The sequence below is a fragment of the Acinonyx jubatus genome, chromosome B2 (genome assembly GCF_027475565.1).
Source record: "Acinonyx jubatus isolate Ajub_Pintada_27869175 chromosome B2, VMU_Ajub_asm_v1.0, whole genome shotgun sequence".
Lineage (NCBI taxonomy): Eukaryota > Metazoa > Chordata > Mammalia > Carnivora > Felidae > Acinonyx > Acinonyx jubatus.
In genome coordinates, this window is record NC_069385.1 from 96,941,092 (window position 1) to 97,212,892 (window position 271,801).

General features: G+C 36.8%; 1 protein-coding gene across 4 annotated transcripts; it reads left to right on the forward strand.

Moving 5' to 3' along the window:
* The first annotated feature begins 12,439 nt into the window (after window positions 1-12,439).
* COL21A1 (collagen type XXI alpha 1 chain) lies at window positions 12,440-211,493 on the forward strand. Of its 4 annotated transcripts, XM_053222659.1 has the most exons (30): window positions 40,941-41,401; window positions 87,934-88,054; window positions 89,152-89,277; window positions 92,607-93,158; window positions 109,163-109,331; window positions 109,443-109,659; window positions 112,239-112,412; window positions 113,462-113,539; window positions 115,672-115,755; window positions 123,038-123,100; window positions 137,599-137,652; window positions 137,743-137,796; window positions 152,205-152,258; window positions 153,369-153,420; window positions 154,448-154,503; window positions 154,620-154,673; window positions 171,004-171,057; window positions 190,272-190,316; window positions 192,350-192,403; window positions 193,609-193,662; window positions 196,567-196,620; window positions 198,224-198,295; window positions 200,193-200,228; window positions 203,094-203,138; window positions 206,006-206,038; window positions 206,614-206,760; window positions 206,851-206,905; window positions 207,402-207,602; window positions 208,815-208,892; window positions 210,219-211,493. In XM_053222659.1, exons 3-30 carry the CDS (start codon window positions 89,190-89,192, stop codon window positions 210,404-210,406), a joined length of 2,865 nt encoding a protein of 954 aa, XP_053078634.1. In that variant the 5' UTR covers window positions 40,941-41,401; window positions 87,934-88,054; window positions 89,152-89,189; the 3' UTR covers window positions 210,407-211,493. The 4 variants fall into 4 exon arrangements, with proteins under 4 accessions (XP_053078635.1, XP_053078634.1, XP_053078633.1 ...); XM_053222660.1 differs by lacking the exons at window positions 40,941-41,401; window positions 87,934-88,054 and adding an exon at window positions 12,440-12,570; XM_053222658.1 differs by lacking the exon at window positions 87,934-88,054 and having other exon boundaries at window positions 40,942-41,396.
* The last annotated feature ends 60,308 nt before the right edge of the window (window positions 211,494-271,801 follow it).

The following is a 271,801-nucleotide window of genomic DNA, read 5'->3' on the forward strand; positions in this document are numbered from 1 at the left end:
AGCTCTCACACATTGCAGCGAACTCATAAAGGAAGCAGAAAATTGCTACTTAATTTAATCTTGCCTTTTTGTATGATTCAACATCAAAATGCAATTGTAATGATAGCCTTATTTAGTTTAATAAAGTGAAGATACGAGTTTGGAATGATTTTGATTGGTAGAGTAACAAAATAATTTGGGTCCAATTCTGGTTCAACTAAATTGCCATTTCAAATCAATTTTCTGGTCTTATTTTAATTGAGTTTGACTCACCACATGCAGTTTTTGCCATATGCACTTTGCAATGAACCAGGATAAATTCCAAAAGGAGCTGGTGCATCTCAGCTGTTATAGTTCAAGTTCAGTTGAAACATAACACGATAAAAACCTTTCTCCCTTTTCATGCTAGTTTCTAATGCCTGAAATCATTTTTGCATAATTAGCTAACTGCTTGGAAATTGTCATGTAACTTTTTATTTATTTTAATGAAATTTAAAAATCAAATAGCTTTCATGTGTTTTCTCTATCTCCTTAAACTTTTCTTAATGTTTCTTAAATTTCTGTGATTTTTTTTTTTTTTTTTTACTCAAGAGCAGGATTTCTATAATATGTTTGCTAGCAATGGAGTCAGAGTTGCCTAAGGATATGAAATTTTCAGAAGGGTCTTTATCTATAATCTCATATTTTATTTCATTAATTATCAAAAATCATTAATAAATTCATAAGATGATTTAAAACTGGGGTTTCCCCCCCTTTTAATGTAAGACATCTGGCCTTCTAGTTTCTACATAGTAAATACATGATTATTAGGAATTACAATTTTTTGTTGTTCTTTGAAGAATGTCATATAATATTTTATCAGCATATTTACTCATCAATTTACCCATCCACATTCAGAATAATCCCTAAATTTCACATGGATTGTCTTAAAGAACTTAAAAATCTCAGAATCCATGGTTGATAAAATATGTGAGAAAAATAACCCTATACACAAACAAAACAATCTCATAAAATAAAATATTTTGGCAAGACTGCAACAAATGTGAACGTTTGAATCAAAATACTTGACACTTTTTGTGTTACTTGATTTTTTTACTTCATGCGAAAGTTGAAAGAGAATTTATAATGTTTGAACGTAAAAACTGAACATGTACCTATATATGGAACTCTGATCTTAGTGTATTTTGGAACTATGAAGAATCTTCCCACATTTGAAAAAAAAGTCATTTTGTTTTCATTCACACTTTCATATGAGCTGTGTTCTCACTATAAAAGCATACTATAAATTTCCATTTATGTAAAATTGAATATGTGTGCATATGTTGTTTACACTTGCCCACATGTGTGAATATATTCCATTTAAAATAACTTTCTAATGCATTTATTAAAAAGATTGGCAGTTTTTAGGAACGATTATACTTCAGCTTTAAATAAATTCAAAACGCTAGACTTCACACTTGAAGTCCAAGCATAAGAGTTAAGGATGTCCACTGGGTGGCAGAAGCGTACCAGGAACGTTCACAAATAAACCCCCTGTCCTGGGACCGTGCTGGCTATGCCAAGGTGATGCTATGGAGAACATGCTGATGCTCTGGAGGAGGACGTTTGCGGACCAGTTATGTTCTTCAGCTGCGTCCGTATGTGGGCACTGAGCCGCCATGCTTTCCCACCTGGTATCTCTTGTGGTGAATAAGGCACATTTGCCAGATGCCTGGTGGAGTGAGACACTCCAGCCTCTTTCCCGGAGAGAAGCTGAGGCGCTGTGTGGTAAAGAAATACTCAGTTCTCAGACTTACTGGTCCCCTGGTGAGTTAAAGGACCCAGAATCTTCTTGAGGGCTCTTGTTGTGTTGATATTAATTGCACACTTGAAGTTTTTGGATTTTACTTAGCCATTTAAGGAAGTACTAAGAAACAAAAGAATGCCGACTTGCTTTTGCTTGTAATACTTTGAACTAGAAGGGGAAAAAACAGAGAGGGAAATACTGAGTTTTTAAGAGAACACAGAGCCTGAATTCATTTCTTTCTCCCTTGACATATGAGACAATAAGACGTATAAAACCACAATAATACACCATTGGCATTGTGATTATTTGCAAGTAGGGGGTTGCCGCCAAGCTACTGACTAACTTGTAACTTGTTTAAGGTAACTTGTTTAAAAGTCAGGATTGATAAAAGAAGTGACAGACTCTGCAGCAGGATTTCCTACACCTTGATGTGCATGGGAACCCCCTGGGGATCTTGCTAAAATGCAGATTCTGAATCAGTGGATGTGCCTTTGTTAAACTATTGTCTCTCAACTCCAAACCCACACTTTCAAGCTCCCCTTGGTGTTGCAAGGGCTGGACTCTGCAAACCACATGGATGCTTTGCCAGCTGGCTCCATGCTAGATAGACTTTTCCAGTTGGGGCACTAGAGGGAGACTGCAGAGCTGGAGGAGGGAGAAAGGATCTGTCTACTTGCTGCCCCTGTGAACATCACCTCAGCAGTGCTTCTCCCATCTGGGAGCAGCGCGTCCTTACTGTGGCAATTTTCAGTTTTTCCAGCCTTCTCAAGATGAACTTCATTGTGCCCTTCAGAGACCCCAGCACTGGCCATGCAACTCCCCTGTCAGAGGTTTCAACCTCTTTCCTGTATTTCCCTAAGCTTAAAGGCGGTCACTGCTTTCTGCAGTTGTTATCTCCCTAATATAGTTGACCTTTATTTTTACTCTTTCAATTACCTACTTAACAACTTTAATAATTTAATGAACAATTAAAAACTTTTTTTTGATTTAAGTGTAGACGCCATACACTATTATATTAGTTTCAGGTATACAACACAGTGCTTCAATGTTTATATACATTATGAAGTGATCACCACTAAATCTAGCTAAATCATACACAGTTGCCACAATATTAACTAAATTTCCTACGCTTTACATTACATCCCTGTAATTTAATTATTTTATAACTGGAAGTTTCTACCTTTTCATCTTCCCTTATTTTGCCTGTTCCCACACTCTCCGACCCTCTGGTAGTCTCCAGATTGTTCTCTGTATCTATAGGTCTGTTTCTATTTTGTTTGTTCATTTGTTTTGTTTTTTAGATTCTGCATTTGAGTGAAATCATATGGTATTTTTCTGTCTGATTTATTTCACTTAGTATAATATCCCCTAGATCCACCCATGTTGTTGCAAATGGCAAGATTTTATTCTTTTTTATGGCTGAGTGATATTCCATTGTGTGTGTGTGTGTGTGTGTGTATGTGTGTATGTGTGTGTATACTACCCTTTATCTATCCACTCATCTATTGATAGGTACTTCGATAGGTTGGCATGTAAATAATGCGATGAACAAAGGGGTGCAAATATCTTTTCAAATTAGTGTTTTCTTTTTGTTCTTACACCATATAAAAAAATAAACTCAAAAATCATTTTGGTGTAAGAAAGTGGTTCAATTTCATTGTTTTGCACGTAGTTGTCCAGGTTTCCCAGCATCATTCACTAAAGAGACTGTCTTTTCCCCCTTGTATATTCTTGCCTCCTTTGTCAAAAATTAGTTGACCATGTAAGCATGGGTTTCTCTCTAGGCTCTCTCTACTCCATGCTATTGATCCATGTGTCTGTTTTTGTGCCAGTACCATACTGTTTTGATCGCTGTAGTTTTGTAGTATAGCTTGAAATCAGGGAGTATCATACCTCCAGCTTTTATTCTCCCTTTTCAGGATCGCTTTTGCTATTCAGGTTTTTTGTGTTTCCATACAAAGTTTTGGGTTACTTGTTCTACCTCTGTGAAAAATGCCACTGATCTTTTGATAGGGATTGTATTGATTCCGTGGATTGCTTTGGGTAATATGGACATTTTAACAATATTAATTCTTCCAAACCATGAGCATGGCATATCTTTTCATTTATTTGTGTCATCTTCAATTTCTTTCATTATTATCTTCTAGCTTTCAGAGCATAGGTCTTTCACTTCCTTGGTTAAATTGATCCTTAGATATTTTATTCTTTGATAAGTTGTAAATGGGATTGTTTTCTTAGTTTCTCTTTCCGGTAGTTCATTATTAGTACATAGAAATACAAATCTATTATATATAATCTATATTTTAATTTTATATTGTGTGATTTTACTGAATTCATTTATTAGTTCAAGTAGTTTTTTTGGTGGGGGGTTTTTCTATACATGGTATCATGCCATCTGCAAATAGTGACAGTTTTACTTCTTTTCCAATTTGGATGCCTATATTTCTTTTTCTTATCTGCTTGCTGGTGGCTTGGACGTCCAACACTATGTTGAATAAAAATGGCGAGAGTGGGAATCTTTGTTTTATTCATGATTTTAGAGGAAAAGCGTTTAGCTTTTCACTGTTGAATATGATTTTAGCTGTGGGTTTATCATATCTGACATTTATTGAGTTTTTATCTATCACAAATATTGAATTTTATCAAATGCTTTTTCTGCATCTATTGAGATGATCATATGATTTATGATATTCACCATTCTTTTTGTGAATGTGGTGGATCATGTTGATTGATTTGCAGATACTGAACCATCCATCCTTGTATCCCTGGAATACAAGGGATTCCTTGTATTGACTGTGGTATATGATCCTTTCTTAATGTGGTTTGAATTCAGTTTGCTAATATTTTGTTGAGGATTTTTGCATCTGTGTTCGTCAGGGATATTGGCCTGTAATTTTCTTTTGTGTGTGTGTGTGGTGTTTTTGTCTGGTTTTGGTATCAGAGCAATGCTAGCCTCATAGAATGAGTTTGGGAGCCTTCCTTTCTTTATCCATTTTTTGAAATAGTTTGAGAAGGATAGGTATTAACTCTTTAAATGTTTGGTAGAATTCACCTGTGAAGCCATCTGGTTCTGAACTTCTGTTTGTCGGTAATTTTTGAATACTGATTCAATTTTATTAATAGGGATAAATCCATTCAGATTTCCTATTCCTGATTCAGTCTTAGTAGATTGCATGTTTCTGGGAATTTATACATTTCTTTGGGGTTGTCTTATTTGTTGGTATATAATTATTTGTAGTAGTCTTTTATGATCCTTTGTATTTCTGTGGTATCGGTGTAATCTCTCTTTGATTTCTGATTTTGTTTATTTGGGCCCTCTCTCTCTTTTTCTTTTTTCTTTTTATTTATTTATTTTTGAGAGAGAGACAGAAAAGAATGAGTGGGAGAGGGGCGGGGTGGGGCGGAGAGAGAGAGAATCCCAAGTAGGCTCTGCACTGTCAGCACGGTACCTGATGCAGGGCTCGAGCTCATGAAGCGTGAAATCATGACCTGAGCTGAAATCAAGAGTCAGACACTTAACTGACTGAGTCATCCAGGCCCCCGCCTTTTTTTCTTAATGAATCTTCCTGAAGATTTATCAATTTTCCTTGTCTTCTCAAAGAACTACCTCTTAGTTTCCTTGATCTTTTTACTTATTTATCTAGACTTTATTTCCTCTGGGTGTGATGGGGCAGGGAAGTGCTCGAGAAGTGCCCTGGCCGGGGTAGGCAGGTTGGGCAGGGTGAGTGTGCAGGGGAACCCCAGGGCAGAGCCAGTGGTGCTGGCACAGCACATGGACAGTATCAGAAATGGCTCCCACCAGTGCCAGGCCAGGTGGGTGGAAGGGGAGTAAAAAAAAGAGATGGCTGCCAGTCCTTCCATCAGACAATATTCTAACAGATCCCTGCCCCTTTGGCATATGCCCTAAAATTTGTCAGTGATTCGCCTTCAAGTGTAACCACGGTACTTTTCAAACTGCTGCCTCTGCACTGGGACTTAGAGTGAGTAAGATTGTACTTGTGCCCTTGGAGAGCAAAGTCTTGGTTTCCTGCTGCTCTCCAGCTCTCCTGGACAAAAGACCTGCTCATTTAAGTCAGACCTTAGCGGGTCTCTACTTCCTGGTACAGGTCCCCTGGGCTGGAGAACCCAATGCTGGGCTCAGACCCCTCATTTGTCAGGGAGGGTCTCTATGATTGTGATAGCCCTCTCATTTGCAGGTTGCTGCTCCAGCGATGTGCATCCTGATTAGACTGTGTCTCTGCCTCTCCTGCCCATCTCAGTGTGAGTTTTCTTTATGTCCTTAGTTGTGTGTGAAGTCTTTTCTGTTAATCTCCAGTTATCAGAGATACTCGTTCTGCAAGTAGTTGTAGTTCTGGTTTGTCTGCGGGAGGAGATGAGCTCGGCGTCTTCCCACTCTGCCATCCTCATCTAGTTTCCAGTTAACAATTCTTTATATGAAATTCTCACTGTTTAAATAATTGGTGTGGTTTCTGTCTCCTGCCTGGACTCTGTCTTGAGTCTGAGTCTCAGGTAGGGCCTGAGATTCTCCATTTCTCCCAAGGTAATGCCCAGCTGCTGGTCCAAAGACCACAGTGTTAATAGTGAGCAGCTAGAGAAGTGATTCTCAACATTTGGCTGCATATGGGAATCACTTGAGTGCTTTTGGAAACTACTGATGACTAGATGCCACCCTGAATGAGTCTGACTTGATTAATTTGAAGTGTGCTCTAAGCCTTGGGTGTTTGAAAGTCTTTCTAAGTTATTCTCACATGCAACCATAGCTGAGGACCTTTGTTCTAAAGTGGAGGTTCTTAACCAGGGGCAATTTTGCACCCCCGATTGGGACATTTTTGATTCTCACAATTGGTGGGGGATGCTAATGGCATCTTGTGGGGAGAGGTCAGGGATGCTACTAAGCATCCTATAATGCACAGACAGTCCCCTACAACAAAGGATTGTTTCGCTCAAGATATCAATAGTACCGAGGTTGAAAAATCCTGATCTAAAAGATGTGCTAAGGTCAACCAAATTCATCTCTTCATCTATTTGCTCATTTATTTGCTCATTCAGATATATTTACTGAGCATCTACTGTGGGCTTATCTAGGTGTCAGAGACTATTAAAAGATTTGTGAGCCACATATTTTCAGATAACCTTAGGAGAGAAAAGATAGTCCTATAAGGTGCTTGCTGGGTAAAGATGCCTGCTTTGTCACTTATTTTAGGTCCTGAATTTAGCCTCATATATTCAAGGTCTGAATATTAGAGTGTAGACTTGTAGGAGGGCATTATTCTTCCCACTGCCTGGCCACAATGTAAAAGAGTTTGAAAAACACAGCTTTATGATAAAACATTCTGCTTCAAGTATATCAAGTAGCCTTGAAGGGCTTAGATGTAGTTGTGGATCAGGTTTAATGTCATGTCTCATGTGTATTTGAGCCTCAATCCGAGGATCGTGTTTGGTTTCTCTTAACATGCAAATCCATTCACAGGCCTGAAATGTACTCAATAATTCTGCCACTTTCTATTCCTTCTTTCCCTAAGAACAATTAGTATGATACTGTAACATGGAACACTAAAGTCAAATCAGCATTATCTTTAAACACGTAAAAGCCAAAAAGCAAACAAAACAAGGCTGCTCTTTTCAGAAAAGAAAATCTAAACTTCCTGCTCCTCAGATTATTCCATCTCTCTCTATGAACATTCCTTTCATCTCCAGTCTTATTTTATATAGAACTTGATGAGATTATGAACCTTATCAAATTTGCATTCCCCTTTACAAAAGTGCATGTGCTCCAGGATCATGAGCTTTGAGCATCCCTATAATTTTATGAGAAAAGTAGGGGTTTTTCAGTTTTCAGTTGGAAAAAACAAGATATGAAGTTATATAAAGAAGGTCAAATGATTAGTAAATTTAGACATACCAATGTAGAAAATTATGTAAACGTTTTGAGTTAACTTGTATTTGTTGAGTACTTCATGTGGGCTCAGCTCAGTGCCAAGTGCTGTGGAAATTTACAAGTAGAGGACATGGTACCAGCCTCATGGAACTTAGACTTTTGTTTGGGAGGTAAAATAAGAGTGTGCATACATGTGGATTTGTGTACATGTGCATATGTGTGGATATGGATATGTGCAGCTATGTATGAGTAGTATATGTGTGGTTTTTTCCAAGTATGTTAGTATGTATCTGCGTGTATATGTACACAGACGTGCAAGTATGTGTTTGTGTCTCTCTGTGTGTATGGACATGTGCATGTATGTGTGCACTTGTACTTGTGTGTACATATGTTTGTGCGTGTGCGTGTGTATGTGTAACTGAACTTCAGTGGCAGCAGAGTGCTCAAATGCATGCACTTTTGAATCAAACTGACCTCCCTTCAACCCGTCTTTTATGGATATCCTCTTCTCTAACTTGTTTTGAGTATGTGCTATTTAAACTTTGCATGAAATCATACCTGGGCACAATTATTAGCCTAAACACTAGGATGATTTCTGATTGGCCAGTTAATTAGGACTTATCAAGGGAGACTTTAAGTCCTTTGCTCTTTTTGACTTTTCTGTTTCCTGAAACAGATTGAGCTAGTGGAAATCCACATTTAATTAACTGCCGGTATGAAAGCCTGAGGGGAAAGGCAAAAAAAAAAAAAAAATTAGTATTGCCATTCCCTTTTCATGTGAGAGCCCAGAAGGGAAGAATGTGTATGGCAGGAAGAAAAGAGTAAGCAAACCATGTTTGGGAGATTAGCAAACTTTATTACAAATAGTGCCTTTAGAAGAAGGTGGGCTGAGGAGGAGAGAGGGGTTGGAAGGGGAGGGAGCACGGCCCTGAAGGAAGGGTTTAAAGAGTGGGAACAGCCTTTGGATTTTACTCAATAGAGAACAGGGAGCCTCAGGAGTTTTCAGTTAAATACCATATCATGTGAGTACTCGAGAAGACTTTACACTAATTTAATAGATGTCACCTTTTTGTCACGTGTTTCCTTCTTATCCTAACCAAAAAGAAATGAGGTTTCTACTTCCCATGTAAATATTCTTTTGTGAAGTCATTGTACTTACATTTTAAATGTATGAATTCCTTGTGTTGTGTGAGAGGGACTGTTCAGAACAAACACTATCCTTAGAGTTGTATCCTAGAGACAGTTGGATTTTAAGATCCTTTCCAGATCTAAAATATACAAAGTTAGTATAATGTTAAAAAGAAGTTAAGTGCCTGACACCTTAGCTAATTGACACTCTTAAAGAAGAGCGATTTAAGACAGTGATTAAGGGCTGGAAATCCCTAGTGATGATTTCAGTGAATTAAAACACAGTTTTATTGAGTTTTTATTCTAAGCCAAGCTATATGCTAGATGTTGAATGGGCAGGAAGGAGACAAAGGAGGTCAGATATGAAAATTAATAATGCCTCGCACATAAAGGCACATAGTAAATACCCATTGAATGAAGGAATGAATGAATGGACAAGTCCCTGTTATTTATTGATTCAATTTGTGGGAGATGGTAAGGGGTGGTGCTAGGGGGACAGACACAAAAATAGAAATGAACAGAGACCAGATAAGTGATTCCCCACATTTGGCTGCACATTCAAATTACCTGGGAACTTTAAAAATTTCTAATGACCAGATGCCTCTCTAAATCTGACTTGGTTTGAAGGCAAAGAGAAGGGGAGAAGGGAAAAACGTGACCATAGACCCAGGAACTTGGAAAAACAAGGCATATTATGGAGCAGGATGAGTGTTTTGGAGTAGGTAAATTGTAGGGTAGACAGATTTTAGCCAGAAGATGGAACTTCTGGGCAGACTATAAACAGGTTGATGGAGTTCAATTCCTGAAACACCTGGCTTGGCACTGAGAGCTAAAGAATTATGGCCACTCTTGTTGCTTTTACTGTTTGAGGTCTCTTTGTCTCTGTCTCTCCTTCTCTCTGTTTCTCTCTCTCTCTAGCTGAGGAGGTTTTGTGTGCATGTGTGCATGTGTGCGTGCGTGTGTGTGTGTGTGTGTGTGTGTGTGTCCCTGCTCTGCCTTCCTGAGACTACATCTCTTTTATTGGAATTTTTGAGTTAAGGCATACTCCTCAGCAAGGCCTCTTTATTTAAAACATTGGTTCCTGCTACAAATGGCTGGTCACATTTTTCTATGGCTTTCACTCATCTTTTGGAGACTGGCCTTCTTTCCTTATTTGTGGTCCCCTCACACACCAACAATCATACCTGTTTTTCTATCACTGAGCAACACTGACAGAAATGGTGTTGGTCTATGTCTTCCTGTAAAAAATTAGTACATTTTCATTGTAAATACTTTTAAAATATAGGAAAGTTAGAGAAGAAAATAAGAATTATTCATAATAGAGCTCTTACACTTTTAGCATCTTGGTATATTCTAAGCATGCATTTGGTTCATGCCTATACTTATTTGTGAAGTTGGAGATGGCTTCCCAGTGAGTTTTTATTCTCCCTCTTTAATTTTTTTTCTTGTAACTTTGAATTATGAGAATTTCTCTACATGATTAAATATTTGTTAAAAAACATTTTAATGACTTATATTGTTCCAACCAATGGGTTCATAATGATTTTTTACTATGGTAAAAATTGGACTTTGTTTTTTTTTCAGTTTTGTGAATAGTATGACACTGAGAACATTGCACATAAATCTTTAGGCACGTTCTGACTTCCCTGGGACATATACTTAAAAGGAGGATTTTATTGGGCGAAGGCTTTTATCTTTGAAGATCTTTTATAAAGATTGCTAAATTATTTTTCAAAAAATTTGAGCATATTCAATAAATGTTAGAGTACATTGTTTATAATGGATTGAAATAGAAGTTTCTCCTGACCTACATGGAAAATTTTCTAAATGAGATTCATCCATAAAACAACATCTTTGCTGAGAAAGCCATGGGAAGAAAGTTCACATGAGTAGGCTATTATGTAGCCTGGTAAGTGGATACAGCATATTCTTATTTTTTTATAGTGATGAAGGGGATTATTGACATAAATAATTTTTAAGAACCGGAGTTCATTAACTCAGTGGCCCTGTAGTAGGTTTGCAACATGGTTTGAGATGGCAAGGAGTCTTATTTACTGTATAAGGAAGGATCATTTTTGTTGGAGGAACATAATCCATCATCTGGGTAACTTGTGTACAGATGATAGCCTTCTTTGCAAGATGGTTAACATCAACGTACACATTTCTGGGGAAACATCAATGTACACATTTCTGGGGAAACCTTCCTATATTGAAACTTGTGAGAGCTAAACAAGTGTCTGGATCTGGTTTACATAATTGAGCATGTAATCAATGCATCTGGAAGAAGTCTACATGCTGCTCAAGGCTCTGCATTCTGGTCTGAGCACAGAGGAGCGTTTCCCATCGTAAGCTGGACACACTGAACCATTTATATCAGGTATCTGGCATCCAGGGGTCTTCTCATGTTTCATAATAATAGAACAATAGAAAAATGGCTCTATTCTTTGTACCTTTGTTTGTGATTTTCTTTTTTTTTCTCTGGGAACATTTGTTCTAAACTTACTTTCTCTTATTATAGAAAGACCATGTGTGTAAGAGATGATAAAATCTTATTTTAAAATGAAACTTACCACCAACCCCCAATAGGAGCTAATGTCTCTCTCTCCAGCTTAAAATTTTCCAGTTTTTTTTTCTTCTTTCTTTCAGGGTTCCATGAAAATCTTCATTGCTACCTATAATTGTAATACAATTTTGATGGCAACCAATACTAAGTCTTTCTGAAGCGCTTCTCTAATCTGGGAACACAGACTTTTTGTGTGTGACCCCAATCAACAGTTGCTTATTTGGCATTCCTGGAACTATAATTTGAAGGCACCAGGGCTTTTAGAATTCCTCCAAAAATACTTAGAATGGAAACTTACCACTTAGAAAACAGCAATTCTAAAAACCCACTCACGTCATCTTCCAAAACAACAGTGAAATTATTCCATTTTAAAGATTTTCTAAGAGTTTCTAGAATTCAATAGTTCTCCTTTTTGAACTCACAGATTATTTTTTTCTCCATACCCACTTATGACACTTGACCTTTTCTTGGAGTATTGGAGTTATTTAATTATAGACTTTATCTGCCAAGTCTGGGTGCCATCTGATTCACACCTGTGCTCAGCCTCCCACATATTCATGATCAATTGATACAAGGAGTGGGTACTTCTTGTATTTCTTAATTTTTCTGTTTGAGATCTGGAGGCAAGCACACTCACCTCATAGGCCTTGGAAGTGCCACTCCAAGTTAGCAGCATGAAGTTAACAGGGATAAAGAAGGAGACAGGTAAGTTAACAGAGCACTGGTAAAGCATTCTCTTGGCCCATGATGAGGAAGAGCATTAGCAGAGCTGGAAATTTTACTTTTATAAAATTCTGAAAGTATTCTTGAAGTCTAGAGCTCACATAGCAAGTGCTTGTTTAGGTCGATGATGATAATGTTGGTGGTGGTTGGGGGTGAAGTTTCTTTTTTCCATATCACACTAATTTTTAAAAAAAACTTTTTTAGTATACTCCCATAGCATTTACCATGTGTGCATTAAATGATAAATTACTTTGTAAACTGTAACTTTGTCATTGTTATTTGATATTGTGACTATCCTTTAAAAGGTCACTCTCTTCAAAGACATATAAAAGCTCCCATTTTCTTTCTTTCTGACAGATTGTGGTCCTGTGTCTGAAGCCTCCCCATCTGGGAGCATCTGGGATATAAAAGCTGCAGGGAATACGGATGGCAGGGCTGTTGAGCTATGACGACTGTGGGAAAGTCTGGTGTAAAGGAATGAACATTCTTGCCTTGTGGGTCAGACAGACTTAGGTAAGTTATTTCACCCTTCTGAGCCTCAGTTTCCTCACACGTAGAATGGTGATCGTAAAATCGTTCATATGCAAGGTCATGTGTATTAAGTTCCTGGCCTGGTCACAGAATGTACAAGCTACACATGTTTCTAGCCTGCTTTCTTTCTTACCTGCAGCCTTTGATTGGGCTTCTCTGACTGCCCTCCGCACAGCATAGTATAGTCACCTGCTGGACTGGGGAGGCTTTGAGGGGCAGGGATAGTGTCTTGTTTGTTTTTCCCCTCCAGTGACTGGTTCAGTGCCTTGGAGACTGGAGGCTCCATGAGGGACAGCTACACTGAGCTGTGTCCAACTGTGCAAAAGAATCCACAGTAATAGCAGGAATTTGGAGAAGAGTTGAGACACTTGGAGGGAAGTAGAATAAAGCAATAATAGCCTGGTTCTGTGCCACCTATTCAAACTTACCTCTTGATGGTTTGGGGCTTAGTCAATACCTGTTGAGTGAATGATATTAATAAGAAAATGTGTAAATGAGCCCCACAGGAAAGGTATGTGGAATTGAGATTAGCTGACCTAGCCAAGGACCTGGCCCATACTAGACACTGGATAAATATTTACCGAATCAATGAAAAAGTAATTAAGCAAATGAAAGACATGCATGGATGGTAACTCATGGATAGTAGTTAAGTAAAATAGATTATTTGGAAGGTAATGGATGTAATGGAAGGTGGTACCCACATTATCTGTGTGTGTTTGTATTCATGTAGGACAAAGGAGGTAAGTGGAGGGACGAGAAGGTGTGTTCAAATGAACATCTGAGGGATTGAATGATTTATCAGGCTTAGTTTCCTTTCATTGCTATTAAACACTAATTTAATTACTGGGGGAGGTTGGTGGTCTTAGAGACAGAGGAGAAATTCTCATCTGATTCATACAGCCAAAATATAAAACTATCTGACCTTGGTGGACAGAAGTCACCTCCATGCTCTTACTAACACCTTTTTCTGGTTCATCTCTTGCTCGTGGACAGTATTGTTCACAGGCATAACCTAACACTCATAAAAGAACCTCCTTTGATATTGTAAAGCAATTAAATGAACACTGCTTTTATTTTGCACCTGAGGTTTGTGAATCACCCTTAAGTATTTCCAGTATTTTTCCTGCACGACCCTGGAGTTATCAAATCTGGCAATAGGAACAGGATGGTTCTCAGGAGGGCTGCCTCAGAGAGGAGTGGCTCTTGCTTGGCTGCCAGGAGACAGGCACTCCCGGCCCCTGCTGTTGCTATCAGAGATTCCAGGAACTGCAGGGGGCCCAAGCAAAGACATGGCAGCCAGCTCTGCGACACACAAGTCCCCAGTCCATGGCAGCCTCCTTCCACGGCCACTGATTCCTAGCCTGGGCTAGGTAACTTCATTCTCGTGCATGAGCATAGTTTATGTAAAGACTAGGAGATTAGAGTTTTTTTTATTACTATTTCAGGAGAGAGGGTGTTCATGGAGGTGGAAGTCTTCAGGTGTTTAGGAAGGTGTTTAAGGAGGTCTGTGGAGGGTCCTAGCGCAGTGGCCATTCTTCACCAGGCATTGGTGTGATGTGGGGAAGCTGCTGCCATTCCTGAGCCTCAGTTTTTTCATTTGGATTATGACCATGCATCTCTTCAGCCACAAGGAATAGGACCTTATTGTCCTAGAGATTAGCGAAAACAGATTTGAACAGGCTTTGTAAAATGTACCATGCTGTATACATACACGAATGTGTAGTTTATATCCTGCATATCTGGAGGAGGGGGAAAAGGGAATGAGGAGAAGGAAGCCTCTCAGGCTATTATTAGGAGTTTGGCTCATTGTAGGGAATGTTGACAGTGCAGTGTTTATAGACTCCTGGGTAGGCAACACATAATGAGAGCACGAGAGGACAAAAATGACATTCTTATAAAAAAAAGGCTTCTTTTCCTTTCCATCTCCAACCCCCTACTGTCATACCTCCTGCTCCCTTTTGGCTTTTACGTAGGGTTGTGTCAGCTGGAATGCTTTTTGAGATCATTAAGTGTAACCCCCAGGCAGTTATTTTACAGTTTTTCAAACATCCCACGGTTATTTTAGCCTATTCACATAAGCTGAATAAGACGGATCTAATGCTCAAGGGAGAGGAGAGTGGTGGTAGGAATTCTTATGGGGAAAGGAAGATGAAAGGTTCTGGTGCTTGTTTAATTCTGTGCTTGCCAAATAGAAAATATACAAAAAGAAAATTGCAATGTAAATAGCACAAAGTGTCCAGAATTGTTTTGAAATAAATCCAGGTTTAAAGGACCTAATTTGCCACTTTGAACATATTATTTCATGCTCCAACAAATAAAAGATGCTCGGAGCTCTTTAATTTTGGCCAGTATTAAAAAAAAACTTACGGAAATTAACCAATGATAATTTGAGTCAGATCTCTGTTGCCTTTGTATAATTAGCACAAATATCATTTATTTGTCAGGAGTGTAAATATAAGTCTTGCCTTATTAGCCACTTCCCATCTCTTCTGAATTCACAAACTAATATTGGCGTTGTTATAGTTCACATGCTTATCTGTAGTTTATTGAGTATTTTCTGGTTTTAACAAAGATAATAATATCTGAAATGACTTATGCACAATGTGATGAAAATGGTATGTGGGTTTCTAAGATCAAGGAGTTTTAGGACATTTTAAGAATCTGCTACACATTAGTGTGGTAATATTAATAAAAATTACTAGTGTATATGGTAGACATTATAAATACATAGCAGTAATAACAAAAATATCTTTTGATTAAATGAGAATACCTGTTGGAGCTATGCTACCTGTGGTAACAAACAAGTCAGCAAAGGTATCATGGAGCAAGAATTAGAGAGGATAATTTCTCACTCACAGAATGTACAAAATGGGGAATCTTGATTGACAGCAGGCTCCCCTCCCAACTGTGGTTGGAGAATGAGGTTTCTTCCATCTTGGAGCTCTCCCCTCTTTAACAGTGGTTTTTCAGGTTGCTGGGATCATCTCCTTTGAATCAATGAGAAGAGAGAGTATGGAGGACCATGCACCAGAGACTTCTGTGGACCAGGAACAATCCATTAGTGGGACCTCCAGCTGTGTCCCTAGAAGAGGAAGAAGCAGATTTGCTGAAGAGTTAGACAGTCTCTGGGGCACTGGCACATTGTTAGCTTTCAATGACATGGCTACTAATATTATTATATTGAATGTCAATGTACAGCTCTTATAACCCCTTTTTATTTTAGGTGATATGAGAGATAATTTGTGTGTGTGTGTGTGTGTGTGTGTGTGTGAATGTGTGCTGTATTGAGACTCATGATTAGTAATTTAGATCTCTATTTGGAAGGGGAATTGAAGAAGGTGTTTATTTTCTGTTCCTTACATTAAAGTCAAGTTTAAATTAACCAGATTTTAAAGTTAATTATGTGCATTCAGCCTGAGCTGTATGCTGTAGAAAATATATTGATGCAACTGAGTCAATACATTCTGTTAATAGTTAACTGAACAAAGGAAAAGAATGGTAAAATTGTTTTCTTTTCTTGAACACAGTTTGAGGTAGCTAATCTTTGTCAAACACATTATCTAAAGAATAAAAATGATTCTTAAAATGAGATTAGTAAAGCACTTTAAATGTCCTTCCCCCCATTTCCTTTAGATGCTATTAATGAAAATATTATGTGTAAGTAGAAACTTCCTTATTCATCTATCATTTATTATCTATCTATCTATCTATCTATCTATCATTCTATCATTCTATCTATTACCTATCTATCTATCTATCTATCTCTAAATGAATCCTACCAGAAAAGATTTAGGTACTCAGTTACTTTTCTTTCAAAGGAGAGCAGCCATTCTAGCATAACTAGAGATAATGCATTGCAACGAGAACAGGAGTTAGCAAGTTTTCTGTAAGATGGCAGGTAGTAAATATTTTAGCCTTTGTATGCCATATAGTCTCTGTCACAACTACTCAACTGTGCTGTTTTTGTGTGAAAGCCCCTGTTGACAATATGTAAACAAATCACTGGGGTTGTCCTTGATAAAATTTTATTCACAAACACAGGCAGTAGCCTGGATTTGGTCCATGCACTGCATTTTTCTGACTCCTGGTCTAGAATGTTCAGTACTTTCTAAAAAGCGTACATTTTCTAATTTTATATTAGATGTTTATGTTATTTATGAAGCTAATTTCTCTCTACAGAGTTGGAAATATTACTGTCAGTTTGATTTTTGATGGCAAGAATAACCATGACCTAAGATAGCATTGACTAAATTCACTGTCCTTTGTCATCGGCATTAATGAAGCTATAAATCATAATTGTGTTGGCAATTTTTGTTAGATAACAGGCCTATAAAAGTGATTGGTTATTCAGAGTAAAATTGCTTTATTAAAAGCACTTGGAGACAGGCTTTAGTAACTGCTAAAAAAGAATTCATAAGGCTTTTGTCTTTCAGGAAAGTTTAGTTGGTGTGTATTTGCTTACTTTTTCTTCTCATTGGTAGATGGAATTTAATTTTTATATCTCACAAACTTTACACTTATAAGACTCCAACTAGCATACAGAATTTTATTTAATGTTTTCAAACTGTCTAGGAGAGGGTTTTTTCCTAAAATGTCATTAGCAAGTAGAGTGAAAATATAAAAAGCAACCCTGTGCACCCTGCAGAAGCACATAAAGAGGTCTAATTAAATGACACAGATGGAAGCAGGCCCCCTGTTCACTGAATTAAGATGACACGATCTGTCACATATGGGAACTATGAGATATAGAGTCTTCTTTAAGTACAGGGATTTGGAATTCTGATACCTCCCACATTTGTTTATGTAACAAGTGTTTTTGAAGTAGAGTCTAGACCCACTTTGCACTGGGGGTGGGGAGTACAATTGTTTGTTCTTGGGTCAGGCTGTTCTGGTAGGTGGAGTAGGGAGGAGAGAATGGAAAAGGACAGTGTCTCTTTCTTGGTTGGCTCTGTTACAGTCCTTGAGCTGTTAGTTCCTGTTTTTTTTTTTTTTTTTCTTTTGGACTAACACTGACTAACCTTTAGTGACACATATGCAAAAAGCATCCAAATTCTGGCTCTTCATGAAGAACTTGCATGCATTCTATTACCTCTTACAACTCCCCACTTAGCATCTGCCCTGGCAGTCCCCTCCAGAGCCTCTTTTGTCTGGGATCCCCATCAAGAGTTGTGGGACATCCACTTGACCCATGGCAAATCCACACATTGCTGATTTTTCCAAGTTGCCTGTGGACTGCTTCAGTGCCAGCCCTGTCTCAGCCTTGGCATCTCACTCCAACTGTCCTCTCCTTTTGCTCAAATAAGCACAATGGGCAAATCCACAAGACCTCTGTGTAAGCAGATATCTGCCATGGACTGGGACGCCAGTCTCCCCTTGTGTAAGCATCTCAGTTCTCTGAGTGATTCTTTTCTAGTTTGTCCCTCACTGGATTGCAACAGGTGCCTTTCCTTCTCTATGTGTAAAGAAGGGAAAAAAACCTCATCAAGAACTACTGATGGCTCCTGGGCAGCAAGAAAGTCCCATTCAACATCCTCCTTCAGTGTCTTGTGCTAGGCAAATGGTGACAGTGAAGGATAAAAGTGGATAGATTAGAAATATTGAGGAGATAATATTTATAGGACTTGGTGCTTAGATTATATTTGATTAGACATAGGGTTAAAGGAGAAGGGGATGAGAAAGGAAAGCATTAGAGTAGGATCAGGTTGAGAGTTCATGTATTGCAAATTCAGTTTTTGATAAGTTGAGTTCTAGGTGCTAGGTGGGCATTCAGATGTCAATGTCACATGGGCAATTAGTTACATGTACAGGGGACCTTTGAACAACATGGATTTGAACTGTGCGAGTCCACTTATATTTTTCTAGTATATTTTTTACTTATATTTTTTCAATAAATACAGTAAAGTACTCTAAATGTATTTTCTCTTCCTTATGATGTTCTTAACATTTTCTTTCCTCTAGCTTACTTTACCATAAGAATATAGTATATAATACATATAACATACACACTATAATCTAATTGGCTATTTATATTATTGGTAAGCTTCTGGCCAACAAGAAGTTTTGGGGGAGCTAAAAGTTACAAACAGATTTTTAAGTGTGTGGGGGTTGGCATCCTGAACCCCACCTCATTCAAGGCTCAGCTGTACATTAGCAGCCAAGTCTTGAGGCAGATATAACTTTGCAAGTCTTATGAAGAAAATCTTCTAGGGAACCGGGATAGGATGAAAAAGAAGAAAGTGTCTAAGATTGGTCCTTGAAGAATTCTGACACTTAATGGTTGGGGGATAGTAATAAGCATTCCAAGGAGACTGAGAAAAAGCAGCCATAGAAGTAGAAGGAAAACCAGGCGATGGCTTCCACGGTACACAAGATATTTAAGTTGAAGGCAAGTGGTGGGATTCGGAGTCAGTGGCAGAAGGGTGACTTGTGGATTATTCTATTTATGTTGCTCCTACTGATGCATGAAGCCATTAACCAAATGGAAATGCAAATGAAAATGGAAGCATTATGAAACTCTTGTGAATTTATTTGGAATGTTCATGCTGCTAAATAAAAATTTATTTCAGCAATTTGCTTCCCATGTGTGTTATAATCAGTTCCAGAGAGACTTCATTTATCACAAAGACAATGCTTTATGTGTCACAAGGAAAACATTATAAACTAAAGAGTTTCCCATAAGGGAATATAATTTCATTCTTTATAGATTTTTTAAGAAGTTTGTGTGTGTGTGTGTGTGCGTGCGCGTTTCTCTTTCTAAAGCCAATGTTATCATTTGTTCTTTCTGCTAAGATTTCCTTTTTTAAAAAAATATTTATTTATTTATTTGAGAGAGAGATAGAGAAAAGTGGGGAAGGAGCAGAGAGAGAAGGAGAGAGAATCCCAAGCAGGCTCTGTGCTTGTCAGCTCAGAGCCCGATGTGGCACTCAACCTCACCAACTGTGAGATCATGACCTGAGCCAAAGAGTCGGATGCTTAACTGAAATCGAGAGTCGGGGATAACGCATTTCTTGCTTTCATGGAGTTTGCCTTCTTGTAGCAGTGTAGTAGTTGAGACCACATGTTCTGGGGTCACTTTTCTTGGTTTTGCATCCAGGCACCCCTTTCTTCTAATATTTCTTATAGTATCTCTTATGCTCTATGCTGAGTGAATGCTCAAATATCAGGAAAATGTTTAAATAACTGCCTAAATTGTATGAAGCATATTATAAAGAGAATGTTAAACAGCTGTTTTCCATTTCTCCTGATAGAAAACAAGAACACAGCTTCATCTTTAGCCATAGAGATGTGGGTAACAACAAAATGGAACCTTTGCCTAGAACAGAGTGAACAATGGTGGGTTCCTGGAGTACAGACTAAAACATGGCTTAAATGAACCATGATTTGGAGATATTATGGGGCACACTTTTGACTTCCTTGGCTGTGGGCATTGTTACAAGTGGAAATGTCTTTTGGAATGTACAGTTTTGAATTTCTCTCTGACTTAAGCATCTTGTGATTGAATATGGTGAGGCTTCCACAATTCAATACCAATGTACTTTTTAAGCCTTATTTCCTACCACTCCCTTATTTCAACCTTCCATTTCAGTATGGAAGCCAAATATGGCTTTTGTGCTACTGGGTCAAACTTTTTTCTAGATCTTTAAAAAATCTAGCACAGATGTCACTTCTGCCATGGAACCTTCCACAGCACCCAATAAAATATAATCTCTCTTTCCTACTGATCTCTTTAACTTTTCCTGAAATACCACTTATTTAAGCCTAAACATATTCATTCACTCAGTAAATATTCACTATGTTTACTATGTGTCAGACTATATTTGTGATGGGTTCTGGGGAGAAAGCATTTCTTGCTTTCGTGGAGTTTGCATTCTTGTAGCAGTGTAGTGGTTGAGACCACATGTTCTGGGGGCCACATTTCCTGGTTTGTATCCCGGTTAGTTTCTAGCTGTGTAATCTTGTTTAATTGTTATATTTCTGTGCATTAATTGCTTTAGCTGAAAGCTGAAATAAATCACAACTACCTGAACCAAATGTTTTTGGCATGGGTTTGTCTACTACCCCAGACCCACATTTTCACCTTGTTTTCTAGCTGGAGCAGTCCTTGTAACCGCTTGTCTTCTTCTCTTGGGCAGGAAGCCAGGCTGCAGCTACTAGGTCTAGTGTCTACGGAAACACTACTTCCAGTCTAATTGGAGACTGGGATGAACTTTTCAGAGAATAGTACTTTTCTGCCTCTCTCAGTATCTCTTGATTTCCTGTGAGCATGTCACAAAACCATGGCCAGCTCTGTATGCCAGTTCCTTATATGTCTTCCCTGTCCTTCCTGCCCCTTTGGCCTCTTCTTAGGCTCCAGTGCTTCTGGGATTGCCCACTGAATAGAAGACTAGCATATACATTTTCATCTTAGGCTCTGTTTTCTAGGGAGCTTGGGCTGCAATACCACCTCATTGGCTTATTGGGAGGATTAAATGGAAAGTGCTCAGAACAGTCCCTGGTGGAGAGTAGAAAATAAATGCTAGCTATTATTGTGACAAAAGCAAATGAGAACACAGTAGAGGGTCTAGGTTGAAAGAAGGAAGGTTATTTAAGGATTCTTGGAAGAAATGCTGTTTAAGCCAAGACCTGAAGGTTGAGCAGCCAAATGTAGGATTTGGCAGTGGGGTGCATTTGTGGTGAATATGCCAGGCAGAAGGAGCCTTATGTTTCAAAGCCTGGGGTTAAGAAAGAGCCTAGGTTTGAGTAACCAGTTACATTAATAACTAAAATTCTTATCTGTTGTATTCATTTGTAGTTATTTATATATGTGTGTCTAGCAGAGACAGTAAGGTTTATCAAATATTCTACTTTTTTCCTTATCTTTCCCAATCCTCTTGCAGTTCTGGATAATGAAATGTGAAGGAAATGACATGAGTCACTCCTGGGCTGAGGCAGGGTAAAGTCTACATTTTTCCTCCACGATAGTGACCAGAGACCACATGTTCCAGAGAGATGGGATACAACATGATAAAGCTGCTATCACTAAGTTTCTTGAGTAATTCCGTAGGTAAAGCAGAGGGTCCTGCTTGTGGTGAGAATAAGAAATAATTCTTTGTTGAATAATGCCACCAGAATTTGGGACTGGTTTGTTATTGCAGCATAACTTAGTTTAACCTGACTAATACAATGATTAATCTTCCCGACTGCAGTGTTAGCTTCTGGATTAGAGCCATGCCTAGGGTGAGGCAAGAGAGATGCCTGTGGTACAAAATTGAAGGAGGCACTTCCTTTCAGGTTTATGCAAGTGGGTGACATTATGACCAAAGCAGATTAAGTGAGAGGGAAAGTGTGGGAGAAGAGGTCTGAGAGGTTGTAACTTCGAAGACCATTGGAAGATCATTGGATTTTTAGTGGAATTATATTCTTTAAAGATCTAATTGGCTTTATTAAATGATTCATGAATCAGGCAGCATCCCATCTTGCAAGAGGAGAGGTGCTCCCTGTAGTGGAATTATGGTTAACTCCTTATTTGCTACAAAATAAGGCAAGAAAACCAAAAGACAAAGGAGTTCATTTAGACAGTGAAAATTTGCTTTTATTATTTAAGGCAAAATTGTACTCCAAAAACAGTCTTCTTTGGGAAGAAAGTTATCTTTCATTTCCACTTTCTAAAGAATCTTCACTCAAGTTACACATTGCCTGTAATGTTTAACAGTACCTCACAACTTTCTTTTGGGTTAAATCCATGGTTATAGAGGAATCACTCCATCAGGTATTGAGTCATTTCTTGAAGGAGGATAAAAAATAATTCAGTTTGAGCCTAGGTTCCTGAATAATATTCTCCTGTGAAACCAGACTCATTATTTGGTTAAAACTTTCTGCCTTTTCCCTGTTGTTGAATTTGAAACATGCTGTGTATGTGCGTGGTGGAGTGGCAGTGGGTCACTCCTGCTGGGTTAGAATCCAAATGTTAACGTGAGAAAGAATGTCATGCTTTTCCCCCTTGATAAAGAGACTTATCTGAAAATTTCCAGAAAAAACCCAGAATACCATAATGTAGCCTGGAAACCAATAAATACTGAACTGGCCATATATTTCTTTAAGCTCTAGTTATATGGGGCACGTATTTACAATCTAAAATAATAGGTTTCATGAAGGCTGTTGTAACCTGAAGCAATATTTTATTCTGTATGCTTTGTAGACTGGCTGTAGAAATTTGCTTTTGGAAAAAGTAGATGTTTTTCTAAGAAGCTATTAATTGAATTAAAGGTTAATGCAGAACTCCCTGGTGATTGGACATTTGAAAGATATTGCCAAAAGAGAAACAATGAGATGCATTCAGAGAAGACTGTATATTGGATGTGCTCAATTCTTAGAAAAATAAATGTGGGAACATCTAATCTCATCACAGTTGGATACATATGTTTTTGCAAATGGAATGTAATTTTCTAAAAATGTCAGCTGTGTATGTCTCATGGATACTGAAAACATATGCTAATTTTTGGCAGAAGCCAAGGAAAGCTATGGTGCTTTTAATTTAAATTTAAATACACAGTTGGTGAGTGAGCACTCAGTAATGATGGGAATGCATTAGAGTGATAGCACATGTGGCGAGGAATCAGAGAGATTGATAGAAAGAGAAGCAGCAAGTGGAGAAGGAGGGAGTTGAAGGCACTCAGTAGTCTAAGTAGAAATGCAAATGGCGGCAGTGCTAGAGCAGCCAGGACAATATAGTGGAACCTGGGCCAGAATGGGCCAGATTTAGTCTGAGACCGTCACCATCCAATGCAGAATGATTTGAGGGATGCTAAGCATATTAGTTTCCCCACCTCCACTTTCCCAATCAGCTCTTCTATTAGCCAGGTCAGGGTATCTCCAAGAGTGTTCCTTGGGAACACTGCTTCTGCTGGATGTTTTTGATATTTATGTGTTTCTATTAAAACAAAGTACAGAGGCAGGGAGGGGGCAATACAGAGGGAAGTCACAAATAAATTTGGGGTACAATGAATTACACAAGTTAAATGGGTTACCTTTACTTTTGGACTTTGCAAAGCCTTTAAAAGCCTTTATATTTATGAATATATATTATGAATCATGAGTCTCAACAATGGAATACTGTAAGCAGCATCTCTCAAAATGATCTGAACATAGATCTTATTTTCCCCCCTGCAATAGCTCCTAAGACAAGTGTTTGTGAAATACACTTGGGAAATGCTGGCTCAGATGCCTGAAATTTGTCCGTCAGCTAATTATTCAATTGAGTTAAGATATTAAGATTCCAACCCCCCTTTTAAAATAAATATAAAGATATTTCTGGAGGTCCTACAGAATGAGTCCTTATCTAGTATGTACACCACAGCACTGACACAGCAGGTGACAGGCTGCTTGTTAACTGACCAGGAGCCAATAGCAGGTGAGCAAGAGATGAGGGAATGGGGTGCGTGCAGGTGGACTTTGAATGGCAAGCCTCGGAGGTTAGAGAAAGTATATTGGAGATGAAGACAGAGGGAAGTAGTTGGAGGATTTTTAATGCCAGGACGGGGAGCTGGGGCAGCATGCACTTACTGAGTAGCTGTGGAGAGCTGAAGGGTGTGCAGGGCTGGGAAGGGAATGAAAAAGTAAGGGAGACACCCTGACTTTGAGGCTAAGATCTAGTATAAATTAAAATAATTTAAAAAATTAATATAATTGAAAAAATGATATGCCCTTAAAAATAAATGAACTGAGAGCTTCTATTTACACAAACGGTGTTGTTTAAATGTTATTGCTGAAAAAGAGTGCAAGCTTTGTCAAGAAATTTCGGAAAGTCCAAAGTTTCTGAGTAATGTTTAAAGAATGAGAAAGAAATGAATCCTTTTAGCCAAAAATGTTGTTCTTAAAATATCATTTTAATCATGGAATTACATATGCTTATTGTGGGAAATCCAAAAAAATACAAACTAAAGAATGAAAGAAAAATTAAACATATCACCCATAATCTCTCAATCTAGAAATAGCTACAATAAATCTTTTAGCATATTATCTTCCAGTCTCTCCTTTGTCTCCTTTTTCCACGCTCTCCACCTCCCTACCAAATTGTATAATTTTGGCTGATAGTAAACATGAACATATAATTTTAATGAGGATACTATAATTTAATCAATCAGTTGGAAAATCTGGCCTGTTACCTGTTTTTGTAAAACCCATGAGCTAAGGATGGTTTTATATTTTTAAATATTTAAGATAATCAAAACAATAATATTTAATGCTATTTGAAAATTACATGAATTCAAATTTCAGTGTCCATTACTAAAGTTTTATTAGAACCCAGCCACACTCACTTACTTACTATTGTCTGTGCTGTTTTCACATCAACGATGCAGAGTGGTAATTGTGACAGAGACAGCATGGTCTGCAAAGCTTAAAATATTTCCTATGTGGTCTTTTATAGAAAATGTTTGCTGACCTTTCATTTAACCAATCCACAATTTGGGGGCATATTTGTTTTTTTTTTAATCTTTTCCCCATTATAAATAATGTTTTAACTGATATCTTTGGGCACAAATCTTTGCCTACTTTTCTGATTATTCTATTTGGGTATTTTCCTAAAAACAAAATTACTGTGTCAAAGGGTATGAATATTTTAAGGCCTCTGATGCATAATGCCAAATTTCTTTCCAGAAAGCTCAAACTAAGTTCTTTTCCCACCAGAAGCATAAGAGAGCTACAAAGATTTTCTTTTTGGCAATACAATCTGTATCCTACCCCACCTTAAACTATTTTAAGTTCAATAATAAAACAGTGTTAATCAAGTCCAACCTTGCTAGTTATGAGGATTTGCTGAGCGGGGGCCGGGGGGGGGGGATAAGTTTCATATGCTCTATATTTTTATCTCTCCTTTCAATACAGCCCTGAATCATGCAGCCTCTGCTCTTGATACATCCTGTTGTGAGACGTCATTGCACTTGCTTACTCCTCAGTCATTGTAAATAGAAGTATGTAATGGAGAAATACCTACCTATAGTATGAGAAATATGATTCATCCAAGTTTGTACCTGATTCTGTATAAATTGGAGATGAGGGTTGCTTTGCCTATCTACATGAATTTACTTGTATTTTGAATGACTGATTTTAGACTTAACATTACAAATTCTTTTTTTTATATGAAATTTATTGTCTAATTGGTTTCCATACAACACCCAGTGCTCATCCCAACAGGTGCCCTCCTCAATGCCCATTACCCACTTTCCCTCCTCTTCTCCCCATGAACCCTCAGTTTATTCTCAGTATTTAAGAGTCTCTTATGGTTTGTCTCCTTCCCTCTCTATAACTTTTCCCCCCCTTCTCCTCCCCCCAGGTCTTCTGTTGAGTTTCTCTGGATCCACATATGAGTGAAAACATATGGTATCTGTCTTTCTCTGCCTGACTTATTTCACTTGGCATAACACTCTCTAGTTCCATCCATGTTGCTACAAATGGCCAGATTTCATTCTTTCTCATTGCCAAGTAGTATTCCATTGTGTATATAAACCACAATTTCTGTATCCATTCGTCAGTTGATGGACATTTAGGCTCTTTCCATAATTTAGCTGTTGTTGAAAGTGCTGCTGTAAACATTGGGGTACAAGTGCCCCTATGCATCAGCATTCCTGTATCCCTTGGGTAAATTCCTAGCAGTGCTATTGCTGGGTCATAGGGTAGATCTATTTTTAATTTTTTGAGGAACCTCCACACTGTTTTCCAGAGCGGCTGCACCAATTTGCATTCCCACCAACAGTGCAAGAGGGTTCCTGTTTCTCCACATCCTCCCCAGCATCTATAGTTTCCTGATTTGTTCATTTTAGCCACTCTGACTGGCGTGAGGTAGTATCTGAGTGTGGTTTTTGATTTGTATTTCCCTGATGAGGAGCAACGTTGAGCATCTTTTCATGTGCCTGTTGGCCATCTGGATGTCTTCTTTAGAGCAGTGTCTATTCATGTTTTCTGTCCATTTCTTCACTGGATTATTTGTTTTTTGGGTGTGGAGTTTGGGGAGCTCTTTATAGATTTTGGATACTAGCCCTCTGTCCGATATGTCATTTGCAAATATCTTTTCCCATTCTGTCAGTTGCCTTTTAGTTTTGTTGATGGTTTCCTTTGCAGTGCAGAAGCTTTTTATCTTTATGAGGTCCTAATAGTTCATTTTTGCTTTTAATTCCCTTGCCTTTGGGGATTTGTCAAGTAAGAAATTGCTGTGGCTGAGGTCAGAGAGGTTTTTTTCCTGCTTTCTCCTCTAGAGTTTTGACGGTTTCCTGTCTCTCATTCAGGTCCTTCATCCATTTTGAGTTTATTTCTGTGAATGGTGTAAGAAAGTGGTCTAGTTTCATTCTTCTGCATGTTGTGTCCAGTTCTCCCAGCACCATTTGTTAAAGAAATTGTCTTTTTTCCATTGGCTATTCTTTCCTGCTTTGTCAAAGATTAGTTGGCCATACTTTTGTGGGTCCAATTCTGGGGTCTCTACTCTATTCCATTGGTCTATGTGTCTGTTTTTGTGCCAATACCATGCTGTCTTGATGATGACAGCTTTGTAGTAGAGGCTAAAATCTGGGATTGTGATGCCTTCCGCTTTGGTTTTCTTGTTCAATACTACTTTGGCTATTCGGGGTCTTTTGTGGTTCCATACAAATTTTAGGATTGCTTGTTCTAGCTTCGAGAAGAATGCTGGTGCAATTTTGATTGGGATTGCCTTGAATGTGTAGATAGCTTTGGGTAGTATTGACACATTTTAACAGTATTTATTTCAGTCCATGAGCACGGAATGTTTTTCCATTTCTTTGTATCTTCTTCAATTTCCTTCATAAGCTTTCTATAGTTTTCAGCATAGAGATCTTTTATATCTTTGGTTAGGTTTATTCCTAGGTATTTTATGATTCTTGGTGCAGTTGTGAATGGGATCAGTTTCTTTATTTGTTTTTCTGTTGCTTCATTAATAGTGGATAAGAATGCAACTGATTTCTGTATATTAATTTTCTGTCGCGACTTTGCTGAATTCATGTATCAGTTCTAGCAGACTTTTGGTGGAGTCTGTCGGGTTTTCCATGTATAATATCATGTCATCTGCAAAAAATGAAAGCTTGACTCATCTTTGCCAATTTTGATGCCTTTGATTTCCTTTTGTTGTCTGATTGCTGATGCTAGCACTTCCAACACTATGTTAAACAACAGTGGTGAGAGTGAACATCCCTGTCATGTTCCTGATCTCAAGGGGGAAATCTCTCAGTTTTCTCCCATTGAGGATGATATTAGCTGTGGGCTTTTCATAAATGGTTTTTATGATGTTTAAGTATGTTCCTTCTATCCTTACTTTCTCGAGCATTTTTATTTAGAAAGAATGCTGAATTTTGTCAAATGTTTTTTCTGCATTGATTGACAGGATCATATGGTTCTTATCTTTTCTTTTATTAATGTGATGTATCACGTTGATTTGTGAATATTGAACCAGCCCTGCAGCCCAGGAATGAATCCCATTTGATCATGGTGGATAATTCTTTTTATATGCTGTTGAATTCGATTTGCTAATATCTTGTTGAGAATTTTTGCATCCATATTCATCAGGGATATTGGCCTGTATTTCTCTTTTTTTGCTGGGTCTCTGTCTGGTTTGGGAATCAAAGTAATGCTGGCTTCATAGAATGAGTCTGGAAGTTTTCCTTCCCTTTCTATTTTTTGGAACAGCTTAAGAAGGATAGGTATTATCTCTGCTTTAAATGTCTGGTAGAATTCCCCAGGGAAGCCATCTGGTCCTGGACTGTTATTTGTTAGGAGATTTTTGATAACTGATTCAATTTCTTCTCTGGTTATGGGTGTGTTCAACTTTTCTATTTCTTCCTATTTGAGTTTTGGAAGTGTGTGGGTGCTTAGGAATTTGTCCATTTCTTCCAGGTTGTCCATTTTGTTGGCATATAATTTTTCATAGTATTCCCTGACAATTGCTTGTATTTCTGAGGTATTGGTTGTAATAATTCCATTTTCATTCATTATTTTATCTATTTGGGCCCTCTCCCTTTCCTTTTTGAGAAGCCTGGCTAAAGGTTTATCAAATTTGTGTATTTTTTCAAAAACCAACTCTTGGTTTCATTGATCTGCTCTACTGTTTTTTTTTATTGTATATTGTTTATTTCTGCTCTGATCTTTATTATTTCTCTTCTTCGGTGGGGTTTAGGGTGTCTTTGCTGTTCTGCTTATATTTCCTTTGAGTGTGCTGTTGGATTTTGTATTTGGGATTTTTCTTGTTTCTTGAGATAGGCCTAGATTGCAATGTATTTTCCTCTCAGGACTGCCTTCGCTGCATCCCAAAGCGTTTGGATTGTTGTGTTTTCATTTTCATTCGTTTCCATGTATTTTTTAATTTCTTCTCTAATTGCCTGGTTGACCCATTCATTCTTTAGTAAGATGTTATTTAACCTCCATGTTTTTGGAGGTTTTCCAGACTTTTTCCTGTGGTTGATTTCAAGTTTCATAGCATTGTGGTCTGAAAGTGTGCAAGGTATGATCTCAATTCTTTTATACTTATGAAGGGCTGTTTTGTGACCCAGTATGTGATCTATCTTGGAGAATGTTCCATGTGCACTCGAGAAGAAAGTATATTCTGTTGCTTTGTGTTGCAGAGTTCTCAATATATCTGTCATGTCCATCTGATCCAATGTATCATTCAGGGCCCTTGTTTATTTATTGATTCTCTGTCTAGATGTTCTATCCATTGCTATAAGTGGAGTACTAAAGTCTCCTGCAATTACCACATTCTTATCAATAAGGTTGCTTATGTTTGTGATTGTTTTATATGTTTGGGGGCCTCCAAATTTGGTGCATAGACATTTATAATTGTTAGCTCTTCCTGATGGATAGACCCTGTAATTATATAATGCCCTTCTTCATCTCTTGTTACGGCCTTTAATTTTAAAGTCTAGTTTGTCTGATATAAGTATGGCTACTCCAGCTTTCTTTTGACTTCCAGTAGCATGATAGATAGTTCTCCATCCCCTCACTTTCAATCTGAAGGTGTCCTCAAGTCTAAAATGAGTCTCTTGTAGACAGCAAATAGATGGGTCTTGTTTTTTTAATCCATTCTGATACCCATTCTGTGTCTTTTGGTTGGAGCATTTAGTCCATTTACATTCAATGTTATTATTGAAAGATATGGGTTTAGAGGCATTGTGATATCTGTAGGTTTCATGCTTGTAGTGGTGTCTCTGGTACTTTGTGGTCCTTGCAACATTTCACTCACAGAGTCCTCCTTAGGATCTGTTGTAGGGCTGGTTTAGTGGTGATGAATTCCTTCAGGTTTTGTTTGTTTGGGAAAACCTTTCTCTCTCCTTCTATTCTGAATGACAGACTTGCTGGATAAAGGATTCTCGGCTGCATATTTTTTCTGTTCATCACATTGAAGATTTCCTGCCATTCATTTCTGGCAAGTTTCAGTAGATAGGTCTGCTACTACCCTTTTGTGTCTACCTTTGTATGTTAAGGCCTGTTTATCCCTAGCTGCTTCAGAATTTTCTCTGTATCCTTGTATTTTGCCAGTTTCACTATGATAATGTCATGCAGAAGATCAATTCAAGTTACGTCTGAAGGGAGTTCTCTGTGCCTCTTGGATTTCAATGCCTGTTTCCTTTTCCAGATCAGGGAAGTTCTCAGCTATGATTTGTTCAAATATACCTTCAGCCCTTTCTCTCTCTTCTTCTTCTGGAATTCCTATGATACGGATATTGTTCTGTTTGATTGCATCACTTAGTTCTCTAATTCTCCCCTCGTACTCCTGGATTTCTTATCTTTCTTTTTCTCAGCTTCCTCTTTTTCCATAATTTTATCTTCTAATTCACCTGTTCTCTCCTCTGCCTCTTCAAACCACGCTGTGGCCACCTCCATTTTTTATGAACCTCATTTATAGCATTTTTAACATTAAAATTCTAACTGAACCTGCCCACACTTATTTCTCTATCAATTGATCAATATATTTACCTCCTGATGGGGAAGCACTATTAATTTCACTCTCATGTGAGACTAAAAAGCATATAGCTTTGCCCTTGAAAAGGGCCATAAAACCCTCATTTTAATGTTATTTGGTTGGTGGAGTGAGAAAATAGATATTTAGGGTTCAAAATCTTAAGTCTAGATTTTACTCATCCTTAGTATGAAACTAATTTATATCATGGAGGATACAGTTTTGAATCTCTTTTTCTTTGAAGCTTTACTTCTGGCACTACATAAAAGTGATGTCTTGATTCTGATTCTGACTATTTACTTGTTACGTTTTCAAGGATCTAATTTGACGCTAAAAATTTTCATTTTTTTCTATTCATAGGGAAAATATATTTCTTTTAAGTAAGAAACTTTTAGGGACACTAGACATGAAAGGGCAGGAAGTAAGATTCATTCTGCTAGTATTTGAAGAGAAAACACAATGGATGCCTATGAAATGAATATTTTCCATCTCTGTCCACATTCCTATATCCACCAGAGATAAAGGGGGTAGATCAGAAGCCCTGGAAGTCATCCTCAGACTAAGCTTTCCAGATCCTTAAAGAAGAGCAGGGCGAGTGTAACTAGGGTGGAAAAGTGATATGAGACCATTGAATTAGCTTTAATTTTAGCCTGGTCTTAGGCTGCTTGGCGTCGAGAGAACTTCATGTTTATTCAGCAACTATTTAATGGGTTAAAGTGCCTCCTAAAAATACTCCAGAGTCCTGTAACTGGTCCTTACGAAAAATAATCAGAAAAACTTATAGGGAGACTCTATAATCCTAATGCCCTTATAATTCATCACTAGATGAGAACCTTGGGTGAGGATCTTTTAGCTGAGCCAAGCAGACCTCTCAGAATTGTCACGGTTCACGTTTGCGGAAAGTGTATAGCGATTGTGATTACCCTGTGTATCACATCTCTCAGAGCCCAGCTATGGTGAGAAATGGACTGGGATTCTCTTTAAACCTTTGTTGTTTTCCTTTTTTTTTTTTTTTTTTTTTTTTTAATCAGGTACATTGTGGCTTTTTCAAATTCAGGCTCAAAGGCTTTATCAAAGTTGAGCTCCTGAAATGCCTGAGGGGAAAGCCACATCTCTCCTGTACACAGATTCTAGCAGATGAATCTGCTACAGAAGAGGGACTGCTCTTTTGAATAACTTGGCATTTCTGCAAGGTGGGCAGACAGCCAAGCCAAGGCATTCATCCCCGCCCTTTGCTGCTTCACTGAGGCTTCCTGAGTATGCTTTTGGCCAGGGAAAAACCTTGGCAGAGTGAGAGGGAGATATTTCTCTCCCTGTTCCTTTACAACAAGATGTCAGGCAGGCAGGTGGCCTAATTTATGATGGCAAGTTCTAGAGATTGCATCTAATGAAAAGAGTCATGTATGTCTTTAAGAAAAGATTAGTTTTACAGGGCTCTGTGCAGTTAGACTGGGGCACAATCTATATAGACACTAAGTACACATACATTCTCCATTTTAAGAACAACAATCAGTCTAGAAGGTTAGAAAAGAAAGATATTATACCCAGAATTGAAAAAGAGAGTAATGAATCTAGAATACAGTTTGTTCAATTAGCTCTGATTTAGAGAACATGAGAAGTAGGAAAACAAAATGCAGGTTATAATGTCTGATTAGGACTATGGCTTGCCTGTCCCACAGAGGTTCAAGCACTTTAGATCTGGGAAGGGACCATAGGTATCATTTCATCAACATCCTAATTTTTCATAAGCATATGATGAAATCTCTCTTAAATCTGGTCAAAGTGACTTATATAAAAACAAAGTATTGGGAATTAAACAGAACTGAAATGTAAGGGAATGAGTGTGAGCCATTTACCTGGGGGAAAATGTAAGTTGGATAATAAATGACTTATTATGACAGAAAAAAATCTAGGATTATTAACATGAATTGGGAAATTAAACAGTATAGGGTTATCTCTCTTTTTTATTTATGTATGTATTTATTTATTTTAACATAGGAAGAGAACACAAGTGGGGGGGGGTGGGCAGAAAGAGAGGGAGAGAGAGAGAATCCCAAGCGGGCCCCACACTGTCAGCACAGAGCCTGCCGTGAGGCTTCAACTCATGAACCGTGAGATCATAACCTGAGCTACAATCAAGAGTCAGAGATGCTTAACTACTGGGCTGAGACACCCAGGTGCCCTGGATTGTCTTTTCTTTTTAAAGCAAGAAGCACACTGTAGGATGTCTTCTCCAAGTGGTTATCACTGATAATTCCCTGTATGAACTATTTATTATTCAGGGTCCTATGCAACCCTTGAAGCAATCTCAGAGTGATGCTAAGCAAACCCTCAGGGGAATAAAATGTGACCTTTAAGAAAAGTTAAAGAACCAGGATTTCTAGAAAATACAAAATTTTTAGAAAAACACATTAAACAACTTCAGTATCTTCAAATATTTCTCATTCTACCCCCCCTCCCCACACACACACATGCACACTCACACATCCATTGGAACTTGAAACACTAATTTGATATATATCACTGCTGACTTCAAAGTTAATGGGAAATGAGTTCTCTCTCTCTCTCTCTCTCTCTCTCTTTTAATCTATCCCAGCCTGTTACTAACCATGTCTATAAGGAATTCAGGGACTTGTGGAATCCTTGTGGACAGGCCTCTATTTCCAATTTTTAAAAAAAGTTTATTTATTTATTTTTGAGAGAGAAAGAAAGGAGAGAGAGAGAGAGAGAGAGCACAGTGGGAGAGGGTCAGAGAGAGAGGGAGACAGAGAATCCAAAGCAGACTCCGTGTGCAGGACTCCAACTCATGAACCATGAGATCATGACCTGAGCCAAAGTCAGATGCTTAATTGGCTGAGCCACCCAGGCACCCCTCTATTTCCAACTTTTAACTGTAACTCAAAGGAACACCAGTACTGAATATGTACTTTCACTTTAGATACAAAATTTCAATCATAAGTAAATTAACCAACAAAGAATTTATCTTCCTTTTACTTTTGATGATGCCTGTATATAAATGACTTCACCACAAAAGCCATTTGCCTCTTCCATCTTGACAGTAACAACCATAATGAAGCATCTTTTGAAGAGTTTCTGTGGAAAGGGGTCTAACAAGAAATCATTGCCGCAGCTGGCTGGAAATAGGGTAGTTACTCATTTCTGTTATGGTTTAAATCTAGGGAAGTTGAATTTGCCTTTTAGCCCTAAAATAAAAATGTAAGAAATGTGACCCAAACCTTGGGGAATGTGAATTCATTCAGTGTTCTCTTGGCTAGAAGAACTTGGGACTCTGAATGAAAAAAAGAGAAGCTATGAAATGGAATAATTAACTCTTTCTGACTGCACTTTTGGTGTATTTGTACTTTTTTGCAACTTTTCCTGCTGATTTAGGTGTCTCACATTTCGATCTGAGAACCTGCCCTCGGAAATAATAACTGTAGGTCACCCAACAAAATTAGAATATGAGTCAAATTATCTTGAGCTTTTGGGCTTTTATGTACATTTGTTACTTTGAAAACATGTTTATTTATTTATTTTGAGAGAGTGGGAGAGGGGCAGAGAGAGAGGGAGACAGAGAATCCCAGGTAGACTCCATGCTGTCAGCTCAGAGCCCAGTGTAGCAATCTCACCAATCCTAGATCTTGACCTGAGCAGAAATCAAGAGTTGGACACTTAACTGCTGAGGCAGGTGCCCTGGGATCTTGGAATTTTAAAGGGAATAAAAATATTCATTTTTGATGTCAATCTCTAATATTAAGCAATGATATTTAGCATCTCAAGCTATAAATTTAAGAAGGATTTAAGATACAAAATGATTTTTTTCATGTATAACAAAACATGGTATTTATTAACTAATTTATATTTTTATTTAAATTCAATTTAGTTAACATATAGTAAGTACTGGTTTCAGAAGTAGAATATAGTAATTCCCCACTTACATACAACATCCGGAGCTCATCCCAACAAGCGACCCCTTTTATGCTCATCACCCATTTAGTCTATCCCCTCACCTACCTTGTCTCCAGCAACCCTCATTTTGTTCTCTATATTTAAGGGTCTCTTATGGTTTGCTTCCCTCTCTATTTTTATCTTATTTTTCCTTCCCTTCCCCCATGTTCATCTGTTGTTTCTTAAATTCCACATGTGAATGAAATCATATATTTGTCTTTCTCTGACTAGCTTATTTCACTTAGCATAATACACTCTAGTTCCATCTACATTGTTGCCAATGGCAAGATTTCATTCTTTTAGATTGCCTAGTAATATTCCATTGTGTGTGTATACACACACACACACACACACACACACACACACACACACATCTACTTTATCCATTCATCAGTCGATGGACTTTTGGGTTCTTTGCTTAATTTCACTATTGTTGATAGTGCTGCTATGAACAGTGGGGTGCATGTGCCTCTTCTAGTCAGCATTTTTGTATTCTTTGGATAAATACCTAGTAATAGACACTAAATGATTTTATATTGACATTCTGTTTTCTTAAGGCTCTTTCAGCTTTGAGTGTTCAGTTTAGGACTCTTCTCACTGAGAGTAACAGAAACCCAATTCAAATTGGTTTAAACAAAAGAGGGATTAATTGACTTAAGGGAAAAAATCTAGAAGTAGGACTAGGTTCAGTAATGGCTGGATGTAGATATTCAACTGGTATCTGTTGATTGTACTTTCTTCCTGTGTTTCTGTTGATGTCTGTGTTGTTTCCATTCTCAGTTTTAATCTTCTAGGAAGATTCAGACTTATATGGTCCCTAAAGTTCAAAATCCAAGAAAAACAACAACAAAAACTCCTCTTTCTGTCCCTTCCACAATTCCAGAGAGATCTCTGCCTGGCCTAATTTGGGTCATTTGTCCATCCCCAAACCAGTCTGTGTGGATGATTTCTTCCGTGGATTGAGTGGTCCAGTAATGTTATCGTGGGGGCCAAAACTAGGGACCATTAGAATCACTACTGAAAAATCATGGACCTTTGGGATGTGAAGTATTTTCCAGTTATTTCCACGGTAGGGCTATTATATGCCATACCTACTTAGAATACAATCAGTGTATATTAACCCTTTGGATTTAACCATCAAAGTGTGTGTATGATACAAGAATGTAGGTGTTGAAAGGAATAGAAAGTAGTCTCTACAGTTGGTTCTGAAAAAGTCCTAAGGAAATAGCATAGCTTTCCTTTCTCCATAGTAGCTGTATTATTTTGTCTTGCACACACAGCACTCATTCCTTCTTTTTATGGTACCAGGCATCCTGATTTCCTTTGTGGATTTCTTCTTTCCCATGGTAGGCAGTTTTAGTAGGCCAGTACAATTATATGCCTTGTTCTTTCCTAATCTGAGGGGTTGACTGATGACCCAACCTAGGCCAATAAAATTCACTATCTTTATACATTGAGTAGATTAATATATGAATGGGAAAAGTAGCTCATTTCTACCACCAGTGGTATCCTTTTAAACATGCTAAATAGTTCTGTTATCTGTGATTTCATCTGGTTCTTCTTTTCCTAATGTAGTTTTCCAGACCTTCTGTGACCTACTCATATATTTCAAAAGGATTCATTTTCTGTGTAGATTGGAAATAGTTTCTGTGCTTGTAACCAGAAAGCCCTAATTGATACAGAAATTGGGGCCAGAAGTAGGGTGATACAAGTCACAATGCTTAAAATGTAAAATTATCTATGCAAGGGAGGATGGAGGGTGGAAAAGATGCTATCCAGGGCTAGGAAGTTGGCCACCATTATTATGCAATAGGAGGAAAGGTTGTTAAGCTGTAGCCTGTAGTAAACTGGGATTCAGACCATTTGAGTCTTTCAGAAACACAGAAGGTAAATGTGAAGGTATTGATGTTTTGGGGATATATTTTAGTAGGACACTAGAAGAAATTGACGCGTGAGCTAAAACTCATTTCAAAAACAGGAAAAGTTGGGTGAAAGAAAGCCTTTTTATAGTCACTGAATGCAGCCTATAAAATGAAATGGCATAAAGCCTGGTGCTCTGGGGACTTGGATAGTTGGAAAAGCCAAGTTCTCTGGCCAATGATAAAGCTTGTAGGATCAACGGTAGGAAGGTAGGAACCACAGAAGGAAATAAGAAGCCTACTCTCCAGGACCCTTGCATGTACCTCTTGTTATCAAGTGTCTGATTGTCAGAGGGGATAATGACATTTATTGCAAAAATGTAGTTGGCTCTTGTTTGGAGTCAAAGGTCAGACTGGACAAGACTCTCCACCCCACATTCCTGTTGATAATTGCTTAAATGGAGGCTAGGAGATGGTCAGAACACTGAAACTACTTTCCGGAAACTGGAATCCTCAGTAGATGTTTAGATTCAAGGACATGACTCGATAAGTTAATGACCTTTAGATTCTAGCCTCGGGAATTGAAAGAAGCCTCCTAGAGTTTAAAGGAAGTTGTCTTCTCAGATAGACCTCAACCTTGGCAACACTGTCCTTTGATCAGTGATCAAAGGAGATGCTCCTGGGAGAGAATTAGCAGCTACTAGTGTGCTGACCAGGACACCTACTTCTCTTCTGTGGAACGGTCTTGGCTGTTCCTGTTTAGCAGGATATATTGACAGTGGTGGTATATATTTTATTCTCTCTCTGTCCCTTTTTTTTTTTTATCCAAATCGGGGGTCTTTATTGAAGTTACTTGTTCTCTCTCTAATATTGATATTGGTTAATTTTATCACTTAGTCATGGTTGTTGGACCATGTAAACCTGACCAAGAAAAATGCACATCTTGGATTTGGAGCTGCATGTCTGATGAGGTTTTGGGTTCTCTTCACTTATTTGGAGCCTGAACAGCAAAAGGTGTAAATGTGGTGAACATTTGTTGCTTTTTAATATCCCTTTCTCTCAGGTTTGTTTCCTCTTTTTTAGTTAACAGAGCCCTGATTCTCTCTGAAGAAATGCCATCTCCCTCTTCCAGTCTGTGGGCCCTGGGTCGGCTCCGCTCCTGACTCCAAGGATGGAGCATGTGACCTAAGCCTCTTCATTTAGCACCCTGGATAGTCCTCACATGGGAACTGCCTCAAGGTTGGCCACCTGGTCAAGCAATTTCCTCATGACTTTGGGAACTACTTAAGTCCACACTGCATTTGAAGGAGTGCTACTGGGTACAGCTGATTTTACGGTCAGGTTGATCAGACAATGCTTAGTTTCTGGTTGTCAGCTGGTGTACTAGGATCAGATGTTTCTCCACCACTGGCTTCGGGTCTGTCAGATTCCCCAGACGAGGGAGTGGGCTTAGAACCCAAGCCAGGCTAACTGGACTCTCTCTCTGGACTTTGGGTCTTAGGCAGAGTGCTCTATGCGCAGGAAAAATAGACACAGTTTGTTTTCTCATGCTGTGTTGCCCTTACTGGACTGTTGGGCAGTAATCGCTGCACAAGTCTTGGCCCGACCAGTCTGTCTTTGTCTGAGCCTGATTCTCCAGGCTTCCTATCATTTCTGTGGCCACTATGTTTCTAATACATTCCTTTGCTGTTGAACTCATCCAGAGTTGCGCTCTGTGATGTGCATCCCCAAGACTGTCAGGTAATTCACCTTTGCCTTTTCAAGCTGCCTCTTGTACTTCTCACTCCCTTCATGCCTGCCTTTGTTTGATTTAAAGGGTAAGGCTGGCTTGGGATGATCCTGCCTGCAATCCGAGAGAGAGTATTGGAGAACTGCCTTTGTGAATGGTGCATTAACTGAGGGTGATTTTAGCTACTTCTGAAGGAAGACAGGGGCTTGTTTGGTTCGCAGCTCTATCCCAAAAGACTAGCCTGATGCTTGGAACAACATCAGTGCACTCAGTGTATACACACTCATGTTATTCTCCCTTGGTCTTGTCACATTAGCCAATTTGTTCATTCAATAAATATTTGTTTATTGTTCACATGGGAATATAATGGTGAGCAATACAGATATGACACTTGCTTCTCAATGGTACTGACTTGTAGTTGTCGCTGTGTGGCTCAGCTGCGGTAGATTGGTTAAATATGTTTTAGCTGTTGCAAATTTGAGATTTTTTTAAAAATGCAATAATATAGGCTTATTCTTCTGGAGAACAGGAAAAATTGTTGGCTTGAGCAGGATTAAGCCCTGAATAGTCAGGGCAGAAGGCATTTCTAAGAGAGCAGTATATCAATTATAGGCAATCTTTTTGTAACACAGTTCCTTCTATATCCGTATTCTGGGTTTGGATGGGGCCAAGATGAGACAAAGGGGACTGTAAAGGAAATGAAGGATTTTTTTTGGTCTCTTCCGTTCTGGTTTTGGGATCTATGACTAAGCTCTCTGTTACCGAGGAGGAAGAGGCTATATTATAGATCTGATACAGTAATGTCCTAAAACAAAAATTGGGAAATTTTATTTGGCAAGCATGTTCTGTTTTCTAAATTTTAAATTTACATGTTTATGGACAAGTCTTAAAGTGTTTAATAGATAATAAATACGTTTATTAAACAAATAAAAATTAAATAATAGATATTTTTTTAAGTTTACTTATTTATTGACAGAGAGTGAGAGAGAGAGAGAGAACGAGCTGGGGAGGGGCAGAAAGAGAGGGAGCCTGAGGATCCGAAGCAGGCTCTGTGCTGTCAGCATGCCAGGCTGGAACTCACGAACTGCAAGATCATGATCTGAGCTGAAGTCGGATGCTTAACTGACTGAGCCACCCGGAGGCCCCAATAAATAAGGTATTTATTGAGGAATACAATAATTTATTTTTAATACCTAATTAATATTATTCGAGAAAATAGCCCAGGGAATTCAGACTTTGCTAGAATATCTGGGTTTATGGTCACCGTATTCGTTTTCTATTGTCACATAACAAATTCTCCAAAACTTAGCAGCTTAAAATGACACAAATGCAGTATTTCAGAGTTTCTGAAGGTCAGAAGTCTGGGCACGGAGGGTTCGAGGCAGCGGAAGTTAAGTATGGCTAGTGTTTCAAGGATAAGGGGGTGAGAAGGTGGAGAGGAAGCGTCAAGTCCTAAGTGTGGAGAAAAGTCGTGGAGACACGTTAAGGAATTCAGAGCTTAAGAGCAAAGGAAAACCATGTTAGTGTTTTAATCAGGAGAGGGTCATATTTACTTTAGAGTGAAGACTGAGACAAAGTCCTAGCTTGAGCAATTGGATGACTGGTGGTGACTTTGAGAAAGGCAAGAAGGCAGAGAGGAGGAGCAGGTTTCTAAAGAGGAAAACAAAGATAATAAACTCAGGCTTGACCACATTTTATTTGAAGTGCTTGTCATTCATACAAATAAAGATGTCCCTCTAAAAGTTGGAGAAAGAGACGTGGGTTGGAGATGTAGACATGGGAATACCTGGAAAGCTTTTAACCATTTAATACATGAAAAGCAGAGGGTCATGCTTTGAGAATCTAAGAAGTCATTGAACATGTCCCCAGATAATTACAGCTATATATATATATGTATATACACACACACACACATATATATATATATATACATATATATATATAGCTGCTATCTATGTCTCCTTATTGGGAAATTGTTATGTTTTCATTGATATGACCTAGGAAGAAACATATTTGCAAACCAATGGACTATAACATGAATGTATAAATGAATGAGTGAAGAAATGCAGAAAATGACAATTCTCCCAAGATGTTTGTATCTGACCTGAATTTAGGATTCAGTTATTGAAGGAAGGCATTTCTTTGTGAACATTCTCCCCTGGAGATAAATTAGTTCACACATTCATTCAGCTGATATTTACTGAGCACCTACTATGTTCCAAGTATTGTTGTAGATGCAGAAAGTGAGGCACAAAACCAATTCTCGCTCATAGAGCTTACCTTGAGATGGATGCAAAACAAAAGAACAAATAATACAATTTCAAAGAGTGGTGAGTAATCTGTTGAAAATAAAGTGGGGTTGGGGAATGTGAATGGTTGTGTGAATTTCATTTGGCTATAGTGTTCAGGAAGGACTTTCTGGAAGAGGCATGTGATACCTGAATGAAGAGAAGCAGGAACTGAAAAACACACTGGTGGCAAGCAGGCCACATGGGGGTGGGGAAGCAGTGTGAGAAGTGGGGAGAGTGACAGGTGAGGGGGGTAAAGGGAGCCAGGGCACAATGGAATTCTAAACACAGGACAGTGAAAGAACTTTCTTGCGCTCTGTGAGTAGTGGACAGAACAAATGAGTATTCCTTTATTGTCACAAAGGCAGTCACCTTGTTCCAGGACTTCCTGTAACTTTTCGGTCCGCAAAGGCAACCGCCTACCTATGTGAAAGTGAACTCCCCTCAAGTGTTCTGGTAGCTGTTACCTTAGGTCAAAGACAGGTACAACAGTCAGCTGCAGGGCGGAGCAGGGTGACTAACCCTGGCGACCCCTGGGGGCCGTTCTCAAGGGCCAAGCGAGGCAGGCCACCTCTGATGAGTGCAGGCGACGCTCCCCAGGTCCTCGCTCCCTTGGTGCTTTTGCCCTCTCACCCTCTGAAAGTCGCCTTTAACCTTCCCGCTTCCCGGGGAGTCCCTCAGTCCGCCCCTCCAGTCGTCTACTTGTCCTGGCAGGATTTTAACTGAGCGTGTTTCTACCAGGGTTCCACTAGTTTGGAGATCGCGATCCAAAACCCACCCTCTGGCCTTGCCCACCGGAAAGGGGGCGGGTGGGGAGCGCGAACCTTATCTCCCGGGCTCCGCCTCCAGGGGGCTGAGAGCAGGCTTCACAGCCGCGGCGCTCGGCACTGGTCGCTGCGGGGAGACGGGGCTCGGGGCGGAGGGCAGCAAGCCCTCTTCGGCCCAGATTCTGCCCCGGTTGGGGCAGGTCACTCCCTGGGACGCCCCCGAACCCTTGGCGCAACACGCAGCTGGTTGCGACGCCACCCCGACCCTGGACGCTGCGCCAGGTAAGGTGACACTGCCTTCTCCCCTCTCCCTGCTGGCCCTCCAGGGGGGCTGCAGCCTGACGATTTGGTTGGCCTGAGAGTACGGTTTCTCCCTGCGCTGAAACGGTTGGTGAACTGAGAGGTAAGTCCCGCACCCAGGCTGGAGGCTGGGATGTCAGGGTTTGTCTTGCAAAGTTACTGAGTGCTAACGGATCACGGGAGGTTCGCTGGGTGCTGATTTCTGCCTCGAGGTGTTTGGCCCCGAGAACGAATGCTGTGCGGTGAGGTACCCCCTAAGCCCAACGTCCCCCTTGGAAGAGGCGGTGGCGTCCACACGTGGCGCGCCGGGAGCGTGGGTGAACGCTCAGGACGCTGCCCAGAGGCTCTTGAAGATTCCTGCGCTGTACGCGCGCGTGGGGGAGCTTCACAAACTTGGTGCTTGAGCAGGACCCCAGGCCAATTAAATCAGAGTCTCTAGGAGTGGGGCTTGGGGCGTCCACATTAAAAAAACAAAAACAAAAAAACAAAGCAAAACAAACAAACCCCAACTGTTTTCAGGTGATTTCCACGTGGAATAGTTTGGAAACCAGTGAGTTAAAGCATTGGTTCCCAAAGTGTAATCTCTGGCCAGCAGCAGGAGCCTCACCTGGGAACTTGAAGGGACACTTTAGGGCGCAGACTGAAACTCTCAAAGTAGGGCCTAGCTCTCTGTGTTATTTGAGTCCTCCAGGTGATGCTAGCATTTGCTTGCTTTTGAGAACTATTGGGTTGGATCTCAGTTAAGGGCAAACACCTGAAGATTCCCCTCCACAGAAGGAGAAGGAAACCATACCTTTCGGAAAATCCGAGGTATGCATTGGTAGGGTTTTACCCATATTGAAAAAAAAAAATCATACTGGGAACTTTGGAGGATCCTATAAAGGGTATAGAGACTTAGCTATCATCTTGAGCAATTTTGACATAGTGGAATTTGCATACTTTAGGGGAGAATAGGACTTTTATGTTCTTAGAGTTGAAATGAAGCCAAAGAAGAAATGTACATAGGAGTTTTCTAGTTGTAATAACATGAATCTTTGGCTCCCAGCGACAAGATTCCAGATCATCCCTGTCATCAGTGTACATTACAGGACTTTTTTTTTTTTTTTTTTTTTTAAAGCAGTTGGAGGTTTAAGGAATTTATGCCAGTTCTCCAGAGTGAAGGGGAATTCAGCATTGCAGGTCTCTGGATTATCTGAAGTGGTTCCTTTTTTCTTTTAATAGAGATCTGAGATTTCAAAATTTTGGCTGAAAAGATTCCAGCTGTTTCTAAGTCATTAGTACAGAAATAGAATGACTTTGCAAATAAGCTTAAATGGATTAGAAAATCTGACATTGGATTAAAAAGCTAGAATAGGCATGACTCCAGCCCCAGCACATGTGTGGTGTGGTGAACACAGTGCTAACTGTAGCAAGACACCTGTACAGAGAACGTTTATTTTCCAAGCTGGTATTTGCTGTGCGAGTTTGTGACTGTAGTATATAGGCTTGCTAAGGGACAGGTACCGAGCTTGTGTTTAGAGAACTGGGGAAAATACAGGTAGTGGTTACGAACAGGAGGCTTTGAGGCTCAAGTCTCAGGTTCAAAATGTGCTCTTCTGCTTCCCTGTGCTCTGGGAGGGTTGCATAACTTTTCTGAACCTCACTTTCCTCATCTGTAAAATGGGGACTGTGGTAGTACAATAATGCATACTTTTAATTTTCACATTGTTGTCAAAGTTAAATAATACTAAAGTGTTTAAAATAGTAAATATTTGTTAGCTTGAAATACACACACCACACTCAAACTAAGCGAAAACCTAACCCCAAATACTTTTTGAAATGAAAAATATGTTGATACTGTATTAGATGTTGTATTCACATGTCAACCTAACCCTTAGAATTTACAGTATTTACTTTTTACCAGAATGTGAACACAGGAATATTTTCAAATTATTTTTGTAATATTATTGCATGTTTTTAATGGAACTTTCTAGAATTTTTTTTTTTACTTGATTAGCTTTAAATCAACTAGTCTTTATTCACTATCTGTGGTGAAGTATTTCAACATCTGGTGGATTTTATAATCTATTAACATTCACATTTAAATAGTCTTGAACTCTGGCCCTCCACAGTATCGTTCCTTACAAAAGAAAATTCAGATGGTAAAAGAGCATCTAAAAGTGGCATGCTGTGGCGTTGAAGAGAACCAGTTGAGAAGTACCATCTGGTGTTTCTTAAGTATTTAAAAAACTTTTTTTTTAATGTTTATTTTTGAGATAGAGCGTGAGTGGGGGAGGGGCAGAGAGAAAGGAAGACCGAATCTGAAGCAGACTCCAGACTCTGAGCTGTCAGCACAGAGCCCAACACGGGGCTTGAACTCAATGACCTGTGAGATCATGACCTGAGCCGAAGTTGGACTCTCAACTGACTGAGCCACCCAGGCGCCCCTGGTGTTTAAGTACTTGTGAGTGAGAATAGAATGAAACCTTATCCAGTTACATCAAGGTTTGTTCAAGACAATATCAGGGAAAGCAAAATGAGGACACAGCAAGGACAGGCCTAAACTGGCAAAAAGGGGAGGTGAGGTAATTTAAGAATCCTTTTCCTCCTGAACTGCAATAACTTCAAAATGCTTCAAACCACATACACAAAAAGCAATTCTTTGCTCGGTATTTGATTGGAACTGATCTGGACCAAAAAGTTCTCATGAAAAAATAGGGTATCAGTTCCAAAAAGGATGCCAGATTATTCTGTACCTGGAAATTAATCTTGATTATCCTTTGATTTCAGGGATAAAGCGAATATTAGATTTTGAACTTAAAGTGCCTTTATCTTGCATCTTTGAATGCAAGAGGTTATACTATTACTGTGTCTAATGAGCTTTCTTTGTGACCTTAAAGGTACTTATGGGCAAGTTGCACCTTTTGCGCTCATTCTCAGCTCTTAGAAGTCCCCTTGTGACTTTTGAGTCAGCTCTGTGGCTAGGCCTTTCCTGTTCTTTTAGCCCTTAGAAGTGGCTCTGAAGGTGTGGATGATAACCCTTGGGGTGGCTCTGAGGGTGTGGCCAGCATCTGCTTTATTACTCCACCCTCACACCTAACTAACAATACCTGCCTATTACGAATCTTATGTTTCTTCTGGAAGACTAAACTGTAATGGAGGTTCCAGCACATAAGCATCTTAGTAACTCCTTCATTTGCGAAATCAGGTCTTTATTAGGATACTTTTGAAATTACAATTGAATGTTATCAAATTGAATATAATTAGAACTTAATGTTGGTAAATGTCATTACAATTTCATAGAAGTACAGTGTTCTGTTTCACTCATTATGAGATGAGAAGTAGCTGTGGGGGTGGGAGGAGCGATCGATCAGAAGCACATCTCTGGATGGGGAAAATGAAGGGCATGTGGAAGAAAATTCAAACTTCCAGTAATCAAATTATGTGTTCTGGATAATTTATCTGAAGAACCAAGAGAGCCTGTGATGTCGCAATTTGCAGTGACAGGATGTGGCAGCAGTGCTTGTGGTAAGTGGCCAATTAGGAATGATCAATGCTGCAATGCCCCCGCGGTGATTTTAGGATTCTCAACTTTTAGGCATAAGGACTGGAGCAGAGATCCTCTTTGAGAGGCTAGCTTAATTGCATTTGATTTACATAACCTGGCTCACTTAGAGAAGGGTTTTGATGAGAGTTACCTGGCATTCATTTACTTGGTTTCAGGGGCCTATTTTGTTCCAAAGTGGTTGGTTTTACTATGAAGGCCAATCTTGAAAGTCTTGTGAGTAAAACACATCACTGGAATGGATCTATGTTTTACTTTGTATTTATTATCTTTGGATTATATTTCTTAGCATGCAGTAGTAATTCTTTAGCTAGATTCATTATCATTCTTGTGAGAAACAAAGGAGGAATGTTTATTCCTGGCACGTGATCCGGTCTCACTCAGAGAATCAGACACGGAGGCCGAGTTCCCTGACTTTCTTCTCCATCTTATGGTTGAGGACACTGTTCGGCCATGCTGCCTAGCCACTTATTAGTTGTTTGAACTTGGATAAGTTATATACCTTTATTTTTTGCATCTGTTTCCTCATTAGTAAAATTGGGGAAACACTACCTCCCTCAGCAGGGTTGTATGGAGTAAATGAGCTAGCATATATAAACCTGACTCTTAGTAAATGCTTAATAAGAATTTACTGTTATTTTGTCTTGGAATTAATGAATGGTTTAAGTGGCAGCTCTCTTTTCTGTTTTTACCTCTGAAAATTGGATCCTAAGAAAAAAAATAGTATAGGTTATGTTCATGTGATGGCTTTTCTGTATTAAATAGTGGGAGAATTTGTTTCATAATAAGTGAAGTACTTCAAGTTTCTCAGAAAATAATACAACATTTTGAATACCATTTCTAAAAGTTCCCAGATGCTTTTGCTGCTGGCCAAAGACCACACTTTGAGAATCCCTGCTTTAACCCACTGGTTCCCAGGCTTGACTGCACGTTGGTATCACCTGAGGAGACTTTTTTAGAATTTTGGTGCCCAAGCTGATTTAAAAAATAATCAGTTGGGTTAATGTACTGTGCAAAAGGAGTAATCATGTTCTTAACATGTTCTGTAACATCACACATTAATATCCGTGGGATTCCCAGGTACTCATAGAATTTTTAGAATGCTAAAGGGTATTATAATTTTTGTAATATAAAATGGAAACGGAGGCTTGGAGGCATCATTCTTGGTGAAAGGCTCATGTATAGCACTGGATAACAAATCAGATTTCCTGTGTTCTACTCAGTACATTTTTCATTCAACTACTTTGCCTTCTGAAAAGTCAGATGATGTGACAAAGGCACATAATCCAAGATCGAGAATGCTTTTGGAATGCTACAGATCTACCCATCCCACTTAACCAGTTTGCGTTCAGAGTTATTTATTCAAAAGATTTTCTTAATGAAAACCACAGAAAACAATGTGTCCACATGCCAAGCTAATAAATTTATAGCTGTCAGTTGGGAAAAGGATTTTTTTCCTACTAGGTTTGTCTTTTCTAATGATTCAATTTAGTTTTTTCTCTTTGTTGTTTCTTTGGCATTTTGGTTTTTCTAATGAAAACACTCAGAGATATCTTTGAAAATTTCAGGAAACGTTGACAATTTTCTCAAGTCCAAGTTTAGTGACCTTCTGGGAATCCTGCCAGTTGCTTGTGTTTGGTTCAGTGTTTAGTTTTTGTTTTGATTTGTGTGTGTTGTTTTGATCTAGGTCAATTCAGCCATGATTGCAAAGTTATGCTATTTGTTAACTGTTTTTAGAGTTATCGGTGACAAGAAGAAAAGATAAAGGACCAACAATTTTTTTTTAAATCCAAAGTAAAAGGAAGTTCTAGTGAAGTTTGAGCTTTTAGAAAGTTGTTCTAAAAATATTCTTTGGAAATTTAGTTTTTAAATGTTTTATTACACTGTTGGGGCAAATATAAACACCAGAATGTAGGTGTCATATTGTTATAACTTTCAAATCCATAGATGATTCAATGATTGAAACAACTTTTGAAATACTTTCAAAAATGCAAAATCCTATTATATATGTATTTTGCTACTTTATTAGGAAGAGAATTTGATTCCACTTTGTGGGATATGTCTAGGCCTGTGTTTTCCAGTAGTATCCAGAATTAAATAGAATATTAAGACAGGAACATTCTTTGTAAGTGTTCAGCCAGTCATCAAATAATGATCAAGTGCTCACCCTGTGCTTGGCTATCCTAGGGGGATTCTTAGAAGTTGCTAAGTTCAGTTTAGTAAGTCTATAAATAGCCAATTGGCAGTTCTCATTCTTTCTTTCTCTTTCTTTCTTTCTTTCTTTTCTTTCTTTCTTTTTTCTTTCGTGGGAAACTCCCTTCAATTTATTATATAACAATAACATTTTGTAAATTTCTATAAGTGAAAAAAATGCATAATACAAAAATAGTTCTGATTTAAATTTAGAATAATCAGTCACTGCCTGATGTGTCGCTTAGTTTCTTCAACCATTTTTGACTGACACTTGACATGCTACCATGTATCAATCTTTAGAAAGGGTTGAATATGATTTGAAGGGTATCTTGGCAAGAAGGGAGAGTTGATTCTAGAGAGAGGCACTGTGGAGAAGATTAACACCTAGGGTCCTGAGAATGTATGCACTTCACCACTTTCTGGAGAAATTTCCCTTTGCCTTGGGCAGTCTGCCTTTTCTCCGTTTTATAGCTCCTTTGACAGTTCTGCTGTTCAAAACACTTGTGAGCTAGCACCTTTGGACTAAGGTTTGAAATGAGAAAGAGTGAAATAAAAACTGGGGGAAGCAGGGATGACACGGTCACTGTCTTCACTAGAATGGTATAGGTAGAGTTCCTACTTGGGTTTCTTTGGAATGAGGAGGGAGCAGGGGTGAAAAGAAGAGGCAGGGTTCATATTCTTGCAGGGAATTGGAGGCACCTGGAACCTAATTCAAAGTCTATCTATTTAATGGAAGCAAGCAGGTGAGTAGTATGTAGTGGGCCAAGTAGGTACCTACTGCCTAAGTTATGTGTCATTTCTATACTGCCATTTAAACAGTAATAGTAATACTTACACGTCAAATACTAAATCAATAAATGCTCTTACTATTCTCAAGAAGGCCCTAGACCAGGAAATGGGAAACCTGGATTCTCATCCCAGCCTGCCACCAACTCCCTGAAAGCTAGTAGCTTGGAAGAGCCTACAGTAAGGGACAGCTGGGCAGGTGTGATTGTAAAGTCTTTCATTTCGCTCTTTGTATGTTTTTACATACCAAAACACCATTTGAGGCCATCATGGGGCATGTAAAGAATTTCAGCGTAGGACATCTATATATAGAGTTTAAGTTAACGTGGGATAGAATCCTTTAGGAAATTAGTCTACTGGGAAATGTAGAATGCATTTCTAAAATTTCTATGAACATGCTTTTTCAGTGTTCACTGAAGATGGACAACAGTGGATGAGGAATAATGAGATAACAGATCTTTTTATTTCAAGAAAATTGTAAATGCCTTTTCATGATGGCTAAACAAAATTTTCTTTGGCCTCCATGTGGGGATTATATTCAAAGAAATTGGTCTTGTCAACACTTGAAAACATTTTTTTTTCCTGATTCTGAATTATGGGTTTGTGGGGGAAATCAGGTTTATATGAGTAATGAAATTATATTTTTGAGCTCTGAATTGTCTGTTTCTCAAAACGTTAACAGTTGCGTTTGGTTGGTAGAATGGTATTTTCTTTCTGCTTTTCTGTGTTTTGTCTATTTTTTAATATACGTGTGTTACTTTTATAATGCAAAAATGAATGCCTAATGACTTATAGATGGAAACACTTGAAATTGTAATTTGGAATTCTCATACAAATGAGAGATGATATTATAGTGTGATTAGTTTATGTTCTTGTAATTCATAAAGTACATATTGTGCCACATATGCTTTTAAAAACAAGACACAGACGGTAAAGCATGGCTTTACTACGAATTACAGATGGTAAATCATGGCTAAAATGACAAAGAATGTTTTTGTAACAGCAGAATATCAGTTTATTACTCCTTGTGAAGGCCCAAAGAATATTCTGTGTTCTAAGATGTTGAGGGCATGTAAGATAATAGCTGAGATCATGGGTGTTGTGTAGTCGTGTCCCTGACACCTAGCACCTGTGTGACCTTGTGCTTGGTATTTAACTTTGTAAAGCTTAATTTGCCCTTCTGTCAAGTCAGGAGCATAGGACCTACTTCCTAGTGTGGTCAGGAGGGTTAAATGGAATAATTCAAATAAACACCTCAGCATAGTGCCTGGCAGATAAAAAGTACTCAAGTTAGCTCAAATTTGTTATACTAAGTATAGTATTCTCCCTGCTTCTCAGCTTTATTACACTTGGGACTTGGATATCTATCTTTTGGAAAACATGTTACTAATTTCGATGAAAATATCCTCTGTACAACCTGGGTCATGAAGAGGCACATGTCGATTTTTGCCATTGTCCATGTTGGGATGGGGGAGAAGAAAGTGTGGACGCAGGGGATGGAGTCTCCTGAAGCTGGCAGTGCACTAGCAGCAGTAACAGAGGCCTTTGAGAGCAACACCTTTTGACTGTGAGTATTGATCTAGAGTCTGCAAGACTGTCCTTCTTTGCTAGATGGCACAGTCCCAGAAGGTCACTATGGTGGTTTCATGGGATTGAGGGTATCCTCAAGTCTTGTTTGCAGCTAGAGGTGGTTTGTGACGAGCTCCTGGATTTAGCAATTACAGAGATCTCTTTGGTCAGGGCCATAGATAGCCCATTATCACAGCTTTGTGAAAATTAGAAGACAGCCATTTCAATGGGCAGGTGTAGCCCTGGATTTGAGTATCCATTTGCTTTGTCAGCCAGGTGCCTTTGTACTGTTGCAGCCTGGATTTCAGTGCATTTGTATAGGAAATGCATTAATCCATCCACACGGAAAATATATTTTTTACTTCTTTCTGTAGTTTAAACTAGATCTTATTGATGTAGCAATAAATGAGACACGATCCCTGTCCTCAAAGACTTGTATTCTCTTAGCAAATTTCCCCATGGATGCTTTGGACATCACATCACAAAGCCCCTCACCCTGTTTTATTGCTGCTTACAGTAGGGTCCTTTAAGAAGGTTGTTTTATTTGCATTCGTGTATTAATTGCCCCCACTAGACCTGTTAGTCTGAATGTTTACTATTAGCATCTGTAGTTGGATCTATGTTCTCAGAACCATGGTGAGTTCTACATATATGATATACATAAGTTTCCACAAAGTATTTGGACTTAATACCTAGTCTATTAAATGAAAAACCAAACCAAAAAAAAAAAGCCCAGAAAACAAAAACAAAAACACCCCCACGATTAATTGAATTCAACCGACTGAGGCCTGACGGAGGAAAGTTAGGGAGGCACTGGGAGATCAGAATCAATTATTTTTAGGCTATACATGTCAGAACCCTGGAAGAAAATGTGAATATTTTTGATCTTTTTTTTCAATATATGAAGTTTATTGTCAAATTTGTTTCCATACAACACCCAGTGCTCATCTCAAAAGGTGCCCTCCTCAATACCCATCACCCACCCTCCCCTCCCTCCCACCCCCCATCAATCCTCAGTTTGTTCTCAGTTTTTAAGAGTCTCTTATGCTTTGGCTCTCTTCCACTCTAACCTCTTTTTTTTGAAAATGTGAATATTTTTGATCTTTAATTCATTTTAAATCAATTAAATGAATGGCCAATTACCGATATAGAATAGTTAAAGCCATTTTGTGCATCTGTGTTTCCTTAACTATACCTCTAAATATTTTTAATTTTTAGCTGGGTAGTGTAATTTCACATTGGACAATTTTTGGCCAGACGTACTACATTATTAAATACTAAGTTTGAGTAATGCAATGAGTTTGTGCATTTAAACATTTTGGATATGGCTGCCAAGCTGAATCTGAAATTTCCCTTCTAGTAACCTGCCATGTTTCTGAACTTTGAGCCTAAAGCAGCCTAAGTAAGACTAGAGAAACAAAGATAATTTTACATTTTCAAACTTAATTTAAGTACTAATGACTTAAAAAATAAATGTGTGTACACTTTCTACTTCATCCTGTCTTCCAGTTTATCTTCAAAGATGAGCGGTTATCATCAAGTGAGCTGTAGGAGAAAGTTTTTACTGTTTATTTCATTGTTTTTGTACTTCGAATTCTTAGAAAGGCTGGTCTAGCCAGTATCCTAAGGAATCCACTTATACACTGTACTGTTTCCAGACCTTAGTGACGAGGACATGTAGCCTTGCTTCTCTTGAGTGCAAGACTTTGCTAATCTTTATTACTCTAGACTCTAAAGAACTGTATGTTTTGATTTTTCTCTCTTAAAAATCTTCTGGGATTTCTGTTCTCTCAGAGCCATCTATCGGTATGTTCTAAGGTAAAAGGAGAAAGGAACAAGGTGTATTTTATTACCTGCAAAATCCACAAGAATGGGTTTCAGTTTCTGTATCCGTGATTCTCACTAGGGAGTTGGGAAGTTTTAAATGCAGCAATTTTGATATATCAGGGGGGAGGGGAGATATAGAAACTCCCAATGAAACCATTCCCGTGTATTTCATTATTTTCACAACAAGGACATGTTGCTGATTATAAAAACATTGACTATGTGCTATATGAAGAGGAAAAAAACCCAACAACAACCCAAAACAAGAGAAGTGATGAGTCAGCAAGTTTAATTTCGGTGGCTACCAGGGCACCTAATAGATTGACGTTGATCATGACCCCAGGTTGCTTATGATACCATTCGGAGATGGACTATTTCAAGTATAATTTTTAGGAGGCAAAATAAAACTGTAATGGAGCTCTAAATGGTCTAATACTGGTGGTAGGCACTGTGGACGGTGTGGTCTGTTTTTGTCATGATGTGCTTCATAGAACCTGCTTCTAGAAGCATGGTGCAGTTTGGATAAATGATTCAGTTTAGATACACACCCCAGTCAACATAAATCATAGGTTTGGAAATTATCTTAAAAATAATTGTTTACACTATAAATGCTGTTGATACCAGTAATGCTTATCCCTGTAGCATACCTACTGAGTATTGTCCAATTCCAGACACGTCTAGTGATGGGAAATTTTCAGTTTGAGGGACATCTCCATTTATTAAAAACTTTTTAAAATTAAACTGAAAACTTCCTTCCTGGAGTTTCCAGGCTCTGGTCCTAATTCCGTACTCTGGGAGTGACAGGGAGAATCTTAATTTCTTTTCCACGTGGCAGCCTTGCCAGTATTTGAAGACAACTTATGAGAAGTAAGGGAGATGATTCATTTTCAGAAATACAAATAAAAGCTGAGCCATCTAGTTAACAGATTTACAACCTATTGGAAATATGTATGAATTGCCCCCCACCCCTTGGCGTCCCAAACCCCTGGATACTGCACTTCTGGTTCTTGTTCCCCTCTCCCTTTTGCGGGCTTATTTTCATGGGCTTTGCAATGAGCATGTGCCAAAGAACTGAAGTGTCTGTGTCACCTCAGGGAATGTACACTTGTTCCAATCAGACTACTTTTTGCCTTATATGGGCACAGGCCATGTCTGGGTAAGGCTGTAACCTCTGTAGTACTCAGTCAATGAGGAATCAGGGGAGGGACTTGCATGCTGGGAGATAAGTTGTCTGCTGTAACTGCCCAGAGTGTGCCTGTCCCTCAGACATCCACTCTTGCAACAATGGTGATAAAAGCCTGGCTTGGCCGTGCTCCAAGTCTCTGTGTCCCTCCTTTGACTGGGTTGACGGGCTTATTTCTAACAAAGTGAAACATCAGATTTCTGACACTGCTGCTTTTTTGTAGTTGTTTGCAGTTACATCTCCAGTCTCAGCCTTCTCTAGACACATTTGAAGCTTGATTCTATCTGACCATTGGTTGCTGAATAGAAAGGGTGTAGCCCAAGAGCAAACTAATTGTTGGCAGCCAGTTTACAATAATGACTTCAGTTTACCATTAGCTAAGACCTTTTAGTCTATTTGGACCTCCAGCTGTGAGGCCAACAGATTCCTACTGAGCCTTCTACACTCCAGATTTTGGAGCCCAGGATTTTTTTGTGTTTCTTTTGAATTTTGTCTTGTGGCAGTTGGTCCATTATTTATCCAGGTGTGATCTTTTTAAATCCAAAGTCTTTATTCATTCATCCAGAGGTCTTTCTTAGCTCTGCTTTGTTTGGAATTTTCATTTGCAGGTCATCAGTGCTCTTACCCAAATTACAGTAACCAATTAACTGGAAGTGGCAGAATTCTAAACACCATCACTAGAAACCTTCTACCATGTTGGCATTAGGTGTTACTCTCCGTTGGGGAGCCATTTTGTTTTATATTAAGCTTAGATTTAATTTGCTTTCATTTTTGTAATCTCTTGAGCACAGTATTCTTCTGATGTCACCTTAGTACTCCCATCAAAGAAGTACAGGTGAGTTTGATTTGAAGTATTCTTGGAACTTAACACATGTTGTAGGTGGGTTTCTTGTAAGCAGCATGTAGGAGGACCTTAAAAAAAAACACCTACAATTTGAAACCTCTAAATGCTAAATACTAAATTTAACCCATTAAACGTTTTGATTGCTAAAATGTTTGGACTCTTTCTTTGCATTTTCCTTTGTTTTCTGTTTTTATCATGCTTTCTTGTTCTTTATTATAATTATTACTGTTATTTTTTCTGTCTTTGTTTGGAATTAAATTTGTTTCCTTTTCTTCCCTTACCAGTTATCTCTGGAAATTATATTCCTGCTTATATAATAATAGTTATCATTCTATTTGTATAAATTAAAGCATATTTTCCTACTAATAGCTAGTTAGTATCTGTTCCCCTCCCTCAGATAACTTATCTTATGTACATGATTTCTATCATCTTGACCACCCTCCATCTCCCACTCCCCACCAGCTACCAGTTTGAGAGCTTGTATTTCTAGCACATTATTAATTTTTTTTCAGTAATAATTTTAGACAGAAGTTTAACTTGGAGGAATGTTAGGGGTAGGGGGCAAATCCTTTTAAGTGAAAAAAAAATTACATCTTACAACTAGCTCTTAATTTTGTTTATCCCCTAGTAATTTTTTTTGGAGAGAGCAAATAAGTATCCTCTCTATTTCCTCTCTTCCCCACCCCATAAAAACACTTAAGATTTTTTTCTTTATCCTTTGAATTATGATATTTCACCAGTATGTGTCTAAAAGAGGTCTTTTTCCCCCCACATTCAAGCAATTTGTAACTTGTGGGACACTTTAAGTCTGAAGATTCAGGTCTTTATTTAGCTCTGAAAGCTTTTCTTCCATTATTTCTTCATATGTCTTTTAATTTTTTTCCTTCTGAAAATTCTTTTTTAATATTTTATAAAATTAGTGTCCTTTTGCATTGTAACTTGGTAGAATTCTTTCACTTGATTTTCTGTTTCACTCCTTTCCTCTTCAGTTATCTCAGGTATCTCTCAATATATTAATGTCCATAGTCAAATATTCTCACATATACTTTTGAATATATTAAGTACATTTAAGCCAGTTGTCTTTTGACTGTATTAACTCTTTCTATGGGTGTTAGTTACTATATTTTCTATTTTTGTGTCTTCCTCTATGATGATGATAGTTTTTATTGAATATTTGTTCATATCTTTGTGTTTGTGATTTTGTATTTACTACCATATGGATTTTTTGTCCCGTTTCCCATAGCTTGCCCCTAATGATTGTGGAGTTGGGCATTCTAATCTCTTCTGGACATGGCTTTTTCCTGTTTCTCTCCGGTTTTGCTAGTGGGGAATTTACCTGAAGTTGCTTTGCCAATTCAGTCTAAGAGCCCATACTCAGGACTTCCTGTGGATACAAATGGAAAAGAGTTGAATAATGTCCAACAGGCCATTTGTTCTTCCTCATTCGTGCAAATCACTTCCTACTCTATCTCTTTCTGGGAACTTTTCCTCCTCCTGCTCTGAGAATACTTTTTCTTTTAGCTCTGAGTAATATGTTTCCTCTGACCTTCGCAGCAGTATAGGGCATGGACTTGTGAAGACATCATGTTCAGTGCTAATCCGACAATATTCTAAAACACCTGTAATTGTTGAAAGGAGAAGAACTCATTTTGGTACCTGCTTTACTACTTCTGCTATGAAATGAATATTTTGGACCAAACAATATGTGGACAGCCATAATTGTTCCTTTGGGACACTGCTTAATATGACTTCAGGGATCTTGTTTGCAATTTCTTCTGAACAACATTTGGATGATGTACGAAAATAAGAGCATCTCCTTTTGGATAAAGTCTGACATACTGTAATTCTGAGACTGCACTTGGCACTTGCTAGAGAAATGTCAGTTTTCCAGCATGAACAAAGTCCAGTGCAGCTGTTTCTGCTTTAGACGATTGAATTTGAAAATCTCTATAAGAGAATGGAACCAACCAAGTTCAGAGTGAGCAGTGAGTTATGAGAGTTTCCCAAGTCATGAGTATCTTGCATTGTAGGGGGAAATTATATAGTAATAATACGATCTTGAGTTTGTGTGTTGTGATCCCTGTTAGGGCTCCTTTCTGCAAGAATTTTTATAAATATTTAATGACGGTGTCACCTCCTATAATTCATTCTCTTTAACACACTAGTCTTATATAGCAGGGATTTAAAAATACTGTTTTAAACAAAGCATACTCTTCTCAATTCCAAGATGTGAACCAAAATATTTACAAACTAAACTGTTTTCTAGTTCTCTTGGGTTGGTTTTTTCCTAGGATAGTTTCATTATTTACTCAGTTTGAAGTACATTATTGCCAATTTCTAGAGTGCCAGGAATTGTTTTATTCAAATAGAAGAATAAAACACATTCCAATGCCCAACTGTATATTTTCCCAAACTCTGGACCATTTAAGAAGATCTGTACTACTTGTTTCTTGCCACCCAGTTGACAGATAATCCAGATTTGATCCAAATTTGACCAGTATGTATTTGCTGTCGTTGTGTGTGTGTTGGGGGAGAACAATGTAAAATAGTTTAAGAAATTATACATTTAGGGTTCAAAACCAAACTATAAGCATTTAGTTGGATTTGTATAGTGCTTTTCATTTGTTTAAAAGGAGGAGGATTTCAAGGAGCTGCTTTTTGTCTGATAACCATAAAAAGAGTAACTATCACAAAAAGAGAATGATCAGAATGATACTGTGCTTGTCTTTGGAGCTCTCTGAATGTAAAAGAAATGCTATGGGTATGGTAATTTTGATTACAAGATGTTAATTTATAGAAAATTCATAATAGTAGATCCAGTTTGGGATAATGGCAAGAGATGACCTTTTGTTTTTTTTTTTTGTTTTTTTTTTTTGGTTTAAAGAAGCTAATTATTAGTCTTGTATTTAATGGAATAAATAATTAGGTTAGTTATTCAAGAGAGTAGGACTGCAGAAAATTTAAAGTGGAAGAGATCCTCACTCGTGTCCTCACCTCCTGGTCTTAAAGAGGAGCTACTGACATCCTGCTGAGCTTGCTTTCTTGCTCAGATTCTTGTAGTGTCTTAGAGGCCTTGCTGGGATGTGGAGGGTCCAGCTGCCAGTACAATCCTCTTTTCCCCACACCTAGCTGCATAAGGCCAGGAAGGAACAGAGTATTATGATTCATCATTTTTAAACAAGTTACTGTTACTAAACTGAATATAATGCTTCCTCAATTAACAAATGCAGGATGTTCATCATTTTTCCATACCAGAGCTTCCTTTTATATGGTAAAAAATTGCACACTAGTTTATTTTTGAGGATGGTCTTTTCATTTTCCATTCTTTTAAATGCACTGAGTCATGTTTTATTTGGTTCTCTTGAATGTCAGGACGGTAGATTGTATTAGCTCCCGTTGACTCTTTTTTTCCCTCAGGAAGCCTCTCTGGCATATCTAATTAAGTGGCAGTGGAGCCATTTGGGAGGTAAAAGAAGCTTGTACTACATGAGGCATTTCGTTATTCTTGGCGGTTTAACCAGTATTTTCTCTGTAGAAACAAAAGGATGGCTTTGGAACTGGTAGTGCTGTGAAGGGGAGGTAGGAAAAAGTATGGCAGGGTATTTGGGGGGAAGGGTTGAAAATAATGACTAGTTGAAGCTCATGCATTTACATAAGCATTTATAAACATTTCCCATGGATGGAAGAAAGAGTAATAGAAGGATTCATTTTGGAAATGAGAAATTTGAAATTAAATTGACAAACATTGTACTTTCCCCAAAAACAAACATATGGAGTATGCATATTTCAAATTTGTATCTCCTTAGTTGAAGGTAAAAAGTGGAATATTGAAAATTGGGAATATTAATTCTGTGACCAGAGTTGCGTACAATAGGTATTTTACCATTTTGAAATGTGGATTCTCCCCTTAAACATCAAAACATAAGTAAGCCTGATAATCATTCATGAAAATGTTTTAGAAGTTAATACCCATACAAAGTAAAAAAGTTTTATTACCATTCTCTTGGTCAAGAATGCCATTTAAATTAATATAAGATTGTGTATATTCCTAACAAACCAATAAAGTGAGGATCTGTATAATTAAGGGAAATGTTTTGAAACTTGAAATTTTTTATTTTAGGAGAAATTAAAAGTAATGAAACTAATACTCTCAGAAGGTGCTAACAACGTAAGTTACTTCATGCTGTTTCTTAATTTATTACTGAGAGAGCATTATACCAAAGAAAAGGTAAAAATTGGACTTCGTTCTTTGAGATGGATACCATGGAGGAAGAACAAGTTTTCCCAATCATTCATGGTAGTCCAAGAATATAGGATTAGAAGAGGCTGGTATGGAAATTGTTATGTTTCTGTCTACGTGGCTATGTTTCTATCTACGTTATGTTTCTGTCTACCCACAGAATGATGACTTAGAAAATGTTTTCACATGACCCACAGGAATATATTTTACATTGTGACATATCTGGCAATGCATTCATTCTCTCTCTCTCTCTCTCTCTCTCTCAAAAAAAAAAAAAATCCATAGGTTTTTTTTGGGGGCTGATGAATTTCTAGTTGTATATGATCATTATTAGCTCTGTTAATAAATAGATTTCAGGTTCATGGTAGGTTTACATCTCCTAGCCCTGTGTTCATTCTGGCCAGTGAGTTTGATGGAAATTGACTAGTGTTTCTGGACTGGCACATATAATTGCCAGTTTGAGACATGTTAGAGCTCTTTACTTCTGCCATGGCAAGTGACCATATGCCTCAGATTGGGTCTTAAAATGAGGAATGTGGAACAGAGCCCCTAGCCAGCCCAGGGTGGACATATCATAGGAGCAAAAAGTAAACTTTTGTTGTTACAAGGCACTACAAGTTTTGGAAATCTTTGCTATTTAGCATGGCCTAACATCTCCTGATTGGTAGGGAATAATTATGTTTCTGCTAGTGGTGGGAGAGAGCCTTTTTAAAAAAAAAACTAACTTTGCCTAAAAACATATACCAGTTTAAAAACAAGTTTATTTCTGGTTTTAAAACAATATGTTCTTTATAAAAAATTTGGAAAACATGAGAAAACAATGCAAAAATTACATATTTGTAATGCCCCTGCCTGGAGGTAACAATTTTTGACAGTTCTATGTGAAAAATATTTTTATAATTAGCTTACTATATAGTTTTGTATTTTGCTTTCTCTCTCTCTTTTTTTTAATGTCCTTAACTATTCTTGGAATGCATGAATATCATGCCTCTGTAATGCTCCATCATATAAATGAACCAGCATTTATTTAGTTAATCTTGTACTGTTACATGTTTAAGTTTAGTTCAATACAAAGAATTTTAATGGATGAAAATCTCAGCCTTTGGCATTCAAAAGCAGATAGTAAGCCAGAGTAGGATCCATATCCATTCACTCTGCTTAGCGTCAGTTTTATCTCCCATTACTCTACTCCTGGGACATGGTGAGTTCATATACTCCGCTGCCAAGTAAACAATTCCATATGTACATACCACATATGAAACTTATACTTAATTTTCCTGAAAACTGATAAGGTTTTAATTTTCTCTCCTATAACCCCAGCAAACAAATTGGGTTTTCCTTCTTGAGTTCTTTCTTTCAGGAAAGAACATTGCAATCTTTTAGATGCATAAGCCAGAGCTGGGGTCATTCTCATTTCTCCTCTCCATACTGATACAATCAGTCAAACTTGGCCTGTTTTTGCTCCTGAATATCTCTCACTTCTATTCTTATTCCCTCTGTTGTGCATCAGGCCCTCACTGCCTCTCTGTGGCCCATCTGATTTCCCATGCGTCATTCTCCCTTTTGAAGCCATAGTGAGCTTTCTAAAATGTGAGACAGAATATGTCACTCCCTGCGTCAAAATCCCTCTAGAATCCTAGAATGAGCTTTACAGATGAAATGGATCCTTCTTTACTTGATACGAAAGGCTCTTCATGATTTGTTTCCTAAGTACCCACCCCATCCTTGTCATTCATTTCCCTCACCACCTGCTATGAACTGAATGTGTCTTAAGGGTGGGGCTCTGATATGATACGAATAGTGTTCTTATAAGAAGAGACACCGGAGAACTCACCCTCCTCCCTCTCCCCTCCACCCCTGCTCCCCACAGATGAGGTCTAGTGAAGACATAGCCAGCAAGATGGCACTCACCTATAGTGAGGTCTCACCAGAATCCAAATATACTGGCATTCTGATCCCAGATTTCCAATATCCAAAACTGTGAGAGAATGAATGCCTGTTGTTTAACCCACCTGGGCTATGGTATTTTGTTTTGGCAGCCCAAGCTGACTAAGATACTGCCTCCCATACATACCCCACAGGTACTTCACTCCGGGCACCTTTACTTAAGAAATATTGTTTTGCTGAGCACATCTCGCTCTTTGATGTTTCCAGGCATAACCAGGTACTGTCTTCTTATCTTCCCAAGAAGATAAAATCCCTGATTCTGCTGAGGGTACAAGTCAAACTCTACCTCATCTTGGAAAACTTTCCTGTCTCCTCTCTGCCAGGCGGATTTAGGTATTGATTTCTCTGAGCTCCTCTTGCACCTTGCCCGCACCTTCATTAACATCTTTGCTTCTCTGTGGTAACTGCATGTTTGATGTCTTTCCACCAAACCCTATGCTTTTTGAGGCCTTTATCTATGCTTTTTCATCTTTGTATCCTCAGTGCTTAGCATATTGCCTGAAGAATAGTAGGTGCTCATAAATATTGTTGAGTGAATAGACAGATAACAGTGGTAATTATTCATTTATTAACTTGTATCTCTTGAAGATTTTTTCCTCTCTCTTACAATCTAAACAACGAAGCTTCATGTATTCTTTTTATCAAAACCAGCTGTGAAGACAGGATTCGAAATTCATTTACACTGAAGTATAAATAACTGATAACAGTTTATGTCTCCCAAGAGAATTTCCATTTTAACAGGGATGGAATTATTTTTTCTTATTTGTAATTTTTTTTTAAAGTTTATTTACTTTGAGAGAGAGAGAGAAAGATTGAGAGAGAGCAAGTGCACATGAGCAGGGGAGGGGCAGAGCGAGAGGGAGAAAGAGAGAATGCCAAGCAGTTTCCACACGGGCAGTAAGAAGCCCAACATTGGGCTCGATTTCACCAACTGTGAGATCATGACCTGAGCTGATATCAAGAGTAGGACGCTTAACAAACTGAGCCACTGAGGCACCTCAGGAATTCTTAATTTAAAGAAATAAATTTTGGTGGGATTTCGGGTTTAACAAGCATATGAGATTGGTTTTAATTGGAGGTGGAGCGGAGTTGAAGAAGTTTTCTCTGCTCAAGTTCAAACTTCATAGCTTTGCTTTAGACCATGCCTATTCCCTGCTGGCTCATAGAATGAACTGGCATGTCAGATTACACAGCAAATTCATTTTTGTTTCTATTGCTCAGCATGGATCATATGAACTTCACATCTGGTAAGCCTTTGCACATAAGATGTGCATCTGCCAAGAATTGTGGTTTCCTAGCGCATCCCACTGACTCTGAGTCAGGGTCACAAACCAGCATCACAGAGTTTTGGTGGTCTGGAACTGCATTCTGCATTTAGTTCTTGAGAAAGAGTTGTTCTCTTAATTTCTTTGAAGAGCCTCCATGTCACCATTATAGGCTTGAAAAAGCACTTGGGTGATTCCAAGTCCATTCAACTGTTGGTGGCCTCCCCCTACTTAAAAAAAAAAAAAATCTCCACAGTATTTTCTCAATGGCCCATTTTCATGTCTGGTAAGTCTCATCAAAAGTTTCCTTCTCAAACTAATTTAAATCTTGCCTAATTTAGTTTTGTCACCTTGTTTGGTTCTTTGTGGAAGTGAGGAGCATCTGATTTTCATATAAACTGCAGTACTGGAGTTACTAAGCAGTACATCGTCCCATAAAAGCAAAGCAAACCAAAGAACACCATCACAAAAACAATTCAAGTTAAATTAAGTTAGGAAAATGGGGTTTCCTGAATACATTGTGACTAAAACCAGATCAGCTAGTTAGCAGGTTTGCTAGTGAGACTGGAAGTCTGACATTTTGGTGTATTTATATGGTCAACATCCCCAGTGAATTCTGTCCTGAAAATCCAGGTAACATTAATATAATTGAAGAACTAGTTCATTTTATATAGTTTTAATTCAGAAAGCATTTAAAAAACATTCGATGGTAGTTTCATTTCCCTCCACTATCATGAACGAGATGGGCAAATGCTTATCTCTCAAAAAGTGTAATCATTTAATTGATCTGTGTAAATTAAATGATAGGGGGCATTTGGTAAGAAGTTACCTTTCTCTAATTCCTAGAAAGATAAATTACATTCCTGTTATTCTAGGTGAGGAAATTAAAGTGACTTACCTTGGTATATATTCTTGATTGTAAAAGCTACCAGGTTAGGGTATCCACTGTCGCTAAGAGTTTCATGAATGCCTTAACCACTGGTAACGTTTCTAATGTAAGGTTTAAAAATGTAAAATTCAAGACCTATGGATTCTTTGAACAATTTTGTTTGGTGTTTGTACTCTATAAACAAATTCTATTTAGTATTTGTACTTTGTTGGTTCTTGGGAATAGTATTTGAAATAAGCTGACAAAATCACAAAATCGCATTGTAACTTCTATAAATACGTTTTAGAGATTTAAGATTAAAAAAGGCAAGATGCTCTCTTAATGATTAATATATTTAAAAAGTAAAGGCCATAAACAGACACATGGAAAGATGCTCAACATCGATTATCATCAGGGAAATACAAATCAAAACCGCAATGAGATCCCACCTTACACCTGTCAGAATGGCTAAAATGAACAACTCAGGAAACAGCAGATGTTGGTGAGGTTGTGGAGAAAGGGGAACCCTGTTGCACTGTTGGTGGGAATGGAACCTGAGTGCAGCCACTTTGGAAAACAGCATGGAGGTTCCTCAAAAAATTAAAAACAGAACTTCCCTACAACCCACCAATTGCACTACCAGGAATTTATCCAAAGGATACAAAATTGATGCTTCAAAGGGGCACATGCATCCCAATGTTTATTAACAATAGCCAGATTATGGAAAGAGTCCAAAAGTCCAGTAAGTGATGAATGGATTAAGAAGATGTGGTTATATATATACAAAGGAATACTACTCATTAATGAAAAAGATGAAATCTTGCCATTTCCAACAACATGGATGGAACTGGAGGGTATTATGCTAAGTGAAATAAGTAAGAGAAGGACAGATCTATAATTTCACTCATATGTGGAATTTGAGAAACTCAACAGATGAACATAGGGGAAGGGAAAGAAGAACCATACAAGACTCTTAAATATGGAGAACAAACTGAGGGTTGATGGAGGGGTAGGTGGATGGAGAGGTGGGTTAAATGGATGATGGGCATTAAGGAGGGCATTTTTGGGGGATGAGCACTGGGTGTCATATGTAAGAGATGAATCCCTGGGTTATACTCCTAAAGCCAAGACTACTGTACATTAACTAACTTGAGAATAAAAAAAAAGAATGTAAAGGCCATAATATATTTAAAAATTTCAAAATTTTGCCTGTGAGTCCTATCAGTGACACATCCTTGCCAGTTGAAGTCCTTTTCTTTAAAATGATATTTTTGTGCCAATATCCTGACCAAATTCTTTTATGGTGTAGGTTATTTTCATTGAGTCCCTCCTTTGTCCAGGAAGAAGCTGAAAATTTACTCAAGTGGCAACCTTTATGCAGTCAAATGCCAGGTCACTGCTGTCAGAGTAGGTGTTGGTTGCTGTCATTCCACCAATTAATGTAGGTTCCCTCTGTACTTGAGCAGAGAAATTAGCTGCTTAAAATTTTCAAGTTTACTTATTATGAACCAGTGGCAACCACTAAAAGCGAAACAAAAGAGTCTCAGAAGTGTTGAGTCACTGCCTCACTCAGCAGCAGGTGTTCTGAATCAGGGATGATCAGTTGGTCTAGTGCTTAGTTTCTTGGTAGCTCAGGGTCTCAAAATGACTTAAAGAAATGGCCATTTCATGCAGAGGAAATTGTTTGCTTTAATGGAAGCCTTATTGTAACTTGCATAATATGAAAGGAAAATGGAACACTTTAAGGGTTTTGTGGGAAGAAAATTTAAATTGTGGCTTCGAAGGAGTCAGTGGTGTTTAGACTAATTTAGTGGTTAGAGTGATTTTATTTTTAGAATTTTGAGAAAAGGGAAATCTCTTCCTGATTTTTTTTCCTGGAGGTTTGGGGATTTTGTCTTTCTTTTCCTGTTTATTGTCTTAAGTGGTTTTTTTTTTTTTTAATGTTACAATTTATATTGCATGGTATCTTACTCAAGAGCCTCGCTGTTCTCCATCATCATCAGTATTGAAAAAGCCAGGAAAAGTGGTTGGTGGGATTTGGTTCACTGGCTGTGATAGTTAAAGCAGTACTTTTTGTTAACTGCGTTTAAATAATGCAGTTACACAGAATCGGATACTGTCCAACTGTAATATTTCAGCATGGTTGTCCAAGTGAAATCTAATACCATTATTTTCATCAAATGGCTCATATTGATTTTTTTTTTTGCAGTAAGGGTAAAATAGAGCAATGTCAGGAAAACAAAAGCCTCATAGTGTTACTGTTTTACTTTTTTTTAAGTTTATTTACTTATTTTGAGAGAGAGAGAGAGAGACAGAGAGAGAGAGAGAATATACCATGCAGGCTGTGTGTTGTCAATGCAGAGCTCTATGCAGGGCTCCACCTCACAAACTAAGATCATGACCTGAGCTGAGATCAAGATTTGGACACTTAACCAACTGAGCCACCTAGACACCCCAAGATTGGGACTTCAGTAGTCACCTATTGAAATGAAGAAGGTAGGTGTCAGAATAGAAAATATTAAAATAATCAGTATTTTTTGTTTTAATTGTGTCTAACATGAAGTATAGACTATAACATATACTTTTGCTAAGGAAAATTGTAAATCTACATGATAAATTATGGAGTTCAGTTATACATGGTGATTTGGCCTCTTCATTTAACGTTTACAATTCCTGTGCCTCTTCTGTGTTTGTTTATATCAAGAACTGTGAAGGTTCTGAGATTTTACCCTACTTGTGATCTAACAAGTTAGTCTGGCACAGTTTTAGGCAGAGTGGAGACTCTTGGGTCAGAGATAAAGGACTTTATTACTCACAACACTGCAGACAGCACGAGCTTCATATCTACATGGGTTCTTCTTGCCCATGAAAGTCCCATGAGAGCAGTGTGGAGGGACCCAGGTGGATACTGGAATACGCAGTGGTTTAGGTCACAGCTGAGGAATTTTGAACTTAAGAAATCCCTGTTATTAAAAGGGTGCTAGTAGACTTGTCCAACATTTGTGCTGGAGGGAGAGATCATCTTTACTGAGTCAGGAAACAAGTCTGGCCTCATCTCAGGAGGGAGACGCTATCCATCTCCCAAGGCTGTTTGGGATTTCTCCTGCAATCTTTGGAAATAGTCCAGGACAACAGCTGATTCAAGAGGGTGCAGAAATACCATGTAGAATTGTCTTGTAACACTTTACAATAGAAAAATCAATTAAAATGCAAAATTTTATATTTATTTACATATCAGCTAATCAAGAGGAGGTGTGGTGCACTTTGTTACTCTGGCAATAGCTAACGGCATTACATTCCCGAGCATCTTTGATTTAAGGGTAGTTTACCATGAGTGCATTGTGCAAATACAGTTTTACACTGTTTAAAATTTTTATATAATTTTTGAACTTAGAATTACTCCTTCACTGGTGTAAGACCAATGTAATAACTTTCTTTATCACCAGAAACCATTTACTGCTGGCCTCCAGGAAATTTTAATGTACTTTATTGGCCACCATATATAGAAAATGACGTAAATCTGATACCTACATTTTTAGAAGAATTCCGTATATTTTTAATTTTTAAAATGTAATGATTTACTTACCTGGAAAAGCAAACAACTCAGTATTTCTGCAAAGCATGGTATAGAGTGAAGAATATTGCTTAGGCATCAAAATAAAGCATGAATAGAAATGTGAGATAAGAGAGTACAGACCTTTTCCTTCATATTGTCTTCATGGAGGACACTTTTACTCTTCCATGGAAAGGAAAAGATATGATCTAGACAATAAAGAATCACAGAATACAGGAAAAAATACGGTATTGTCCTCCATTCTATTGATATTATTGTCAGTCACTAGCAGCCGTTCTTCAGATGAACACAGCTAATACATGGACTGATAATCATAGAAAGTGATATTGGTAGGACTACTGCGTATCTCAGAAGTGAGTGGCCTCGTGTAGTTTGTCCAGGGATTGCAAAAGTTTTTTATTCTGAATAGACCAAGGATATCTCTTCCCTCTTCCCAATATGTACCTTTTCAGCATTTAACAGAACATAAATATATGAACCATTCACATGTGATCTCTTTGGTGTGAGAGCAGAAATGTAAAGGACACAGAATTAATCCACTTGGCTACCATTGCCAAAGTCATCAAGGAGATTTAGTTTTTTGGGATCTGGGTGTTCTGATCTGTGTGATCCACTTTGAAATTCTCTTAACACCTCCTGGGGAGCCCCTGTTTTTGAAGAATATGAGCTTAAACTGAATGAAAATATATCCAATTGACAATCACATGAAAATCCTCTAGGCTGAAAGCCAAAGAATCTTTTTGTACATGATTTTTTCTGAGCCTTAAATGTAACCAGATGAATTTTATTTTTGTACTGTGCTACTCAACTGATTTAAATGAATGATTTGTCTTCTAGTAGGAAATCTGCATTTCATCATAGAGATGGATTACATGCCTTAAACTTTACTCCCCAGAGAAGCGGTACTTCTTTATCTTTGAATGCACTAAAGACTCAAGATTATGTAACAATTTCATTATAGGTATGAGATTTTAGAGCTTTGCAGAGGTATGGATTGATAAACATGAAAAATATAACCACCATTATCATGTGAGTGAGTGGAATATAATAAAAATCCTCATAGAGAACATTATAGTCTTTTACAATTAGTTTTCTGTGAACACAGAGTAAAATAGTAGGAGAATGCTTCCAATTTTAAAAGAATTTTGTTATGACCAAAGAGTAAAAAGCAGGGGTGCCTGGCTCAGTTGATAGAGCATGAGAGTCTCGATCTTGGGGTTGTGAGTTTGAGCCCCATGTTGAGGGTAGAGGTTACTTAAAAAAGTTAAAAGCAAATATAAGCAAGCCATGAATTGTGTGTGGTGAGTTTATTTATTTGCCTGATCATTTTTGGGGGGGGCAGAAATATCTCCTATTATAAGAACATTTGATTCTGAACTAGAAGCAAAATCCCGGAAACACTGATGGTAAAAGAATGGACTTTATGTAACATCTGAAACTGAAGGGCTACCCAATAAGCTTAAATCTTTTTAATATTGTAAACTGATGCTTTTATTTTTATCTTAATGCCTTATTCTTTGGGTGAAGAACCATAAATAAGGTGGTTGATTTCTACTATGAAATCTAAGACTTAACCAAGTTCAAAAGCAGTTTTATTAAGTCTTCTAACTGCCAATCATTGAGGCAAGCCTCTTTTGACTAAATTTGTGATTTTCACTGGAATTGATTTTATTCTCTGGTCATGTCTGGGAACATTTTTGATTGTTACAACTGGAAGAGGGTACTACTGTCATCTTGTGGGGTGGAGCTCTGGGATTCTGCAAACATCCTAAAATGCACAGGATAGACCCCATGATAGTCATCTGGTCCCAAATGTCAACCTAAGTTGAGAAGCCCTGAGCTAAGTACACAGTAGTGCATTTAATGCAAAAAGAAGAACTGGACCTACAGAATATCACTTAACAAGAGAGGTTTTTGCCTCAAGACTAGCACTGAATTGTAATAGGAAGCAGAGGTCATATGACCTCAGAGGGATTTCCTTAAGACTTCCAGCTCTGCCTTTGTGTGACTACTTTCCTTTAAATCTCTCTAAGCCTCACTGCCCTATTGTCAAGTAGAGCTAATGGTATGGTTGCTACTTCAAGGGCTTACAGGGTTAAATGAAATTATGTAATTGTTGAATCTATTGCCTGGTTCGTATAGGATCCCAATAAAAGTTAGCTGTTATTCAGGATACTATCAGGAAGAACCTTGTAGCATTTAAGAGATAGCAAATTTTCTGTTTTTGGATGAGTTCAAGCAGAGTGTGGACAACATTTTGGGTTTCATCTGACTCTAATAAGTGTTCAAATGTTATTCTCTTTCTTAGTTATAAAAACCATTCCTAAATAAAACATAAAATGACTGATGGTCTTCCTTGAGTCTTGAGTAAGTAAGAAATAGATAAGGTTGACATCAGGTAGGCATAGGTAGCACTGATATCATTCAGTGATATTAAATTTGCTTTGTGTTTTGATACTGAGGCATTGACTCTAACTTTTCTTTCATAATGTTCCCTTAGTTCCCTCTGCTAACCAGTATTAGTTAATTGCTTGGATTCAGTTAGGCTATTTTCTGTGTTTCTGTAGCATCAAAATTCTTTGTACATATATTGTGTGCCCTTTTCTTGATAGAAGCCGTAGCTGGCTTGCTATTTATCTCTCCATCTAACATGACATTTATTAAGCACCTCCTGTATGCCAGGTGCCATGCAATGTGCTAGGCATGTATTATATCATTTGAAAGGCATGTAATAAATAATCAGTGAATGAATGAACATATAATTAACCATAAAAACAATATTATTTGAGCTTCTACTATGTATTATGCAGTAATACTGTTATTATTAAAAATAAAAAAAGTGTCTACCCCATAAAAGCTCTTAGTTTTTTGAAGAAGCAAGATGCATTTATCATAAACTTCTTCTACATAGTTAAGTGCTTTGATGACTACATCTTCATAATACCTCAGTGCTTATCAGGCATTCAATAAATCAGGTACTTAGTAAATGCTTAAAAATCACTATTTCAGTGGACCACATTCAGTGAATAGAGAAACAAAATATTCATCACAACAGAAGTCAGCTCTTTGACAAAATACTATTTTAACTGTGTAACTAAATGGAATGTATCTTGATACCACAAAGGATAGATATGGTTCACTAAAGCAATAGATACAGTAGATGTCATTTTTGCTAATTACATTTCTATAAACCAAATCAGGTTTTTAAATTTTAAATCATCTGAATTTGTAAGAGGTTTCACCACTTTGGTTTTACCATTACTCACCCCACATAAATTGGTGAAAATTTTGCAAATTTTCAGTGCAAAATTATAATGGGGACAGCCTCCTTCCTCTACAATAATTTTTCTCCGTGAACCTAATCACCGATTTCGTCATTCAGAGTACTTAACGTACATACTAATCAGTTGAAACTTTTTTTTCCTTCCTGCTTTCTGTGGGCAGAGAGAAATACTAAGATTGTGTCTGAGATAAAGACAGCACCCTTTAGTTTTACTTCCGAATATAAAATGAATCCAAGATTTAAAAAATGTGAAGTAGTAAATACCAGTTCAGAAATCCCAGACAGTTGTGTTCAATATATTATAATATATTCAACACAAAGAGAGGAGACATAAAACCTACTCCAAGAATTAAAAGGCATTTCAAGAATTTATGCAATAGGCCCTCATTTCACACAAGGTAAACAGTTACTATTTTAAAGTGGTGCTCATGTGATGGGAACTACAGAGTACTTACTGTATATTGGGTATTTTCTCCACAGTGGAAATGAATGAGGGACGTGTTTTATTTCCATCTAAGTGGGAGCTGTTCCTTGTAGATGTACTGCAGTGACAAACCACGTAGTGGTCTCATTATGCAGTTAAGGAAAAGCCCATGACTTTAAGAAGTGTTGGGAAGTGTATTAAGAACAAAATAATGATATGGTTAACAACTTCCATGAAGTTACTCATGATGGTTTTCTTACACTTTATTTTTACAAAGTGAACTACTTTTATGCCTTGGAGTAATGTTAGAGACCAGTTAGGAGTAGAAGACCCCTGAATGTTCATATTCATCAAGTATGTTTTCTCTGCTTTGAAAGCAAAGTACTTTAGAAAGGTTTGAGGACCTTCCTGATATTTTATATCAAGCTAGTGTTGTGTTAAGTGTTTTAATGCATTCCTCTTTGAAGAAAAAGGTAGTAAGTTGTGTTCAGATAGTTTTATCATACAGATCAAGGAATGGGTTATCTCCTCAGTTGGGACGTAGAATTTTTAATAGCGTGTTTCACGTGTCACAGTATGTGAAATACTTGAGCCTCCATGATCACATTTAGTCCTCATGACATTGATATTTAATAGAGTGGGCTTCCGATATCTGTAACATGTTGTGGCCTGCAGCTGTCAGAGGGGCCCAGTGATGAGAATTGTGCATCTGCAGCTTTGCAGAGCTGGGGCTGGAGTGGGATTGTGTCTTACTACGTGTTATAGAGCGGGTGGAGCTGTTTTGAGGTTCCTGGGATATCTTCTATCTGTGGATAGAAGCCTTCTTTGTGCTTAAGCCATGGGCTGACAACTGTAGGTTGCTTCTAGAGCAATAACATTAAACCTTCTCCCAGGTAAGGGAGGCAGTATGTTAGATTGGGGAGAACATTGTTTTGGGAACCACTGGACCTTGGTGCTGATATTGGCTCTGTCATTGCATTTGAAATTGGTTAGAATATTTAAGCTCACTGAGCTCCAGCTTTTTTTTTTTTTAATTTTTAAAAATTTTTTAATGTTCATTCATTTTTGAAAGAGGGAGAGAGAGAGAGACAGAGCATCAATGTGGGAGGGGCAGAAAGAGAGAAGGAGACACAGAATCTGAAGCAAGCCCCAGACTCTGAGCTGTCAGCACAGAGCCCAATGCAGGGCTTGAAATCACGAGCCATGGGATCATGACCCGAGCCGAAATTGGACACTTAACACCGACCGAGCCACCCAGGTACCCCACTGAGCTCCAGCTTCTTATCTGTTGGTGAGAACAGACAGTGAAACAGGGTTGGAAGGACTTTCTGGTACCTTTCAGTCAATAAGTCCATTTTTCTTAAGGGCCATTCCCTTTATTTTTCTTTTAGTAGGAAGTGTCTTATTTGTTGATGGCATTTAATGCATGCTATACTGAGTCTCAGAGAAAAGTCAATCCTTAGTTGTCACTGCTATGGAGCCCACAGTTGGGCTGGATTTCTGTTCTAATCTGGTGATTGAGTTAACTGAGATAAAAGCTTGACTTAATTGGTAGTTTGGCTTCAGATGACCAAATAGTGGGATTCTACCAAATTATGTCTTCTGTTTACTGGCCAAATTATTCAGACAGAGGATACCATTCAGCAAAACTCGTAACATGTCCTTTCGTAGAAATCTTATTTTAATTAAAAAGCTAACATCATACTTCTATCACATTTGAGAATATTTTGAAACTTGATATATTTCTTCTTATTTTGAAACTTGATATATTTTATAATTACCACTAAACTCTACACTTAAAAAGTTTCTTAAAAATATGGACTGGCCACATATTTTTTTATAAGAATTCACACATTTGAAGAATATGCATATCACTGAAGTTGCTTTGGAAAATGTAATTAGGACTTACCTTATAAATATACAAATTTATTTTCTCATGTACTTGATTTTCAGAAAGAAATGACTAATTCATCTTGTTATTTAAATATGAAGAATGTTGAGTCAGAGGTCCTCGAATTTTTTCATTGTTTCTTTAAAAAATATAAATGTGTAGAAAAATGCAGCTTAGTCCTCATGTGTTAAGTTTTGCCCTGAGTAAAAAGACACATGTTAAGAAAAGTATAGCTCTAAGACTCTACAGGTGGTTAGGGACAGGAATTCAACTGGAATCTTGCCATGGTCAGAGGCATTGAATAATGCTGACATAGTATTGGCTGTATATAACTATTGAGGCTCTCACATCTGTGTGAGGCTGACTGTAATCAAGAGGTCTGTTGATGATTCCAATGGGTATTACTTGGATAACAGAATAGAGCAGGGGAGAGGACAGGATTCTCAGCATTTCTTTGAGTCATCCTACTGTGGATTGGGCTTTGAATGACATCCTTGGCCAAAAAGAAATTTATGTGTGTGCGAATAGGGGATGGATATCTTTTTGTTGTTTTTCCTTTTGGTTCTATCACCTTTTGGCTCTACTCGGTTCACAATTTCAAAGCTAAAATATGAATTTTCTAAAAATAAGCTCTTCTCCAAAAACAATATTGTTGGTCTTCTGTGTGGGGTTGGATGGTCTCTGGACTGGTTTGGTTAGTTGGTTGGTTGGAACATAGCTACTAGGGTACCAGTAGGTCCTGTGTGCCAGTTGACTTTTAGTGTTCCACAATGGCATTCTGTACACTTCGTTCTAGCCAATCGTTCCACTGTTGTGTGACCCCAAAGGAAGTCATCTCAGAAAATGCAGATGAATTAGCATCACTCTATCGTTGTGAAAAAAAAATACCTTACAGTGGTGGGTGAGCCATCAATGTAATTAACTGATTGCCTATAATATGTAAAGCATAGTGTGGCTTGGGGGAATTGGTGGTTTTAAACTCTGTGTCTGGGAACTCGCTAGTCAGGCAACTAAGAGATACACATTTACACGTGAATGTATATTACCTTTCAGGAAAGTGATGGATGCCTGCTTAAAATTTGCGTGTAATCTATAGTATTTAGGACAGAATGGGGAATTCTTTTCAACTAGAGCAATCAGTTGTTTTTCCACTCATGTATGCGTTGTATTTTATATATATATTATATATATATTATATTATACATATTATATATGTATGTATTTTATATATATGTATTATATATAGTTTTTTTTAATAAATTTAAGGAGGAGTGAAAAAAATTACTGAGTTTTGACTTCTTATAATGTGTGAGAGGCTTTATAAGGTGCTTTTATGCCGTTTCATTTAGCATTCACAATAACCCTTCAAGGTACATAGGATAGACTTCTCACTTTAAAAGAAGAGGACAGTAAGATTCTGAGAGATGAAGAAACTTATTTTAAGTCATACAGTAAGTGTAAGTAAGTAAGTGGTAGATGAAGGATTTAAATCTGTTTAAGTAAAAGCCTATGATCTTTTAGCAGTCTGTGCAGGAAATTACAGAAATGCCTAGATATGGACAAATCTTCAGAAATGTTTCCATCTTGATCTATAGGTAATTGCACTGCCAGGTCAGGATGGTGGACACTTCTGCACATTGAGGTTGTGGAACAGGAATGGGGGGCCCCAAGAGAGTACAGGTGTAGTTTAAGTAGCAGCACCACTCTTTGAAAACTAGAAATCTGGGTTAAGTGAACATGTAGGAGGAGGGATAGTGGCCACCCAAACTCCTAGAATCACTTAATGTCATACAAGTGTTTATGCCCATTTCTTTACTGGCAAAGAACATGTCTCTGTGAACTGAAAGCTGGTAGGAAACAAGGCTGACATTCAGCAATGGATGTCTGTGTATAGGTATCTATCCCCCATTTAATGAGTTCCTAATATATGATCGCACTCTGAAACACCTTTTGGTGGAGGAAGATGGACATGTATATAAGCAGTTGTTACATCAAAGGTTCTCTGAAGTTCTGGTGTGAGGCAGAATCCTACGTCCCTCTGAGAGTGGGAAAGATGTCATTATGGAAGGTAGCACACAGATTGTGATGTTTAGCAGGAGTGGATAATTCTTGAATGTTAGGTGGGGACTAAATCATGAAAGGGCTTATTTGAGGAGGGCTAGAGCTGAGTCCTGAAGGCAATAGGAAACCATTAAGGGATTTTAATATTGTTAAATTTAAACATTTAATTAAATATTAAAAAATTAGAGAATATTTTAAACATAAATAATCTAAACGCCAGTGAACCCATCACTCATGTTTATTTGTTTCAGATATTTCTGTATTAAAAATTTTTAAAAATGTTTGTTTATTTTTGAGATAGGACAGAGTGCAAATGGGCGAGGGGTAGAGAGAGAGAGGGAGACACAGAATCTGAAGCGGGCTCCAGGTTCTAAGCTGTCAGCACAGAGCTTGACATGGCTTGAACCCATGAACCGCGAGATCATGACCTGAGCCACCCAGGTGCCCCAGTCCTGTATTTTTTTAAGTAATACATTTTCAGATAAACAGCTAGAGATCTATCTTCATGCCTTTCATTTCTTCAAGCCCAGAAATGATTGCTGTTTGAAGGTTGCTGTGTTATTCCCAGGTATATGTTTGTACTTTATACTTATGTACCCCCAGACAACATATATTGTTATTGTGTAAAGTTTAACATTTATGTAGATGGCATCATACTGTTTATTTCCTCTGGGAACTTACTGTTTTCACTTATATTGGCACACATAGCCCTAGAACATCCATTTTTACTGTCTTGAAATAAGTGTTCACCCTCTTATTGATGGACAATTAGGCCGTTTCCGTTTTTTTCTGGTTACACATAATGCTGCAGTGATATATATGTCTTCTTGATAAGTCTACTTTTGTACATAGTTATATTTTTCACAGGGTACTCCTTGAAATAAAATCATGAGATTATAGCATATGCTTTTTTCAACTTTACTAAGCATTGTAAATTGCTCTTCAAAATAGCTGTACTAGTGTATTCTCATTCTTAGGAGTATGAATTGCTATTTTCCTATATACTCTTTAACTTTTGTTAACATATTTTTATGGGTGTGAATAGTATTTTGTTCTATTTTGTATTTTTCAATTATGAAGATTGCTCATATTTTCATTATAGACATCTAGGATTCCTCTTGAGTGTCTCATTCACAATCTTTACCTATTGTCTTATTGGATTATTTCTGTTTTTTCTTCTGAATGTAGGCATCAATATCCAAGGCATCAATATTTGGTTGGAAGTGCACCTGGCAGATATTTTATTGCAGGTTAGGTTTGTCTTTTAACTTTATGATGTCATTTGTTATGAAAATATACATTTCCTCCTTATCTGTTGTTAAGACGGTATCCTATATATTCTTCTAAGAGTTTTGAAGTTTTGCTTTATATATTTAGGTCTTTAATCCATCTGTACTTGGCTTTGGTATATGGTGTCACTAGGGATACAATTTTATCTATAATTCCCCTCCCCCATATGATTACTAGTTATCATAGAACATTTATTCAATAGTCCATCTCTTCAGAACTCATTTGTAATGCAACTTCTCTTTTGTAACAATTTCTTATATGTAGGTGGATTTGTTTCTAGGGCCATAATTTATTGATACCCACTGTTTTGGACTAAACTTTTGCCAATACTGAGTCTTTATAAATATTGTAGTTTTAAAATAAAATTTGATATCTGGTAGTATAAATCTATTCCTCCGTATTTTTCTTTCTCAAATTGGCTACTTTTGGCCTGTTTCCCCCTCATTTGATTTTTTTTTTATCAACTTTTCAACTTGTACACCCACAATCAAACACAAAACACCAGGGTTTTGATGAGAATTACATTAAATGTTTAGATTAATTTGAGGGAAAATCTGTTACCTTTTTGATATTAAGTCCTGTCATGAACACATTTATTTTCCCTATATTTAAAACTTTTTGTCCTTCAATTATAGTTTTGTTCTAGTCTCCCTAGACATGCCATTATTTTTACTGCCATTGTGAATGATCTCAGAATGTAATTTTTGAAATTTTTTGCTGCTAGAGTAAATGGAATGGTATTTGATTTTTAAAAGTGTACTTTTATATGCAGCATCTTTCTTAAAATATGTTATTGTTAATTATTTTAATGTAGATTTTTAAATTTAGATATTTTCCCTAAGAATATTGGTAATTTTATTCGTTTCTCAATCTTATACCTTATTTTTGTCATCTTAGATAGTGTTTATTACAGAGCTAAATAAAAGTGGTGATTGCAGCATCCGTGTATTATTTCTGGCTTTATTCAAGGAGAATTCTTCTAACATTTCACCATTAATTATTATGTTTACAAAGATTTTTGGTTTTATCATACTAAAAAACTTTTTACTTTCATATGGTAAATAGTATTGTGTATTTCAAGGTAATGAGTGTGTGTTGAAATTATCAAATATTTCTTCTGCATCTATTTCACTAGTTTGGATGGGTATGGAATCATAAAGCCCCAGCCTCTGAATATGGTGGTGGGTTTAGAGCAAATAGATAGAACCTTGGGGATTTTGTTATTAGTTGTGAGAGGGGATGGTCGGAAAACAGCTTTTGCAAGACACACATGATGCTGATTTAGGATAGCTGGGTAAGTGGTAGGGTCATTTCTTGAATAGGGAATAGAGAAAAGCCGTTTTTTAGGAGTAGATTTTGAGCTCACTTTAAGATTTGTTGAAACGGAGATGTATGTTGGTTGTTTAAAAGTTGATGTTCTGCAGAGTTTTAAATATAATTATTTAAAAGTCGACTTTTGGGGCACCTGGGTGGCTCAGTCGATTAAGCATCTGACTTCTGCTCAGCTTATGATCTCGTGGTTTGTGGGTTCTAGCCCCGCATCGGGCTCTCTGCTGTCAGCACAGAGCCTGCTTTGGATCCTCTGTCTACTTCTTTGTCTGCCCCCACGCTCTCAAAAATAAATAAATTAAAAAAAATAGAAATGGACTCTTGAATGCAAGAGTTAAGTATGCCCTGGAGATAAACATTTGTGATGTGGTGATATCAAAGTGGAAGCTAAAGCTGTAGGGGAGGATGAAGTTCTTCAGTGAGAGTTTGAAGAATTAGAAAAGCAGAGGCTCTGGCTAAACCCCAGGAACCTAGTCACATAAAGGTTAATATAGGGGGGACTCTAAGAGAAGTCTGAGAATAAGTCACTCCTAGGAAACGTGGTGTCAAGGAAGAGTTAGGGGAAAAATTTCAATAAAAAGAAAAAGCCATCTATATAAGCCAAATGCAGGGGAGGTTAAGAGAGATGGTTAGAAAGAGTTGACTTAATTTGGCCCTTAGGAAATCACTGGTGCCTTAAACAGGAGTGCTTGAGTCAGACACTGGATTGTAGTGGGATCACGCTTTAGCAGGAAGTGAGGGATTGGAGGGAAAAAAATGAAGACCTCTCTCTCTCATGAAGCTTGGCAATGAAGGCAAGGAGAGAAAGGAACATGCAAGTAAAAGAATCAAGGGAAGCATAATCTGTTAAGAACTAGTTGTAAGTTTCCCAGTTGCGGAATTGTCATATGAATGATGCATAGGAGGTTAAGCTTTAGTTGAATGTGATTGTGGGATAGTTACTGGATGTTGGGAAAAGCTGATCAAGGTTGTATGACTGGACAGTTTGAATTCAGAGTTGATCAGGTATATGTTTGCTTGCCTTTTGGCTCTTGTTGTGTCTAAAGGGCTTGAGATCACGCAAAAGAAATCCATATGAAACAAATTCAAAGGCTAGAGCTAATCCTTGTATAACAGTGAGGTCCTTAAAGAAGGGTAAAACCTTTAGTAAGTGTAAAACATAATTTAAATGTTTAAATGTAAAATGTTTAAAAATATTTTAAAGATATTACTATAAAACATAAATACTTTGATGCCTTATTTGGCTTAACAGCCATATGCCAATAATCAGCTGGATCTTTAGTTTGGAAAAAAATAATCTAAAAAAAACCCCCAAAACAAACGTAGCCTTGCCTGTTTGGAATCGGATGTTGGGTCTATTTTGGTTATCATGATTCAGTAAATGCTATTAAACCCACAGACTCTGCTAGTCTGTAATAGAGGAAGTTCTTGTCCCTGTTCTTGCTCCAACATTAGAATCAAAAGACAACCATATTCTAGATTCTGTTTATTCTGGCACAACTTAGTTCATTGGATTTGTTTCCAATTTAAATGATATCTTTGCCAGGTGAAGTTGGCAACAATTAAAGAAATTAAAAATACGTGTTTAATCTAATGAGATCCTTTCCGTGTATTTAGCTATCATTTGAAAATTACTTTATGATAGTATGGATAAATTTTTCAAGTTGCCAAATTTATTTTTATAGTTGAAATTACCCAAAATTGCCAACTTAAGTTGGGCTGCAACAAACCAATTCAGGGTTTCCATGGAAACATGATTTCATCCCATCTATGAAAACCCATTTTGTTTTTTCTTCTTTATCATGGAACTTGAATCTCTACAATGTTTTTCCTGTGATTTCCTGCTCCAAGAAAAAGAAAACAGGTTTCCAATTAGACAAATATTCACATTTGCCCATTAAAGTTTAACCCCAAGGGACATTTTCATTTAGGGAGATAAACAATGGTCACAGACTACAATCTTTCCTATTTAGTTATGACAATGACTATGTGTTTTTGTTATTTTTGTTTTGTATTGTTAAATACTTTGGCCAACCTCCAGTCACAATTATTCCAAGTTATGTTAAAATTACTTCATACTTCTAATATTCTTGTTACTGAGTGTGTAGCTGATTTAAAAATCTTCAGCGAAAGAACTGTGACATTCTTCTTCATTTTTATTTTCTCTCCATGCCTACCCCAAAGCCTGACACAAACTGGTTCTCAATAAGTATGTATTGAGTCCATGATGCCACAAATATTTCATTGCCTTCTGTGGGCTTAGAATTATTAAGGGCTCTGTGGAATTCAAAAGACATATATAAGATACTTTCCTGTTTGTGACTGGGCATCTAGTGAGGGTAAAGGATGAAATATAAGTCCTTGCTGCTATTTAACCTCACACAAGCCAGACCTTTGCTATATCATTTAATCTTTATAAGAGTCCTAGAAGGGCTGTGGTATCATACTCATTTTTCAGATGAAAAAACTATGGCTCAGCAAGAGTTGAGAACTTTCCCAGTGATTAGTGACCATGGTTTGAATCCTTGTCTTGCATGGACAAGTACACTTACTCGCTGGGGAGACCATTCTTCTACACATAAATCCATTAGTGAAGTAGTTGATGTGATTGGTTGTGAGGAGTTTAGACAAGGAAGAGTTATGTGGATGAGAACAATCAATAATATAAATGAAAGCTCTCTGCACTACATGATGAACTTCTGTAAATCTCACCAACACTATGTGTTTGTTTCTTATCCAGTGAAATAAAATGTCTTGGCTCTTAAACTTGTTTCTTAAATGTCTGTGATTTGGTTTTTTTAATCATTTTTCTTAAGTTTATTATTATTTTTTTAATAAATTTTTTTTTAACATTTATTTATTTTTGAGACAGAGAGAGACAGAGCATGAACGGGGGAGGGTCAGAGAGAGAGAGGGAGACACAGAATCTGAAACAGGCTCCAGGCTCTGAGCTGTCAGCACAGAGCCCGATGCGGGGCTTGAACTCACGGACCGGGAGATCATGACCTGAGCTAAAGTCGGACGCTCAACTGACTGAGCCACCCAGGCGCCCCTTAAGTTTACTTATTTTGAGAGAGAGACAGAGAGAGTGATGGGAGAGGGGAGAGAGAGAATCCCAAACAGGTTCCAGTGCTCTCAGCGTGGAGCCTCATGTGGGACTTGAACCCAGAAACTGTGAGATCATGACCTGAGCTGAAACCAAGAGTCAGATGCTTAACCAACTAAGCCAACCAGGTGCCCCTATGATTTTTTTTTAAAGCAGGTTACACAATGGTGTAATTATACTTTTGTAAAAAACAAAACAAAACATCAAGACTTCATGTAAATTGATTTTGCTGATTATCACAGACTGACTGGTCAACCTTTTTCTTTTCATGGAAAAGAAAACCAAGTCCCAGGGAGCAGTCCCAGCTGATTTCTCCTTTCTCTCTCGCTTAAATTCATATGATATAGCAGAATCAGGCCTAATACAATCCTGCGAAACCCACTCTAATATTTTCTAAGCCACATAATGCTTGCACTCCTTGATTTTTAGCAGATAGATACACGTCATTAATGGATAAAAATAGTTCTAATAATTTTTGAGAATACAACTTTCTCCTGCTTCGCTAAGCTATTACAGAAACATCTTACTGTGGAAACCATGCATTTCACATCCTGTACAAAATATTCTTAAAGATCACTGAGAACTTTAAGTATATTATTAAATTAGATGATAATGATGCTTTGTATCTATCCTTTGCCTGTTTTTTGGTACCTTTTTCTTGGCGATATTTTGTTTCTTTGTCAATGACTCTAAATTTTACTTTTTACCCAGGTTTTCTCTTGTTAGATAGGTCTAATACATGTGTCCTAATTTCCTGTCTGACCTTTAGCAGCATTAGTGATCCTTGCCTAGATCCATTATTTCATGAGAGATTGCAAAATGTGATTTTCTTTTTTTATTTTTTATTTTGAGAGCGAGAGAGAACGAGAATGCACAAGTTAGGGAGAGGGGTGGGGGGGGAGACAGAGAGGGAGAGGGAAAGGGAAAGAGAATCTTAAGCAGGCTCCATGCTCAGTGCAGAGCTTCGCGTGGGGGTTGATCCCACACCCCTGGGATCACAACTTGAGCCAAAATTAAGAGTCGGTCGCTCAACTGACGGAGCCATCCAGGTGCCTTGCAAAATGTGATTTTCTAATTCTGTTATTCTCCCGGCATTTATTAACTGTTGCTTCATCACCTGTTTTATTACCCTGAAGTATCACAGATGTAGGAAAAGAAAATTCTTGTCTTTCTTTACTTGTATACTAGCAACCTCCAAAGGTGACCCATGGTGTTTTTGGTATTTATCATTGTGAACTCATAGGTTTATCAAATTGTTAGGCTTCAATCCACTGTATTATTATTTTTAACGATCAGATGCTTTCATTGCTACCCAGTAGGAGCCCCTCAATTTAGTTCTCTGGTCCTTTTGATCTAATCCCAGTAGTTTTTGAGACTTCCTTGTTGTGATGACAAGATTTCTGTCGTTATAGATCTGGAATCTGCTGTTTTCCCAAAGAGCCCTGGTTCCTTTTAATGGAAAATGGTATTTAGAAACCATAATTGGGATGAACATAAAATGTTCATTTCCACCTATTTCCTTTACCCTGGCTCCTCTTTTGTTTATACCATATATTTTGTATTTATTATCCCATATTGCTATTTAACTTTGCATATGGTTATGTTTTATTTTCTAAGTAGGCAGACAGGGGACCTGCATGACTAGAACTCACACCTCATGACTTGTTATCCAGCATTCTTTTTGGTGTAACATGGATGAATTGGAAGATTAAGTTGCTGGAGAATAATTTGACCTGAGTTAGATGTTGAAAAATTTTCTTAGCTATCTCTTTGGAAATTGATGTCTTTTCCTTTATAATAATTTGTTTTAAAAACTAGAGGTGAATTAAAAGAATTAAAATTAGGCTAATATATGTTCATATAAGAGGAATTTAGGGATAGAAAAAAGGGCTACATTTTAAGCATAGCTTAAATTACCAACAGAATCCTATGGCCTGATTTCAGTGGATTTGCTGGCATAGGCAAATAAAATATACTTGCTCCATGTTCCTTGGCTGTCTTTTACTGGCCTCAATTTGAATGCCTGCACAGATGTGTGTATTTTGTTGCTTGAGTATTCAGAAGCTCCTATGGCCAGATGGAGTTTTAAACCACTCCACCAAACTACAGACAACCGAGTTACTGCACTTCACTTTGTCTTGTGTGGGTTTAATGGATGCTGTGTAATGTACAAATGAATTGCGAAAGTAGTCACCCACTCTGCAGCAGGAAGGTAAACTCTGCAAGGTATAACATAATATCTTTGAATTTGTTAGTCTGTCTGTGAAATGGGGATTTATAATTACCCATCTGCCCTACCACACTAGATTGTTGTTTAGAGAAATATAACCAATGTCATTTTTTAGATATCCACAAATTGTTACACACAATCCAGTAGCATTGATTAGTGATTTATTTTGGGGGGGCTTGCTTGGATCTGTGAAATGGCAAATGTTATAACCATAGTTCTGTTGTTTTAATGATAACTCAGACTCTAGACCAAACTCTACATACATCCGTATGTATATAGGTGAATTATTTCTTAATTTGTTTTCTGCTTTGCCAGCATTTTGCCCTTTTAAAGTCTATCTGTCCCACTTAATGCTTCTTTCTATAATAATGTCAGAAATCTAGAACACAATAGATGTGTGTGTGTATGTGTGCATGAAAGTGTGAGGACCGCCATTTGTTTCTCCACCTTTTCCTGTTTTACAACGTAGTTTAAAGGCAGAGCCTATAAATAAGCCTGAGTGTTAGTGTCCCAGGAGGGGACTATTTTTAGTCTTCAGTTTTATGTGAAGGTTTTATAGCCGAGCACAGCAACCAGATTTTGAGATGGCATCTTTCCTGACAGTCCCTTATTTTGAAAGCTTGTATTACATTCCTGATGGCTCCTCCTGCTGATTCCCATGCCTTTACCACTGACCCACTGCAAGAAACATTAACTGCAAGGAGACAAGAGACACAGAATTTGCTTTCATTTGTATCCACTGTTCTCACAAATTTACTCACAAGTAGTTACTTTGATTTTAATAAAATGTTAGGGACTGTGACAGTGAAATGTGATACAACACAGAGGTTAAAGAAATGGAAGAGAAGTGAAAAGTAAAAAAGGATAATAATTGATCAGTTGATCTTTGTCTTGCTTTCTCTGAGAATCAAGTGTTAAAATTTATAGAGCTCTTGGGGTGCCTGGGTGGCTCAGTCGGTTAAGCATCCAACTCTTGATTTTTGTCTCAGGTCATGCTCTCAAGGTTTGCGAGTTCAAACCCTGTGTTGGGCTCTGTGCTGACAGTGTGGATCCTGTTTGAGATTCTCTCTCTGCCCCTCTTCCCACTTGTGTGCACACACCTGCATGTGCTCTCTCAATAAATAAGCTTTAAAGCTCTTTGATTTGGGAAGTGGGACGATATACTAAATGTGACAAAAACTTGATCATGATGCACCTATCCTTAAAACCCTCCATTGGATTCACTTGGCATTTAGGGAAGACAGTCCTAAATTTAACATACTGTATGTAGGCCTTGGTACGTCATTTTAGTCCTGCCATTTTTTCTCTTGCTCTTACACGCATGCTTCACTGACCTTTGTTCTGTTCATAGAACAAACCAAACTTCTCCATCTGCAAAAGGGAAGGTTTATCCTCAGTTTTGGGCAAGGATGGCTCCTTAACATTACTCAGCTGTCAGCTCAAATGGCATCTTTCTAGAGGCCTGTTTGGACTTCTAAATCTACAAGAGCCCTTCCTCTCCTGGCCCCAAGTTACATGTTACTATTTGTATTTCTTCATAGCATTTACTGTTATGTGAAATTATCTCACTAAGTTACTTCTTTAGCCTCTGGAACAGGAACTGCATGAAAACAGATCCCTTATCTAGTTTGGTTGCTGCTGAATTCCCAGACCTATCTGTCACATAATAGGCACTTATTAACTGTTTATTGTTGAATGAAAATAGTCAAGAATTCTAGGTGAGAGAACCTGAGATTAAGTGTTGGGTCTGTTGTTGATTAGAGCTCATGTGACAGGCAAGCCATGGTACCTAAGCAAACCTTATTTTCTTCAACACTTGCCAAGATTAAATGAAGTGCTGTAGCCTCAACCATTGTAAACTACACATTTTCATTATCACAAGAATGTGAGGTCAGAGAATATGGATCATTATTTCTGTAGTTGAAAGGAAGATTATGGATCATCGATTTCCTTTTTTTTTTTTTTTTGAACATTATGGGAAAGATATTAAGGAAAAGTTAGTGGCAGTGTTAAATCTATATCCTGGATTACATGGTGTGCATTTAGCCTAATGCATATCCACGTTAACAGGTGAACTCAGTTTAATTCCTACATTCTGCTGGATCAAGAATTATTCCTATAGCATTAAAAGGTTAAATGTTTCCAAGACATTCAGACATTCCAAGACATTCCAAGACATTGTTTCCAGGATTTTCCATGTTTAAGGGTGGCATATGACCACTCTTTGAGTAGCAAATTTTGAGACATTTTTGCTTGAAGAGATTCTCTGAGTAATGCTTTCCACTTTGGGGTTGCTAGCTTACTTCTCTACCAGGGGAATAGGAACTGTAGGAGTTTAAAATTTTCTTACTTATTTATCATTTTTGTATTACCTTACATCAGAATTTCTAGAACTTTGGTATACAGTAGCATATGGATATGGGAAACTTTTTATTTTTAATGTTTGTTCCCTTGCTCTATAGTCTGAAGCTAGTGGGTAGGGCTAGGGCATCCATATGTTTAACAAACTCCCCAGGTGATTGACGTAAATGCTAACAGGGATATGTCTCAGTTTATATGCATTACACTTAAGCATATGTACAATGAAATAGTTATAAAACATATTTATGAAACATTCCAGTTATGTTTGTTATGTTTCAAAGGCTAAATAATATGACTGTAACATGTATTTAATACCCTTTTTATATCATCTACTTTAATAGCTGTCTATTTAGAATTGATAGCTATTTAATAGCTGTCTATCTAGAATTGAATAAAATTAGACAATTAACTTTAGCCCAGGAATTCTGAAGGAATTAGATACTACATAAAAATAGTAAGGATGATTTTGGTAGAGGAGCAGAATAACTTAACTTTGATGCTTTTGGGGTGGAAGCCAGTCAATATTTATTAGCATAACTTATTACCATAAAATAGTACATCCTGGTGATGACTCACCAAAAATGCTTCTCATTGACATTTTTCGACCTTTATAGCTCTTTGTCCAGAGGGGCCAGCCTAATTTGAAAAATGACAGCGATGATGTTGATTCTCACCGAGGTATAATTTATATACAACAAATTATATAATTATCAAGCCACAAGTTTAATGGGCTTAGATAAATTTATACACCAGAATAACGTCACTGCAAGTGTAGATGTTTCTATGACCCAGTCAGTTTACTTATGCCACTTTCCAATTGAATTCTTTTTTTTAAGTGTTTTTATGAATTTATTTTTGAGAGAGAGAGAGAGAGAAAGAGTTCAAGAGAGAAGGAACAAAGAGAATTCCAAGACCACTCAGAGCCCAGTGTGGGTCTTGATCTCATGAACCGTGAGATCATGACCTGAGCCAAAATCAAGAGTCATACACTTACCCGACTGAGCCAACCAGGTGCCCCTCCCGTTGAATTCTTTCATCTAAGTCAAATGTTTCCTGATTTCTAGAACCGTGGGTAGGTTTTGTGATTTAGGACTTCGCATAACTGGAACCATGCTTTATGTATTCTTTTGTGTTTGACTTTTTTCATTACACAGAACAAATCTAAAATTTGTTCATGTGTTGGTTATATAACAGTAGTTCACTTTATTGTCATTGCTGTGTGTTATTTCCTTATGTGAATATACCACACAACTTGTTTGTTTGTTCTCATGTTGATAGCACTTGAGTGACTTTTAGTTTGGGACAGTTATGAATAAAACTACTATAAACATCCTTAAAGTCTTTTTGTAGGCTCATGTTTTCATTTCTTTAGGTTTTATACCTAGCAGAGGAATTGTTGGTCATAGTTTAACTTTTCTAAGAGACTGAACCTAACAGTTCTCTAAAGTGGTTATTTCATTTTCCACTCTCACCAACAATGTATGAGTTCCAATTTTTCCACATAGTCTCAAAGAAACATTTGATACTGTCAATTTTAAATTTTAGCTATTTTAGTGGGTGTGAAATGTTACTTTATTGTTTTTAACATTTATTTCCCTGATGACTAATGATGAGTTCTATTTAATAGGTTTATTGGCCATTTCTGTATCTGTCTATGTAATGTATCTATTCAAGAATTTTACCCGTTATTAAAAAAAATGGATTGTTTTCCTTTTTTTTAAATGTTTATTTTGGAGAGAAAGAGAGAGAGAGAGAGAGACAGGGAATATGCAGGGGAGGGGCAGAAAGTGAGGGAGTGAGGGAGACAGATGATCGATGTGGGGCTTGAACTCAGAACTGTGAGATCATGACCTGAACTGAAGTCAGATGCTTAACTGACTGAGCCACCCAGGCACCCCAGATTATTTTCCCTTTTGTTGTTGATTTTTAGGGTTTTTTTTGCCAGTGAATTATTTTATTTTTAAAAAATATTTTTATTTTTATTTGTTGAACTATGATTGACACAAATATCTTGTTAGTTTTAGGTGTATCACAGTGATTCAATATTATACATTACAAAATGATCCTCACAATAAGTGTAGCTACCATCTGTCACCAGACATGGTTATAACTGTACTACTGACTATATTTCCTGTATTGTTATATCCTCATGGCTTACTCATTTTGTAACTGGAAGTTTGTACCTCTTAATCCTCTTCTCCTGTTACCCCAGCCCTTCAACCCCACCCCTGTATGGCTGTCAGCAGTTTGCTTTCTATGTCTCTCAGTCTATTTCTGTTTTCTTTGTTTATTTGTTTTATTTCTTATATTCCACATAGGAAGGACATAATATGGTATTTATCTTGTTCTGACTGACTCATTTCACCTGGCATAATACCCTGTAGGTCCATCCAAGTCATCACAGATGGCAAGATTTTATTTTATTTTTTTATGGCTGAGTAATACTGTAGAAGTTTAAAAAATATATGTATTCTGGATATGGGTCACTTTTCTTGAGTATTGTGAATATTGTCTTCAGGGTGTTTTTTGAGGAACAGAAGTGTTTATTTTGGCGAAATCGAATGTATCCATGTTTAAAGTTGCTAGTGGTTTTTGTGTCCTAAGAAAATTTGCCTAATCCTGAGATCATGAAAATATTCTCTTAAGTTTTCTTTTAGAAGCTTTATAGTTTTAGCTTTTACATTTAGGTCTATGCTTTATCTAATTTTTGTATGCAGGATGAGATGGTTCATTTTATTGTGTTTGTCCAGTTGATCCAGCACCATTTAGTGAAGAGACGCTTATTCACTTACCTTGACACTTTTATTGAAAATCAATTGACCACGTAAGTGTGGATCTGTTTTTTTTTTAAGTAATTTTTTTAAATGCTTATTTATTTTTGAGAGAGACAGAGTATGAGCGGGAGAGGGCAGAGAGAGAGAGAGAGGTACACAGAATCAGAAGCAGGATCCAGGCTCTGAACTGTCAGCACAAAGCCTGACATGGGGCTTGAACCCATGAACTGTGAGATGACCTGAGCTGAAGTCAGACGCTTAACCAACTGAGACGTGTGGGTCTGTTTTTGAACTCTACTGGGTTCCATTCTGTATGGTTATCCTTATACCAAGAGCACACTTTCTTGATTATTGGAGCTTTATAGTAAGTCCGAATCAAGTAGTATAAATTCTCTTAATTTTGTTCTTCTTAATCAAGATGGTTCTTTGTTGAAAATTGTTCTTCATTTAAGATGGTTTTTCTAATTCAAAATCATTTGAATTTTATATAATTTTAGAATAAGTTCATCACTTTCTTTTAAAAATATGCTGGAATTTTAATTGGGATTGTGTTGAATTTATAGGTCAGTTTAAGAAGGATGGACATGTAACCAAGACTGAGTCTTTTAATTGATGAATATAGATTCTTTATTTGCTTTTTTTAATTGCTCTCAACAATGTATTATATTTTTTAGGGTAGAGGTCTTTCACATTTTTCATTAGGTTTAGGATGCTTCTGATACTATTAAATAGAGTATTACATTTCCCCTTTCCCCCCAATTTTATTGCTAGTATATAAACTTAAAAAAACCCTACTACCCTTGTTTCTTGTGGCCTTGCCAAATTGACATATTCAACTAATGTCTTGGTAGATTTCAAAAAGTTTTCTATGGAAAAATCATATCTATAAATACAGTTTTATTTCTTTATAGGCTTTATATCTTTTATTTTCATTTTGAGTATGACAGTGGCTAGGACTTCCTGTACGGTTTTGAATAGAAGTGCATTCACATTTTGAATAGAAGTGGGAAGAATGTGTATTATGCTGCTGTTAGGTGTTCTGTAAATGTCAGTGAGGTGAAGTTGGTTGATATTTTTGAAACCTGTACAATCATAATTTTTTTGTCTAATTCAATGATTACTGAAATGTGAGCATTAAAATGTCACATTTTTATTTGAATTAAAAAAATTTTTTAATGTTTATTTTTTTTGATAGAGAGAAGGAGAGTGAACAGGGGAGGGGCAGAGAGAGAGAGAGGGAGACACAGAATCTGAAGCAGGTTCCAGTCTCTGAGCTGTCAACCCAGAGCCCGACGCAGGGCTTGAATTCATGGACTGCAAGATCATGACCTGAGCCGAAGTTGGCCGCTTAACTGACTGAGCCACCCAGGCGCCCCTGAATTATTTTTTGACATATTTTTCATGGCAAGCATTTCAGTTTGTATCTTTTTTTACCGTTTCCATCTCTCTTCTGAAATTTCCCATATTTTTGCTCATTGTTGTTTGTCTTACTCATTAGATCCTTTAACATATTTATGATAGCCATTTTACATCATCTGGATGTGCTTATACTATTTTAATCCTGATCAAAAATCAGATTTTTCTTGCTTCTTCTCACATCTTGGGAGACCCTTGGGAAATTTCTTTCAGCTTGTCAGTATGATTTCCAGCCTTTTGTATTTACAAGTTCTGTTTTTCTCTCTTGTCCTTTCTTTGGCTTTCTGCTTTTTTTTTTTAAGCTTATTTATTTTGAGAGAGAGAGAGCGAGCGCGCAGGAGAGCAAGAGAATCCCAAGCAGACTCCGCACTGTCAGCACACAACTCCATGTGGGGCTGGAACCCATGAACTGTGAGATCATGACCTGAGCCTCAGTCAGATACTTAACTGACTGAGTCACCCAGGTGCCCCAGCTTTCTGCTTTTTGAATTCTCTTTCTTTCTCCACTGTAGTTAAGAACTGGCATGTCTCCAAGGGATTTCTGTTGAGTTCTGTTGCTTCTCCCCCCCCTCCCCCCTTCAGCATGCCAAAGATTTGCATTTGAGGAATTCCCTGGATACCTGAACAGGGAGAGGAAGGTAGATCTCTCTTGTTGTTCCGTGTTGTTCTCAATTTTCTCTGTAGTACTTGTCTGTTCCATGTACTCTGTTAAGACTCATGGGCAAGTATTGCTGACTAGGGGCATACTCTTTCTGTGTCTGGGACCCTCCTGAAGAGGATTCCCTTTCTGCTAGGGATGAAATCAGCCCAGAATCTCTTCTATCGTATAAAGGATTGCTAACTTTTGAAATTTTACTCATTTAAGTTTCTTTAAATCCTGTCTTTCCCAGTGGGTATAAAAGACTATAGTTGTGTAGTTTATCTGGCGTTGGTGGGAATGATAGTGTCTTGCAACTTTCCACATTCTAACCAGAAGTGAAGTCCTTGGACTAACTTAGAAGACGTATTAAGGTCATATAACTGAGTGTTTATGAATCAAATAAAATAGCTCTTAATGCTCAAAAAAAATTAAAATCCGCTCGCTTTATTATGTAAATATTTTTACCAGATGCCCTTTAAGTGTTTCTTAAATGCAAATCCATTTTTAAAAGAAAAATGTTTGCTCCCAGTGAGATAATACAAAGAATGTGTTAAGGCTCTACAGGCTATGCTGGAAGGAGGAATTCTAGTAAATATTTTGAGCAAAGCCCAAAGTTTTAGAAAAGTTTATACCTTTTCAAGATAGTTATGAATTAAAAGACTTACAGTTTTCCTCAGCTCCTATTCATTGTCCTCTTGCATAACATATTTAGAATATGGTTATTTCTGGGGCGCCTGGGTGGCTCAGTGAATTAAGCATCAGACTTCAGCTCAGGTCATGATCTAGCAGTTCACGAGTTCAAGCCCCACGTCAGATTCTGTGTTGAGAGTTTGGAACCTGGAGCCTGCTTTGGATTCTGTGTCTCCCTCTCTCTCTGTCTGCCCCTTCCCTGCTCATGTTCTCTCTCTAAAAAATAAATAAACATTAAAAAATATGGCTATTTTGGACATGTAAATTATTCTAAGGTTACTAAAAACTGTACTCCAGCTGGATATTACAATGAAAAAATCTAGACTTATAATAATGACTAGCTATTTGTCTTTATTTTTCTAATATAGTTAACTTTCCTTTTTTCCTCTCTCTCTCTCTTTTTAGGAATCCTAAAACCAAAATATTAGAACGAAAGAAGAAACATGGCTCACCATAATATGTTTCTTTGGATAGTTTCGGTCCTGCTTCTTCAGAATTCTGTATTAGCTGAAGATGGGGAAATAAGATCAAGTAAGAACTATCAGCATTTTTGTTATCAACAAATCGATTGTAGAAATCAAATTAGTGGAGCTCAAGCAATTCTTTTAAGGACCTTATTCTTATTGTCTTTAATGTTGTAATGCCCTAAAATAAAATGAATTGCTGTGTTACGTATTAACTGAGAGGAAAAACTTCTATCAGAGGTAATTTTGAGAAAATTCTGTGGTAATTGTTTATTTTACCCATCAGGCTTTGGAATAAATGGTCTCATATTGAGTTCATGCTCAGCCATTTATGAGGTTAGTGATGTGAAGATGAAGTATCTACCTCATAGGATGATTATCAGGACCATCCTATGAAGTTACCTTATAGAGATAATGAGATAATCCACGTAAACAGGAGAATGCATTTTAATGGCTTAGCACAGTGACATCTGAGTAAATGATTATTATTCTGATTGCCTGTAGGAGAGCTTGCATTAGAGAAGGAGGGTTATATTAATCGCTGTTCTGCTACCCAGGCCATTATTTATAGATATCATGCTTTTAAAAAAAAAAAACTTTGCTTATAATCATATTTGAAAACTCGTAGACACCCTACTGTAAATTAGTTATGGTTTCTCTAACACTTAAATCATATGGTTTGACAACTTGCTAAAAATTTATTAAAACAATAATAAATTTAATGTTTATATAACACTTTTATAGGTTAATCAACCCAAGCACTATAGAAGGTAGATATGCTTTGGTTTTTTGGGTGGGAAAAGAGATTCAGCAAAATTTAAGGGGCTTACCTAATGTCACACAGCTGATTAGTGCCATAACTAGTATTAGAACTATGCCTTTGCTCTTTAGTCCATTTTTTTTCCCCCCGGTGACACTGGTAATTCATCTCTTTAAGGAAGAAGTCTCTTGGAGTGGTATTTTGCCTAGCTTTTATAAACGGCAATACTTGCTTTCGTACCCATGTTCTTGGCTCACCTAGCAGTTGTGAAATATATGCTCCGTGGCTCTGGAAAGGGGTATGAAGGGCCAAGAACAACCTGGTTAGAGTTTATAAATACTGAATCAAGTGGCACACAAACACTAGCAGGTCTAGACAATGAGTCTCATAGCATTGAGGAAGGACAACTCTAAAGAACTCTGTAAACATAACTTGCCTGTCCTTTTGTGTCTCGAATGAAAGCAGATGTCTGTAATCCCAGTCCAGCTTCCAAAAAACCCCAGAAGAATTGCATTCCCTTGGGTTAGAAAATTCGCCTCTGGGGCAGAATTCCATTTCTGCTGTCCCTAACCTGAACCCTGGCTGTGGTTACCATGGCAGAGGATGTTGGAATAGAGTCCCTCAGGCTTTTTTGGACTTCCCCACCACCTTAAGAGTGGCATCATAATCATGGTTACAGTTTTGAGATAAATCTATGTTTTGGCATTGGAAAAAGTTTTTGGGAGGGGGGAAGTAATTTCTTGACTGCATGTTCACCTGACAATAGTGTTTCTTTTTGCTGGTTACTGTGTTGGGTGAGTTAATTTTAAAATTGAGGCATCTTCCTGTGAGCCCTGTCATCATCCTAGATATGGAAGTAGACAAAGATGAGGAAAAGAATGGAAAGGAAAGCAGAGAGAGATTGATTGATTGATTGATTGATTGATTGATTGACTTTACTCCTAAGGAGATATGAAAATGCAAATACTAATTGTCAGTAAACATTGCTTTTTCCTTCACAACTGTCCTTTGCAGTTGTGATATCTCATTTGCAGTGTCTATGGAAAATAAACCATTATAACTTTAAATTGGGCATCTGTTCACTACTTAAGGGAGACCATTGATTTGAGTAAAAACACAAGACTTGCAACAAAATTTGTTGTCATATTACCTTGACTCATCTCCTTCTCTTCCAACTTACCATCTCCAGGGATATGTGACCTTTATCATATGGGCCATAAACAGTAGTATTTTTGTTGCTTTGCAGAAGTGAGAGAAAGAGAAAGCAAGTATGGCTGTTCAGCATGCTCTGTTTCCATTTCAAACTATTGGAATTACTCAAATGAACCAGTTTGTCTTTTGGGCGGTGTTTTACTCTTATCTCTGGGCCTTGGCACTTGCTGTCCCCTCTTACTAGGAGGTCCTCCTCTTCACCTGGCTACAGCTCTCCTTTCAGACCTCAGACTCCCAGTCAGCTTTCCCACAAAATCTACCCTGGTTTTCCACAGTTATGTTGCTACCCCCTCCTAAATGTTCTCAGAATACTTTGTACTTTCCCTAAGCAGCCAGTTGTCTGTCTTACTAGACTTTGATATCTATTCGAGATATCTTATGTATCTTTGAAGCTGGTACCTAGCAGGATATCAAGCACCGAGTAGGTATTTAATATATATAGACTGAAAGAATGAAATAGGGTTGGAGGCATGTTGTGCGGTGTGGAAAAGACCGGTAAGATTTTTTCCCCCACAACTGCTTAGAACTTAGTCTAAGTGTAACTTAAACCAACGGTAGTTTTTTATTTTCCTTAATAGAAATGTAAGGTGTGCTGATCACATGTGTTTCCTGGCATCTTGAAACGAGAATCCTTATCGCTCTGGAGAAATAAATAGCTTTATACTTTTGAACATAGATTCGCTTAGCACAAGTATATTATTGGCTGACAATGAGATATTGGACCTGCATTGGTGATCTCAGTTCATTAAGCTTTTATTAACTATATTAAAGAATATGGATCTTTTTTGACTAGTTGAATCCTGAAGTTGGCAGAAAGTTTCTTTTTAAATTTCTTTCCTTATTCGTTGGTTTATTTTATTATTGTAAATACGTCAGGTTATCAGTAAACGAATCATATTTCATTGATAACTTAATGCTACTAGTGTATAGCTGAAAATAATTTATTTGCTTATTTTTGTGTTTTCATTTATTGGGTGGGGAAATAGAATAAAATGGTGCTTTATGGTAATACCTGCCCCTACAAAGAGATATCTAGATATCATGTCATATACATCATGTCTTTTTTATTCCCTACTTTTAAAGCTCAGTCATTAATCCTTAAATTAAGATAAAAGAATTAAAAATGTCAACAAAAATAATAGCCCTCAGAAAGAATTTTCATGAGCTAGGCGGTATATCTTATTTAATCCCACATAGCTCCAGTGAACTGGTTACTTTAAAAAAATTTTAAGCTTTATTGAGGTATAATGGACATAGGAAATAGTAAGATATTTGAAGTGTACCTCATGGTGATTTGACATACATGTATGTTGTGAAAGGATCTCCCTCCCCCAGTTGGTTACTTAAAAATCATGCAGTAAAAACTGCCTATGCTTTTCTTTTTATACAGCAAATGTGCTCTGATGGTTTTCTTTTTCACTTAGGTTGTCGTACGGCTCCAACAGATTTAGTTTTCATCTTAGATGGCTCTTACAGTGTTGGTCCAGAAAACTTTGAAATAGTGAAAAAATGGCTTGTCAATATCACAAAAAATTTTGACATAGGACCAAAGTTTATTCAGGTTGGAGTGGTCCAGTATAGTGACTATCCTGTATTGGAAATTCCCCTTGGAAGCCACAATTCAGGAGAGAACTTGATGGCCGCAATGGACTCCATACACTACCTGGGTGGAAACACAAGGACCGGAAAGGCCATCCAGTTTGCTCTTGATTACCTTTTTGCCAAGTCCTCACGGTTTCTGACTAAGATAGCAGTGGTACTTACGGATGGTAAATCTCAAGATGAAGTTAAGGATGCAGCAGAAGCAGCAAGAGACAGTAAAATCACTTTATTTGCTATTGGTGTTGGCTCAGAAACAGAGGATGCAGAACTTAGAGCTATCGCCAATAAGCCTTCATCTACTTACGTGTTTTATGTGGAAGACTATATTGCAATATCCAAAATAAGGGAAGTGATGAAGCAGAAACTTTGTGAAGGTAAGCCTTAATAGAATCTGGAAACAATTAATAATTGCATTTTCTAACATTTTAGTATAACCTGTGCTTATTATACCAGTGTAGTTATATTTAATGTCAAATTATCTATGATGTTAGAACTGAAATGAACACTTAGTTTTGTGTTTCATTTATTCTGGATAAAGTTACTTGAAAAAAATCTGCAGTTGGAAAATGTCATACTTTGTTACATTTGTTGCTTTTTCTTTTTGATCACAATATGTGTGTTGTAGAGATGGTAGAAATAAAGACACATAAACAATATGAAGAGGGGTGCCTGGGTAGCTCAGTTGTTAAACATCCATCTCAGGCTCAGGTCATGATCTCACGATTTGTGGGTGCAAGCCCCACATGAGGCTCTGCACTGACAGTGTGGAGCTTGCCTGGGATTCTCGCTCTCTCCTTCTCTCTCTGCCCCTCCCCCAGTTCACGCTCTCTCTCTCTCTCTCTCAAAATAAACTAAAAAAAAAATATGAATCCATGTGGGGTGCCTGGGTGGCTCAGTTGGTTAAGTGTCCGACTCTTGATTTTAGCTCAGGTCATGATCTCATGGTTCATGAGATGGAATCTGCATCTGGCTCTGTGCTGACACTGCAGAGCCTGCTTGGGATTCTCTCCCTTTCTCTCTCTGCTTGTCCCCAGCTCTCTCTCTCAAAGTAAATAAATGAAGCTAAAAAAAAAAAAAAAAAAAATCAAGAATATGTATAAATCACACATGATCATTATTACTCCTGTTAATGAGTTTTTGTCTTTTTCATTCCAGTCTTTCTCTTTTATTTCAGCATGTCTGAGAATTTATTCATGTGCCTAAATGAGAATAATATTGTATATATTATTTCATACTCTATTTTCTTATTATTTTATATTCTATTACTGTGTGTATAATTTTCATCCTCTATTAATGTGAAAGCAGACAATCTCAGTCTCCTAAGATAATTTATTGAATAATTTTTCTATTTTTGCATGTTTAGTTTTTTTTTTTAAGTTTTTATTTAAATTCTAGTTAGCTAACATACAGTGTAATATTAGTTCCAGGTGTAAAATTTAGTGATTCACCACTTACGTACAATACCTAGTGCTTATCACAACAAGTGCCCTCCTTGATACCCATCACCCATTTAGCTCATCTCCCCACCCACCTCCCTCCAGTAACCATCAGTTTATTCTCTACAGTTAAGAGTCTGTTTCTTGGTTTGCCTCTCTGTTCCTCCTGTATTCATCTGTTTTGTTAAATTCCACGTATGAGTGGAATCGTATGGTATTTGTCTTTCTCTGACTTATTTCACTTAGCATATATACTCTAGCTCCATCCGTGTTGTTGCAAATGGCAAGAGTTCATTCTTTTCTGATGGCTGAGTAATGTTCCATTGTATGTATGTATGTGTATATGTCTGTGTGTATGGGTAAAGAAGATACATCTTCTTTACCCACTCGTCAGTTGATGGTGTTTAGTTCATTTCTAAGTTTTTCTACTATAAATAACAGTGAATATTCTTGTACAGAATTCTGAATGCGAATCTCTCATTTCTTCCAAAAACAAAGGTCAAATTACTAATATTATTTAAGCTCTGGAAAAATGTTAAAAATTGCACTTGAGAGAGACTTAAATTTCTATAGTTAGTGACAGAACATTTGAAAATATAGTACTTATCAGTCAGTTATTTTTATATCATTCCGTGAAATCTAACTTTGTGTTTATGATAACTCCGTGGAAATGGAAAAGTTTGTATTTTTAGTAAATATTAATGCTATTAGGATATACACATGCTTCTGTTCATATTACTTAGGGGGAAAGTAATTTGTATCTTTTATTTTTAATATTATAGTCATTTAATATACAATATACCTAAAAATAATATTTGTGTAATATGGAAAGGCTTTTTTGCCCCCAGTTTACCTACAAAATCTTCAAAAATAGGTTGGTTAACATCTCATAGAAATATTTCTAGGGGCGCCTGGGTGGCTTGGTCGGTTAAGCGTCCAACTTCAGCTCAGGTCATGATCTCATGGTCCGTGAGTTCGAGCCCCGCGTCGGGCTCTGTGCTGACAGCTCAGAGCCTGGAGCCTGTTTCAGATTCTGTGTCTCCCTCTCTCTGACCCTCCGCCGTTCATACTCTGTCTCTCTCTGTCTCAAAAATAAATAAACGTTAAAACAAAATTTTAGAAATATTTCTAAATGATTGTGGCTTAGAAAAAGTTTCATTTCTCTTTTTTCTTCAAATTTGTTTTGGGTATATAGTACAGAAAAAACATTTAATCATTTTTTTATATTATTTAAGAAGGTATAGAAATTAAGCATTTTATTTAATCAAACTTTTAAAAAGGTACTGTATCACGTAGAAAAGGTCATCACAGTTAGACTGTGTTGACTTTTGTCATCTTGAACAGAACAGAGGGGTGTAGATTTGTTTCCCAGTTGTATTGAGAAATAATTTGACATACATAGATGTTTAAATGCCTTGTCATATTAGAATTAGAATTCTGTGGTTTTGAAGCTAGGTATATATTAATATTAAAATAGACTTTTCATGGTGATATTTTACTATTTTGTATCCTAAAATAAAATTTGATTAAATATGTATTTGTACTACTTCAGAGATTTTTTGTAGATAGGTATTTTGGTAAATGTATTCTATTTAAAAAATTCTAATTACACATGAAAGAGTAGCTGTGCTTAAAAGGGGTAAAAAATTCTTTTTACAGACTGGAAATGTCCAGTCTGTAAAAAAAAATTAAATTGGAAATCTTGCCAAAAATCTCTTCATGCACACTCAAAGAAAGAATGTAAGTAATGTCTGTGTCTATTCAGTTCACAAACATGCTGTACAATAGCCATCTTTGAAAATGTGGTTTTTTGAAATTGTACTTAGAGCAGTATATGAGCTTCTTTGAACTTGACTTTTTAATAACTGTATTAAAGTATGATTAATGCATTGCTGTAATCATGTAATTTGTATTTGAATCATTTGACAGTTTCCTTTTTTTTGACAAATGGTTAAATTTTACCTTGAGGTGCTTATCATATAGGATTATCATTTCCTAATATTGTTCACCTTTATACTCTTGCTGTGATTTGATCCACATTGAGCAAAATATTATTCACCTCTTTGTTCTCACATGGATTATTTCTTCTTCATAGACTACCATTTCCCTGAAGGTGCATTCTGCAATACATTCCTTATTTCAGATGATCTTTTTATAATGGACAATGATTTCTTTCTTTATCTGAGAGTCTAATTTTTTTCTTTTTTTCCTATTCTTTTTTTATTGTTGTAAAAAACCAATAAGATCTAATCTCTTAAACATTTTAAGTGTATACTACAGTATTGTTAACTACAAGCACAGTGTCATACTGTAGATGTCTAGAACTTTTTCATATTTCGTGACTGAAACTTTGTGCCCATTGAACAGCCACTCCCCATTTCCTTCTTCCTCCCACTCTGGCAGCCCACCATTATACTTTCTGTTGTAAGGAGTTTGACTCCTTTAGATATTTCATAAAGGTGGAATTATTCCATGTTTGTTCTTCTGTGTCTGGCTTTTGGGATTTTGATAGAGATGCATCACTTTGGGTGATAGGGAAATTTTTACAATATTAAGTTTTCCAATCTGTGAACGTGAGATGTTTCTATTGTTGGTGATTTCTTCAATTTCTTGTAGCAGTGTTTTGTCATTTTCAGCATTCAAGTCTTTCACCTCCTTAGTTAAGTTTATTCATTTGTATTTGATTACTTTTGCTTCTCTGCTAGTGCTTTCAATATTAAGTTGAATAGAAGTGGCAAGAGTGGGCATCCTTGTCTTGTTCCTGATCTTTTTTTTTTTCCATTTGAAATTTATTTTATTTTTTTTTCAATATATGAAATTTATTGTCCAGTTGGTTTCCATACAACACCCAGTGCTCATCCCAAAAGGTGTCCTCCTCAATACCCATCACCCACCCTCTCCTCCCTCCCACCCCCCATCAACCCTCAGTTTGTTCTCAGTTTTTAAGAGTCTCTTATGCTTTAGCTCTCTCCCACTCTAACCTCTTTGGTCTTGTTCCTGATCTTAAGGGAAGAACTTTTAGTTTTTCACCATTGATTATGATGTTAACGGTGGGCTTTTCATATATGACCTTTATTATGTTGAGGTAAATTCCTTCTTTTTTTATTTTGTATTTTATTTTTGAGAGAGAGAGAGACAGTGTGAGCACGGGAGGGACAGAGAGAGAGGGAGAGAGAGAGAATCCCAAGCAGACTCTGCTCTGTCAGCACAGAACCGTGATGCAGGGCTCCATCTCACCAAACTGTGAGATCATGACCTGACCAGAAACTAAGAGTCAGATGCATAACTGACTGAGCCACCCAGGCGCCCTGGTAAATTGCTTCTTAATTTGATGAGCGTTTTTGTCACGAAAGAAGGGTGAATTTTGTCAGATGTTTTTTCTGCATATATTGAGATGATCACGTAACTTTTATGCTTTATTAATGCGGTGTATCACATTAATTTCTTAGGTTAAATCATTTTTGCATCTCAAGGATGCTGTTGAATTCATTTTGTTAGTATTTTGTGTAGGATTTTTGCATCTGTATTCATGAGGAATATGGACCTTTAGTTTTCTTGTAGTGTCTTTATCTGACTTTTGTATCAGGGCAATGCTGGCCTCATTAAAAAAAAAAAAAGTTTAGAAGTATTTCCTCCTCTTCAGTTTTTTTAAGAGTTTGAGACGGATTGGCATTAATTCCTTAAGTGTTTGTTTGAATTCACCAGTGAAGACACCTGGTCCTGGGCTTTTCTTTGTTGGGAGATTTTTGATTACTGATTCAATATCCTGACTAGTTACAAGTCTTTTTCTGCTCTAATCTTAATTATTTTAAAGATTATTAAAATAGATTATTTCCTTCCTCCTCTTAATTTTGGGCTTAGTTCTTCTAGTTTTTTGATGAATAAAGTTAGGTTGTTTATTTGAGATCTTTATTCCTTTCTAATGTATATTTTTATCACTATAAATTTCCTTCTTAGTACTGATTTTGCCACATCTCAAAAGTTTTGGTATGTTGTATTTTAGTTATTGTTTGTCTCAAGATATTTTCTAATTTCTTTTTTGATTCGTTTTTTGACTCAGCATGTTGTTTAATTTCCACGTATATGTGAATTTTCCATTTTTCCTCCTATCATTGATTTCTAGTTTTTATTCTGTTGTGATTGGAGGATGTACTTGGTATGATTTCGGTCTTCTTAAATTTGTTAAGACATTTTTTGACCTAACATGTGATCTGTTTTGGAGAATGTTTCATTTGCACTTGAGAAGAATGTGTATTCTGCTGATATGTGGTGGAATGTTCTGTATATGTCTGTTAGCTCCTTTTGGTCTATAGTATTGTTCAAGTCCTGTGTTCCCTTTTCAATCTTCTGTCTGGATGTTGTGTTTATTATTGGAAGTGGCCTATTGAAATCCTCATGACTGTGTTTTCTGTGTCTATTATTTTTTTCTTCAGTTCTGCCAGCGTTTGCTTTAGATACTTGGGTGGCATGATACTGGGTGCCTATATATTTGTAATTGTTATGTCTTGTTGGTGAATTGACTCCTTTATCATTATATCATGTCCTTCTTTGTGTCACTTGAATTTTTGACTTAAAGTCTGTTTTGTCTAAGTATTGCCACCTTTGCTGTATTTTGGTTACTATTTGCACAGAGTATCTTTTTCCATCCCTATACTTTTAGCTTGTGTGTCTCCACAGTCCTAAAGTATATGTCTTATAGACAGTATATAATTGGATCTTGTTTTTTTCCATTCAGCAATTTATTTCGGAATTTAATCCATTTACATCTGAAATAGCAAGAGGGAAAGATTTAAGATCACCATTTTGTTAATTGTTTTCAGTCATATGTTTTTTGGTACCTTCTTTTCTTTCTTTCTGTCTTTGTCTTTCGTTGACTTTTTTTTTTTTTTTTGGTAGTGACATATTTTGATGTTTTTCTTATTTTTTTAATGTATCTTGTATAGGTATTTCCTTTGTGGTTACCATGGGGCTTATGTAAAATATGTAGTTATAGCAATCTATTTTAAGCTGATAACTTATTAACTTAATTTCATTCACATATACTCCACATTTTTGCTTCTCCCTGCCCCCCTCACACTTTGTAATTGGTGTTATAAATTACAATATCTTATATTGATGTATGTGTGTGTGTGTGTGTATGTATACTGTATTAGCATATTTTTACAGTTACGGTTATTGTTTATACTTTTCTTAAACTTCTATTTCAGAGTTAAAAGAGGCTTACATACCACTGTTACAGTATTATGGTATTCTGAATTTGTCTATATATTTACTTTAACCAGTGAGTTTTATATTTTGCAATGCTTTTGTGTTGTTTAATGTTTTTAAATTTCAACTTAAAGGACTTTCTTAATATTTCTTATAATGTCGATCTGGTGGTGATGAACTCCCTCAGGCTTTTTTTAACCTGGGAAGTTGTTTATTTCTCTTGTGTTTTTGAAGAACATTTTTGCCAGATATAGTATTTGCATTTGGCAGTATTTTTCTTTAAGCAAACACTTTGAGTATATCATCCCATTCCTTTGTGGCCGGAAAGTTTTCTACTGACAAATCTGCCGATAGTCATGGGGTGGGGGGGCTACCCTTGTATATAACAAGTTGCTTCTCATGCTGCTTTCTAAATTCTCTCTCTCTCTCTCTTTTGACAATTTGATTATAATATGTCTTGATGTGGATTTCTTTGAGTTCTTAAATTTGGATGTACATTTCATTTCCTATATTTGAGAAGTTTTTGGTTATTACTTTAATTAAATCCTATCTCTTTCTCTCCTGAAACTCCCATAACATGTATTTGGTATATTTAATGGTGTCCCAGAAGTCATTTAGGCTTTCCTCAATCTTTCTCAATCTTTTAAATTTTTGTTCCTCTGCCCCAATAGTTTCAAATGACCCATCCTTAAGTTTTCTGATTCTTTTTGTCTGCTTGGTCAAGTCTGATTTGGAGCCTCTCCAGTTCTTTTTTTTTTTTTTTTCCCCTGTTCAATTACTGCTTTCTTCAGCTTTAAGATTTCTTTTTGGTTCTCCTTTATATTTTATATCTCTGTTGGTATTCTCATTTTGTTTATGCCATCATTTTTGTTGAGCTCATAGGGCATCTTTATGATGATTGTTTTGAATTCTTTGTCAGATAATACACCTCCGTTTCTTTAGGGTTGCTTCTGGAGAGTTATTCTATTCCTTTGATAGGATCATGTTTCCCTGTTTCTTTGTGTATCTTACAGCTTTGTTTTGGGATCCACACATTTAAAAAAAATAGTCATCCCTGTCAATCTTTACCAGTTGTCTTTGTACAGGGGAAGTCCCTCATCAGTTAGTTTGTCTAGAGGTTTGAGGGAATCTCTGAAGCCTTTTTATGGAGGGATGCCATTTCTTTGGGATAGAGTGAGCAATTTCTTAATTAGAGAGGCTTGTTATTTTTTCCCCAGGAGCTCATAATCTCTCACTCCCTTTACTATTTGTTTGTACCTCTTTAAGTTTTCTAGTTCTGTAACTATAAGCTTCCCCACCTTGTTCCCAGTGGGCATTAGGCATCCAAAGTGTTTTGGTTCCCTGTCATCATGCTTAGGCAAGAGCAGTATCATTTCCTCAGGTAGCCCTTGGAAAAGCTAGAGTGCTGGATACATGCTCCACTATTTTCTCTTTCTCCGGAGGGAGAAGATTCCAGTTGTATGTTTCTCTTGATCATGCTGAGCCATGCTAGCCACAAAAAGCTCCCTTCTCCAACCTGCAACTGACTCTTCTTTGTTTTCAGCAGTTTCCAGGCATCTAATTGATTCTGGTTCCGTCAGTGCTCTAAATGAGGTGAGACTAAAACCTGTCTCTTGGGAAGCCCCCTGGAAGCATGCTTCACTCTTCTTTTTTCCACCCAAGGACAATATAAGCTAGGGCTTTCTCTCCTGGCACTTACTTGTACAGGCTTGGGGGAGGGAATGTTGTGGGTACAGTTAATTACTCATATTACTTGTTTCAATGAGGCTGTTCTTAGCTTTGTGTTCACTTGGGATATTTCAGTTTCGCAACCCAAATACGGAGTTTTCATAAAGGTATTTTTGTCTGTATATTATTGTTAAATCAGTGTGTCATTGGGGGAATGTGGGCTGGGACTTCCTATTCTTCCATCTTGCTGACATCACTCTTCTGTTTCTTTGAGTAAATCAGGTTCCTTATGTGTCTTTAAGAGCATCCAGCAGCCTGTGGCTTGAATTACTTGGTTTTAGGACCCATGTTTTAATTTAGGTATGTTGAGCTTGACTATGTACAGGTTCAGGTAAAGAATAGCCTCTCAAAAACTACTTGTGTATTCTTACTGTTCTGTTTCCTGCCATCTTGTCTTTTGGATGATGCAGGAAATTTATTTTTTAAGAGAGTATATTATGTTGACTTGCTCAAATGGGGCCAAAGGCCAGATGTCAGAAGATAATTAACTATGCATCTTCAGCCTTATCTTCTTTGAGTGAGTCAGTGAGAAAGAGAGACAGATAGACAGAAAGAGAGGGCGAGTGCCTGCTTGAGTGGAACTTTGGTATCTTACATGCGATAAAACTTAGAGGCTCTTTTCCTGCCAGTGCTTTCTACCATAATAAAGTTTAACTTGGAATGATGTTTAGGACTTCTGAATTTCTTTTCCTCCCATCAAAAGCTGCTCATACTTTGTATAACTGCTCTTTGCTTAGAGATTGTTGGATCTAATTCAAGCCTTACAGCGCTTTGTAATAGTGGCCTAGTGCATTGCCTTAACCTACTTCTATAATTCTACCTGTATTTCATTAGAAGTCACAAAGGGTAAGGATACATATATCAACAATCATGGCCAGGACAACTGAGATATTTTTGGAGGTGGCCAGTATTTTAGCTTTCACGATTTTATAACATGTATGTGATTAACTTCTCTGCTCTCTTATAAAACTGACTGACTTACATTTTTCCTCTTTACTATTGGTATACATATAGTATGAATTTCTGACCACTGAAGTTGGGCAGGAAGAAATGGGGGATGGGAGGTGGGATAAAGTTTCATGGATAGGAAAGGATTGAGTATAATATTCCATAAAATCTCAACAAACATGAGGGGAATCACTTTGTATTCTATCTGTAGATTGAAAGGATTTGAATCTAATCTGAGTTGAAGGGAATTTACATTGTGAGGGACTTAGGGTATATCCCAAAATAAGAATTTTCCATTTAATTAGAGAGGCAAGAGCTATGTTTGCTACAAATAAAGAAACACAGTAAGCTTATAGTTTACGTGAGAAGTGATATTTGATTATTCATTGGAAAAGTAGAACGATTATGGCATGATTTAGAAAATAGACAAATTATGGCATACAGATCTTGCTGTTAGTGTTTATGATTAGATCTAGATGCAGTTGTATGAGTTAATTATGACTAGGAAAGGAATGAAAGGCAAAATATTCAGAATAATTTTCATTAGGAGTGTTTAAAGCGTGTACAGATAGCCCATTCTCCCCCTCTTTTCTCTCTTTGAAATATCATGTATAATCTCTGTCCCCTAATTATGTATTTCATTTTCATAACACCTCCATCCTTTTAAAGTAGCAGCAGACATGCTGGTAGAGACAAAAAATTGGTACAACAACTTGGGAAAAGCTTGTGGCATCGTCTGCTAGAGTAAAGCATATAGATCCCCTATGAAACAACAGTTCTACTCCCAGATATATGACGACGAGAAATAAGTTCATATATTTACCAAAAAGCATCTGCAAGAATGTCCATAACAGCTTTATTAAAAATAGTCAAAAATTGTAAACAACTCAAATGATTGCCCACATAAAAGTGGATCGATACATCATAATACACTATAATTCATACAGTGGCATACTACACAGCAACAAAAAAAGAACAATTCACCGTTAGGTGCAACAACATGGATAATCCCACAGATGTTTGTTGAGCAAGCAAAGCCAAGTAAAAGAGTATACTCTATGGTTTATTTATATTAAGTTCAAGAATGGACAAAACTAATCAATGATAGAAATCCTAACAGTCGTGGTCTCCGGTCGTGGTGGTTACTGTCTGTGAAGGAACATGAGGTAACTTTCTATGGTGTTAGATGTGTTCTTTGTCTTGTCTGGGTACTAGTTATATAAGCATGTAAATATGTGCGGGTTGATGCGCAGTTGAAATTAGGGCATTTTATTGAATGTAGATTGTACCTTAATAAAAACATTTTTAAAAACTCCATACAGTGTCTGTTAAAGTAAAGCACTGTCTGCTGATTTTTTTTCTATAGACCTGAGGCTGTATGATTATATGGTGCTCCAGCCCAGTCTCTGGAGTCAAACTCAGGTCTAGGTTTTATTCCTAACTTTGTCAACATCACTTTCTTGAAGTGTGATCTTGAGTTAAGTAACGACTCTAACTTTGGTGATAAAGGTCATGTTTTATGAACATTAATATCCATGTATAGGAGGAACATTAGGGACATATTAAGATGGTTAAGGAAAAAAAAGCAATGGTGTGTATGTTAAAATGATACATAACTGCAGTATCTTACAAAAGCTCTGCCAAATTAAAAATGAAACAAGGAGTAAAGAATGAGGTAAAGGAATTATACACATACTATTGTCTGGGTGTGTAAAGGCAAAACACATTACCCTTTCTCCATCTATAGTATTCAAGTAGGAATAACCAAGAAAATTCATTACATTAGATAATCAGTGCTTTTACAATGAAAAATGGCAAAACCAGATGAGTTATTTGTATAATTTTGTAAGACTTTAAAATTGTACTTTCTTAACTATTTATTAAGCCAAAAATGATTTTTACTTTTTGTATTTTTCTTATTGTTAAAAATAATATATTCTATGATCAGTGAGGCTACTTAATGGTGCAAAAGATTCTGACTTGTCTGGTTGGTGCACAAGTTATACTAAAGAGTAATAAGAGTCTCTTGTTCTCATTGATTTACCGCTGAAATCTGTACTTACTGTGTCCCATTGCCTGTCAGCCATGCATCTGGCAGACATCTTCCTTAGATGAGAACTGTTGACTCTAAATTAACCTAGATTTCAAGGCCGTGGGATTACTTGATGGTGAAGGAGAATGAAATTATTCAGTCTGTAATGAGAAAAGAAATTGTGTGATGATGGGGCTACCTTCTTTCTTATTTAATCTTTGGTAAGAGGCTCTGTGCTTCCATAATTTATTTTGATTTTGTGATTTTGTTATATTTATTATTATTTGCTATTATATTACTATGTTATATTAATTAATTATTAATATAATTAATATATTATATTATTATATTTTTAATATGTGATTTAGTACCTTGGTACTAAATTGAAACAATGGTGACTGTACTTTCTTTTAATGAACCTGTGCATGATATTAAAGTACATGATATAATAGACATTCAGAAAGGCAAATGTATTAAATTGCCTCTGAATACCATTGAGGGGTGTGTATCAGTTGGACATATACTCATGTTTGCCTTATCATGAAAACCAAGTTCAATCCGGGAAGTCTTAAGAAGTTGGCTTGCACAGATCTGCACCAGAGGCCCCAAAGGCAACTCTATTTTATTGGACTATCAGGTGTGGATCAGTAAAATTACTTTTGGTTTCTGACCACAGATCTTGATAGAATTCCTTTGTTCTGAATAAAATATTTGACTTCTGGAGAGGGGCAACATATAAATAATGTGGCAATGTGGAATTAGATTAAATAGGCACTTAGAAAGTAGGCCAGATATATTTTGGAATAATGTATTCATTAGTGTTCCTATGATGTTAACTTATAGGTGGAAAAGTATAGCTGGAATTTGTTCTAGTTAGACTCAAGACATAGGTTTTGTGTCCTTGTCTGTGGCAGAATTTTAAATAAAACATGTTTTTATGACCTTGGTAAGACTGTATTATATTACTAAGCCCTGAGATTTAATAGAAAAGCAAATATTTTTTTCTGTGTTCTATGGATCATTTAAAAATTTTTTGATTTGAGTATAATTTTAAGGCCAGGTGTACAACATAGTGTTGGAAAAGTTTATACATTATGTTATGCTCACCACAAGTGTATCTACCATCTGCCATTATATGACACTATTAAAACATGATCAGCTATGTCTCCCACTCCCCTTTACCTGTATTGACCATCTCCCTACCTCCCTCTACTCTGGCAATCATCGATTTGTCCTCTGTAATTACAGGTCTGATTCTGTCTTTTGTCTATTTCTTCATTTTATTTTACTTAATTTTTTTAGATTCCACATGTAAGTGAAATCATATGGCATTTGTCTTTCTTTGACCTAATTCCCTTAGCATACTACTCTTTAGGTCCATCTGTGTTGTTGCAAATGGCATGATCTCATCCTTTCTTATGGCTCTGTAATATTCATGTGTGTGTGTGTGTGTGCGTGTGTGTGTGTCACATTTTCCTTATCCATTCATCTATCAGCAGACATTTAGGTTGCTTTGATATCTTGGCTATTGTAAACAATGCTACAACAATCATAGGGATGCATCTAATCTTTTTGAATTCATATTTTTGTTTTTTGGGGGGGTAACTACCCAGTAGCAGAATTATTGGATCATATGGCATTTTGATTTTTAATTTTTTGAGTCACCTCCATACTGTTTGACATAGTGGCTGTACCAATTTACCTTGTCCTCTACACTGTTCCTTACCAACACTTGTTATTTCTTGTCTTTTTGATTTTAGCCATTCTGACAGGTGTAAGTTGATATCTCATTGTGCTTTTGATTTGTCTTTCCCTGATGATCAGTGATCTTTTCATGTCTTTGTATGTCTTCTTTAGAAAAAAATGTCCATTCATGTCCTTTGTCCGTTTTTTAATTGGTTTGTTTTTTGGTATTGAGTTTTATAAGTTCTGTGTAAATTTTGGATATTAACCCCTTTTATTGTATATATCATTTGCAAATATCTTCTCCCATTCTAAAGTAAAGTGGATTAAAGTTCTAAATGTAAGACTTGAAGCCACAAAATTGCCAGAAGAGAATATAGTCAGTGATATCTCTGATATCAGCTCTAGCAACATTTTTCTAGATAATTATCCCCAAAGGCAAGAGAAAGAAAAGCAAAAATAAGCCATCCAAACTGAAAAGCAGACATTGCTGGACCTTAGTGTTTAAAATAAATAGAGTAATCTTTGCTCATCCCAGAAAGCATTCCTATTCTGAATACTCTGAACATATAAGTATAAAATGAAATTGAAACTGTGTAGTTGGTATAGGAAATCATTTGTGAAGTTAGGTCTTCTGTTTTGTTTACCCTTGTTCCTGAATGCATTCCTTTAAAATAACTTGGTATGTCTAGATTGTTCTAATTACTTATTGTGGGTGTTATAACAGGCTCCCAACCGAGTGTCTCTTAGCATTTGACTTGCCTCGTGTTTAGAATAAGTTCCACGTTTCAGTTCTTATTTCCAGTTTCCATACTTCTCTCTAGATGTGGTTTATATACTTATGCATATATTCCTTTTTTCTACACAATGGGGGAAATTATTTCCCTAGGTTTCCGCTGAAGTTTGTGCAGAACTGTTGGTTGTTCCATACATAAAATAATTGCTCCATCTATAAAACGTAGCATTTTATGTATGGAAGCTTCTTTTACCAGTTTCCTATAACTAGGTATATACAAACATAATACTGGTATCGGAGCATCTCAACTACCTTTTTTTTTCAGTTCCCATGTATTAAGATATCTTACTGTTCTCCTTACAGGTGAGCAAATTGGGAAGAAAAATTACCTTCAAGAAAATATAGTTGGTTAAATACATTTTTCCTAATAAGATGTGCTAGGTAGCAATGAAAACATGGCTGTATGGTACATTCTTGATGTCACAAGCCATGCTACACTGTTCCCCCATGAAATTGTGGGGATTACAATACAGTGCAAAGGACTTTGTTATAGCAAAAGAATGAACACAGTAATTGCTTTATCCCCTGCACTTATGGGCCATTTTGGACTCACAAAGCACTTTCACATACATCACATTCGATCCTCAGACAATCCCTGTGAAGGAGATCATTGTTCCCACTTCACAGATGATAATCCAGAGGTTCAGGAGAGGTTAAGAGAGAGGCTTAAGTCTAAAGCTAAGGTTCTTGTTTGAAGTCTGAGATCTTTATCTAACATCTTAGAATTTCTCATTTGTAAAGCAAATCAAAGGAGTAATTCAGATCTAAATATTCTTATGATGTAATGTTTCACACATTTTCTTTCCAGCTGACCTTCTTTCTTTTGTAGTTTTAAATCAAATGCATCTGAAATGAGGCTTCATATATTGTTCTGCATACCTCCCCCCACCGCCTGCCAAAAAAGAACCCCTGCATCATGACAGGAATTATTTAATTTGATTGATTTATGATTTAAACTCTAGAATATAGTGTTATTAGGAACATTCCCTGCTGTTCATGTTTTCATTGGGAGTAACTTCAACTAGACTGACTCTTCTGACCTCTCTCATCCCTTTCTAGCTCCTTACCGGTGAATGAGAAAATGAGTTTTCAGATTAGTGAGTTTGTTAAACGTCACTGGTCATGGTTGGCAGTGTGCCTTCGGTTTTCTTCTCCTTGAGTCAGTGAGCCTGGGGAGCTAGTGTATTCTGGCTTCCTCTCTAGACCATGTATGAGCTTAATGGGCAGACCCTGCTTCTGAGGTGGGAGAGGGAGTAAGTGAGCCCTGCGTTGCTGGGATGGTGTGGGGGTTAATCATGGTGTGCAGTCTCACGAAGCTCACTGGATCAACGTGTTTGCCTCATTCCTGTATCTCCCCATAAGTTAGCTCCAAGCTTACCAGAGAAAGAAGGTTGTAATTCATTGGGTCACTTCAAAACTTAAGACCCGAAGAGAAAAATATCCCTCCTTTTCCAGGAATACTTTTTATTTTATTTCTATCAAACCTTTATTTTATTTCCAGTATTCTATGGTGTAAGTTATGACTGTATGTGTTAGGCTCATAAAATCCATCTCATTACTTTTTATTGTATTGTAAATATGATACTTTTCCCTCTTCTTAATGTTGTGTAAGAATGATTGTTTTAAAGTATGTTTAGTGGAGTTCTTGTTTTATTTTGTTAGCTGCTCTATAAAATGTAAGCAGTCATGCTCAATATGTATGTTATATGAGGACTTTGGAAGAATCTGAAAATACTGCAACATATCTACAGAACAGCTTAATTGCATTCAACCATGTAAAATTTTCCATGTAATTTTAGGTGCTGGTTTCTCAGCAAAAAGCATGCCATATTTTTATAACATATAGACGATTGTATAATAGAAATCTTAATGATTTTTCTTAAGGAAATAGTCTTTATTTATAAATATGATTAATGTAATAATATAGTTAATAATAGATGAGATAATAGCCTCATTTTGAGTACTTTCATGAACAGAAAAGACCCACAGTTTTTTCCAGAGTAATAGAAACAATGTGCTTTGAACTGTGGAATTATTAACTGCTTAAACTGGAAAGAATATCAAGAACGACACCTTCTTTCTTTTACCCCTCAAATGCTGTGAATGCAAGAATGGAATCTTAGAGTTCATCTCCTAGATCCAAGAAATTTAGAATTCTGCAAGGTCATGTGACAAATTAACACCAAATACTGGATGAGAATCGTGAATGCCATTCCAGTCTTCTCCTACCCCACTGGTATCAGGTTGCTTCGTGTTCAAAATAGTGAAGTAAAAACATCAACATGGTGTTGTTCTTAAAATAGTACATTAGCAAGTGTTTCTTTTACATTTCTGTTTTACTTTTATCCCTTTTTAGGGGGAAAAAGACTTTTGACACTTCAAATGCCAAAATCACTCCTGCATATATTTTCAGACAATGCATTTACATCCATTTGTGTGCATATGCAGATTTTATTATTTTCTCTAATATTTCTCCTTTGACATTTTTTCTTTGTCGAAGTAATCTGTGACTAATTAACGTTTACTGCTTTTGCTTTGGATTTGTAGAATCTGTTTGTCCAACACGAATTCCAGTGGCAGCTCGCGATGAGAAAGGGTTTGATATTCTTTTAGGCTTGGGAGTAAAGAAAAAGGTTAAGAAAAGAATCCCGCTTTCACCAACAAAGATAAAAGGATATGAAGTAACATCTAAAGTTGACTTATCAGAATTCACAAGGTAAACATTATGACATTATGTGTTGATCTGACTTCTTTTTTTTTTTTTTTTTGGTATGTCTGTAGATATGTTGAGAATTCTTTAAGCTTATGCATATTCTTCCTTTTCTAGCAATGTTTTCCCAGAAGGTCTTCCTCCATCATATGTATTTGTCTCCACTCAGAGATTTAAGGTCAAGAAAATGTGGGATTTATGGAGAATTTTAACCATTGATGGAAGGCCACAAATAGCAGTTACCTTAAATGGTGTGGATAAAACATTACTGTTTACAACAACCAGCATAATTAATGGCTCACAGGTGGTCACCTTTGCTGACTCCCAAGTTAAGGTAAATATGCCTGGGTATGAGTATGGTGATATTCATGGTGGTATTAGCAGGTTTGTGTGTGTTTGGAGGAAGGGAGCCATAATTTTAACACGGCTGAAGTGTTAAAGATACTGACTTCATAATTTAATGTTGCTTTACTGAATAAAAGCAACAGATGAAGGAAATTTGTTTCTTTTTTTTTAATTTTTCAATATTTATTTATATTTGAGAGAGAGAGAGAGAGAGAGAGAGAGAGAGAGACAGAGTGCGAGCAGGGAAGGGGCAGAGAGATGGAGACAGAATCCGAAGCAGGCTCTAGGGCTCTGAGCTGTGAGACATCAGGACTGGAACTCATGAGGAGTGAGATCATGACTTGAGCCGAGGTTGGACTCTCAACCTACTGAGCCACCCAGGTGCCCTGAAGGCAAATTATTTCTTAAATGGGATTAAGGGGTGGGGCTAATTCACATTTTTTGAGTGCCTACTACTAGATGCCCTGAACGCGCGTAATTATAATATCCACCCAAGGAAGAAGGTATTGCTCTCATTGTACAGACAGAAAAAAAAAATGCAGGGATATTAAATCCCACCTCAAAATAACACAGCTAGTAAGTGGTGACATCAGGAATTGAAGTTAAGTCTTGTCAGTTTCAAAGTCTGGTTGGTTGTTCTTACATTACCATGTCCTACAAAATGCTGAGATCAAGACATTTGTTAGAACATCAAATACAGGTAGATAATGGGTAAAGAATTCACAATTATTGGGAGGACATTTTGTTTCCCCAGAAGGAAGCTGTATTTAATAAAATTGATAAACTAAAAATAAAAGTTTATTTTCCAAGTCAAATATGTTCGGAATACAGATGTAGTGATAAAGACAGTTATGTTTTGGTCATTATTATAATTATGGTAGTCTAACACTATATTGTATAACTTAGGAAGTGTACAAGGTTATATATGAAATTATGCATCTATGCAATTTCATATGGTAAGCAGATTAAATTTTTAAAAACTTTATTTTTATTAAAGGCAAATTGCTAGGTTCTGTAAGAAATCACAAATGAATAAGGCCTATTTCATACCTCGAAGGAACTTATATATAATGGAAGATTGAAGGTCTCTGATATCTAATAGGAGTACTAAGTATTAGTGGAGTGTAGAGGGAAAGGTAGATTCTAATACAAAATGTGGACAAGACTTATTAATGAGCTGCTTTTTGGATGGGACTTTGAAGAACGAATAGGATTTTGATGAAGAGAGCTAAGGATATGTAAGTCAGTGGTTCAGTATTGAGTAATCATGTATAATAAAATGCAGGGTTTTTATTTAAAGGGTAGAAAGTGGTGACCCCTGCATTTGGAATATAAGATACATGAAAGAAAGAGCTAACAAGGTGTGAACTCAATTTATGGGGACCTGGAAACCATACACAGGGTTTTAGACTTCATTCAGTGGATGACAGGATTCCATCTAAAAGTCTTTAATAGGTGTGCCCTAGTCAAAGCAGCTCGCTCTCCTCCTTTTGCTTTCACAAAGAATACTTGCATTTCTTTCCTGGAATTGGCATAGGTCCTGGGAATCCGGAAATTAATAAGATGTGGTATCTTCTCTTGATGAAATTCTAGTGAGAGAGATTAATGGTAGTAGAGGTATGAAGAATGGCCTAGAGAGAGCAGGATTAGAGATGTGTTTGAAAATTATTTAGATAAAGCAAGATATCCATGAACCTAAATGATGGTAATGAGAATGGAAAGGGAGAAGTGAATTTGAGTCAAAAGACATATTTGGTAGAACTTTGCGTCTGGTTATTATTAGAACTGAGGGGAGGGCAAGAGGTAAAGACACTTGTTGCAGTTTAGAAACTGAAGATATTATTATCTGAGGGAAACTGAAAGGAAGAAAGTTTTGGGGATAGTTCAAGTTCATTTTGCTTACACATTCTCTCAGTCTGATTGTGAAATATCCTGGTAAAATTATACTAGCCAGTATTAGAATTGTAGGTCCCATATGTAGGAATGAGGTCCAGGCTGTTGATGTAGATATGGGAGTTATTCCATCAAAGTAATAATTGTCCTGTAGAAGTGGGTAAGATAATCAAAGGGGAGAATGAAAAAGGTCAATGACAAACCTGTGGAGAATGACCTCATCAAAGGGCAGGTGAGGAAGAGGAGCCTTTGAAGAAACAGAATAAGCAAAGGGAGAAAAAGAAACGAAGATGATCAAGATGGTTTGAATCATGGAAGTTGAATGAGGGTATCAAGGAAGATGGACTCGTTAAGGGTGCAAAGTTGCAATGAAGTAAATAGGATGAAGAATGGGAGAAGCCATTTGGATTCAGACATAAGGAACTTTTTTTGTGACCTGGAAGGAATTGCTTCAGGAAATTGATACATCTACTAATATGTAATGAATATGTAATGGAAAATGGGGATTAATTAATTAGTAGCATTTAAGGTCCCGCTTGGGTCAAGGTGAATTAGTATATGGTACAGACCGTCTGTGTGGTATGGATTTATGGTTGGCAGCGAAGGAATGGGAACAAAGAAAATGAAAGATGGTTAGCATTTTGTTCATGAATGTTCCATACTTTCTTCCTATAGACATTATTTGATGAAGGCTGGCATCAAATTCGTCTCTTAGTAACAGAACAAGATGTAACTCTGTATATCGATGATCAACAGATTGAAAACAAGCCCTTACATCCAGTTTTAGGGATCTTCATCAGCGGGCAAACTCAAATTGGAAAGTATTCTGGGAAAGAAGAAACCGTTCAGGTAGATGAACAATGATTTGCTTTTTGCATTGTATAAAGTGGAGCTCTTGCTGTCCTTTGTGGTAGTATTTATGACATTTAACTGCATTTGACTTAATTATTAATTCCTTTAAGACACTTAAAATGTATTCAGTTTATTAGTGGGATTTTGTTTTTGAGTGTGTATTAAAATGCAAAGTTAGACTTAATAGATTTTATAGGAATCCTTAGAAAAATGTTCCCCTGGGTTAAGGGTAGAATTCTACATTCTTAGGAAACATTAATTTCATATTTCCCAGGAGATAACGAATTTGGAAAAGAAAATGTAAGATTGGAGCTGTGAGTAGGGGCTATAAAATTTGTTTGCAGCTGTGAGGATACAACAAGATGAATGCATCTTGGTGTTCTTTCTTCTTAAAACTAATTTTTGATATTTTTGAAATATTTTTGAAGCTGGAGTATCTATCTGTGGTTTGAGAAGTGTGTGTATAAAAAGATAGCCATTTCTTGAAAAATGCTTTGTTTGAAAAGGTGTGTTTTTCCCACTGTGTTTCTATTAAGGGAAGACTGTCACATCCAAATTATGCACATGGTCTCTCCGTATTAATGTTACATGTCAAATTGTAGTAAGTGTTTAAATAGAAACAGGTGTTTGGCCTACTCATCACATAACACTCCATGCCATCAACTAAGTGTCTGAAACGAAAGATGACTTCTTAAGCTGACTCTATTGTAATCAGAAATGTTGCAGAGATTTAGGATAAACACAGAAAGCCTGGGAAAGCTTTTAAGTGTCCTAGGAAATGCTCTCTAGACTAGCTCTTAATACAGAGATAATAATAAAAGCTCCACTGGTTCCTGAAGGACATCAGAGATTTGTTTTTAGTGCTAGAGCTTTCTTTATGAATTATGTTGCATCACATCTTTAAACTGTATCTTAGGTATTCAGATTTAGTGTTTTTATGTTTTAGCTGAGTGCTAAACCTTACATAACAGCTAATGTATTTGGGTTGCTTTTATTAAGCTATTAGCTTGTGCCTCAATTTTAACTTGAGTGGGTTTTGTTCCTAGTTTGATGTCCAGAAGTTACGAATCTACTGTGACCCAGAACAGAACAACAGAGAGACGGCATGCGAGATTCCTGGATTTGTGAGTAGGATGGATTATTTTCCCCCGAGTGTTGCTTCAGTACTTTCAGAGCAATAAACAAATGACAGATAATGTGTGAGCCTTAATTAAATATACAGCGTTAATTTGTTTGTTAATTGTCAGTGCAAATAAAGTTACATTGATTAAAACATATTTCATAATTGAAATAAAATTATAATGTATCTCTGTACACATAGGAATGGAAGAGCACAAGGAAGTATTTTTTACACATCTCAGCGTGTGATATTTCCAGTACTCAAGTGAAGCAGGGCTGGGCCTGCTCTAGAAAAACATAGGATTCTTTGTCTGAATATGTAGAGTGTAAATACATTTCAATATTTCATTAAATGTGTGGACAGAATACCCCACACAGCACAATTCTGAAGAATAGGAAGTGATTCATTTTCCTGTTCATCAGCATGTTTTCTCAAACCATAAGGAATATATAGGTTTCTTTTTGTTGTTGTTACCTAAGTAAGATTTTCTTGTTTCTAGGTTATAAGCCACTTTCTATTTATGTAGCTATATTCATTAATGTGTTAGGAGGAAATAATTATAAGCTAAAATATTAGTCTGATTATATATGTCTGCTCCTAGTATGTGTGTGTGTAATCAATCCCTCTCTCCTTGGACCTATATATATGTGTATATGTGTATATGTATACATATATATATATATATACACACACACACATATATATATACACATATATATATATACACATATATATATATACACACATATATATATATTTGTAATGCAAATAAGGCAGAATATTGTAAAAGTTTCCAGTGACATTTGAGCTCATGCTATAGTTCTTTTAGTTTGTAAAGTCATACTGTCATAATCTCCTTTTTTCCTATCAAACTGAATAATCTGCAAATCCACATGTTCTGAAAACTTGAGGATGTGGAGCAGTGCTATGAAGGATCTATAATGAAATCCAACATGGAACCTTTTAGAAATAATTCATTCTTGGTCTTTTAGATAGGTAGTTGTTTAAACACCGTAACTTTTATTTTAGATATTTATAGCTTAGAATATGAATCTCTAATCTCTCCTAAAAGTACTAATAAGTGATTGCATTTGAGAGTCCATCTTATATACTTATTTGTTGATATTTCTTCATCGATGTGATGGCCATTACCATTACCCTCCCACATCATGAAAGCCCAGGATTAAATGGTGGATTCTCAGTCCTCACAGCCACTGTTTTGTGTTTTTATGTCTCTTCCCTTCCTCTGAGGTGTGAGTTCATGAGGCTTGTTTGCCTTTTGCATCTTATTCCCACTTTCTTATCTTCTGATTGAATTTATTATTGTTTGGAAAGATTATTAACCTATTTAAAATCATGTGTTATTCACTGAGAAACAGATTGTTGAGTGAGAAGTTCTCCTAAAGTAAAAGGCATAAAATTTAATGCGTGGAATTTGTGACTTTCTCAGATGTGTTTTGGCTTTTTCCTCTGGTTCTTAAATGACTTCCAGAAAGTTCGAGGGGGCATATAAATCTCACCGAGGTACTTTTGCTCCTGAGTGGCCATTATACCAAGCTGCTTTGGCATTTTCGTTTACTCCTTTCACTCGTCATTGTTGTTCATTTCCTTACTTTATCCTACTGTAAATGTTGTCATAACATGTACAAATAGGTACTTTTTTTAAGGTTAGTTGCAAGCAAATGTTTTAACTCTTGCCGGTTCCAATACTTCATGTATCTGGAACCTGGACAATGAAATATCTGTAAATTAGGAAGAAAATTTAGAAAAAATGAAAAGCATCTTTTAAAACCCATTTGTTCTTCCTTTTCTTTCAGAATGGTGAGGTAGGCCTGGAAACTATTATTCTCCTTAAGGTAGTATTTGTACTGTGGGACTGTTTAGCTTGCTTCCATCAACTGTGAGTATATTAGACAAATAGAACTCATTTTTTATGTTATTGGAGTGTATTTCGTTTTCATAGCTTTTTGTGATTCAGAATTTCGTATTGGATTGGTCTGAATAAAATTGGAAAGTCAGTGTGAGATACCTTTACCATTTCGCACAGACATGCAGGTGCATACACATACCTGTGTACACATGCATATGTATGTGTCTTCCCACATTTGTTGTTTATTTCCATTTCTGTCTTTGCAGTGCCTCAACGGTCCCAGTGATGTAGGCTCTACTCCAGCTCCCTGTGTTTGTCCTCCGGGAAAGCCAGGACTGCAAGGCCCCAAAGTGAGTACTGCCTAATATGCTTTTCTTGTTAAAACCCACAAACAAAAGAGCTGAGCAAATGCGTAAAATTCCTAGGCACCGCTGACCCTTTATTGAAATTTCTACCTAGTGTCTTAGAACAGTTTAAAACCTGAATTTTAGTGATTTTTTTAAAAAAGCATATCCTAATCTGTAAGTGCCTTTGAACCTAGAACTGATTCCCCTGGCCCACAGTAAAGTGAGGGAACTTTATTAGTTTGTTTGCTGGTTTATCTGGTTCCCTCCCACCACCCTCAAAGACTGCTGCCAGATACCAAGAACCATACCTCCTTACAATCTAATAAAAAATGAAGAAAGGGCATTTGTTGAGATGTGTTCGAAATTCTCAGTTTGTCAAAATGATTTCCAGATAGGGGGTGCCTGAGTGGCTCAGTTGGTTAAATCTCCAACCTCCGCTCAGGTCAAGATCTCACGGTTTGTGAGTTCAAGCCCTGCATCAGGCTCTGTGCTGACAGCTCAGAGCCTGGAGCTTGCTTCAGATTCTCTCTCTCTCTCTCTCTCTCTCTCTCTCTCTCTCTCTTTCTTTTTCTTTCTGCCCCTCCCCCACTCACACGTTTTCTCTCTGTGTTTCTCTCAAAAATAAACATTAGAAAACTTTTTTTAAAAAATAAAAAGAAATGACTTTCAGATAGAAAAATGAAGTAGAAATATTAAAATTGACTTCAACATTATGTTTGATGTCTAATTCTAAAAAACAGGCATATAGAGATTTATTAATTTTACTTAATTATGTGATAATCACTTTGGGGGAGTAGGTCTATTAGTGATACTCATATATGCACATCTTCCAGTTGCATATATTGATTTGTGTATGTATATATGTTAATTGTGTGTATGTGTATATAAACATTTACATATTTATTTGTGTATTACACATTTTTATGTGATTGGAGCCATGATGTGCATACTATTTCTCAACTAGTTACTTTTTATATAACTAAATATTTTGAACATATTTCTATGCTATTAAATATGAATGATTAAGTGTAAGTTAATACTTACTGTGGCATCACTTAGACCCAGCCTGATACTGAGACGTTAAGTGGTTTGTCTACTCTATGTGAATCTTATTCATTTAATAGTATTTTACAGTATCACTTAAATAAAAATGATGTCTAACTTGGAAGCAGGTATGACTCCCTAGCCAAAAAGAGTGTTTTGTGTATTGATCATTTATTGCCTGAGGTGACCAAGCAATAAATATGAATTATGATGTTCATTTCGATGGAATTTCCTTAAGTGTTTTAGTCACCATCACTGAAAATTTAAGATTTTAAACTGCTCATCTGATTTAATTCTTCCTATCTTTTATGCATGTTTCTCCTGTCCATTTTTATGTGATAGTTCATGACACACTCCAGGTCTAGCATTAAAATCAAGAAACAAATATAATTTAACAAATAAAAGTACACATTCATTATTTTATTTAAAGAAAATCTATTTGGTTTGGAATTTGACTTCAGTATATTATAATCAATTTATTATTATAAAGTATTTTTAAATGGCATTTAGGTAAGTTAATCTAAGTGTTCTTCCTTTTAAAGTTTATTTATTTATTTTGGGGGGGTGAATGAGTGGGGAAGGGCAGAGAGAGAGAATCCCAAGCTGGCTTTGTGCTGTCGGTGCAGAGCCCCACACAGGGCTTATATGTATATGTATATGCATATACATACATATATACATACATATATGTATACCTATATACATATATACATATATACATACATGCGTATATGTATACATATATACATACATATATATATATAAATTCAATTTGAAATATTATACATAAGAATTATTTGATCTGTAAGATATATAATATGGAAATGAGAGTCCCATTATGTCTGACCTCTCAATGCCCAGAGTGCTTTCCTGACTCCCAGGGAGGTTCTGGCCACCCCTAGGGTATCTTAAGGTTTGTCTTCTTTTGGGGAGACATCAGATGCCTCTGATGCTTTCTGAATCTTTATTAGTGATCTGTTAGGTGTCTTGAAGTGACATCAGTTTTTATTCACATGTGTTTCTACAGCAAAGTTCCAGAGCACCCTTTGTCTTATCTGGTAAAGCCTCTGACATCCAGTGTTTCCAAGTTCCATGTGTTCCTCATGTTCATTTTCTTAGTCATAATCTCACACTATTGCCACCTACTGCTTTAAGCGAAATTGCAGTTTTCCACCAATCTTCAAGTTGGCGTGCCTTCTCGGTCTGCTTTCCATTTTCTTCAGAAAATCTGGCAGGAGAACAGGAACACACACATACTCTTCCATCCTTTTAGGGCTCTTTCCCCTGGAGGTGGTTCCTAGCCCACATCAGGGACCTGCATGTGAAAAACAGAATCCCTAGCAACACTCTGAGTTGTATTTCCTTTAGAGAATTTCTGGCTTGGGGAATTAATAGGGTTTTAATTAGATCAGCACAACTGGAACTAAAACAGATGAAGTGTTGTTACTTATAGATTGAACTGAGACTTAATGGGCATTTTTGTTAGATGCTCTCTGGAAAGTTTTGTAGATAACCATCAAATAGAGTTACCTGTGAAAAACAGATCTAGTATTCCTGCTAACCAGAAATAGATTTCTGGGAGCTGATAGTTGAGTCCTGAGACTGAAACTGAGGTGAAATTCTTGTGTGGGTAGGTGGGTAAATGCTTATTCTAGGATAAAGACAGTCATCTGTTTAGAATTCTCTGAGTTTCCAAAAGATAGGACAACCCTATTGGAAAACTAGGTCAAATTAACTGTGGTAGCCTGTACTTAGACTTACCATGGCATTATAACTCTATAAAAAGCATAGAAATATATGTCTGTTACTGGATTGCGAGTTCCTTAAAGAAAAGCTAATTCATTTTGCATTCTTAATGTCAAATATAGGGAGGATTCAATAAACCTGTTGGAATAATTTTTCTACGCAAGCACTTTACATTTAATAAAAACTAAATTCCCCTTTGAAATTCCAGTGTCTAACAGTGCTTAATGATGGTAGTTTTTTAATTTAATGAATTATGAAATCATTGAACAAATAAGATTCACCCCTCTTCCCAGTTGACTTGTGTGGGATGGAATGCCTTTGTTGTGCTATGGGAGATCCAGGCAATCCCCAATTTACAAACACCACCTTTCAAAAGACCTTTGTGATTGGCATGTTCTCTCTCCACTTGAGTAGTCATAGGAACGTTTGTGGGGGCAGACTCCCACATTTGATCTAACCTTGATATTAGAGCTATTAGTTCAGAAGTGGAAAGAAGGCGTTTTGTCCTCTTTTTAGGAAGGAGCAATTTCTTACTAATCCTTTCCTCTGAAATTACTGCCTCCCCCTCTCCAGCTGTATCTATCTCTATTGACTTCCTTTGTTTCACCCTCATCAGTCCACTGATTAGGGATTTCTTTGAGCTATCAAAGTATCCTCTGTTTAAAATACAAAAGCCTTTGGAAAATTTCAGAGGCCACCGGGCATTCACATTTTTATGTAGATTTCCCCAGACTAAGTGGATTCCTTCTAGCCTGTGAGTGGGTGTTTGAGTTTTGAGGGAGGGAAGAGGTTGGTTTGGGAGGAGGGAATAGGTCGTAGGTCAGGACTCCTGCAAGTCTTCAGGGGAGCATGAAGGCACAAGGATTTTTGAGAAAAGGGCTTGAATACCTGGGATGTGGGCCTAGGTGAAGGGCTCCAAAGACCTTTGTTTCAGATGAGCAACTTAAACTATTAGCTTGCTTCTGCAAGCACAATTGTTTCTTACTTTAATTATTCATATTTACACGACTTGAGAGGCCAGATGCAGAGATGTTTTAGCTTAGTCCATGACATTTCCACTCCTGTCAACAACTCAAAAATCCTGTGGCACGAGTTCAGTTCAACATAAGTAAGTATTGCTTTTCAGCTGAACACATAGTTTCTAAAATTCAAAATGTGCAAATGTTTCAACTAAATTAGAAGAAACTGGATTGGGAATTTAGTCACAGTTGTACAATAGGCCCTACGTCTCATGTAATGTATTTGGAAATTGTTTTCCATGTTAAGTTTCTTAGCAGTCCCCAGGTCTGGTTCTAATCAGTGTATGCGTTTTAATGTGGGCAGGGACAGTGGTGTTTAGGAGCATGGACTCTGGGCCTGCATTGGCTGAGTTCAAGTGACATCTTCACTACTGCTGTGTGACCTTAAGCAAGTGACCTACCCTTCCGGGCCTCAGTTGTCCTATACAAAAAATGGGAATAATGAAATTACTTGTGTCATGGGATTATTAAAAGGATTAAGTAATTTAACATATGTAAATCTCTTACAGCAGTGTGTAGCATATAATTAACAAAGGTTGAGCATCAGCTTTTATTACAGTAATACAATTGAATTTTTATTCTGATTGGTCGTCTCTCCAAAATTAGTGTTTTACTTTATTCTCCCAATTTTATGGAAACAACACCAACCCTTCCTGAGTTTTTGCAAATAAATAGTAGGGCAATAGTCAAAATAGCCAGTAAAACCTGCCAGAAATAATAGAACCTGAAAAAGAGATTATTTTCCCTCTTGGGGCCCGTTCACCAGTGTTATGGTCCTTACAAAGTCACATTGGATTTATCTTGTGAGTGATTTTTTTTTTTGTCTTGAAACCTAGTTTTTATTTATTTAAAATGTTAAGTATGTTTTGTACTTTTATGCAGCATTAAACCACAAATCTCATTTCTTCTTATCCCAAACCTGTATTTCAGCTTTGTCATAAAAAATAAACCCTCTAAGATCCTTTTAATATCCTAGATTTTGCTGATGATTAATATGCTGCAAATAAAGAGGGTCATTAACAGGAAATTTGACTTAAGTCAATTGGTAGGGTCACGTTGGTGGCTCAGTTGGTTAAGTGTCTGATTTAGGCTCAGGTCATGATCTCATAGTTCATGGTTTTGAGCCCCTCCTCTTGCTCTGAGCTGACATTGCGGAGCCTGCTTGGGATTCTCTCTCCTTCTCTTTCTGCCTCTCCCTTGTTTGTGCTCTCTCTCTCTCAAAAATAAATAAACTTAAAAAAAGTTTAAAATAAATCAACTGGCAAATAGTTCTTGAATCTCTACTTGATAGCATTTTCAACCCCTGCCTCTTCTGCCAAAAAAGGAAGTTTGCACAGAGTCTGAGTTCAAATGATAAATGCAGACTAATCAAGGAAAAACTGAAAGAATTCTACTTAAGAATAAGGAAACAGTTAAGAGCTGCTATCGCATTTCAAAAGAAAAAGACATCAAGTAAAAAGGAATAATTGATTCTTTTTTTTAAAATGTTTTCAAGAGAGAGAGGAGAGCAAGGGACAGGCAGAGGGAGAGAGAGGGAGACACAGAATCCAAAGCAGGCTCCAGGATCTGAGCTGTCAGCACAGAGCCTGATGCGGGACTCGAACTTGGGAACTGTGAGATCATGACCTGAGCCAAAGTTGGACGCTTAACTGACTGAACCACCCAGGTACCCCTTAAAAATAATTTTTTTTTAGTGTTTATTTTTGAGAGAGAGTGAGAGAACAGGGGAGGAATAATTGATTCTTAAGTGGATAAGGAAGGGAAACTTCTTGCCAAGAGAAAAAAAAAATGGAATGTGTTGAAAGACCTCAGGTCCAATCTGAACATGGATAAAGGATGGCACGGAGGCCAGAGATGAAGGTGGATCCTCTCATAATAAGAACAGTAAAACTCAGGGCGCCTGGGTGCCTCAGTCAGTTAAGAGTCGCATTCTTGCTTTCTGCTCAGGTCATGATCTCGTGGTCATAGGACTGATCCCCATGTAGGGCTCCATGCTGAACATGGAGACTGTTTAAGATTATTTCTCTCTCTCCCTCTGCCTCTCTCCCCTACTCATTCTCTTTCTGTCTCTCAATTAAGAAAAAAATAAAAAAAGAAAACGCTAACTACCTAGAGAACCAGAGTGTTACTCCTTAATGGAAGTCCTTGGGTTAGAATTATAAATTCTGTCTCTTCAGGAAGACATTACATGTTTCAGCATTATTTTTCTCCCTGGATTTATAGCTACTCTTTCTCTCTTTTAAAAATGACATTTCCATTTTTCTTAGCCTTTCCTTGTGCTATGCCTCGTGGGCAGCTCCTAAGTGAAAAGCCCATCCCTCCTTCATTGGCCACTTAATAGAGTTCGCATAGTTCTTTCCATTTTTCCTGTTCCATTTTTCAGGAACAAATCTCCCTAACCAGTAGCCTGAAGTAGTATTTCAGACTAGCAGATCTGGGTCTGTGAAAGTACCCTTAGTATTGGTGTTTAGTTAACTTACAATTATTGGGGTCCTGTGTGAATGATTTCTTAATTGAACTGAAATCAGTTGTCTTACCTCTAGGCAGGAGTTTACTGATAGTATATGTTTTTAAGCAAGATGCCCCATGTGGATCTCTTGGACTCAGTAATAGATTAATACATTAATTTTGAAGTATTTCTTAGAATTAAATTATACAACTTCCTTATCTCCCAAAAAACGTTCCCTTTTTTATGGGTGGTGACCATCTGAATGCCATTGGGCAACATACTAGAGTTCCATAAAATGTGCCTGGGTGAATTGTCATATTGTAGGGAATAGTGTTCTTTGGACATCCTTGATTGTGAAGGCAAAGGTCATTTCTTCATTTCTAGGTATTAAATGTGTTAAAGACTGTGGGGGTTGGGCAGATTTATTTGGCTTGGCCATGCTTTCATGTAAATATTCAGATTTAAAAATTTTAACATTATTAAAGAGACGCATTGACTGGAATAAAAGAAATGAGTGTCATACCGCTTTAAGCTTGAGTCCCATGTGTAAGATCATAGAGCCTGTGGACTTAAAAAAAAAAATTGTGAATTGAATTATGACATTATAGGTCATTGATATCTGTAGTGTAACATTTAGAATAAAGACTGTAGACTTACAAATGAAAGATGGCTATTATTGAAACCATATTAGCTATGACACTTAATTTGTTTAGAATTCTAAAAATGTCCTGCCATAAATACTGACATTTTACATTAGTGAAAAGTATCTCACTTGTTATACTTGATATACTCACAGAAATAAATCCTTGAAAATTTTGCATAATAAAAAGCCTTTATTTGGTAAAGTGGGTGTTTAAAATATGGCATTTTTCTAACCCTATTTTGGGACTTATGTTTTTGTTTTGTTTTGTTTTGTTTTTTAACATACAGAGAGGTACAAATAATGGAATTGGTTTGAACCTTGAAGGCGTCTGATTGCATCATTATGGTTGGTCATTTTGTACTGAGGATTTTTTTTCCTTTCTAGGGTGAACCTGGACAGCCTGGGAACCCCGGCTACCCTGGACAATCTGGTCAAGATGGTAAGCCTGTGAGTACTGAAAGCTTAGTCATCTCCAGTACTGGGATTATGTCAAAGTAAAAACTGCACTGGGTAAAGTTAAACAGGCAAGGAAGACTTTATTCAAGACTGTTGTAATAGGGAGAGAGATTGATCTTTATTCAGTGAAACAAAGGAAGGGTTCTTGCGTGCTGGCCTGAGCTAGTGAAAAAGTACTGGAGAACTTTAGGTGGGTGATCAATGGGGTGGCAGGAATTGAGTTATCCTGAGTTTGGCAGATGTTTTCCTGTGTGATTAGGGCAACTGTCTTTGGTAATTGGCACTTCTCAAAGTTAGGGTCCTACCCTCCCTCAGAGACTGGAAGATCCGGGTACTTCCCTTTCTTGATGAGTGTATTTCAAAGGGATGGCTCCTAGGTCCTTGAGAAAGACGTTCGTTGCTAGTTGCAAAACTGACAAGAAATTTTGAAAAGGTTTGCCACTCAGAGGGTCAGAGAAAGTGACAAATTTTCTAGAGTATAAATGCTCTAAGAAGAGGGAGATCAGGAGCCTCGGGTCAGGAAGAAGGCTGTCTGAAGTTTACTTAAGCTGAGGGGAACATTAAGCCTGGTTGGGTCAATAGGATCAGCTTTCCAGTCACTTTTTAGGTGCATTATCCCCAAATTGCATGCATCTTTGTTACATTTAAAAAGTTGTCTAGTGAGTATTGATGCATAGCTAGGTTCAGAAATCTTTTTGTCTTTTTCCTTCATGTCTATGGCAGTTTTCAAGTTGAAGATCTTTTTAAAAGTGATATTTTCCTAAGAGCATACGTGCACTGGAATATATTGACTAAAAAAATAGTATCTTGTAAGTTTCAAGAGAACTGTAGGGAGATTTTTGAATTAAGGAAACAAAGCAAATCCACTTTAAAGCATTCTAGGCAAATATTTTCAGATAGCTCAGCTGTCAACATGTTTATAACAGCAAATAAACATGAGGAATTTGCTTTTGAATGTTAGATAATTGTCATCCAAAATATCTCTTTATCATGAAACATTAACTTCTTGCATGAAGGATGGGAAGGTGTGTATTGTGAGTCAGTAATATTTAAGGAATGAAGGAACCACAGCCTAATGTTAGACTATCACTATCCCAACCATCAGGATAGAGGAGCTTGTTCGTTCCTGAGAGAGGTTTGCTGACAAATTCAATACAAAAATATAGCCGACTTTTGAAGAAGTAGTGATGTGCTGGGGTCTCATACGCCAGTTTTGTGTGGGAAAATGGTACACAGGTGAGTCTCTCTGGAGAGAGGTTGTTGGAGAAGGGAGTTGGAAGAGGTCACAAAATGGTCACAAAAAGCTGTAGAGAGCTGAGGAGCTGCTGGGTGGCTGGGGTGGTGCTGCTCAACTGACACACTGGGATGCATTCTAAGTGTGATGACAATGCATTTGGGAATTTTGAGATAGGAAGTAACTTGACCTGGCTTATGTTTTAGAAAGATAAATATGAATATTATGTGGAGAGTAGATTATATAGGGCAAGAGTGGAAACAGGAGATGTGTGGGAGGTTATTTCAAGATTCTAAGGGAGAAGTAAGACTGGCTTGGACGGGTTGATGTGGTGAAAGGGAAGATAAGTGGTCATATTGTGGATTTTTTTTTAATGTAAAGCTGACCAGAATTGCTGTCAAATTAGGTGTGAGGCATGAGAGAAAGAGTCGCGGAAGACTCTGAGGATCTTTGTGTGAACAGCTTACTGAGCTGGACAGCCCTGGGAGAGAATGCCTTGTTGCTCCTAGGATGCCCATGGTGCTTGCTAGGATATTAGAGGAATCTTGAGTTCAGGGATGTGAGTTCAGGGAATGAAAATACACAGTTGGGACTCCTTCGTTTGTAGATTTATCTATATCAAGCCACCAGAGTGGATGCGATCATTTAGAGAGTAATCACGGATTAGAGAAGAGAAGAAGGCAGTGGACTGAGCCTTGGGCTGTCTTTAGAGGAAAAAGGGGAGGAAGATGCAGCCAAGGAAATTGGGAAAGAAAGACCAATGAAGTAGGAGGAGAATCAGCAGGGGGTGGCATCCCCAGAAGCCCGGGGAAAAAAGCATTTTGAGAAGGGAGTGCTCAGTTGGGTCATTGTTGCTAAGAAGTTTTGAAAAATGAGCTCTATGCCTAGTCCATTGAATTTGCTAGATGGAGGTATTGGGGCCCTTGATAAATGGGGTTTAGGGAAGGTGGGTATAAAAACTGGATTGAAATGGGTTCAAGAGAAAGTGTGAAGTAAAATGATGACTGAATATAGATGCTTTTTCTGAGGGGTAGAATGAGGAACAGATGAATGGAGCAGTTGCATGGTTAGGATGTGGGATAAAAGGAGGGTTTTTTTAAAAGATGGGAGAGAGGTGCCTGGGTGGCTTAGTTAGGCCTGCGACTCTTGGTTTCTCCTCAGGTCATAATGTCACAGTTTGTGGGATTCTCCCTCCCTCCCTCTCTCTATGCCCCTCCCCCAACTTATGCACCTGAGTGTCCTCTGTCTCTGTGTCTCTCTCTCAAAATAAAAAAAAACTAAGAGATGGGACATGTTGTAACATGTTTTTATGATGATGAAAATGAGGCAGAGGGGGAAAATATCCGTGATTTGGGCGATAATGGATGTTTTCAGGAAGAAAACCCTTAGGTAGGTGGGAGGACATTGGTATACAGCATGGGCATTTGAATCTTTCTGTGCCATTGTAGGCCAAGCTGGTAAGTACAGAAGTAGCTTGGTAGCGATTTGTGGGAAAGAAGGTGAAAAATGTATCATCAGACATTTGAATTGAATGAAACAAATAGGTTCTTAATCTAACATCTCCTCTTTGCCTTTAGCCTCAACTCCTGTAACATGGCAACATTTTCCTTGGAGTTTCTTATATCCCAGCTGTTCTCACTTCATAACTTAAAGTGTCATGTGACTTGGTGGCATTCCTCACTGTGACTCCTGCGTCCCAGTAATGGTGCTGCCTGAGCCCCTGTGTGAACTCTTTCCTAATCACACTGGGTGGTGGGATGCCCTGGAGACCCTTTCCTGGGCCCTACTCTGTCTGGGTACTGGTAGCTGTGGTGCTTTCCCCCTCCGAAGCAGATACACTTGACATGCTGAAATATCATCTGCTGGCACCTCGTAATGACACAGAGCTCCTCTGAGAGCACTACTAAATTATTTAGTAATAATAATTTAGTATAACAATTAATTATAATAATATTAATTAGTTATATAAGTATAAATATTAGTTACATAAGTACTTATATTAATATATTAGTAATGTTAGTATATGTAATATATTAATATACATGGATACATATTAATGTATGTTAATATATGGTAATAATTAATATATTACTATATAATTAATATATGTTAACAATATAAATTCAATAATATAGATAATATATATATAAATTATAACTATATATAAGTGTATTAAATTATATTAAATTAGTTATAGAATTAATATTAATTAATTGTATAATAATTTAGTATAAGTTATTCAATATATCGAGGTGAGTGCTGAGCAAGCTTTTCACAGGCTATCAGCTCTAGTTTGCTTTTTTTTTTTCTTATTAAATATTTTGTCAAGAATGAAGTACTGGAAACTAGTTGCAATAAGCCTGATCTAATAATCATGGATATTGCTTTATGACTTTCATCTAAGCTATAATGGATTTATTATGTCATCTCATTGAGTACATGTGTATGTGTTTGTATGTGTATATGACTTTATGTATAGTTATAGGGAAAGGTACATAGTACCTGATATTAGAGGTTAGATGGTATTAGAGACTATCTGATGTTAGAGAAAAGACAGAATAATGTCCACATCCTAATCTCTAAGACCTGTAAATGTATTGATTAGGAACTCCGCACACATGATTAAATCAAGGATCTTGAGATGCAAAGATTATCCTGTGGAAATTTATCTGAGTGGCCGGTATAATCACAGTGATCCGTATAGGAGGGGGGTAGGGGTGTCAGAGTCAGGGGAGGAGATGTCATGACAGAAGCAGAGATCAGGGTGAGGTGTCCATGTCCAAGGAATGTTGGTAGCATCCAGAAGCTGGTAAAGGGAAAGAACACTTTTCCCCCTAGAACCTTTAAAGGGAATGCAGGCCCGCTGACATGATGAGTTTAGCTCCCTAAAGCCATGTTGGGCTTCTGACCTACAGAACTACAAGTGTGTGTTCGTTTAAGCCATTATGTTTGGGGTAATTCGTTACAGCAGCAATAAGAAACCGGTTTCTCTAATGTTAATCTGTTTACCCAAAGGTACAGCTTTTCCTAAATCTCTCCTTTTCCCTGTAGGAAATCTGTAGGAGATAGGAGTTGGGGCAGGAAGAGAAAGTGAGTCTGGGAGCCAGAACAGCTGAAGGTCATTAGTGTGTGTCCAGGGCCAGTGCACAGCGGGAGTGGGAAGGTGTGGGTGGAGTCTCTGGCTGGCGATTGAAGCCATCTGGACCAAGGAAAGTTGGATGGAACAATTCGAAGGGAATTCTGCTTTGTTTGGATTTGGTTCTGTGCAATCCCCTTCAATAAGCAGCTTGAATCTCTTTCGCATAACCAGGCCAAGTCAACTAAAGCTTTAAATAGGAATTATTCCATTCTGGAGAAATACTGATTTTCATAAGGCAAATGCCTTCAAACAAAACGAAAGAGTGATTTTCAAATTCTTCCCCTCCTTTCTCGATTTCTATCAGCAGTGTCTGAGCATATTACTATTTTGCTATTCTATCATTATATAGAGAGAAGCAGGGGAAATATTTCTATATCCTGCTAGGTAGTTCAGAGTAGTGCTATTAGTAAAGACATTATACTGTTATGACATTGATTTTTTTTGAAAGAAGGCCTACTATGAAAATATATAGGACTGTTTTATGATTTTGTAGTAGTGTTTGTTTCTGTCTGTTTTCTGTCATTATTAAGTACTCTTCATGAACTAAAGTACTTTATGAAACCAAAGCCCTTGCTGGCTGTTGGAGAGATCTGAGGCTGTTTTGCCCTCTGTTTTGCTTTTAAAAATTGCTTTGGTTTCATGGGCCTCAGTTTCTTCATCTGGGAAATGAGAAGATGGTGCCAGATGAGGCCCATGTTCTGTCCAATGTTGATTTTCTAAGATTCCATGAAGGCCATCACATTTACTGAGAGAGAAAAGTAAGCTAGAATAAACTGTCAAAATCTGGAGTTGGTTTTCTGTATTATTGGCTTAAGTGATTCAGGAATATTGATAGCACAGTGCTACCAATAGACAGAAGAATAGATTGGTCAGTGAGCCACACTCCATGATGCAGCACCCCTCTGTCCCCACCCCCACCCCTTCATTGTACCCCTGTGTCATCTAGAGATTCCAGAAAGCGGCTAGCTGTCTATGGAGGGTTCAACTTTACAGAAGTAGTCAACACACATGGGGAATTTCAAAGTTACCTGACTTGATCAAACTACAAATACGAGGGATGGGGCAGGTTAGTAGGAGATGAATTTGTGTACATAGGAGGGAGAAAGGAGGGGAGATCAAATAGGGTTCTTCAGGCCATTGTGATGACTTTGGCTTTCAGTTGAAGTGAACTGAGGAACCACTGGCGGATTTAAGTAAAGGAGTGATGTGATGTAACTTACTTAGAAACAAAAGTACTCTAACTTCTGAGTTGAGAATAGATTTTAGGGAGATGAGGACACAAGCAGGATCAGTTAGGAGGCTCTTAAAATAACCCAGGAGTAAGATGATGGCAGCTAGCATCAGGATAGTAAGTAGTGAGGCAAAGAGAACTGCTGACTTTCTGGGGGTATTTTGAAGTTAGAGCTGATGGAATTTGATGATGTACCCTGCCCGAGTTTGAGGGAGAGAAGTCAAAGGAGACTCCAGTGAGATGTGGAAGGATGGATACGGAAACTAGGGCAAGGGAAATTAAGAGTTTGGTTTAGGATATATTAAATTTTATCAGATGGTCAAGTAGAATTTTTTGAAAGATTATTTTTGGGGTGCCTGGCTGGCTCAGTCATTAAGCATCCAACTCTTGATCTCAGGTCTTGATCTCAGGGTCATGAATTCAAGCGCAATGTTGGGCTCTGCGCTGGCTGTGAAGCCTACCTGAAGGAAAAAAAAGATTAAAAAAAATTTTTTTAAAGTAATCTCTACATCCAGCTTGGGGCTTGAATCCACAACCCTAAGGTCAAGAGTCGCATGCTTAACTGATTGATCCAGCCAGCTGCCCCTGTTCAAGTACAAATTTTAAGTGGTAGTTGAATATAGAAGTCTGACAGTCAGAGTGATTTTCCTCTTGTCCTTTTCTATAGGAGTGATAGTATGTTTCATGTTGATTAGTAAGAGCTTCCTATACACTAAGAGAATCAATTCTTTGACATCTATGTTGTAAATGTTGCTTTTAATTATTTATTTGGTTTATAGTTTTGTTTTAATTTTTAGTAATGTAAAATTTTCTCACAATTAAATGTTCTGTTATTTCTTCCAGTGTTTTTTTTTTTTTTTGAACATTACTGTATTCATTTACTGTATTATGATTTTTGAGAATTTTTAATTCTTGATCTCACTTTTGGAATTTATTTTGGCATTTGGGGTGACATGGAGATCCAAAAAGATTTAGTGAACTTGGAGAATGGCTGTTCCAATGTAGTGAAATGCAACCCAAATAAACGTATGGCTCTTACTTGTCTGGGATGTGTTATTTAAATTTAACTGTGGTGAAAAGGGATTTGTAATGGGGTTGCCTGAAAGGCTGATGCAATACTTGGCATTGTTAGTAAATATATAATGTCTATATTAAGAAAGATGACAGTCCTGCTTTTGAAGTGTTAGATTTGGTTTAGGATACTATGGGGAATTGTAGAATTTGGATTTGACTTACAAGAGAGAGATGGGGAGAGAGTGAAAACTCAGAAGAATGTCTGTCAGGGAGAATTGACTGTACCTCAGGTGTAATCCAAACAAGAGGTGCTGTTTTAAAATTAGTCGAGAATGATGGTAGAGAATGGAAGGAAAGGGAAGAAATCTGGCAGTTATGCTTGTAGAGTAAGCGTGACAGGAGGTGAATAATTAGTAGTAGAACAATAAGACCCTTGAGACAAGTTTTTATGTTTTCCTCAGACTCTTAACATAGTGCCAGTTGTGGACTCAACAGTTTAAGAGCTGTGGGCAATTTGGGGCTGAGTGCCATGAAGATTAAGGCCTGGAAAATGGGGTACGCGAGGTTACAAGCCAAAGGAATGGCTGTTACTTAGCTTAGAAAAGAGAATTGTAAGAAGAGGCTTACTGAAATGTGTATACAATACACATCTAGAGAAAACTATTTCTACCTGAGCTCTTACTTCACCTCAGTTTGGATTCCTTTAGCAAAAAGGTTTATTGTCTCACTGTCTCCCGTACTATAAAATACACGCACACACATGATCAAACCCCTCGTGACAGTCTTACTGGTAAACTAAAATTTGGACCACTTGCCTCAAATGAACTATCTTCCACTTGGGCAGTTTATCTCCCTTTTGTAAAATAAAATGTGATTTAAAATTTTTCTGTAAAGCTTTCCTAGACAAAGCTTGGTCCACTAGCTAATTCATTTTTCTCGAACACACCCCTTATGTAAATCTCCTGTATGGATCTCTCCATGTTTTCCTCATGGGCCTCTTAAGTACATTACTTATTATTATTTTTTTTTATATTATGGATAGTATATACAATAATGATGTGTGTGTAGATATTATATAGAAATGTTACTTGTATTTTTTTTTTATTTTTTTTTTTAATGTTTATTTATTTTTGAGACAGAGAGAGACAGAGCATGAACGGGGGGGGGGTCAGAGAGAGGGAGACACAGAATTTGAAGCTCCAGGCTCTGAGCTGTCAGCACAGAGCCCGACGCGGGGCTCAAACTCACGGACCCCAAAATCACGACCTGAGCCGAAGTCGGACGCTTAACCGACTGAGCCACCCAGGTGCCCCATTACTTGTCTGTTTAAATTCTTGAAGGAATTGATTGATAACACAACTAGCATGTGTGATTTTAAAGATAAATTTATGCTTATATTTTGTATTGTTTTGATTGTAATCTGTATGAATGCAGGGCTGTTTCTGCCATTATTTTAGAGCCATCAGTAGTAGTGACTGGTTGGGCACCATAAACATTTATATGTTTGTTTTCTTATTCATTCTTTCATTCATCCATTCATATACCTGATATTGATTGGGTATTTACTTTGCTCTTGGCACTGTTATAGTTTGAGTAGATATGCAGTGAACAAAAAAGACAAAACCCGCCATTTTGAAGCTCACATTCTGCTAGGGAGGGACAACAATAATGAATATACAATAATAATAATAATAATAATAAGTGATATCAGATTGTGTTAATTACTATGGAAAAAATATAGCAGAACAGAAAGAGAATGAGGCTAGTTATTGGTCACTTCTCTTTGAATAGAAAATGTTACTATTAGAAATGTAGGTTAGGAAGTTAAGAACTATTAAAGATGCTATTGGTTACCTTAAAAAGTTGCATATTCTCCTTTTGTTTTTTTAAATGTTTACTTATTTTGAGAGAGAGCAAGAGCACGAGTGAGCAGGGGAGTGGCAGAGAGAGAGGGAGAGACAGAATCCCAAGCAGACTCCACAGTCAGCACCAAGCTCGATTCAGGGCTTGAACTCATGAACTGTGAAATCATGATCTGAGCCAAAGTTAAGAGTCAGACCTTAACCGACTGAGCCATCCGGCAACACTGTACATTTTCCTTTTTTTTTTTTTTTTAAATTTTTTTTTTTTAACGTTTATTTATTTTTGGGACAGAGAGAGACAGAGCATGAACAGAGGAGGGTCAGAGAGAGGGAGACACAGAATCCGAAACAGGCTCCAGGCTCTGAGCTGTCAGCCCAGAGCCTGACGCGGGGCTCGAACTCACGGACCGCGAGATCGTGACCTGAGCGGAAGTCGGTCGCCCAACCGACTGAGCCACCCAGGCGCCCCATGTACATTTTCCTTTTGAAATAAGCTTAGTATAACTTCAAGTGCAGTCATACTCAGGGAATGAGGCAATTCACCTAAGCTTAATTAAGTTTTGTGAATCTGAGAACCAAGCTGCATCTATAGAGGTTGTCAAAGGTAGGCAGAGTTTTTCTTTTATGTGCTTAACTCAAGGCAAACTATCATAGGAAAGCAGGTGATGTGTTCCATATTTATCACTCATCCACTCTTACTTAAGGGTGGGAGAATTAGATATAAATTTCATTTATAGTAAATGTAGTCTGCTTTGAGTAGAAATTTTGTCCCCCAACAAAAGTCTATAGCTTCCCATTGTCAAATGTAAATTTTTTATGTTAGTCCACAAAAATACATTAAAAAAATGTGCTATTATTTGGCAACCAAATAATAGTATTTTACTCCAGATTCCCCCAGTTAGTGATACATTATCTGCCATCCACTGCACAAATCAGAAACCTGGGCATCATACTATAACTTCAGATTCCTGACATCCCGTAGCTCATCATCAGGTTGAATTAAATACACCTTGAATGGACTCAGGTTCTACCTACCATTATCTCTCTTCTGCAGGAACCTCCCACTTGGTCTTTCTGCTTCCCCCTGCCACTTATAATTGTTATCTCCATAGTGTAGCAAGCAAGCTTCTCAGAGCTCCAGTCTGACCTTCTGGTATAGTGGATTGGTTCAAGACCAAAACCTGCATGGAGCACCTGGGTGGCTCAGTTGGTTAAGTGTCCGACTTTGGATTAGGTCATGATCTCACGGTTCGTGGGTTCAAGCCCCACACTGGGCTGTGTGCTGACAGTTCAGAGGCTGGAGCCTGCTTTGGATTCTGTGTCTCCCTCTCTTTATGCCCCTCCCCTGCTCACACACTCTCTCTCTCTCTCAAAAATAAATATTTAAAAAAATCCTTCATAAGACCCACCGGCTATGCATGAAAGCTGCAGTCTACTGGTCCAGTCTTGTTTGCAGCATGCTTCCCCATGTGCTGTCTCTTTTGTCTCCATGGATATGTCTCATCTTGTCATGCTTCATGGCACATTTTGAAGGGCTTCCTCTTCTGCACTGCGCTTCCTTTAGTGTTCCTTTGAGCTTGTCTCTTCAGAAAGCTTCCTTGACTATCTACTCTTCACCTCCCATAGCATTCCAGTTCTTTCTTAGATCTTAGCTCGGGTTTAATTTTATACATATTAATGAGATGTATTGGTCAAGTAATTTGAGCAGTCAGTTAAAGCATATAAACTACTGGACTGGTAGTTCAATTAGGTGGCAAATGAGTTGAGTTTCTACATTAGCTACACATGGAAAGACAGATTTATGAATATTTTTTGAATTTAGTTGTGTTGAGGTATAAAGTGTGCTGGTGGCAAGAAGAATCCACAGTGGATATTAAAAATATACACTTGATTTAGGTTACTTAGTTACCATGGCTGTATACTTAAGAGTGTCTGTGGGAATTTTGGAAAACTTTGAAGAAAATTAATGTAATAGAATAAACTTTGAATCACATTCTTACATTTCAGAAAGAAGAGTGACATCCAAAATGATTTCTCTGTATTTTATTCTCATTTTTAGAGTTTAGAGCACTGAAAGAAAATTGATTACTCTATCGTCCTCACTACTTGAGAAGATCTGTATATTTAGATTGGCAGAATATTTTATGGCCTGATCAGAATTGGGCTCAGAAGAGATTGTGACCCTTGCACATTTGCTGATTTTATTTCCTTAATTTCCATTTCAATGCTATACATCTTTCCTGGAGCATTATAACTATGAATCATGGAAGGAAATTAAATTGATTCTGTATTCTTCAACCCTACAATTTGGCAGTGAGAATATTTTTTTCCTAAAAAATGACTCATTTACAAAAAGACTTTCTGTGAACGTGGAAAAGACTTTACTGTCAGAAATCTTGCACATGGCTGTAGGGTGGATATTTGGACCTGCTAATAATTGCAAAATGGCAAAATTAGTGTCGAACAGTATTGATCAAAGATCATGTGAAATTTGCACGCCCACCTGAAAACACAGAAGCCTGTGTGTTCAGAACAATAAAAACTCAGCGAGCTATATGGAAAGCTTATCATTTTTTCTGTTTCAGGGCATTTTCCTTGTTCAAGTGTACCCTGCTATGAGTCAACCAGTGTTTAGTTCTTGCTCCTCTTGGAAATTGTTGTGTGTTGTAATATTCCTCCCTGTTAACCTTTATTTTCCTGATTTTTAGTCCAAATTTCATTTTTCTGAATTTCATCCAATTTCTTCTGGTGGTTTACCCTGGGATCCCCCAGCTTGGATGTGGTTTTGATTTTTCTTAATTTTGTTACTAATCATGCTTCCTCTAGCTTTAAAAATAATCTTTGAATTTCTTTATATAACTAAGTTTTCTAGAATGCCTTTCACCGTAAGTTAAAAAAAATCCCACATCAACTTGGTTCTCATATTGTGGGAAGCATTTGTTATTTTTTGTATTGCAATTCTTCAAAAGACAAAACAAACGGGGCCATTATAAAATACACTGAAGCCTTGTTCACATGTTCACCATTAGATCTATATGAATGTTGCAAAAGGGTTAAATCATGATGATGACTGGATCTGCCATTCCTCATGTGCTTGTGGTGCCACACATTTTGCAGAAGTGTTCTCATGGTTTTGTACAATAGCCATTGAATCTGAAGAACATAAAAAGAAAAACTCACATTTGAGTTTTTAGCATCTGCCAGGCATTTTCACCTGTGACTCCGTTTGTTTCTTTTCAGAAGTGAAGTGGGCACTGTTATCCTGGTTTGTGGTAAGAAACTGACACTTAGCTAGGCAAAGTTAGTCAAAATCCTGTAGAAAGTAAAGGGAGGAGCAAAAATTCAGCCCAAGATCTTCCAATTTCAAGATTCATTGTCTTTCCACTTTATTGAGTTGCCTCCCAGGATTTGGGGATATGATCACTCGGCCTGAGGTCACATTATGAGTCAGAGGTGAGCTGGGAACACAGTCTGGGGCATCTCCACATTGCTTTAATCCATTAAAATGTGATGTGTCTTCTCTAACAAATGGATCATATTAATTTACTTCTTCGAAGAAGAGAACAGCTTTTGATCTTCTACAAAAGATTCGTTTTGTAAAAAAAGTAATAAAGCAGATACGACATTTGGCTTAACTTTTGAAAAAATGTGAAAAAAATAATTCATTACAGTGAACTTTGCAGATGACTGGCCATTTTGATAAATAGCCAATCTCCATGGTAACTTTCTTTTGAGGAATTTTATGAACATTCATATTCTTTGGGCACTCAGAATTCTAAACAATTTAAAAGCAGCCTGGCAAATATGCTTTTTTGAATCTGATTAATTATCCTAGAATCGTAAGATCAGATCTACCGTGAAGCATTTTCTGATAAGAGAGTGTTCCCACTGACTCTATCAACTAACGAATAACTTTGGGCAAGTTATTTAATCTTATGTGCCTCAGATTCCTCATCTGAAAATAAGGATAATACAGCACCTACATTAATTAAAGGGTGATTGTGAGGGTTACATGAATTAAGTGAAGTACTTAATCTGGACTCTGGTGAATTCTGTATAAATCATTGCTATTATTGTTTCTCCCGATTACGGCAGCCTGTTGTAAATCCTATCAGACTGTCCAGAGAAGTGCATACAAGTTTTTGAAGGATCTGGAGGCATCCTAAGTGGCAGCAGTTATAAGTAACCTAACTCTCCTGGGCATGTGCTACCAGTGACAGAGTTGAAATTTAATTCCAGACCTATCTGATTGCAAAGTGGTTGAAGGAAAGAGATTCAGTGGTCACTAGAGTCGTAGAGATAAGAGGCTGAGCAAACGGTGTGAATTGACTTTGTTCTTTTTTCCTACCATTCTTGGGAACATGAACCACATGGCATGACTAAAACTTGAATTTGCTACCGGTAGCGGCCCAAACATAACCTCGTTCCTTCGGGAAAGGGATTTTTCACACTTTATGCAGTGTGGATTACATGAAGGTAAATTCTTCCAAAGTTTGATTAACCCAAAATGCCAAATGTTCTGTTCAATGCTGCAAATAAAGAAATGAATTGGACTGGGTTTCCCATATCAAGGGGGCACATAATCCCATGACACTTGAGACAGTGGCCACCCAGAGAGCATATGTTGGGCTTGAAAGCTGCAGGTTGTTTAATATGGAGCGTGGAAAGGTTTGTTATGAGACTCACTGGTGAAGCAAAATGTTTAAGGATTGGGCACAGGGATTCAAGAGAAGAATTTGTTGAGAAATCTTGGAGGAAGCATGATGATACACTCTGATAAACTCTGAAGAACTGAAAGAGTATGAAGGAAAGGATCATGCTTGGTGGTAGGAATTATATAGTCTATCATTTGGAGAGAGAGCATTTTACAGAATAAAAAATGTGAGTGAATGTAAAGGGAGAAAACCAATAAGACTGATGTTGCTGAGACAACTATTATTGTTATTAGTATTGTTAGACCTAGCAAAGAATAGTAAAAGGAATATTTGAAAATGGGAGTGGTAAAGCAGCGAATTTTGCTATCTCTAAAATCATAGCTAAAAATGTGCTGACAAATGAGTGGGTGAATACAAAAAGCAGCCATAAATAGCCACATGGAAATGAAGCTTTTGGATTTAACAATGAAGATGTAATTGGAAACACTAATGACATCTGTTTTAATATTGTTGACAACAGAAAGCTATATCCAAACAGTAAGACCCCAGAGAGATGGGATCTGAATAAGAACGTGAAATGTGTTTGCAGGTGCCAGGTGGTCTAAGTCAACGTGACATTGACCTAGGGAAACCTAGACAAATGTTGAGGTCCTGCAAGTTTGTTCTGGAGTTTAATTGCCATGTGCTGAGTGAAGAATGAATAGTTTTCCTTGTTGAAACAGTTGTGCTGTTTTGCCAAAGGCCTGGTTTCTGGAGGGATATGTAAGAAGCAGTGGAGACCAAAGTGACCCTTGCCTCAACAGACAGCCCAGCCTTGGGAGGTGGGGGAGACATGTCACAGCCATGCTCATGGGTAACATCAGCAGCTTTCTAAAATGAGCAGTCCAAAGGCTGTTAAAGACTTACTCTGAGGAATAACATTTATCAAGTCTTAATTTATTCCAAGGATTAACTCAAATGGCCATTAATCAGGTGGTTTCAAAATGTAGTCCATTTGTATAATCCTCCAGTCTTATGTGTTTTTCTCTCGAATATGTTAAATACGTTTCTGTGTGCAAAACATTTTTTTGGGGGGGGGGGCTGTGAACATTGGCTCTGTTTTTGCAAATCCAAAGCTTCCTTTTAATTGAAGCATTTTTGTTTATTTTTATTATTCTAGAGATATTTGAGACCTTTTCCCTAAAGACTGGAGGATATTAATTCCTTATTCAGCATTTGAAACTTTGTTATTTTTGTTTCTTAAACAGTCACCAAGTGAAGTCTTAAGTGTAAGACATTCCAGACAAGAGTGAATCCTGGATTCCTGCTCTTAGTATGATGAAATATTAATTATTTTGTGTTTACTTTTCTTTAGGGATATCAAGGAATTGCAGGATCACCAGGTGTCCCAGGATCCCCTGGCATACAAGTATGTGATTCATAGATACACATTGTAGAATTATCGTTTCTAGTGAACCCAAAACATAACTAACCGGATTTTATTTTGTGCTTGATTTAGGGAGTTCAAGGACTACCAGGTTACAAAGGAGAACCAGGGAGAGATGGTGAAAAGGTAAATGCACACAAACAAAAATGTGTCCAGTCACTTTGGTCATTCAAGGAAGACAAAGGATGTTATCTATGACGACTCCCATTCAGTAGTGTTCACCTTGGTGAATTGCAAGATATGTGGGCTCAGAAATTTGTCAGTGGTCATTGGCTAATAAAGCTCACAGCAGGTTTTTGTCACTAGATGAAATAGGTTGTAAGTAGATGACCACTGTCAGATGGAACAGGTATTGGCATTGCCCTGATGCCATGTTCTCTCCTTGTGGTTAAACTCTGAGGGGGGGATTACCTTCTTAGAAGGGAGAGAACTATGTGAATGGAATATGTTCCTGTTAGCCACAGATAGCCCAATTCTAATATGTCCCTCTCCTTAATAGATACCTATCTGGTGCTTCTTTCATAGGTTTATTGAGGATCAAATGAGACAATATAATGTGTGAAAAATATTTAGTATGTTTCCTGGTGCAGGGCCTGCCTGCCTTTCTCTCTCTCTCCCTCTCTCTCCCTCTCTCTCTCTCTCTCTCTCTCTCTCTCTCTCTCTCTCTCTCCACAAGTGGGGGAGAGGGAGAGATAGAATCCTCAGCAGGCTTCACACTCACCAAGGAGCCTGACGTGGGGCTCGATCTCACGACCGGATCTCATGACCTGAGACGAAATCAAGAGTCAGACACTTACCCAACTGAGCCACCCAGGTGCTCTGGTACAGGGTCTTGCTTAAATAAACAGTTGTTTTTGTACTGTTCTGTTTTGTTCATCCAAGTAGCATGGTTGCAGTTGGGATGTAGCATGGGGTAGGTTGGCATATGTCATGGGCATAACATGGGTTGAAACAATCCCAAGGGCAAATAGGTTTAGTGGCCAGAAAAGATGGAATAGGTCAGGGCAGCTTTATAATCTGGTGAGAGTTAAAGGACAGAGCGCAACAGTAGCAGTCAATAAAATTCCTGAAGAAGAAGTGTAAAATCCTCCTGTCTTCTATGTGGCCTCTATGAATCTTTTTAGCCACTGAGAAATCTCTGCCTATCTTAAACAATGGAGGTATATATTAAGAGGTGATAGGGAGCATGTCTTATACTTTTATGCTGTGGCAATGTTGAGAGGGATAGCCTGACCTCTGCCAGGTGAATGGGGGATTCCACTGAGATCATGAAGATACCTGTTTTGAGGAGTCCATGTGGCAGACACCTCACTTATATTCTGGTTTACAGGATCACTGCTGTTTTTTAACATTGTCACAATTAGTCTGATTTGGGGATGGCAGGGAGATAATGAAAGTGTGAGTATATGAATGAATATATCTATGGATGAATGCATAAATTTGTCTATTTTTCCCTTGGGTTTTAGAAACCAGATATAAAAAGGAGGGTGTTTTTTATTCATCTTAAAAGAATTGAAATAAAGTGCCTGTTTGAAGGTAGAAGAACAGCAATAATTTGATTAGTCACATCTTTAACTGCTCTGTTGGATGGGGTCATGGTACTGTCTTCAACATAGATGGGCATGAGTTTTACAAAGTCATACATTCTCTTGAATAAAATGAGTGAAGATTATGTGAAGGTCTCTGTTTTCAGTCCAGTAATAATTCCACTCAAGAGTTGCTTGTTTTCTGAAATTTGTTGTTTGGGTATAAAGTCTGATCTGACACAGTCCCTGTGGGCCTGAGATCACCGTGTGCTGTGCCATCTAAATTTCCTCCTCACATTCCTTGTGGCTTCAGAGTGTTCTTTATCTAGAGTTGCAGTAAAGGAATAAGTTAAAGACTTTCCCTTGGTTCTTCCTCTAGAATATAGTTCCTTAATTTTCAGAAATAGGAAGGTTGAAAAATAGACCCTGAGATGACTTTGACTTGTGGTGGTACAGGACATTTTTTCCAGGCATCACATAGCATCCTCTGAGAGATTGTTCCACACAACACTGTTATCCATTAGGATATTTTTCCAGAATCATTTCCATTTTGTGGATTTCTTCTGAGAACTCCCATAGTAGGAGTTTCCACTTAAGATAATTAAAACTACATGCACTTTCTTGCTGGCTTTAGCATTGGTTGCTCACATATCAGACAGTAGAGTGTGTATAGATTTTGCAGGTCCCCCTCCCCCCCCCCCAACCGATTTATAAAGTTAAAAAGGAGCACCAATTCACCAAATGGTCTTCAACTGGTAACTCATTTTATAATATGTTTTGAAGCTATTCTTTGGAATTTAAGAAAAAGTACTTCAAAACACTTCCTCAACTTTAAGGAGACCCATGTATTTAAATCATAGGGAGAAACATATTTTGTTAAAATTATATTAAATTGTGTTGATGGGATGATACATATTTATGGGTTTTTGAGTTGAGTATGAAACTTTCTATGGAAAATTCAGTTCTCAACACATGGGAGATAGTAATTTATTTTTTTTAACCTACCTAAACTTGGTACAAACTCATCACTTCATTTTCCTGGATTTAAGAAATAAGTTAATTATATCTAAGGTCTCATTATGGAGTGAATTACACATTTTGCTTAATTTCCTCTTTAGATCATTTAACATTGAAATTGTCCCTTCAAGACTTTACTTTCCCATTGTCCTTAGTGTCCATACAAGAGTATAATGTGATGAATGAGATTTCCTTATTTCAAATCAATCCCTTACTTTCAGGACTGCACTTCCAAAGTCAAAAGATTAAGTGGTGTTACAGTGATTTATATGGTTAATTATAATTAGAGAGTGCCTATATACATGTGGAGAGAACAGAATAAAGGACCAACTTAGTATATATTAGTGGTTTTACTTCTTACAATGTCTGAAAACAAACAAAAAAAAAGAATGTTTAAAAAATTAAAACAAAGCCAAGAGTGACATGAGAGGGAGAAATAGAATTGGTTAGTGAAGTTGCCACTTTTTTCTTCTTTCTCAGAAAAGGAGGGTAATCAAACTGTGTAGCTTTCTGATAACACCACCACCCAAGGCCCAAATGCTGGTGTGCTCATGGCCAAGGTTGGAGGGGGTGACGGTGGGAGGCTTAAAGCAGTTATGGGTTTATAGACTGGGCTCTGAATTAAGACTGCTTAACTCCCTAGCTATGCTTCTTAATCTATTTAAACCTGGATTTCAAAATCTGGAAAGTGAGTGCTATTGTATTTCTTCATAGTTTTGTTGTGAAGGTTAAATAGGCTATGCATGTACTTGGCCAAAATTAAACACCTATAAATTAGTGATGATAAAGATGATGTCAATGACTGTCTACCCTCTTACTTGTGTATGTGTCTAAATTTTGTCCTCTTTCCTGTTAATATGGTTGAACTGTCCATAATATCCAGTCCTCCTCTTATGTTCTGGATCCTATCCTTCTCCATTACTTTGTGTTATTAATTAGCCCTTCTCTGCTATGTCATGGTTTTTTCTTTCTTAGTTAATTTTTTACCAATAGCCTAAAGGCTGACCCATCTAAAACCAACCAAACTGAACCCCCTCCTCTACCATATAGTTTCCTTTAGTTACCACCCCGTTTCTCCTTTCCATTATAGTAGAAACACCCTAGAAAAGTTTGCCTTTATTCTCTCTGCACTTTCTTACTTCCCTTTCTCCCTTTAATTCACTCTAGTAGGATTTCCACCCCACACTTCTGCTGTGTATTTAGATTAGTATCTACCATCTTTGAAATCCAGTGGTCATTGTTTTCCAGTGATCTCTGCTTATCTTGCTGTTATGTCCCAGCAGCATTTGACACAACAGACTTGTCCCTTCTTCTGGGAACAATTTGTTCTCTTGGCTTCTAAGATAGCACATTTCCCTAGATTTTCTCTTGCCTTCATTGGTTACCTTTTCACTGTTGACTTGTCTTCTATATTCATTCACTAAATGTTGGAGTGTTGCCGACTGAGTTCAGTCCTATGCCCTTCCTCTCCTTCCTTAATAAGTCCATTTATTGTAATATTATTAAATATAAACCTTAATGAATATAAATTTATTTGTTAACTATATAAACATATTTGTGATAAGTATATCAATAGCAATATATTTATGTGATCAGTGTTATAGTTAATAAAGTAAAAATATTAGATATACATGCATACGCATGATGTTTTCTTTTTTTTCTTTATTTAAAAAAATTTTAATGTTTATTTATTTTTGAGAGAGAGCATGAGCTGGGGAGGGGAAGAGAGAGAGGGAGACACAGGATCCGAAATAGGCTCCAGGCTTCAGCACAGAGCCCGACACAGGGCTTGAACTCATAAACTGTGAGATCATGACCTGAACTGAAGATGGATGCTCAACTGACTGAGCCACCCAGGTGCCCCACACATTCTGTTTTCTAATAAAATACTTTACTTCATCTGAATATGAAGAAACTGGAATTGTTAAAACCAGGGATTTTCGGAAAAAACTTGTATTTTTTATGGATGGTGTGGTACCACGTCTTCCTTCTACATCCTTTTCTTAGAGGCTTTTCTTCCAAAAAAGCAGCACTAATTGTGCCTTCCTTAAATATGCTCTGAAGTCAGGTTTTGTTAAGTGCCTCTTGTGTACATAGGGTGCTGACCTGTGTGTGCCCAGGTGTTTATTACTTCTGTGGATACTTTTACAACGTCTTGATTGTTCTCTGGTCTTGCAGCTTCTTTTCTTTTAAGCCTTTGTAATGAATTCAGCATCTCAGTTTATTAAAAAGAATCATTAATTCCAGGCCCCACCTCATTTGTTGGCTGCAATGCCTTTTTCTGTCCCATTTTGTTTTTCTCTACTGGCATTTGAAACTTGAGACTTACATTTAATTTTTACAGAGTGCTTCATATTTTGTTGGTTCTAAATGCCATTTCTCATCTTCTCTTTGGGTGTACTCTGTGGTCACTAAAAAGCTATGGCAGTGCCTCTGTAGTAGGAGCTCACGAACCTACCTTTTTTCTAGGCCTGACCAGTTCAGTCATGATCTCCAAACCCAAGGGGATTGCCCATTGCTGTATTAAAGAGAGGAAACATTTTAGCAGATTTAAACAATTTTCTGTAAATCATTAGTGCCTGAGCCTCCCATTTGTTTTTATGGGAGAGAACAAAGAACAACCCGAGATATGTAAGGCTTCTGATGTATTGAGTGCTTGAAGGCGTTCATTGTTATGTGTACACTTTTTCTGTTTTATTTTTAGACATGTTTTGTATCGATATTATCCATATGCATTTCTTATCACATGAAGTCCTCCCAAAAAGCCCTATGAAGTTACTAGAGTAAGCCGTACTATGCCGATTTTATATTAATTGTGAAGTAGGTGATTCCTACTTAACAGCTGGGATGACTGAAGAATGAAGAACTTAAATCATTTGTCTAAAGTTACTCAAGAATCAGGGGGTTGAAATAAAATGTCTTGATTTTAGTCTGGTTTTTTTGTTGTTATTTTTGTTTGTTTTCTGCATTAGCCAGAATAGTTTTGAACCATGTGACTTGTTCATTTTTCACCCTGTTGCCTGCACTGTGAAGAGAATTCCTGAATGCCTGTCGGTAGCCATGCAGATAGGTGGACGGGGGAACTGGATGAAAGAGATTAGATCGTACCGATTGTGCCATGAGAGATGACTCCTGTTTCTCCATCTCTCTCAAGTGAAGGGAGATTGTTCACTCTAGATCATAGATTATCAGACTTTTAAGTTGTGAGCTCTTTGCAGTAAAAGACTTTTGGGCATGTAGTTCCATGTACATCTATGAACTATATGCCTATGCTACTGAACAAAGCATTATATGCATTAAAAACACATGCATACACTGAAAAGTTTTTGAAGAATGAGGCTTTTAAAATAATAGTTTTCATATTCTCTTAATGCACATAAATAATCTTGACTTTGAAAACAATATGATTCTAGATCAGATTATGGGAAGGACAAGCTCATCAAAGCCATGTTCATGAGTCATGAGAGTTTTGGAAGCAACCTGTGGAATTGGAACCATCTTACTGTAAATCTTGGTATACTCTTAAAATCTACTTTCTTGTAAGCTCGGGTGCAATCAGGACTGTGACTCCTCAAAATAATTATTTTATTGGAATATTTTTGGAAGACTCAAAAGTATTTACCGTATTTTAGAAAATGAAAATATTTTGCATATTCAGCAAATTATCATTAATTAGAAGCACAGCATCAGCTTAGGATACAGTAGTAGAGCTCTGATCTGACAGCATGAAGCCTACTTAGGATTCTCTCTCTCCCTTTTCCTCTGCCCTTCCCCTGCTGGTGCTTGTTCTTTCTCTCTCAAAAAGAAGAAAAAAGTTTCATACTCAAAATCTCTGTAAGTTACAGGGGAGTTAACAATTCATGAAGGAAACTTTAGGCAGAAGGTTAATCACAGCTATATATTTTACGGGCTGTACTTATCCACTGTAAGAAATCTCTAAATTAGGGATGTTCTGGTTCTTAATATGTTGCTGTGTGTGTTTGTGTGTGTGTGTGTATGTGTGTATGTATGTATTAACACTACTGGAATGAACACCTTTATATATTTCTCATTTCTCAGTATTTTTTTTCTGAGAATATCCATAGGAAAACATCCTGGAACTGGAATTTATTACAGGATCAAAGGATTAAATGCATAATTAAACTTTGATACAAATTGCCTGTTTAACTTATAGTAAGTTTGTACCTCCCAGCAAGTGTGTGAAAATATGTTTCCTCACACTCTTTTTTACAATTTATTTATTTAGAGAAAACACATGCATGGGAGAGAGGGAGATAGAGAATCCCATGCAGGCTCTGTGCTGTCAGTGCAGAGCCTTATGTATAGGGGCTGGATCTCACATGTATAGGGGCTGAGAGATCATGACCTGAGATGAAATCAAGAGTCAGACACTTAATGAACTGAGCCACCCAGGTGCCCCATCTTTCTTCAAACTCTTCAAATTCAAACTGAATTTCATTAAGGTTAATTGTCATCAGTATAAGTTATAAATGGTATTGGTCTGATTTGCATTTTTGTATTAGTAATTAAGGTAGAGTACTTTGTCATGGACATTTTGTTACTTCTTTGTAATATACTTTTTAGTCATATCTTTTTTTTTTTTTTTTTTTTTGCTTTCTACTGGGCTGTTGATTTTTTTAAAAGCTGATTGTTATTACAGTTCATAAATTGTATGAAAATATTTTTTCCTGGTTTATATTATGTATTTTGACTTGGCTTTTGGAATCTCAGCCACACATAAAATTTAAATATGTAGGTAGAGATATATTTTTCTCTCCTTATATTTGTGTCTATATAGAAGGATTCCACATTATAACATTTTGAATATATATTTAGACCTTGTTAATTTATATTTTAATCCTTAAAATTTTGTTGTTTTGAGTAAAGGTAGATGAGCAGTCATATTTTTCCCTCTCTTTTCCTAAATGGATATCCAATGGCCACAACATTTATGGAATATCACTTTTTTCTCCATTTATTTGAAAACTCATCATTATTACTAAATTTCCATTTTCATTTGGGTCTGGTGTTTTTGGCTTTCCATTCTGTTCCATTTATCTGTCTACATCCTCTCCAACACCAAATTGTTCTTAATTGTTGTCACTTCATAATATGATTTAATATTGGCAGTCCTAGTACTTCCTCATTATTCTTCTTCATCAAAATTTTCCTGGCTATACTTGCATGCTTATTTTTTCCAGATAAAGCTCAATATCTTTCCTTCAGTATTTTAGAAATTCCTATTCATGTTTTAATTAGGATTCCTTTGAATTTATAGATTAATTACAGAATCATTGACATAATTTCAATATTGAATTTTCCTATTTAAGATTATGATTTATTTAATTTTTTATTTTCAATCTTGAAACTTAATAAAATATTAGAGTTTTTCCATAGTGGTCCTAAACATTATTCAGGTTTATATCTTAGAATTGTTATGTCCTTTGTTTCTATTATAAATGGAGCCTTTTCTTTAATATACTTTCATTTTGGTTAGTATTTATATATAAAAACCTTTTTATACATTACCTTTTTAAAGCAGCAATTAACTGAATTAGTGACTTAGGGTATTAGGTATATTGGTGTATTAGATGTATAATCATACCTAGTGATGATTTGTTTTCTTCTAGTTTTTAATCTTGCTTTGTTCTGTATTTTGTCTAAATTCAGTGGCTAGTCACAACTGGCTAGAAAAACATTAAAAATGGTGATGCTGGGTGACTGTTTTTCTTAAAGTTTCAGACAGCTGTGGAGTCTTTTATAGTTTAGGGCTTCTTTGGTAGTACAACTCTCTCAACAGCAGATGAATATTTCTAATTTTCTATCTTTGGCTTTTGATTCCAGCCAATAGCAGCATCCACAGTCCTTGCTTTAGTCATGGCCCTCTCTGCATTAATTAATTAACTACTGATAATTAATGATAGATGACTTGAATTTATCAGACATCCATTACACTCTTAGGCTTTTTTTTTTTTTTTTTTTTTCTCTTGAGCCATTCTGTCCAGCCTGAAGGAATTTATTGGACCCACTTTCACTGATTCAGAGCATTTAAGAGTAGTGTTTATGGCCACCCCCTTGATTTGATTTTTCACAGAGGCTATTTTAATTGAACTTCTTTTAAAGGTCCTCTCCAGTTTCAATTTTTACCTATTAGCGATGAGAACACAGTTGTATCTTACAATCTCCATGTTTTCGGACTTGGTCTATTGCTTTTCATTACTACTTGCAAACTGGCTGATTCTTTTCTGAGCTTCTTTCTTTTACAGGGTCTTTCAAGTATAGCCAATACCAGTCACTTCATGATACTAACATTCTGTTTTCTTAATTCTTTGCCTCTAGCTCTAAGTTAATTTGATGTATTATTTACCTTTGCAAGTATTGCAAATTTTTTATCAAATATTTACCATTATATTAAACAAATTGCCATTTTCTAAACATAAACTAATTTTTTTCATTACTCAAAGCCAATGCCATATATATTATTTAATATTGTTTTGGCAGACTCCTTTTCCTACTATACCAAGTTTTGTATTAATTAGCTTAGATTACAGTAGCAGATGACCAAACAAGAGCATTTATTTGTCTTTTGCATTACATGCCCATTGTGGATATTTTGGCTTAACTTTACCACTTCTTTGCAACCACTTATATTAAAACATGGGCATAACTTAGGTGAACAATATGGGTTTGAACTGCATATATGCACTTAAACATGGATTTCTTTTTCAGTAAATATCGTATAATATTATAAACATATTTCCTCTTATTTTCTTCATGGTTTCTTTTTTCTAGTTTACTTCATTTTAAGAATTCAGTATATAATACACATACAAAATATGCATTAATCGATTGTTTATGTTATTTGTAAGGCTCCTGGTTAACAGTAGGCTATTAGTAGTTAAATTTTCAGAGTCAGAACTTATGTGTGGATTTTCAACCGCATGGCAGTTGGTCCCCCAGCCTCTGCATTGTTGAGAGGTTAACTGCAGTGTGGATGGGTAACACTTTGTGTTCAGTATTTTGTAGATTGTGTCAATATTCCCCAACCATTTCCTCACTACATTTCTCTCCTCTCTCTCCTCTCCCCTCTTAACTGCTATGTGTTAACACGTATGCTTTGCCTTTTTATTTTACTTAAAAACTCTTGCTTGTACATGTGAGGGTAGCTTTGTCCAGATTTTCAATTTTTCCATCCAAATGTCGGTGAATGCTGCTGGTCTTTTCATTTCATCTGAGATTTGTTTGTTATCTCTGGTAAATTAAAGTTTGAAGATTATGTCTTCTATAACCTGTAACCAGGGAATGGAAGTCTTAGTTGGGACTTTGTCCAGTCTTAATAGGGAATCCTAATTTTCCCCATTTCTTCTGTATTTTTATCAAGTATTTATTATCCCCCTAAATTCCATTTTATCAAGAGTGTAACTTAGTCTATCCTGACCATCAAGGAGTTGTTTCAGCTCAGTCAAAAGCTAGCTCAGGTAGTCTTTAATCTTTTCTCTCTATAGAAACGGTTACTACTCCTACCTGCCCCAAGCATAAAGGGAAAAAAAAATTTTCCAAAAGGTAGTTTTGGTTCTTGAATTAGGAGTCTACATATACATGGTAGGGGAAAGAAATACCCAAATACTCAGTTTTCTTGTTGTTTCTCTTGGTTTCCCCCTAAATTTATTTTTTTCTTTTATTCCTTGGTTAAATTGTTGGATTTTAGGACTAATAAGCTCTGGAATGTGTGGACTTTTAGTGGATCTTCTCTCTCTCTCTCTCACTCTGTCTCTCTCTCTCTGTGTCTCTCTCTCTCTCACACACACACAGATTGTTTTTAATCTTTACTGGAAAATTTAAGTAGTCAAGGGAAAGCTATTACCCATGAGAAAACACTCTTTACAAGCCAAAAAAAAAATATTCCTGTTTAGACCAGAAACAGACCCTGAAATGCAGTGATGTAAATGAGAAAGAAGTTTATTTTTCTCATGTAGTCAGTTTATGTACTTATTCAAGGACTCAAGTTTTTCCTTCTTATTGGTCTAGTCTCCTTGAGAATGTTGTTCTCTTCTACACAGTCAAGGCTGTATCACTGGTCACTGTCTTCCCTGCATTGTAATCTGATGGGAAGGGAGAAAGAGAAGTCATAACAATAACTTTATTTTTAATCAATTATGTGGAAGTTGCATGTCATAGTCCCCCACACATTCTGCTAGCAAGAACTTAGTTATGTGGCCATTCCTAACTGCAAAGAAGACTGGGAAATATAGTCACTAGTTAGGAAGCTATGTGCCCAGATAAAAATCTTCTCTTGGTAGTATAAGGCAAATAGATTTTTGGATATAACCATTAGCTAGTATACTTTTTGTATCAGATACACTTATAAAGTAAAGGATCCAAATGTAATACAGATGGATCTGAAATATAATGTAACTTTTGTTTTTTATTTTCCATCAATTATTATGGGAGACGATAAGGGAATTCCTGGACTTTCAGCCCTGGCTCCTTCTCTGTAAAAATTTATTTTATAATGGCTCTCATTCTTTCACTAATGGAAAATAAAGGAATATTTCTGTGGAAATAGATCTGTTGTTAAAATTAAGGCTGCTTTTTTTTAATTAAGGCCAATATTGTATTAATCTAGACAGATAAGTACATTCCCAGATTTTCCTGCAATTAACCAGAGTGGATAAGGAATGAAATTGGTTCAGAATAAAACAGGATAAGTCTGAATGAATATTGGGGCCCTACACAAGAGGTCATAGCAACCCTGTCCAGGAGGTTTAAAGCCTCCTGGTGGAAAGTGTCCATGGGAATAATTGGAATGGGAATAATTGGAATGGGAATAATGGGAATAATTGGAAATGATACCATGTATGTACTTTTTCAACTTGTATCTTCCTTCTTTTGTGTCTGTCCTGCTGTCTCCTGTAACAGTGGACAGGATAGGTTGTGAACCTATCTCCTACAGGGCAAGGTGCTCTGGATATTACTATTGAAGTATCAATAAGTCACTAGGGCTTCTTGATGAAAATGAAGGGTAGAACATACACATTTTCTCTATTTCTTAAACTCCCACGAAGACCCAAGGAAGCTCAATCTTAAAATAGAAAGAGATACGATTCATTTGAGAGAGAATCCTGTTTGTGTGTGTGCACACACATACATGTGCACATATGCACGCAGGTACCCCAAAAGCTTAGGAAATGGGAATACAAAGTATTCTTGAAAATAGAGGTGGATTGAAGGTAGAGCTAAAATTGAAAACATGGTTGAATATTCCTTTAAGAACAGTGAGATCCTGCTATCCCTTCCTCACCTCTGTGTAGTTAAGTGAATTTCCCTTCTACCGTAGTAGGACTTGAAAGTTTACTATCTGGGGAGGATAAGACTGAGGGTTTCTAGACTGGAAAGAAAAGGTGGAGATGTACAAAACTATAGGCAAAGAAAATCTTTCTATGGGGAATCTGCTGATATCCAGAGCTGTTTAGTGAAATGACCCAACCACACCATGTATAGAGAATCTCAATGAACAGTACTCAGTGAGAGCTTATCATCAGCTTCCAGGTGAACTGACCACGAGGAACCAGAAAATATCTTAGGAAAATTAAAGACACCAAAAAGTCTAAAAAGCAACTGACAAAAGATGTGTGAAGAAGACTTGGAAAAATGGTCATTAATGCCCTCAGAGATGCAGAACTCCTGATAGATCCTGCTTCAGCTGAGCTCCTTGATAGGACACACTGCGTCTTCAGGGCCAACACAGAGACAGTCCTGTAGCACATGATCCACTTGTACACCACATTCCAGATCCTTGGTCCTGGCACTCCTTGTACAGACCACCCCAGGCCCATTCCCACGGTCTGCAGGCCTCTTTCTTGTTTCTGTCTTGCTGAGGGCCTTCTAACACAGTATGCTTAGAGGTGGCCGAGGGAAGGTTGTTTATGTGAAATGTGGATGGAGTTGGGTGTGTGGTCTGAGTCCACATGTGTAAGCATGGGGTCATTATAGATGAAAAGTCTTCCATAGTGCTTAGCATAATGGATGATTATAGACCACATCCATGCTTAATATTATACAGTTTTACATTGTAACACACCCTAACCAAAAGGAAGATCCTACAAGCATTCCAAGAGGGAAAACACTACAACCACCCCCCAAAAACATGCCATATACAAATGATCAGAATCAGAATGGCTTCAAACATCTCACTGGTGACACTGATGTCAAAAAGCGAATGGAGCAGGGCCTTCAGACGTCTGAAAGAAAAATCTAAACCATACTTTTATATGTGAATTAATTAATTACTTAAGTGAATATGATAAAGTTATTTTCAGAAATTTAAGGTTTCAAAAGATTGTCTCCCATAAATTCCTTTTGAGGAAGCTATTGGATGATGTATTCTCCTAACAAGGGAATAAATACAGATAGAACAGCAAATGTATATTGAAACAAATGAGAAGGCTGGAGGAAGGACAAAGAATATCAAATTTGCAATGTATGTGATTCTGTTTTGAAGTGATCTTGACAATTGGAGATAGATTGGAGTTCAATATTACAAAAAGTTTATAGGAAACTAGGTTTCCAAAACAGGTTATTGTTAACTGTAGGTAAAACAAACATTTGATCAGGAAAAGGCAACCAATCAACATATTGATGGCTTAGTTGTGAATCTTAATATAAGAAACACTGACTATTGATTTAACCAAAGCTTTAATAGAAAGTTAAGGGGATCTCTGCTTCTTACAAGTGGAGATGGGGAGAGGATGTTGGATGGTATGAGAGGTTGATTCTCTTCTTTCACGGAGGAAGGTCAGTAGATAAGCCTGGAAACTGAAACTGTGGTAGCAGTGTGACCACGTGATTTGAGCTCATAGAGATACGGAAGCTTAGAATAAAAAAAGAGCGGCCTTGGGAGGGTTTTAAAACACTCTAATAACTCTTTAAAATTTACTCTTTAAAATATGTGAATAAATAATTTTCTTAAAAATTAAGATTTAAGTTTCAAAAATTTTTTTTTTATTTAAGTGCAGCTGACACACAACATTGCATTAGTTTCAGGCGTACAGTGGGTTTATTTCTGGACTCTCTATTCTGTTGTATTGATCTATGTGTTTGTTTTTGTGCCAGTACCATACTGTTTTGATTACTGCAGCTTTGCAGGGGATCTTTAAATTTGGAATTATGATACCTCCAGCTTTGTTCTTTGTCAAGATTTCTTTGACTATTTGGGATCTTTTGTGGTTCCATGCAAATTTTAGCATTATTTTTTTCTAGTTCTATAAAAAGTTCTGATGGTATTTTGATAGGGATTAAATTGAATTATAGTTTTCAGAGTATAGGTTTTTTGCTTCCTTGGTTACATTTATACCTAGGTATTTCAGTTTTTTTGGGTGCAATTGAGAATGAGATTCCTAATTTCTCTTCCTGCTGTTTCATTATTAGTGTGTAGAAATGCTACTGATTTCTGGGTATTAGTTTTGTATCCTGCAACTTTAGTGAATTCATGTATTACTTCTAATAGATTTTGGCTGTTTCCCCCAAATTTTGGAACATCATGTTTACATTTTCATTTGTCTCCATGCTTTTTGATTTAACCAAGGAGGTGAAAGACCTTTACTCTGAAAACTATGAAACACTTGATGAAAGAAATTGAAAATGACACAAATGGAAAGGTATTTTATACTCAAGGATTAGAAGAATTAATGTTCAGATTCCCACACTACCCGAAGCAATCAACAGATTCAGTGCAATCCCTATCAAAATACCAACAATATTTCCCACAGAACGGAGCAAGTTCACCTAGTCTCAAAATACTTTCCTTATTTGATCATAAAGGAAACTTTGATAAATGAGGATTGATCTTTCATAGACATATGGTTTTAACGTATGTATGCGTATGGAAGATTTTTCTTCCAGTAGACTTTGACCAGGGTGAAGTTAAAGAATGTATGATGACATTTTTTAGGCTGACGTATTTTCTTTCATTAATTTTACTTTTATTTTCAGGGTGACCGTGGACTTCCTGGTTTTCCTGGGCTTCATGGAATGCCAGGATTAAAGGTTGAAAAAATCTAGTCTTAATATTCACCACATCATATTTTATTTTGAATTTAAAGTTACTTATGCTACAAATGTGTTATAAATAAATCCTCATGTGTAAATGAAAGTATATTAAAATAAACGGGTTACTATCATAGTGTACAGAAAGCTTTTACAAATTTTCTTTACAATTTCCAGACACAAATTTTATGGTATTTAAACATTGATGAGTAAAGTTTACCATATGGAAATTTTTTTAAGTTTGTTTATTTATTTTTGAGAGAGGGAGAGAGATAGCGTGTGCGCGAGACGGGTGTGGGGGGTGGAGGGGTAGAGAGCAAGAGAACTCCAAGCAGGGTCTGTGCAGAGCCGGATGTGGGGCTCGAACCCATGAACCGAACCGTGAGATCATGACTTGAGCCAAAACCAAGAGGTGGAAGCTTAACCGACTGAGCCACCCCAGCACCCCTCTATGGAAATTCTTTTAATTATAAGCCCTGAACTGTAGGTCCTATTTTGGTACCATCTGTCCTTGTTTTTCCTTGTTTTTTTTAATAAAGCCTTAAACATAGGGCTTTTGTAAACTTTAAGTTATTTTATATTATGTTGACATATTAAACCTTGTTTATAATTGGTGTTGCTTTTTTTCTTTAATCTGTAAGGGACATTTTCATACTTTTAAAAAATTCACTATTTTAATTCCAGTTAGTTAACATACCGTGTTATATTAGTTTAAGGTGTATGATATAGTGATTCGGCAATGCAATATACTACTCAGTGTTCATCATAATAAGTGTACTCTTAATCCCCTTCACTTGTTTTGCTCATCCGCCCCCGCCTCTGGCCAACTTGCCGTCTGATATATTTATTTTAAATGAGGACCCTCAGTTAAAGTTATTTTTCTTCCAACAAGAACATTTTTTACTACAAGCATACTTCAAATTACATGGTTTGAAAAGATATATATAAAACCACTTTCCATCCAAGAAAAATAGAATATACATTTTCTTCAAGTACCCACAGAAGAATATCACTTGGTTAAATCACATAAAAAGGGACATAACAAATACTGGAATTAAAATTAAAAATTTAATACAAAACAAAACCCAATATTTATATTTTGCCTTTTAGGGTGAAATGGGCCCCAAAGGAGATAAAGGATCAACTGGATTTTATGGCAAAAAGGGAAGTATGGATTGTAAAACAAAGTATCTATATGGAACTTTGAATGTCATGGAAATGCAAAACTTGAATCTTTCCCAGCCACCATTTCAGCAATTAGCTTTGTTCATCTTTCTCAGGAGATTTATTTAGAATAATGAAAAACCCTAAAAATAACTGGTTTAGGTGTACACTGTGTTATTGATTATTCTGAATTTTTAAAGTATTTCTGGAGAACGATTCCTTGGGAGAAGTAGTAACAGCATGTCCCTGGAGAATCAATGTTATGGGCCTTCTGATTTCTTCACATTGAAGGAAGATTATATTCTCTTCATATTGTGTTTAAAATACACTGCTTTTTAATTTTGCGAGATGTGGTTTCTGTATTTAGATGCTTATAATCTGCATTCACCGTAATTTTGATGTCTTTATGTTGTGTCCACTGGCCTGGTAAAATAATGCTTTGCCAAAAGTCATAGAGCCAACACAAGCTATAGTTCCATGAATTCTGTCATTACATAAAGAGTTTCACTTACTTTTTAACTTAAGTTTGAGTTGCAATTTAAAAATCATTGTTGTACCTCCTCTGAGGATGGTGTCTAGAGACATTCACAGCGGTCCAACTGCCGTCATAGGCTATTCTACAATACAGCCTCTAGCAAAATGAGGTTGTCCAGAATGCCTGGTAATAGGATTGTTTACCTTACTACCAACAAAGTTGGGAAAGCACAAACATCTGCGTGTGTGTGCCCAGGCAAACGTCAGAGTTTGTGCTGTGAGACCTAAAGTTCTTATGAATTTGCCTCAAATGAAAAAAACATGTTAGAAGGGCCCATGGTGGTTCCATGTGTGCTAAATGTGCCCATGCCAAAGTCAAGCCTGCTTTCTTTATTGAGGAGCAAAAATCTTTGAGGAAGTGTTGAAGGCACAAGCACAGAGTCAGAAAGCTAAACAAACAAAATGAAGCTTTTCTGAGCAATAAGAACAAAAAAATAAAAATAAAAGTTTTGCATGGATTGTTTTTTTTTTTAAGTATTTATTTTTAATACAGGGTGCAAAAGGTGAAAAGGGAAATGCTGGTTTTCCTGGCCTTCCTGGACGTGCTGTGAGTTTGACAGAAAAAGTTCTTGAGTATTTTACTTAAAAATTATCTTACACTCTCTTTCTTTAGAAATAAAAATTAGTGCAAAATATATTAAAATACATGTATTTATTTTTTAGGGAGAACCAGGAAGACATGGAAAGGATGGACTAATGGGTAGTCCTGGTTACAAGGTATTTACATTAAAAAAAAAAACATTCTGTAACTTGTGAGTGAACATTTGAAAAATGTACTGACATTTAACTTTTTACATTATGACATTGGTATAAAGTAATGAGCTAAAAGTTGTTTTACTGTAATTGAAAAATGAAGTAAGTTTCTTTGGAGTCTGTTGTGAATTCTTATGTCTTAGAAATAAAATCCTTGGATATTTGAAAGTTGAACTTCTTTGATAAGCCATTGAAACTGAATTTGTTTGGTGGGTGAGAGGCAGAGGTACATAGCTCTTAGCTCCCAAAGGATTGAAATTTTGGGTGGGAGGTAGGAAGACTTCATCCTTAACCTTAACAACTTCTTTATCAATTCTGTGGTGTCAGTATGGGAGAAATAAAGCAAGAGGTACTGGGATGTCAGTCCTTCACCAACCCTGAAAAAGTCAATGGCTCTGAAAAACATGATGGTGGGTTAGCACCATCTTACTGTTACATAAATGGTTGATTGGTTAATTATCAAATAGGAATGGGCTTTCTGTGCTATAGCTTGTTAAATGAAAAGATATCAGTCATGTGTATATATTTAAGTCCATGTATCTGGAATATGCTAACAGCCCACATCATTGTTCTGCTATAAGTTTCTTGAGTATTTAAGGAGAGGATTTGTGTAATCCATCAACCAATGAGGCTGCTTGGTCAAGCATTGGATTTAGAGATGTCATCAGGTTTCCTAATCATGAAGCCAAACTTGCTCAGAAATCCAGTCCATATTTTCTTTGTCCACCATTGTTTTCTTTTCCTTTGGACAAACTGTTCATTTATTTGCCTAAGTATTATGTAAGTTACCCAAATATCCATGATTCTTAAAGATTATAAATAGTGCTTCCTGAATATAAAATATTGGGGCTCATTTTTTTAATTTATTTTTTTAACATTTATTTATTTTTGAAAGACAGAGACCGAGCATGAGCATGGGAGGGACAGAAAGAGAGGGAGACACAGAATCTGAAGCAGCTCCAAGCTCTGAGCTGTCAGCACAGAGCCCGACAGGAGTCTCAGACTCACAAATAATGAGATCATGACCTGAGGTGAAGTCAGACACTTAATCAACTGAGCCACCCAGATGCTCCTGGGGCTTAGTTTTAAGGGCTCAGTCATGTGTTGTTAATTATATTTCAGTGATTCTGTATTTTATTTCCCATTTGTTAATTAAACAGATATTTATTGATGTTTATTAGGTGCTATATGTACAGAAGGGAACATAACTATATCAGCCCTTATTTTTGTGGAGTGTATAATCTAGTCTCTATTAAAGAACACAGATTTTTCTCTTTAACTTCAAATTTTGCATTCATCTAATTTAATTTTCCTTTGTCTTCTGTTATCAAAAGCCCATGTGCCACAAGAAATGAGATTATGGTTTTCTGGGGTAGTTAAGTCTGGAGAATAGAACTGAATGGGATTTCTACCCCTCAGTGACGTTTTCTAATCAACTGTATGTCTTTTGGCAAATTTTTTGACCTTCAGTTTTCTCCATTTAAAATATGGGATAAATATTACTTACATAGGTTGGTATGGTGTAGGGACTGAGAAAGATAGAGCACCCAGCATAGTACCTGTCAGAGAATGTATTCAATAGGGAATTAGTTTCTTTGTACATTTTTTGATTGGAGCTTTGCATGAAGATCCCTTTTGGAGCCTAAAAAAAAAAACAAAAAACTTTATTGAGGTATGATTGAGATGCAAAAACTGTACATATTTCATATATACAACTTGGTGAGTTTGTAGATAAGTATATACTCATGAAACCATCACCACAGTCAATGCCATAAACATATGTTACCTCCAAAATTTTCCTCCCTATTTATTATTATTATTATTTTTGTGATGACAACACTTAATATAAGGTCTACCTTGTTAGGTCATTTCAAAGTTTACAATACAGCATTGTTAACTCTGGGCATTAAGCTGTACAGTAGATATCTAGGACTTACTCATTTTGTATAATTGAAACTTTGTACCCTTTGACCAGTCTTCTCTCTCTCTCTTCCTCTTCTCCATCCCTGGGAAACCACCATTCTATTTTCTGCTTCTATGAGTTTGTTTGGGATTCTCCATCTAAGTGGGATCATATAGTATTTGTCACTATGTGTCTGGCTTTTGCTTAGCATTGTCTTCTGGGTTCATCCATGTTGTAACAAATGACAAGATTTCTTTCTTTTTTTGAGGATGAACCATATTTCTATGTCTGTGTCTGTATATCTTATCTGTATCTATCTAGATATCACAGTTTTTTTATTCATTCAACTAGTGCACATTTAAGTTACTTAATGTCTTGATTATTGTGAATAATGCTGCAATGGACATGGCATTACAGATATGTCTTTGATACCCTTATTTCCATTCCTTTGGATATATACCCAGAAGTGAGATTGTCATATTACATGATAGTTATCGTTTTACTTTTTTGAGGAACTTCTATACTTTTTTTCCATAGTGGCCGCATCAATTTACATTTCCACTAACAGTATACAAGGCTTCCAGTTTCTCCACATCCTTCCTAAGACTTGTTACTTTTTTTGGTTGTTTTTAGTAATAGCCCCTAATGGATTTGAAGTGATATTTCATTGTGGTTTTGATTTGCATTTCCCTGTTGATTAGTGATGTTGAGCACTTTTACATATACTTGGTCATTTGTATGTTGTTTTACAGAAATGACCTTTCAGTTCCTTTGCCCATGTTTAAATAGGGGTGTTATTACCGCTGTTGAGTTGTAGGAGTTCCTTCTGTATTTTGGACATTAATCCTTTATCAGATATATGGTTTGCAAATGTTTACTCCCATTCTTTGGGTTGCCTTTTCATTTTGTTGATGACTTTCTTGTTTGTGCAGAAGCTTTTTGGTTTGATGTAATCCCACTTGACTAATTTTGCTTTTGTTGCCTATGCTTTTGGTTCCTGGATCGAACATACACATTTTAGGATTCTTTTTTCTATTTATATAAAAATTTCCATTGGGATTTTGATAGGGATTGAACTGAATCTGTAGGTCATTTGTGGTAATGGATGTTTTAGCAATAAAAAATATTCCAGTCCATGAACTAGAGATGACTTTCATTTATTTGTTTATTCCTTAATTTCTTTCATTAATGTTTTATAGTTTTTAGTGTATAAGTCTTTCTCCTTTTTGGTTTAGTTTATTTCAAAGTATTTTATTATTATGCTGTTATAAATATGTTTTCTTAATTTTCTTTTTGTATAGTTTGCTGTTAGTGTATAAAAATTCAATTGAGTTTTATATGTTGATTTTGTATCCAGCAACCTTATTGAATTTATTAGTTTGAACAGTTTTTTTGTGGAGTCTTTAGGTTTTCCTATATGTGGGATTATGTCATCTATAAACAGAGACAGTTTTACTTCTTTTTCCAATTTCGATGTTTTTTCTTTCTTTTTCTTGCCTAATTTCCCTAACTAGTACTTCTAGTACTATGTTGAAAAGAAGTGGTAAGAGTGTGCATCTTTGTGTTGTTCCTGATCATAAAGGAAAAGCTTTCGGTTTTTCATCATTAAATACGATGTTCACTGTGGGTTTTTCATATATGCGATCTTTATTAAGTTCCTTCTGTACCTAGTTTGTTGAGAGTTTTGATGATGAAATGATGTTGAATTTTATCAAATGTTTTTTCTGCATTTCTTGATCATGTGATTTTTATCTTTATTCTGCTAATGTGGTGTATCACACTGATTTGCATATACTGCTATCTTTGTATCCCAGGGATAAATCTCACTTAGTGATGATGTATGATCCTTTCAATGTGCTGTTGAATTCAGTTTGCTACTATTTGTTGGGGACTTTTGCATGCACCTTCATCAAGGATATTGTGGTTTTCTTTCCTTGTGGTGTTTTGTCTGGCTTTAGTAGCAGGCTAATACGGGCCTCATAAAATGATTTGGAAGTGTTCTGTCTTCTATTTCTTGGAACATTTTAAGAAGGATTCATATTTAAATGTTTAGTAGAATTTACCTGTGAAGTCTGTGGTCCTGGGACTTTATTTATTGCAAGATTTTTGATTACTCATTCAGTCTCCTCATTTGTTTTTGGTCTTTTTAGTCTTTCTCTTTCTTCTTATATCACTTTTGGCAGGTTTTGTGTTTCTAGGAATTTATCCATTTCTTTTAGTCTGTCCAATTTTTTTTTTGCATACAATTATTCATAATAGTCCCTCGTGATCTTTTTCATTTCTGTGGCATCAATTTTAATGTCTCCTCTTTTGTTTCTGACTTTATTTGAGTCTTCTCTCTTTTTTCTTTGTCTAGATAACTAAGGATTTGTTCATATTTTATATCTTTTTAAAAAATCAACTCTGGCTTTGTCTATTTTTTCTATTTTTTTGTATTCTATATTTTATTTATTTTTGTTCAGATGTTAATCATTTCCTTCCTCCAGCTAACTTTGGGCTTCTTTTTTTTTTTTTTTTGAGTTTATTGCCCTTTTTGATATTAATCTGGGTAGCATGATTGCATGCGTATACCCACAAGTGTAAACTATAGTTCAGTTTTTAACAGCTTTATTTATAAATAAACCACACATTATATAGTTTACCTATTTAACTTATTGTACAAACAATTCAGTGGTTTTCAGTATACTTAGAGTTATTAAATTGTCACTTCAATCTAATTTTAGAACATTTTAATCACCTCAAAAAGAAACCCTATACTCATTAGTGGTCTCTTGCAGTTTCCTCCCAGCCACTCCCCCTCTACTTTCAGCCCTATGCAACCTCTAATGTACTTTCTGTCTCTATGGATTTTCCTGTTATGAATATTTGCTAGGGAATTTGGCAGTATGTGGCCTTTTGTGGGTAACTTCTTACACTTAACAGAAAATTTTCAAGTTCTTTCTGTGTTTTGGCCTATACAGTACTTTATTCATTTTTATTGATGATATTTCCTATTTATTCACTCATTGGTTGATGAATATTTGGGTTTAACTTATTAAGAAACTACCAAACTACTAAGCTTCAGTATACTTTTTAGTTTGGAATAATTCTAGATTTATACAAAAGTTGCAAGTAACAGTATACAGAGTTCCCTTACACACTCTGTCCATTTTCTCCTGATGTTAACATATTGCTATGGTACATTTGTCAAAAGTAAGACATCAATATTGACACATTGCTATAAGTTAAACTCCATACTTTATTTGGATTTTATTCATATGTCTTTTTTCTATTCCATGATCTAATTGAGGATATTACACATTGCATTGTTTTGTTATGTCTCCTTAGTCTCTTCTAATCAATGATAATTTATCAGCCTTTTCTCGTTTTTCATGACTTGGACAATTTTGAAGAGCTTTGATTATGTATTTTGTAGAATATCACTCAGTGTGGGTTTTTCTGATAGTTTCTTCATGATTAGGCTGTAACTTTAAGTATTTTATTTTTTATTTATGGTTTTGGTGGGAAGGGAAGAATAACACAAAGGTGAACTGTCCTACTCATCAGAGAGTATATATGCTGTCCACTTGACTAATCATTGATTATATTAACTTTGATCATTTGGTTATGGTAGTGTTTGTCAGGTTTCTTCACTGTGAAGTTACTGCTTTTTTCCTTTTACATGCTTAACGGAATTGAGTTACTATGTCCAGTTCCTACTTATGATAGGACAGAGGGGCTGAGATTAAAATTTCAACTCACAGAGGGGAGAGTATGCACATATCTTTACATTTATTAGAGGAGAGTTCTGGTTGTAACAATATTGAGTTCTTCCAGTCCATGAACATGGTATATCATTCCACCTAGATGGTCTTTCTTTAATATATCTCAGAAATGTTTTGTAGTTTTCAGCATGCAGATCTTGTATGTGATTTTGTTAAATTCATATGCAAAAATTTTATTTTGTTAAATGCTCTTGTGAATAGATTTTTGAAAATTTTCTCTTGCTACCATGAAAATACGATGGTTGGTATGTTGATTATATACCCTTTTTAAGTTTGAGGAAGATTTTAATTACTAATTAAATTCTTTTACTAAATATTGGGATACTTAGTGTTTTTCTTCCTTCTTGGGTAAGTTTTGCTAATTTGTGTCTTTGAAGGAATTTGTTCATTTCATTTTCAATTTGTTGGCATATTTTATTTATAATATTGCATTATTCTTGTCTGTTTAATTAACTAATTTTATGAAGTTTGAAATTTTAATTCCAGTATAGTTAACATACAGTGTTACATTAGTTTCAGGTATACAAGATAGTGATTCAACACATCTATGCATTACTCAATGCTCATCATGAAAAGTATACTCTTTAATCCCCATTACCTGTTTCATCCAGTCCCACACCTACCTCCCCTAGGGTAATACATCAGTTCTCAAAAGTTACAAGTCTTGGGGTGCCTAAGTGGCTATGTCATTTGAATGTCCAACTCTTAATTTTGGCTCGGGTCATGATCCCAGGGTTGTGGGATCAACCCCTCTATCAGGCTCCGTGCTGAGCATGGAGCTTGCTTAAGATTCGCTCTCTCCTCTCTCCCTCTCTCTCTCTCTCTCTCTCTCTCTCTCTCTCTCTCTCTCTCTCTCCCCCCTCCAAAATAAATAAATAAATAAATAAGTAAGTAAGTAAAAAACAAGCAAGCAATTTTTAATAAATAAATACTTTATATTTAGAGAGAGAATAGGAGAGGGGCAGGGCGGGCTGGTAGGGAGAATCTTAACCAAGCTCCATGCTCAACTTGGAGCCCAACAGAGGGGTTGATCCCACAACCCTGGAACCGTGGGATCATGACCTGAGCCAAAATCAGGAGTTGGATGCTCCCCAGACACCCCACAAATCTTTAAAATAAAAGATGTTCCTCGGTTTGTTTCTCTCTTTTTTTCCTTTGCTCATTTGTTTCTTAAATTCCACATATGAGTGAAATGATATGGTATTTGATTTTCTCTGACATTTTGTTTAGCATTATACCCTCTGGCTTCACCCGTGTTGTTGCAAATGGCAGATTTCATTCTTTTTTGTGGCTGAATAATAGTCTGTTGTATGTATATGCCATCTCTTCTTTATCCATTCATCTATAGATCGACACTTGGTATGTTCAAAATTTGGCTATGGTAAATAATGCTGCAGTAAACCTAGGGGTGCATGTATACCTTTGAATTAGTGTTTTTGTACTTTTTACGTAAATATCCTATTGCGTATTGCAATTATGTATCATAGGGTAGTTCCATTTTTAACTTTTTGATGAACCTTCTCACTGTTTTCCATAGTGGTGTTATCAGTTGACACTCCTACCAAAATTGCATGAGGGTTCCTTTTTCTTTAAAAAATTTTTTTTTAATGTTTGTTCATTTTTTAGAGAAAGAAAGAGCATGAGTGGGGGAGGGGCAGAAAGAGGGGAGATATAGAATCTGAAGCAAGCTCCAGGCTCTGAGCTGTCAGCACAGAGCCTGATGTGGGGCTTGAACTCACGATACATGAGATCATGACCTGATCCAAAGTCAGATGCCCAACCTACTGAGCCACCCTGGCACCCCAAGCGTTTCTTGTTCTCTACATCCTCTCCAACACTCGTTTCTTTTATTTTCTATTTTAGCCTTTCTGATAGGTGTGAGGTAATATTTTATTGTAGTCTTGATTTGCGCTGAAGTCGGATGCTTAAACAACTAAGCCACCCAGGCGCCCTGAGAAGCTTTTTATTTTGATGTACTCCCAGTAGTTTATTTTTGCTTTTGTTTCCCTTGCCTCAGAGGACATATCTAGAAAAAAAGTAGCTATGGTTGATGTCAGAGAAATTACTGCCTCTGTTCTCTTTAAGGATATTTATAATTTCAGATCTAACTTTAGGTACTAAATCCATTTTGAATTTTTTTAAAGTTTATTTTTTTGAGAGAGAGGGAGAGTGAGTGCGCCCACATGTGTATGGGAGAAAGTGGGGGAGGGGAAGTGAGGTAGAGGGAGAGAGAGAGAGAATCTGAAGCAGGGTTCACACAATCAGTTTAGAGCAATACGTGGGGCTTGAACCCATGAACTGTGAGATCATGACCAGAGCCAAAGTCAGACCCTTAACCAACTGAGTCATCCAGGCACTCCACCATTTTGATGTCATCTTTGTTTTTGGTGTAAGCCAGCAGTCCAGTTCCATTCTTTTACATGTTGCTGTCCAATTCTCTCAACATCAGTTGCTGAAGAGACTTTTTCCCATTGTGTATTCTTTGCTGTTTTGTCAAAAATCAATTGACCATGTAAATGTGGGCTTCTTTTTGGGTTTTCTGTTCCCTTGATCTATGTGCCTATTTTGGTGTCATATTCTTGTCCTTTTAATGTAGGATTTTTTAATGTGCTCTCATTCCTGATATTTTGTAATAACTTAACACAGTTACAGTTGAATTCATGCACCACAGGGTTTTTCTTCATTTTTTCCTTTGTCATCTTGGCCTGATGCTTTTTGTGTTGAATTGTTTCGTGATAACTTTCTCTTATTTCTTACATGGAAACTGGTTAAGTTGAGCACTGTATCTCTCATAGGGTCAATAATAGTAAACTTCATTCTCATAGGAAATGAGCCATTCCATCTAGATTTTTCAAAGGACTTGTATAAAATTGTGCAAATTCCTCTATAGTTTTTAAAAAGTTCTTGGTTTCAGTAATTTGTCTCTCTTTGTTACTTGTTTGAATATTTGTGCTTTCATTTTCTACTGTTTTTTTTGTTTTGTTGTTTTTTTGTTTTTGCTTGATTATATGAGATTGTGGTTTTTCTATTTGTGTTTTTTTTTTCACAGAACCAACATTGTAATTTAATTATTAACTTCACTGATTTTTCCATTTCTGGTTTTTGGTATGTTTTTTGTTTTTGTTTTTTTGTTTTGTTTTTTGTTTTGTTATTACATTTATACTACTTCCTAACTTCTTTCTTTTTTCTTATATTTTTCTAGGTTTTACAATTGGGAATTGAATTCATTTATTTTCATTCTTTTCCTATTTTTTGCTTCCAGTATTTAAATTATACGTATTCTTTTTGATTATTTCTTCAATTGTATTCCCTTGGTATTAATGTGCAGTGTTTTCTCATTAATGCTACTTTTAGAGGGGCACCTGGGCGGGTCAGTCACTTAGGTCTTGATTCCAACTCAGGTCATAATCTCAGTGTCATCAGATCAAACCCCGTGTCAGGCTCTGTGCTGAGCATGAAGCCTCCTTGGGATTCTCTTCCTCTCTCTCTGCCCCTCCCCTGCTCTAATATTTATAAGCTATTTTCCACTCTTTGCCCACCTTTGTTTCAAATCTGCAATTAAATATATTCAGGGTTCATCCCCAGGTATATTTATCAGTTATAGTCATCATTGTGGTTTATAGAAGCTGCTTCTATAGTGTATTTCTTAGGAAATGCTTGTGAATACAGTGTTCTCTGAATTCTTACGTCTTAACATGTTTTCTATATTCTTGTTAGTTGAATGACAATTTAGCTGTCACTGTCTTGTCACTGACATTATAAGCTCTTGTCTCACTGTTTTTCTTTGAGTATCTTTGAGTTGTTCCTCCACTGCTGTCATGTATGTTGCTGATAGCAACCTAATTATATTTCTTTTGTAAGTGGCTTCAGGTTTTTTTTTTTTTTTTTGTATGGTAACCCAGAGGGTTAAAAAAAACCAAAACAACAATAACAACAACAACAACAACAAAACACCTTTATGTGTAAAGTCTGATAGCATAGCTTGTCCCAGAATTAAGAATTTATTGCCCCAGAATCCTTATAATAAAGTAGATCCAGGACTTCTTTTAATTTTGGAGTATTCTCTTGTATAGTAGTTTTTTTAATTTTTTAAAATGTTTATTCATTTTTTCAGACAGAGAGAAAGAGACACAACACAAGTGGGGGAGGGGCAGAGAGAGGGAGACACAGAATCTGAAGCAGGCTCCAGGCTCTGAGCTGTCAGCACAGAGCCTGATGTAGGGCTCAAACCCACAAACCACGAGATCATGACCTGAGCTGAAGTCGGATGCTTAACCGACTGAGCCACCCCAGTGTGCCTCTTGGATTATAGTTTTAAATAGAAGTTCTATTACATTATTTTGATTTATATTTTAAGGACTCTAATTTTGGATGTGTTGCGACTTCTTTGACTCTGTTCTCTCCTTCTGACCCTTATTATCTTTTTAAAAAACTGATTTTTATTGGGTATGTTTAGTTTTTTTCCCCCTCAGTACCTTTAAAAATATTAAATCTATTCTCCCTTGTTTTCAGGTAATTTAATCGTAATATCTGAGATTATTTTGTGTTGTCATTTTTTTTCCTTACATCTGAAAATGCTTGTGTAACATTAATCCAAGTTATAGCATTTGTTGCAGTTTTTTTTTTCTGCTTCATGTTTATTTTTGTATGAGAGAAATTGAAATGTTTGGGTTCTTATTTTCTGTTTTTCACTTAGTAGTTTTGTTTGAATATTGTCTGCAGATTCTTCTCAATTTGAAGTGTTTTATGTGTATGTGGACCTACAGTAATAGGGGTGTAAAAGTTTGAGCAGCTTACTAGGCTTCTTAATTCTAGAGCATCTCCTTTTTATGTATAGTGAAGTTAGCTTTTTATTTAATTATTCTTAATTATTTATCAGAGTGGGGGACAGGGGCAGAGGGAGAGAGAGAATCTTTTTTAATGGTTTATTTTGAGAGAGAGCATGAGTGAGGGGCAGAGAGAGAGGGGAACAGAGGATCTGAAGCAGGCTTTGCACTGTCAGCAGCAAGCCTGATGTGGGGCTCGAACTCATAAACCATGGCATCATGACCTGAGCCGAAGTTGGATGAGCCACCTAGGTGCCCCTTGATGTTTATTTAATCAATGGAATTAATTATTGGGATAGGTTAAGTATGCCTTCGGTTGGGAAGGTGGAGAAATGAGAAGTATAATGTGTGCATTTAATTATAATGTGGCACATTTAAGAGTACATGTCCAGCAAGTAGTTAAATACTGATAACTGTCTCATTTGCAGAGGGGAAGGAATGGGAGAGTGAACAGAATTGGAAGGGACTATCTTAGGTTGTGGGAAAGAGACCCTTTCACTATAAAAAAAAAAAAAGAAGGAAGGAAAGAAGGAAGAAATGAAGGATGGAAGAAGGAGGGGGAGGAAGAAAAGAAGAAGAAAAAAAATGGGTGGATGTAAATTCAGGACAGTTTGTTGGTTTGGTGGCAAGATGTTTAACTTCTCTTTCCTCTAAGGAAGTGTAAATTATCACCTGTTGAGAGGCAGGGAAAAGGGAATTTCTGTTGATTAAAGAACTTTTAGCTCTGTGGAGAATGTGGTACAGAAGAGATTAAGAAAATATAGAAGCTGCTTTGAAGTGTAGTTGAAGCTGGAAGTTATCATCTGGTCAACAGTGGTACTATATTTCCCCTCCCATTGCTATACTTAGAAGCCCAAGAGTGGGTCTGAGGAGGCTTTCCGTTTGATTAACTCAATATTGAGGTTTGCATAAGCAAGTGCTGTGCTTGAACAGTGAGGCAAAGGGATAAGAATCTCAGTTAGCAATTGAAATACTGAAAAATGGCGTCGAAACTGGATCTGGAGAGAAGTGAACACAGGACAGGACACATGATAACAGACACAATTTATGGATACTTCCTACATGCCTGGCTCTTTTCCCAGCATTGTATATGCATTCTCCCATTAAACTCAAAAGTCATTGAACTACAAGTGGAAAAAAGAAATTATCCTCTTAGAGGTGAGGCAACTAAAGAATGAGGAGATTAATAATGTGTCTTAGATCATGTAGCCATAATTTAATAACCACTGAAAATGTCTTTCACCAAATTGTTGAAAAATCATGTTATAGCCAAATAATCTCTCTCCAATATAGGAAATGATGATGGAACTATGGCCTCTACTATTTTTGTGGTATTTTAGCTAGATTAAAATATTGACCATCTTTTTAAAAATACTCATGTTTTCTAAATGATAATGCTAAGCCATAGCAGTACAAATATGAAAATACCATATTATTTGAAAAAAGTGAAGCCTAAAACAAATCATAAGGTAAAGGATTGTTGAAACCCCAACTTTTTGATGACAATGAAATAGCAAACTTTCATGAATCTTCCCTTCTGTGTCTTGAGATGTGCAAGGTACTTTCACAAAACCTCTTAATTTGTTTTCTTAATAAAAGAATCTTGGGAGTTGGGAGTATTAATGCCACTTCGACATTATGGTCAGATTAATACAGATTAATTAATTTATCCAGAAGTGCGGTCACTTACATGGCAGGGCTAGAATTCCAAGCCTAGTTTGTGTGATTTTCCTCTATGCATGATGGGTCCCAAACTTCTTGTCTATTTATTTGGTAACCCGGGAGAAGCTTCCCTAGTCTTATATCTTCAGTATATCCTTTGGTATGGTAGAGATTTGTTTACAAACTAAGAATAAACCATGAATTAAGATCAAAGTCAAAGTATTTAATAACAAAGTAAGGAACTTCCTCAAAATTAAATTATATTTTAGTGGTCACACACCTGATTTTGAGGGTTGCTATGACCACAAACTAAATTATTCTCCATTCTTTTAAATTTTTTTTTGTGGGTAAGTACCAGTGACCACAACATGAAAGGAAATACACATACAATGCAAGTTTTACGTATCTGTTTTTGGTTAAATTTCCTTAAAAATAGCTGCTTTTTGTGGAATAAATCGTCGTTGACATTAGCTGTAGAAATTGGATTTAGGGATAATGTTCAGCATAGCATCTTTTCAGTTATTTTATATCAAATAAGAAGTTAATAATAGAATGCAAAATGATAGATTAGAGCTAGGGGCATTTGTTTTCCACCAGCCAAACAAATTAGCATGTGTCAGGTTTTCCACGTCATGAAAGCAATCAGATGATCAGGTTACGTCACAATACTGCACTTCACAGGTTAGTTGTGTACTGCATTTAATTATTTTATGGAGAATGGCTCCAAAGAAATCATCCTTCATCTCCCAATGAAACATTATTCAGAGAATCAAGAGCATACTTCTAGGTAAAGATTATTTGTCATTGTCTTATGATAACCAAACTCCGTAATTTCACAACAGCGAGTGCTATAGTGCTGTGAATAAATGTTTCTCCCCATTTCCTTTATCCTCTTGGAATCAAGTATTTAAGAATAAATAGCCAAGTCCTTCTTCCTTCATATGCTCTTTAGTTGTTTGTAAAGAAGGGGACATAAAGCTTTACATGTAGTCATGCGTTTCATTCAGCACAATTCTAAATATTGTAGGTGATAAAACACTCATGTAGATATGTTCCTTGCCTTCAAAGAATGTACAACTCAGGAAAACAACACTTCCATAAACAAGATACCTGTTGAACAGCATAGCCATCATAAAACTCAGTGCCAAGTGTAAAACTGTACAGTGTCATTATCGTTCACACAGAGAGGTGTTGGTAAGCGAAACCAAGGATGTATAGTCTCTTGAGATGTGGGCTAGAGCAGTGGTCCCAGTGGCCACCGTCCAGCACTTTCTGGGAACTTGTTGGAAATGCCAATTCCTGACATCTACCCCACACCTATTGGATCAGAAACTCTGGGGTGAAGTCCACAATTTTCAGTCTAACAAATTCTCCAGGAGATTCTGTTGCAGCTAGTATGAAAATCACTGCTGTAGATAATAAAATAGTGATATTCTATTACTATTTATTATCTAGTGATAGATAATAACATAGTGATATTTTGTTCATATGATGATGTATCATTATGTTTAAGAAGTAGGAATAGAAAGAAAATAAATCCTCAAATAATTTGGGGACTTCATTATTGATAATCCTTGATGATGATTAGTAAGCTTTTAAAAAACCCTCTGCTAATTAGAATAAAAAAATAAGGTGAAGTCTTCAGAGTAGTAAAAGGAGATAGTTTTTTGTCAGCTAAAGTAGTCATGTAATTCCAGATTACTTGTTTCTCCTATTTGACAACTGCCCTCCTCCCTTTATATACAGAAGATCTAAACTACAGATTTGCTTAGCAAGTCACATATGACAGTACCTGGAGGTATGGGAAGGTAAGTGGCCTAATGATTTAAAGATACACCATGTCCCTCACATCATCAGAGTCACCTGGGTGTGTTAAAACCGACTGCTGGGCTCCACCATCCAGAGCTGCTGATTTGTTAGGTCTGAAATGTTGTGTTTTGAAGTTCTCACATGAAGTGAGGCTGAGCTGGCTGATGTGGGGGGATGAATCGTCCTGTTCATCTTAATGTTGAGTTTAGATGTAGTCATTGTAGGATTTCTCTGTTTTATTAAGTCCTGACAAATCCCTTTTCTTTAATTTTTCAGACTTGGTAACCTATAGCTTTTAAACTTAGTGGATCCTACATATATCCTTGTTTCTCTGATATTTTCATTAGCTTTTCTGTAGAACCATCAGGCCAGCAGCACTCCCCCTCCCAATGTGGTTAATTTACAGGAAACATCATTCTTTGCTCCCTCTGTCATCACTTGTCAGCTGGTGTTTGTAAATAAAATTGGAACAGATGAAATATTTGGCTTTCGCTGGTATTTCACTGGGCCTGTGAAATGCAAGAATTCATAAAAGTGGGAGAACACTGTTACATAAAGTGAGACGGTTGAGTTTTTTTTCTAAGTGCTGATTATGTTAGCCAGGTTCTTCGTTTTGTGGTTCATTTTTTACAGTTTCGGGAAATTCATTAGAATCTGAAACTCTGGAAAACAATGTTGGCATATGCATCGGTACGTGTATCCTGAGACTCTTTACCCTTAGATCTGTTTCCACTCAGGCATTTGAAGCATTTACAAGAAAAATGCTTTTGTTTTACTTTCTTGCTCTCATGTAGAATGAAATGTTTTTTCTGGTATGAAGGAAAGTGTGGCATAATTGCAGAGAACTTTGCTTGTTATGATGCAACATTTGGCTGAACAGAAAACAAAATATGGCTCCTAATGACTGTTAGGTTTCAGAAAGCCTAAATGTTTGAGGGTGTGTCTGTCTGTGTCTGTGTGTGTATTTTAGGAGGCTTCTCCCCCACTACCCCTTATTTGTGTCTCGGCAGTTTAATAGCTGTATTGATCTGTAAATGTTACATATGTTATGAATAAATTCAGCTAATATTTATAAGCAGAGTGTCAGATACTTTTGTATACACTGGCATTTTGGGAAAAAGTTTGAGGATGCTAAAAGGTGGATGTAAAATAAGATGCTTAAATAATTTGAACATAGTAATTTAAAGGCATAAAACTGAAAACTAGGATAGTTTTTATAGCTACCTAAAAATAAGCATTTTAAACATATAAAATGTTTATTTTAAATAGGTAGATACTATGGGGCGCCTGGGTGGCTCAGTTGGTTAAGTGTCTGACTTCAGCCCAGGTCATGATCTCATAGTTTGTGGGTTCGAGCCCCGCGTCTGGCTCTGTGCTGACAGCTCAGAGCCTGGAGCCTGCTTCAGATTCTGTGTCTCCCTCTGTCTCTGCCCGTCTGCCACTCATGCTCTGTGTCTCTCAAAGATAAATAAACATTAAACTAGTTTTTTTTTTTAAATAGGTAGATACTAAATGAAAGTGCCAAATAATTTCAAGTAATAGCCTATAAATCCATTTAATGAAAGCTTTATTTGTTTTTAAAATGCAACTGTTGCTTACAAGGTCAAATTAGAATGATCAATTCTTATAGATCCAAAAGAATGTTCCAATTCATTGGGTCCAGTACAACAGAATGATCATTTTTAAAGTAAAAAGGAAGATAAAAATATGAAAGGATTCATTTCACCCTCTTGGTCTTTTTCTAGATTGTCTACATTTTGGTAATTTGTTCTTCTATTGAAATCCTATCATTGTTTCGCCAAATTACAACAAAAATCTCCTTGGAATTTCTATTGAAATTGTACTAAATTTTGATTAATTTGGAGACATCTGACATCCTTATGCTATGAAGACTTTATAGCTTCAAAACTATGAAAGAGACTTTCTATCCATAAGGAGGATATGTATCTCCTTTTATTTAGGCTTTTTACCTAATTTGTTAATAGAGATCTATAATTATACATAACAAATCTTGTATTCTTGTTAGAATTTTTCTTAGTCAAAGTTTTGTTTGCTATTTTATTTATTTAACTTAGTTTTTAATTGAAGTACAGCTGACACACAGTGTTATAGACAGTTTCAGGTATACAACATAATGATTCAACAATTCTGTATATTATGCTGTACTCACTGTAAGTACAGTTGCTGTCTGTCACCATGCAGCGTTATTAATAATCTGGAAGTAATTTTTATGTTTGTATCTAATGTGCTTTAATACTCACTTATATATATTTGTTTTATAAGCATGCCTGAAAATAGAATTCTCTATTTTCTTTTTTTACCTTTAAAAGGGAGAAGTGGGACCTCCGGGTGCTCCAGGTCAGGATGGATCACGGGGAGAGCCTGTGAGTATCTTCTTAATTGTGTTCCAAAAGATGAGGTTCGTTTCCTGTCGTGAAATCCTCTAAGTGCTCCTGTCAGATGCCCTGTTCTTGTTCAGTAACTTTCAGTCTGAGATGTCGTGATGTCGTAATGTCTCTTTATGGAACACTGTAAAAAAGTGAACTATTTAGTCCTTTTTGCAAAACAGGAAGAATGTTGCCAGCAGACAGTTCCCGTGCAGTATGAATTATGATCACGAGTACTTGCGCCTGTGCAAACAAATGGCTAATACGAACAACAGGGTCTGTTGCTGACCCTTTAGTCAGTGTCACCTTGTTACTGGTTCGCTGTTTCGTAGTCTGCTTTCTGGGATCATGTGTTCAATAAGAATTAAGGTAAGAGGGGCGCCTGGGTGGCTCAGTCAGTTGGGCGTCCAACTTCAGCTCAGGTCACAATCTCACCGTTCGTGAGTTCGAGCCCCGCATCGGGCTCTGGGCTGATTGCTCAGAGCCTGGAACCTGCTTGCGATTCTGTGTCTCCCTCTCTCTCTGCCCCTCCTCCATTCATGCTCTGTCTCTCTCTGTCTCAAAAATAAATAGACATTAATAAAAAATTAAAAAAAAAAGAATTGGGGTAAGAAACATGATGGAGAAACTACGGATTCTGAATCCTCAATATATGTGTCGTTAGCAAGTGCGCCAGGGGACTCAATTTCACTTACAGTCTCCCCCGCCTTTTATTCCTATAACTCCTGGCCGACATTGGCCAACATTTAAAGATCAGCAGGTCTCATTTTATTCGTCAAAGTTACTTATTGTTAGGGAATTTGCAGTTTGTTTTGGGGATAACTAGATTAAGAAATTAAAAAATCGCCAAGATATATTGCAGTTTATCACAGCATGTTCACGTGAGCCCTCAGAGTCTAAATACTGGACAGAAGAGGGAGAGAGGAATCATTAAAGCCTCTTACATGGACAGACTGAACTCCTCTTAGGATGCCGCAATCAGATATTGATTAACTTCTCATCTTGTGTATTATAATGCATTAGCGCAAGTTCTCTACACAGCTACTGCCTTCAAGGAACTTATAATCTAGTAAAAAAAAAAAATGATGCAAATCCTTGCCAACCTGCGGCAATTTTTAGTAAATGCCAAGTAGGGATTTAACATGGAATCTGAAGGCCAGGGTTTAAAGATAGTTTCTGCCACACTCCAGCTGTGCAAGCTTGGCTAAATCAGTTTGCCTCTTTGAAAACTTTTCTCCTTATCTGTGAAGTGTGCATACTTAACCATACCTACTTTGCTGTGTTGTTGGGAGGTTTACATAGGAAACATGAAAAAAAAATGTGAGAACATTGCACAAATGCATGGAGTTATCTCAAGTGCAGAAGCAGTATGGAAAGGGAATCTTGTATCATGAGAAATATTTACCAAGGATTTGGGGCTAGATTTTATCTTGAAAGGGTGACTGGGAAAGAAAGGAAGACAAGAGGGAGAAAGAATATTAGTAAAGGCACACAGGCTGGGATGGTTAAGTGTGTGCCCAAGAAATGATGAAATGATTTTTTTTTTTTTTTACTGTTTATTGAGAGAAAAGAAGAGAGAGAAAGAGAATCCCCAGCAGGCTCCACAATGTTAGCGCAGAGCCTGATGCAGGGCTCAATCTCAGGAACCATGAGATAGTGACCTGAGTGGAAACCAAGAGTGGATGCTTAACCGACTGAACCACCCAGTGCCCCATGATGAATTGATCTTAATGAGGTCCTGAGGCTGCACTGATAGGTCCTTACTGGGCGGTAGGAAGTGAAGTTGGGAAGTTGGATAGAATCATAATATGGAGATCCTCAACTCCAATTTGGGAGAGAAGTAATTCGGGAAGTAAACTTTTTTCACTTGCCGTGGAAGTGACATGAGAAAACAAGAGTAATGTGATATAAAATAGTGCTTTAGAGGCAACTATGAGCTCCTGATAGATTCAGGATGGATTGAAAAGAGAAGAGACTAGAATCAAGACGTCAATTTGCTAACTATTTTGACAGACTGGGCATGGGCAAAATAAGGCCTCAGGGTGTGAATTGGAATGGAATGTGAGCACCGGATGTCTGACTCATAATTTTTATTATTAAGGAAGAATTCTAGGAGTTGGTAACTGTATATGAGAGTGGGTATGTTTATTTGTTCTTATTTCAAACAATATAAAGTGTGTGTGTGTGTGTGTATGTATGCACGTGTGTGAGCACATGTGCATGCATGTACATGAACACGGGCTGGCCAAGGGAAGACAGACAGGTGAGAGAGAGAAAGTTCAAATGGAAGAGGAGAGGGAAATAAGAGACAACTGAAATGAAAAACAGGTTATAATTGGAGTCGAGTGTGTTTTAAGTCTTTGAGTCAGTTATTTGGAATTGTGACTCTTCCCACAGAAACAATGTTAGAAAGGGTAGACTGACCAACTGTAAATGTGAGCAATTATGCAGTGTGAGTGGCATATATTTACTTTAAAAATAATACTGTTGGGATCCTGTTAATTAAGCCAGATAGGATAAATAGGAAATTAGGGGCCCTCAGGGGCTCTTTTCCTCTCCCAAGGATGCCTGTTCCTTACAGCAGCCAGAAGCAGGTGCCCATCTGTGTTTTCTTGTGCCCTGCCTGCTCCCACTTTGTTCAAGATTTACCTTCATCTAGAACTTTTGCACTTTTCCATCCCAGGCAACATGGCCCTTCGGATTTAAACCTTTTCTTTCTTTGCTCCCTTCCTGTTTTCACTGCGTTCCCAGAATGTATACGGCATTGGTTTTAGTGAGAGAAACACCGGGACTGCCCATGGAGCCGTACAGACTCGCAGGGGAGGTAGACAGTAAAGGGATAAAGAAACAAAAGCTAATTACAAAGTTCCAAGGCAATCAAGGTGCTGGGTCAGGGAATCATGGTAGTGGGACGGTGGAAGTATCTGGAATGTAATCTCTTCTAAACCAGCGACATAGAAGACTGGGAGTTACCAAGTGTAACTCTTTGGACTCTCTCCAGTTCTGTCCCACCAGATCAGGGAAGGCAAGAACGGTCCCTACCCCTCCTCTCCCTCTCTTTCTCTTTCCTGGAAACCTCTGGAGAAGAAGCCAGGATTCCCAGGCCAGAAGACATATTCTCGTAGGAAAGCAATTAATAGATTAAGCATCTAAAATTGGCCCACCTTATCTGGATAGAATTCTTGTGATGTGTATTATTTTACAATAAAGAATGTAATTACAAATTATTCCCTTCCTTTGGCCATTAATGAAAACTTGGTTGTTAGAAGTAACATCCTGGGAAGATTGATCTTTACCATTTGTGGAAAAGCTTTGAAAACAGGAGAAAATGAAAATTTTTATATTTGGTAATGCAAACAAATGAATATTCTTCCATTGCATGTGGATGTGGGTTGTAAGTATTTATGATGAATGATTTAGCCCCGCTAAAAAGGACATGTTCACTTTGTTTTATAATGTGGCAGCCAAAAATTAATGGAGCTTAAATTGGAAGGGCAGAAGCTCTTAGAAAAATGCTTTAAAGCTAATTAAACACAGCTTGTAGCAGCCAGATCATGGTTCATCCCTGTAAGCAGATTGATAAATATGAACCCTAATTCCTGGAATTCAAATTGAGGACAAAGGCTATATTTCATTGGGAAAAGATTATATTGTCTAAAGTATAATTACATTCAAATGCCCATACTTTGAAGTTTAAAGTCTAGTATAGGCCAATTCTAATGGTGATTTAGTCCCAAAGGTGATTTACTTTCTAAGTGCCAAATTATACGTACTTAACTTCAACCCAGGTGACCAGATACTCAGTTCTAACACTTGGTGGACATATTATAATTGGTTTCTACCACGGAATGCTCCGTTTAAGGATTATAGTCTGATCATTCATTGTGCCAGACATTATACTATTCCAGGAGAACATGAAGATTAATTTGTGAGGGCCCTGCCCTCAAACAGTCACACGAGCCAGTAGATAGTTTAGTAGAAATGTTAAGGAGGTAGGCACATGGGGTCTTGCAAAGTTGAAGAAGATGTGTGTAACACTACATGAGTTTGGGATCATCACTTGGCCCAATTCATTCTTCTTTTCTTTTTAATAATAGCATTATTGAGATATAATTCACATACTGTACACTTCACTTGTTTAAAGCACATAGAGATACATTCCTAAACAAGCTAGTCTCTTGGCCAAATCCTGGAAGATAAATAGGAGTTGTCTAGTTGTTTGGCCTGGCAAGGCAGGAACCTGTAGCATATTCCACAGTGTCAAAGTAAGAGAAATCATGATACTTTACGAAAAGCTGACAGTAGTTCAGGCTGCTTAGGATACATGAAAAGGATGGGATAGAAATAGAAGATGAGGTTGTGGGGGTGGGTAGCAGCCAAATCCAAAAGGGCCCCATATGTCTGTGCTGTTCGCCCTTAAATCTGACAGCAGTGGGACCTTTTCAAAGGTTTTGAGTAGGCAAGTGAGTTGATCAGAGTTAGAAAGTTTAAAAATGTTTTAATGTTTATTTTTGAGAAAGAGAGAGAGAGTGTGAGTGAGAGAGAGGTAGACACAGAATCTGAGGCAGGCTCCAGGCTCTGAGCTGTCAGCACAGAGCCCTTTGCAGGGCTTGAACTCGCGAACTGTGAGATCATGACCTGAGCCAAAGTCAGACGCTGAACCAGCTGAGCCAGCCAGGTGCCCCAAATTCAGAAAGTTTTAGAGAGGTGATTCCCACAGCAGAAAAGAGAATAGATAAAGGTGAGCTGAGGTAGAGGACAGAGCCTTGCAGCTGTCTAGCTGGGCTGTGCCCCAGTACAACTAGGGCATGAACATTGAGAGTGGGAGGGAGTGGGGTGGGACTGGTTTGAAATGAACTGAAAGGTGGACCAGCAGGGTTCGAGGATCAATTGCATGTGTTACTTAATGATGAAAAAGGATGACTCTCAAAAGTTCTACTGCATGGATGATAGCACAGGGAGACCAAGCAATAAATAGGAAAGAGAGCAGGGAGAATAAGTTTGTACTGGGGGAGATGATCGTACGATATTTTCACATGGGACTTGCTGGATAATAACCAAGACATTTAAATAGGTGTCCTGTGCTTTGGGTAATGAGAAAAGAATAGACATGTACAAATGGAGGCTAATACAATTCCAATAAGAGATAGTGGGTCAGATTCAAGGAAATTATAGGCGGATTTTGTGAATAACTAGGGTGTACTAGGTTGAAAATGCCCCCCCCCCCCCAAGATAATCAGACCCTCTAATGCCTGAAACCGGTAAATGTTATCTTACTTGAATGAAGGGCATTTGCAGATGTGATTAAACTAGGATATGGTGATGGAGAAACAATCCTGGATTGTCTGAGGGGTAGCTGATACAAGTTCAAAGGTGCTGAGAGCAGAATTAAAGTCTCTCAGAGGCAGAGGTGAGAACGTGGTGGCTGAGGTGGGAGTGATACAGCTACAAGTCAAGGAATGCTGACAGCTACCAGAAGTTGGAAGAGATGAAGAATGGATTCTCCCCTAGAGCTTCTGGGGGGAACACAACCCTGTTAAGCTCTGGACTTCAGACTTCTGGCCTCCAGAAGTGTGAGAGAATAAAATTCTTTTGTTTCAAATGACCAAGTTTGTGGTGACTTTTTTTTTACAGCAGCCACAGGGCAGTAGTACATGGGGGCTTGTTATCAAATCATTTGTGGAATGGACCCGTGTCAAAAGGCATGTGAGCACATACTGATACCTATCATACACTTAGTAGTAGCACATGTATCGATTAAAACCATTTGGGATTAAAGCACATAGGTAAACAAGTTTCAGTGACAGTTTGGTTAAAAGCAAGGCTCCCCAGCCACAGATATCTTCTGATTTAGAAATTTTGCTAAACTGTCAAGTGTTTTTTAAACCTTAATGCATGAACTTCTCATTTTTCTATTTTTGTGTCATTCGATTTGGTACCTTTTGGCCCATAGGTCTTGCACCGTTGGAACAGTTTAAATGTCTGATACTTAATGTGTTATATATATAAACTGTGTAAAATGTATGTGGATTTAAACATAGTTTAAAAAAATTGATACTATATGAATGTGTATGTATAAAAAATAATCTGCACGGTAAACATACAGTTTAATCCTGTTTTGGTTATTTGGCTTATTTTTTCCCCAGGTTGGTTTTTGATGTCTGTTATGTTCCATTTATTTATCTGTATTTTATTTTCTCCCCTGAGCATGCCATTGTTTTTGTAATACATTATAAAAAAAATTGAGGTCTGGATTGTGAGTGGCTTACAGTGTTTCCTTTCTCTTCTGTTTTTAAAATATGTTAAGCTTGTCAGATGACATTTTCATTTTTGTGCCGAGGAATAGAGAACAATCAGATTGCTTCAAGGAATCCTCATGTGTTTTCACAAATCACTCCGATTTTATCTTGGGCAGTTAAGTGGATGGGATGACAGGGCACCGACACACCAAATTCAATTAGTTGAAAAACAAAAACTGGAAACATCCATATTTGACCAAATGAACGTTTAGGGCAAATCATCATGTTGACCAGCTACTTTCCCATGGCCCATTGTTGCTGGCCAAATTATCTGTGGTGTCAACATTTCCACTGCTTTTTTGTCATAGCTGTTCTTGTCCTGCTGCTCAATCCTGATGACGTGCTGTATTTAGGGTAACATTTTTCCTCAGACGGTCTGAGGCGTTTGCTTGCTACTTCTCTCCTGATCAGCCAGCCCCTTGTGGCTCATGGCGAAGATGTGTAAGCAGGGCCTGGACTCCACTCTTTGAGCCAAGATCCCTGGAGCTCCATGAGGATGAGAGAAAGGATGGCACTTTTTCTGGAGCTATGGAGGTGAGCACACGTTTCTAAAATAAGCATGTGTTAAGCCCTTTTTATTCTGGAAATGTTCTCTGTATCATTTTTCTAGGAATGAAGATGTGGTGTTCCCTGTACTATATATTTGAGGACATTGGCTCATAGAGGTTTCTGTTTCCTTTCCTCATGTCTTTCGAAAATTTCTAAACCCCCATGTTGTGCTTGTGTGTATGGTGTAATGTTAGCTGCTGAACTGGTCCAAGTCATCATGTACTTAAGAGACGAGTAGGTGTTTTGTTTAATTGCCTTTTCTCTGGTGTGGTGATTTGACTTGTCATTTTTCTGCTTATAAGCCAAAGACATCCATAACCTTCTTGGGAGAAAGTTAATGTCAAAAGGCTATGGTGGTTTCCCATGTGGAATAATTCACTTTATTATATTAGCAATGTGGAGGTATCCTTATTTACCTACTTGACTGTATTTTTTAATTTATATTGAGAAGGAAGAAATTATTAGGAAGAGAAAAACCCAAGTTTTGTTTTTGCTCCTATTTGATTGGCATTTGAGTAACGAGCTTTTTAAAATATTCTGTAGAGATTTGTAACATCTTTTTCCCACTCTTCTTTCAGGCACCAGGAAGGACACATCCTTGTTATGTGTTGAGTGAAACAAGCTTAACCCGATGTTTCCTGAGAATTTCACATGGCATTTCTTAGTTTCAAGGCAGCTGGCATTTAACAACTTAGAATATTCCAAAAATTGAATTGTATTTATTATTGTAATAATCCCCTGCTGATTCCAGGGTGGGTTATGTTTTAAAACCTGATTGAGAGTAAACCCTTAGAATGAATTTTGAAGTTGGTTTTATCTAAATTAAATAATGTATAAGTCTGATTTATCTGCAGGAGTGATTAACTTTGTTCGGTGATATCTGCAATTTTTTGGTTTCCCAAAATAAGGCCTTTGGCTTTGTAGTGACTATGAAAATATTGTATCTGTTTCTTTAAACATAAAAAACAAATGGCCCATTATCTGTATAAATTAGTTAATAAAATCCCACTAGATTTAACAAAGGATTCACTTAATTCTTTCCATTATAAATGATTCCACTGTCAGAGTAAACCAGACCACCATCAAACAACTTTAATAAAGTGACTTTATGGACTTTAAATTTGGGGGCTCTGTGTTTATGGTACTGATCATTTTTCTGTTGTTCTGAAGAAATCTTTTAAATCTGTTCATTGTAAAATTATTGATCAGCATTAAAATGGATTTATTTCAGTCTTTCTCTTGTTTATTTGTTTTCTTATAATTCAAAAAGTCTTTATCGATTTCTGAAATAAGAGCGTTGAATGTAATTGAACCTAGGAAATGACGTGTGATTAGTTCTTAGAATGGTTAACATATAATATGGGTAAATAGAATCTTCATGTTGCTTACATAGGCTCACTTCTCACTGACATGGGGATTGACTACATCCACCTCTGGAGAATGGGTGACAGGAAGCTTACATCACCATATGTACAGGATATTTAGTCTAGGTTTCAAAGCTTTCAAGAATTTGACTTTAAAATTATGTTCTTTAGTCATACAGGGGCTGGGGTTGTTTTGTATATTTTTAATCTTGTTATAAGGTATCATACTATACTTTTGAATTAGTCCAAATACATTCTCCATTTTCAAAGCATGAAACTACAGAATTAACAGTGTTGTTTAAGACAAGGCATATTTATTTTAATACTGGATTCATGATCCATATTAGTGGCTATTTTAGCAGATGAAATGAGAATGTTTTCCATTCGTTCTATTTTCACAAGTGTGGAAACTAATACATTGTTGATGTGATGTGGAGTGCACACTTTGGTAACTAGATTATTTCATTCTAAACAGCTCTTGTTTTTATATTTTAAGAAATATTTTCAAAATGCTTGAGTGTGGTTACCACATTGAGCACTAGACAAATGTTTGATGTCCCTGAGAACATCAGAAAATCATTTATATTCTCAGTATGTTAGGGTGTGTAAAATACATATGGGGAATATCTGAGAAAGAACACTTAAAAATACTTGTTTATACCAATGTGCATTTTTATTTTTGATGATGAGGTAAGCTCCTAATAAGTAATTGATGGCCAATAGTTCTAGGTACTTAGATGGTTTATAAAAATGATTTCTATAATTTTGAATACTGAGGTGTTCTATTGTTTGAAATGTATGCTTAGTTAAGTCATAACTGCTTTGCTGTTTTAATTTTGGTTCCTTAAAAATGTGTGGCTTTGAAATGCTTTTGGCATAGATAGATAATTCAGGGGTTGTAGGGGAAAAACCCAAGGTATGTTTTAACAAAAGAGTATATGAACCATGAGTAGACTAGTATTTATGAATATATTCTAGAAGTCATGTACTACCCTAATGGTTCAATCCAATGTAAATTATCAAATAATATTGGAATATTTCTTTTAATAGTTTTATTAGAACATAGGGACTAGGATTTTTCAGTGAAGATCTCTTGCGGGTGAAGTATAAAGACTTATTTGATAAACTAATACTAAAATCAGGGCTAAAGAGTTTTATGATCTATCAGTTTTAAAAACAATGAATAATTTCTTTGTTGTGATAGAATTTTCTTTCTGCTGGCTACATAAAAAGAGTGCACTTAACTGATGGATTTAGGTGGAATATGGAGAACTTCTGAACAATGGATTTTCAGAATGAAATGACTAATCACACACCATTAGAGAACTTTAGAATTGTTGCAGATTCTGGTTTTTTTTGTTAATTTTTAGTGTTTATTTTTGAGAGAGAGAGAGAGAGAGACAGAGCACAAGTGGGGGAGGGGCAGAGAGAGAGAGAATAAGAGAGAATCTTAAGCAGGCTTCAGGCTCTGAGCTGTCAGCACAGAACCTGATGGTGGGGCTCAAACTCATGAGCCGTGATATCATGACCTGAGCCAGAGTCAGACACTTAACCAACTGAGCCACCTAGTTGCCCTGAATTGTTGCGTATTCTTATTGAGATGTGGAGTCAGGTGTTAATAATTGCTAGCAATCACAGAATGTACAATACTGTATCCGGTGGCTTTAGATGGAACAATTGTTCTCCAGTTAGGAGAAATAGAAAATTGACTCAATAAACATATTGTACAAAGGTTTATATGAAAAGCCTGTGGTAGGTTAAGACTCTTAAATGCCATTAAAGGCAAATGAAGTTAATCATGAAAGGCTGAGTATTAAGAATTTTGATGAAGGGTTAAAAATTGGTGGGGAAATGGTCTATAGTTGTTTTTGACCAGAGAGACATAACATGGATTATAAGAAAATTTAATTGGTAGGTAATCATAAATAAAAAACTCTTTGATGACTATTCTAGCTTAACACCCCAATGCAAATAACGTTCAAGAGTCTTTTTTTTTTTTCCAGTACACGTAGAGCAGTGTTTCTCCAGCTCTGATCCAGAGTACCTTAACCAGAATCTCCAGAGATGGTTATTAAAATTCCATTTCTTGGCCCATTCCAGTCCTAATGTATTAGAATTAGGAACTGAAACCAAGGAAACTGCATTTTTAATGGCTATCTTATGTGTGTCTGATAAAGAAAAAAAAAACTAGTGATATTAAAGACTATGATACAGGTTAATCAAAATAGAGAAATATGAAGGTAGTAGAAAGACAAAGTTACCTATTCCAGGAGAAAAATTAATTTTAGTGACATTAGTAAATGAAAATGAAATTATTATCTTATTATCTACCTCATTTTTTAAGGTTCTATGTGCTTTAATATCTTTCTCTGACTAAATAAATTTCAATATTGCCATGAATAATAATATGAAAGTATATTTCCAAATGGATTCAGTATTCTTGGTGTATTTAAAATCATTTATAACTTTTTGACAAAACTTCAGAAGCAAATCTGTCTTGGAAAATAGAGATAAATCTACATGCAACTGAATAAGACTAAAGTTATTTATATGAAGATAGATAAATCCTCACAAAGATAGGAATTTGGTCACTTAAATTTATTTTGTTATAACTTGAATGAAACTTTTGAGTTATTAGTTATCCTAGATATTTGCTTTGAAGATGTTTATAGTCTTTAAAAAACAATTTTTAGACCTGATGTGTTACCATTTATTATTTAGAAAAGTTCTGTTACTTCTGTTACAGAGAAATGGAAGAAATGGTGAGGAAGAAATGCCAAATTCCTGTATTTTTTTTTCAAGGAAATTGCTTCTTAAACACAGTATTTATTATTCTTCCCTACATGGGGAGACTGAGGCCTTTGTCTAACAGTATGTCTTTAGCAATGTGTGAAAAGTTATCTGTGAGAATAACCTACCAAGGTGTACAAACTAAGCTAACATGTTACCCTCTCAGGTCACAGCAGTGAGTCAGTCTCTGAGGTTGCACTGTACTTCTTGTTATTTTAGTTTTTTTTTTAAATTATTTATATTGAGAGGGAGAGAGACAGAGTACATGGGGTAGGGGTAGAGAGAGAGAGGAGAAAGAACCTCAAGAAGGCTCCATGCTGTCAAGACAGAGCCCAATGTGGGGCTGGGTCCTAAGCTGAAATCAAGAGTCAGATACCCAAATGACTCAACCACCCAGGCACCCCTATGGGTGTGTGTGTGTGTGTGTGTGTGTGTGTGTGTGTGTGTGTGTGTGTGTGTGTGTGTGTTTAGCCCAATAGCCACAACCATTAGAATCTTTACTTTTTTATTTTGAAAAATAAATATTTAGCAGTCGTTTATTGAATGACTTAAATGTGAGGGGAAATATATTTTTTTTCTGAGAAAGTTTTGAAATGTAAAACTGTGGGCAAACTTTTATTACTTATAGTACATTTAAAAAAATGTTAGTATGAGTGGGAGGAGGGGCAGAGAGAGGAGAGCGAGAATCCCAAGCAGGCTCTGAGCTGTCTGTGCAGAGCCCAATGTGGGGCTCAATCTCACTAACCATGAGATCATGACCTGAGCTGAAATCAAGAGCTGGATGCTTAACTGACTGAGCCACCTAGATGCCTTTATTTATTGTACATTTTATTTTATTTATATTTATGTATTATTCATTTTTATATATCTTAACTTTTCTGAAATAGGCAAAAAAATATAGAAGTTGTGTTGTAAATTTCAAAATCTGCCTTCATTTACCCAAATCCCATCCCCATGCCCAGAGATAACGATCGTTATTCATTTATTAAGATTCTTTCCAAACTTGTGTATACAAATGCATAAACAGAACACATACACATTTTTAAGATAAAAAGTCATGTCTGTTGAAATTTTATTTCACTTCACAGTATTATAAATGTTTTGCCATATCTGGATATTAGAGAATATAAAGTCTATCTTGTTTATAGCATGGATGATGTATTTCATCTAACTTCTCCTATTGATGTTATATATATTCCCATATACTATGCAATATTTTGGGGAAGGATGCATTCCTGTAAGTGGAATCGCTACTTCTAAATATAGCTTATGCCTTTATTACTGATTTTAAGCAGAAATGTCTAGTGTTTCACCAAGTATGATGTTTGCATTCGGTTTCCAATGGATTGAGGTTTAGGTTTACCAAGTTCTAGTCTTAGGTTCTTAAGAATTTTTAGTAATGCATGATAAATTGTGTAAAATTCACTTTCAGTACTTTTTAGATAATTTTTGTATTGTTCTTCCTTTAAACTATTAATAACTTACGTGAATGTATCATATGGGTATAGTTCTTAATGTTGAACATTCATTCCATCCTGAAACAAGCCCTGTTAATTCTCTGCTTTTCTAATGCGCTGCTATATTTGACTTACTAACATTATGGTAAATCCATTTGCATTTGTATTAAATTAAATGAGCTTGGAGGTTTCTTTTTTAGGTATTATTCTTGACTGGATTTGTTATTAGGGTATGGTGGCCTCATAATTTGAACTTCAATGATCTCCATCTTCAGTACCCTGGAGACATTTAAATAAATTAGAAACTATCTGGTCCTTGGATTTTAGGTAATATTTCTGTGGTAGGCAAAATAATAACTCTCTTCCTCCCCCTGAGAGATATCTGCATCTTAGTTTCCAGGACATTTACCTCACATTGTAAAGGGACTTTGCAGTTGTGATTTAAGTTCATTGACCTTGAGATGGAGATATTATCCTGGATTATCTGAGTAGGCTCAGTCTAATCCCAAATAATTAGAAGTGGAAGAAGATGGTTGAGAAACGGGTCAAAAAGATTCAACTCCAGAAGGACTTGACCAGCCAGTTGCTGCTGTTGAAGATGGAGGAAGGGGACCATGATCCAAGGATTGTGGTAACTTCTAGAAGCTGGGAATGGTCTTTAGTTTATAGTTAGCAAGAAAACAGAACACTTTGTTTGTTTCCCCCATCCCCCTGAACTACAGGGAATTGAATTGTGACAGTAACCTGACTGAGCAGGAAATGATTTTTTTTACTACAGATTCCAGAAAGGAGTGCAGCCTTGACAAATCCTTGAATTTAGCCCAGTGAGACCCATGCATTACTCATGGCCTACGGAACCTTAAGAGAATATGTTGATGTTCTTTTAAGCCACTAAATGTGCGTAATTTGTCATGAGTCCATAGAAAACATAATTTCCTTTAAGTTTTTTACTTTCAGTGAATGCTTTTTAGTGTACTATCTCCTTTTTCAATAGGAAAATAGGGACATACATTTTATAAGCAGAGCAAAATTCACAGTGGGCTGAGTTGCACAATAAATATGATTTGGTGTAACAATATATGCATGTTTAAAAAATAGGTTATAAATAAAAGATACATGGACAACTAATTAGATGTAATTTTCATATAATTGGTTTTTATTTTTAAGGTTAAAAATTCATTTGTTTTCATCATCAAACTAGTTTCACCTTTGATGTTAAAAATTTTTTTTGGTGACTTCTATCATATGAAAAATTTTAAAGAGTAATTCAATTTCTCTAAAAAGTGTATAAATTCTAAGCAACTGAGTTGACTGTAAAGGTCTTTGAAAAATTCATTTTCTTTTTTTTCCTTACTGAGAAATTCATCACATTTTGAGTTATATGGTGAAGCTCCATGTACCAAAAAATATGGTCTATATTTTTTAGGTTCTCAGAGGATCATAAATTCTAAAGCAGGAAAAAGTTTTGGAACTACTTTCAAATGGAATTGAATGTGTCTATATGTATACATTCATTTTAACTCACTAATATATTTCACGTGCATGATATCACTTGCTAATAATGTAAAGGGACAGGTTATTTTTCTGGATTCCTGGGTTCAGGGTGGTTATGTAACCTTCCCATGATGTGGGTAGTGCAGAGACCATCCCTGAGTCTCTGAAACCTGTCCACCTTCTCTTCGGAGTTTTTAGGTATGTTAATTTGTTAAACATTTGTCTCTTTTTTGTGTTGTCCCTCAAAATGATACGTGTACAATAACAAAGTTGTTTAGAATATCTTTTTGGCCTTTAAAAAATGTAGAGGGGTGCCCAGATGGCTCAGTCAGTTGAGCGTCCATCGGCTCAGGTCATGATCTCCCGGTCATGGGATCGAGCCCTAAGTTAGGCTCTATACTCAGCATGGAACCTGCTTAGGATTCTTTCCTCTCTTCCTCTTCTCATTCTCTGCTTGCTTGAGTGTGCGCGCTCTCTCTCTCTCTCTCTCTCTCTCTCTCTCTCTCTCTCTCTGCGTCTCAAAATAAATATACTGTTTAAAAAAACATAGAAATACTTTTAGATGTCAAAGAAAAATGCCTGTAACATTAAGCAACTTTGTACGGGGCTCCCAGATCACTTTTTCCTTCTGATAATATCCCTGTTAACTTTTTATGTCAAACTGGTGACATTTTCTGTTGTATGTAAACATGAGTATCCCAGAAATATTTACCAAAGCATTTTTCTGTTGAAATGACTTATCTTTGGATACTTTGGGTCCAGTCCCATGTGGGTCCTGATCTGTAGGCTAGGGAAGAATAAATTCATCCAATGTTACTCAGATTACTTTTTTCCCCTTGATGATTAAAGGCAGTTGTAAAACTGTGTTAAAGTATTCAGGGACATAGTAAAGCTGGTGATTTCCTTATTATGGGTTTATTGCAAGTATTTATATATTGGTTTCTTTTAGGTTTGGCAGCTATGTTTGTGAGTTACTTGTCTTTAGACTTCTCTTACCACAGAATAATCTTTCGTACATCATTCATAGTGGTCTGTCAGTGTGGAATTTTATAAAAGGATTGAAAACCATGAGGATCAGCTGAAAATCTATTTGAAACTTTTGGTTATATTTTTTTCTGAAACAATTGTGATGAACTACATTTAAATGTTTAAAAAGCAAAAGTCCTAAAGTTAGCCAAACAGGAAAAGGCGCAGTTAATGGATGAGGGGCAATCCCATCTTGGCACCCCCAAGGGGAAGCCTTAGATTGCTGGAATCAATCATGGGTATACTGGGAGATTTTGGAAACAAAGGTAGAGAAAGGTGGAAAGACAAAAAAACAAAACAAAAACCCAACAACACAACAAACAAACAAAACATCCTGCATTGGAGAAGGAGGACAAAGTTTGAGACATGGGAGAGAATTGACTTCATCTATTTCACAACTTTCAAAGGTCAGGGAGGAGCTGTGAAAAGACAGTCATGAAGATGTATTCATTAATGTGCAGCATTGAGCTGAGCACTTGTGAGAGTTAATATAATGTACCAACTCTGTGATGCAGATCCCATTACTTTCATCATATAAAAAATGGGGATACTAAGATTCCACAGTTTAAATAACAGGCCTGGAGTCCATCAGCCACCGGCTAATGGGCTGGCTGACTTCATTGTCAAAACTTGTAACTGCTTCCACTATGCTTTTTACTAATAATCATAATAATCATTGTGATTTTTTGTAGCTAATAAGAACAATACTTTCAACATAGGTGCTTTTTCTTCATGAATCTTTAGGAACAAACACATCACTTCTTGATGTAATAGAAAACATAACATGCTTCTAATATATTGATAATTGTATATTAAATATCTCTACCACTGTACAAATTTTGAAAAATACCATTAATGGGGGTGCCTGGATGGCTCAGTGGATTAGGCGTCTGACTCTTGATTTCAGCTCAGGTCATGATCTCACAGTTTGTGAGTTCCAGCCCTGCACTGGGCACTGTGCTGACAGCTCCGAACCTTCTTGGGATTCTCTGTCTCCCTCTTTGTCTGCCCCTCCCCTGCTCATGTGTGCATGCATGCACACTCTCTAAATAAATAAAAACTTCTGAAAAACACCATTAACAGGTTAGATTTGTTTTTACTACACTGAAAATATTGCATTACTTACAGGCAGCTTGGATCCAAGATGCTCTGATTTCAGGGGTAAGGTAAATGCATTCATGGGACGTGAGAAAGTATCAAGTGATGTTTTATCTTTTCCAAGTAATGTATCATGGACACATTTCTTCTTTGTAAAGTAGTCTTTAGGAAATAAGGGCCAAACTTTTTATTCTAAAATATGTATTTCAACTCTTAATTACTTTTTTGTTATACATCAATGGTTTAACGGTTACAGAGAAGCTTTTAGAACATTTTTTTAATGTCTACATTTTTTCACCACAACATTATGCAGGATTTTCCAGTTGACTTTCTGCTCTTGCTCAAACCCAAACTGAAATCACAGAAGGGGGGAAATATGCCCCTTTACTCTTACCAGATAAAATGCTTGTTTCTGTCCTCATTTACACATTATCACAGTTGCCTGAATCCAGAACCACACAGGCCAAAAGTGAAATATAAAATAGTTTGCTTGGAAAACATTTATTGTATGAAGTAATTGTTACTAAATACTTTGGATCAGCAAACTGCTAAATTTCAAGTGGTTTTGAATAATATTTCTGCTAGTGTAAAATTGGCAAAATTTAGTGAATTTCAATAAGTGGAAGCCCAGGAAAATAAAATATAGGAGAATTTTATTAACTAATATAGCTCTGATTGGTTTCAGTTCTGGTTAGTCTGTCAACAGTCTTTATTCTAGGCATGCTCATGGTATTATGTTAGTTTTGCCAAGAATTGCTTTCATAAATCAGGTTTACATTTTCTTTTTTAATATTATGTAGTTTTACATATTTTTGGTTGATATTTGTAAAATAAGAGTTCTTGGCATAGTTGGGCATAAAATACATGACTTCATATCTCTGAAATATATTTTAATGTTTTACTAACATGTTAAGCAGACAATAGGAAAAAGAATTGTTTTTTTCAGATCTGGAATCCCCCCCCCCCCCCAGAATACCCTCAATATCTGATATGCTGAAATAACATTTGAGGCTCTATTCAAATATAGACCAAGTTTAGTATTATAAGTATTTAGATAAGATGTCAAATCGGATCCAGAAAATGAATTGTGGGGGCCTTCAAGGCTTCTGGGAGGTGGAGGCCAGGGTGCCTGGGTGTAACTCCGATTTTCCTCCCCAGTGAGGATGTAGCCTTTCTGACCCTGAAATTGGCTTCAGAAACAGGAGTAGGGGTAGGATATCTGTAACTGATTCATACTGATATTGATTGTGTGAGGGCATAGAGACTTGAATAGTGATGAAACTAAACAATAAAGGGCACCATGCAGCAAGATGTTCAGTTCCTCAGGTCTGACAGTGTCATGAGCAATTGCACAACCCCTTTAGGGATTCGTGGGGCCAAAGGACACTGAATGGCCACAGCTGCACCTCTTTCATTATAGAACAATGTATGGCCATCTTGTATCTGATAAGAGTTTACAGATTTTATGTAAATTCAGAAATTAGTCTACACCTATAGTGGGTTTGTGTATATGTGTATTTGAATGGGAGCTGATTACAGATGGTTTCATGCCAAATTATGGTGTATTGAAATGGAGGCCTTTATTTTAAACAATATCAGTCTTAACCGATTACATTAAGAATATGTATTTCCCACCTTGGAAGGATAGAATTCATATCATTTTATGTTCCTTATACATACAAGTCAAATATTTTAATTTTACTTTATGTTTTAGGGTACACCATGCTCATATTTTATAACTTCACTTTAAAATGTATGCGGTTTTATGTTATTTTCTAGTTAGTATGTTTTTAAAGGTTTGTGTTTTCAACTAGACTACAAGCCCTTGGTTGATGGTCATTGCTCAGATACATCTTTTCTCTGCAAAGGGTATGGTGCTGTGGCAAAATAAATGGAGCCAAATAGAATCAAATTGAATTCCAATTTATGATTCAAGTTCAGATTTTAAAACTAGAACTGTATGCATGTGTCTTGCACTATAATTGTGGCTAACACATTGACCAGTATTGTGCTAATAAAATCAAGATGTGAAAATCAAGTAAATGGCCGATTCTCCCTGGAAGAGAAGATAACTTGATCTCATTGACAGTGGCCTCTCCACCACCTGCCTTGCTTTTCTGAGGAGTACTGCTGTTCTTCGAAAGCCCTGATGATGCAGAGGGCTTTCAAAGAAATACCGATGGGGCCCAATTTCCTGGTCTTTCAAGTTCCTTTTCCTGCCCAAGTCTGTCTACATAGATATATACATACAAATGTTACTTATTTCAACTGCAGTGTCATCAAGGAAGGAGCTAAGAGAAATGAATAAAAATGAAAATTGATTAGTACCATCACTGTTTGCTTTGGGTGGTGAAAGATTATTTTGGTAAATTCATTGACTGTAGAATTGCTTTCCCATTAACGAATGTGCTGTTATTTTCAAATGTATACAATGAGCATTAATATTCTCTGAAACTTGCTAGAACTTGTACATGTGGATTGTACATGTGAAAGAGCTCTCTGTATTTCTTTCTCAAATGTGATCTGCATATTCTTCATGATTGTGTCAGTAAGGAAATCGTTAGGACAAAGATTGACCTATTTCATACAAGAAATTAGGTTCCTGGGTGTTTCAAGGCTCAATTTGGAGGATATTGGTTAGTCTTGTTAGTTTTTAATTATGGTTGTGAGACAGTGGGCGCCTTTGGAACTGTTGTACTGAATCTGAACTCCTATGATGTGATGGTTTTTCTTGCATTATTCATTTTAAATAATATAGGAATATGTTCAAATGAAATCTCCTTCTTATTTTATCACTTATGTTGGTCTCAAAGAAAAATCAAGTTAATTAATACCCTCATAAGCTTCTCTTTCTGAAAGCCTTTATTTAAAACTTTAAATATCAGTGGATGTTCATATAATAATGAATTTCATAAATATTCTCTTTTCCAAAATTGGATTATTATCAGTAGCAGTGTTATAGTGTAAGTGGATGATACAGGTTTGAAATTATGCATTATTTACCAGTTAAAAATCTGATTAGGACTTATTCTTCTTTAATGATACAGTCTCTCTCTCAATCAGTCAGTCTCTCTTTCTCTCTCTATATATATAGTTTTGTTTTTTAATTAAGATTCTACTTTATTACTTTTTAGGGACTACCAGGATTTCCTGGAAATCAAGGATTAATGGGACAAAAGGTGAGTATTAATGAAAGTTGAAAGATTTGGGCCTAGATCTGTTTATTAAAAGTGCAAAGTGTTGATATCTTCACATAGAATGCATTTTTACCACATTAGTGGCAATAGTTAATTGTTTAAATATGATATAATTTCAGAAAGTATTATTGTCCTTATAATTAGTTTTTGTTTTGTTCTATATGGATAATATTAATTTGGATTTATACATATGCTTTCTGTTTTACTTGGTTACTTTTCTATCTTGTGCTCTTAGACCAGCCTTTTGGGATAATTTTCCTGTTTTCTGAACTATTTCTTTAGCATTTCTTTGAGTACAGATATCTTGGTAACAAACTTTTAGATTTATCTAATTCTAAATATGTTTATTTTACTCTTGCTTTTGAGAGATAATTTTGTAGGGTATACAACTTAGAGTTGATTATCTTCACTTAACGTGTTGAGGATTTTCTTCCATTGTCTTCTGACTGCCATTATTAACTATGAAACATCTGCTCTCATTCTAAGTATTGTTCTTTTGTAAGTGATCTGTCCCTTTCTTTGGGATTCTTTTAAGGTATTTTATTTGTTTTTTTGTTTTTTTGGTCTAAAACTCATTACAGTGTATCTAGATACACAGCCTCTTTAGTCGTCCTGGGGAGAATTCAGTTTGATCCTGGCTGTGTGGTATTGTTTCCATTAACTCTGGAAAACATCATCCATTATCTCCAAATTACAATTCTTCCAATTTTATTCCTTCCTTCTGGAATTACAGTTAGAGAAATTTTATTCCTTCTCATATTGCCCTCCATGTTTCTAAAGAGTATCTTATTTTTATATCTTTAATTCTTAGATTCTGGTTAAATTTTTTTGATATATTGCCCAATTATTCTTCCTTTACTGTGTCTAATCTGTTATTTAAGCAGTTGATTAAAAAATACTTTTCTAAAAGTTTAAATTTTTGATAACATCTTTTTATTCTTGATAGCCTCTTGTTTCATTTGCAGTCCTAATAGTGTTTCATGATTCCATTATTTAATTAGTAAAGATCTCATGTATTGTTCTTAATTCTGTTTTAACAATTCCACCAAATGCCCTTTGTTATTTCTGTTAACTCTCAGTCTTGTGGCTTGCTGCTTCCTCTTTCTTGTTGAATATGAGCTCATTGCTTCATGTTAATTGGCATGGGTTCTGTCAGCCTAATTGGGGCATGGGGAGCTGCCTCCTGTTGGTTGCCATGGGTACCATGTCAGCCCCCTTTAAGAGTCCTGGGTCATCATAGGTATTAAAGATTCCTGCCCTCTTCCCACTGTTAGCCCACCATTCAGTTTCCCAAGAGCTAAACATACATTCTAGATGCCTCTGGCCTTTTCTTGGCTTCTGCATCTTGACCTCTGGCAAGATTTCTGCATTGTTCCTAATCCTCTTAATCATAGCCCCAACCCAGAGTGTATTTAATTAAAATAAGGGATCTTTGAAGACTTCACCCATTTCTTTAAAGACCAGAACTCCCTCACAGAAGATGTTCTTTCCAGAGTTGGTTGTTGTTTTTTGTTGTTGTTTGTTTGTTGTTTTTTTTATGTTCAAGATTCAGACTCCCTTGGAGTACCTAGTTAGCTTGTAGGGTATAGAAATCTGAGAAATTGAAGTAAAAATGCTATTATTCTCTATCCTATTTTTTTATTAATTTATGTTAACTGTCATACTTCTTAATCTATGATAAATAAGAAATTTTTTCATGTGATTTTTACCCCCTCTTGTCTTTCCTCACCAACTCTGTGTGAACTTCCAGATCTTCCTTTAAAACAATGATAGTATCACTCATGATTTTCTAATAAAAATATTTGACTTAGTGATTCCATAGACCCTTGGCTCAGATCTTTAAGAAACCATGTACCATGTTTTTTACACTCTGTTGCTTCTGTTCTACAGTAGAGAAAGGGGAAGCAGTTGGGCTGATTGGTAGTGAATTTTTATTCTATAATGCTTTGGTAGGAAATTCATTGAAATGAACTGATAATTTACAATTTTAAATTTGATCTGTATTTGATTTTTAGGGAGAAATTGGGCCTCAAGGACCACTAGGAAAAAAAGGAGCTCCAGGGATTCCTGTAGGTTAATGTCATTATTATCAGGATATATGAAATATAGTTATTATGTGCCATTTCTAATATTTTGCACCCTATGCTATGAATTAGTGTATTTTACATTTTACAGATGAAATAATATACTAAATTGATAGCAAAGCATAATAGTGATGACATGGTATTTTCAATATGACCATACTGAGATTATGTTTCCTGATGATATTAATTGAATATTTTTTGCTCATCACATTTCCTTGGCTATATTTAAGAGAAAGCAATGTTTTTTAATGTTTGTTTTGGTATTTAAGGTAGAATCCAGAGGTGCCTGGGTGGCTCAGCTGGTTAAGCATCCCAACTCTTGATTTTGGCTCAGGTCATGGTCTCATGGTTGTGAGATTGAGCTCTGTGTCAGGCTCCACACTAAGCATGGAGCCTGCTTGGGATTCATTCTCTCTCTCTCTCTCTCTCTCTCTCTCTCCCTCCCCTCTCTCTCTCTCTCTCTCTCTCTCTCTCTCCCCCTTCATTACTTGTGTTTTCTCTCTCTCTAAATAAACACTAAAAAAATAAAGTAGACTGAAAATTAAATCAGTTCCTTGTTGCTAGTTATTGTTGTTTTGTTTTGAGTCACATGGCTAGTTAAAAATATGACTATTTTGTAACTTGAAGAGAGATTGTTATATTCAGAGAATTTATTAGATTGTCACTCTTTCAGAATATCATTTAAGAAAATAGAAATTGGAAGTAAAGTTGACCAGGATAACATCTATAAAGAAACCTAATTCTTAATTACTTTTAAATTTATTTATTTTTGAGAGAGAAACAACATGAGTGGGGGAGGAGCAGAGAGAGAGAGGGACACAGAATCTGAAGGAGGCTCCAGGTTCTGAGCTGTCAGCACAGAGCTCAATGCGGGGCTCCAACCCAGGAACCCTGAGATGATGACCTGAGCCGAAGTTGAATACTTAACCAAATGAGCCACCCAGGCACCCCAAGAAACCTAATTCTTAGTCATCATGACATAAGGAAGAAAGTAAGAATGTAGAAAAAAATGAACTTTCCTTTACATTTGTCTTTTACTAGCTCTCCAGCAATTTTTGCTATTTGTAGGTTATTTGATTAACCACGTTAAGAGGTCTTTGCTGGCCTTCAGGCTATCTTGCATAGTTAGATTTTTTATTATACTTTGTTGAAGGAAATAAAACTCTTGAAACTTCCACTTAAAAATATAGGGTATGATGGGACGTGATGGCTCACCAGGTCAGCCTGGAACACCAGGATCTAAGGTAAATAAAATGAAATTAATAAGAACACTTTGTGCAAAATTACCATTTGTGTGCCTCAGCAAAACTTTCAATTATACTGATTTTAAGTGTGGTTTTAATTCTATGAACAGTCATTTGTAAGAATGAAACCTTAGACAAAATGAATTGTATAAAGTAGGCTAATGTAATGCAGGTCTTGTTTAAGCTGGAAAAAGTCCAGAATCTCTCACTACTTGACCCTCTTCTCCTTTATTGTCATCTCACGGGCACTGAGGATTATGTGGAGTTCTGTGGAGTTTCATGTCAAACCCCACCAATATAGAGGATTAGTGGTTTTGATTGAGGATGACTTTTGCCAATTTCTGAGTCCTCTTCTTGATATTTTTATTTAGTGGAATGTATATGGAGTTTTTATTGTAAAATGCCTTTTAGTGGGTTTTATTAGGCATTCTCTCCTTCAGGACTGTGGGTAAAATAGTGTATTATCTTTACTTTCATCTTTAAAAAATGTCAGGCAAACCTGACATACATATTCAGGATGTCAGTTTAGGTTATTTTCAAGATAGAATTGCAACTCCAAATACCATGGTTTGACCATTTTCTAGGTGTATAGAATCCTGTGCTAAGAGAACTATTTTTTTTTCTTGGTTTACTAGAAGGGTCAAATCAAGTACATTCTGGCTAGACTCAAACTATTCTCAACTATTTAATGATTAGAGAATGTAGGACAACCTTCCAAAGGAAATGATGGAATTGCTTTTTTAGAAGCATTGACCCTCTAACTAGACAATGTTGCACGGAAATAGACCCTGGCATGCAGAATGAGTAGATGAGTAGACAGCCTAATCTATTCTACTTTTAATTTCTAAATTACTTAGAGAAAGAAATAGGATAAAACATCATGGAGAAAGTATCTGCCCTTTCACCAATGGTAGACCCTCGTGAATCTTTGGAGTGTGGAGTCCTGGTAGTAGTAAGTGTGCACAGAGTTGGTATAAAACCCTTGAGTGACTGGGCCTGCCAAGTGGAGATTCTCCATAATTTCTCAAAGTCATTTTCTAAGAAGATGCTGAGTAGTTGTATATTTCTTAAGTAACTGGGATACGATGGATCCCCCAGGGTGTTCTGGATGCTCTAATTCTTAAGAATTCAACCTAAGATTTCATCAGCCACTTCACATTGTTAGCTCACACTGAGCAGGAGTTCAATTAAATCTACTGGAACTTCCGTAAAATGTTTTATAACAATACTTTGTGTTATCTGCCATTTGAGTAGATTCTGCTGATATGGCTTGGAAGGCAAGTGGCTGTTTCCAGAATCACTTTGTTTATTTTGACATGAATTACTAAGAAGTTCATTTCCTCTCATCTTGTACTTGTGCAATTATTTTGTTAAAAATAGATTCGAAGTGTTAAAATCCTACCTTTTAAATATAATCTTTTCAGTGAAACACTTCAAATTCTCCTCATGTAGTATGTTAGCTCAGGTGTTCTGCAAATGGCCAGATAGTAAATATTTGAGTCTTTGAGGGCCATATAGTTGCTGTTGCAACTACTCAACTCTGCTGTTGTAATACAAAAGCAGCAGTGGACAAACAGGGATGTGCCTGTTTCTGGCAAAACTTTATTTACAAAAGCCTGCATTAGGCTGGAGTCAGCCCATCAACTGTAGGTTACTTACCTATGTGTTACTTTATCCCTGCCTATTTTGTCAACTAATATGTTTGTGAACTATGCCTTATCAGTTGCTATGAATTCTAGAGTGGGACCAAAAAAACAAAGCTGTATTAAACAGGGCAAAGATGAGGCTGAAACTTTGTGGTAGATCTTTAGAAAAATTCTAATTTGGTTCATAATACCTTTTTAAAAAATAGCTACTGAACCATACTAATCACTTGTAAAATTAGATATTTTAAGGAACCAATGCTCCACGGCTTAATAACGTTGTTATGTGCTCAATGCTTAATGAACTCCACATATTGTGTTCATATGTTTCTCAACATGAGCTACCTAGAAAACTTTTCAAAAGCTGAAAAATGCAGTTGGTTACCTTAATTATTAGTGTACCCAGTTTGGTTCTGGCTTTTGCCAGACCAGGTTGGGATTTTAGGCATCAGAATGTGTATGAAAACCAACACTACCTTTGACAGTCTCTCTTATTAGCCAGTAGACATATTCTCTCTGTATATCCCACCCTTTTTATAATTTTGTATTCTTTGTCAAGTTGGTCTTGTCCTTCAAACTTTTGTTGAAAAGGACTTCACTTAAATCCTGACAACACAAAGTTTTCTTTTCATATATGCATGCATGTGTGTGTGTCTGTGTGTGTGTGTATGTGTGTGTGTGTGTATACACACACACACACACAATTCATACATTTATACATATATATGTAATACATACACACACACATATATGTGTATATATATATACACATATAAACATATAAACACGTATATATATATACACATATATAAAATATATATATATATATTTTAAAGCCACTGTACGTTTGAATCTAATTTTCTTTCCTTCAATTGCACACCGAAGGTGAGTCATCCTGAGAAAGTGACACAGGGAAATAGGAAGATTCTCGATGTACAGGATGTTGTCAAAATACATGGCTCTGGCCTGTGCGGTATGGAGACCCAGCTAATTAGCACTGGTGCCTGAGGATTTGAATTTCTTCCCTTACTTGGAGCTTCTAGATTTAAAACACAGTTTTGGAAAGCTTTATAAATGTGCAGACCCATTCCTTGTTTACAAGAGTTTTTTCTTAATAAATAGGCTTAACCTACAGAGTCTGTGTTTCAAACAGGTGGAAAGTTGGAAATCTAAAAATTATTTAAAAGATATTCCCTTAAGTGTCTATATCAGATATATTATGACTTTTTTTTTTAACTCAAATGGTTTGATGCATTGACAGGGAAATAAAGGTGAACCTGGACTTCAAGGGATGCCTGGGGCTTCTGGGCTAAAGGTAATTATCATTTGATACATTTGGAAATACGTTCAAAATATTGTAAGTCCCCTTTATTATTTGATGAGATTACCACGTGTATCCCTCAAGAAAAGTTACATGAAATTAAGGATTACCTCTATCACAGAGTTCTCATTCAGGAAAGAAAATGGCCAATGGGGGGTTTCATTTGTTTTGGGGACACTTTCTCACAGTTTAGGTAAAAAAGACAAAATATATTTTGGCTTGATTTTCCTAGAAATGGTAAAATCCCTATGCTTATATGAACCTACTCTTTGGTTCAGAGAATATCCCTGTCTTCTTTAACTGAAAGGAAGTGTGTATGACTCTCACAAGTGATGCTGTTCCTTTGTTTACTGCTTGATGGGACTTCAGTGTGGGGACTCAGAGCTGCTTATACCAGTTTCCTCCAAACCAAATAATTGATGTTTATTTCAATAGGATTTTTAATTCTTTTCAAGCCCTTAGCAATCTAGAGTAATAATCAATAGCTCAGGAGTGGGCCTAGTAAGTAAAGAGGGCAAAACTGTTTCCACAAAAGAGAGTAGGCTTTAGTTAATGTGATAGAGTTTGGGACTAATGGTAAAACTCAAACCAAAAACCATGAGGCAAATTCAGGTTTGCGTCCCCTGTCTTACAGACATTACCTAAATGTCATTGATAATTCGTCACTATATACTTTCAGAAAATGTTCTTACTTAAGACTTTTAAGGAATCTTTATTCCATGAAGGAAATAATCCCTGTGGGATGATGCAGAGTAGAAAAATTGGGATAAGTCGTGGAATATTCCCTGTACTGAAAACAACTCAAGAATTTACTACAGGAAAATACTTTTCCCTGTGTATGAAGAACCAACATAAGTGTGCCTATGATTTAACTGCAAAGACATTCACCCCCATATTGTTTATAAAAATAAACATTGTGAAAACTAATTGTAACAATAGGCATTTTATTAAAGATGAGATAAATCACTACAGTTAAGTACTATTCTGTAATTTAAAATTATGTTTTAAAAACTTAATGGCATATAAAGAACATCACAATATTCATATGTCTTGGTGAAAGACATAAATTAGGCCTTATGTAGTGAGAAAACCTTAGTAACTAAATTGTGTATTGTGTGTTTGTGAGAAAATATACAACAAAATAAAAACAATGAATAATGAGATTTTCAGCAATTTTATTACTGTTTCCTCACCAGTTTTTTAACAATAAAATAGGTTCTTTAAAGTAGCAGTATGAGAATAAGCAGTCTCAAGGAGGAAGAGAAAGCGTTAGCAAACAAAACGAGATACCTATGTTTATCATCACTGCTTTACTATTTATTGTTGAAGCTATAAAATAAAGATGAAAAATATGTATAAAATTTTAAAATCTATGCTATCAGAATTATTTTAACTTACAAAGATAGGAAAAGGTACAAGAAGTTTTGTTGGGACTCCCATAAACTTTTCATTCTTTACTAATTCTGCAATAATAACTAAAGGTCAACAAACTTTGTAACCATCAGTTATACATTTGGGATTTATGTAGAGATAAAAACAGTGGTGTCTTTCATAAGCAATAGGTCTGCAATCTTTATGGAATTTCTATGTTACTTAGGGAGAACAAGGAGCAGTAGGTCCCCCAGGAGAACCGGGATACCTGGGTTTGCCGGGAGTTCAAGGAAAAAAGGTATGCATTGTTTAGGTGATATAATTAACTTTTTTCTTTTTTTTAAGTTTATTTATTTATTTATATAGAGAGACAGAGACAGCACAAGTCGGGTAGGGGGAGAGAGAGAGAGGGAGAGAATCCCAAGCAGGCTTCGTGTTGCCAGCATAGAGCCTGATAAGGGGCTTGAACCCGTGAAATTTCAAGATCAGGAAACAAAGAGTGGGTCGCTTAACCGACTGAGCCACCTAGGTGCCCCAGGATAAAATTAACTTTTAATCAGCTATTAGCACGTAAGTCTTCCTTTTGTGAAAGTAGCACAATTTGGACTGACTGTACTTTTAATGACCTTTATATTTGGTATATGTGTAATATGATCAACCGCATGCCCATAGCTGTGTCTCATCTTTCACATTCCTGCATGGGTATTGTCTCCTAGATGAAGGCCTTGGATGAGGCATGCAGCTCAGAAAATATAAACATTCTATTAAGTAAAGCCTGTAAATTCAGATTGTTTTGCAGTTGGTCCAAGTGAGTCAAGACTATTTTAGGAAAAGTATTCAATGTCTGGCACTCTTACTAAAATGTGAATATTACTCTTATCAAAACTGGGACAAAGGTCTAAAATAGTAAAAACTACACCCAGAACACTTGACCATGCAGTTCCTATTTATGAAAGATTATATTGCATAGAATTTCATTTGAAATTAAGGAGTTTAAAATACAAATCATGTATTCTGATATAAAATGTTTTGGTGAGGTAAGAGAGCAACATTTTAGATTCATATTCTCTCTCTCTCCTCAAAAAGGAACCATGAAGCTGTATCTACATAAATAGTATTTGTTTGGTGGTTTTAAGCAACAACTGACAGCCCGTTTGCCAAAGAAGTTCATGCCACTGCAAATATATACATTTCAGTCTAAAAGTAAATATGTTGACTTTGATTCTGGAAAAGATACAAACTCTTACATCTTCACCTTTATATCCCTTGCTGTTTTGGTTTTGCTACCATTTCATTTTTCTGTTTCTCATGTATCATGCACTTGGCCCCTAGGTTATTATAACCAGTATGATCATTGACCATTTTGTTCCAGTGAGCAGTAGGCAACACTTGCTGAGACAGGGATGACCCTCAGGGCAGCAATTAAGTGTCAGAACCTTGGTGAATATTACATAAACCTACTGGGACTATATGTTGAGGTTTTGAGAAATTTCTTGTTCAAAACTTGCCCTTTAAAAGAACACCTGTATTTTGTTGGCTGTAACACAAAACTCTTAATGTTTAGAGAGCATGGTGAGGGAGGAAAGAAATTTGGAAACAGTGTCCAAGTTCATCTGAGGGCAAGTGCTTATCTTTCCTAATTTGCAGATTCATGATCTAAGAACAAGGACATTGAACTTAGTTGGTCTGGAAGGTTTACTCTAGCTGAAAAGTGCCAGGAATATTTATATTATGGAATATGGATTTTACCCCCAAAATTCATTTTTGAAGTGTATGTTTTCAAAAATACCATTTCAATATTATATTCTGCTTCATTGTTTCCTATAAATTTGTGGCTACTACTAGCTCAATGGAAGATTTTTCAGATTGATTTTGTAAAACAATTGCCAAAATGAGCTTTCTCATGTTTGTTTGCTAAACCTCAGATTGTGATCAATATAGACAAGTTTTCTTATTTCTGGTAAACTAGAAATTATAATAATTTTTCCTTTGAAATGTAAGAGCACAAGAATGTATTCACTTAGAACATTTTGACATAATATGATTTTTCTCCTTTTGGAGTCTGCTTCTGCATATAAGGCACTTGTGGAATTTGTAGGAGACCATATATATTTTTTTCCTGCAGAAAAATATGTTTACTTGAAAGGATACAGAATATCCTAGATTATGATAGACATTAAACTGCCTTTTTGCAGGGCGACAAAGGAAATCAAGGTGAAAAAGGCATTCAGGTATGTTGCTGGCTTTTTTAAAATTTTTGCTTGGCAATAAAATCAGGGCTTTGTTCTTTTTAGTTGTAGCGTGGTTTTTCTGGCTCCTTCCTGCTTCACCATCAGTATCTAATTGTTAAGTCTCAGCTTTCTTCTTTTCTTCTAAACTTTTCGGACAACATCAGATCTCCTTTTAAGATTATTCTCTATTTCACTGTTGTAGAAACTTGGAAATCAAGTGATTCAACCAAACATATGTAGATTGTATTACATGCTTCTAGTATGTTTATTTGAAATATTACACATCTATATTATGTATGTTTCCAGAAATTATTTGAATGGCTTATGGCACAAATAAATGTGATAAGATTTTATATTTAACACCAAATATAAAACATGTTCAAACTAATCATTGGAAGCAGAATTATATTAAAAAATTAAATCAGGTTGAGGAAATCTAGGGTGATTTAGAAAGGATATTTCATTTGGGTGTGTTACCACAAGGGCAAAGTGTTCTAGGATTTCTGGAGGCATAAAAGGAGATTACAAATTGAAGTAATATTAGAGTGAACATCTGCTGAGGTCTCAGTGTCAACAATTGTTTTTTAGCTGTTGATTCAGTACCTTTTACTAAAGATACTCAAGTATTATTATAATTTCTGTAATTTTGAAATTAGGAGTGAGGTAGATTTTAAGCAAGTGTCTGTGAACTCTAGACCCACATATTCCGGTTTCCCTCTTGGTACTGAGTTTGAATGTGTCATGTGCACACATCAAAAGGTCCAAAACAGAGCTTATCACCTTTCCCCATAAACCAGCTCCTACTCTATTCTTGGTTATGGTAACGGTAGACCCATGAAATGATCTCAGGGAAAAAGGCTTGAAAGCCATCATAAAACTCAGTCTCTTCGCTCTTCACAGGTAGTTTCACATCTAAATCTCTCTTGAACTTGGCCTCTTCTCCCTGTCCGCACTGTCCTAATCATTTCTTGTCATGGGTCTCAGATTACCAGTGTCCTCCCTGCTTCCTCTCATGCTCCTACCAGCGTGTAATAACTAAGCTACACATCCGCTTAGGAATCCTTCTGTGGTGCCCCACACATTTCAAGATAAAGTCTGTTCCATGAAGTGCTTCCTGACTTGACTATTTTGGCTCTCTTTTACTTATCCCTAAAGCCTACACTTAAGGTTGAGTAGTTTTCCCCACCCTGTAGGATGCACCTCTCTCAGATGCCCCCTCCTCTGTCCCCATAGTATCCAGCCCAGAGGCTTAATTATGCATTTTCATCATTCTTGATTTAATGACTTAACTTTACCACCACACAGTAAGCAACTTGATGATATCAGTTTTTGTTTCAGTGCCCCTACGAACCAGCAAATAGGTATCATTCAATAAATATTGGCAATTCACTTAAGTAAATAAATGAATAAATCAACAGTGCTAGAGTGATTTAAAATTTAGGTAACTAGATAAGTCACTGTTTTATTATCTGGGTATATATATGTTTTCCCAGATACTGCTAATTATCTCATCCCACATGGAGATGAGGTAGTACTTTAGGGGTTAGTACCATGCATTATATATGATGGATATCCACAAGTATGTTTTAAATGGACAAATGTGTTTATACCTTTGTTAATTTTCCTCTCTTCTTATTTGTCCTGATTTAAAGATCTTCATTCCAAATATTTTTGCAGTATTTTTTAAATTGAAGTATAATTGACATATAACAGTATATAGTTGACCCTTGAACAATGCAGGTTTGAGCTCCTCAGTTCCACTTACATGCAGATTTTTTTCGATAAATACAGTATTGTAAATGTATTTCTCTTCCTTATGATTTTAACATTCCCTTTTCTCTAACTTGTAAGAATATGGACTATAATACATATACAAAATATATGTTAATTTATATGATTGGTAAGGCTTCTGGTCGACAGTGGGCTATTAGTAGTTAAATTTGGGGGGAGTCAAAAGTTATCCACAGATTTTTGACTTTGAGGGAGGTGGTGCCCGTCACCCTACCATCGTTCAAGGGTCAGCTGTATTGCAGGTGTACAACATAATGATTCAAATTTGTATACACTGTGAAATGATCATCATCACGTGTCTAGTTACCATCTATCACCATACATAGTGACAACATTTTTTCTTCTTTTGATGAGAATTTTTAAGAATTACTCTTAGCAACTTTCACATACACGTTATGGTATTATCAACTACAGTAACCATGCTGTACACGCATCCCCATGACTTTTGTTTTATAGCAGGAAGTTTGTATCTTTTGACCTCTTTCACCTATCTCACCCTCCCCTCCCTCCTGGCAAACATTATTCTGTTCTGCATATCTGTGAGCTTGAGTTTTTTGTTTTGTCTTGTTTGGTTGTTTTGTTTTGTCACACTCCGCATGTAAGTGAAATCATACAGTATTTGTCTTTCTCTGTCCGACTCATTTCACTTAGCTTAATGCCCTCAAGTCCCATCCATGTTGTTACAAAAGGCAAGATTCCTTTTATTTTTTGATGTATGAGTAGTATTCCACGTTTGTAATATATTTTTCATCTTTAAAAACTCCTTTAAAGATGTCTTCTTGTCCTTACATGTACATAATCAACACTAAACATAATTATGTCATTGAAATTAATAACATATCCATAACCATTGGGTTTTTAAATTATTTTTCACGTTGTTAATATTAGGGTTGACTCTCTTTTTTTCTTCCTCCAAGAGACTAACTTCTTTATCTCTTACATCATTTTGCATATTTGCATCACTGCTTTTTGTGACCTTTCTTCTTGACACCAGTGTTATACATAGTTTGTGTCTTATATGAGATTGCATTATATGTGTGCAAGCTAATCAATGATGTTTATTAAATTTTAAAGGGTCAAAAGGGAGAAAATGGAAGACAAGGGATTCCAGGGTCACAGGTATTTTTGTTTTCTTTGATGGACAATGGAATAATGAACCACATAACTGGATGGTGTTGGGAGAGGATTATTTGCAAATGGAAACGAGTGGGGAGAAGGGTAGATAGATGGTAGTGCTCATTCTAAGCATCTGAGGAAGAAAATGCCAGATGGTGGTGGTGATAATGGTTTGCTTTAATCATATGTTTTATGTTTTCATTTTCCTATACTGATTGGTGACTATGAAACTTGCTTCTCCATGCTTTTTTCTCTTCAAGTAAATGGCTAAAGGTAGATAATTCCACTTACTTCCTGCAATAGTTATTGGCAGCCATACAATGACAGTATCTCCATATATACTATTCACTCTTTATTTTTTTCTTGAAATGGGAGTAGTTGAAGCCTATAAGTAGTGGAAGAATATTCTTGTTTCCCTCTTGTGTGTTCAGAGATACAATTCCCTACACTAGAGACTTTTTCAAATGTTATCTTCAGTGAGATTGCCATGTGGCATGTAAGTACAGTCACAGTCAAATTGGACCAAAAGTGGCATAAAAGTGATTTGTATGTAATAGTAGCTTGTTTGCTGCTGCACTGCCAGTAGTTAAGCTCAGATCCAACTTGGTCCACACTGAAAGGACAGACTGTACATATGATCCCCTCATGGGATAGACCTCTTTGGAATGTGACATTCAAGACAGATTCAGTAATTACACTGGTTCTGGAGATAGGCGGATAAAACTGTGAGTGATGTCTTCAAGGACAGGGGTCTCTATGTCCCTCGCCTGGAGATATCGGAGACCATTGGAGAGAGGTGTAAAAGCATGTGGTCACAGGGTTGTCTGTAAGATTGGATGGAAGGTGAGTGCTAGATATTCAAAAGAGTTGAGAATTTAGAAGCCAACAGCAAGAGCAAAAGAGGAGAAAGACGAAGCTTGTCTGTCTACGTCTATGCTCAGTAAAATGTGTCTTTTAATTTTACTGCTCCTCCACTTAGATCCACTTGATGACATGACCAGCATTGACCCCATTCTCCTCCCTGGCAGCACAGACTGACCCCCTAGGTTTCTCTAAGTCAATCACACAGTATCTATAAACCGCTCTTCTCATGGGACAACCTTAACTTCCTCGTCCATTCAACCTCCACAACCCAGGCCCTTCACCAAAAATTCTTACAGGAACTTTTTGAGAAGAAGGCTATTTCCTGTGGAATCTGAGCTCACAACTTAGCTAGCTCACTGGCTTACAGATAACACTCTCTTCACACTTCCCTAAACATGTTTGGTTTTTTTCCCCTCACTTCTCAAGGGAAATAGTGGTTGGCCACCCTAGGGCAGGGTTTGGGCTTCCTAGAAAACTTCTGCCCAAGATTTGTTGGATGCTGGTGTTCTCACCACCGGTAACTGAGCCCTAATGGAGTACCTGGGGGTCAAAGCAACTGTTGCTTCTCAGCAGCTGAATAGCTGTCCCAAGTTGTTTAAGTAAACATTATTAGTTACCTGTCATCCTACAAAGGGCTGCAAGTGTGAGATTTCTTGGCCTTCATGTTGGGTTCCTCTCATGAAACCATCCCAGTGGATTCTCAGATAACCGGTGTTTTCAGTCGCAGCTCTAACTCAGTTCTAGTCCTGAGAACTTCCTATTCTGTGTTTCCTCTTACACAAGCTCCAGTTGTAGGGTTATGTCTGGGAGGGAACACCTCAGCATTTCTGCAGAAACTTCAATATTTAAAGAACAATCTTGAAGTGTTTTACTCACTAATATATTTTTACATGGAAACTTAGTGTTTTTATGCTCTTGTTTTAATTTGAGAGTGTGCCTCTTTCTGTGCCATACTCTGATTTTACCCCATTTGTCTTCCCTTTTGTCCAATCTGGGTGTCCATGTTTAAGGGACCTAGAAATAAAGCAAAATAAATATGCAAATTCAAGTTTCATTGTGTGAAATGTCATATGCTAAATTTTATATTGAATTGCAGAACTCTGACTTTTAATTTGAAACTTGAATAATGAAATCCTACCTGTGTGTGTGCAAGCTCTACCCTTTCCCAGAACTGATATCAGGTGATTTTGGAGCCCAAGTGTACAATGAATTTGAAAAATGGGAAATTTTCATGCCTTTCCTGAAAGCTCTTATCATCTATAATTTGCCACTGTAATGAATATGTGAGAGATGAGTGGGAAATCATTTAATAGAACCATCCAGATGTATTCAGTGATTCTAACGGTGAATGAGTTTCATGCGTGAGCTCTCCAGTGTGTATAATATCACTTGGGAAGAATACCATATTATACATCACACTGCTTTTATAATCTCTGAATTGCCAGCAGTGAGTGGTTTAGGCATAGGACAAATGGGTATTTTCTTCCCTGTTAATCGCCTTTAATGGCATCTTTGCTTTATTCCATCTTTTATAAATAGTACTCAATTGAAATTTAATTTTAAGAACATAAACTTGGGAAAATGGAATACTTATCTTAATCACCAAATAAAAGAATAAACATACCTTATATTACCTGATTGAGTTTAATTTACATTAAAAAAGCAACATATTTAAAATCCAGAATAGAACTGAAATGGAATTCACATAGAATCCCGTTCTAACCTACATATTTGACCTGCAGCATATAAAAATATTCATATCTAAGAATGAAACAGTGACATAAATTAACAATTTTATATTATCCAGTTAGCATATCACCTAGTCATTAGCCTCCTTTAAAAAGGCAGAGAGAGCATCATGTGTAATTCTTTCACTAATTGTATCAGTACTTTTCAGATTGAAAAGTAAAGTTTGATTAAATGTGTGGTAACAGGTGCACACCATGCTAATAGTACTGTACCTTGAAGATGTATTATGTTTTTTTTTCTCCTATTAATTTTCAAAGGGAATTCAAGGTCATCATGGTGCAAAAGGCGAGGTATGTTTCTTCATGTGTTATGCTCTCTCTTCAGTCCATACTGCTTCAGTTTTCAGTGCTGAATAAATCTAGCTTTGGCAGAAAATGCCTTTCACATTCTTCAGTAGTTCCTTAATAGTGATTTTCAGAATATGTAGATTTGTTGAATTAGGTGTGAAATGTTGCATATTTGTGAATATTATTGGTTCTTCATCTGTATTAGGAGCTAAGTGTTTTTGTGCAAAGAATATTGTGTTTCTGTATTTGTCTCTCTAGAATGTAATCTCTTTGAGAACAAGACTGTGGCACGTTTGTTGTTTCTCTAGTGCTACATGTATCACCTACACAATATGTTGAATAAATTGAGGAGATTTGTGGGGTTGGATGGATGGGTGGATGGATGGGTAAATGGCAGTTTAATATGATATGAAAATTCCCCTCTGATCAATAACAGCATTTCACAGCTGTTCTCTACATAATGTACTTTATATATATGTATGTATATGTTCATATTAATATCCTTAAGGACTTTTATGATGCAGTTATACCTTCTGAACTATTGAAACAGAACTTTTGAAGATTTCTTCTGATTTTAGAGAGGTGAAAAGGGAGAGCCTGGCATCAGAGGTGCCACTGGACCAAAAGGAGAGTCTGGGGTGGACGGCCTGATGGGGCCTATGGGTCCCCAGGGGCAGCCGGGCGAAACAGGTCCTCAAGGACCTCCAGGATTGGATGGAAAGCCTGTATGTATTCTGCTTCTTTCCAATTTCTCATGTTTTCATTGCTTTTTACTTGGTATGTACATGTTATAACCCACTAATAATTTGATGCAGGGAAGAGAATTTTCAGAACAGTTTATTCGACAAGTTTGCACCGATGTATTAAGAGGTAAGTCTCAAACAGAGATTTTAATAACTTTTTTTAAAATTGGTAAAATAATACTAATTATTGGTAGAAATTATAAAGTATATAAGTAAGATAAGAAGAAAATAAAGGAAATTTATAAACTCCTGTTTTTTTCCCTAGATGAGTAATTTTTTAAAAATGAAAATAATATGTACTCTTTTATAATCTTTTTAATAAAACAATTTATCATTATTTCACCACGAATTAAATTTTCTGACATAATTCTGATAATGTAATTCATAAATATGGATGTCTATAATTTACACAATTTATTTTTTGGGGGGTGCTTTCACTCCCCCCCCATTTTAAGTGATTGTAATAATAAAATGATTGCATAGAACAGAGTATTTCCACAGTTAAATTCCTAGAAGTGAAGTTATTGGTCAAGAGATGGGCATCTATAAATTGTGAAAAAAGTGGTTAGTGATTTTACCAATGCCTATTTAAACTTAAGGGGTGGGGCTTCTTTGTTTTTAAGCTCAGCTACCAGTCTTACTTCAGAGTGGAAGAATTCAAAGTTGTGATCATTGCCAGTCTCAACATGGTTCTCCTGGTATTCCTGGGCCACCGGGTCCCATAGGCCCAGAAGGTCCTCGAGGATTTCCTGGTTTGCCAGGAAGAGATGGTGTTCCTGGATTAGTGGGTGCTCCTGGACGTCCAGGTGCCAGAGGATTAAAAGGTGCTGAACTTGTGTACATATTTTGTATTCACTTTCTAAATTGATTTAAGGCAAGGGTTCATCTTTGGTTTTATGATGCCAAAAAGCTTTTTGTGTCCCTGAGTCTTTAAATAATTTGTCAGGGTGCCTGGGTGGCTCAGTCAGTTGAGTGTCTGACTCTTGATTTTTGTCTCAGGTCATGGTCCCAGGGTTGTGGGATTGAGCCCCACATCAGGCTCCATGCTGAGCATGGGTCTTGCTTAAGATTCTCTCCCCCCTCTTTCTCTCTCTCTCTCTCTTTCTCTCTCTCTCTGTCTCTTTTTCTCTCCGTCTCTTTTTCTCTCCCTTCCCCTCCCTCTGCCCCTCTCCCCTGCTTGTTCTCTATCTCTAAAAAATAAAAAAATAAAATAATTTTTCAACTAGTTAAAAAGCAATTCTGTTTTCTTAAAGCAGTATTCTAAAGTAGAGAAAAATTAAAGTTTGAAGCTTGTGAAGTTACAAATTAGAAATTATTGATAGTGCACTTAGAGATTTTGCCCGAGTCTTTGATAAGAAGGTCTTTAAATAGAAAATCACACTTTCCTTTATTTTGACTCCAGTAACTTCTGTTACCTTACGAATTTTTCTATTATAGGAAAAATTATATTTTGCCACCAAACTTCTTAATAGCCCACAACTTACTTATCATTGTCTTTGAATGTTTATGTGAAATGTCAGTTGATAATTCTTTCCTTTTTATTTAGTATTATGTGAACAATTGAGATGTTCAATCAAAGTAATAAACAACTATGAATAACACAAAGGTTAATAATCCCAAACCATTTTCCTTTTCAATATTTCAATATTAGATCCTTCTAGATCACTGATAATTTTAGAAATTTTTGCTTCAAAAATTCTGTTTCCCATTAGTAATAATAAATAAGTGGCAAGCTTTTTTTAAAAAGATTTTTCTTTTTTTGTTTAAAAAAATTAAGTTTGTATTTATTTTGAGAGAGAGAGAATCCCAAGAAGTCTCCACGCATCAGTGCAGAGCCAGAGGTGGGGCTTGAACCCATAAACCTTGAGATCTTAACCTGTGCTGAAATTAGGAGTCGGACGCTCAACTGAGCTACTCAGGCACCCCAAAATTTATTTTTCTTCCAATGTGTATATTAACAGCTTTGAAAGAAGCAATCTAGCAGGATGTGATTTTATAGGAAAAGTAAGCTTATTCCCATCTTTGACACTCTGCAGGCCTACCGGGAAGAAACGGGGCAAAGGGGAACCAAGGGTTTGGGTACCCTGGAGAACAAGGTCCTCCTGGTCCCCCAGGTAAGAACTGGTACATGCTCCTAAGTGTTGCTGCACATTTGGCTTTAAGAAAATCTGCATAAATCTATGTCAAAAAATTTGAAATCAAGACATTTGTTTCCTTTTTTGAATGATTCACATTGAACATATTGAGCTCTAACTACTAGAATTTTCTTCCTTCAGCTTATTGATCAATCATTCCAGATTTTCTCTTGTTTATCATTTGGATGCCTTAGAAGACTAGTCCTTAGAATAGTTCTGGAATGGTTTTAGTCACCCAAGCTTATCTAGTGTATATCAGTGTTCGCTCTTTATGATTCTCAGGGAAGCAGAACACCTGCAGTGGTGGACTCGTAGGGCAGCCTTGGCTAGCTGTGTTATTTTAACTTCGTCAGGCCTCCATTTCCTCATTGGTGAAATGGTGATGAGATGTTGCCTGCATCATGACATTATTGTAAAATGATATGAATTAATACATGTGCTTTTGGAACAGTGTGTAACAATCATGTTTTCAGTAAATGGGTGCTATTACTGTTATTTTAGATGTTAGAACATCGTGAGGCTTTTGCGGGGATGAAAGGATTCAAAAGTCTTCATGTAAAATGCTTGGAACAGTATCTACAGTTGTAGTTAAATGCTGACTAAATGTCTCTTAGTGGTAGCAGCAGGAATTATTAGTAGTAGAGAGTGCCTCAACCTATGCTGCTCCATTTCACACCCTGAATGTTTTTTGTTACTTTGAGTCATCACCTTTCACATAATATCCTGTTAACTCTCCTTCTTTTGAGCATGCTAATTGAGCTAATTAGGCTGTGGTTCTCAAATTAGTGCTGTAACACCTTTGTGTGTATAATGATCACAATTACGCCATGGTAATAGCGCTGTATTTAAATATGGAAACCTAAAAACGTGTGTAATGAAAAATCATTTTACTGCAAAAATGGCACAAAAGTGACTTCAGTAGAGTTGTAGAGTTTTAGCTTACTCATCTCTCACTTGCTAATTTATAATAATTGGCAGAAGATATGCTGGAAGGAAGAAATAAGTTTGGACAACCCACCCAATTAAAATATTAGAATGTTAGCTCAGTGTCTTAATCAGCAGGGTGATTGCTATATTGATATAGCTTAGCCTGGTTTTATAAAAATTACTGATCATTTCTCCATAGTCTTCTAAATGGAAGGTATATAGAATTAGCAAGAGAGTACTTCTCTTTTCACATTAGTGCAAATATGTAAAACTTTTAGGATTTGTTTTTTTTCCCATTTCCATTTCTTACAGAATCACCTATATCGTCATCAAAAACCAAAACTCCTCTGTTCATATATTGATCATGTCCCTTCTTAGGTCCAGAGGGTCCTCCTGGAATAAGCAAAGAAGGTCCTCCAGGAGACCCAGGTCTCCCAGGCAAAGATGGAGATCATGGAAAACCTGGAATCCAAGGACAACCAGGCCCCCCTGGAATCTGCGATCCATCGCTATGTTTTAGTGTAATTGTTGGAAGAGATCCATTTAGAAAAGGACCAAACTATTAGTGTCTGATGCCTCATTCAGCAACCTAGGCATGGTGCTTTTCTTTTATGGTCTTTTGCATCTCAGGAAGATAATAACATAATCCCTTGAAAAGAAACTAAAGTACCTCGGTGTTTTTATTATTACTTTTTCTTAAGGAAAAATATATGAAAGGTCACATATACTGATTTTAAAGGCTCCTCAGTAATTCAGAGCCTTTGGATTAGTAGCATTAACTAAATCTCAAGTGTGTCTTATAAGTCCATTTATTTTAATCAAAGTTGAATTATATATATAAAAAAAAACCAACACCATTGCCTGTTAGCCAGTCAATTTCAGTCACTGTGAAATATTTCACATTCAGCCTCCATGCAGCAGAGTATTTGAGTTCAGTTTCATGTCTGTGTGAATTTCATGTTTCGTATCTCATAGCACATTCTTGTACATTAGCCAAAACATGTGTCTGGTCATTGGAAATAACATCAGGGCTGATATTCAGCTAGGACAGACTGTATTGCCATGCCAGTCATTTACTCCAGCATCTGTGCTTGGTGGGTAGGGACAACGGGCTGCTGGTTGTTCAGTGTTTTGAATGTCACCTCTGTATGAGAGTAACGTGTTTCTTAAGTACATTTGCAAATTCTCAAATTTGATTAATGAGTATGCTAAGAAAGACTATTGGTTCCAATGGGAATGGTCCAAATTATATAACATTAAAAACATTTTGGAAAACAGTTTCATTGTACCTGGTGTTGTCAAAGGAAATGATGGTTCAGAAATAAAAGACTTTATTCTTCATACTTGCTTAGCAATTGGAATGTTTGTTGGATGCCTTCATTTTCCATTTCATTTATTACATGTGTATGGTCCTATATGTTAACTTTCATTGTAGCAAAGCTAATGGGAATAAATGCTCTAGTTGAGAGGAAAGGTAACTCCACAGATTCTAGTATGTCTTGATATTTTTAGCAGACTTTAAAACATTAGTCTTTGTGTACTGTACTTACTGCCTTTGTAAGGAACATATTTGAGATATTTTATCCTAATCATGCTCTAAATTTTGTTACATGCTTGTTATTCAAAGTTCAATAAAGTGTTGTACAGGCCTGATTGCAGTGTTTTATTTTTTTAAAATACATAATTTTACCTGATTGTTGAGTGTAGTATCCGTATCACATGGTCATTGTTTTCAATGGTTATACTTTATTGAATTATATACCCTGTTCTTGAAAAGCTCAATCATCTGAAATAAGAACTTAGAAATTCATTTGGTATACTATGCACACAAATGGGTGCAGCACCTGCTTCCTGGAGTGACTGTTGATCAGCGTTTAGTTTAACTGACATGTCATCCTGCCACTTTGATGAGGACGTTGGGGGAGACTCAAGTCATAACATTCAGTAGCAGAGTTAGCGCACAAGAATTTTTTGTCATTTTTGGTTTTTTTTTTAATTGAACTATAGTTGACTGACTGCTACATTAGTTTCAGGTGTGCGACGTAGTGATTCAACAAGTGTATATGTTATGCTGTGCTCAGCACAAGTGTAGCTCCCATCTGTCACCATACGACGCTATTACAGTGCCATTGACTGTATTCCTTGTGCTGTGCCATTGATCCCTGTGACTTAGTCATTCCATAACTGGAAGCCTGTATCTCCCACTCCCCTTCACCTATTTTTCCTGTCTTGCCATTCATCGCCCCTCTGGCAACTATCAGTTTGTTATATTTATATTTATGGGGGTGTTTCTGCTTTCTGTTTGTTCATTTTGTTTTTTAGATTCCTCATATAAGTGAAATTATATGTATTATTTGTCTTTCTCAGACTTATTTTACTCAGTGTAATATCGTCTAGGTCTGTCCATATTGTTGCAAATGGCAAGATTTCATTTTTTTTTTTATGGCTGGGTAATATTCCATTGTATATATGTGTACCACATTTTCTTTATCCATTCATCTATCTGTGGACATTTGGGCTGCTTCCATAATTTGGCTACTATAAATAATGCTGCAGTAAGCATAGGGGTGTGTACATCTTTTTGAATTAGTGTTGTTTTATTCTTTGGGTGAATACCCAATAGTGGAATTGCTGGGTCATATGGTATTTCTATTTATAATTTTTTTGAGGAATCTCCATACTAGTTTGTACAATGGTTGCACCAATATACATTCCTACCACCAGTAGGGTACCTTTTTTCTCCACATTTTGCCAACACCTTTTATTTCTTGACTTTTTTATTCTAGCCATAGCATGAGGCTTGTTTGGATATTCAATCTCCAGCAAAGCCCTAGGTATCTGTTTAGGCTTAACTCCTAGGTGATTATGGCATTTTCTAAGACATGCTAAAGGAGCAGAATAGGTAGTTAGTGTTACCTATTAATTCATTTAGCCACCACTCACCATGTGGCCAAGGATATAGTGGCAGAAGAGTTGCATTGTCTAGCCTGCAGTTACTTGTGGGTAATGAGATGTAGGTAAGTAAACAGGTGATTCTAATACATTCATCCTAAGAAAGGAAAAGTGCTATAGAAATGTATAGGATGATGCTGTGTCCCTCCCAAGTTCATATGTGGAAGCTCCAACCCCCATGTGGCAGTATTTGGAGACAGGGCTTATGGGTGGTAATGAATCCTATGGGACTGGTGGCCTTATGAGAAAAGAAAGAGGACAATCTCTCTCTTTCTCTGTACAGGCATGCAGGAAAGGTCCCGTGAACACATAACTGATAAGGCCACTGTCAACAAGCCAGGAAGGTAGCCCATCTTGATCTTGAATTTCCAGCCTGTAGTTGTGAGAAAATTAATTTCTATTGTTTAAGCCAGCCAGTCTTAATACTGCCGTATAAAATAATATTTTGTTATTTTCTGCACAAGCTCATAAAACAGATGTGAAAGTAGTGAAAACTTCCCTGCAGCAAAGATTATAAACACATTTGAAAGGCGAGGAGGCATTAACCTAACCAAGTCATGTCAAGATAATGGAAATGAGCAAAAGCTGGGGAGTTAGAAAAGCAGGGAGAATTCTGAGAACATCACCTGTGGAATATAAACCATATTTGCTTTTAGTATCTCTACTTTTAAAATTGATATCTCAAGATGAAATGCTTCTGTGATTTATCATGGTACATGTTATGTCCTAACATATTTCTGCCTTTGACAAATTTGAAATTAACCATGGTGTACTGACTTTCACAAATGAATAGGTGAGTGATTTTTTCCTGCAATGACATTTTGCATTGTAATGTCCATCATCACCATTTTACATGTATACCCTTTAACATAGTCACAAGAGCATGACTTCTGTAATGAATTTGCCTGAGTTCAAATCGCCACTTGCTTTTTCTGGTATGAGTCTTCAGAAAATTTATTTCTTTTTGCCTAGATTTCTGTGTATGTTGAATAGGAAATATTAATAGTACTTACCTAAAAGCAAGAGTTAGGATTAGGTGAAACAAAAAAATTATTTCATGGAATAAAGTTAGATAACTTACCAGAAACATACAGTGTGACATTAGCAAATCTTGAGATGAAATTTTAACTATTCAAAACATTTTATATCTGTGTAACTAATACTGATAAAACTGATTAATCCTATTTGTTTCAATTCAGAATGAAACTCTCAGTCTTTAGGATAAAAATAATTCTGGGGTGCCTGGGTGGCTAAGTTGGTTAAGCGTCCAACTTCAGCTCAGGGCATGATCTCGCAGTTCATAGGTCTGAACCCCACATCAGAATCTGTGCTACAGCTCGGAGCCTCAAGTCTGCTTCAGATTCTGTGTCTCCTTCTCTCTCTGCCCCTCCCCTGCTCATGCGCTTATTCTCTCTCTCTCTCTCTCTCAAAAATAAACATTAAAAAAATTTTTAAAGGATAAAAATAATTCTCAGTAAAAGCTCAGCCAGATATTTGATCATCTTGGTCTAAAATGTAAAGTGGGAACAATTTAGGGGAAAAAACCCATCAAACCCTTGGGGTTTATTGTCTGTGGTATTTTATCTGTATTTTGTTAACTATTTTTTTTTTATGAACTGTATTTTATGTTTGGTTCTTAGAACTTCACCAAATAATTAATTTCCATTGTGAAAAGATTTTTAATGGAGATGGAACCGAAAATCATTCTTTGATGCCCAGTAGAGGGCAGCAGAATACACATATCCACTCATATCCGGAACCAAGCTGTGATGATCTTTTTCTCATTGTATTTATTAATTATATCAACTATCACTGTATATATACTTAATGTGTACATTTTCTCAGTTTTTCAAGCATGGTTATATTTCTATCCTCAAAACTTTATTATCCCAAAGGTAAAAAAAAACAAAAACTCACGAGGTTTTTTAAGTTGCACACCTAAGCCACAGTTAATGAGGTTTGTTTATATTTTGATGTCTTGCCTGACTGCTTTATCTTTGTAGGATTCAGTTCATCTGGTTAAAGTGCTATGGCTAGGAGCTTTGATTGTATCTTCAGACTGATAACTCTGTTGTCAAAGGAGAGATTTGAAACTCCCTCCTGCTCTTCCTCAGTTATGAATCTGGCCAGTTGACTGGTATTTTAGCTTTGTTATGCCCGTGGCAGGCAGAAAGGTGCCCTTATCATTATCTAGAGTTTATAAGTGAGTAAACCAGACATCCTATCATCCTGGTACAATAGATTGTACAAAATGCCAGCACAAGAGATTATTAGCAGCTCTGTGACTAAAGCCTTGAGAGCTTAATCTCTGAGGAGTGTGGGGCGTGATGGGGGACACAGAGGGAAACTCAGATTAAAAGTCTCTGCAATTTTAAGGGAAAAGACCAGAAATAAGCCCATAAGTTAGTTAAATTGAGCTGTAAAGTTTTCTCTGGAATGTCTTAACAAAACGTTAGTTTAAAAGGTATGTAGAAAAATGTTATCTTGCTCCAAATAACACATTTGAAATAAGGAACATTGCTGTCTCTACTCACTAAATTATTGCTGGGTTCTGCATTTTCAAAAGTAGGTTTTCACAGAGGAAACATCTGCGAATTTTTAACATCTATTTATTTTGAGGGAGAGAGAGCTAGAGGATGAGCAGCAGAGGGGCAGAGAGAGAGCAAGACACAGTATCCAAAGTAGGCTCCAGGCTCCGAGCTGTCAACATAGAGCATGATGCCGGGCTCAAACTCATGAACCGTGAGATCATGACCTGAGCCCAAGTCAGACACTTAATTTACTGAGCCACCCAGGTCCCCATGATAGATAGATTTCAAAAGTCCCATATTGATATCCTAGATGAAAATGAGCATTTGAAATAGCTGACTGGAGTGTCATTGTGCATAAGGGAGAACTGAGACACAGTGACAGTTTTTCCATCATGTCCCCAATTCAGTTGCTATTTCAAAATAGTATTAAGAGATCAAATTTGACGGGTGCCTGGGTGGCTCAGTTGGTTAGGCATTCAACTCTTGATTTCAGCTCAGGTCATGATCTCAGTTGTGAGTTTGAGCCCCAAGTCCAGCTCTGTGCTGAAGGAGAGCTGAAGGAGAAGAAATCTTCCGGGATTTTGAGATTTGCCTCACAGATACATCACTCTGACTACAGTGTGAGTGGATGAAAACAGGCAAGTTGGAAGTGGAGAAGCTAATTAAATTTCATTATAGGGGTGCCTACGTGGCTGTCAGTTAAGCATCTGGCCCTTGATTTGGGCTCGGGTCATGATCTCCCAGTTCGAGCCCTGCATCTAGGCTGTCAGAGCAGAGCCTCCTTAGGATTTTCACTTTCTTCCTCTCTTCCTGCACCTTCCCTGCTCTCTCTCTCTCTCTCTGAAAATAAAAAAAATTAAAAAAATAGTTAAAATAACTTCATTACAGTGGCACTGAGGACAGAAGTGTAGATAAAAGACGAAAAGACAGAGGCAGAGGGGAAAATAAAAGGCCATCAATTTATTCTTGATAAATTTCACAGATAACTTTCAGAATGTACCCCAGTGACACCAGGAAGGTGAGGGCTTGCTGGTGTAGCACGAGATAGGGAATGAACCAAACGTTTTGGGCTTCCACCTGGATGTCGACCTAGGAAGAGCTGGTTTGCGGGGCTCAGGACTGCATCTTCTAGGGGCCTCTCCTGAAAATGTTGGCAGGGTCAGCGTGAGAACCATGGTTTGGAATTGCATGGAAAGGTATTCATTTCAGGCTTCCACTGGGGCAAAACATGCCAGCTGGTTTCTGATGCTGGCTCTGACTGTGACAAAGTCTCCACACCTAGGTCTTATTCACACCAGTCTTTTGCCGATAACAACAGTAAATTGTATCTGTTTTCTTTTTGTCTCTGATGCCTCAGGATGCAAGAGAATACGATTTCACTCCTGCTGGGACCCATTCGGAACAGCCGATGCTGTAAGTGCTGTGGCACCGGTCATCCGCGGGAGTGTAAAGAGTGATGGGTAAGCTTTTTTATTTTTATGACGTGGTATGTATTGGTTTGATATGATTTCAAATCCACTTGTTTAGGACAAAGACCAGCAAAGTGAAGTTGTTTTTAGGAGGAAAGTTTTCATGTGAGAGTGAATTAAGCGGTGTCAGGATGCCTCATCTCATCTCATCTGTTGTCAGAGATAAGTATTCAGGAATCAGCCAAGCCTTCTCACTCAAGCACCAACTCGTAAAAAGGTTCACCTCAACTAAATGTGGGCTTTATTCTTTTCCTCGTCCCTTGCCTGCAACAATAGTGTGACTACCCTATCGTTGGTTAATCACAATAAAGTAGGTGATTTCTTCATTGGCTTTTGAAGTGACGTTATCCTCTATGCTACGGGTTGTGAAATTCCTGCAGGGAACCCGTGTTAAATAAATTGCTGGCAAAGACAGACTTGGTCTCTGAGCATGAATTTGCCACCCCAGAGTGAAATAGGTGGACCGTAAGGTAACACAGACTGTTTGCTGGGGAGCGGAAAGTCTATGGGTGTCATCCTGTCTGGAAATGGTCAATAAATCAAGTTGGCTGATTCGATAAAAGGATGTGCTCCCATCTCCCCAAGGCGTCCGTAGTCAGCCTAAATTCTAGGAGGAAACACCTTCCAGAGGAAAAAGTCCTTAAACCAGAAATGGGAAATGGAGGTTTTTAGAGCCAAATCCCAGCAATTGTTAATAATTGCCTGGAGGAAAGCAAAATCTAATTTAGATGTGATTTTCCTTGCCTTCGGCTGAAGTGGCGAGGTTAAGGGAATTGGGGAGTAGACAGAGAGGAGTATCTGAGCATGTGGGTTGGATTTAGAGGGAAATCAATTTGAAACTGTGTGTGTGTGTGTGTGTGTGTGTGTGTGTGTGTGTGTGTGTTTCCATTTCTGACCTCTCCTAGGGATTTTCCAGAAATAAACTTAAATTCTGTAAACTTGAATAATACCTATTATTAATTTAAGAATTAACTGTATGAACTATGAATTTTATACATTTTACATACTAAACTCAGGTGCAGATTTTTCAAGGCTATAGATGATTTAGGGGAACAGGAGGGACTGAAACCTAAATCCTGTTTTCAAAGACGAGGCCATGCTCCGTCTTAACTCCTATGAGAATTAAAAGCTAAATAAGTTGTTTTAAGTGTTTTACTCCCCTGTTTATTTTAACTGATTTCCCCTCATGATGAATTTAGTGATAACAGAAATCTTTTTAAAAATGTTTTTATTTATTTACTGTGAGAGGGAGAGAGCATGTAAGCACGTGAGTGTGTTTGGGGCAGTGGGAGAGGGAGAGAGAGGATCCCAAACAGGCCCAGAGCTGTCAGCGTAGAGCCGGACCCAGGGCTCCATCTTACAAACTGAGATGACCTGAGCCGAAATCGAAGGTGGGATGCTTAACCAACTGAGCCACCCAGGTGCCCCAACAGAAATCTTTAAAATAAAAATAAGCTCCAAATTTCCTTAAGAATTATTAAAAAGGTGAGGAGCTCAGGCAACAGTGTCTAATTCACATGTCAGTTACTGGTGTGTTAAAAGGTAAACTGAAACATAGTAAAAATTTTAAGATTTGAGCAAAAAATAGATTGTAATTAGGCAGCACCAAACTGGAAGTGGTTACTGGTATTCCACTGGACAGCAGCTGGGGAAAGACTTATAGACAAGAGGTGGAAGCAAAGCGAGAAGAATATTTGATTGGAGATAGCTTATGCAGGTGCCTTATTTGGGAAAGGCTAGTTGGCTATTTGGGAATGGTTGTCCCTAGGTTTCAATTTCTTAATCTTGAGGCACTTCAGTCTTTGGTTTTGGTTTGCTTGTGCAGGCTACAAAGGCATTAGGGCCTTCTCAGTCTAATGGTCTCTTTGTTTAATTAATTTAACAGTAGTTACCTTGTAAGGCTCTTAATGGAAATTTCTTTCTCTGGTGATTTAATCAAACAAATATTTCCAGATCCAGAGATTAAGAAATGTATTCAGTAACTCATTCTCAATGACAAATGAAGAAGTGAGAGAAACTAAGAAAATCAGGAATGTTAGATGTAATTCAAAAATACTATCAGGAACATATTTCTTTTTCTCAAGTCTCATTAAACTTTTGTACTAGAAAGAATTTATTGGACAGTTGAGCCTTTGAGAATTGCTTAGTGCTTTGGAAAAATAGGATTGTTCCTTTTACAAGTGAGAGGCGATATGGAAAGTGTGGAAAGTGGCTCAGTAGAAAGAGCATAATCCCAAGGGTAACTTGGGCAAAGATCAATCATAGTTGGGAAATGTACACTTCAAATATTATTCAGAAAGGAACAATGATGACACAGAATGTTAGTGATTGGGGCTGGGATGGTCTTGCCATGGAGAATAGGCTTTCATCATAGCAGTGGACGTACATGTATTCAAAGGATGAACCCCGTTCTTCCACATTAAGTGAGAAGATTGAAATATAGCTAATATTCCCCCATGTTGTGTTTCTGTATGGGTCCAAGGAAACAAAAGGTCTGGTTAAAAAAAGATTGAGAGAATAGAGAAGAGTAAGGAACAGAATATCATGTTGGAGGATTGCTTTGATCACAGTTCGTGTGAGTTAACCTATCATTTTTAGATGCACAATGTTAATGTTAATTCGCATTTTGTTTATGCAAATGAGTAATGCTGAAGAAAAAGAAAGTCTATGATTAAAGATGGTATTGGTGAGGATAAAAGGAAAGAATGTTAAGCACCAAGCAGACATTTTCTTTATTTATTTTCTTTAAAATTTCAGAAACGCCTAAGATTCTTTAATCTACCTGCGCAGGGATCTCTTTCATAATAATGTATTTAACCCCACTTAAGAAAACTTTTCCTTTTTACCTTCCCTAAATAAGTGTCAGCAGGGGTCCTGGCTGGCTTTCATTTAACTGACAAACACTCCTTCACACCTTACTGAGAACATCTTTTTAAGCCTTCACAGGAATAAGTGGCACCCACATAGAAAAAAGGTGGGAGGTGGGAGGACAGTTGGCTCTGATTAGTTTTATGCCACATCATACCCTGATTCCATTGTTCATTTTAAGGCAAACTAGTTAAAATTTTAGAGGCATTAGCTCACGTAAGAAATGATCAGTGTCTCCAATAACACCCAGAGAGTAAGAGATGAATGCTGTTGTCTGTCTCCATGAAATGTTAATGGCCCCAAGGCAGGTTTTAGAGTCCTGAAAGCCAAAAGGGGAAGAAACAGGGATCTACTGAGTTCTTGGGTTCTGTCAAGGACAGTTAAATTAGGAAGCCAGAAGAAAGACATTAATAACAACAGCTATTATTGATTCATTGACTTCAAACGTCCCTTCTTTAGTATTTATAGCTTCCTTAGGACTAGGTAATAAGATTTTCATTTTGTAAATGAAAACACTGAGCTTCACATGACTAGACGGTGATGAATCCAAGATTCGATCCAGATCTGCGAGGCTCCAATGCTCATGTTTTCAGTCTGAGTATCACTAAAATGTGTTCTCTATATAGTCCATGTTGCAATACAATATTTAGTTGGCAACTGGAGGCCATCCAATCATTCTACGACTGTGTCTGGCACAGTTTTTCACTGCCTTAAAATTTATCCAGTTTAGTTGGAGGATGTTGCACTGTTTTTGTCCTGTCCTTTGGAATGTTATTTGCAGGTTTCTTTCAGAGTGACTCTCCTGGGTCAATTTTGGGACCTCTTCCAAGTGTCCCACTAATATTCTGTGCATTTCCCTGGGATGGCATTTTTGTTTTTAACCCTGTTTTGCTACTTTTCTTTGTTAGCCTCCCCCATGAGTCTGTGAGCTTGTTAAAGGCAAGCTTCCTGCACTGTTTCAAAATATGTTTTCAAGTACACCTCTTGCCAAGGCTTGATTTGAAATTCTTTTTGAACCATATTTGTTAGTATGAAGATCACATAAGGGAGGGTAATGGTGGTGCCAGAAGCCTAGGATATTGGTGAGTTGAGTAATATTCTTAGAAGAGTATCTGTGACACAGTTAGTGCTTAATAACTACTAGCTATATGATGATTATTCTTGTAAACTTCTGCACTGACGACAAAAAAAAAATGCAAGGGAACCAGGGAGTTCTTTAGCAGCACAGGTTTTGGACAGAATTGCCCTTTTCCAGGAGTTTTGTTCTGTTTTGGTTTTTTGAGAGAGAGAGTGTGCACACACATGAACCAGGCAAGGGCAAAGGGGAGGGGAGGGGAGAGAGAGAGAGGGAGAGAATCTTAAGTAGGTCCCATGCTCAGTGTGGAGCTCAACTTGGAGGCTCGATCCCATGACCCTAGGATCATGACCTGAGCCAAAATCAAGAATCGGACACTCAACTGAACCACCCAAGGGCCCCATCAGAGTTTTATTTTTTAAATGTGGTAATTAATTTAAAAATGCAGAGCAGTGTCTGACATGTAGTAGGCACCCCTTCGAGACGAGCTGTTTCTGTGATTACCAGTGGGGCTGGTTTCCTCAGGCTGGCTACCACCTTGTCATGTGTGTAATCACTCAAGTATTAGGACAAATTTAGCCCATGCAGACAGTTACCAGATCTCACCTCGAACTTTGATCGCGACTCTTTCTCTGATCTTCTATATAACAAAATTAGTGAAGCCTCTTCAGTGGAATATCGTACCATCACTTAACTGTGAATATGTAAAACAGAATTCATTTTTCCACCTTTGCTGGTTTAATGCCTTTAGTAATGCCAGTCCCCTAGCTCAGCTAGAGAACTGCCTCTATTTATAGTAACGAAACAGGCAGTCTGCAGTCCAGATTGTGGCCCCTCTGGTGGCTATTGACAGTGCCATTAGGCTGGGTCACAAAGTTCCTCTGCTTCCTGAAATAGGTGATGACATTTTTTCCTGAATAAATCCAGCTGACTTGACTAAGATACTGTGGAATCAGGCCTCACTGTTGCTGAGAATTGCAACTAATTGTGAATTTTCAGGAGATTTTCGATGTACTTTGTAAATGTTTGCTCCTGTTTCACTATTCACTCATTAAATTCAATCATGAAATAACTCCTTGGAAGTAAATGTAAGTATTTGCTTTCTTCTGTGATTCTGGCAAAACTAATTCGTATTATTTGAATGGAATTTACTGTATCTAAATAGCAAGTAATGTACTCAGACACATTTTTTCCATTTTAAAATATGTGGAAAACATGTACTGTGTTGTCTTTTTTAACATCCCCAAATCCCATATTGTTTTTTAGCAATAGGAAAACGAGGCTTTTAAGCATTTTAACGAATGCTTAACGAGAATTTTAAGCATTAAGTCTAACCTAATGCCTTGAAAATATTGAACACTAGATAGAAAAGGCACTCAGTTTGAGGGGAAAATGGGGGAATAGACAATAGGAAAAATACATATGTTGCTAAGGAAAATCATAATTCACAGTTTCATTTTTTTTCTGATTTTCCACCAATTTAATATTGGTGCTTTCTAAGGACATGACCACGTTGTCCAATTGTCAGTGGAATAATGTGGTTTTCGGGTGCCAAATTCTGCATTCCATAAGGCTAACTGCTGATGAAATTAGACGAGCTTGTTGAGTATTAGAGATTCTGGTCTTTTGGCATGGAAATGAAAGAAAAATGTTCCACCACATAACTTTTTATGCCTAGAATTATCTAATTTCTGCATTAGAAATTGGCAAGAAAACATTCTTTCCCAATAATGTTATTTACATGAAAATCTGTATAAATGCCTATGAAATGAAATTTGTACCTAATGTTACTCAGGGGAAAAAATATTCTGAAGTCAAAAATAATTGCAGTGGTTTTGTATTGCTGATTACACAAAAGATAGTTCAAATAAAAATAAATAAACAAATCAAATAACCACTCCCCACCTCATTTCAGAATTTTGAAATTGCCTGAAATTGATCTGTATTCTATTTTTCCTATGTTCTGCTTTTCTATTTTCTCTCCTTTTCTGCCTTTTTGCTGATATAAAGACCAAAATGTAATCTAAATTTTTATCTTTAGTGTGTATGTTTAATAAATATAATAGGCTAGCCTGAAAGAGCACTTTATGGAAGTGTGAATTACATACAGTATAATGCATCCATTTTTAAGTGTATATTTTGATGGGTTTCAACAAATGTATGTGCCCATGAAACTATCATTACAGTTAAGATATAGAACATTTCTATATTTGGGGGCTCCGGTATTCGGCACATAGACATTTATAATTGTTAGCTCTTCCTGATGGATAGACCCTGTAACTATTATATAATGTCCTTCTTCATCTCTTGTTACAGTCTTTAATTTAAAGTCTAGTTTGTCTGATATAAGTATGGCTACTCCAACTTTCTTTTGGCTTCCAGTAGCATGATAAATAGTTCTCCATCCCCTCACTCTCAATCTAAAGGTGTCCTCAGGTCTAAAATGAGTCTCTTGTAGACAGCAAATAGAGGGGTCTTGTTTTTTTATCTATTCTGATACCCTATGTCTTTTGGTTGGCGCATTTAATCCATTTACATTCAGTGTTATTATAGAAAGATACGGGTTTAGAGTCATTGTGATGTCTGTATGTTTTATGCTTGTAGTGATGTCTCTGGTACTTTGTCTCACAGGGTCCCCCTTAGGATCTGTTGTAGGGCTGGTTTAGTGGTGACAAATTCCTTCAGTTTTTGTGTGTTTGGGAACACCTTTATCTCTCCTTCTATTCTAAATGACAGACTTGCTGGATAAAGGATTCTCGGCTGCATATTTGTCCTGTTTAGCACACTGAAGATCTCGTGCCAATCCTTTCTGGCCTGCCAAGTTTCAAAAGAGAGATCAGTCACGAGTCTTATAGGTCTCCCTTTATATGTGAGGGCACGTTTACCCCTTGCTGCTTTCAGAATTTTCTCTTTATCCTTGTATTTTTCCAGTTTCACTATGATATGTCGTGCAGAAGATCGATTCAAGTTACGTCTGAAGGGAGTTCTCTGTGCCTCTTGGATTTCAATGCCTTTTTCCTTCCCCAGTTCAGGGAAGTTCTCAGCTATTATTTCTTCAAGTACCCCTTCAGCACCTTTCCCTCTCTCTTCCTCCTCCGGAATCCCAATTATGCGTAGATTATTTCTCTTTAGTGCATCACTTAGTTCTCTAATTTTCCCCTCATACTCCTGGATTTTTTTATCTCTCTTTTTCTCAGCTTCCTCTTTTTCCATAACTTTATCTTCTAGTTCACCTATTCTCTCCTCTGCCTCTTCAATCCGAGCCGTGGTGTTTTCCATTTTGTTATGCATTTCGTTTAAAGCGTTTTTCAGCTCCTCGTGACTGCTCCTTAGTCCCTTGATCTCTGTAGCAAGAGATTCTCTGCTGTCCTCTATACTGTTTTCAAGCCCAGCGATTAATTTTATGACTATTATTCTAAATTCACTTTCTGTTATATTATTTAAATCCTTTTTGATCAGCTCATTAGCTGTTGTTATTTCCTGGAGATTCTTCTGAGGGGAATTCTTCCACTTGGTCATTTTGGATAGTCCCTGGCATGGTGAGGACCTGCAGGGCACTTCCCCTGTGCTGTGGTGTATAACTGGAGTTGGTGGGCGGAGCCGCAGTCCGACCTGATGTCTGCCCTCAGCCCACCGCTGGGGCCACAGTCAGACTGGTGTGTGACTTCTCTTCCCCTCTCCTAGGGGCGGGATTCACTGTGGGGTGGTGTGGCCCATCTGGGCTACTTGCACACTGCCAGGCTTGTGATGCTGGGGATCTGGCATATTAGTTGGGGTGGGTAGGCAAGGTGCACGGGGGCAGGAGGGGCAGGCTTAGCTCGCTTCTCCTTAGGTGATCCACTTCAGGAGGGGCCCTGTGGCAGCAGGAGGGAGTCAGATCCGCTGCCAGAGGTTTGGCTCCGCAGAAGCGCAGAGTTGGGTGTTTGCGCAGAGCGAGCAAGTTCCCTGGCAGGAACTGGTTCTCTTTGGGATTTTGGCTGGGGGATGGGTGGGTGAGATGGTGCTGGCGAACGCCTTTGTTCCCCACCAAACTGAGCTTTGTCGTCCGGGGGCTCAGCACCTCTCCCTCCCTTTGTCCTCCGGCCTTCCCGCTTTCCGAGCAGAGCTGTTCACTTATGACCTCCCAGACGCTAAGTCGCGCTTGCTGTCAGAACACACTCCGTCTGTCTGGCCCCTCCGCTTTTGCCAGCCAGACTCGGGGGCTCTGCTTGGCCGGCGAGCCGCCCCTCCGCCCCGGCTCCCTCCCGCCAGTCCGTGGAGCACGCACTGCCTTGCCGCCTTTCCTACCCTCTTCCGTGGGCCTCTCTCTGCGCTTGGCTCCGGAGACTCCGTTCTGCTAATCCTCTGGCGGTTTTCTGGGTTATTTAGGCAGGTGTAGATGGAATCTAAGTGATCAGCAGGACGCGCGGTGAGCCCAGCGTCCTCCTACGCCGCCATCTTCCCTCCTCCAGTATATCCGATATAGAACATTTCTATTATCCCTGAAAAGTTTTCTTGTGTCTTTCCCCAGATAATTTATCCCTCTTCCAGTTCTAGGCTACTCCTGATCTGCTTTCAGATTAGAATTTTCTTTTCTAGAGTTCTGAATAAATGGAATCATACATGATGATTGGTGTGGGGCTTCTTTAATTCCGCATAATATTTTTGAGATTCATCTATGCTTTTATGTCTATCAATAGTTTAGTCCTTTTTGTTGCTGCATAGTATTCCTTTATTTGACTGTATTTCATTTTGATTACTCATTCATCTGTTTATGGAAAGTTGGGTTATTTCTGGTGTGGGAAAGTTGTAACGCTTCAATGAACACCCATTTACAAGTCTATATGGAGATACATTTTCATTTCTCCTGGGTGTTAGGAATAGTGTTACTGAATTGTATTGTAAGTATATTCTTAACTTTGTAAGCAACTGTATTTTCTGGATACAAATCCTTTGTTCTATAATGCACATATTTTCTCCAAGTCTATGGCTTGCATTTTTATTTTCTTAATACAATCCTCTTAAGAGTAGAACTTTAAAATTTATATGATGTACAATTTTTATTGCTTTTATACCTTGTACTCTTTGTGCTTCATCTAAAAAATCTTTGTGTATCCTGAGATCATGAAGATATTTTTCCTTTGTTTTCTGCTAGAATAGTTCTGTCTGATAAAAATTTCTGCAATGATGGAAAACTTGTATATCTGTACTGCACCACTAGCCACACAAGGCTATTGAGCATTTGAAATGTGACTAGCACAGCTGAAGAACTGAATTTTTAATTTAATTTGAATTTATTTAAATTTAAATAGCCACATGTATCTAGTGACTTATTATACTGGGCAACACAGGTCTAGAAGTTTTTATGGTTTTAGCTTTTGTGTTTAGGCAGGCCTACAATCTCTTTTGGGTTAAATTTTGTATAAAGTGGGAAGTAAGGCTCAAGATACATTTCCCCCCAAAAGGACTAAAAGCACTGTTTATTGAAAAGACTGTCATTTTCCCGTTGAATTACTTTGGCACTTTTGTCAAAAATCATTTGATTATAAATATATGGTATGTTTCTGTTCCACTGATGTATATTTTTCTCCTTATGCCAATACCACACTACCTTGATTACTCTGAGATTGAGATCAGGTAGTATGAGTCTTCCAACTTCATTCTTCTTTTCCAAAGTCATTTGGGCTATTTTAAGTCCTTTGCAGTTTCCATAATATTTTAGAAACAATTTGTTAATTTTTACAAAAACAGCCTGCTGGATTTTTGATGGGGATTGCAATGAATCTATTGACTATTTGGGGGAAAATTGACATTTAAAAAAATATTTCATCTTCCCATCCCTGAGCATCTCAGCTCCATTTATTTATCTCTGTGTTTTATTTCTCTCAGAGATATTTTAGTTTTCATTATATAGGACTTGTACAAATTATTTAGAAAAATTTATACTTAAGTAATTTATGTTTTGGGATGCTATTGTAAATGCATTATTTTAAACTTCAATTTTCTTTGTTCCTTGCTAATATAGTTTAGGTAAATACTGTTTTGTTTTGTTTTGTACATTGACCTTTTATTCTGGGACCTTACTAAATGTACATTTTATTATCAGTTCAAATAGCTTTTGTGTAGATTTGTAAGAATTGCAAAAAAAGAGGTAGGCTACATAAATTTTCTGTATTTTCTTCCATTTTATGCTTCGTTAATTTCTGCTCTCTATTGTGTCTTTCCCTGACTTATTTTGGACTCATTTTGCTCTATGTTTTCTAGTTTCTTAAGGTAGATACTGTTTAATTGATTTTAGACCTTTCTTATTTTCTGATATAAGCATTTAAAGCTACCAATTTCCCTCTAAGCATTGCCTTACCCATATCCTTAAATTTTTATATGCTGCTTTTCATTTTCATTAAGTTCAAAGTATTTTCTAATTCCTCTTGTGATTCCTTTTTTGATAGATGGATTATTTAAAGTGGTATTATTTAATTTCTAATATTCAGGTATTTTTCAGATTTCTTTCTGTTACTGAATTCTAATTCAATTTTGTTGGCAGAAAAAAACCCTATCAATTCTTTTAAATGTAATGAGACTTATTTTATGGAGCAGCATATGGTTTATTATGGAAATACACCATCTATACTGAAAAGAATATGTATTCTGCTGTCCTCAGATGGAGTATTTCATAAACCACATCAGTTAATAGTATTTTTCAAGTTTTCTCTATTCTTCATGATTTTCTGTCTACTTGTCCTCTCAGTGCTAACAGAGGAGTATGGTAACTTCCAACAACAATTTTGGAGTTTCCTTTCCTTGTAATTCTGTCAGTTTTTGCTTTATGTATTTTAAAGCTCTCTTACATGGTGCACACACATTTAGGGATGTTGTGTTTTCTTGATGGATTGATTCTTTTTTGCTTATAAATTCTCCGTTTTATCCATGGTAATAGTCCTCATTATGAAATACATTTTGATGTTAATATAGACACTCAGCATTCTTTGGAAAATAATTTGCATAATAATACCTTTTTCATTTGATTTTTATCTCATCTACATCTTTACATCACAAGTGCAAAGATTTCTTGTAGGCAGTATATAGTTGAATCTTGCTTTGTATCTAGTCTGACTATTTTCAGCTAAAGGTTTAAATCAGAGGTCAGCAAACTTTCTTTATAACGAACCAGATAGTAAATATTTTAAGCTTTGCAGGTCTCTCCTTTCATCTACTCAGCTTTCTCATGGCAGTACAAAAGAATATATGGACAATGCATAAACACATGAGGCTGGCTGTGTTGCAATAAAGCTTTGTTTACAAAAATAGATGGCAGGCTGGATTTGACACATGAGCCCTAGTTTGTTAACCGCTGATTTCGACCATTTAAATTTAAAGTAATTATTAATCTGGTTGGGTGTATAGCTACCATTTTCTATTTGTTTTCAGTCTGTTCCATCTATTCTTTATTATATTTTTCTTTATTCTCATCTTCTAATGGATTTAATATATTTTGGTGTTTCATAGTATCTTCATTATTGAGTTACTGGCTATACTTATTAAATACTTTATTATTGTAGTAGTACCTCTAGGGTTTACAACATGCGCTTATCTCTAGTTCTCTTGTTAAGCCAAAGAAAAGCCTAGGTTCTATATCATCTTTACTTCGTAAGGAATGTATTTGTTCTGTATATGCATTACCTCTTTTAAAAAAATTGATATTCTTGGCTTATTTAAAGTAAGAAAAGGGGCACCTGAGTGCCTCAGTCAGTTAAGCGTCCGACTTTGTCTCAGGTCATGATCTTGCAGTTAGTGAATTCAAGCCCGTGTCAGCCTCTTTGCTGACAGCTCATAGCCTGGAGCCTGCTTCAGATTCTGTGTCTCCTTCTTTCTTACCCCTCCCCCACTCACGCTCTGTCTCTGTCTCTGTCTCTCTCTCTCAAAAATAAATAAAACATTAAAAAAATAAAGTAAGAAAAAAGGCCAAATTCATTTTATAGTTATTTGATTTCAGCACACTTAAAAAGTAGATATTTGAAAAAAAAAACCTACAGTAAGCTAATTGACCATTTGAAAATATGTTATTGAATATTTAGCAAACACAGTTGATCTCAAAATCTTATACATAGCAAAGCAACAAAGAAAAAGCTATGAAAAAATGTTGAAATGACTAACAAATTATATTAACATGAGCTAGAGAAGCCCACAAAGCATAAGTCTGTTGCAATCCTAAATTAAAGAAAGAGGAAGAAGATTCTCTTAGATAGGAGATTCCATGAGGATCATGAAAACTACCTATATGTATCAAAATGAAAAATATGAAACCAAACCCAGTAAGACTCCTTGGTGATCATGTTTGTAAAATGGAAGTCAGGAATAAAAAGGAGCTAGCAGAGAGACTCAACTGAGTCTGACTTTTTCAACAACGTGAAAGAAAGCTCTCAGATTTTCTTGTGAAATGACCCCTGCATTTGTTGTATGACAGGTTATAGTCCCACACCAAATTTGACAGCTGTGGAAGCTAAATTTTTAATTGCCTTCCTTCCATTGAATCTGCATCCTACTCTAGCCCAGCATCTGGTTCAGCTTCCCCCAATTAAAGCCTGACTACATTCTGATAGCCTCTGTGTTTACTTCCAGCAAATCTCATCTTGTGTTGAAAAGAGGTGGTTTTGAGCTGAATAAAGGCAAATGCAATGCCACATTACTTAGCAGGTTATAAATTTACAAAAGTTATTATCCCAGATGATCATTAAAACAAAATTTCAAAGAAAGATTGATTTGTAAAGGGACACTGGAATTGTCAGATACTATCTTCTCATCCTACAATGTCCTTCAGGACCTCTTCTAAGAGAGCTATAGAAGGGCCAGCTGTTTGTTTTTTTATGGCTATCTTGAGAAAAAATGGAGGGGGTAGAGAGAAGAGAAGAGAAAAGAGAAAGTTGATTGTGAAAGAAAAAGGGAAGAGAATAACAGTACTTTACGTGAAAGTACTTTCAAAAGTCAAGTTAAGTACCATCCTATTTGTGGACTTCAGTAAGGAGCAGAGAAGTTGGCTGAACTTTGGAATGAGGACAGTGGGTGTCTCTAAATTAGCAGCAAGCACTGTACCACTGTATTTCAATCAGTGTGTGGAGAGAGTGGTGAAATCCACTTGGATGTGGTTGTGACTGGAAAGAATGACCTTAGTCCATTGTAGAAGGCCATGGTTCCCTCAATGTTTATAGCCACCAAACTCATGATGTATTGAAAACTTGACCATATGAGCTTTAGAATACAATCACTTTATTTAAATTCAAAACGAAATGTGTATGCCTATAATTTTTGCAAAAGAAAGGAGAGGAGTAAGTTGTAAAACAGTTACGTTTGTTTAAAACAGCCTGTCAAACGGATGGTATGTTTGGGAAATATTATTGGTATCTTTAGAGAAGTCTCACTTTACAAAGAAAGCTCACACAACCCTCTGAGCTAAGTGGAGCAAGTATTTTCATCTCATTTTAAAGAAAGATATGGAGGCAAATAATTATTGACTTCCCTAAAATGAAGTATCTAGTTAAAAATACAAAGTATACCAGAACTTTTATCTCTTAAATTCCCAAGGCAGTATCTTTTCTTCTCAACTCTGCTGCCTGGCTCTGTGCCCATGCAAAATACTAACAAATCTTGCTTAAATTAAATCCATGTGATGTTGAAATCCAAAGTAATATCAATAAACAGGTTACTTTTAATAGCCTGTGAATGGTTGCAGCACATATTGTAGACACTAGATTTGAACAATAAGAATTTAATCATTTATTTTAATAGATCGGTATGCAAGTTGGTCTCTTAAAATAATCATGTTTCTTAACTGTGAGTTTCATTATATTCTTTTTTTATAATATGAGGATTAGAGCATATTTGATTATTTTTTATTGATATATTTTTGATAATGAAGCACATTTGTATGAACTGTGAAGTTCTCCACTCTGAGGATTACAAATATTTTTTACTTGGAATTTCAAGATATGAGAATCTTGATAATCAGATAATCAGATAATCTACATTATCTGTAGTTCTGCATTCCAGTAAATAGTCTGAATAATCACGATATTGAAAGAAGATCATATTTGGAACTAATTTTACTCCAGCTTTTGCTTTCATAGCACATGCATTCATAGTTCCTCTGAAATTCTTATAATTCATAGGATTTTTAAATAAAATTAAAAGATACTATGAATAGAGCTTGAAGGCTAGAATAAAAGGTAAAACAATAATAATGTATTACTTTTTCAAACCTTGTTTGGACCTTTGTTCAGGCATATCAATCGAAACAAAATATCTTTGAGGCAACTGGGAAATTTGAATATGGATTGGTATTATATAATACTGTTAATTTTGATGATAGTATGGCATCTGTGTTTTTAAGAAAGTACTTATTTAAAGATGCAGACTGAGGCACCTGGGTGGCTCAGTCGGTTAAGCGTGAGACTTTGGCTCAGGTCATGATCTCGCAGTCTGTGAGTTTGAGCCCTGGGTCAGGCTCTGTGTTAACAGCTCAGAGCCTGGAGCCTGTTTCAGATTCTGTGTCTCCCTCTTTCTCTGCCCCTCCTGTGCTTGCACTCCGTTTCTCTCTGTCTCTCAAAAATGAATAAATGTTAAAAAAAATTTAAAAAATAAATAAACATTAAAAAAGTATTTTACAGATGCAGACTGAAATACTTATGGATAAAATATAATGGACTATAACAACACTGATGAGTATTCATGGTAGATATAGATATGTGAGGGAGAGTCTTAAGACAATTCTAATTTTGTATGTTTAAAAGTTCCATAATACAAAACTTTTTTAAAAAATAGAAAACAATGAAGGCGATAGATTGGATATGTAAGACATGTTTCAGGAGAAATAGGGAGATCAGGGGAGGCCTTACTAAGAAGGAGACATTAGGATAAAGATTTGAATGGGAAAGGTATGTGGATCTCTGGGAATGTTCCAGGCAGAAGTAGGAGCTAGTGCAGAATCCTGAGATGGAAGTGCAGCTGTCATATCCAAGGAACAAGAAATCCAATGGCTAAATAAGAATGAGTAATAGATAAAATAGTAGGAGGTGGTGTCAGAGAGTTAATAGGATGGGTGGGAGGAGAGAAAATTCCTAACTGCAAATATGCAAAATACATGAAGAATATCTTTAGGCCAATAAGAAAAAAAAAAGGCAGACAACCTAATATAAAAAGCGGGCAAAAGACTTGAACAGACACTTTACAGAAAGGAAATGGACAATAAGAATATGAAAAGGTGCTCTACTTCATTAGGCATCAGGGAAATACAAATTAAAACCACAACACTACAACAATACATACCCACAGAAAGGTTAAAATGTAAAGGGTAGGGAATACAGGTAGTTGAGGGGAAACAGAGCTCTCATATGCTGGTGTTTAAAATGGTACAAACTGCAGTATCTATTGAAAATGAAAATTATGCATACCTTCTAAGATATCAATTCTCTTTCTAGGTGTATCTCCAGCAAAAAAAGCACATACGTGTTCACTGAAAGAACTGAATGATTAGAGCAGCACTGTTCTTAACATCCCAAAACAGAACTACCCATATGTCCATCAACAGTTAAGTGGATCAACAAACTGTCTTATAGTCACAAAATGTATACTATACAACATTTAGAAAAACAAAGTAAACAGTATAGATAAATCTCACAAATGTATTAAACACAAGATGCAGACACACAGTACTTAATACTTTGTAATTCTATTTATATGAAGTTCACAAACAAGCAACGGTAATCTATATTGTTTGAGCAGTGTCTACTCTTCAGGAGGAAGTGCTTAGAAGGGAAGATGGCAGATGGTGGGGAGCTGGTAATGTTCTGTTTCTTGGTCTGGATGTTAGTTTAATAGGGAGTTTAGTTTGTGAACAGTCACCAAGCTGTATACTGATGATTTGTGCACATTTCTGTATCTAGATAATATATCATTAATAGTTTAATCATGTAGGAGTAGCTTATCATGTCCAGCATGTGGGCATCACTGTCCATGCTGAATAAGAAGGACATGGGACATGATGGATTGTTGGTTTAAATAAAAAAAGAGTGGAAGTCTTGCGTTTTCAACCTGCAGCTGTAACCCCTGTAGTCAAAGATAATAAACCATATATACATAGTGAGTCCTTTGGCTCTTGGAAAGGAGATATCTGTTCCAAAGCAACTGGGAAAAACTGTAAATAAGAAATGAAAATATGATGAGAGGTATATTCTTGTCAACTTTTTGAATGATAATATATCTTACTATGTGTTATGCAACAGAACATTTTGTATAGCATCATGATGCCAGTTAACTTTTGGCATCATTTAAAAAAATTTTTTTTACATTTATTCATTTTTGAGAGACAGAGAGAAAAAGAGCATGAGCAGGGGAGGGGTAGAGAAAAAGGGAGACACAGAATCAGAAGCAGGGTCCAGGCTCCTAGCTGGTAGCATAGAGCCTGGCACGGGACTCGAACCCATGAACTGTGAGATCATGACCTGAACCGAAGTCGGATGCTTAACCCCCTGAGCCACCCAGGCACCCCAACTTTTGGCATCATTTAAGTCCAATTACTAAGAGTTTACAAAAAAAATTGAATATGTAAGTGTAGATGTTATGAGTTCTTTGAAAATCAAAAATTATTACAGTTTCTTAAACTAGACATCAAAATGCCACAGAAGCATTTTAAAATTTTTGATTCTCAAGTAAATATTGACAGCTGTAACCCACATAAACAAAAAGCTCTTAGGGGTTTTCGATAAATTTGATTTTTAATGTAAGCTCTAGGCCCAACATGGGGCTTGAACTCACAACTCTGAGATCAAGAGTCACATGTTCTAACCACTGAGCCAATCAGGTGCTCCATAGGGTCCTCAACAATTTTTTGAAAGGGTAAAGGGTCCTTCAGACAAACATGAGAAAACCACTATGGATAATCCCCATTCTTTGCTCATTGTTAGTTCATTGTCATGGAATTCCAAGCCTGTTTTTAAATCCTTGGTTGGGCCTAGGTTTGTGGTCCTTCCAGCTCAGGAAGTTGATTTTCAGTAACCTACGGGATTTTGATTAAAGATAGTTTGCTCTTTGGCATTGTGGGTATCTTGTCTATTTTGTTTGTTGTTATTATTTTTTTTACTCCTGAATTTGTATCTCATTTTTTTCTTTATCCTTTTTCCCAATTTTCCTTTACTTTTAGAATACCTTTAAGCCAAAAAGAAAAAAAGGCAGACAACCCAATAGAAAAAATGTGCAAAGGACTTGAACACTTTACAGAAAGGAAATGGACAATAAAAATATTTTCTTATTTTTAAAATTTAGCTTGCTAGGTCTTTTTTTTGTTTGTTTGTTTTTGTCTGGCAATTAGGTTTTGATTCTGTTATAAAGATCAGCTCATCAGGCATGCTTGGGAAATGTTTTTCTTCTAAGGTGATTTGGACCAAGTTTCTAAAACCAGCTTTTCCAAATCTTAAGCTGCCTTTGGGACACCTTGACTCCAACCCCATCAGTAAGTCCAACACACTGCAGTGCCTCTCAGCTAGTCTCGTCTGATGAGCAGGAGGCCCAGGTTGGCAACTGCTGGTCTTTCAAGAACATTGCCAATGGTAACCTCACCAAGCATAACTTCACCAAGGTGAAACTGACCCAGCACCTTTTGACTGGGAAAGAGATAGATGTGAAGATCATTGATAAAACTCAACAGAACTCAGCCTCCAGAAATGATTCCATGAAGTAGATTCATGAAGGCATTGAATCACCCCAATGTAGTGAAATTATTTGACGGGATAGAGACTGAGAAATACTCTATCTTCCCATAGAGGATACTAGTGCAGGGAAGGTATTTGAGTCCCTGGTGCTGCAGGCAGTAGCCAAGAAAGACATCTGAACCAAATGCCATGAACTAACATCTACTGTACAGTTCTGTCACCAGAAGCTTATTGTTCATAGAGACTTAACTGCAGAGAACCTTTTCTTGGATGCTGCCATGAACATCAAGATTGCAGACTTTGTTTTCAGCAAAATATTCACCTTTGGCAACAAGCTGAACACCTTCCATGGCAACCCTCCTATGCTTCCCCAGAGCTCTTCCAGAGTCAAAAGTAGGATGTACCCCTGGTAAATATGTGTTGCTTGGGAGTTATCATATATACACTGATTAACAGTTCCCTGCATTTTGCTGAACAGAATTGTGAGAAGCTGCATGAGCCAGGACTGCATGTATTCTATTTTACATGTCCATAGAGTCTTAAAACCTCAAGAAATTTCTCATTCTCAGTCTCAGCAAGAGAGCCTGACTGTGCCAGGGTCTGAGGTCTCTATGGCCTCTGTTTCTCCTACAGTCCCCCAGGCTCAGCCCACCTGCACCAGGAATCCAAGTTAGCCTGATTGGCCCAGCCAGGCCTCTAGGCTGTGACCGGCACACAGAAACCATGAGGTGCTGCAGTCCTTAGAGTGGCCCTATAGCCTCCTCTTCCACCCCCATTATCAGCAGCAGTGATAGAGGCCCATATGGAAGCAACTTCCGCATGGGACAGGTGGAAATTTGTTCATTCTTGGCATCTGGGACAGATGCATGACCACCAGAATTTGCCCTGTGGGTGACCTGAGCCTCTCTCTCTGGCAACAACCATGGCCAGCAAGGAGCCATTGGGAGCTTCTTCAGCAACCACAGCTTTGAGTTTAAATGCAGATATATGTATTTCAGGTTTGCCAGAAAGAACTTGAAAACACAGATGATGATGATGATGATGATGATGATGATGATGATGATGATGATTGTTTTTAAGGTAACTTTTTAAAAAAGATTTTATTTTTAAGTAATCGCCACCGAATGTGGAGCTCAAACTCACCACCTTGAGATCAAGAGTCACATGCTCTACTGACCGAGACAACCAGGTGCCCCTGAAAGCACAGATTAATTGGAGATGCTCCAACCTCATGTAGTGGGCAGCCAAGACAGTAATGAAAGGAAGTTGGGGAGGAAGGAAGGATAGAAGTTAGGAGAGATGGAAGCATGGATGGGTGGATGCATGGATGCATGGATGGATTTCCAGAGGCTAGCCCTGCTCATTACACTTTACATAGAATATGGAGATCACCAGCTCCTACGTGCAAGGAGATGATGCAGGAGATTGTCTTGTGTGAACTGAAACAGAAACAGGTTCATCTATGCATGTGTAGCTGGCAGGGCCAAGAGGACCTCCAGCAGTGGAAGACAGAGGTGTGCAAACCACTACAGAGGTCTCTCACCCTGGCTCATTTTAAGTGAGTATTGGTACCCTTACAACCTTCATAAGCATTGCCTCCAAAATAACCAAGAAATTAAGCTTTAAAAGGTTGTAAGGAGAATCCTCAAGTCAAGAGGTGGGGCTGGCTGGCCCTAGCTGCCCACTGGCCACTCTACCCCAACCTAGGAAAAATTGCAGAGACTAGATTGGTGTGTTTGCCCTGGGGCACTACCCTACTGCCTTTTCCCCCCACCCCTATCTCCTTTTCTTCTGTTTGTCCTAGAGGGGAAATGGTTCATGGAGACAAACGAGTCTCCTATTTCCTCAGAAGAAAGGAGGAATAGAGATAAGGTAATGCTAATGTCACAACATCTTGGTTTCTACCACTTTAACATTTGCCCACACAGCTGCTCTCCATTGAAGAGCCTTTGGCATGGAAGTCTGTATGGGATGAAGATTGTCAGTCCTCTGAAGATGAATTTTCATCTTCAAAATGTAAAACTATAATATACAAGGCTTTGACTATCCATTTGCATATTTAAAGATTTCTAGCATGCTCTGCTCATGACAAAATCATCCATTTTTTTCTTTCTCTCTTAAAAATACTTCTGGACCTTGTGTTAGAGACCACAAAATCCCTTCAGTCTATTTCTCCTTCTTACGCAAAAGCCAATAAACTCTGAGAAGCCAGGGGCATGAAATATTCCATCTTCCATTTCATTCTAGAAAGATTTTGTGCTCAGATCAAGCCCTTTGTGGGGCTGGTATGAATTTTTAACCCCGTTCACCACTTTTGATAATTACTACTTGAGGGTAAGGTGTTGTAAAAGTAGGAATTGCTCCTATGAAGTGGAGTTATGAATAACTACTGCTGGAGAGATTTGGTCTTTGCTTCGAGTTAAGTTCCTGTCTGCCATGAGAGTTAAGGGCCACCAAAGTGGGACATAATATGGGTATAATTTGTCCCAGCTTGAATAGCTGTTTCCTATTCCTTTCTGTCTTCTCTTTTTTCAAGGGTGGGGTGGGTGTTTTGTTTGTTTTTTGGTGTTGTTTTAGGTATTTAAAATCTGTGATCATTTTTATAAACTGTCATCTCTGTTTCAACTCCTGAGCTACACTATTCTTCCCATAAATTATGTGTCTTTCTGTATGATGATATACTTGCATTTTGTTGTTGTTGTGAAATGTCTCACTAGGGAGCCATTGAAATGGAGCTGATTTAAGTGGATGCTTGTTTTGTACTGAGGAGGGAAATCATCAGGGTAAATGACACCTGTTGGACCACAGGGATTTGTGCTGGACAGGAAGCACTGGAGACTGAACAGGCACAGTTGCAGTTGACATCATGTCTATATTGGGTCATGAAATTTAGAGATGCTCATTCTTCTGGGTGGAATTTAGTTGCAAAAATTTTTAGGCTGAGCATAATTTATAGATGGCCTTCCATTGAGAGGCCTTTCATTTTTATTCTTCTTCTCCAAGGAAGAGTCTAAAAACATCTAACATGGTGTTTTGCATAAAGCACTTGATGGAAAAGACAATTTCTTTTTGGCTTTCTGGGTACATCACATTACATGCATAAACTCCTTCTGCCCTAGCATGCAAAGTCATGAGGCTGTCACTAATGCACGATAGAGTGAAAGGGAAAAGAACTACGCATTGCAAAACTTGAGTTCTGGTCCTAATTTTCCAAATTTGTGACTTCAGACAAGTCAATTGTAATATAGGCCTACTGTTAGTTTTGAATATTAAATGAAAATAAACTTCAACATTGAAGGCTTAGTATAGTAACTAAGTAGGTGCTTAATATATGCCATCTATCTCAGTGTTGATTATATTTTCTATCTGCCTTGCAGCTCTGTGTGGCCATGTGACTAAGTTCTTCCCCAAGGGATGTAGTCAGAAGTGAGGTGGGCTATTTACAGGTTGTACTGTAAAAGGAGGGAAACTGTCTTCTCTGGTCTCCTTCCTCTATCCTGCCTCTTGGAAAGTGGACATGGTAGCAAGTCCTCAGACCATGTAGAGAAAGACAATATGCTCTGGACATCAGATAAGATGACTTGGTGGAACAAATTCTTTATAGGTTATGAGACAGAGAAATTTCTAGCTCAGTTGAGCTAGATTCTATCTTAGCTAGAAATAGATTCTATAAACACCAAATAAACTGCTAAAGTATTTGTTTTGTCAATATACAAATAATAGTAATTATAAATAAATAATTATAAGTAATATAAATAAATTATAAGTAATTATAAATAAATAAAATTATTTGTATTCATTTACTAATTATACTAAGAGAAAATTAGTATTATAATATTTTTAATATGAAGTACAATAATATATGTGCATATTTTAAATATAGGTCATTATTTTATTTAGTTTGCATATGACATTAAACACATTTTCTGTGTCCACTATCATATCTATACCTTGTTATTTCTGTATTTTCTCACGCACACATATCATAGAGTTATCACACGCATATGCATCAAAATATAGACTATAGTCTTATCTCTATTTAATACCATACAATACTATTTGAGACAATTGAAGTGCGCAATTAAATTACTTCAAATTATAAACATTATTTGAGATGTTACTTTATTACAATAAACTGGTATTTGAAAACTTCATTAGGATTAGAGATTTGTTTTATCCAAGTTTATGTGAAGCCACTTTCTAACAGTCTAACTCCTTTTTGGCCACAGAAGTCATCTTACCATTTCTTAATCCATTGTTTACAAATCCAGAGCATCTTGAATGGAAAAAGATCAGGAATCCTTGAGAAAGAACACTGCAATGCCAGCACAAAGGGAAAACTTAGAGATATTTCAGAAAGGGGTTGGGTCAGAGTGATTCAAAGCATAAGGAATTCATCAGCCATTGCTGGCTTTGAAGGTGAAGGAGGTCATGAGCCAGAGTATGCAGGTGGCATCTACAAGCCAAAAATAACCCCTGGATGAAAGCCAGTGAAGAAATGGGGACCTCAGTCCAACAAGTACATGGAACTAAATTCTGCCAGCGATTGGATTGATCCTTGAAGCAGCATCTTGATTTTAGCCTGGTGAGACCCTTAGAATTCTAACCTACTGGTTGTGAGATAATGAATGGTATTGTTTTAAACTTCTAAATGTGTGGTATTTTGTCACATCTCCAAGAGAAAACTGATAGCACCACCCAGAACATTCTTGTGGTTTACTAGTCATGATGGGCTTGAGGAGAGTTGAGGTCAGGTGATACATGGATTTTTGGTATAAGACCATGTCATAGTGGGCCTATGAGATGTGAAAACACAGCCCTCCCATTATTTGTTCTATTTCCTAAGTATATGATTGAATTAGGCATCCTCAGCAATTTCAAAAATAGTATGAAGATTGTCAAGGAAGAAGAGTCAAGTGGTAGATCGTGGAATACCAGTTCCCTACCAAAATGTAAGTCAAAGAAGTACTGTATCCCTAAGAAATCATACAGGTTAATTTTATCCAAAACTTGAAAGATGCAGGTGTGATTATCTTTATTACAGTTTCATTTACCTTACATGTTGTACTTGGGCTTTGGGAAATAAGGGTTATGAATGTCAGCTTAATAAAGTGATGACTCCATTGGGGATGTAGTTTTTTACTAGAGCAAATTTACTGGTACTTGATGTGGTGCTATTGATCTGGAAAATACATCCCTCTCCCCCTCACTTCAGTAACTGTACCTTAAAGAGTTGGCTTTTACCATGTGGAGATGGCAGTACACCTTCAGGGTCAACAAGAATAGGATCTGTTCGCATGAGTCCCAGATATAATCATTGCTCCAGTTTCTTAGCTCTCATTTGAGAAAAGCACTTAAACCAGGGAGGCCAAGGGTGATAAATGAACCCTTAATAATGGATCCTCTGATTGAACTATATTATTATATTTTATAGCACCTAGATTGATGACATCTGCCCACCTTATATGATATTGCCTTTGGCATATAGCCAGATGAGCCTGTTTGAAGAAACTTTTCAGGTTTTAGTATATGACATTGGGGTAGAAGGAGAGCATTTGAGCTTTCAGAGAATTGACATAACTTTCCATAAGATTTTTCACCTGCAGTTTTTCCCTTTTTTGGAGAACATAAGTCATATGAAAATTTATTAATGGATAATGCTGCTGATTGTTGCAGTTCTGATTGCTACATTCTAATTTGCAGTATTCTGATTGCACTGACTTCTTTCTATACTAAGTAAACCTTACTTAGAAAAGTAAATTTTATTTTACATACCTATGTCATGTTTGTGTCTGTTTATGTCCGAAATGACTATTTGCTATTATGGTGGTTTCATAGCTCAACATGGATGTCCCTTCATGAAAGGTGACCAGTCTACTGCTAAATGTTAGATTTCTAGCAGCAGCGCCCGACCCCGACATAACTGCCACCACCCCTTACTGGCTCCCCACCTCTGCCCTGTGAGAATGCAGTTGCATACCATAGGGGACTAGCAGCCAACTGATGTTGAGTTGAGTGGCATGGACACCTTCTGTCACGAACAGGGAAGCACTTTGTCCTTAATAGAACACACGCTTGGATGTAGGTAAGTCTTTCCTGTGCACCAGAGGTCTTAAAGTTTCCTCCCATCAGATGTATTCATGCAGGTCTTGGATTCAGAAATGAGCAAGTTGAAGAGATGGCTACATTTGGAAGAAGTGATCTGGTGCTAGGTGCAGAAGCACACTGCTCAGATCTTCCCTTGAAGTTTAAGGAGCCATCTTGAAGTTGCCAGAATGTTGCTAATGATAGATGTCAGCTGAGTCTTTCTCCAGGAATTGCTCTTGGAGGGCAGCTCTTCCCCAGAGACAGCTTGTAAACAATGACTGGTCAGTACTAGAGGTATAAACTCTTAGTCTAAATTTAGGACAATTCTAAATGTCCACAGCTCTCTAAGGCATTGACTGAGGCCTCTGTTACCATTTTATTACAGTTCAATTTCTCCCTCTGTCTAAGTTACTTCCCTCACTTTCTTAGAGGCTCTGTTCCTGAGAGTATCCCCAATAAATATACCCCACAGAAGTCTCTGCCTCAGAGCCTTTTCCCCCAATACCCTGACCAAGGCATCTGATTAGTACAGTGGTGATGTACTGTGTTTTGGTGGGGGGGGGGGGGTGGTGTGTTGGATTTTCTAGTACCTACTCCCAGGGACTTGTTGGGGTTTAATATTCATCTTTATTAATCTTATTCTGAATGTGTACATAAAGTGATCTGATCAGGGAGATTCGTATTTATTACTTTATAATTAATAGGTGTGTGATTCCCCCTCACCTGAATTCTTACCCTTGAGGTGATGTGATGAAAGCCAGATAGAAAAACTCTCTACATATGTAGCTGGACATTCCATTGGTGAGGCACAGGGAAAATGGATTCCCTCCTTTTATGCAGGAGAGCTGCCTTCCCTCTCCTCTCCTGGAAGGAAGAAGAAAAACCTTTGCTCTGTGGAGATGGGATGGAAAGGATTCTGGGTTCTCACTTGAGCCTTTTGGAATATACATATATGTCTCTAGGAGTCATAGAAGCCTCATGTATCTTGCTGTTTTTTTTGTGACCTACAGATGTCTCCAAGGTCCTGGGCCTTATTTTCTTTTGAAATGTACACACATACCTCTAGAATTAGGTAAATATCTCTGGAAATCTCTGACTACTCTCCCAGGATCCTAAGTTTTCAGCAGTATTCATCCAGAGTGCCCAGACACAAAGTTATTTTCTTGACATCCCACAGCTTCACAGTTACTGATTAGAAGCCTTGATGTTTTCATTGGAGAAACTTTTGTGATGTGGTTAAACTGTGCAGTTTTAGACTGCCTTTTGAGAATCCTGGACATTCTATGAATTATTTAATATTCTATAATAAAATCCTTTTCTGTTTAAACTAACCAAAGCAGATTCTTTTGTATTTGCAACTAAGATTTTCAGCTGCTAAAGATAAAATTTTTATAATGTTATAAAACATTCAGATATTGTTTAAGAAAACATACATACTTAGTAAAATATAAAAACATGACAAGGAATAATAAGCATCAACTTCAAGATTACTTGATATATACTTCAGAGGTTGAGGAAAGACAGAATTTTGATTGGTAAAAAGCACACAGGACCATAATCATATTGGCAATGTTTTATTTATCATGAGAGAAGGGTACAGGGATGGTCACCGTCTTGTTATAAGTGTGTGTGCATACATATACGTGTGTATGTATATATATATGATATTACAATGTTATATGCAATATCATAAATGTAAATATAATGTAAAATATGTAAATGTAAAATGTAAATGTAAATAAATGTAAAAATATCTAGAGAAAATCTTTTAGTGCTCACTTAACCTGCTACAATAGAGCTTCCCAAAAACCATGGCTTAAGGAAAAACATTCATTTACTCCTCTCTCACATAATAATCTTTAGGAAACAATCCAGGTTTTGGGGGTATCTCTGTTTCACGTTGTCAGAGACTCAAATCCCTTCCTCTCTTATGCTCTGTCCTCCCCCAGAACATTAACCTCATTTTCATGGTAAAATCTGGGTCACAGGTATGTGTGTATGTGCATGCCAGCTCATAGGAAGGGAGAGAAGATCACAAATGTCCAAGGTTAAAACAAGGCCAAGAGCAGGAAGTGGCTCACATCACCTCTGCTAACTTCATGGTACAGAGAACTGATGTCTATGGTCAGACCATAGGCCTGGCTGGGAGGTACCTTTCCAGACAGAGGATATGCCCAGCTTCAATTTTCTTGCTGTGGAAGAAAGGAGGGATGCATTTTGATGAAAAGTAGCAGCCTTCTCCAAAGGAACTTTAGGAAAACTGTGTACAAAAAATAATATTTTAATAAGACACAAATACCTAAGTGTATTTTCTTCCCTGTCACAAGTCTACCAATATTATTGGTCACCATTTAATCTTACCTTAGAGGTAAAATTCTGCATCTGAGCCAGAACAACTCCAGAGAATATGCCTTGTCTTGCTCTTTGTGGGTTTAAGGACTTTGTGTGAGTAACAATCTACTTAAAAGGAAAAGGATTAGAGGGCGCCTGGGTGGCTCATTTGGTTGTATGTCCAACTTTGGCTCAGGCCATGATCTCACAGTTCGTGAGTTCAAGCCTTTCATCAAGCTCTGTGCTGACAGCTCAGAGCCTGGAGCCTGCTTCGGATTCTGTCTGTGTGTGTGTCTCTCTGCCCTTCCCCTGCTAATGCTCTGTCTCTCTCAAGAATAAATAAGCATTAAAGGATTAAAAAAAAAAAAGGAAACAGATTAGAGCTTTCATGAATCTCTTCATTGGATCTCCTGCCATTATTGACCAAAGCTCTCCACAAGTAAACTTGAGTGTCTGCTGTGCAGAGTGCTTTCTCTGCTGTTTGGCTTGCTTTTGTTGGGTTTTGTTATTTGTTTGGCTTGGTCTTGAATTCACCTTTCAATTACATGTTCTCACTTGTCTTCTCATAACAGAGAGTGGAGAGAAAATTGTTTCCTTTGTATTTGTTAGAACGTGTGAAGATCTTCTCCAAAGTAGAGAAAGGTTACTCATCAACAGTGCGTCTCAATTACTATTCTCTCCAACTAACTAATCCTGGTTCCTGTCCATGCTTAAATAAAAGCAATGGTTTGCCGAAGCAGAATTCCAGCTGGTTTACAAATTAGTTTGAGCGTGGTTTGGGCAGCACAGATTTTTCTCTTTCAATATTTGTGGTCCTCCCTCTGAATATTTAAACCCTTTTTGAATAAAACAGTCTTTAAATTGAAAAATGTGGTTATTTCCACATACTCTTTTCAGAAATAAAAGAACTAGAGATAAAAGAACTAGGAGAAAATAGAGATAAAAAAGTAATAGAGGCACACCCCTCCCTTCATCTGCATTCTACAAATAGGGTAGGGCTTAAATTGGAGTCCTTATTTCAGCAATATTGCTGAGGACAGGGATTCCACACTTGACCCTTACCTCCATCCCCAAACACATTTCCCTCTATACCTACCTAGGATAAAAATTGCTAATCAGTATGTTTCCTGCTGAATCCAGCTGTAGTCCATAACTCATTCTCATCAAAATGTTTTAAGTAGGTGCTATATAATTTGGAATTGGTACTCGAGTTGAAAGTATTTGCCAGCCCTAGTCTAACTCTCTGTCTCTTGAATTCTAGTCCAGTATCTTTATATTTACCACTCTGCAATTTTTGCTGTTATACAGATGATTTAGCTATTTTATTTTAGAGCAGACTAAATGAACTTTTTAAAAAATGTTTATTAATTTTGAAAGAGAAAGAGAGAGCATGAATTGGGGAGGGACAGAGAGAGAGAGAGAGAGAGAATCCTAAGCAGGCCTCACACTGTCAGTGCAGAGCCTGCCGTGGGACTTAGACTCACAAACCATGAGATCATGACCTGAGCCAAAATCAGGAGTTGCATGCTTAACCGACTGAGTCACCCGGATGCCGCCAAATGAACTTTTTATATAAATCAAACTACTTTTGTTATATCCATATAGCCAGTCATGCACATTTTTCCAAGGCACAGTTATTTCATTGATAAGTAGTAGTCAAAAAATAGTAGTCATAAAGTTCAGAATCCTGCCTCACAATTTTTACATTTGAATTATATTATAGTTGCATTCTTTTGTTCAATTATTTTTCCTCTTCTTGGGTCATTTTAGCAATGGATCCCTTAAATGCGTGGATGTCGTAAAACAGTTACCTACAGGTAAAATATATTTGCATAACATGAGATACTGATGACTAAAATACGTATACACTCATGCCCAATAGAAAAAAATCCCCAAACTGAATAAATTCTTAATATCTCCTCTTTTCAAAATGTTTTGTGTAACTTTAGTCTTTTTCAGAGTATTCTAATAGACACAATAACAAATGACAGTTAAGATAATGGCTATTGAACCAGATAAATGTGACAAACAAGACTGGATCTGCCTAACACAGGATATTGGGCCAAATTCTATCATAAATCCACACATGAGACTTTCTCTAAGACATCCTGTCTGCAGTCAAGGGCACAATTTAGTTCTTGGTGGTTATGTCTGTGTACAGCTTGAGTGGTGAAAAAAGAAGGGGTTTAGAATAATTCAGAGTTCCACCATTGTTCCTTGCTATGTTTTGGTAGATTTTGTAAATAGTTTAAATTAGACTTCAAGAAGAGAGACCACACAGAAAAACAGTCTTGCATCTTGTTCAAACTTTACAAGTCAGTTTCTCCATCTCTTGTGATCATGCATACACATTTAAAGACAAGGAAAGTAGCTATTCAAATTTCCATGCACTCACCACCCAATGAGGAATGCCATGCTAATTAGATTACAATTTCTAGATTCAGAGTGACTGTTGCCTCCTGGTGCCTTGAATTGACGTTGACATTTTGAGTTATCATTTTATGCCTAAATATGAACCCAGAATAGCGCTTCTTTTATAAAGGAACCTGATATTAAGTCTCCATTAGATGTTGGTGATTTTTGTGTATTAGTAATTGTGATGATGGATGATGTAGGATTAATTATCAATCATAGTAAATAACAACTCAAACTTATACCTTTGTGTATACCAACCCCCCCTCCAGATTTATAAATGTCTTATCTGAGTTTTTCTTGCATCAAAGCATCTCTTTCTTTTAACTTGGTTTATTTGTGATATTTAATGTAACTGGGTTTCTAAGAACTAAGAAAAGGCTTAAGGCATTGCGTCTTCCTTCTCTTCCTTTGTGCTGCCCTCTTCTGGAAGTAGTTGGAATGGCAGTAGTATAAATGGAATTTTCTCACCTTTTTTCCCCCCCTCTTATGATAAGTTCTTTGTACGGTCATAAAATTTATAACTTTAAAGGAGGTTAGGTTACATTCTGTCTAGTGTATTTATTTTACGAATATAGAGATGAATTTTTATCACATCTTATCCTTTCCTTATTTCTCATATTCTGAAAGAAAAAAAAAGTGCCTCTGCATTTTGGGTATTATCCTCTCAAAATTATAATTTTAATCATTTTCCACTTACAGCTCAAATTATTATCATTCATTGCTTTTTTAACGTTTATTTATTTATTTTGAGAGAGAGAGAGAGAGAGAGAGAGAGAGAGAGAGAGAGAGAGAGAATTCTAATTAAATTCTAGGCTGTCAGGGCAGAACTCAAAGTGGGGCTGGATCTCATGAACAGTGAGATCACAACCTGAGCTGAAATCAAGAGTTGAACACTTGACTGACTGTGTCACTATGCATCCCTCACTGATCACTTTTTTTAACCAAGTGCCATGATTAGTACATGTATGTATATCCTGTATTCCCAAATTTCATGATCCACGATGAAAACAGTTGACAAAAAATTGTTGGCCACAAATTTGACTCAACTCTTCCCCTAATATAAAATGAAAGGCTAGGGCTATAGGACTATAAATTTCTGAACTTATTTTCTCACACCTATATTATTATTTTAAAGGTTGTATGGATAAATTCAAGTTTTGTAATCTAAATATGTAGGAATTGTTTTTGAAATCCACCTACTTTGCCACTGCCATTGGCATAAATATGGTTTTTCGAATTATACCCTCAATGTTAGGAGTTCTTCAACCTTTTTTCTAGAGTAGCACTAGTAATGTGACTTACCTCCACTCCATTATCTCTCTTTTCTAAATGTTAAATTCTTGGGAGACAGATTCCAAATGGCCTAGTTCAGGTCTGAAAACTACCCATGAATTAACTAATAGTGTGGCCAGAGTGCCTGGTTTCTTAGCCCAAACACCTACACTTGTATGCAAAAATCATTCTCAGAAAAGAATGAGTGTGAATTGAGTACCTCTTCATAATACTATTTATCTATTGCTATGTAATAAATTGCTACAAAGGTAGTGGCTTAACATATTTATTATTGTACAGCTTCTGTGGTGTCAGAGTCTGGGCATGGCTTCTCTGGCTTCTCTGACTTAGGGTCTCTCATGAGTGTGAAGTCAAAATGTCAGCCAGGGCTGAAGTCTCATCTGAAAGTGTTACTGAATGAGGATTTACATCCAGATTGAAAAACTGACAGAATTGATTTGCTTCATCCCAGTGTACAAGTCCAGAAGGCAACACAGGCTGCTAGTAAGATGGAAGTTATAATCTTATCTAATTTAATTGTGGAAATGATATTCCATCACATTTGGCATATTTTGTTGGTTAGATACAAGTCACAGGTTCTGTCTACAGTCAAAAGGAGAGGATTATATTAGGAGGGACCACTGAAGGGTGATGCCTACTATAAGCACTATTAATCAACCATAAAGACATTTTAGTTAGTTCAGCAAGTACCATATATCTACATATATCTAACAGAAGGCATTATATTTAAAAAAAGGACAAGATTCTTGCTATTACCCTTATAAAATTTCTAGTCTACCACATTATTCAATAGACTCAAAACTATATAGAAATAATAGTTCAGACTGTATATTCCTCTTCTTAAACCTTTTTAATTGGTTCATGTTGCTCTGAGACGAAAATACAATTTCTTATCAAACCTCAGCATGGCCTGTATTATCTAGTCCTCAACTACTCTGACATTTTCACTTTGTGTTTCTTCCCCTTTTCCACTATGTTCTACCCATGTAAGCATCTGACAAATGCTAGGACATGTGTATCTTTGAAAACATTTAAAAAAAAAAAACTAAAAAAAAAATTATGTCATTAAATTCCCACCATTAAAACCTCAATCATACAAAGAATGTTTGGCTTTAAACAATATAATTTCATATTGTGACCACTAAGATAAACTAGTTGTCAAAATGTACCCTTTGATAATGAACTGCCCTGATTTGCTTTATGGGACTGTTAGTTGTACGCTGCTTGATTGCTGAACGCAGCTTTCCATAGATGAATGTTTTGATCCAAAGAAGTAACTTAACTAGACCTCAGAGTCCTTGGGACAGTGTGCAAGAGTTGGAAGGATCCCTATAGGTTATGTACACCAATCTTATTTATTTATTGTTCACTGTTTTTGTTTCCTGCATCAAAAAATGCCTTCTTACCAAGCAACTGCAGAAGTTCTCTTGGCTCTAAGAGAAACTTCTTAGCAATTGTTTTTAGCTCATCTTATGGCCACTTACTGACCAGGATCCTTTTTTTCTTGGTCAAAAGACATATTTGAAGTTATAGCCACACTGAAACCCACCTATTCTGACTCAAAAGCTCATGGTCTTTCTTTACATGGAATTTACATCTTCTCCCCTAATTCCTTTGTCTTTGTCTTAAAGTTCACCTGAGTCAGTAAGATCTTTCTGCATCGTCCATCAAACTGACCCCATGATCTATTTAAGGTTCTGGAAGCCTTGAGGTGACATGTATTGTTTCTCTTACACATTTTTCCCCCATTTTTTCCCTTGTTACTTACTTTGATCTGAAACATCTGATTCAGGAATTACAAATGGGTAAGTAAAAGAAAATGATCTTTCTCTCTCTTTCTTTCTCCTTTGCTTCCTTTTCCCTTTTCCTTTAATTTTTCCTTCACCATCTATTACACAGGAGACATTTTTGTCATATCCATGTTCAAGGTAGAATGCATAGAATTTGAACAAAAAACCTGTTGGTTTCTATCATAAAGCCTATAAAGAAATTGGCAGATTATGCATATACTTTGGCCCTCCTTCTTTTTCCATATAATTGTTGATGTCACTTGAGAATGTTTTATACCTGGTATAGAAGAAGAAAAGAGAAGGAAAAGTCAAGGACAGAGTAGGATGACTTCATAATTAGCTGGAGGATATAGGCTTTCTGGGTGTAAATTACATAGGGGCAGTGTTTTCAGTCAAGTGAAAACTGACTTGGAAGTAGATTTAGCTACACGTTTTGGGTCTCTAAGGGACTCTGATCTTTATGCTATTTAAAGATGATCACTCTCTGGGTGAGCCAAGCTGAGGCCAAAAGAACAAGGCTCCCCTGCTTCTCCTGAAAGTGTTGAGATTTATTTCTCTGGGGTGGCCTAAGTGAGTACCGATTCATTCCAACAAATCATCCTGTTTTCATTTAGAGATTAATATGTTACAATATAACACCCAAAGAAAACTGGAGGAATTAGTAATGATATATTTCAAGAACCATCGTACCATAAAATAAATTGAAAACATAGGGCCTGTTGTATGTTTAGATATACAGAGACTTGCATGAGATTACCTAAAGGAATAATTTTGAAACGTAGGCCAGGGTGTTAGAGAATTAAAGTATCTGGGTTTCACATACATTTATGAGAAATCACAGTTGGAGTTACATTTAGGATTAACAATCTGTGTTATATAGATTTCCATTTTTACTGTTGGGATTTATTTACATCAGTTCCTTCCCATTTAAACATGATTCGTTCACTTATTCATTACATTAATTCAATAAATATTTATTGTGTGCTAAATACATGCTAGGCATTTAGGATAAAAAGATTTATAAGTGTGGCATTCTGCTGAGAGGAATTTATAGATGTTGAGACTAGAAGTCTCTGAGGAGACTTGTTCTGCTTCTTCATCCCTCCTTCTTCCCTATGGGAGGAGTAGAGGAAAATAATGATGAGGCAAGATATAATGCTACTTTGCAGTTAAAACATAGATCTGGAGTATAATCCACTTATGATCATATTATTTCATATTTTCAAAATCCTCCAGTTCTTGGGGCGCCTGGGTGGCTAGTTAGTTGAGCATACGGCACCGGCTCAGGTCATGATCTCATGGTTTGTGAGTTCGAGCCCTACATTGGGCTTGCTGCTGTCAGCGCAGAGCCTGCTTCAGATCCTCTGTCCGCCCCCCCTCTGCCCTTACCCCACTTGTGCTCTCTCTCTCTCAAAAATAAATAAACATTTAAAAATAAAATAAAATAAAATAATAAAATAAAATAAAATCCTCCAATTATTTACCTAAATATTTGGGCCAGAGTCCTTCCAGTTGCTCTTCAAGATCCATTTCCTTGATTTCTGGCTTTTCCAGCTGGGTTTTACCAAAGGGAAGCCCCAGCAGATCAGAAGGAGGCAGGAAGGTAAGGTCACTAAGACCCTGGCACTGATTCTTTCCTTCCTGGGTGATCATCTTGGGATGGTGGCACCCTTCTACCAAAAGTCATTGCTCTTCTCTAGGCCCACTTCTCTGCAAGACTCTGATTGTCGGTTCCACCAAATGCTGTCACCTCTGTCTTCTGAGCTTCTGCGTAACAGGCTTTAGTGTTACTAACTCTAAGTGCTTCAGCGTTACTGTGGTTTATCTGACCCTCTGCCTGTGCTTTTGAAAATAGTTCCTTCGTCAATAAATGTGCCTAGTATTTTTCTATTTTGACTATTGGAACTCTGATTATTACAGTGTTAATGTCATCCTACTGTGGTTTCTTTATTAATTTGCTTCCTGACTTTGTTCTACAAAACCCCAAGGCAGTTTGTGGTACATATTTACTGTTTTTAGATACAAAATTATAATTTTCAAAGAATCCAAATCTAAGTAAATATAATAAATTTAAAAATAATACTCTTTTCTTAGACCAATAAATATATTCTCACCTATTTTCAAACTTTATAATGATAACAGTATAAACATAAAGATCTCACATACAAAATGAGATGGATAAAATTGTGCCGTAAACAGAAATATTTTACTCTTTGGTTTTTTTGGTATTTCTCATTCTTGATTTAGTTTCTTTTCCATTCTTCAAAACAGAAATGAAACAATACTTCTTTCATTTCTTATTTCAGGATTGTTACGGTATTCTCTGACTTTTAATGGAGCATGTGTAGCCTCACAGTCTGACAAATCTGGCAAGATTTCTTAAACAGAAGTAACACTCTTTGACCAACAGGTGTTTTGTTATTCTCACAGGTCCAATCAAATGAGTGAGTTAAAAATTCAAATGTAGTTTAGCAAACTTTTTTCAGCTTAAAGAATTTTTTTTGTTAAGATGGTTCAACCAATACTTCTGAAAATAAAGCATAAGTCCTGGTATATTAAATGACTTTTTAATTCACATGTATTACAAATATTGAATATATTCATTTATATGTATTCCATGGGATATGTTGATATGTTTACAAACAGATTAGAATTTTAATCAATCAAATTGGAGTACACTCTGTTTTCCTCAAAATATGACCTCTCCACTCTGTAAAATTTAAAGTAACCTGAGATTTCTCCTGGCCCCAAAGATGTAGAACATCAAAGCTATATAATCAGAGGTTTTTAATCTAGAGTCTATGGCCTTTGGTCCTTGGGTAAACCATAGAGGTTCACAAGGCCTAGGATATTACTGTATGAAAAATATCCATATTTGTTGCATATTTGTACTTTTCTGTAAGAACTTCTTAAGAATTCAAAAGATTAAGAACCACTAATTTTTAATTTTTATTGAGCATCCACTCATTTATAATTTTTATTGAGCATGATAGATTTTTCTATTGTTGAAAACATTCAGGAGACTTACATTATAGGGCCCCTGCTTATAGGGTCCTATATCCAGATAAGAATAGGCATGTGACTAGTTTTTGTCAATAGAATATGGGTGAATGTGATGTGCACCGTATCTGAGAAGAAGCAATAAAACATTTTGAAGTTTTGGCACTTTTTGGGTTAACCTTGACTATCAAACTAGAGACCCCAGATACAGGCTGTTACACCAGCCTGGGTCCTCTGATGGAGCAGTACATAAAATTTTGGGGGTATCTTTGTTTCTGCAGGAAAAATCACCCTATTCTGACTCAAAATAAGAGGTCAATTTCCACATAATTTCTTAAGTAGACTAAATTAATTTTCCTGTGCTTGGGTTAAATAAGTAAATCAATGAAATATTCATTTATTATTTTCCACACCATTCCACAATGGCTGGTATGTCATCATCTACAATTGCCTCAGCAGTGCTTTCTCTCTTCCAAAAACTTTTCACGAATCCTTTCTTGTTAAAATCAGTTCACACACTTTGCTTCCAGTGTAGAAAAAGTAATAGAGACCATACTGAATAGGGACCTTATTGAAGCAATAAGACAGATACAGACAAAATCTATGAAACAAAGCTTTTCAAGATCCTAGATAACACTCAACAAAAGACAGTGATCCCAAGAGATAGGAAACAGATGAGGTGCATCTTACCTGACAAAAATCCTCCCACTGGTTTATTAAACTACTATTATTTAAAGTTACAAATTAGTTTAGCCCATGAAATAATAAATTTAAACCCCTAACTTTGTTTTTTTAATATTGAAGATATTTTCATTCCTTGGGTAACCTCATCAATAAAAACTAGAAAGTGGTTTAAGCATATGTTGATTTAATGATAAAATAGCTGAAGTCATTCATTCTGCAGCCAAAAAAATGCGTGTTGAACTGTAGAAAAAAATTACATTCAGATGACAATTAAACAGCTTCTGAGTATGAGTGATCTTCGAGGATTCTAACCTGAAACTCTTGGAAAACAGCTTCCACATGAGTTGGCTTACAAAATTCAGCTTGTTTCTTATTACAATGAGCGTTGCATTTGCAAACTCAGGTTTCATCCCAGTATTAAATCATGACGCTTTTGCTGTGCAGAGGGCAAGAACAATTAGGAGCTCTTTCATTGAAATTAAAGACTTCATGACTCTGGGATTCTATTAGGAAATGATACTCCTAGCTTTATACACTTAAATTATACTTTATATACTTTAAGTATACACTTAAGGGAATTATTAGTGGGCATTTTTATTTAGAAAAATCCCCCAAAGAAGAAAATATGCAAGACTTTGAATGTGTAAAGTTGCTTTCAAAAATGACAATTACATATAAGTTTCAAAACAAATACAAAATTATTTAAAATTTTTTGAAATTCTTTTTGGAATAAGCAGCAATCTATAAGGATACTTCAACGAGGAGAGAAAAGGGGGGAGGCTAGACACTGGATTCTCTTCACAGATTTGTCACTGGGTGTCTCTAAGGCTTGCAGCAAGGCAACTAGTCTAGCTATGCCTTTGTTTCTGCATTCTTAAAATGATAATTTTTTAATCCTCTCCCAATTAGGAAAGTCTATAACATTATGAAACAACCTAAGAAAGTCATGCCAAAGAATAAAACATAACTGCCAACAATGTCAAAATGTTTCACAGTTCTCAATTACCCTGTCATAGTGTTATGTGAGAAAAACAAAATGAGAAATTTGTAGTTTTCATTTTGAATTCAAATTTAAATAAATTTCCATAATAAATAAATAAATAAATAATTTCCTGAGCTAATAAATTCTAGATATTATAACGTATAAAAATGCTAATGAAGGATGAATTCAGTTGTAAACATTTTGTTTTTGTTAGAAACACACATATACATATATTCCCAAATGATAAACATTAGTTAGAAATCTTAACCAGATAATAGTATGCATTTGACAGCATTTGTATTAATTCTTCTCTAAAGAATATAAAGAGAGGTGCCCACATTTCCACATACCTTGGCCAGCGTAAAATCCATTTGGAAATGGGTGGGGATTCAACTTCACTGCTTTCTCTGGTATTGACTCAAGTATTGACACATTTACGTTAGATTCAAAAAAGCCATTATTTTTCATCAGTGAACATTTTGGGGGTGGCTACTGCACAAATAAATGTACAGTTTCCAAAATCATTATAATCAATATTTTGATGTCTTAGAGTAAACAATCAGTAATTAAAAATTGATACATAAGCTTACAAATAAGACTCTGCAAATGATTTTTCAGCTTAATCATGAACATATTTTTACTCTAGTAAGGTCACTTTTTTGATTTACTATATATTTGAGCATGTCCCTTAAAACTCTTATGTTTCAAATAGCTATGAAGGGAATATATTTGTCTGGATAATTAATGCCAGCAACCCTCAAAACTTGGTGACGTAACACAATAAAAGTTAATTCCCTGCTGACATCCAATATCATGAGAGTCAACTAGCACTTGCGTTGGTTTCCTTCAGGCAGTAATTCAGGAGTCCAACCTTCTTCCATTGAGTGCCACCAGCCTCTGAGGAAGAGGAGAGGGAGTATGTAAAAAAGGCCCATGGCGATTTCAGGGCCAGGCCTGGGGGTGTACTTCTCCCCTTTCCACATCTCATTCACTGGAAGCTACTCACAGGGTCTCAGTCTGATGCAGAGGATGGCTGGGAAATGTCATTTTCCTGACTGCCTAGGAAGAAGTAACAGATCAGAGAACATCTAGTCAGTCTCTAACACAAAGAATGCAATTTTAACATTTTAAAATCAGTGGTGTTCCAGTATTCTCTCCTCAAATTTATGTTCCCTATTAGCCATTCTGGCATTCCCTAACTTGCGTCATTATATCTGTGTGGGGATAGGAGATCATGGCCATGCCAAGTATGGAACTGAAACTAAAATCTCAATATAAGCCAAGTTCCTGTCAAAGCTAGAAGAAATCTATCCACTGGGGAAGAAAGATGACAAAGAAGTTTGTCTATATCAGTGTAGACCATGGGTGATCTATTTTTTTTTTTAATTTAAACTATCTTTTTGCAATACTACATATCAATTATTCTTCAATAAAAAACAAAATTCATAAAAAGATGAATTGAAATGTTTTTTACATTAAATCTCTATGACTATATTATTATTGGCATTGAGAAATAAAATATGTTTGACTCATTAAAAAATGTCTATCCTTTTCAATGTCAGAATACTTTCTACTGATTTCATGACTTATCTTTATTACTTTCATTTCTTATTCTGGAAAGTGAGAGTGCAATGGGGAAGGAGGGGTGGAAAGGGAAGGGGAAGGTGAATACCAGTCAGAAAAGGAGTTGTTTCCAAATTCAAGTCCATATTGTACAAGCTAGGTGATGTTGGGCAAGGCAAATTACTCAGGTTCCTCTTCTGTAAAATGAGATAATAATACTACTACTCCATGGTTTTCTTTGAGAATTCATTTATATATATAAAGTGCTTAGAACAGTGCCTGGTATAATGTAAATGTTAGCTACCAATATTAACATACTATGTGTTTTATAAATATGTAATATAAGATATCAAGATAATCTAAAATACTTGTAAATTTGCTGATATCATAAAACATTCATGCTCTTAGAAAGAGTTTTATCTTCTTATTCTGCATGTTTGCTTTTAAAAGTTTTGCTTGTTATGGAGAATGTCTCCTTACTAGTGTATTTAATATCTGAAGGCATAAGATACCCTTAAAGATGAATTAATAAACACAGATTTCAATATCCTCTTGTATAATAAAAACAACTTACAATAGCTTCTTGGGACATACCGTTAGATCGTCATTACTTTACCTTTTAATGTGGCTGAATAGAAGTTCATACTAGGAACAGAACCATCAACTTTCCTATTCTCTTGTGTTTGCATTATTAGGATTATATATTTTGAAGATTGTTTTTGCAGGAATAATTTAAAACCACATGACCTTTTTATTAGATTAGATGATATGCAAGAATTTATCTGAAATCCACTTATCAGATCACAGATAAACGGAATAATTCTGTTTCTCCTTCATTGACTCATATATTTCCAGTGCCAGATGCTATAGAACATTTTGTATCATTACTTTTGGTCTTGTATCTTTGTGCCTTGATGTTGGGTAAATTGGAGGAGGAAGGTAGTTCCTGGACACATCATTTGTACACTGAGATGGTTAGTAAGTATTCACCTCTACATGAGAGTACCTGCGAACTAAATGAACGTAGCCCACCAAGCCAAAACTAAAGAAATCCCTTAGGGCAAATCCTAGCCAGATGGTCAAAATGCCGATGGCCACTCCTATACTGCCTGGTGTGAGGAGAAATATGATGGAAAGGAGTCTGTGAAATGAAACAGGGATCTTATCTGGTTGCAGTTAGATTATCAAAAACAAATACCCTGTAAATTTATTACTAGAGTCCCCTTCAGGGGCCTTGAAAGAGGCCCATGCACATGAAAGATCCTGAACTTCAAGTTTTCCTAGTGTTTGAGTAAATACACTTTTGGGTTAGGAGACTTCATAGCAGAATTTGATAATTCCCAGTGCAAAATCCAGATTAACTTGAACTGCCCCACAGTGTGATTTCCTGAAGATCAAGGCCAGGACGGTTTAATGGGCTCTTCACAGTGACAGGAACAATGCTCATTCTGGTGGATACTTAGCAATTACTTACCTAAGAGTATTAATTTAATTAATTTATTCGATTTCTTGATCTTGAAGCCAAACAGTTGTACATTTTGCTGTCAAGTAGCATACTCTGTTACAGCAGGAAAAGGAGAATTTTTGACTACCAGAGTAGACTGTTTTTTTTCAGTTAAAAAAAATTATCAATGTTTTTATTTATTTTTTGAGAGACAGAGAGAGACAGAGCATGAGGCATGAGTGGGGAAGGGGTAGAGAGAGAGGGAGACACAGAATCCAAAGCAGGCTCCAGGCTCTGAGCTGTCAGCACAGAGCCCAATGCAGGGCTCGAACCCACAAACCGCAAGATCATGACCTGAGCCGAAGTCAGATGCTTAACAGACTGAGCCATCCAGGCACCCCATGTTTTTTTCCACTTTTAATTCTTATTCGTGCACTGTGATTTGTATAGGCATTAGAAGCTCTTCATGGTTTTCGGCTGAATGAATTACTTAGTACTGAGCCATAAATGTCAACCGTGTATTTCTATGTTTACCTGTAGATAAACAGTTGAGCAGTATTGTTAGGATATTCTGCAGGATAATTTAAAAACTACATTTAAGACTTTTACTGCTGGGCCACCTGGGTGGCTCAGTCGGTTGAGCATCCAAATTCACTCAGGTCATGATCTCATGGCTCCTCAGTTGGACCCCCACGTTGGGCTCTGTGCTGACAGCTCAGAGCCTGGATCATGCTTCGAATTCTGTATCTCCCTCTCTTTCTGCCCCACCCCACTCGCACTCTGTCTCTCAAAAATGAATAAATGTTAAAATTTTTTTCAAATAAAAAAAGACTTCTAGTGCTATTGTTCTATAGACTTTGATTTTGGAAAGTGCTCAAGAATGTTTAAATTTGTTCTCCAGGTCTCATTTGAGATTATAGCTTATTAAAAGTTTAAAATCTTTGAGAAAGTCATAAAATATATTAATAAGATTTATAAACTATTAATGTGGCTAGGAATAATTTTAATCTGTTAATGCCTGATATTATTTCTAATTTCTTCCTTCCCCCCTCCCATTCTCTCTTTCTGTTTGCCTCCCTTCCCTTCCCTTCCCTTCCCTTCCCTCCCCTCCCCTCCCCTCCCTCCCCTCCCCTCCCCTTCCCTCCCCTCCCCTCCCCTTCTTCCTTCCTTCTCCTCCCTCCCTCCTTCTTTCTCTTTTTCTTTCCAGACAATATCAGCTGTCAAATAGATATTGGCCGGTCATTGGCTTCTGTCACTTAATAATTCCTTGCTCCAAAAGAAGTTAATTCTCTTATAGAAAAATCAGACTTCCTTGATTTGTTATAAATAAATAAATTTTCTGGAAAGTGATGGGTTCAGTGCATGTATTTTGAGCAGTCATCCATACTAAGTGATTAAAGATATTTTATATATCAAAAATCTATTTTTACCAAAGATCTACAAAGATATTTAAAAATGAGAAGTATCTGATACTTGTATATCTTCACTGGGGGTCCTATTCATGAAAATAATTGACATACCTGATACAGTATTTCTGATGAATCAAGATTCTTTAAATGGTGTTCAAAAAATAATGAAAGGACAAGTGTCCAAGATATAATGAACAAATTGTTCTTGTTTCTTTCTGGGATAAATCTTAGGTCAGTTTTGCAGAGACTCATTGGGAGTTAGGAAGGAGTCGTTTCTTCTTGAGATCAGGATGTGAGCATTCAGAGAATAACTCACATGCATGAGACCTCTTTACAACTTTCCTTTCCTTTAAAACTTTCCTGTATATAGGAATTAGTTCTACAGAACAGACTTCCTCAAAGTACTTACCTTTAGCCCATACATGCCAAGGATGTTGTTACCACTGTTGATATGGTCGTAGGTAGTTAAAATAGAAAAGTTGGTTGACTGGACATTTTATTTTGTTCATATCACCAAAAGTCAGATGCTATGTTTTCTCATGGGAAACTTCTTTAAAAATATCTCTGCTCTGGGAATGGTTTTGGAATTCACACACCAAGGTTAATACAGAATGTCTTGGACAGTATTAGAGTTATTATTTGTTTTTAAATTTTTTAACATTTATTTATTATTGAGAGACAGAGAGAGACAGAGCATGAGCAGGGGAGAGGCAGAGAGAGGAGGAGAAACCAAATCCAAAGCAGGTTCCAGGCTCCCAGCTGTCAGTACAGAGCCCAATGCGGGGCTCGAACCCACAAACCGCAAGATCATGACCTGAGCCGAAGTCAGACACTCAGCCAACTGAGCCACCCAGGCACCCCAGTATTATAATTATTTTAAACACATGACAGAAGTCATGCTGTGAGAATTCTGAAATGTGAAATAATAATTCTGTCTGCAATCATATCTTAGATAATAAAAATAGGTAATGTCCACTCCTTGTATCCAATCTTGATTTTTCACAAATCTAAAAATAGCAATTCTCTCTTGGAAAATAGAAATTCAGCATCAACATTTACTAAAATGAATGAGATTTGGGGCACCTGGATGGCTCAGTCAGGTAAGCATCCAACTTCAGCTCAGGTCAAGATCTCATGGTTTTCGGGTTTGAGCCCCGCATTGGGCTCTGTGCTGACAGCTCAGAGCCTGGAGCCTGCTTCAGATTCTGTGACTCCCTCTCTCTCTGCCCCTGCCCTGCTCATGCTCTCTCTCTCTCTTTGTCTCAAAAATAAATAAAATATAAAATAAATAAATAAAACGAATGAGATTTGATACAAGAAGGGTTCAATTTAAGCAAGTTAGGTGGAATTAGATGTCAGTGTAGAAAAATAAGTTCAATATTTTCCTTTTTATTTCTTTTTCACTACCCAACCCTCAACTATGTCAGAGTTAAAGGAAATGAATTAAACCTTTAACAGGTGTTTTGCAAATGCCAAACATCAACAGAAGCCAGTATTCACTCTTTTAAAAAATAGCAAATTTGTTACTTATTTTCTGGTTTAACAGGAAGAATATATTTATCATATGGCAGACAACTAAAAAACCAAGAAAGAACAAAAATATCCCATTTAAACTACCAGTTAGAGGAAACTACTATTAACATAGTGATGTATCACTTTATAGACATTTGTGTGTATAAGCATATGAAAACATTGGTACTTTGCAGATATTTGTGTATGCATGCTTTTGAGAGTGTTCCTATTTAAAAAATTGATTCATACTCTTTTTGTAGTATTATTTTTTCATTTAATTCCAGGAGATAAGCTGTCTTTGCTTTATTCACTGATGTATCCTAGTGCCTGATACATAGTAACCATCAACAATTATTTATTGAACTCACTGGTACAGTATGACTTTTATTCGTGTATCAGTAAGTATTTTTGAATATATTATACTTAATGGCTGTATGGCAGTGCATTATAGCTTAAATGGTAAGCATACTACTGCTGGGAATTTAGATTTTTTTCCAATTTTTGATGCATAAAATTCCAGGACACCTTTTGTTCATGATTCCTTTTTCTGTACAACTTTGGTTATTTGAAACAAATTTAAAGAACTAGAATTATTTGAAATTCTCCGTGTTAAAAAAGCTTCTATAAAAAATTGACTCCTATGCCTCCTTCATGGAAATAGTATTTTCTATTTCCTTTGATGGACCCTCCCTCTGATATTCTCATCCAGAAGGTATTAGAGGGATTGGCCCCATCTCTGAAGCCATTCTCTGGGCCACAGTGAATGGGCCATGACTCAGGAATGGATACATAATTTAATTCCAGCCATTGAGGTGAGAAATATTGACTATTGGGAAAATAATTTCTTGGCTCCTTTGTGGAAAGGAGAAAGAATACAGCTATGAGAATTATTGTGTATTGGGGTTAACTTTAGGGTAAACACTACTGAAGCAAAGACATGGCAGAAAGAATCTGGATTTTTGTGCACTGGGGCTAGTTCTCACTTGAAGCTTGACCTAACTTGGAAATTTTTAGTACCTGAACTGAAAAATTTCTTCCTTTCTCACTATGAGGTAAGTTTGCTATTTGCTATAATATAAATATCCTGATACAATGATAATTCCTCACAGCGTAAAAAGAGATAATTTTCCCCAAATCTACTCAGTATTGGTTGTCATTATATATTGGCTGATTTCATAGGAAGCACATTATATTTCACAATGTTTTGTGTTTTATACAACTGCTAGTGAAGTCGAATATTTTGCTTATGATCATTAGCACTATTTAATTCTTGTATGGTTCTAATTCCTTGTAAGGCATTCCAAACACTTAGGTCCCATGAGATACATCAATATCCTTTTGTTTATTTTAATCCTTTATTTTGGAATAATTTTAGATTTGCACAAAAATTGCAAAGATATTGCAGAGGGTTCCCGTATGCTCTTCAGTCTTCTTTCCCCGACATCAACATCTCACAAAATCATGTTGCATTTGTCAGAACTAAGAAATAAACATTGGTACAGTACTATTAACTAAATTACAGACTCTTTTTGGGTTTCAACAGTTTTTCCATTAATGTTGTTTTTCTGTTCCACGATCCAATCAAAGTTATATTTAGAACATTTATTCTTGTTAGTGAATTTCTCTCTGAAGGTCTTCAAATTCTTGCAATAGAATTTCACTTGCCTAAGTCCATCGTGAACATACAAACTGCTAAGTGATTTTTAACATTAAGCTAATTTGAGAAAGAACTTCCTATGACAATGCATTCATTATTTTTGTTTTTATTGTCTTGTCTGTAATAACACTCAGCGAGTATCTCGAATGATACAGAGAAGACTGACTCCGTGTTTGGCTAATAAATAGGCTGATTCTAAGTTGTGGGTACAAGATGAGTACCATAATTTCGGAGGTCACCTCCAAATTTGCATTTGCTTTGGAATAAGAAGGGCTCAATTTCAAATACTAGAACATGTACCCGCTGTGTATGATTGTGGGCAACTTACTTAAATATCGACTTTGGGTTCCTTGTGTGTAAACTCTCACTGGATTAGGCATTCCAAACGTAACATGCTGAACTAGGAATATTCGATTCCTTCTCCCTCCTCTTCCTTGTGCTCCCAGCTGTTGCCTCTTAGAGAACAGTATCACCTTCAATCCTCTGGAAGCCCTGTAGATGTCATGCACTCATTCCTGTCTTCCACATCCTCCACATGTGGCCCGTCACCGTGTCCACCCCCCACCCACAGCTGACTTTCCCAAGAGACCTCAAATTTATCAATTTCTTTGCTTCCACTATTAACATCCCAGTTCACATGATTTTCACCTCTTATTTGGATTACTGCAACAGCTTCCTCATTATCCTTTCTGATTCTAATTTTACTCTTATAATCCATTCACCACAATGTACTCAGGTACTATTTAAAAAATGTAAATCACAGCTTGATTTTTTAACTTAAAATTTTTTACTTAAAAATTATTTTACTTAAAAATTTCCAATGGCTTCTCACCTCCCTTAGAATAAAATCTGATTTCCTTTTTGCTGTCTGAAAATCTCTGTACGAGCTGAGTCCTGACTTCCTCCTAATAATCTCCCATTATTCTTCCCTTCACTCAGGAGGGAAGCTGCACTGGCTTTTGGTTTGTTTCTTGAACAAGCTTCGCTTTGTGCAACCTTAGGGCCTCTTGTCCTTGCTATTTTCTCCCCTGGAATATGTTTCCCTTAGACTATTTCAAGGCTGGATTTTTTTCTTCTTATTATTACTGAAGATCACTTCCAGCTTAAAGAGGTCCTTCCTGTTTGAAATTTTTGTGGTGTATATTTTTACATTTATTTTCTCTTTGTCCGTCTTATGCCTTTAAAGTGTAAGCTCCCTGAGAGCAGGAAACGTGTCTGTATTTTGCTTTTTGCTAGTATAGTGGGTGGGACCTAACAAGCTCTCAACAAATGTTTGCTGACTGAGAAATGAAGGATAAAATGATGCCAGTTTAACATTCTGCTGAAGTTGGGAGGAGAAAAGGGAGAGAAAATACGACTTTAAAACATGTATTTAACGGAGACTCTTGCCTACTAGATTTTTTTCATGACGTATCTGGAATGACCTAAATTGGTACCTTATGGCTAATTAATGAGCTTCCCTTCTTGGAAAACACTCACATTTTCCAAATTTGTATCAGTTGTGAACAAACAAGGAATTGCTAAGTGATTCAGTTCCAGGAAACACTCTTTGTCAATCAGCAATTAGGGGGTTTGCACATGTCAGGAAAAAGTGTGTGCTTTTGAGGCTGTGGATTTGGTGGTCAGCTCAGGCATTTTGTTCCAAAAATATAAAAATATAAACAGAATGATGTGGTCCTTTCATTAGCACGTGTTCTTGATAGCAGCCATAATGGAATATGTGATTGTAGTGTTTCAGCTAAAATATACGTTTCATTTGGATGCTATTCCTTTCTGGGAAATCTTGTTTATGTTCTATGGATTGTTAACATTTTAATATTAAAACTGAATTCTAATCCCTACTATTTAATTGTTTACTTATATACTTTTAGATTTTAATTTTTTTAACATTTATTGATTTTTTGAGACATAGAGTCAGAGTGTGAGCAAGGGAGGGGCAGAGAGAGAGGGAGACACAGAATCAGAAGCAGGCTCCAGGCTCCGAGCTGTGAGCACAGAGCTGGACGTGGGGCTCGAACCCATGAACCATGAGATCATGACCTGAGCCGAAGTCGGACACTTAACCAACTGAGCCACCCAGGCGCCCCAACTTATATCCTTTTAGATTTTAAAAGAGGTTTTCATGCTGGTTCCTGCAGCTATTGTCTTCCTCAAAAATACCCCTGTACCCTACCCCCAATACATGTGTATAGGCATCTTTAATATATTTAATCTATTTTAGTTTCCATGAACACTGGTAGGTAATTAACAGTGTTTGATTTTTGAGAGGATGTTGGCCTGGAGACTTCTTCTGTATCCACTGGCTATCAGGCCTTGTGCCATGCACTGACAATATTGGGTGAGAAAAAATAGAAGTATTTTCTCCTCTCATGTAGCTTATAGATAATAGGAGGAAGTAGGCATTTCTCACAGGAGCACATGAATATCCATCCAACCACAGTGGAGGACATATGCTGTGAAGGAGCAGTTCAAGCTGCTCTTAGTTCTGAGAGGCAGGGGCTGGCCAATGGTAGCAGATGTACTTGCTGAGGAAGTTGACATTTGTCTGAGACCCGTAAGTGCAGATGGGAGGTACTGAGTAGATGGGGTGTGGAATGGGGTAAGGTGGACATCAAGGGCTGTGGGAGGTGTGGAGAAATTTCCAGGCCGAGACTAGTATGTGCAGTAGCTTTGAGGAGTGATGGAGGCACGAACTAGGATTGCAAAGCGAGCAGATATGTTCAAGAGAGAAAGGAAGAGGAAGCTTCCTGTCAATAAGAACCTGAGAGGCTCAGAGAAATAGATGAGAGACATCACTGAGTTCTGGGCCTGGGGACATGGGGTGGACATGTGTGTGGATATAGTAGGGAATTTTATTTGAGGTCAGCCTTGCCCTGATGTCCATTAGATATTCTATTAAAACTTTCATACACGGGGTCTAATAATGATAAAAACATGAGACAAACCCAAATTGAGTACATTCTAAAAATAACTAACAAGTATTATTCATAACTGTGACCCATCACAACTGTGCCCATCACGTGTCATCGAAAACAAGGGAAGTCTGAGAAACTGACAGAGCCAGGAGGAGTCTGAGGGGATATAACAAATAAATGTAAAATGGTATCCTGGTGGGATTTGGGAACAGAAAAAGAATGTTAGGTACAAACTAAGGAAATATGAATAAAGTATAGACTTTAGTTCATAATAATTTATCAGTACCGGTTCATTAATTATAACAAATGTATTTATATTAACGTGAAGATGTGAACAAACTAACATCTTTGCTACACATCTTGATTAACTCAACTAAAATTTCTTACTTTAAATTTTGTATTCTACTCATGGTAAGCCATTTTCAGTTCTCTCAAGTCGGGCTATCTCAGACATTTATTCTCCTCAGTTCTTCCCTCTACCAGAACATATTTCTGTCTTTTCTGGGCCATAGTAACTCCTACTCATCCTTCAAGGTTCAGCTTTTGTGTTGTTTCCTCCGGGAGGCCATCTGTGATTTCCTCAGACTGGAGTGGGCTCCCTATTCCCTCATAGCAACTTGTGCCTCATGGATTACATCACTCATCACATTACCGTGGGGCTAACAACTTACTGTCTGTAAGCTCCTTCAGCACAGGGGTTCATATTTATGTTTCTATACTCAATGTCCATCACGATGCTTGCACCTACTTCAAGACATTCTAGAAGAGTTTGCTGAATGAACCCCTGAATAAAAGCTGCTAATTCTTTTAGGCTACCTTGAATCACAATGCTACAGAAATACCCAGGAATAACTTCTAAAAAAACATCTCTTGTTCATCTTGAGATGTTGTGATGAGGCAATTTTGGTTATAAAAATCAATAGCTCTGTGAGGTTATTGAATGGATCAATTGATATCCTGGAGTTGGTATTACAATGGCTTTTAGTCTTCTTCCAAAATGAAATAAGCTGGAGAATAAACCACCCTCTTCCTCTCCTCCCAGATGGAAATTGAGAACAAGGGTATTTGGCAAAGTTTATTGTGGACTTGGATAATTATCTCCAAACTCCCTTTTTTTTTTGAAGGGATCCACCCTTGAGAAGTACAGTTACTGCTCTATTTAATGATGTGACTCACTATATCAGAGGAGGCAGAGGTACCACCCAAATTACAAAGCAGCCAGGAGGCAGTTGGGAAACTTTTGTGCTACTTTATGAATTCAAGCTATCTGACAAAAGTCTGATAATTTGTCTTTGCCCTGGGGAGAAGTGTCCTTTGTCCACCATTCTGCCTGGGTCATAAGGGCCCTATGGGACTTGGGCCACCAGCTGGCTTTTGTCCTCAATTCACACAAGAGCCATGTTTAGGAAAGGAGGGCTGTGCTTCTCATCAACTATGTTGCTGAAACCCCCTCCCCTTCCTTGAGTATTATACACATAGAATGAATCCGGTTTATGGTACTGTGCTGGTAGGTTGAGAATGGGTAGGGAAAGTGGTCGGAAATTGTGAATAGGAAATTGAGTGTTTCCAAAAATAGAATGGAGAGTCTCATGGGGGAATGGAGAGAGTCATAGGGGAGCCAATAAAGAGTTATATTGGAGAGTGCACAAAAAAGGAGACAAAGGGTAGGGCCTAATTTTTTAGAATTCTCCCCTTGGGCCATAAAAGTGAATGTAGTTTGCATTGTTTCCTCTGGAACCCACAAGAAGATAGCAGTGCATACTTAGGGGACTTTGGAGTGTGGCAGGCTGTGAGCCGCTCAACTGACAATGGCTCATGGCTGGAGGTGGGTGTGGGAAAGAAGAGAGCAATGAGGAGCAGGGCAAGGGAGTTTGCAGTAGGTGCCCATGGAAGGTAACTCTGCAGAGGTGGGAATGATGCTTGCATTAAATAATAATGAATCTGTTAAAGTCCAAATTGGCACAAATCAATACTAAACCTTCGTCCTTTATCATTTTACATAAGACTAGAAATGAAAGCCAAGATGAACATGCCAAATGAAATTAAGAAACTTTGGGCAGCCTATATTCTTTTTTTGACTTCTATAAGGATTCTTATATTGGCTTTCAACTATGCATTACCAAATTCACATATCAACGTACTACTTACTACTTAGAACATGAAGTTGTCTAAATTGAGACTTCATTTCCTGGAATATACATTCCAGGAAAATGATCAACACTGATGAGTAAAAGCAGTACTTTAACATTAATCTTTGTAGAAGAGAACCTGCACCAATGGGCAGAAAATTGTCCATTTGTGTAGTGTTTGGCTTCTAATTGGCACCATTCAAAGATGGATCTTGCTAGTTGGGAGTCAAGAAGAAACAGGAAAAGACCAGAGGTAGAGGTCACGTTTGGGGTTTCAATGAGGTTAGTCTTCCAGAGGATATATTTTCAGATTTCTCTAATGAAGCTATAGCTTTTCTTAGAATTAACCTGTCCCATCCAGCCCCAAAGTAACTGCACTCTTTTTCTCCTTATCTTCTCCATGAAGTGTGAACATGTAGACACCATCTCTGTAGAGAGAGGTTCTCCTGACTTGGGCCCTGCATTCTGTATTCTTCTCCTGCCTGTGTGATCAGTCTTTCTCAGTCACCTTCTTTCCTCTTAGGCTAAAATGTTGTTGTTTCTCAAGGTGCTGACTTTGGCCTTATTCTCTTTGTACTCTATATACCGTTCTTGGCCTCTTTGCTTAAATTCTCACCTATCCATAGATGCCTCTAAATGCATGATCTAGTCTGAACCTGCCTCTTGAGAGCTCCACTGGAATTTCTGACTGCTTTTGATATATTTACATATGAAAACTACATAGGTCCTCAACACAACTCATTCTTCATAGAATTTATCATCCTTATACCACATCTTCAAATTATTCCCCTTCTTAAATTTCTAATTTCATTTGCTGATACTATTATTCAACTAGTCCCTAAGCCAACAAGGTAGAGACAGAACATTCATTCCCTTTCACCTTCTACATCTAATCTGTCACCAAATCACATTGATTCTACTTCCTGTATCTTTTCCTCTGTATTTTAAAAATTCTATAATTAATACATAATTATTGTTAAAAATGATGCAACTTGGAAGTATAAGGAGTAGAAAGATAAAATTCCCCTTCCATTTCTCTTGTCCATAAATCTGAGCCTGCACAATGAAACTCTGTCTACATTCTAAAGAAATAGCTTCCCATCAGCTAGCCTTTGGGTCTAAAGGTATCCACACTCACAGCACAATCTGCTCAGGTAAGATGTGCTCAGAGAAGCAGACCACACAGCCTCAGAATGTGGATTCCGGTTAATTCTGTGTCTTTGTTATCCAAAGCATGATGTAAAAGGGTGATCATAGACTTTAGGTGGCCATGTTGTGTTGACCACTGAAGGAAGAGAGGGTATTCTAGCCTGATGGAGAGGGGGTGCAGCTTGAGGAGGGCAAGTGGAGCCTGCAAAAGTGCAGGTTCTGAGACAGGGGAACCTCTTGCTTAAGGGCAGTTCTAGTTCCTAGGGTAGTACCAGGTTTCATGTGAATTAATTCAGAAATTGGGCAAGGCTGAGACTACAGATCATTTAATTTCTTCATGAAATATTTGAATTGTTACTATTAACTGGATCCTATACATGTACTGAAGAAACAACTGGTTAACAAGACACGGTTCCTGCCTTCAGGGAGTTCTCATTCATAGAGGGTACCATCTATTTTCATGTAGGTCTTCTGCAGTGGGGCTGTGTAGGCAGAAACTTACATATTAATTAATATTTATAATTTAGTGGTGACTATTTCTAGAAATATTCTAAATACATGCCATATTGCTAATATCAGAATAAAATTTTGTAGTTATAGAGGTTAAAGTAAACTTATAGTCTATTGTTACTCTTTTTTTAATTTTTTAAAAATTGTTATTCATTTTTTGACAGAGAGAGTACATGGGCGAGGGGCAGAGAACAAGGGAAACACAGAACCTGAAGCAGGCTCCAGGCTCTCAGCTGTCAGCGCAGAGCCCAATGTGGGGCTTGAACTCACTAATTGCATGATCATGACCTAAGCTGAAGTGGGCCACTTAACTAACTGAACTACCCAGGCACCCCTATTCTATTGTTATTCTTAGATAAATTTGATCTTCAAGTGAAATGGCTTTGGAGGCCACTGAAGTCCATTATTTAGATTGTACTGCCCTCTGGTGGTTAAACTACAGTTTTATTTATTTATTTATTTATTTATTTATTTATTTATTTATTTATTTTTCAGTTTACCAGAGGTTCCCTGGAAAGACCCATGAGTCTTTTCTTTACCATGAGATTTTTGACATTCTTAATTTTCTCATTAAGACTTATTTATTTACTACTTCTTATTTAAAGTTATTTAAATTCCAGTTAGTTCACATACCAGGTAATATCAGTTTCAGGTGTACAATATAGTGATTCAATACGTCCATACAACTTGCAGTGTTCATCACAAGTGCCCTCCTTCATCCCCATCACCTATTTAGCCCATCCCCCCACCCACCTCCATTCTGGTAACCATCAGCTTTATTTTTCATTTCTTACTGTTTTCTTGAACAGATTCTATTATTTTTGAAACTGTGTTAAAATTACACAAAATAACTACCTTGTGGAGAGTTTCAAACAATACTCTGAGAATCCCAGAACTGATTCCAATGAGATATTGGGAAAAAAGCCTGATTAAAGGAGTTTAAAATTTATCAGAAAAAAAATAACATTAAAGAATGGTGCAGAAACTGGAATAATCCACCTAAAAAGGGGAACTTCTTGATAAGATATAAACACAAAGAGTATTATAATACAAAAGGTATTAAAGAGATACTTTAATCTCCTTAAAGATACTTAACGATACTCCTTAAAGAAGTATACTGTACACCTGTATACTTCTAAGAAGGTGGTACCACCATTAAAATGCATAAATGATATAGAGCCAAAAAAATCGAGAGATAATCATAATAATTTTTTTGCATTACAAATGTAGTATTTCAAGGCTATTGGTCTACATATCGAATGATATTAGAACAATTAGCTCATTGGAAAACCAAATTTAAATTTATACCTCACAGCTTAGATGCAAATACTTTCTTGACGTATTGAAATTAAAGTGGGAAAATGCAACTAGGAAAAGTACAGGCAGATAATTACATGATCTTAGGTCGCTAACCGCCTCTGGTGTGACACCAAAGTCAGAAATCTAAAGAGAAATTTTTGTAGGTTTGATTAGAGTAGATGACATTAACAAACAAACATAAAGATGGAAAAAAAAGGCAATATATGGTAGATAAAGGTACTATATAACAGTGTTATGTAAAGAACTTCCAATTTCATAAAACGTTGGAGAAGGAAACAAAGCCAACTCATAAAGAACAATTAAAGGTCAATGAACAAAACATGTCCTTTCTATTTTGTAATTAAAACAATACAAATGAAAAATAGCACTGGGAGATTATTTGTTACATACCAATATCCCAGTGATGAAGTATAAAATAATGTAAACTTTGTGGCAGATGGTAAGTCATTGTACATTACAATGTAAAACATGAACATAATTTAAACACAATTCTAATTATAGCAATTTTCTAAGAAGACAGTCACATTACTCAGCAAAAATATATACTTTGGTGGTGTTTATAAAATTGGCCAAATTGTATTTTTCTTTTCTTTTTTTTTAGGTTTTTATGCATCAATCTGAATTCCTTTATTAATTCAACTAATCTTTACTGAGTGTCTACTATTTATCAAGAATTGTGATAAATGCTAGGGATACAATGCACAAGACAGACACAGCCTCTGCATTGGAAGGTTTTTCTTTATCACTTTAAAAATTACAATAGGGAGGCGCCTGGATGGCTCAGTCAGTTAAGTGTTTTGACTCTTGATGTTAGCTCAGGTTATGATCTCACTGTTGTGGGATTGAGACCCATGTTCTGCTTTGAGAGGACAGAGCCTGTTTGGGATTCTCTCTCTCCCTGTCTCTCTTCCCTTCCCCTACTTTCTCTCTCTCTCTCTCTCTCTCCCTCCCTCCCTCTCTCTCTCTCTCTCTCTCTCTAAGTAAATAAATAAATGTTTTAAAAAATTAGAATAGGAGAACCACGGATGTCTCAGTCAGTACAGCATGCGACTCTTAATCTTGGTGTTGTGAGCTCAAGCCCCACATTGGGAGTACACATTACTTAAATAAATAAAACTTAAAAAAATTAGAAAAAAGCAATATAATTACTTAAACTTACTTTGGAAATAGCTTTAAAGGGTTAATTACATCTTTATGTTGTTTGTAGAATATTGACATTATTAAAGTTACAAAGCATGAAAAGTCTCTGCAAACCATTATCAGTAGGCTTTATAGGATTTTGTGTTATGATTATGTATATGGATGCCTATTTCTCTCCTTTAAGGCATTAATCACTGTCACTACTTTACCCAGAGTTTTCACATAGGAATTTCTTAGTAGATATGTGTTTTGGGGATGAGACAAAACTGAAAAAAAAATTTTTGATTTAAGAACAAAGGAATCGTGACAAATAATAATTCAGATTTTACTCTAAGTGTTATCTTAGCTCCAAACACATACCTATCAACTAGATATTCTATACCCTGGATTCCTTCTCTGTAAAAAACCATTAGTAAACATTAATCTTGTGGGCAAGTTTATAATTTATGGTCTCGGATAGCCCACCTTTTTCATTTTGCACATTCTGTCGGTCATCTTACACAGGGATCACATCATACTCAATGGACTTCTTGCTTCTGAGAACAGGTAGAAAGATTTTAGTCTTTGCTGACGTTCACTTAGAGAATCGTTTTTGCTAAGTCACTTCTGTTGAAGATTTTCCTTCCATTCTGTTTTATGTTCAGAATGCTCCATGACAGTTTTACAACGTAAAGAAAATATGTGGTGTTCCAAGGTATGGGCATTTGGCCTATGGTCTTTACCTTTTCATTTATAGTCACTGGGCCCTGCACTTAGAGACAATGGAGGAATACTTTAAAACACCCTTTAAGGGCGCCTGGGTGGCTCAGGGCTGAGCATCTGACTTCAGCTCAGGTCATGATCTCACGCTTCGTGAGTTCAAGCCCTGCATCAGGCTTGCTGTTGTCAGTGCAGGGCCCCCTTCAGATCCTCTGTCCCCTTCTCTCTCTGCCCCTCCCCCGCTCATTCTCTAACTCTCTCTCTCTCTCTCTCTCTGTCTCTCTCAAATAAGATAAATGAACATAAAACCCCACAAAAACTCTCTTTAGAAGTTGGGATGTAACCTGAGAAAGATTTCTTGGTAGGGAGAACCACCATCCCACTTCCTTTGGAAGATGATTATAATATGCCCCTGAGGCAGCAGCAAGGGGGTTCCTGATTAAACATTTCATGCTAATGTATGTGTGTGTGCGTGTGTGTGTGTGTGTGTGTGTGTGTGTGTGTGAGTGTATCACTGTGTAGGTATATACAAACTTGAGCAATCATTGATTTGGAGAAGTTCTGGCTGACTGACTATATAGCTACACCAGGTCTGCATATGTATCTGCATTCCAAACATGTGCTTCCTATTCTGAGACCTAGTGAAACATGATCCTCTGGGAATCGGTAAGCAAAAATGTCAGAAAGCTTCACAGCATATATGATTGATCGATTGAACCACAGTAAATCCTCTTAGTTCCTCTCTGTTATTTCTGGTTAAATTTGACTATCACAGGAAGAATCTTGCTGCTTTACTGGAGAGGAATTCTTTCTCGCCAAGTGAAAGGACTATTATCAGGAACTGTTAGTTGTTTTGAGAGTCATCCTTAATAAATCTAACTATTCTTTTAATGACAGAAAAATTTGGACTCCCTTTGAGGGAGAATTTTCCAATATTTGTTAAAATTTTAAATAAGTATATGTTATGACTGGTCCATTCTGTTTTTAGGATTCTGACCTGTAAAAATATGAACAGGTGGGAATAGTTAGACATATGATTAAGGATTTTCATTTTGGTATTTTTGTGATAGCAACATAAAAAGACAAATCAATATAAATGCCTATCGATAGGAGGATAAATAAATAAATTTTATTATATTGGAATACCACGTACTCTTACAATGGGAATTAAAGAGGTATTTTTAACTGACCTGAAAAGCTATCCATACTCATAGGTTGTGAAGTGAAGAGGGAGATTTTAAAAATATGTATCCACTGAAAACCTTGTAAATAAGGTTTACTTGTAAATAAGAACCTAATAAATGAGTTCAGCAAGATTGCAGGATATAAGATCAGTATATAAAAATCAATTGCATTTC

Excerpts from the sequence above, each read along its gene's own strand:
- COL21A1 (XM_053222660.1), top strand. The coding sequence starts at position 89,190 with ATGGCTCACCATAATATGTTTCTTTGGATAGTTTCGGTCCTGCTTCTT. Across the intron at positions 93,159-109,162 it reads GAAGCAGAAACTTTGTGAAG|AATCTGTTTGTCCAACACGA; the intron begins GTAAGCCTTAAT and ends TTGGATTTGTAG. Across the intron at positions 113,540-115,671 it reads CATGCGAGATTCCTGGATTT|TGCCTCAACGGTCCCAGTGA; the intron begins GTGAGTAGGATG and ends CTGTCTTTGCAG.